Consider the following 280,741-nt stretch of genomic DNA (forward strand, 5'->3'; position numbering starts at 1 on the left):
CATTTATAATATAAGAAATATTTTTTGTGGATTAGTACTTTTTTATTTTGTTTCAAAGGTGAAAGTAAAAGATAAAAAATGGACATAAACATGTCATACAAAGAAATATATATGTACATTATCATAATTTTTTATTTATTTAAATAACATCAGCAATCAATAAAATTATATTTGTAAATCACAATTTGTCTCATAGGGCTTTAACAATGTGCAACATCCTCTGCCGTTAACCCTCAGCAAGAGTAAGGGGAAAAATAATTATAGTTATAGTTCAGGTGAACGTCTGATGTGGAAACAAAGCTGCTGTCATACAGGTGACACTTGTAGAGCGCCCCCTACAGACCAGATGTCGCACTGGCCTGTGCTCCGCTGCAGCTGCAGCCACAATACACACATAACAATCATGGCGGAGAATGAAACCCTGGAGTGTATAACGGAGCACGAGCGGATTCTACAGGAAATAGAGAGCACCGACACGGCTTGTGTTGGTCCCACTCTTCGGTATGAATCCACGGCTCCTCAGAGAGCACCTCGACACTAGAATATCTGTGTGTGTGCTGGCATCACTGACATTATCAGACCTTTTGTCCATTAGCTAGCTTAGCTGACCTAGCTACCCGGCAGGCTAACGGTCTTTGCTATCAGGCTGTATGGGGTGAAATGAGCCGTCAGCCTAGCTGGCATGCAAGCTAACAGGCTAACGGCTATCACCGAGCAGCATTTCTACCAGTTAAAAGCAGCTCTTATAAATCTGAGTGTGGGGGGTTTCCACCTCCTGTGTTCTCAATGACGCCTGGTGACCTGTCAAAAAATGTAAACATAATTTGTGGGTGTGGCTGTGGGACTTTTCATCTCACAGATGTTGACTGCTAACTATACCGTGTTGTCGTGCAACAAAAATAGAAAGTAACGCTACTGACAGTCATGTGTGTCATGGTAGATGAGTCATGGTGACCTCCCTAGAACTGTGTTGTCTGTTTGTCTAAGAGCTTGATGACGGTCTAACTGGATGAGGAACTACTCAGGCTAACGTTCTCTAGCAATGCTGCATCATAAGCAGGTGCCAAGCTAGCTTCCAATGCCATAGGGAACGATATTCATTCAACAAGTGAATGTTAATGATTTCAGGTGAATGTCTGCAACTTGGTCACACACTGTGAGTCACGTACTTTGTCACAGGCTGTACTGGACCTTCAGCACACCCGGGGCTAATCGGTGGCTATCTGCTCTTAAGGTGCGCACCTCTGGCTGCCTGTTTCATTTCCGCAATTCCTCTATGATATTATCAACACAGTCACTTTTTAGCAGCATGTTATAATCTTAGATTTCAGTCAGGTCTTTTACCTTGTCATTGGCTACTTTACATTCTTTGAAACATTTGAAAACAGAACCAAGAAACCACCTTAACAACAGCGTTCCTCAAAGCTGTATGCTTTTTGGTTAGATTTCACCGCCAAAGATTTCATTCTTGTTCTGTGTCCTCAATGCAAGTGGGGTCACTGAAGTGTCCTCCACTGTGACCTGGCCTTTGTGCTCCTCTCTCCTGGATGGGGACTAAAACTGCTTTTCAGACAACTTACAAGTCAAGATTGTCTTCACCTCCTGCTAGAAAAAGTACAAGGGACCACTACTCAGCTTAGGTGTCTACCCTCAGCTTAGTTTAATGGCATATTTAAGGATATTTACCAGTGTTCAATGAAAATAATAGACTATGGTGTAATAAACATGTTCCTGTAAATTGATCACTGATATTAAGTTAAAATTTCGACTTTATATATGCAGGCTGTGCAAGGAGGCTTCAGTGCTCACTTCAATTGTCACATTATGATGTCTACTTTGTCCCCAAGGAGCACATTTGCTCCTAAGCTCCCTAAATTCAGAAACTTTTGGGGCACAATGTACATTATTCAAATAATACATATTTTCTTAAAAAGACAACACAAGATATAAACAAGCAGAGTTTTTATTTTTATTTTGTTTTGAAGTTCACTAGGCTTTGGACTTTTTCTGTTTCAAGATGTTTGGCACTGATTCAGAGCTGAGACGTTTAGTATTGAATATCTGCTATTGTCCAGAAGTTATACTTATGATAAGTATATCTTGATTAAATAGCCCCTGACTTATTCACTTGAAAACTAGTTAATCTCATGAACTTGAACTCTTGAACTAAATACCGAAGGTCGTTGTTCAAACATTTCAAGTTAAAATTACTGATATGATATGTTATTTCAACTGATGAGTAACAGTAACAGTCATTCAGATAAAAATAAGAAACTGCGGCCAAATGTTTTCTGCACAGATTTGTTAATGATTATTATTGTTGGACCTCAGTGAACATTCGTATCTTTACAACCTCTGAACTTGATTGTAAATTCACTATGACATTCATTTTTTTTCTGCTGGTATATGCTATTGCTATAATGAGGTAGTTGTTCTTAGTTCTAGATGCATAGAGTCTGCTCAAACATTGATGGCGTCATTATCATAATTGTGTTGCGTTACATTTTGTAATATGTCATGTTATTCAAACGTAATAAATACATTTTATAGCTCACACACATCTATTTTTAGTCCAAAATGCAGGTGAAATAGTTGAGCTGTACAACAAGCCATGTTATTTGGGGATATCTGGGATGCTTGGAGGTCACAAATTGGAAATGTTAAATTGACTTCCAAGTGGTCTTGAATGCAGCATGACACATGGGTGGTTAAAAGAAGAAGTTATAACAGCTATCAAAATGTATTGTCTGATAAAAATGTATCTGGGGGTTGGTGGTATGACTATCATTTTCACATATTGGATGGTGTCATGGTAAAGCATTGTAATCCACAGGCTACTTAAACTGGCTGAAGTTCCTTCTTGTCCTGGCAGGAAGCAGGAACACAGTAATCTATTTGTTTCAACAAGCACCTGCTCTCAATTATTAATAGCAGGAAATAGGAAGCTCATAAGGCAGCATGGAAACTAATGAGGACTGGACTGCATGGATGGGCCTCTGTCCAGTTTGCATATGCTGTGCTGGGCATTATATCAGGTCTAATGCATCACTTCAGTTATGGGAGGATCTCTTTACTAATTAGTTATCGAAGACAAACATAATTCTGTCAAGTTTACTATTGTAAGGATTTGCTGCTTATCTTTGTGTCATACACTAAACTGAATTGTTTCCAGATTAAGCAAACTAAAGCAATTTTAAATATATTTTTTTACATTTTGTAGATTAAATGAACATTTTGGAAAAAAAGATTTATCATTAATGAAAGTGAAAAAAATGTTTTAACCCTAAAAGGGATTCAGAGTGAAAGTAAACATTTGATGAGGCGAGGAAACATCTGATTTGCTTAACAAAATACCTCCTGCTTTGTTGTCTTGACTACTGCAATGCTGTGGCTCCCCAGTACCCTGTCTTCTTCAGCCTGTGAGTGAATTATTGCCACCCACTGATCTGTAGTGTGGACTATGCTCTGCTCTCTGTCACCTAGACTGGCCCTCAGGTACCAAACTCTGGCACGGTTTGGTTTAATGTGAGTTGGTCTGTACTAATGTAATCAGGTCGGCACAAAATCCACATTATATTTTACTTTTTTACTTTTTTACTATTTTACATAACACATTCACATGGTATTTTAAGATGGACATTTATCTTATCTAGTATATACAGAACAGAAGGGCCACTGATTAAAAACCAACAGCACAAGTACGATCTGGGAATATACAATTTTTACAATGTCCGCAGCACCTTCACTGAAATTACTGACTTATTTTTTAGCGTTGGTTGTTTACTCCTTTTTTTTTTCGGGACTCTGAAGTACGTCTCCTACTCCTTTGTTTCTATGTGGCCTGAAGATTTTGTGTCACGTTACACATGCTGGAGCTGGAAATACCCTGCAACACAGCGACTCCTCTTTAGCATAGATGTACATTTTCCACAGTAGCATCACCAATTGTCCCCCAGTACGATGCAGCTGTGTACCTCTTCACTGTCGGCAATGGTGGCCTCTACCTCCTCCATATGCTGTAGTTCCTCCACAGTCTATTCAGGCTCATTTGCAACACTTCCATATCGTCCATGCCTTATAGTTGTTCTAATGTTGTTTGGATGTTTGATTCCACTGCCCCTCACTCGATCATACAAAAATGCGAAAGTATATGTTCGAGTTCTAGCACACAGCAAGGGAGCTTGCAGAAGTCCACTATAATGTAACATTTGTTATCTGGTAGACTTTTGGCAACAAATATAATAGTATATCTCAGTCCAAGGCAACACAGTGGGAAATTAAACATTGCTCATATTCAAATAGTATTGTAACAATACAAAGCAGATTGAAAGTACGTGAAGTTCCTGTTCAAGGGAATTGCACAGAAAAGGAACTGCAGCAGATGAACAAATGCCTGGTTCACCAGCTGTATCTGCTTCATCTCTCCAGGTCATTCTGATGTCTGATTTCATTGTATATTTGAATCCATGTGATTTGAATGGCGGTTGCCTGCACACGAATATTTACATTAACTTGATTTGGTTGGCGAGTACCCGTGCTGTCCTAATAGTTGAGATTTTCTCAACCTCTTCTTCATTCAGCACAAGTAAAGCAAAGCCACAGAATTACAGAGCAGTTTGGCAAGTCAAGGCATTTCCCCATTTGAAGTGAATGAGCAATTTTTCTGTTGAGGCCTCCAACAAGTGTGAGTGTTCGTCAATACTGCTTGCAGCTTTAATCCAACCTTGATCTTGGATAAAGGTTATTTAATTATAAAAGCCTTTATTTTAAACTTTGTGTGAGACTATGAAATGCACATTCTATTTTAAGAAAAAGGCAATAGTATAGTAATAACAGATTCTATGTGAAAGGAAGGCTATAAAATGTCAAGTTAGTGGCAAAGTGCTAATGGCGATGTTTGTGTGTGTGTGTCTAAATCACATGTAATTGTTCCACTTTAAATGACAGAAACAGCAATGTTCCATTATTAACAGTTCAAATGTTTACAGACAATATGTATTTTCAGTTCAAAGTAAATGAATCATAACAGTATTAAACTAACTATTTTGCTCAATGAAGCAACAGTGCAAAACAACAAGTTAGGGTTGGTCTATGCCTTTTGGACAATGGCAGGATGAATTAGACTATGGAGGCTGCACAGTTTAGGTGTGCGATGTCTGAATCCCTTCTGTTGCTTATGCTGCCTAAAAATAATCCCTTGTTATACAAACTTGTTGGTACTGTTTTACTGTGACGGAGACACTCGATTCAATTCTAAATACAACAATTTAATCTGGTCCTTTAACGGTTACTGGTTGGAAATGTTGGCTATTGCACAGGAAAAACCCTACTAAATCAATACTGTTCCAGTGTATTAAAATGTATAGGCACTTTTAATAATAAGAGCCCATGTGTTATCCTGTATCAGTGAAACTAGATATGAGGTCATAATGCCAAATATCAGTGTCAGAGATGTTCAGAATCCCAAAATTACACTGTTTACAGCATTATGAATTTAGCATTTCAATCCTGCCTTCACTAGATGGAGCTGTTACTCCAAGAAAAATGAATGGTGGTGTCAGTACTGTAGGCCATTGGCTCATAGATGTTGCCGATTGGACATATCAAGGCTGTTTATTGCAGCTGAGGAACCTCCATCATGCAAAGTGACATATAAGATTAGATAAAATGTGAATCCATATCATTCAGACAGTTATTCTGAAAGTTGTACTCTGTAATAGTCTATAATTCCTTTTCTTCTATCCCTTTTCCTCATCTCTTTTGTGTCTTTCAGGTCTATTTACGATGACCAGCCCAATGCCCACAAGCGATTCATGGAAAAACTGGATGCCAGGATAAGGAACCATGACCGAGAAATTGAGAAAATGTGCAATTTCCACCACCAAGGCTTTGTGGACGCTATCACAGAGCTCCTCAAAGTCCGCACTGATGCAGAGAAACTGATGGTAAGATAGATTACTGTAGTGAAGGTTACAATATCTCGGTTACAGCTGATAACAGGACCCTTGTATGATGAAGTAAGACATAGTAATTATTATATAGTTATATCATTTCATTTGAAAGCTTCACTGTTGAAAGGATTGTCATCAAAAAGCCGACTGGTCAATTTGGTCATGGCTCTCAGCCGTGCGTCAAGAGCCGAGAGTTCAAAAATCCCCACCCAGAATCGACAAGTTTGTCACTGAATCTGTGAGAAAGAGCCTGTCACAAGCCATTAAACCCTATGAAAGGCTCAGTGCATTAGCACCGGGTTCAAGTCCCCATCGCCTGGTTAATCAGAATTTTCCTGCCTTTGATCTTGACCCCTCATGGACAATGAGCTGATTACGCAGCTGCACTGAGGGAAGTAGAGAGGGAAAAGAGAGGGCATGGAGAGGGGGAGCAGACAAAGTGAGGTAGAACAGATAGACATGTGACAGCATGTATGGGTTAAAGCAAAACAAAGGTATTCATACATTCTAAAATAGGATTAGACTATCAACAAATACGTCACTTACCAACCATATCAACATTTGAAGATTTGCATCAACTCCACTGTAGGCTATTTCCACACTTACATTTTCATTTTAAGCTTTTAGCTCTGTATCAGAATTTTGATTAATTACCTTTGAAACATATTTAAATACATTTTGTATAAGGTCCTTTCTTCACTTACCTTATTTAATGTAAATGTTACAGTAAACATTCACATTAAATCAAACGTAACCTTATATATACAAATATATACATTTATCTATTTAGCATTTTTTAAATCCTCACAAATATGTTTCATTATGAGAAACAACTGAGTAACTTAAAAAACAGACCAAATGGACTCCGTAGTTTATAAGATATGTTGCTCACCCCAGGGCATTTGTTTGGGACCTTTACAAGTTGCAGACTGAGCCAGTGGAGCTTGATCTATAACATAAGATGTTTGTTGACAAATAAGGTATATCCCTGAGCTTATACTATAAAGTCTTTATAAAATAAGTAAGTTGTCTGAAATTTAAAAGTATAGGAGGCATTAATTAGGAAAAGAGGCTGTTTTAAACTGATGATGTTTTTGTTTTCAAAGGGTCAAGTGACAGACACTAATCGAAGACTACAAGAAGCTGGGAGGGAGGTAGGTCTGCGTACGCCTGAATGCATGAATGTGCAGAAGGTTTTTATTGTGCTTTTTGAAAAGAGAGTCGTGCGTCAAACATGACCTTGATTGACCCAGTAGTCAACAATGGTGGCCTCTTTCTCATTGTCTCCTTCCACTGTGTGTTCCTTCCCTTAGGTTACAGCTCAGACACAGGAGGTGATCTGCTGTCGGATCCAGCAGAGGAACATGACCACGACTGTTGAAAAGCTCCAGCTCTGTATACCAGGTACTGTTGCTGCCTGTGTGTCAATATGATGGTCATTAATACACTTAATTCTAGTGTAAATGTGCTGCCTCAAATTTGACTTGTTCAACAAAGAGCAAGTTTTGCGCATTATTTCCCCAAGTCAGCAAATATTCCCACACGCTTGTCGTCTGAGGTTCACAGGAGGCTGGCAAGATACACTCTATCCACTCCATCACAGTGCTTTCATATAGAGATAACAAACATCAGCATTTCCCACAGAATTGATACAACCATGGCAATAACAGGGTGCATGTGCATGCAGATCACTCTCCACATTCCAATTGACAGGCACACAGGCTGAAAGGTGAAGGATAAGTTCTCACGTGAGGGAAAGAACTGCATGCATGCCGCAACTGAAGCTGAAATTATGAGGTCTTACTGTTTGTGTGGACAGTAACAACCATAGTGTGACAACGCAAGCAATGTGAATAGTGGATTTTTCTCTGCATATTGGCTGTGCGCTGCGCTGGCGACCTGTCCATTGTATACCTTGCCTCTCGCCCCATCTCAACTGGGATTGGCTCCAGCTCTCCTTCCACCCTGACAGGATAAGGGTATAGATAATGTATTGATGGATTTACTTTGGTTACAGATTTGTTGTTTAGGAGCCAACTCAATAAAAGCTTGAACCAAAAAAGCCTTCTACTTATCCACTTTCACATGTTCTCTTCTTTTGCAGTGCTAGAAATGTACAGCAAACTGAAGGAGCAGCTGGAAACCAAAAGGTAACAACAAGTTAGAATGACAAAAGTTGGCAGCTCATTTCATGATCGATTAGTCAGGTCTGTTATTATACATTGTACACACTGTGGCAATGTCTCCTGAGGTGGGGTTAGTAAACTAGCCAATGCTGTGCCTTGTGTTGCTCATGTGACAATGCTGTCTGCTCTCTGGACAAAAGCTTAGAAAAATGGCAGAGGCAAAGAATGCTAATGATACAGCAGAGACAAGTCGTCAAGAGATTTTTCTTTGGTCTTACTGGCGGATCATAAACAGCTATAAAGTTCATACTGCAGTGATGTGCTGCAGGGTCCTTTTGGCAAGATACTGAACCCCAAATTGCCCCTCAAAGTGCTGCCATTGATAAACTGTATGACTGTGTGTGTGAATGGTTGAATGGCACATCCTGTACTGTAAAGCGTTTGAGGGGTCAGCAACACTAGTTTAAAAAAAAAACAATAATCGCTTAAAAGTCGCAAAAATCGTTGCTCATTATGGGAACAGTTCAGTTTCTTTACAATTTTTAAGGTCTCGACCTTAGTGTGCCTTGAGATAATGTATGATATGATTTGGTGCTTTTACAAATAACATTTCATTTAATAAAATTGACTTTAATACAATTTTAGCCGTTTCTTAAGAGGTTAATATAATTTTATTTAATATAATTTTATTTAATGATATTTAATTGAATAAAATTTTATCTAATCAAACATCTTATTTAACCAGTATTCATGATGCAGGTTTCCTATAGCTTTTCAACTCTTCTACTGCTCTGAGGGTTTGATTGAACTTTATTCTTATACCCATGAACTTGATGTTTGGCCACATTTACATGCCTGTCTGTATAAAGAGGAGAGGAGAGTTCACTTTAGACAGGAAAATAATTGCCCTTTCTTGTTCATTAGTGTGTACCAAAGGAAAAGTCCATTCACTGGCAGGACAATTGACCCTCAGTGTGCCCTTGTTTAGAACAAAGCCCCCTCACTTCAGCTCTGCCACAGCCAGTTAGACCATGCTGGCCATCCTGTGGGATCTGTGTGCATGGAGGGTACTTTTAGCAGTAATGACATGGCTTATACACTGTTACCATGCATTGGAATGAGTTTGTATTGCTCAAATGCACATTTTTAAACTGTATGTGCTGATGCCCATGTCACATTCTATTCAATTATCTGCCACTTGCAGCCTTTGTGTCCTCTGTCCTGGTGCCATGCACTCTGACAAACCTTTTCACTGTACAGTTTATGAGTCTGTCTTCTGTTCATGTGTATGAAACACATTTTACACACACTCACCAACCAATTAGATCCCTTCACAGCCTGCCTAGCAGCATAACGATGGGAGCTCAGCACACTGACCCAAAGCTGAACCCTGGTGATGTGTGCACACTGTGACAGACCAAAGAATGAAACACAGGTTTCATTATTATTAATTATTTATTATGTATTGTTTGTATAGAACTATAAAAGAGATTTAAAGTTATGGTATTACCTGCTAGTAAAATAAAGACCCAATTCTCCAGACTTATCCACAGGTAGGTTCACAGTTTCTTAGCTCAGACTAGTGATACCATGTTTGCTCTTGCTTTTCAATTGATTTTGTTCATTTTATTTATTATGATTCCCCTTCATCCAATATGTTTGACACCTACTTTTGACAATAAAATTTGACCTTTTTTTAAAACACTGATTACTTTTTAAATAAATTAGACATAAATCTGTTTTTTCTTACGTGCTTGTTTCTCTGGTACTTTAAATTCTTTCAGAACAGCATCAAATACTTTGTGATTACAGTCTTCATTCCTTTTATTAGTAAGCCTTGGTTTATATGTAGTCTGACAGCACGTTGCTAACTGATCCAAATACAAAAGCAAATACGTTTTAAAGGTTCAGTGTGTAGAATTCAGTGACACCTAATGGTGGAGTTGCATGTTGCAGCTGAATACCCCTCACCTCACCCTCCTTTCACAAACATGAAAGAAAACCTGTGGTATCCTTCAGTTGCCATAAAAACTCAAAAGGTGTTTAGTTTGTCCAGTCTGGGCTACTGTTAAATGTAGCCCAGACTGTTAGATGTGGTTCATCTAAATTCGTACAATTTAGATGAACCACAAAATCACTGGATTAGTGACAACATCACTAGGATTATTTTATATTCAATTTCTGACAATAGATCCCTTTCACCTAAATCGTACACAATGGACCTTTAAAAGAATAGTAACACAATTTGTCAAGTATACAGAGAGGAGACTGGAAAGAAAAAGAGACTATGGATGTTACAATGTAAGAGCATAAGAAAAGGATCATGGCAGTTAAACTAAAACAAGCTTCACAAACTTAATATTGGCACCTGACCTTTATTTTAAGACTAATTTGAAAATCTGTCCTGTAATAGTTAAAGGACAAAATGACTGTGCCACCTTACTGATGGTTTGTAGTTTGTTTCTGCAGATACTATGCTGCGTTGAAAACCATGGAGCAGCTGGAGAAGGTCTTCATCCCCAGGTAAAATAATGAAACTCTTTATAACATTTACCTAATCTAAAGACTGCATTAATTGCATCTTTGGCAACTTGTTGAAGAACAAATAGAAAACACCAAAAAAGTTGTGAGGGTAAACATGTTGGCAAGTAATTGTCCAGAGATCCAGGAAACACAGAGCAACAGTATTATTTAAGCTGGGGGCTGTCGCGATACCCTGGTATTGACAATACTTATAATACTTATAATACTAATACTAGTAATATTTAAAAAGTAATGATTGATATGTTGGAAATACACACATGATTATGTTGAAGCATGTCTTGCACATTTCTTTCTTTCCATCGTGACGCAGAGTAACTATTTGGTTTACCCATCAACGTGATGGTATTAGGTATTAGTTATAGTTATTTCCCTGTCTCTGTCTACCTCGCTCTCTCAAAACTTGTATTCACTACAATAACTACAATTTACAATACTGTTACAACTGTTGGTTAACATGAAATTGACTAATATAATTACTATTATTATTTTTTAAACTTTCCGTAGATATTTTAATTATGTTATATTTGCCATGACAATCCGATATCATGACAGCCTTGATTACAATATTAACCAGTTAGTCTCTTACACAGGCTGAAACTGGATTGATTAAGTGAGAAACTGAAACATAAAAGAAAATTCTGGCCAATAAACCATAACAATGACCTGATAGAAGCTTAGAAGGGAAAAATAGAGTAAGGTATATTTATTAGTGCAGCTCTAAGACTTATTCTGCTTTGCATATTGTCCTATTCCACTAACTTGTTTCAACAGGAATTATATTTCCCGAAGGAAGAAATAATGCCATTTCATGAGTATTCAAAATTATCTTCAGTATAAGAGCATCCTCTTAAGGTTTTTTCAAATAGTATTGAAGAGAAAGTACAGAAACAAATTTAATACATTTTAAATCAGTTTGGAAATCCAGCTTACTGTATTGTTGCCTTATTGGTTGAATGGTCTCATTTGGTTAAATTTCCAGTTGACTTGCATTCATTTGAATACAAAAATATATGTCAGTTGAATTTGAGTGTACGTTGACAAAATGAAATTGGGTCAACAGAGTCAGCCAGTACAGGTTCTGTCAAATCATGGCTGAAAACCTCCCCAGACTGAGAGAGGAGATCAAGGAGATCTCAATGTCAGACCTCAAGGACTTCCTGGAGAGCATCCGAAAACACTCAGACAAGGTTGGAGAGACTGCCATGAGACAGGTATGAGCCTTTCAAAGAGTTTTAACATTTCCTCATTGGCTTTTAATAGCTATTAATCACTTAAATGATCTGTGCGCATGCGTGGGTGTGTTATGTCCCACCAGGCACAGCACCACAGGACCTTTAACAGAGTTGTAACAAAGCAGGCCAGTATTGGTCACTACACCAAGCCTGTGTACTCCTTTAATGGACGAACACACACTCACAATGGTCTGATGATGGATGACGACACAGGAGATGAGGATGAAGCAGATGAAGAGGTAAGGAATAATTGTGTACACAGTCAAAAAGAATGTGGCCACGTGTCCCACACCACCTCTGAGCGGCCATACAATTGGTTCCGGTTCTCTCGAGTTTGCACATATGAACGACACAGCAGGAGATTCTCCAATCACGCGTGTTCACAACAACAGACGAATCTCCGTGCTGTTCAGGAGAGGGGCCGCCCAGCAGGCAGAGGCAGGAAGTAATGCATAAATTCTGAGATCACATCGTTACGAGACTAACTGAACTGGCTCACCTTTGATAAATGCTGGCCCTATTCTCATCTCTAGCTCCTTGATGTTCACCAGATAACATTTAATTCAGATCTTGCCCTGTATGCAGTTTACTTGAATCATGTGCCTCAATTCCCTATGTGCAGCAAGACTACCTGACATGGGATATTATGGATTACTTGCACTTTTCCGCCGAACCTCCTGATGTCCAGCGGGCCCCGTGAACCATAACGCGGTCTGTTGGGCGTACCCTTTAGCCATGCTAAGCTCGACCAGCACAGTCGCTGTGGTTTGTTTAAAGTTGATTCAAGTAATAGAGGATTGTCCCTGTTCATAATAAAGTAGTGGAGAAGAAAATAATCTGCAGGTTAGTTACTGTCTTGACCGGAGGCTTGTTGGCTGGCTATTTGCTGTCAGCTGCCGTTATGCAGCTGACAGCTCCTCGGTCTCTCAGGTGTGTCGAGTTTTCCACTAAAAAGTGAGTTAGTACCAACCCCTGTGTGGAGAGTCAGTCTTATTCTACCACCTCGCTTTAAACCTAACATGACACCTCAACCCAAAAATAAATATATTAACAAACCTCCTAATGGGTCATAATAAGCACAGTGACACTAGCACCAGCCCTTATCAACAAAAGTTTTCTTAAAATCTTTCTAGGTGGCATTGCTGTTTCATCCCGGGATGTTCTACATCAACACGCCCACACACTTGTGGTAAATCTTCCGGAGGATCTTCTTCTGTATTCTCACATGGGCTCATTTGGACATGATCCAGAGTTCTTACAGTGCTGGCAGAAGAAACAGCCAGTCAGGAGAATGTCAGGAGATTATCTGGAGTTCAGTGCCTGTCTGAAAGCACCTTTACTTAGTTATTAATCTATTGTGTTGGATTATGAAGCCAGATCATTCAAATCCTCCTCAAACCTGATCGTCTTATGTGGTTTGAGGCAGATGAACTGTGTTCACACTTAATGCTGCACTTTTTTTCATCATGTGTATGGAAAATGCATGCCTCATAAATTCTAGAACCAATCAAACAATCACAAAGTAATCCCTATCAGTTCTGGTTGGGTCCACTATAACTTCTGATCTGTGTTGTTTTTTATTGTTAAAATGCAGTTAGTGCAGGCCAGCGGGGGAGTAGTGAGGGAGGATAGTACGGCAAAAGGCAACTTGGCTAATGTGCGTCTTCCCTGATCCTAAAGAAGTGACATTGCTGTAAATTGTATGAATCAGAATCCCTGCACTTGTGTTTGGATGCCTCAGGATGGATGTTTTTTTACCAGGTCTTAATCAGGTTTATGTTTTATGCGCGTTCAAAACTGGCCAGTTAAAAAACTGGAAAAATACATGCCTCCTGAGAAGGGTTTCAACGTTGCAAATCTTTTATTGGATGCAGTATCTTATTTGTAGGACTTGTATGTACAAGGACGGTTATTCCCATTCAATCTGCTTAGAAGTGGCATCTGAGGTGCGTCACTTTCATTTTTTGACTACAGTAACATGGCTGCCAGCAACAAGTTGAAAAAATGTTAGCCTCCATATGCAGCCACAAGGGGGCCTCAGCGGCAAAGTAAACTGGAGGATATTAGTGCCCCAACATAGGAAGCCCTTCATAATTGGGCAGAAGGGACAAAAACATCTAGGGTCAATCAATATATTTGAAAGCCTTCAATCCATCGAGGGATATCGATGCTACATTGGCTTTCCCTTGATCAGTACATGTAGAATAAATGTGGCTTCTGCATGAGATGAGCTATCGGGTTGGAAGATAAGTGGGGATTGTTTATCTGGCTAATTACCTTTCTATCAAAGATATGCAGTGAAATGGGTCTATAACAGGGCAGATCTTTTTCTTCTTTGGAATGAGTCTCTCTTAGAGCTGGATATCATTCTTAGGAGGAGCAGGGTGAGGCTGTGAACAAATCTATAGAGTTCTCAATCAAATGCTTGTCTATGTTTGGGTCATAAATGTTCAGGAATGTTTGTGTGCAAAAATGAATGCTTCCACAGGCCATTTTACTATATACCTCCCATGTTGGTCTGTAAGAAAGCGAACAGCTTGACCAGGAAGGCATCTGAAGCAAATGATGACCAGAAAACCTGTGATGTCAAACTAGACGTCATTGTGCATTGCTGGATAGCTTGGGCCCAGTAGCCAGGTTGGGTTGGAAAGAATGGGGTGCATGGTCCATTTTAACCTAGCTTGATGACAAGTTTTGAAACAAATTCAGCGGGTTTACTTTCCTCTTCACCCTCTTGTATGTTGTGTTAACACAGTCTTAATCTTTTTTCTCAGAGAGGAAGCCTTGAAGTCGAGCATTTCAAATTTGAAAATGGCTTTTCACTTCTGTTAGCTTTAAATGCTTCAGCCTTGAATGTAGAACTAACACGGAAATCTCCAGACAAAGTTTAGTGCGGTGGCTTCGCTGTTGCAGTGGGAGTTGTTTGTATGCTCATTGTTAGCAGCTCCAGTGGCTCAGCAGTTGGTGTGCCTGGCTTCGTAGGAAACTTTACAGAATTTGTCATGCTCTCAGTTCAGATAGAGGGAGTCCTCTGAGAAAAGCATTGACCAAACACATCTAATACATATGCTTGCACACTAGCTCCCCCTTTCCTGTAGGAACAACATTGTTGCATCAATGTAGAGTAAATATTTGACAGTAATCACATATCCTCATATGTGTTTGACAGGTTCTTACAGCTCAGGACCTTGTGGACTTCTCACCTGTTTACAGATGTTTACATATATACACTGTGCTGGTAGGTGTTGTGCACAAAAACACACACACTTGAGTGATAACATTACCACATGTTGAAGGTTCAATGAAATGTATACTATGTATACTATGTATGCTGATTACTACATTTCTCTGAATTTGATAAACTGCGAAAATCTGCTAATATACTGCAACTATGAGCTATGACTTAATGCAGTGGAGGCTGCTACCGGCACTTCTCATCATTAAAAACTTTATTTCAAAAATAAGAATTATTGTAGATTTATACTTTAAACTGATCTGTTTCTCCACTTAAATGAATTTGGATTTTTTTCTTGTAACAAAAATACAGCCTTGAGCTAAGAACTCTCCCCATCAGTATTTGCAGGATGGATATTAAAATGTGTTGTATTTCTCCTTGTCCACAGGGTGATCGAGAAACATTTGAAAACTACTACAGGAAACAGAGGAAAAAACAGGCCAGGCTAGTGCTGCAGCCACATGCTAACATGGTAAGGAACACATATCACAACACACATATAATGCATATTTATGAAGTTCAAATAGTCAAATCAAATTTGCTTTACTTTACCCACAGCGATTATAACTTGCAAAACAATCCTGGCTCATTGATGCAATCCTACACAATGATCACCTATATAATATTATATGCATCTATTCACTCTGTGTTAACATGGCTTCTTCTGCATGTTTCCATTTATATCCAGCATGAGACAGTGGAAGGCTACAGAAGATACTTCAATCAAATTGTTGGGTAAGATGTTCTTCCTATTTCTGTACAGAATTTTACCCTGAATATTAGATTCAGCTGACCTTAATGGTCCAGTTTGTAAGATTTAGGTGAAAGGGATCTATAGGCAGAAATTGAATATAGAAGTAATCCTAGTGATTTTTGAACTAGTGTGTTTCACCTAAATTGTAAGAGTTGTTGTTTTTCTTTACCCTGGAATTAGCACTTTATATTTAAATACTTTATATTGACATTAGGAGCGGGGTTTTCTACAGAGGCCGCCACATTTGTTTTTACAGTAGCCTAGACTGATCAGACTAAACACCTTTTTGAGTTTTTATAACAACTGAAGGCTTCCATAAATTCTCCTTAATATTGGAAGGAGAGGGTGAGTGAGGGGTATTCAACTGCAACACGCAAATTCACCACTAGATATCACTAAATTCAACACCTTGAACCTTTAAAAGCTCAGTTTCATAAGGCAATCAAATCAAGTCTTGAGACATCAGCTCTGTCTGTTTCAATTTCAGTGAACTGTGATAAAAGTATTGAAGTGTGTGTGTTTCATCAGGTTCTTTGTTGTGGAGGATCATATCCTCCATGCCACACATGGGCTGGTGACTAGAGCTTTCACTGATGAACTCTGGAACATGGCCCTGTCTAAGATCATCGCTGTGCTCCGCACACACTCTGTAGGTGCTCAAAGAGAAACTTGCATGCATGCACACACACACACACACACACACACACACACACACACACACACACACACACACACACACACACACACACACACACACACACACACAGCCAGCAGGGAGTTGATTTTAAATGAGAAGGAGACTGTTGAGAGTTAAGAGAGATAATAGAGCCTGCTGTGGATCTATTTATCCTGGAAGAGCCTTTATTCACAGTCTGACACACATACACACACACACACAAACAGGACACTGTGGAGGTCCGTGCACCCACATACACACCACTGATGTCACTCTCAAGAGAAGAGGTCAAAACACACATACGCATGCAGCCAAAGAGGAGGTCATTGGGGCCTTAATGAGAGACAGATTGCAACAATAACAGCAGATTAAGAAGGCATATTCCTGACCACTGGGTTCCAGTCAGTTGTAAATGACTCAGAGGATTATGCTAACAGGTCAGAGAATGGGCTACACAGCATGGGATGAGAAGATTAACAAAGACCCTATGTCCCCCCTGGCTTGCAGCCCCTCTGCTGGGCCACAGTTCAGGCAGTGCCACACAGGTTCCTGCACTTAGAGCCACTGCATTGTCAGCCCACAGAGAAAAAGTAAGCCAGCCCGCCACTAATTCACTGTAAACATACAGAGAATTTTGTGTTGAATCCTGTAATAAATGTTAAATGTTCTCCCAGGATTTGATCTGTAAAAAGCTCTAAATACACTATTACCAGTTCTGTGCACCATCAGTAATAACATCAAAATAAAATAATACACTTACATACTGCAGCCTGCAGAACTGAAACATTATGCCATATTCATATACAGTATTGATCATGATATGGAAGCCGTGGACTAATATAGGGAGGGTACATCCTTGCTTCTGCTGTGATGTGCTGCTGTTTAGTGGAGTCTCCAGCTGATTGTTGACGTGATTGTGTGTGTTTGAGTAAACAGAGAGGCTGGCAGCCGCTGCTTTACATCAGACCTCAGGTTGTGTTAATTGACTCGGTTGATTTACACACTCAACTCTTTTTCTCTCAGGGTCATAAATCACTCCATCCTCCTGAAAAATAGAGCCCCTTCCTCCTTAGGGACTGTTGTTATTTCCGTAAAGCTTTTACTATAGCCATTTTCAGACATGACCTGCGGACAGACTGTCCGTAGAATTGGGTCCAGACTTTCTGTGGATGTTTCCTTTCACACATATGCAGCGGGAGATTCTCTGCTCAGACAAGTTCACAAGAAAACATAACTCTACGGAGCATTCAGGTGAAGGTTGGTTCATCAGGCAGAGGCAGAATGTAATGAATTAATTGTGCTACGAAGATCATGTGTCGACCATGCGTCGGCCCTTATCACCAAAAGCTCTCTTGCCATCTTCATCAGTGGCCCCGTCACGTGGGGGTGTTGAAACCATTATCCTGCAGAGGATCTCCTGCTGTGTTGTCACTTTGGCTCCTCTGGACTTTCTGCAGACTTTATATCAGTGGACTGGCTGGAGAAAGTTGGCCGTCTCTGACCTGGCCTTCTAGTATAAAGTCAGGGGAACCCCCGCTGGAATCACCGCAAGCGAGTGGGGATGGGGTTGATGACGGGTTCTAATGCGTGACAGACGAAAAAAAGACAAGCTCAAAAAGAAAAAAATTATCTCCACTTAAAAATATGTAGACATACACGTAGAAGACACAGACGAAGATGTCAAGTGAGTTTGTGGTGATGATAATAATAATAATAATAATAATAATAATAATAATAATAATAATAATAATACAGACACCGTCGTCTGTTGTTGTCAAGAAAATCAAGTGAGAGTTTAAAGGTCACTTCCTGCCTCCGGCTGCTGCTATATGCTGCTCCAGCTCTCTCCTGAATAATCCAGAGGATTTGTTGCTGTTGTGAACTTGTCTGTGCAGAGACCCTACCGCTGTGTTGTGCATGTGTAAAAGGCAAACTCTGGGTAAACTCCGTTGCCAATTCTCTGGATTTTACACTCAGGTCATGTCGGAAATGTCTGTACAGCCCCTCCGCAAAATGTCTGGAGGTTTTCTAGAGTTCAGTGCATGTCTAAAAGCAGCTTGACTTAACAAGGACAACTTTTTTAGATTTGACTCTTACTTGAAGTAATGGTAATTTTCATTGCAATGAAGCTGAGTCCGAAACTATGACTTTGCTGCCGCAGTCAATATTCCCTACATAATAAATACTTAAATTTACATAGTTAGCATTTTTGCCATTTTCCATTCCTTTTGATTGAACATCGAGTGCCCATGATAAGTACGCTTATAAAATGTCAGGGGTAACATATCGTGCATTGTAAGGTACATTTTTGTGACCATGAGTGATGTTGGCTGAGCTTTAACCATTGCTGGTAGATTTTGCAATCCAAGATTTGTCATTTATATTGATAGAGCATAACATGGAAGGCCAAAAGTGAAGGATTGACTTCAAGGAAGTTAATGTTGCTCAAGTTGATTGTTATTGATTTGTAATAAAGCAGCACCTGGGGGTTGACTGCTGCAGCTTTACTAATCACTCTGATGGTCACGCACATTGTTATTCAGTGTTTCAATGACTGTAAAAAATGTCAAAAGCATGTCAAAAGCATAGTGGCATAATACCCCTAAAAAATTCATACTAACTCATTTTAGTTTACAAGTTGTCTGCAAGTTGCAGATTAACAGAATCAGTCTTTTTATATGAGTAATAAGTAATCATTTATTACAGACATCCAAATATTGGACAGTCACTGCCTTGTCTCATATTTTGGATGATTAGTTCAGGGAAATGGAAGACAGTAAGCTAATCTGAGTAGTTATGTTCATTTTCTTTTTGTGACTTAATTCACAATGACTGATGTTGAATAAATAGAAATGCTCCCACACTCAAAAAGCTTGAGCTGGAGGCATCATGTTGTCTGAGGTATTGCCTGTCTGTCCGTCAGTACTTGCGTAAGCCTGTCTCTCTGTCTCAGTCTTATGAACACAATATCTCAAAGGTCATTGTGACCTCACTAGATACTTCTTTGTAAATTAGAAGTTTACAAATCTTATTAGCATTTCTTCAAAAATTATCATCTTGTTGTTGCTACTGTTCTCACAGATACTTTAAGTGATGCTGAATATTTGTTATCTATCTCCAGTCTTACTGTGAGGACCCAGACCTGGTCCTGGAGCTGAAGAACCTCATAGTAATCTTCGCTGACACACTACAGGTTGGTCCAGAGCCCGACCGCATTTGAACAGCTTCTGAATCTCAAGTGTTTAGAACAACTGACATGAACACACTTTGTTTCCTGTACTGTCTGTGTGTGTATGAACAGGATTATGGTTTCCCAGTGAACCGCCTGTTTGATCTGCTTTTCGAGGTCAGAGACCAGTACAATGAAACTTTGCTGAAGAAGTGGGCGATGGTTTTCAGGTGGGCTTTGCTGATGTGTCGCAGTCTCTGATTTTATTTCTATCCATCATTTTATTTGAGAGATATTTGTATAATTTTGTGTTGAAAAAAACATGCAGTTGTGTTGTTTCCTCATATGTTTTCCTCATACTCTTAATAGATCAAATCTCCAACAACACATGTGGTATTAAGAACAGCTTTATTTGGCCCCCACGACACTTCTCATTCTCACAAAAAGTTTGCTTTCAATAATTTATTTGTTCTTTAATTAGATAAATTAAATTAGTTTAATCTGTTTGTCTTAAAAGATTGTTACTTATCCATCTTAGCTGAGGTCCCTCCTTAATAACAAAAGCTGTCAGATAAAGGTGTGTTTCTCTCCTATTGTTGTCGTTGTTTAAATATTGGCAGTGATTGTTGTCACTGATTACTACAAGATAATACATCCAATGCATGTTGTCGTCTCTGGAGGAAATTTGATGAGAACCACCAGAAACACAACAAACTACTTTTAGAACAACAGATTGTGTAGAAGAAAGAAATAAAGAAAGTTCCACTACTCATACCAAAAATGTAAGTGTACACGAACACTAAACAGTGTTCTTTTCCACAGGGAGATCTTTGAGTCGGATAACTACAGTCCCATCCCAGTGGAGACAGAGGATGAGTATAAAGTGGTTGTCAGTCGCTTTCCCTTCCATGATGCCGAGATAGAGAAGGTAACAACTTCAAGTACCAAAGACTCTTACACTCTAGCTTTACATCAAAAAAGGTTTTATTACTTAATTCTACACACATATAGACATATACCAGAGAAATACAAATATAGTTAAGAGCAAATATTCACAAAGCAAGTGTTAAAATATTTTTGGTTCATTATATGATCGTGGCAGTCTTCGTAATTCACAGAAAACTACTTGAGTTTTAGCATTTTTAATGAATTGTCATTTGATTATTTCAATTAAAGATAAAAAAAAAACGGAATATCTCTAGAAGCAGAGTTTAAAATGACTTACTAATTAGTGAGTCCTTTAATGACAGTTCTGTGTTTTGGGAACGTGTGTCTGTGTCCATATGCAGCAGGACTTTCCGAAGAAGCTGCCAATGTCCCAGTCTGTACCTGTGATCTACACACAGGTCAAAGAGTTTATTTATGCCAGCCTTAAGTTCTCGGAGTCACTACACCGCAGGTATGTCACTGTATAACTACTTTCTGCTCAGTTTGAGTTATTCATGATGGAAACTATAACACTTCCATATACGTTGGGTCTTGCCTGATTATATATCTCTTTGTTGTGCACCTTGAGAACTGAAATTTAGTTTGTGTATCCAGTTCAACAGAGATTGATGACATGCTGCGGAAATCCACCAACCTGCTGCTGACAAGAACACTCAGCAGCTGTCTGCAAAACCTCATCAAGAAACCTCACATAGGACTGACTGAGGTGGGAACAACGCTGCTCTTACTAGTCAGTTGCACACAGCAACAGGGGTTGGGATATGTGACGTCTCAAATTGCATCATTCTTTCTATAGCTGGTGCAGATCATCATAAATACCACCCACCTGGAGCAGGCCTGCAGGTATTTGGAGGAGTTTATAACAAACATCACCAATGTCTCCCCTGAAACGGTACACACCACAAGACTCTATGGCTTATCCACATTTAAGGTAAATTGAATGTGGACTCTTCTTTGTGTCCTCATTTTGTCTTTTTGTTAACTGTGCAGTTTGTTGTTGGAATACCAAATGGTTTTATACAAACACTATTTCTGTTGTTTTTGTGCAAAGGATTTTTTCAAGTCTGACAAATTGCGAATGTTTTTCAGGACGCTCGTCATGCTGCAGAGGGAGAGATCTATACCAAACTCAACCAGAAAATTGATGAGTTTATCCAGCTTGAAGACTATGAATGGGGCATGAGTGAGTCAGATGGTCGTGCATCTGGATACCTCATGGACCTGATCAACTTCCTGCGGTCCACCTTCCAGGTCTTCACACACCTTCCGGTGGGTCTAATCCCCCTACTAGCTTTGACCCACTGAACCCGGCACCTCTCTCTGTGGGATATTGTCTTTTTGATTTTGGCTTTGAATAATAGGAATGTGATAATTCTTTCCTTCTTTCCGTGTTCCATCAATCCTTGTCTTGCTATCTACATCCCATCCCTATTAAAGTGTGTCTACTATCTGAAAGTGAATTGACTTTGTGACTTTGAAGTTGAACTGAGTGTGTTGCATTGGTTGTCTGTGGTTATGCATGGGAACAGTGCTGTTACTGACTCATAGGGTGCCATGACATTATCTACAACTGGATGAGGCACATTTGGAGATACTAAAGTTTGAAGGACTTGGTCAGTAAATGTGTGTTTGGCTGCCAGCTGCAGCCTGTTGGTTGGACCGCTATGGAGCGCCTGCCTGCTTTCCTGTCTACCCTGTCCGAATTTAACTCAGTTTTATGTTTCCCAAGAATATCTTTTGTCTCCCATCCACACCTTCTGCAGTAGAACTGTGCTTGAACTGATTTGCTTTACTCCTTTATTATGTTGAATTGTTAAGCATGCAAAATATCGCTAGTTGAATTGACCTCCTCCAGTCCATTTATTGTTGCCACCTTTCTTTTCCTGTCCTTTCCTTCCTTCCTTCCCTCCCCCTCTTCCATTTTTGCTTGGTTTGGGGTTGTCTGCTCAGAATAACAACAATGACCATGCCTCGATGTCGGTGAGTATTCCTGCCTGACTGTTACAAAACTGTGCTGCCATCTGACAGGCAGTGGGGAGATGAAAAGCATGCTCATTTTTGAAAGTGGAAGCTCCACTACTCCGGTTGGTTCGGCTCCTTTTGTAACACTTAGTGAAAACACTTGGAGAAAAGTGTTAACATTTACTTTTGAGCTTTTAGCTATTTATTATTCAACTAATACATACATTTTTTAAATCCTCAATTAATTCCTGTGCTTTTTTATCTAATCAGATATGGGTGAGATATGAAAGGTTGTTATATAACTATTGAGTGAAAGCATTTGGGATGCATATTGTATTTTAATCGTACATCCTTTGTTTTCATATGACGTCATTGTACAGTTTGTGGTACTCTAAGAAGAAGTAAAAGCACACATAGAAATGCTTTTGAGAAAATGCTCAGCCCCCAGTGGTTGATACAGATAAGCAGGAGAGGAGACACATGTTCAACAATGAGTTGGAAAAGTTGCAAACGCTGTTGCAATTTGAATTTGTCTTTATTGCAACTTGCTGCCAAGGCAAGTTGGCAGCAAGTAAAAGGTGTTTACACGCCAAAACATCACACCAAAAAAGTGCTGTTTGTTTTCGTAAAGCTTTCTGTCTAGATCACAGTGAAGAGAACAGTAGGAAATATTGTGCTCTCTGTTCTTCTTCACACTTACTGGGGCTGAGGGGTAGACTGGTCAACCAGCCTCCTTGTAAAAACTCATCGACAGGATTCACCTTGAGCGAGTGGACGATTTTTCAACCATGCAACAGATAAAATATAAATACAAATATCTAAGGAGGAAAAAGCATTTAGATTGAATAAGCAGGTTTTAATGCTGCTCATCATTTATCACTGCTGTCTCTCTGCTAGTCACTTATCAGCATGAAGGATAGTAACAGAGATGTTGTTGGGCTGCAACAAAGGAAGTTAAACACTCACTCATATACCTTTGATTACACAAATGACTGTATAATTTTAATATGGATGTTTCCTTAAGAAGCTATTTTTCAATATGACTTTCATTACGGCTGAATTGTCCTTGCCATCGGGGTCACCACATAACCCATGTGAGAATAATTGCATGAATATCTATGAGAATGACTTGTGTTGATCTGCTGTCCCTGTTCACCTCAAACATTTAACTCATACTTTGAAGTTAAAACCTGACTGCTCACATAAAGAGCAAAGTCAAGAATATCAAGTAATGGAAACACTCACAATTCAATTTCAATTTGGAGTTGTAAACATGATGCTGTATAAGTATGTGAAGCATTGTATGTGTATGGTTATTGATTGACATTGTGTTGTGCCTCATCTGCATGTGTTGGAATCTGGTTTTGATTGTGTTTGATGTTTATAAAATAACACATCTTGGTAAATGAATGGCACCGTAAATAGTGTTATATCTCATAGTGAGAGATTTCAGTAATCAAAGCATGCTTTATTATATATACGTGACACGTGAAATGTTGAATGTCTTAAAAATATCCAGTATAGATAAGAATTGTTTGATGCGAAAGGATTGCTATTGCACAGTAGCTGTTCATTACGTTAGTCCAGGGGTTGGGAACTTCTTCATCTTTTGAAGTGTATGAATTGTCCTTTATTTTGTTAATGCTATTTATAAGTTAGTAAATGTAGGGCTGGGCGATATGTCATATCGATACCAGTCAATATCGATATGTATCACGATATAAATCAAATTACGATTTCAGTAATTTTTGCTTCAGATGGTAAAAAAGATTACAATATTACCAAAGTACCCAGAGTATCTGCACTTCATTTTCCTCTTAACCTTCTTTTCAACAATGTCCTCGTCTTTTGAGCCTTGATCTGTGTTCGCTGGGGGTGTTTTCTTCGTTCGAGTTTTCGTTAACATTTCTATTGTCATTTTCTCTTCGCTCTCACTCACACTAATGTACTGATATACTGGTAGGCACGACTGCAATAGCCCACACTTTAGCACGTGTGCTGCTGCCGGCTGCTACTTCTATGCTCTGTAATCTATGCGTCAACCTAACCTGGCATGGCTTTAACTCTATTCCAGCCATATGATTGAATTCGCGCGGAGCTATTAGTTATTATTATTGGCTGTCCTTGTTGTCTGTCAAAACACGGATGGGTATGAGTTTTATCGTCCATGTCTTATATTTCTATCGAGGAAAAGTTATTCTGCAATATTTATCTTTAGCGTTTTATCGCCCAGCTCTTAGCACATTATACATACCTTTTTGGTAAAGCTTTTCTTTATTAATTTATAACATATTTCATGTAAATGACTCACAGATGTACAATTTGAAATTAGGAACATTCTCTGACCCACAGATGTATGTCTTGTATCTACATGTATCAATGGTCAGTGGTCATTGATGTTATTTCCTGTTGTCATCTGTCTTTATATACAGTCTATTGATTGTGCCAGTAAAACCTCACTTACATACATACATACATAAGCATATTGTGAATTTTCCAACATCATGCATAATGTTGATACAAATAAGTGCCTTTTAAAGCTTTGTGCACCACTTAAGTGTCGGCTCTGATTTATATATATTTCTTTACTGTAGAGTAGGTTGACTGTGCATGCAGTGAGTGCTGCCTCTCTAGACTCCAGTCTTGTGCTGCCCTTTCTGAGGAAAATTCTCTCAGCATGTTTGGAGCAGAGGTTTTTTGGGGGGGTTTGTCTGTGCTTGTTAACAGACGGTTGGCAATTGGCTGTTCACTTTCCCAGTGTTCTTTCAAAAAACGTTACAGCCCATATGTTCCTTACCCCTGGGCTAATGAGTAGATGTTATAAATTGCTGATTGCTTTTCATTTTTTTAAATCTAGAATCAAGGTGAAGCCAAGACCTAACGCTGAATTATATTTTATCATCCTTGCTCTTTATCCCCTATATCTATTTTTCTCCTGTATATTCTTCTCACAAACCTTTCTCCTGGTCTTTTGCCATTTAACCTTTTACTCCTTTGCCAATTGCCTCAAACTATCTCTTTTATATCTCTTCACTCTCTTCCTTTTTTACTCATCTGCCCTTCCTACTCGCTTTATCCTGACCAAATCATTTCTGTCCACAATGGCCCCCTCCCTTTGTTTCCTCATTCTTTTTCCTCATTCCCATCCTAAACTTTCCCACACGTTTCCATCTCTTCCATATGTCTTTACACCTCTCCCTCCTGCTGCCTCTCTCTCTGCAGGGTAAAGTGGCCCAGACAGCTTGTATGTCAGCCTGTAAGCATCTGTCCACATCCCTGATGCAAATGCTGCTGGACACGGAACTCAAACAGATCAGTATGGGAGCCGTTCAGCAATTCAACCTGGATGTCATTCAGTGTGAATGTGAGTATAAATATGTGTAATATTTAGGTTTATTTAGATTGCATCTACAAAGCTGGAAAGACATCATTTTATTTCTAATTGATTTACTAATTGATTTGTTTAGATCTCTGACTGAAATGAAAAACACATTTCCAAGGTCTGTTTTAAACATGTGTGAAAGCGAAAGTTAAAATGTGCATTGAGGTGCATGCATAGATGTAATTGGTGCAGTCAATGCAGATATTTTCGTGAATGTACTGTAATTGTCTTCTTAGACTTAGTGAAAGAAGAGTGGCAAAACTCGTTAATCAGTGTGAAACGTGGCCCATCACGAACCATATTTGGCCTTTTATTATCTGATGTTTGTTCCTTCCGTGACTTAGCTCAGAGTTTAAAAAGAAGATTTGGAGCTGCAATTTTTGACACTAGCTTTGTGTACTGTATACTGCAAGTTTAAGTTATTTTTTTTGTTTCTTCTCAGTGTTTGCCAGTTCTGAGCCCGTCCCTGGTTTCCAAGGAGACACACTCCAGCTGGCCTTCATCGACCTACGACAGGTAAAGTTTCTCCCTGAGCTAAAGTTACTTGTTTAAACAGACTTATCAGTAAACGTTCGTCGTTATTTCATTTAAAGCTCACATTATCTGCCAGATTTATCCAAATCATCTTCCAGTATGTGTAATGTGTTTTTCCTGCACTGGTTCTTCCATTATTAAATACAGCACAGATGCTAACAACAAACAGGGGACCAATTGGTATTTATTTGTTCTAGAAGCTGATGGCAGATTCACCAATACAGGGATTACCGAAATAATCTTTTTCAACCTTTTATGCACTATTCTTTGTACTTCAGCTGCCCCCCGTTTCACCTCTCTGTATCACAAGTAGCAATATTGTGTTTCCCTGGCCTTTTCAACTTTCACCTGTACTTTAGTTCACCTGCTCATGAAAAGCCCCCACCAACCAGACACAACACACACACATTGCCCCCCTTCCCTTTTTGTTGTAAACACCAGTGGTATGTAAAGTGCTGCTTCGTCTCATTAACTTGAGTCTGTGTTGACCTGTTAATCTGAGCCTGAGGTGGAGGCTTAGTGCTTCATGCAGTCCAGGTCACTGCACTATACTGGGTAAGTTTGTTGAAATCACTGCAAGCACACTGAAAAAAGTAAGATTGTGACTAGTAAAGTATTGTGGATGAATCAAATTTCCCTCTCTATTTATTAAATTAAAATCTTAAAGCAAAACAAAGCAAAACCAGTTGTAAGCAATGTGCACATGAAGGCATATTGCTAGATTTCTGTTGTACAGTGTGTGTGTGTAGTATGGGGGTTTTTCTTGTGTTAACTGAGTCCAGGGGCTTTTAAGGTCTAAAGGAGGTTTCAAAGCTGACATGGCATGACGCGAGTTAAATTCAGGTTTGAAAGACACTGAGTCTTATTTATTTAGTTGACCTAAGTAAGATTTATGGGCGGTCATTTCCTGATAAATCCATGTCATGTAATGAAAAGGATAACAACGTCTTAGTTTCAGTCAAGTCGCAACATGTGAAATATTTCAACAAGCAATTCAACATATATGTAAAGCTAAATAAAGCTCCAAATATAAATAAATAAAGAATGAATATTTGTAGTTCTTTCAGGAAAAGCCTACGAGAAATCAGCCGCTGCACATACGTTTTACACAACTCGCACTGCAACTTACCTACAGTATTTTCATTAAAAGAATAGAAAATAAGAAATAGAAAAAACTGATGGACTTTATTGATAATCAAAACGGTTGACTGACTTATCAACTTAAGTAAAGGTAAAATGTTGAACTTTGCATTGTTTTTTGTATTATTATTATTATTAGTAGTAGTAGTATTATTATATTTTTTATATTTGGATAAGAAAAATTGTCATTCCAAATAAAATATATTTTTCAATCTCTACAAATTGCTTAAATGCCAAAATTCCCAGACAAAATGTATATTATTCTGAGGAGACCTTAGGTTTCCTGTGATGCACCTCATTAGACAAGATGTGTCCATGTTCTCTTTCATACATGCTGCTTGGTTGACCTATTAATCCCAGCCTTGGGTAAAGGGGTTTGGAGGCATCCACAGGCTGAGGTTACCTACAGGTCATCCTTTTACTTTCCCTTTATCTTATGGCTTTAAATTTCTAAGCTGTAACTGCATTTTAGATTGTTATCCTGTAAGTTTAGTGACTGAAAGGCAAAACTTGTGTGTGATAGAGGGAATTTCTATAAAGGGCTGGAGATTTGAATGGATATTTGCAGTTAAATTAAAACCATTCACGGGTGATACTATATCACACCATAGTCATTAAATGCGCCATTTAACAAAAATTGTCTTAAAAGAACCTGTAGGTTTTGCTATTGCTATATAGTTAAGATTAGCTTTACCAACCAATCAGAAATGTAATTGCAGCATTAATATCTACTAACCAAGTGATGGAATGTAACGTCAGTGTAAACTCTCATATTGCTTCTAGTACTTTATTGCTTCTCCTGAAGTTAGCCTGGTAAGGAGCTAGCCCCAGTCTGTCTCGTGATTGTAGCTTCCAGCCTGCCCTGAAGACGTAGTGCTGCTCAGAGGACATATTATAACCTCACCACCACCCGCTAACAAACCGTTAGGGGGCAAAACAATAACATTGTTATCCTACAAAGATATCCTACAACTTAAAAGAAACTAGCTCATTTATGGAGGTTATTTTGAAATGACCATTTTCATTTCTTTATGTGCAAGAAATAATTTTGTTTTAATATGCAAGTATTTTTCAGGCTTTTTATTTTTAGAATACCTAATTGTACTATCTGAATCCATATAATGCATGTTCAAACAAACATTTTGTTATAAACATTGACCAAGTCAGTGAGCTGGATTACCTAATGCCAGGACTGACTCTACTGTGGGAAGCTGTGCATCTTCTGGTCCAAATAAACCTTGTTAAAACATATACATGGATTGAGTCAGAGTGTATTCAGAGTGTTTTACTCTATAACGGATAAGGAAGTGTTCCAAATATAAATGTTTTGTTACATATTCGACACATAGACATTGAAACTGTGTTGAAATATTATCTTTATCTTCTATTTTGCTGCGAACCGCATGCAGCACAGGGAGGAAAAAGGCGAGACTCCGATTCTCTAGAAGAGCAGCATCGTTGACATGCACCTGAGACTCCCGTCTGATGCTGTCTCATGAGTTCCTAAATGAAAGCAAGACGTTTTGAGATGCACAGAAGCCGCTAACATTGCCAATGTGACCCAGGCAATTTTCTGCAGGTGATACAGTTGCAAGTTGTGGTGGCAGCATGCAAGTAATTCACAGACACCTCACATCTAACGAAGAACCCAGGAATCCATAAAACTTAGTTTCAGCTGCTTGTACCCCCGGCTCTACTCTTTCAAACAAGCTCATTTTAAAAATTGATGATGAGAGTTTGGCGCAAGCTGTGAACATAATGACTCCCAGTAGATCTTGTTCTGTATTCTTACCTGTGAACCCTTGCACAGTGACAGTGGACTACCTCTCACACATCACAGAGGTGTTTACTATTTCACTTGTATGATAACATGACTCAGCTTGCCCAGCAGGATCCTGTGAGATTACAGACTGTTTTTGTCAGATATAGACTCGCTTAAATCCCACAGGGGGAGATTTTCACCATTGCAGCAGCATCTGGAAATGGGCAAGGTTAGATATCAAGAGATAAAAAATATTAACTTCATCAGTGTGTTTACATGAGGTTCGCATTGTCAACATAAGATTAGTTTGCAAATACAGCAAGCAACGGATTGTTAGAAAGAAAAAGTACTGTCCTTTGGAGATGGGGGTTTGTGGGATGTGCTGGTCTGAGAGCAGCAATGTGGCTCTTTTGAAACCTGCAGATGGTGCAGCCAAATCAGAAGGAGCAGCTTTCTTGCTGTTAAAGTGGGTCATTATTCTAAAATAACCACCACAAACTGTGGTGAGTTCAGTGAGTGGCTTCCTCTACGTGCCTGCTCATCACTTAGCTCCAGGTGAGAACCGTGGCATTGTTGCTAAGCCCCTCTCTGTATGTCAGAGTCTCTCAGTCAGCTGAATAATGCTATTATCACTAAGCTGTTCTTTCACCGCTCTTTCAACATGACCCAAACACCCAGCTGTTTCACCCTGTGACATTAGCATACTTTGTGTGTGTGGGTGGGGTAGGGAGGTCATATCCATTAGGTTATCCAGGGGTCGTGGGGTGGTCATTTTAAATGTTCCTGTTCACACTAATCATGTAAGAGAAGAGGCAACCCCCTTATCTTCTTCTCTCTGCAACTCTCAATCTTCTGCCTGCTCTCTGGCTATATCCACACTAATTTAGACATTTTAAACACTTAACTTCTGCTACATTTGTCAGACCCCCACACTTCTCCTAAAATGTTGAGCCCCTAAAATTTGGGAAATGCTGCAGGCCCTGTTTTAGTTTGAAAACCTGGAGGATTGGGTTTTAGTCAGGACATACAGAAACTGACATAGACCCCACCCCATTCAAACCTGGTATTAACATCCATCCCAAGTCATCGGATAACAAGTGGTCAGCACTAGATTCAAGTCTGGATGCACCGAAATGCGTCCGTAGTACAACATGAGATCCAATAACACCACATTTCAGAGGTGGTCATGGATTTAAGTGGTAACATACTTATTGCTGTGTAAAAAATGCATTCTGAGCAATATATAAAGATATTTAGTCTTTCATCATAAAAAATTGGAAGGTGTCTCTCAAACAATCATATACAAGTGCTAACTCCAAACCTCTCTTTTCAGCCTGAAAGTTTACATCTCTGTTTAGGAAATGCACAAGATCAAATGGAAGTCCAGTGTTTTCCCTTAAATATTGACACTGTGGCGGCCAACCAATTATAATTTGTCCAAATTATTGTATTTACCTTTTTTAGTTTTAGCCATTAACTTAAGTTTAGATTCGATGTCGCCGGCTCTGGCCCCTGGGATACAATTAACTATGGTCGCTGGTGTCGCTAACCTGACGTTTCTCAAAACCGAGTCGCCAATAATCAGAGTTTGTTTATCAGCGGGTGCCTCGCTGAGTGGAGAGAATCTATTTGAAACGTGAGCTGGTGGCTCTTTAATCGTGGGCTTTCTTAGTCTAGCACTATGCCCCCTCTGGAACGTCACCCATCTGCCCTGGGCTCGCGGCTGCACGGGACTAGTCTGGGGACTGCTCGTTAAGGCTAAGCTACGTGCTAAGCTAGGTGGCTCCGCGGCATTAACATACACCTAGCATAGAGACTCAGACCTCATAGTTTCAGCTGCAGTCACTATGAATCTGTTTCCCTTGATAGTGACCTTCATGCGGTTGCACCCCAGTTACTACCATAGATTGAAGTCATTTTGTTGTTTAAATTATATTGTAGACCTATTTCATGTTTGAACCCTTACAAACAAGGTGTTAACCTATGTCATATGGGTTGACCATGTAGTTACAGGATTTGGTTCTGGCCTCAACTTTGCAACAATAAAACATGTCAGGAGTTTGAAAACTCCCAAATGTCCATAGAATCAAGGAAATAATCAATTATGTGATGATCAGTGCTTCTCATTTGTCAGATGTTATGTACTGCTAAGTTCATGAGACTACAAAATGCCAATATGACCTGTAAAAAAATTGACTCTTGAATATCTGAAAGAGACGTGGTTTATTCAGAGCTGAGAAGCAGTTGGTGGTATCGCTCTGTAAAAATATGACTTCCAGCTCCTCTGGTGAATGTCTACAAAAGCTCAGGGTTGCAGTTCATGTGTGAAAACAGCTAAAGAGAGGCAAATGATCATGTTGATCTCTTCTGTTCACACTCCCCCCTCAAACTCAAACCTGTAGCACCACCCTGCATCTTTCTTTTTTACCACTCTAAGGTTTTTGTCTTTAATCAACGTCTGCTGTATATCTAAACATTGTATATCTGTGTGTGTGTTTCATAGCTCTTGGACCTGTTCATGGTGTGGGACTGGTCGACATATCTGGCAGATTACGGCCAGCCAACCTCCAAATACCTGAGAGTGAATCCAGCCACTGCCCTGGCTCTACTTGAGAAGTGAGTGCATTCCATATTGCAACACTTCTCGGGACGTGATCTGTGAACCAGGAATCAAATCAGCTAAAATGTCTTTTGAACCTAACATTTTTCAGTGCCATGGTATTTATGTCACCCCAAACGTGCACAGTGATAACCATTTTATTTAGACACTGATGAGTCAAGTGTCTGTGATTGGTTGACAAGTTGCTCTCAGATTAATCTGGGTATATGAAGGTCTTGAATGTTTAAAAAAGCAATCAATCCAATTTCCTCAAAAAAGGCTTTAAGTTTCATGTTAATTTCCAAGTCGAACCCTTAAGGGGACGTGTGCATGTAGCCCAACGTTTGGACTGTGCATTGACTTTACATTCACTAGTTTGCATGCTCTTCTTTAAATATGGTCTCAATCTTGTTCTTTCAATTGCCTACACTGTTTTGGGGGAAGAATGAGTCTGTTAGCCCAACTGTGGGACATTGCATATCATTTCAAACTGAGATAGCTTGAGTTGAATATGGCTGCTTGTTTCCTCTCCCTCTGTTTTTTGGCAAAAATGTTATTACTGCTCCTCTAAATCGTATTTTGTCTACTGTTTTTCCGCTGCTGCTAACGGCTGCTACTCAGAGTCCACCGGGGGTAGGTGCAGCTTCCTAGCTTTTCTTTTGTCTTCTACACACACACTCTCACATCTAGGAGTGGTTATACTTCCTATTCTTAAGCTCAGCACAAAGGCTGCCTAATTGTTTGACTATGCATAATCACATTTTTATAAACCAATTGTTAATTTTCATCTATTCAAGTTTTTGTGACTTTTACCGTGGTTGATCATACATTTACGCAAAGTGATTTAGTGGCTCATGGTTGAATGCATTAGCTGCAGTTTTCCACCTTTGTGATTCTTTCATTGTGAGGTCTTTTGTCTTGAAACCAAACAATTTAAATGTGTTTTGTATGTCTAATAGTTTTTTTCTTAAAAGCTATTATAAAATTGTCTAACTTTGATTTCAGGTTTTGTGTATATATACACATTGACCATTGTCCTGTAGCCACTTGCTGTCAGAAACATTGTCTGTTCAGTTTCATTGATACTCCAGTTTGCAGATACATGATAATAAGGTGTTCTGCACCTGGCATAAATTTAGGATCATGTGCAGTGAACATCTCTGTCACGAAAAGGCTCTGCAAGTCTATGCGTTCATCCATCCATTACCTGTAACGCTTATCCTTTGAGAGTCACTGGGGAGGCTGGAGTCAATCCCAGCTGAAATCTGGATAGAGGTGGGGTACACCCTTGACAGGTCACCAGCTAATGACAGGACCAATATAAAGAGATAAACAACAATTCACACTCAAATCTATCGCCAATTTAGTTCCTCAATTATTTTAACCCCACATTACATGCCTTATGACTGTGGGAGGAGGCAAAGTTTCTGGGGAAAAATTTAAATTCAACACAGACAGACCTCCCAACAAAACTGGGATTCGAACTGGGAACTGCATATATGATATAATAAATGAAATTAACAAACGAGTTGCTGGGTTATATTGACCCACCCAAGTGAACCAGGTGCACCTCAAATATCCCCAAAGCCAGCACTCAAAAGAAAAGTCTTCCACCTGCACTAGTAGACAAAGTGTAACTTAAGTCTACTGACCCAAATTAAATCTTAATATCATAAGTTTCGTTTGTCACAATCAAGGCGGAGTGAAGAGAATACATCTGTCTGACAGCCTCTTCCTCTCTGTTTCCAGGATGAAGGACACCAGTAAGAAGAACAACATTTTCTCTCAGTTCAGGAAGAACGACAGAGACAAACAGAAGCTGATAGAGACTGTGGTTAAACAGCTGAGGAGCCTGGTCAACGGAATGTCCTCATGAACACACACAGATATTGCTGGCACAGAGAGGGGATGAAGCATGCATGCAAACACACACAGACACACACACAACAGGAAGAGACGGATGCCTGGCATACACACACACACACACATAATGGCACAGCAATACACACTGTACAAGGCATGCAGGGAAATTAAGCAGACACAGGATCTGTATGAAGTCAAGTCCTCCCCGTACTGTTTAACTAGATTGAATATCCAATGTAAATAACACCCACACACTTAACAGTTTTATTGGACTGAACAGTAAAAATGTTTGTTGTATTTTCATGATGATGATAAGACGAGCTATGTTTGTACATTTGTGAGGGTGCTTTGATTGTAGCTGCAGAGGGAGACTGGTACAGCACAGGAAGGGACACTCCTAAGTACTGGCACAATGAGGTTAAAGGTCAACAACACTCTCTGCCCCTCACAAAAATGGGATGAACCATTTCCTGTAGATACATTAATTAACACCTGTGAACAAAATAACCTCTATTATTCTAGATGGATGGTGTCTGGAACACATTGTTTAGCTTTTTTATTGGAGGAAATCATTGTTAATCTAGAATGATGGACCTTACAGGTGACTGTAATCAGATGAGTGTAATCTAGATTCCCTCATCCGAAATTATTTAATTTACTGTCTGGAGAAAATTCAGATGCTTAAAGACCTGAATAGATTTTGAGTGTAAATTTATAAATGTTTATTTTCCATTTCAACAACACCTCGCATTCGTCTTGCTTGATGTCTAGATTTATCGGCCCCTCTCTGATGAATTCTTACCCTAACACCCTTCTCTCTGTAAACACACAGACTAATTTACATGGATCATTTTAGTCTGAATAGTCAGATAAACTCCCAGCACAATCATCATCATTAAGAAATGTGGCCACATGTGCTGCAGATTCTGCTGAAAAATCTCACGGCTTCCACATGGTTTTCACCTACTGTCTAAGCCCCCAGAATGATGGGACTCTAGCCTTAGATGGCTCTGACCAAGTTAAGCTCATTGTCCCGATACCTGAACTCTTGTTACTGCATGTGTGTGTGTGTGTACATGCGTGTGTGTGCGGCCGTGTGAGTGAGTGACATGCCGAGGTCGTGGGTTGGTGGAAGAATAGAGGAGTGGATGATGACGTCTTGAAAGACTGATGTTCATGAAAAGAGCGGAGTGTTTTTTTCTCATTTGTAGCTTTGTTTCCTGTCTTATTTTCTTCTTCCTCATATTGTACATTAAAACTTTGCAGACACACCCTCACAGTGACTCAACATGGACAAGATTGTGATTGTGAGTCGTTGACTCCCTGATTGGAAGAATGTCATAAATAGAGGTGTTTAATGATTTGGCCCAATATGTGTGTAGAAGTTGGATCTTAACATAACATAACATAACACCTGAACCAACTAATGCAATTCATGCAGACATAGGTCAGAACATTGCAAATTGTGATGTCATCACATGAGAAGTATGCCTCTGTCACAGCAAACTGACACCTGGTATTAAAATGCAGTCCGTATATGGCTGCACAGCTTGCTCCAGCCTCTGTTATTATTCAGTATAATCTGTTGTGTAGTTTATCTGACAACAGCGCCAGAGAGGTTGTATTTTCAACCTTGTCTGATTGATTGTACGCAAAGACTACAGGACAGATTACCACAAAACTTGTTTGAATGATGTGTTATGAGTCAGGGAAGAACCCATTCAATTTTGTTGCAGATTTGGATCAGGGGGTTGATTGGCGAGATAGGGCCATTTGAACATGTTTACCTTCTTCCCAGAGAATAATTCATGGATCTTGATGGAAAAAATATATATTTCTATGACTGTGCAATTTGGTGCAGCTTGACTGAGTTTAAGGGAACTGTTGGCCTTTGGTGGAAGTATGCGATTCTAGTTAACCTATGTTTTCATTCATTTCATAAGAAAGTTGTGTCACAATATGTTTCCAGTATGCATTTCATTTGAGAAAGAGAGAGGGTTCACAGTATTCCTTGAGGAGACTGGAACAACCACATGACAGTCTTATTAGCCAAGCAAGGAATAATGCTAACAAGCATCTTTACTGGATGTGACTACGTTTCTTTAGCTCAAACTTAAGTCACAGGCCTGTAATCAGATGTTGTATTTCAGAGTCAGATGACATGTTAGTACTGAGTGTTAAATTTCGGTGTTTAGAGACCAGCTGGCAAGTCAAACACATCTTGGTCTAATCTGACGACCTTTAGTTGTACTCAGTGATTGCAGCTAGAGCTTTGTTGGGCGACTCCGTAGTTGTGAGGGAGGTTTCCTGTGGCAGGTGACAGTGCATGCCCTCTTCCTCCCTCTGTAAATCCTTCAGTTGTACAGTGAAGGAGATTATTTAATGCGAAGTTAACAGCTGTCCACCCAAATGATTTGATTCACACTTGTATTAATTAACTTATATATTTAACAGTTTCACGTTCACAACTCTTTCTTTTTGTTCCTCAGGTTGAAAATAAGCTTTAGAATAAAATAACCCACAGACATCCACAAAGCACAGCAATAATAATTGGTTCCTTTACAGCCTCGAAGGCATGTCGAGTAATTAATTAAACCTGCACAGGACTCCTGATAAAACCATTTTGTAATGAGACTGTTTCTATTCTGTTTATGTTTCGGGTCTGTGCTTTACCTTTAGCTTTTTTGCACTGAAGCTGATGATTCTTTTTATTTTTATTTGGCCTTTTTAATAGTTGCTTGTAAATGCCACTGTATATACTGCATATTTTGTAAAGAAACTATTAACTGAACTGGAGGTTGACACTGTGATATGCCCCTCCGTCTACACCTACAGTAAATATGTAATTAATACGATTCTGAATTTGCTTTGTTTGCTTACCTGGTGAACACAGTTGAGGGCAGTATGAGGAGCTCCGTGACTCATGTTGGTACCTTCTCTCCATTCAACACAGGCAGACATCCAAACTAGAGTGTGGTTACAGATCAGTTTTTTTGGCAGTGATTCTGTGCAAACGCATCCTCTCTGGTTCTCCTAGCTGGAGGCCTGTGCCATTCAGTTCTCCATGTCATGCAGGTATTCATGCCCATTTACCATAAATTATCTTATAATAGCCAATACTCGAATTACAGTCAAGCCTGAAATGTAAGCAGGTTGAGTCTAAACAAATACAAGCTCGCTAAAGATCGTTGAGGATAGGTGTAATACCTATACTCTGAATTTCCACAACCAGAGACAAGGTTGTAACAAATTATCGAATACTGAAACTGTGTAGGTTCACTACTCTGTACCTGAGGGAGATAGTTAAAATATAAATCTATGTTGATTTATATAATATATAATGTGTCACATAATCTCCTGCTGACTTGATCAGACCCTTTACTAGTACAACTATACTAGTATAATGGCACAAATCAAGTTTTTACATTATGTATGTTAGTGATACTTTGAATTCAGATAAAAGGTGGGACAGTTGTTCTTGCCTTAACAGAGATGGAGAGTGGGTGTAGAGAGGGTACATGTTAACAGCTTTACCTTTGTTGTTCTCAGTGAGACACCCTGACTGAGATGTTGTTTTCCTACGTTTGTCGTTTTTATTTTTGTGTGATGTAATAAAAACATGTTCAACAGGAATGTCTGACATAAGGCTGATTTAACATTTGTCATTATTCATGAATAGCCCTGTAGCGGGTATTCCTGTAACGCTGCCATAAAGAGGAAGGGTCATGAACTTTGTTGTGAATAATTAAGGTTAATTCGAGCTGATTACCCGTTGGCTCTGATGTGGTTTGGGTAATTTCATATGACATGAGAGGTGTAATCATGCAAAGGTTTGGGGTCACTGTTCTGTTCCGTAACTGGCAAATCAAGAAACAATGAGAAATCATTTGTCATTTGTTTTCAGAATTTTAAATATAGCTGTGTCTCAATGTTCAAAGCAGTTTCGGGAAAATGTTGGGTAGAGCTGTGAAAAAGAAAAGATGACAGTTACAATAAGTACCACTAGAGTAAAACAGCATTCAAACTAAATGTTCAATGTAAAATCCAAATCTTAAGTTAAAAGTCACCCGAGAGTAAGTTTAAGATGTGCCTGAATACAAATTTTGGCGGATGCAGCTTTTATAAGATGAGTGTCCAGTTGAGACCTGTGTATTTAAAGCTGTTTTCAGACATGGAGATTCTCTGTTCAGGTGGGTGGTGCAGCAGGCAGAGGCAGGATGTAACCAAGTAACTCCGCTGCTGTGAGATGTTTTTGTTTACAGCTCATTGACACCAAGCTCTCGTGACATATTTGTGTCCGTGTCTTCTACATATATGGCTCCTCTTTTTAATCAGGAGATATTCTTTTTATTCTATTTTATTTTTTTAGCTTTTGCATTTGTTGTGTGTTAGAAACATCACCTTCATGTTCACTCGCTGGTGATGAACTCTGCAGTGGATCTTCTCACATAAGCTCCTTCAATCATTCTGTGGAGGTTTTACTGGGACTGGCCAGAGATAGTCAGCAGAAGTCATGAGACACTCGGACATTTGAGTTCTCACAAACATCCCCGTCGGAGAATGTCCAGAGGTGCTCCAGAGTTCAGTGTACGTCTGAGAGCTGCTGAAGTTGATCTTATTTCTTAGAGATGAGTATACACCTGTCTCAAAACTTGGGGGAAGGAGTTGTTATATATGATGGAGGCAATGGTTTTTCATGCTGTTTCCTCACAGAGGGCAGAGGGACAAGCAGTCCGTGGTTGGTGGTGAGTTCTCAGGGGTGTTAAGTTAGGCAAAGCAGACAATAGCCTGGGGCCCCTGGGAACAGCTGGTTACATTAGTGGTTTATTGGTTTTGGATGCAGGGGCCTTTTGGCCCCCAAAGTCTGGTGAAACGCTCCTGTTCCGCTGTTATGTCTTTTGCAGGGGTTTTCAATGGGGTGCACAATTTTTGTCCAATCTTCTTTCTCTCCCGAGCTGCTTTGACTCAGTGGGAAATCCCAGTGCTCCTGGAGACTGGATCTGATTCATGTTGCAGGCTCTGCCAGCCCTGCAATGGTTTTCAATTAGCTTTGATCATGTGAGCTAAACATCCAGGAGCTAATCTGACCAGTTTAGAGTTTAGATAGCGGACAACAACTTTACTGCTGCCAATGATTTTGGTATAATGTTCAACATAATAAGATTTAGACAGAAATGATTTTGTTCCTGAATTCACATGGGACAAAAGAAAGCTATATTATATTCATTGATGCTCCCTTTAGGAGAAACACTTTGAACATGTCAAAGTGTTCCTTTATGACCACCTGGGCCCCCTCCCTTGCAGGGGGAGTTATTAAAGCTGCTGCACAATACATCCTGACTGCTTGTCAACACATATTGACCTTGTTGATTGAGCAAGACCATCACAACAATGGCAGAAACAATGAGTAACGGCTGAGAGTGGAGCTAGCTTCTAGAGACACTAGCAGGCTGCAGCCACAAGAGGGCAGTAAATAAAAAAAAGTATCCAAATAGGCAACATCAGTGCCTGTATGGTGTATAACACTGTTCTGAGGTCAGCACCTTACTTGTCGTGACAGCACATCACCGGTGAAGGCATAAATCTAAGAGACAAACCTTTCCAAACCTAGACAAATAGAACCAAAGCTATCTGTATAGAGAGAAGCCAATAATAGTACTTATGAGCGGGCGGCTGTGGCTGAGGGGTAGAGTGGTCGTCCTCCAACCTGAAGGTCGGCAGTTCGATCCCCAGTCTGACCCATCTGCACGCCGAAATGTCCTTGGGCAAGATGCTGAACCCCGAATGGGCCCCCCATAGAATAACAAAGTGCTTTGAATAGATGCACTGTATGAATGTGTGGGTGAATGGGTGAATGTAAAACTGAACTGTAAAGCGCTTTGAGTGGTCAGCAAGTCTAGAAAGGCGCTATATAAATACAAACCATTTTAAATAGTATTTAGTGCAGAGATCAAACACTTAAACAAGGCAGTAAGCAGCTTTAACATTCACTTCAACAATACAGCAGACAGACAGAGGAGGAGACACGTACTTCTACACCTCTACTTATTCACATGCTCTGACCCATATACTGAATTCTCCAGTATTTTAGTGTTTCACTAAAGTCTCACTTCTTGAATCTAATGAACCCTCCTCCACTGTAGAATACAGGGTTGAATTTAATTATTCTATAAATACCTCTTACACAGTTTAGTAGAGAGGCTGCGCACAGCTAATACTGCATCTGTGGCTCTTGAGGAGGATGTCATCAGGGGTAGCTGAGCTTGGGCTGAGACTTAACATTTGAACAGATTTTAAATACTTCTATACAGGAAAAGTTGAGTTTTGTTTTTAATTTGGGGGAAGTGGCCCCTTAAAGCCTTAGATTGGAATAGAGTTGCTCTTTCTCCCTCTCTCGCTCACACACGCTTGCACAGAGACAAAGACAGAAGCGTCACTTGTGTGAAGGATTTCTGTCTTGTGTCTTCACCCTCGCTGTATTGCACCGCACAAACGCTAACAAACAGCCAATGAACTTTGGCCTGGGTCAGCATTTGAATGCGAGGATCCCTGTCGCCACAGATGTAATGAAGCGAGAGACATTTAGAAACCTCTATTATCACTGGACAGCAGCCATCCTGCCCAGGCACACACACAGAAACACACACACACACACAAATGTGTATGTTTTCCTAAGAGGGCTACTGTGCACTCTGAGCTCAACTGTAATAACCCTGCAACATTATGACCTTCATCTCCATGGGTACATCCCTTTTCACATACCTAAGCTGTTTTCACATATGAAATCCGGACCTTGTCCCGATTGTCTGGATTGTTGTCCGGAGTTGCCCTTTCACACAACTCTACATTGTCCATGTGACACATGCTCTCCCCTCCTGGAAATATTTCCTTTGGTTTAGGAGAGTGGTCGTGCCTGGGTAGACTTCATGTGCTTGGACACTAGAGTAAAGAACATCAAGACCAGTATTGACAAAGTCCCTCGCAGTCGCACATAATATTCATATGATATAAATTCCCAGATATACAGTAAATGACTCCTGTATTGGCTCATGTTTGGAAATAGTGCATTGACGAGGTGTCATGCAGTCATGTACAGTACATGTTAGTACATATTTAGGTTTGAGTGCTCGTACCTAAAAATCGAATTGGTCTAATAAAATGGAGCTCAGTCACAACTTTACTGGTTGGTCCACTCTGTGCTCAATATTAAATATCCCATTTTTATATAAATGTATGTATTCAAATACTTATAATCAGAACATGGGTATGGTTTGATTTTAAGATTCATCGTAAAAGTAATTAATAAAACAAACTATTACACTAAAATGCTCAACATAGATTAAGTAATATTAATATATATTATTATATGGCAGCCATTCTTGTGTGGAGCTTTTACTTTAAAGCTACTTTGACTGATAATACTTTTACTTTAATTTTGATATGAAGTGGAGTATTTCTTACTTAACTGTTTCTTGAAATTTTATATATAAAATTTTATATATGTTTTAGGCCACATGTGGTTTCCCAGTGTTTATTTACAGCCTATTATGACTTATTTATAAGTCACCAGAATAGGAGGTGGGGGTCCTTCCTGTGTGTCAACAGGAGTGACAAGTATTTTAGTGCAGGGATCAAACACTTAAACAAGGCAGTAAACAGCTTTAACATTCACTTCAACAATACAGCAGACAGACAGAGGAGGAGACACGTACTTCTACACCTCTACTTATTCACATGCTCTGAACCATATACTGACTTCTCCAGTATTGTAGTGTTTCACTAAAGTCTCACTTCTTGAATCTAATGAACCCTCCACTGTAGAATACAGGGTTGAATTTAATTATTCTATAAATACCTCTTACACAGTTTAGTAGAGAGGCTGCGAACAGCTATTACTGCATCTGTGGCTCTTGAGGAGGATGTCATCAGGGGTAGCTGAGCTTGGGCTGAGACTTAACATTTTAACAGAAAGTTTAGAGCAGAATTACAAAGTTCAGGTGTGGAGTCTGAAACAGAGAGGGCATCTTGGAAGTAGTTGGGAAAACCTTGGATACAGTATTTTAACCATGTTGGGAGACTAAAAGTAAAAAATTCACATTCTCTTAGTTTCAATCTTTTGTTAGTCTGCTCACTTTAAGTTTTCTGCATTCCCCCGATTTGCTTTTGCAGATTTTTTATGCAGGAATCTCCCCAGTTTGTTTACTTCGGTAGAGTTGCTTCTATTAAGGTCCGGGATCATTTCAATTCAGAGTTCTTGATTACGGATCCCGACTTCATTATATCTGATGAAACATTGCATATCTATAGTGATGAATAGAATATAGTCTGGAGAAGACCCCACTCTGTGACTCAGAATGTTCTGTATCTAGCTGAAAACCATGGATTGTTGGTTTAACTGTTATTATTAAGCAGCTAGTGAACGTCATTTGTTTTTCACTCTCTCCTGTAAAGTCCTTCAGAGTTCCACAATGTGAGACAGAGAGACTGTGACATCGGGAGACAAACTGTGAGTGACCTGGTGTTGAACCAGGAGCCTGACACTCCCTCTGACCTCCTTCCGCTGGGAATGCACCTCAGATTTGCACCTCAAACTACAAAACGCAGGAGTCACGCAGACCAGTTAGCATAAAGTGTGTTGTAAATCAGCATAAATGTAGTCCTGCTCGCCGATTTGAAGAATTCTTCCACAAGAGTCATGACAGTGACCGGAGGCAGTTGTAACATTTCTGACATTTTCTGCCATAATTTCCCAACAAGGACACTTAGTGGGATGCGTCCAAATGTATTATTAAAGCTGCATGGTTAGGATTAAACTGACTTACATTCTTGTATTCCTTTAAGTGCACAGTTAAGGATCAAGCACACAGAACAAGATTCACGTTCATTCAGTCATTTTTGAGTCTGCCTCCTGAAATCCAGTCAAAGGTAAGACCGAAGCTCTTTATAAAGCACGTTTCATACAAAGGACATTCAAAGTGCTGTACCGAAAGCAAAATAATATAATTTTAGAAATAAAAATGTTAAGTCACTTAGAAATAGAATATAAAATGGATACAAAGTATATATATATATATATATATATATATATATACACACAGCATTACAAGGTCAGTGTTAGAGGTGGAAATTATTAGGTAAATGTTTAAAGAAAGTAAAATATTCCAATAAACACGCTGCCTTTAGCACTGATTTGGTCTCCACCACCTCCTGAGGGAAACATCTGCTAAATGCTCCACCATGTTCACCAGCTGCTCTCTGACCATCTCCGTGTTTGTTGCTGAGCAGGTGGAGCACAGTTTCTTTTTACAGCTGTTTGGCAGTGACAAAGCTATGAGAGCGGTGACAGTGAATCAGTACAGCTAAGTTCTGGTCCGGACAGGACAACAATGAGCAGAAAGATGCGAAAAGAATAGTGAAAAGCTGAGACAAAGTAGAAACACCACCCTGTTTGTCCCATCCCTTCCTCCCCAAGCCGCAGTAAGTGTTACCCTCCACCCAGAGCTTCACCTGCATCTTACTAGCCTTCAGTCATGAGCTGCTTTCAGACATGGACTGGACTCATGTCCGTATTTTTTCTGGAGGAGGTGCATGTGAACGCAATTGTCAGAGTGAGACGCTCCACAGTCTCTGCGGACTTTCTCCACCTTGCATCCTATTTAATGTCCAAAGAAAATCCAGGAGAATCTGATAAAAACTTCAGGGGATCGATCTCCTTCTGGATTGACAGTGAGCGAGTGCAGGGGGCGGTTTTGACGACAGGTGCAAAAATGGAAAAAGTTAAAAGAAAACAAATATCTCCCAGTGAAAAAGCATTGACATACAAATAGAAGACACTGAAAAAGGTGATAAGAGCTTACGACGGTGTCAGTGCATTGTCTAGAAAATCATGTGATCTCCGCATCAGAGTTAATATGTCACTTCCTGCTTCTGTCTGCTGCACCCGGCTGCTCCACCTCTGGCCGGAATAATGAGGAGGATTTGATTCTGTTGTGAACACATCAGTGTAGAGAACTTCCCGATGTGTTGTGCGTGTGAAAGGTAAACTGAGGGTAAACTCTCCGGATGTTACCTGCAGGTAACATCTTCTGGAACTAACACTAGCTCAAAGTCTTGTGCCCAAGGAGTAAAAGACCAGAGGACGAACCTCACGCTGATTAAAAGCTGTGAGCACCCACTCTGATTGGTTAGAAAATAAAGAAAAAATAACTGAGTCAATTGAGTCTTTCAATGTGACCAGGATGCCTTCAGGTTCACGCTGCAAAAACTGGCAACATAGGACCCCAATAATTAGAGCTGTCCGTTTGTGATTGGATCACCACAGATGCATTTTAATGCATAGTATAAACAGTGCCTGAGCACTGAGAGTTTATGGTTTCACAAAACTCAAACTACCAATAAGACTAATAACAGGTCAACAAGTGCCCAAAGTGCCCAAACGGCTGCTACAAAGTTAACAGGAGTTTGTAGCTGTCAGTCAAAGCCAATTTGTCCACACACACATGGTCCAGCAGGTCGTGGGAGGGTGCACAGGCTTCAAGCTGCACTTCACAAGAAAGAGACATTGGTTTCATTTAACGTTTATGTTGTATTTTCTTTACAGGAGCCTGTTTGCCATCAAATTTAAAGTAGAACCCCCAAAAAACATTGGAGTGGCCCTGCATTGCCACAGTCTTACAGCACAGAGAAAAGTCATGATGTAGACAGGAGTCAGACATTATTCAATCATTTAAAAAGGGAGCAACCTACCAGTTAATGTCTCTGCAGCATCCCCCTACCTCACCCAACCTCTCCCTATCTTTGACGGCCAGTGAACTTGATTGCGCCATGGAGTTCACCAAGATGTCAGGGTCACAGGCAGGTCAGCCAGTGTGCGAGCTGGGGGAGGAGGCAGAGAACAAACGCGTGCACGCACAGCGCTTGTTTAGCGCTTGTGCTGACTGCGCGCTCGTGTGTCTCAGTGTGGAGCTTTGGAACAGAGCCATGCTACCTGCAGCTTCCATCATCACCATAACACAGATGAAAGTCAATATCAACCAATATTTGGTAGAGGAAATAAAGAACAGCTACTCTCACCTATTAATTTAAAGGTTAAAAGAAACAATTCTCAGTTTTTCACAATTATTAATTATTTTAGAGTCTTATTTATGAATATATATATATATATATTTGTATACAATTTCAATACCTGACCATTCATATTGTACTTTTGGTAGCCACATTTTTCTCTAATTGTGTTAACAGGGCAGGCCCTTATGGTTTTGTGACCTGCATTGTTTAATGAAGAAGATTTAAAGAATTTACATGTGGACCAGACTATTGGCACATATCCTTATGCTGCAGCTCATTAGCCGGTGTTGTAACGGGGCCAGCAGTGTTTCCAAAAGTCTCTGGATACATCCACAATTCTACGTCTGTGATTGGAAACTAAAACATATCCACACAAGCCTTTTGGCTGTGTATCAGTTTTAATCCCTGCCAACAATAACAGGCCTGAAAACACAAATCAGGAATTGTCCCAGATTACAGAGAAAATACAGAATTTTACTGCACAACAGCTGTTAGCAAAAAACAACAGGGTCAACAACGTTTGTAATTGCTCCACGTTGTTTTCTACACTGGTAACTCAGGCTACTGCTGTTTGTGTTCTTCCGGAAGGGGTTTATTTGATAGTGGCCTGACGAATCAGTGAAAGTTATGTCATGACCGAAATAGCCCAATCAGCAAGCGGTTGTGAGTGACTATGTCATTGTTTCCACCCATTTTACCTGTCCTGAAAAACACGCACCCACTGGGTATCAAGCTAAAATGAACCAGTAGCATATAAAAAGTCTGTTCTATAGACTCCGGAGTAGTGTGGCTAACAGGTGTATCCATAGCAGATAGTAGTTTGGATGGGCTAAAAAACTTGAGGTGTTGATGCCAGACATAAATAGAAACAGTGATGTATTAAGACTGAACCCATTAGTGTGACGTGGCCTTTGAAAGGGCCAAAGACCCTCCTGTGGACCCAACTGGCTGCAGTGTCCATTAGCTCACTCAATAATCAGCTGAATGAACATGCGGGAACCATGTTCTATCATTTGATTTCTGTTAGACTGTAGGATACATGGGTGGAGAGGATGTTATTAATGAAGTTGATATTGTTGGTGCTTGATAAGAGTTCATGTAGTGAGATGGTTCATCCAAATATTTTGATGTTTCCAGTCTGTAATATTTGGACCTGGAAATTAGTACTTGGACCAGGTTAAAAAAAAAATTGAATTAAATGCTACCGTTATGCTCCGTTATGTGGACATAAACATGAGTGTGGACATATAAACAGGCAGGAAACATTCTCTACACTTGAACTTCGCTTCAGCCACTCCTCCTTCCCCCTGCTTTATCGCACCTGAACTGCAGAATCCTGTTTCACACATTCACACTGGGATGAGAAAAACTCACCAGCTACAGCATGACCAGCTGGAAACCCATTCACCCTGAACATGCATCACCCACTGCTCTTGGCCTGAAAACACAGTAAACAAGGGAATGTACACTACTGCTGCCATCAACACAGTGATCCCTAAGAATCATAAAGCACCCCACGTTTTCGAACGTACTCAGTCATCACATTAAACGACTAACTAGAAGGTTAGAGTAAAAAAGAATGTCTCTTGTTGATAAAGCCAAGAGTTATATATATATTGTTATTTTAAACACGTGCAACAGTTGGTTGTTCTATCATCTTTTTACAGCAGACAGTAAGGCATATTTGTTTGGAATAGAAGTTCCAAGGACATCCCTCTGAAAACAGAATTCTAATTCACATAAATGTATTGTATCAAAACATATTATGTTTTTATTAGTAATTGATTATATTGTTAGTTCCGGAAGTTTATCCTCATCAGCAAAGTGTACACTCATTACAGCATTACTGCTTTTTCAGTGAAATTAAGGTCTACTTGCTGTTTTCAAGACTGGGTTACAGACTGGGAGAAGCCCTGGGGCCTCTGGAGCTCCCGGTTTACAGTTTGTCGGATGGTTTTTAATTTAACTGAAACATTGTTTGTGTATAGACACACCATGAAAGTATTCTCTGGACTAACATAATAGATGCAGGGCCAAGTGATATCCAATCTGAGAAATACTCCACATGTTGCACAGAGTGAAAGAAAAGGTGGGGGTCATGAGGGGCCTTTTGGCTAATCTTTGCCCCAGGGCCCCGTAGCATCTAAATGTGGCTGTGTTTTTTCTAATTCTTCTTACCGCTGAATAAATTTCGGGTAGAGATGAACTGAATTGTTTATTATTTACTGGCTTTCCATCAGCAATCATTTAGCGAAGAATTAGTATCAGCTTAAAAACCGACAATAAATCAAATCCCTGGAGGCGGCTACAGAGAATGTGTCCTCTGGTTAAAATAACGTTATATCGGAGCCAAAATGGGAAATCAGATTATATGTCCAGGTTTTTTTGTGCGACTGTAATAGTGATAGTTTTCGTTCCTTCCCACCAGGGTGAACCTCAGGGCAGCCTCTCAGTCAGCCAGAACAGAGGGATCCATCTGCGTAATGTGTCGCAGTAAAAGCAGTAGCCAGGCTGTCTCACTGCGCCCCGGCTCACACACACCCTGACGTTATGGCCGGTCATAAAAACAGTCCAAACGCGGGGTGAGGATGTGGTGAACGGCCGATGAGCCTCTGCTCCGTGTTTACTTTTCATGCGCTGGAGCCGGAGATGACCTTGCGTGCCCGTGCGCCTATGTGTGCGCCCGTCCCTCCGGCTGCCTGTGCTGACCCAGGTTTGAACTCGCTGAGAGAGAGATAGAGAGATCATTTGTATCTCGCGCGAACACACACACACACACACACACACACACACACACACACACACACACACACACACACACACACACACACACACACACACACACACACACACACACACACACACACACACACACACACACACACACACACACACACACACACACACACACAGAGGTTAAAGTCTTCCAGATTAGGAAGAGGTCGGATGTGAAAGTGGTCAGATAGAAGCCTTGTCACTCAGAGGACAGGTCCGCTTCACTCCGCAGTTAATCATCTTTCACTCGTATGCCTCCTGGTGTTGGCAACACCCTCATGTTGGAGTAGTCCCAGCTGGTTCAAGTGTCAGTCAGGCAATATCATAAAAATAAATAAACACGTGAAAATAAAACGCAGCTAAACTCTGAATAGAACCACTGGGGGCCGCAGGAGACGGATTAAGAGGATCTCCAGCCTCTTCTCCTTTTCCTGAAGCAGCTGAAAATGCGCTGCGTAAAGCGCTTTGCTCTTGAATGCAGGCCGCCCTGCAGGCATGATTCCTGAGCCTGCCAGCGGCCTTAAGCCAAGGTAATGAGTGTGTAAACTAGCTGCCGCGTCGCCAACAAAGGCGTCTTGGGACGTGCAGCCATTGTCTCGGAGGGAATCGGCACCTTTTCTCAGTGAAATCCGCTGCGGATTGTCTGCGTGCAACAGGAGGTAGGGATTAAAAGATGCGGCCCTTGGAACAAATGGCCGAGGCAAGTCAGTCGGTACAGGCCGGAGGCGGAGCCGAGCGACACCCACAATTAAAGATGAACTTTGAGTGAACTAATTTATCTGAGGGAGGAGAAGGTAACGGGCTGCCCGCAGTCCCGGCCGCCTATAAAAGCGCTGGATGAGCAGCCCGGAGCTTCAGTAGCTGACAGCGCTTCACCTGAGCTCCTCGGACCACGACACGCTGCCTGACACCCACTCACCATGGCTATGAGCGCGCTGCTGGCCACCTTGCTGTGCACCATCGTGCTGCCCGTCCTGCTCTTCCTGGTGGCGGTGAAGCTGTGGGAGGTTTACATGATCCGAGGCAGAGATCCGAGCTGCTCCAGCCCGCTTCCGCCCGGATCTATGGGCTTACCTTTCATTGGAGAGACGCTGCAGCTCATCCTCCAGGTAATTGCACGACCCAGACGCATCTGTCTCAAGGGGACTTTTCACGGCTGCTCCACACACAGAGGGATTTAACACCGTACATGTTCCATTTCCGTTTCCACCAGCTCTTTATATGAATGAAATGCACCTTTTTAAATTAACTCCATCCAACTCTAATTAATGTTAAAGATCTTGAAATGTGTGTTTGTAAAATATTTTAGTTTAAAAGATGTACATACTTTAAATTCTTCTCGTTTTGCCTGTCCTTTCCATTTCTGCTGTGTGTTGCCACCAGTCTGCAGGCGTATTCCACTGTTTGTTTAATGCTCTTGGTGTGTGTGTTCTTGCAGAGGAGAAAGTTCCTGCGGATGAAGCGGCAGAAGTACGGTTACATCTACCGCACACATCTCTTCGGAAACCCCACGGTGCGCGTCACCGGAGCGGATAACGTCAAGCAGATTTTGCTGGGGGAGCACAAGCTCGTGTCTGTACAGTGGCCCGCGTCTGTGCGCACCATCCTGGGCCCGGACACACTGTCAAATGTGCACGGAGCCCTGCACAGGAGCAAGAAAAAGGTACGTCCCGATTCTGTTTGAAAGTCTGCAGAAAGTCTGTGAAACGTCAGTGTCCTCATGAACATGGCCCGGTCTGTGCCACTGCAGTCTTATTAAAGAAAATAGTAGATTTAAGTGCATGACGTTCAGTGAGGAGAAAATATCTATATTACATCCACACTCTACAGCTTGTTGTATTATAGGTACTGCATCTGATATTAATCAGAGACCAAATGAGGATGTTCACAAGAAACCTCTTATTTTCAAATCAAATAAAAAGATCTGCTCTGTAGCTCTTTGAACTTGTTTTCACTGGCACTTTACAGGATTTTTTCCCCCAACTTTCTTAAAGTAGTGGTTAATCATTCAAATAATTATCTTTAAAGACTGCACTACACACAGATTACCTGATAGGATTTTTGCCATACACTAAGAAAATGAATATTCTGAGTTGTTGATTAAGCACATTGGCCAAGAGTAACTTTTTGTCATTAGAAATAAAATTTGGATGTTCACCTCTCTGCTCTTATCCAGGCCATCATGCGAGCCTTCTCCAGGGAAGCTCTGGAGCTCTACATCCCCGTCATCCAGGAGGAGGTGCAGGCTTCGGTGAAGGAGTGGCTGGCAAGGGACCCTTGCGTGCTGGTGTACCCCGAGATGAAGCGACTTATGTTCCGTATCTCCATGAGGATCCTGCTGGGATTTGAGCCAGAGCAGATCAAGACTGATGAGCATGAGCTGGTGGAAGCTTTCGAAGAAATGACCAAGAATCTTTTTTCTCTGCCTATCGAGGTGCCCTTCAGTGGACTGTACAGGGTAAGAGACGAACACCAATTGTCTTGTAGCTACGCCGCGTTTTCAATGCTTTAAAGTGGAGCTAAGGGATCCTAACTCGAAGGACCATACAAGTCATTTCGCATGATATTTAACAATGTTTAACACTCTAAAGCATCGGCTTCAAACACATGATATTCACTGGAGGGGTTTGCTTGACTCACGCTCTTGTCATCCTTCCTATTCTCCAGGGTCTGAAAGCGAGGAACTTCATCCACTCCAAGATAGAGGAGAACATCAAGAAGAAGGTGCAGGAGACAGACAGGGGGTGTAATCACACAGACGCTCTGCAGCAGCTTATCGACAGCAGCAAAAAGAGTGGAGAGCCGTTCAGCATGCAGGTAATGACTGGGTGATCACATTTGCCTCTATCCCGCTCATAAAGCCTTTGCCTAAGTTGGGGCCTAATGCAGTGTCTGCCTTTCTGATTCTAGGCCATTAAGGAGTCTGCTACAGAGCTGTTGTTCGGGGGGCATGAAACCACAGCCAGCACAGCCACCTCTCTGATCATGTTCCTGGGTCTGAACCCTGAAGTCGTGGACAGACTAAGGCAGGAACTAATGGAAAAGGTGAGTTATTTGCATAGCTTGAGCTCCATAAAGCCATAAATCAAGGCTGGTAGTTTTTTGGGGATGTCTCGTATGGCCTGTGCCTGCCATAGAGATCACTATTTCAAAGTAAAATAAATTGGTCATGTTTAACACTGATCAAGAAGGCAGGTCTTATCAACAGCACTGAGCATCTTGCATCAATGACATCAATGCCTTTATTTGTGCAACTTGCTTTGGTGTGTGATTTGAGTCACTGGATATCAAGTCTTGTCCGAGCTTGGACGGAGAGCTGGACTAGCCAGTGTGTCAACAGTCAACCAGTGGTAGTTTGATTCAACCAATGAGATTATATTAGTTGTTTAGATAAGCAAATCGGAAAATCAAGCTGAAATGACCAACCAGCACTATTGAATTCCCAACCATTCTTTTTTAATATGCTCCTTTTTGTGTCATTGTGTTCAGGAGGAGCAGGGGATGGACTTCCAGAATCTGAACATCGAGTCCTTGGAGCAGTTAAAATACACCGACTGTGTCCTTAAAGAGACTCTGAGGATCAACCCTCCTGTCCCCGGGGGCTTCAGAGTGGCCCTCAAGACCTTTGAACTCAATGTACGTTAACAGAGAAGTTTGTTTGATTGGCAGATTGATGTGCACTGTTCATGCAACCCTAAGGGTCCCACAAGCATTTGACTGGATGTGTCCAAACAAGCTGCTCACACATTCTTTTCTCCTCACCACTTCAGGGTTATCAAATCCCCAAGGGCTGGAACGTCATCTACAGTATCTGTGACACCCATGAGGTGGCAGAGATCTTCCCCAACAAGGACGCATTCCAGCCAGAGCGCTTCATGACCAAATTCTCAGCCGACTCCTCCAGGTTCCAGTACATCCCGTTCGGAGGCGGCTCCAGAATGTGTGTGGGCAAGGAATTTGCCAAAGTCCTGTTGAAGATCTTCCTGGTGGAAGTGGTCACACAGTGTCACTGGACTCTTTTAAATGGGCTGCCCACCATGAAAACAGGACCAACTGTCTATCCTGTGGACAATCTGCCAACCAAGTTTACCAGCTATGTACAAAATTAATCTGCGACTACAAGGGGCTGTTTCCTAAAAGTGGTGTGAAATATGAGGTGTGTATGTTTTTACTTCCAAATCCAAAGGTTTTGGAAGCACTCAGGTGTTCTTAGGAAACAAAGGCTGCATTTTGACCTGAAGAGAGAAGAGGTTCTATTGGATTTGTGTCGTTGTGGTCAAATGGCGTTAACTGTATATACTGTATATGAATTGAGAATGTATTTTATATGATAGTGTTAATTTTGAATTTGTATATATTCATTTTTTGAACATGAACAAACTAAACAAGAGGCACTATACACAAACATGGAACACTTAAATCAACTCAGAGGTGTATCTATAGGAGTATGTACATATACAATGTAGAGACTGTTTATATAACTTCTTATCCCACCTTATTTAAATGACCTGTGTTAGATTGTATCAGCTTTTTATTTAATAAAACTGTTTTGCAATGAATCTTGATTATAACCTTTATTTTAAACTAGATAGAATAAAGTTAAATGTGTGGAAAATCTATTGGAATGCCCCTCCCGAGAGCAGCCTCTCTCTCATCTCATCTGAGATCCGATCACGGTACGCAGGCGTCAACATTCTTTTAGCCGTGTGATCACATCTGTGTCCTTGGCCACATTGAAAACCGCCTATTCACCTGATACCTCCTGACCACAACCGATTCCTGATGGACCCGTAAGATCTTAACACTTCTCAGTGTGTCACATACATTGATATAGTTGTGTCCACCACAGCAGTAGTAACATTGACTGGCATATATTATTTTCCTATTTCTTTTTTCAAATTAGTAAAAATCGTATTCAATGGTTGAGTTCTGAACAGTGCATTGATTTGCTGAACCCCTCCTGGCTCCACCCTTACTCTGTCATACCAGCAGGTACAGTTGACCACAGGCATATCAGTCAGGCTGGCTAAAACCAACATCATTTGTTCTCCAACAACAGAAATGATATACGTGTTTATTAGCATATACATCTGGGGAGTGAGGTCCAATCACACCATCACATCCTAAAGCCAGGTCTGAATGGAGAAACACAAAAACACTTCAGGAAATTTTGTTTAGCAGTGAGATTGTGTTTGGAGCTTGAGTCAATGTTCACTGATGACAGTAATGTACTAAACTGGGTGGGTTTCAGAAACACACACACATTTCATTAACTTTATCGAATCAATACGTTGTGAGAGGAAAAGGAAAATAAAAGACAAATCTAAAATGCATCAGACAGGCTAATGACCCTGGCAGATGAGCAGAGAGGGTGAAACTGAGTTCAAACTGTTCAGCTCAGTTTCAGGACACCCCCCCCCCCCCCCCCCCCATTGGAAAAGTGACAACCAGAAAATGGATCGTTGTTATATGTGATTTACCAAAGTTAATCTTTAGGATCACGCCATTTAAACTATTTTTATTTCGCCACCTTGTAATGAGAAGAGGAGTGGAGCTCATTCGTACAAAGTTTCATTTGAGACTAGAAATCCCCTCCTAAATTTGTATGCGTCTGCCACCCAACGCAGTTTCAGTTATATCCGTTGGTTTCCAGATTCATCATGACCTTTACCTGTGATCTCTGGTCTAAATTTGAACCAATTCCATACTGATATATTTGATGCAACCTGATGATCAACAGGCCAAGAGTATCTTTTGTGAGGCCACTGTGACCTTGACCAAGATAATCCTTGAGTCCAAGTGAGTGTTGTGTCAGATGTATTTAAATTACTGATGAATGTTCCTGACATATATATCACATTCATAAGAACAAGAAGTCCAGGTGGCCTTGAACTTTGAATGTTTGTACCAATTTATATTTGTGATTATGTGTCAACAGGAATGGGATGAACAAGACAACCCTAAAACATAATACTTATATATATTATACCTATTCTTTTTGTATACCATATCTGCCTATATACGTATAAACAGCCTGATCTGCACATAGGTGCAGTTTAGACTGATTAGACCTACTTATGCCACTGCACTTTACTCAATGACATTTCTATACAAAAAATATTTCTGTAGTGAAAGGTGTACATTATGTACATATTCTGTATTTTTTTTATTTAAAATGTTATTTTGTGCTCTCTTGTCTACCTCCTTCTGAACCCTCCTAGTTTTTATCTTATCTTATCCTAACTCCCCACTCCAGCCAGCACCCCTGAAGCAGTGTCTTTATCCACCCAGCACTTCTGTGGAATATCTGAAGCTCGGGCGCGGCTTCTTGGAATACAGTTGGTGAGCACAGGTTTTGGTCTGCACACAGGCACAGGCAACGTCACTGTGATGCCAAAACCTCAGGAATCTGGATACAGTCACTGCACCTGCTCTTACTTACCAGAATATATAGTTCCAGCATGTAACACACACCTAAATCACACATTTTCATTTTTACATTTGTTCATTCTCTAATTACACAAATTAGGAAAGACTAGAAAAAACTGTGTGCTGGATAATATCCCTCTCTGCTTGGAGGTTAGAGCTGATCTTTGGCATTTAAAAACTGTATACCACCCATGTTCCTTACAATGACCCTGCACTAGATTACCTGGTTATAACAAAAACTCATTGTGGATGTTTTTTGGTGCTGTCAGTCTCAGCTGCAGAATGAAACACTTTCACTGCTTGATTTGCAAGACATTAGTCTTCACTTAGGTGGCCAAATAAAAGCCTCCAGGCTGATGGTGGCCTAACTGGCAGATGTGCCTTTTTCACATGTTGTTTCTCTCTCTCTCTGGTGCCACTCTGATTTAAACCCAGCCTCCCTCCACTCCTCACCGACTTCTTAGCATTGTACTGTTGTCCATGCTCATTGTTTATTACTGTGCTACTTGCAATTATTGGATCCACAAATGCTGAACTGTTGTACTTATTGTTAGTCACAGTGGCTCAGAGTTTCAGTTTAATGGCCAGATTGTTATACTAAATTGTAGCTGACACCTTTATGTCCAGCCATCCTATCCACGCTGGTTCAGCCCTCGAACGATGTGAATGAACTTTTCTGAACTTTGCCTCCTGTCCTTCCTCTAAAGAACCGTCTGCTTCCCTCCATTGTTCCCCATCACCCAGTGGAGACCAAACTTACCACGGCCAAGGCCATTTTTGTCTACATTCATGACCATTGTAGTGAATTTACAACACAGTGTTGAAAGAGGTTTGAAACTAGCTTGCTTTCAATTAGATCCTCAGGCCTGAACACGGTTCAGAGTAAATCATTGTAATAGCTAGTGAAGTAGTGTTATTGAGGGCAGCGTGTTTATACACCGAACCACTTGTTGCCATGAACAGGAGAGGTGAGGGGGCGAGTCAAGAGATTGAAGATTCGATTTGAATTTGAAGATGATAATATCCTTGCAGAAATATCGTGTGCAATGGTCATCCAGTGTTTGACGACATTATTGCGTGTTATCTCTACATCTGCCTCTTTACACTACTACAGATATCCAGCACAGGAAAATATATTAAGTAAACACAGTTTGAAGAGCATTGATTCCATAACAGTAACGAGAGAAGGTAATATGAAGGTCATGCTGCATACCAAAATAAAACCAAAGAACGTAAACACAGCTCTGGCAAATTGGGCCCTATTATATAACAACAGCTGGTCAACAGCTGGAAATACAAATGTTTTTAAGTGAAGTTAATAAGTTGTGTGATGGGCTTTTTACAAATTTGCATAGACAAAAACTTCTTATGTCATATTTTTATTTTCTAAAGGCCTTTGTTCACTGATAAGGGCCTAAACGTATGCGTGCATTAAACATATGGTAGAGGGGGCAAATAATCTTATCAAATGAAAGTCAGTGAGGTCAATTACGCACAGTAAGGATGCACTTTAATGTCAATGGGCATCTGTTTGGTTTGATGACCGAGTTTCACAGAGAGTCAATTGGCTTATAGCATCTGTGGTGAAAAAGTCAATGTAAGTCAATGAAAGTGTTAATTCCTCAAACTGCGTTTGCACAGCGTCTGCTGGCCCCTTGGCCCCTGCTGTGGAGCTGTATGCGTGCCCAGTAAGAGATGCTAATGATATCGTTAGCATGGTTGTTAGTGGCTCACTGTGATTATTCATAATTTGAGAGAGCGTTGACAAGTTCAGCAGGTCAGATAGAGGTGAGCACTCTGGGAGAGCTTCTTATTGCATCAGCATTTCTTTATCACACTATCTCTGATCAAGGTTCGACAACTACTGTTTGTTGTGGTAATGGTGAAATGCATTCGGAAGGTTCTCTGCACAGACTTGTTCATAACAGAAAATCCTCTGTGTTGTTCAGATGACCTGCATATCACATCCTCTGCTGCAGTCACTGATGTCTGCAAATAAACAGGGAAAAGATAGGAAAGCGAAACCAGATTAAGGTTGTTTTGTAAAATGTTGAGCATTTTATCTGATTTGATGAGAACACTGGCTCTGTGTTTTCCCTGCGCAACAAAGTGAAATTCATTCTTTAATTGTGTAAATACAGGGGGTGAATTTCATCTACAGATAATGATTATGTTTGTAGTGGCTAATTTCAACTTTTTGAGATCAGCAACGCCTCTTGTTTGTGGACCACACTGCCGGCCAGTGCGACCACACAGAGTTTTCTGAGTGGGCAGCCCCAAATCACGGACTCCAGTGGTACAGAGGTAATGATGCATCAGTCACTGAATGTGTGCTTCTTCTACAGCAGACAGACAATCACTGTCGAGACTGATTCTGGTTTGTTGAACGTTTGTATAAATACAGAGGCTGTATTTTGTCTGCAGATAATGCTACTGTTTGTGGTGGCTGATTCCAACTATTGGAGATCAGTGGTTCACCTTGACAATGCCTGTGCATGAATGTGGGGGGGTGGAGCCTCTGAATGAGCAGTGAAGGAAGGGGTGTATTTGTTTTCAAATATCCAATGTTGAAAGAGTTACCCTACCGTTAAGCCTGAAACATGCTTCTGCGACTGCGTCTGCGTCTTTTCACGCCGCTGTGGCGCAAGACTCGTTTTCATTCATGCTTCCCCAACCGTTGCGCGTCTTACAAAGCAATTCTGCACCAGAACACTAGGCGGAGTAATGCTTTTTGTCGAAGACGACCTTAGAGACGCCTTCTTTCTTCTTCGTCGATTGTTTATTTACATAGCCACTGCGTCTCCTCGTAGCCTTTAGTGACAGGTTATACAAGTGATCATACTATCGGATATCTTCTGCCAAGTGCTCTTCTATTTGGTCCATATTCGTTCTTCTAAATCTTCCGTGATTTCTGCCGGTATTATGGGGCATGAAACCGGAAATGCAGCTCCAGAAGGGATGTAGAGCAGACCAATCACAGGGCTGCGGGCTGAGTGAGCTTGCGGAGCTTTGCCGTAAATTTTAGAAAAGGGGGTCGAACCCGTCAGCACGTAAGGAGGGATACATAAGCACGTAAGGGACCCGGAAGGGCTCTTGCGCTTACGGGCTCGTGAAAACGCAGAAGCATGTTTCAGGCTTTAGTTGTGCTTAGTTGCAGATAACTTGGACAAAACTATTTGACTGTCAGAGCCTCTGGAATCTTCAAGTCACGTCTCATTTACTCTCTGTCAGACACCAGGGCCATTAAGGGACACCCGAAGGGGAAAGGTGTTTACATGAGCTGCTCTCAGTCTGCACTGAACTCCAGACATTCAGTTTCAGCCCCCTAGTAAAAAGTCCACAGAATGTCCACAGGAGTCAGTGTGAGAGCACAACAGCAGATCCCTCTGCAGGACTCACCATAAGCAACTGGGCGTGTTTTTATAAAAACTAAAAATATCTATAAAAAATGTCTAAGGACCTTCTGCTTATGGGCTGACATCGGTTTCAATGAGCTATAAATAATCTCGGCAGAAGTTTAAATTTGTTACATCCTGCCTCTGGCTGCTGTACCACTCCTCGCCTGAACACTCCAGAGATTCCTGTGTTCTAAAAGCTTCTTAGAGGAGAATCTCCCACTGCGTTGATCAGGTGTGAAAGTCAACCTCCAAGAAAGAAATGCTGGGCCCAAGTCTGTGGACATTCTCTCGGGTTTATATCTGAAAACGGCTTTATAGTCACTTTCAAATTCACATACACTCAAACACAGATACATGTAAGAATGAGCTTACCTTTGCAAAGGCTGCTCCCCTTTTTCACAGCTCACCCCAACCGGTCGAGGAAGATGGCCGCCCACACTGAATTTGATTCTGCTAGAGCAGTCATTCCAAAAGTGCAGGTGAGCCTTAAACGCCTCAAATGTGCATTTCTTCTCCTTGATTTCCTTGTTGTGGTCTGTTATACAAACAATGTGTTTAACAATCCACTATTTGCACTTCATGTTTTTAACATTTGTTGCTTTACAAGTTGTTAAGAATAAATGAGGATGTTTTGGGATTTTCCCACGTTCGTATACAATTATTTTGGCTATAAACAAAATAATATGTATGGTAATTACATTACATGTCATTTAGCTGACGCTTTTGTCCAAAGCGACTTACATTTTTAGTACACTCAACATTTATGAGGGGCCATTTATGGGTTCAGTATCTTGCCAAGGACACTTCGGCATGCAGATGGGGAAGAGTGGGGATTGAACTGGCAACCTTCATGTTGGAGAACGCCCACTCTATCCCCTAGGCCCCGGCGCCCCACATGATTGTGGTTCTAGTCCTGTTTGTGGATAATATAGTTGTGATCAAAGGTGTGGGTGGGCCGCACAAATTTTTAGTTTTCAATTTGGTCCACGGCATCCGTCAATTTGGGAATGGCTGTGCCTGAGGTTCTTTCCAGTTAATGAGGGACTTGTTTCTCTCCACACTCACCAAAGTGCTGCTCATTGTGGGAACTGTAAGGATTCTCCATCTTTATTTAAGGTCTTGACCTTCTATGTAAAGTGCCTTGAGATAATGTATATTATGATTCGGCGCTGTACAAATAAAATTGAATTGAATTGAATTGAACTCAAAAAACGGTAATGTTTGACAAGTGTAATTAGATTATGGCTTATATTTTGTCTTGGATTCCATAGTTACGTTTAGATAAAATGTGTAAAATATGGAAAGGTTTAAATTGATGGACCTTGCTTCAAACTAACCAGAACTAGTGCTGTTGACTAATGAACAGCTTGTCTGACATTCAAGATTTTTTTATGTTAAATGTAATCTAAACATGTGCTATACCTGGGCTCCACAATGGCCAGTTGCCTTTACATTCAATCAAGCTGCACCAAATTGCTCAAAGTCCTATAATTCACCTAAATATGCCTGTTTTATCCCCTTACATTATTATCTGGGAATTTGGTTTAAACGTCCAAAAACAAACATTGCTAAGGTAAATAGTATATTCATTGGTACTGAGCAGGGACAGTTTGTGCTGCTAAAGGGATATTGGAGCAGGGGGTGCCGTTCTGATTCAGTGTGTCCATTTCAGCTGCTATGGAGGATTTCACCGTTCACAGTTGAACATAAAACATCTGACAGCTTGAGAACACCCTCTGTCTACCTGTCAACTAAATAGCACAAGTGGAGATGAAGGACAACGGGGAAAAGGAATGGAAAAGATTAGCTAAAGAATATGTCATCTCTGTGCTTCCGTGTTAGATTTGGATGGATGGTGAAAACCAAAAGTTGTAACCAAAACCAAATGTTGTAATGTCACAAAAAGCTGTTGGACACAGCTCCTCAAAGTATGGTATGAATGAACTTCTGACACACTTGAGATAGTCACAGGCAAAACCAGGAAACGGGTGAAACTAGGTATTGCCATTTATTATTTTCAGTTAAGCTTGTGTCTTTTTCTCCCAGCATCCATCCTATATCTGATTGAAGACAGTGGTCCAGGTGCCTGCACTTCTCACTTGGGAGGGAATGCATGAGTGACTTAAGAATATGTGTAAAATGTGTGTGTGAATGGTTGAATGTGTGTATAAATGCAGATCAAGGTTATTCTCTCAGATGATGCAGCTTGTCACAGAAGACAAATAAAATGTAGCCCTAACTATAACCCCATATTGTACTGTTTGAGTTATATAAGGGTTTTCCCAATAACAGGTAATAAAACATGCTCGTATTCATAATTCTAGCATACAAACGCAATGTGCCCATCATTATCACTGATATCATAAGTTTATATTTATCTATACATCTGCCAGCATTAAACTTTCCATAAAAACCCTCCAGGTTAGGAGTTGTCACAGATATGAGAACAGTAACCAAGATATCAAGGGCTTGTTTTCCTGGTACTGTTAATGTGCGTTTAACAGACCACAGTGGTTGTCACCTGATTGGCACTGTTGCTTCACAGTAAGAAGGCTGCTGTGTGTGCCTCTCCTCACACACACACAGGTTATGTTCCTTGGCGACTCTAAATTGAGTGTAAATGGTTGTTTGTCCCAACATGTCAGCCCTCATGGCTGGTGACCTGACTATGGTACAGAAAGAAACCCACAGGTCAGGTGTCATTACAGATAGAAGTATAATGACCCAGATAGCAGTTTTTTTGTCTTTTCCTGGTACTGTTGAAGGAGGAGTACACTGCTACTTGAACACTATCTTAGTTAAAGTAACTTTATCTACATCTTGAGAAGTGATGGATTTCCCAATAGGTTACACTTTTGTGTTGTTGCGTTGTTGCGCTGTTTTCAGACATGAACTGTGGAGAATGTCCTTACAGTTGGGTCCAGAGGTTGCCTTTCACAAATATGAACACCTCTTTGTCACCCAGAGATAAAAGAGGTTATTACTAGGTCTGACTTTGAGTGACCTCTGCTCTATACTCTATCTGATACAGGAAGTTGAAATATGGACACCATCACATTCAGAAGACAGGTTCAGGGCAGTTGAGGCGTAAAGACGTAGACAGTGGTGTTTATGGTGACACAGTGATGTGGCTCTAAGGCGGTTCACTTTGGTACAAAATGGGTGTATACGTCTCTGGCACTACGTTACATTGGCCTACAGGTAGCTAGTAGTTACCGCATACACAAAATGCCTAAGACTAAATTATCTAAAGTGACCATATTTAAAGCAAAAGGATTCCGATACCAGGATGTGCAAAAAATGTCTGAGCAATAGCCCAGAACTGGGAAGTCCTGGCAGCAGCAGCTTGCAGGGTTGGTGTTGATGTGCACATTGTTATTAGTGATCTGTAAACTGCCAGAAGGAGATGAAGGAAGGGAGGAACATGACAAAGTTATCACCTGGTGATGCACTGGATGCATTTGAAAGTAGTGGATGCTCCTTGTATGACTCTTTGTGTGACCTCATGACAAACACGTCAGTGTGGGCGAGGGAAGAGAGTTGATGATAAGTTCAGAGTATTTTACTGTATAAAGCGCTAAAACTATGTTTGTTGAGTTTTCAACCTAATACAAAAGTACAAAGAACATAACAATATAAAAAAGATAATAAATATATATAAAATGCTGTATGCACATTTACAAAATCCATTATTTTCACAATGGGGCACAATGACACAGTAAAGGCTAATGATGCAAAACACAAGTTTATACTAAATATATGTCAAATCAATGTGTAGAGCACTGACTGTTGTATTCTGATTTGGGAATTGAAAAGCTTATTTTGTAAATCACAGCAGTAAAAGGCAAAAATACCTTTTTAAGTCCAAATCATGAAGCCTGTGAAGTTGCACGCTTCTAGTAGTAAAGAAATAAATCATGTACAGAAATGAAATTCTTTGATGCATCAAATTGTAGCCCTCTGAATCTGAATCAAATCGAATTGTGAGGTGCTTAGAGATTCCCACCCCTAGTTGGTTTCAAGTAAGGACCCTGAACATGAACTGCATACATGGTCATTTTCTAAAAGAGCACGTCTGCTAATTTTAAGATCCACAACGGGCATCATGTTAACATTCTCCCTCTGTTTCAGGCTGAAAGAAAGGCTGAGGAAGGATTAGAGGACAGAGCAGGTGAGGAGGTGAGGAGGTCATGAGGGTCACGTCACTGAACTTTTACAAGGATTCCCCACTTTCATGAGCCTGGGGAGCAATCAAACATCTAAAAGACAATAAAGAGGAAATAAAAGACACAAACAAAACTTTTCCTCCAGTGATGTTAATAACCCCAACACGTCATTTACATCCAAATACCACACCTTGCCCAATAAGCACTGATTGCCCAGAGTAGACTCTCTGATGTCTCGGAGACACACACACAAACACATATGAGCGCACACACACACACACACATAGGCATGCTAAATTGGACAGCACAAATCGAATAAATAAATTGTTAAGTATATATTTACACTACAGATCAGTAATCCTTCCTTGCATGTACACATGTACATTGACAGACAGACACCCACTTCAGATTATCTAATGGTGTGGAAGGGTGCCATGGAGAGGCCAAAGGATCTAACAGGTCTATGCCACATCTCAGAAACCATTAGTCCTTTGATGAGAGAGAAAGAAAGAAAAAGGCTATTGTCTTGGGGCAGACGCCAATATAGCTGTTAAATTAAACTGACAGGAACGACAGAAAACCCCTCTTGCTCTCTCTCTCTCTCACACACACACACACACACACACACACACATTCAGGGGTCACATATGGCCACATTCTTTTAGTTGGTTATGGGCCATATTGAACACCTGCCTCCTCAGCTGACATCCTTTGACCCTCTATCAATCAATCAATCAAATTTTATTTGTATAGCCCATATTCACAAATTACAATTCATCTCATAGGGCTTTAACAGGGTGTGACATCCTCTGTCCTTAACCCTCAGCAAGAGTAAGGAAAAACTACAAAAAACCCTTTTAACAGGGTAAAAATATGTAGAAACCTCAGAGAGAGCCACATGTGAGGGATCCCTCTCCCAGGACGGACAGAAGTGCAATAGATGCCACGTGCAGGAGAACATCATCAATAATCAAAGTCTCTAGCAGCATTGATGAAGCACAGTCCATGCTCAGCAACCATCTAGACCACGATCCACCATCCAGACCAGACGCCACTTCAGTCCTCAGTCACCGTCCACCGCCGCCCACCAGGAGGACCCATCACAAGCCACCACTGCGGTCCTGGTCCACCGCCCGTGCCCAATGCCAACGCGACACAGGGTCCGCCACCAGCACCACGATCAGCCCACATGACTCAGAATCCGCCACACTGGATCCAACACCGCGACCCCCGGTGCGCGATCCACAAACCGTAATCCATGGTGCGGCCACAGAGGCCCTGGATCTGCGGGTGATAAAGCAAAGGGATTCCGGGGAAGGGAATCCCTTTCATACTGATCCAAAAGTATTTTTTAACACTTGTCAGTGTTTCTCATACGTTCATGTATTTTGGTTTGGATCATCCATGACTCGTGTTAATGCCAGATTTGACCAGAGCCTTTACATGAGTTATTTTTTTATGACTAAGCATCTGTGTAAACTGTTATCTTGTTCTTGTTTCATTTCTAGTGATAAAATAATAATGTAATATAATGATCTATGTGTGGGATGAAACCAACTGAGAGATGTGATTATCTCCAGGAACATGTTTCCAGCATCGGAGAAAAGAAAAAGGCCTCACCGCTCTTCCCAAAAGTCAGATTACGCTACACATCTGAGCTCTCCGGTCCCATCTCTGTTAACCATGTAAAATGAGTCCCTTTATATATGGTATTTATGGAAGATACATAAATTACATATAAACACATATTTGTGAGGCTGAATATATTCAGAAATGGACGATGTCACAACTAAGTTGAAGTAGAGTCATCTCTACGTTGTACAGTCTGGCCACAGCTCCAGTGAATCACATCGGTGTCTGTATAGAGATCGAGGATGCAGAAAGTTTGATCACAACAAAGTCGTTTCTGTGGTGGGGGGATGTGTGAAGGGGATCAGACACATCATGAAACAAAGAAAAAGAGAAGGTTGAAAAGAAGACAGGGAGGGAAAGACAGAGTAGGCGTGAAAGAATGCCTAGTTCTGGAATGCATTCAGAGGTTACCATCCAAGCCCTTTCCACAAAGAGCAGCACTTAGCTTCATGTACTGAGGCTGTAAGAGCCGGCTGGTGACAGACAGAGCGCGTTAAGGTGGAGAGCAAGTCTGGTGTAAGCTTACAGTTCAACCAAGGTGCATCAGTTAAATGAATTAACTGCTTAAAGGAGGGATCTCCAAATATTCTTTCATTTGGAGATCCATACTTTAAGCTGTAATCTCATTTGTTACTGATGTACAATTACATATAACATTTTATTAGTGGGTTTGTATTTTGTTGTTGCGTGTTCGTTTATCCTAAATATGAGAAAAGCCGAATTCGGTTTGGTTCAAGCAAGTATTGATTTAGAAAGCAATGAAGGGACTGAAAGCTGACCACCAGTGGTCACTAGAGGCACATTCTGATGTCAGGTGTGAACGGCTTCAACTGGATCTACACACACTTTGCACCTGAATCCAGGATAATGGGTAAAAGCCGGACTTCTGTTTGGCATGCTGCCATGTCCACACAAACACACACACACACACATACACACACACACACACACACACACACACACACACACACACACACACACACACACACACACACACACTCACTCACTCACTCACTCACTCACGTATACATGCAAAGCCAACCACCCACACCCACAAATGCACATTTTGAGCAAACTCATCTATCATCCAGTTTCACTTTATGTTGGTTCTGTGTATTCCCATGATCCGTCACAGTCTGAATGTTTATTTTACTATCAGCCATCTTTCATTGTCACGTTCAAAGGATTATCTGGTCTTCTGTGTAGAGTGATGCATTTCAGAGAGAGAGAGAGAGGAACAGAAAAGGCAAGAGCTGGAAGAAGAGTTTTGTTGTAATGTTCTAGACAACTGAAAAAAGGACAATTAGCATGAGAGAAATAACACAACAACCATTTACTGCTTCTAATCCCATGGTTTATTTTACACATAATGGTAACTATTCTCACAGCAGCAGTTATAGTACAGTTAGTTATAATGTTAAATAGGCTTGTATATAAATATACACAAACATCTTTTTAATGCAATATTCATGGTATACTTGTTGGGTTCCTGCTGCCGAGTCCTGCTTGATCAGCTGCCACCATGGAAATCCTCCATCAGTTTGGTGCATTTAGCTTCATCAAGAACCAACACTTTTCTTTTTTTAATTCTTTATTCTTTCTTTGCTGAGTTGGTTCTGCTACACAAACCTGATGGAAAGTAAACTGCGATTAGAGCCTTTAAAGGCTGTGATCCATGCGTGAAGAAGAAATTGTCACCATTTACTTTAATTGTACTGGATATGGCTGCAACACTGAAAGTGTTCTTTGGACCAAAGTACTTCACCCACCCCTATATCGGTGGTGAGTAGAGAGAGTATTTTGCATTTTTGGTTGAACTATCCCTTTTAGCCCCCCCCCCCCCCCCCCCCCTTGTATACTGTCAGTATACTCTCCACTGGTTTGGCCGGGAATGTATTGTTTTGTTAGAGAGTCTTCCTGAATGTCCCGATGGCCAACCCACCCCTGCTGCCACACCAAGGGATATTCCTGTCACGTATACAGCTTTGACATCGAAGTCACGCGATGTTATTGCATAAAATATGAATACATTAATATTTTAACCTAGGCCACAGTGGCCTCAAAGGCATGGATAAACCTTTAAAGGCTTAAATAATACATTCTGCTGCAGCCAACATGCCTTCTCGATATCCTTCTTCAATTATTATTATTAAAGTTGGATAAAGGGACAAGCTTTGTGTTAAGTTGAATTGTATTGTAAGTCTTCATGCGATGTGACAACAGCACAAGCAAACGTCAGCTATGATAAGATCACAACTTCCAATATTCATTTGCATCTGTACACAAAAGATGAATGAAGGAAATTAGATAATACTCTCATCAAGGGAAGACATTTTTTGTGTACAATGTGAACAACTGCAGATGAATTATAATGCACCGACCATGCACCTACTGTACAGTTGTACGCTCTGCATGTTACACACACAGGGATGTGCAGTGGTAATGAAGTATTTCGCTGAATATGACAAAACGTGACATGATGTTTGTTGTCCTTGGAGCAACAGAACAACAGGAAATGAGGAAGTCCAGTTTTCCATCAGCTAGAAGAGAAGACATGTGATCATGCAACATAATACATCAGAGGCTTAAAGATTTTTGAGAAATATAAAAATAAAGCTATTGTCACCATCATTACAACATTTTGCTTCATTATGATTATTTCAATAAAGAAAATATGGTTACTTATGTACTCATCATATGTATGTCTCTATACACTTCATTCACATTAACTGTATATAATTTGTAAAAACACTTTGTCTGTATCACCTGAATGCACTCCGATCATTTTATCATCCAGTATTTATCTATGTTCTTACAATCAGTTGTCAGAGCCGTTATCCTGTTCACCGTCCTTTTACAGACATGTTCCCTCTTCTTTCCTTGTTTTGACTTGTTGTTTGACAAGTTTCTTGATTGATTGATTGACACTTTTCTAGTCTTGATGACGGCAGTGATTAACAGTACAGTTTTGCCATTCAGCCATTTAAACACATCGATGAAGTCTATGTGTACAGCAAATAGGGAGACCAAGCTTGAGCCACGACCTTCTGATACATCGAGACTGGACTGTTACATCGAGACTGGACTATTGTAATTCATTATTATCAGGCTCCAGCAGTAAGTCGTTAAAGACTCTACAGCTTGTCCAAAATGCCGCAGCACGTGTCCTGACAAGAACAAAGAGAAGAGAGCACATTTCTCAAGTATTAGCATCGCTACACTGGCTTCCAGTTAAATCTAGAATAGAATTTAAAATTCTCCTCCTCACCTTCAAGGCCCTTATTAATATAGCGCCTTTTTATTTTTAAGAGCTGTTAGTACCTTATAAACCCACTAGAGCACTCCGCTCCCAGAATTCAAACCTACTTGTCGTCCCTAAAGTCTCTAAAAGTAGAGTAGGAGCCAGAGCTTTTAGCCATCAAGCCCCTCCGCTGTGGAATAATGTATCACTTTCAGTTCGGGAGGCAGAAACCATCTTTTCATTTAAGAGTAGGCTCAAAACCTTCCTTTTTGATAAAGCTTATAGTTAGAGCTAATTAGTGCGCCAGAATGTAACTTGTTCTATTTTATGACACATGATATACGGAGCTTCTCTTTCCAGCTTCTCCTTCCTCTTCTCCATCCCTATCCCCCTTCCTCAGAATCCCTTTGCTTTATCACCCGCAGATCCAGGGCCTCTGTGGCCGCACCATGGATTGCGGTTTGTGGATCGCGCACCGGGGGTTGCAGTGTTGGATCCAGTGTGGCGGATTCTGAGTCATGTGGGCTGATCGTGGTGCTGGTGGCTGACCCTGTGTCGCGTTGGCATTGGGCATGGGCGGTGGACAAGGACCGCGGTGGTGGCTCGTGAAGGGTCCTGGGGCCTCATGTACTAAGGTTGCGTACGCAGAAAAACGTGGCGTACGTCCTTTTCCACGCTCACGTTCAGATGTACAAAACGTGAAATGACCGTAAAAATGTGCGGTCCCAACGCCAGCTCCAGAGCTGTCGTACGCACGTTTCTACAGCTATTGTTCCTTTGGCGACACTTAGAGGTGACGCTGGGAAACTGGGAAAAAAGGTGAAAACAATGACTCATCAGAGTGATTTGCAATCAGAGACACACTAATGAACAATTAACACACCTTGCAATTATATGGGTGGCTATAAAAGCATGCGCAATGGATGAAGAAAATTGTTTTAACAATGGCTGTGTTAGCGTTGTTAGAGGACATCGCAAATGGTCACATCCGAAGGGAACGTATATTTAGGGAACGCGAGGACTTACTCACAAATGATGACGATTGGCTCATGAGCCGATTTCGTTTCCCCAGGCCAGTATTACTGGAGCTGTGCGCAGAGCTGCGGCCGGCCCTAGAGCGCCACACAGCCAGGAGCCAGGGGTTGTCCGTGCCCACACAGGTGCTGACCACGCTGGGGTTCCTGGCAACAGGGACCTTCCAGCGGGAGCTGGCCGATCGGTCAGGAGTGTGCCAGTCCACCCTGAGCCGAGCCATGCCAGCTGTGTGGGACGGAATCATCCGAATGTCATCCAGGTACATCAAATTCCCATACAATGCTGTTGAACAGGCCCATATTAAAGCGCAATTTGCAGCAACAGCCGGTTTCCCTAATGTAATCGGAGCTGTTGACTGCACACATATTGCCATAAAAGCGCCATCACAGGATGAATTTTTTTTACGTTAACAGGAAACACTTTCATTCTATCAATGTCCAAGTGATATGTGATGCGCAAATGCAGCTCCTTAACATCGTGGCAAGGTGGCCTGGTTCAACGCACGATTCATTCATTCTGACCAACAGCATGGTTGGGAACAGACTGGAGGCTGGCACTGTACGCGATGGGTGGCTTCTGGGTGAGTAAATGCTTTATTCGTGTAATTGTCCCGTATGTATAAACCAGCGTAATGCACATCTGGGGCTTGTGCACATCCAAATATCATGTTTCTCTGACGTGTTCAGTATTCACGTCAGTAAAAGCTGGCGTAAAGTTAGAAATGTCGCCCGCGGTGCACTTCTGCATTCATTCATTGTGTGGTTTTTACGTTGTGTATTGTAAGCAGCCAATTGTATGACCAGTATAATTACAGCATTTATGAATTCAGCATATTTACCTTGGGGATGATCGGTGTCCCCTTCATGGGCTCCCACCACTCCGGTGAGAGCTGTGTCACCGATCAAAGCGGCCACTCTCAAATCGAAGGGGGAGAGTTCCCCCACTCCCGTCCCCCCACCTGTTGCGGTCACGCTTCGGCGATGGGCAGAAACCCTCCGCTTCACCTCCACCTTGAGGTCTGACCACTTTTTTATTTCAGAGTGTGTGCGCTGCTGAGACCCCACTGCATTGACGGCCTCGCAAACACGCTCCCACTCATTTGTCTTTTGTTTAGCATTTATCCCTGTTGACAGGGTACCAAATAACATATGCTTGCGCATTTCTACCTCGTGGAGCAAAATCTCGAGCTCGGACTCCGTGAAGTTGCGTTTTTTAACTCTGTTCATGGTGCCAGGTGATCGGATTAATAGGTGAATCTCAGGTCCAGAGGCCTATTTAAATGAAATTGCATATTTAAATGAGGGCGTGGACAGGGAGGAGTTTGGCACGTCGGCATGTGCGCTCAATTCCACGTTGATTGAGATGTACAAAAGAAACGTGCTTGGATCCATGCGTTCGCACACTTTGATACATCTGAATTTATTTGTGCGTAAGACAGTTTCTGGGTTTTGGCGTACGCCAAGTTTCAGTATGAAATCCACGCAAGTCTTAGTACATGAGGCCCCTGGTGGGCAGCGGTGGACGGTGACTGAGGACTGGAGTGGCGTCTGGTCTGGATGGTGGATCGTGGTCTAGATGGTTGCTGACCATGGACTGTGATTGCAGCGGGACTGCTTGGCATGTCATGTTGGGGCTGTCCTTCGGGATGTTTAACCTCATCAATGCTGCTAAAAACTTGATTCTTGATGACGTTTTCCTACTCGTGGCATCTATTGCACTTCTGTCCGTCCTGGGAGAGGGATCCCTTACATGTGGCTCTCTCTGAGGTTTCTACATATTTTTACCCTGTTAAAAGGGTTTTTAGTAGTTTTTCCTTACTCTTGCTGAGGGTTAAGGACAGACGATGTCACACCCTGTTAAAGCCCTATGAGATGAATTGTAATTTGTGAATATGGGCTATACAAATAAAATTTGATTGATTGATTGATACAGCACTTTACACTATGACACAAATTTCACCTATGGACATTGGCGCGTAAATACTAATAATGTTTGTGTTCTTATGTTTTCTACAGCTTGGGAAGATCAGCGATTTTGTCTTCTTTGTATTTTGCAAAATGCAACACTGGGAAGACAGTGAGGTGACAGAGCTTTTCAGTGACTGAAACGTTCGTGACTCACCAGGGGGAACACCACAGAAAAGCCAAACTCCTCATCCAGCAATGGGAAATGAGTCAATCACCTTTTTAGCAGGTTTATCCACATTTCAGTAGTTTTTAAACTACTTTAAATTCATTCTCCTTTTATTTTGACAAAATTTGAATATGTTGAGGGTCATATATGGTGGCCGATATTAGTGGCATTGTGTCTGCTCTCTTCTTTTCAATCACTATAGCTGTGTACTCAGGCACTTTGCATTATATTTGCTTGCAATGCTGTGAGATATTGTCTGATCTGTAAATTGATGGTTTTATATAGCTATGCTTGTATTTGTTTCTTTTACTTTTTTAGGTTTATTTCATTAATTCATTAAATGTATCCGATAAATGTAAAAAGTGAAACCCATCAAACTCCACCAGCTCCAATTCTTTGAATACACAAAGAAAAACAACAAGATAGTAATTATAGCACATCCTTTCCACACGTGTGACATGTTGGCACTAATGCTGAGAGGCTTTTGCTGACACCAGTAAAAGGTAGAGGCTGTGACACCCCCCCCCCCCTGCTCACCTCGTAACCCCAAAGTAGCAGCATGCCTGGCTGTGTGTGTGTTTCTCTTGCCTATCACATACAAACAGATCAGCCCCAAGCTTTGGTCATGGATGTGTTCCCATAGAGAGGGAAGAGATAGACAAAATGAAGTAAACAAAGACGAAGACACCTTTTGGTCTGAGGAATTTAAAGAGAGAGGAAAAGAGGTGAAGGTTGAGAAGAATCAGAAGAGGCTTCAGATAGAGACAGATACAGCTCTGCCACCAGATATGCTTCGAGGGAATGTGGAGCTACTGTCAGGCGTGTTGGTTTATCCTAAATATGAGAAGATGAGCCAAACTCGGTTTGTTCAATCAAGTATTTATTTAGAAAGCAATGAAAGGTATCAATCAGCAAAGCAATGGGCATCCAACAAGTCGCATCAGAACACGAGACCCATCAGAACGCATCAAACAGCCGGCGCCTGTCTATTTTATAACAGTAGATCTTGGTTCTTCCTCCTCGAAAGTGCGCAGGCGTAGGCCATCCTCTTGGTATTGGAATAAGGAAGTGACAAGGAGCCACTCCCAAGACCTTGACACAGCTGATGGCATGTGGGCCAATGGTGTTGACAATTGGAGAAAAGATTATTGTGTTCTTGCTATATCAAAACAATATTCTGTTTGTACAGACATTCCAAACAATTTAACCAAAACAACGAAACACAACTATAACGCAGACACATTCTAATTTTCAAGATTACACACTAGGAAGGAAAAGGTTATTTATTAATCATTTGTATAGAAGGCATTATATCTGACTCAAACTGCTTCTATCTTTATTCATTTAGAGTTGAGTCAGACACAGAATATAGCTAAAATATTGAAATCCTAACAAACCCTCTTTTCACACCATTTAATGGTGTGAACCACTTACTTGGGATTTCCATGTACCCCCAACCTTCATCCCATCCAGTGCAAACCCGTCCTCACCCTCATCATCATCATCGACAGCATCACCTTCGTCCTCAGCATCTGCATCACCAGCATCAGCATCCTCAGCATCAGATCAGCTTGGGGGGATGAGGCATGTTTTCCTCCATCAGAGCCGTTAGTGATGATTCTATTTAGCAATTTCAAAGTCTGCAGCCATGTTTTTTAATGGTGCGTAGGGTTGAGAGGGCTCCAGCCACTCAGCCACCAGGGGCGGTTTGATTGGGAAAAATTAATTTCAAGACATTCCTATCATAGTGCACACATCGGTTCTGTGTGACCATAATGGATGTATGGGGAAGCTGTTCAGATATAAGCTCCTTTCAGATCTACTCCAAAAACAAAATCATCATGACGTCAGTGCGATTTCTTTTTTAGTCCATTTGTTCTAGTGGGGTTTAAGAGTCAATGAACTGGATCTTAGCCTTGTGAAGTTCCTTTTGTGGAATTGATACTCGCCGTTTGTCAGGTTGGAAGAGGTGCAGTTGTCACTGAATGGGAGTGGGTTGTGGAGACATGGAGCCCAGATCCCAGAGTTTGAAAGGAAACAAACAGAAAAGTGATTAATATACTGAGTCGCATAACTGAGTTTAAAGTTAATTATATAAACTTATATTTGCAAAGGAAAATAAACAAATAATTGAAACAAGACATATAGGTAAAATTTTGAGGAGTAGAAGCCAAATAAGTGGACAATAAAAATAAAAGATTCAAAAAGTGTCAGGAGAGTGACAGAAATCTTTGGCATTTCATAAAATATTTAATGATCAACAAGCTGAATTTCAATAAGCAGCAGATTGGTCAGCATTTGAGTAATTGTGTTCAAACCATTTTCCAAAAGTCATCGACTGCTTCATTACATGATATCACATTCAAAGGACAAATGTGTGAGACAGCTGAAACAATCAAAACAAAGTTAATAAAAGTCATTCTGCCACACTTTCCTTCATGATAAAATAAAAACAAAAAACATAAGTAGAGCTTAACATCTTTTAAATTAAGAGTATTGGATGTTAAGATAATTGGTGAAACAAAACATCAAAAGTTAAACATATAAACGAACAAACAAACAAAAAAAACACCCAAGCCTCCTTATGATCTCAACACCAGTGTCAAGCTGTAAGGATTCTGGCCTTCCCCAGATGGCTTTCCGACTCCCAAACACTCTTATCTCCCTCCTTTCATCCTGTTGTGCACGTACAAAATCTTTCTATCCCACATCTCTTCCCCTACTTTCTTTACCACTAAAGTTTTACATTCTATTATCCATCTCAGAGCAAGATATTACTGAATTGAAACATCTCACTCCTACAGATCTTTCTCCTTCCTAACCCTAACTTTATCTTTCTAATCTTACTTCATCTCTCAAACCTTCAGTCAACATTCTTTTAATTTCTTTGGCAAGTCCTTTACACATATACCCTCACATCCATACATATAACATACATTCAAATGGCAGGCATATATCGCCTCTAGTCTAGTTTTTGTATTATTTCTGTCTCTCTCAGTCAGTCATTTCCCTCTCTGTCTCAGTCAGCAAGCTGACCTTGACTCTTTTCCTCTCCTCCTCCCTAGTTTTCACAGACACACTATTTTATTCATACTAGTTCGTTCAGAAAGAACTCCCTATATCATATAATCAATATTAATTTATAATTATTATATTATTATCTCATCTCATCTCATTTTCATCCGCTTATCCGGGGTCGGGTCGCGGGGGGAGCAGCTCAAGCAGGGGGCCCCAGACTTCCCTTTCCCGGGCCACATTGACCAACTCTGACGGGGGGATCCCGAGGCGTTCCCAGGCCAGTGTTGAGATATAATCTCTCCACCTAGTCCTGGGTCTTCCCCGAGGTCTCCTCCCCACTGGACGTGCCTGAAACACCTCCCAAGGAAGGCGCCCAGTAATAATAATATTATTATATAGTGATTTCCTCTTCCAAAGTCTTTATTCGTAACAGCCTTCCGTTATTTGTGCCCAATTGAAAATACGTTGTGTCTGACTAATAAAGCTCCTCTCTCGTAAGACCAGGCCAACCCCTTCCTCCAGAATCACAATCATATTTTTATGATCTCGGCGTCTTAAATTTAGGACCGATTTAAGCAACGGTGGTTCTGGCTAGTCAAGCACCTCACTTTTGTGTAGGCTGCTCAACTTCATCCAGAATCCCACAATAACTAACTTAGATTGCAGAGATGCAACATTTGCTCAAGTCGTCTATTTCTTCTTTTAGTCCCGATCACCGGTGTGTCTCTTCTCCAATCTGAATTAGTTTTAAGAATTCGTGCGTCACAGACTTATCTGTTGCGCCAAGACTCTGCACTGTTTAGACTTATTGCTGTTACAAACAACCTTTGTTCATTCCCTTGATTAACATTGCTTTGCCGTAGCCTTTCATTGCCTCCTAAAAACATTACACATATTATTTTACCTCCTTCTCCTCTCTGCACACTCAGAATCCATAACTAAACAGAATTTGTTTTCTGCTTACCTTTTGGTTTGAGTATGTGGAGGATCGATAGGAGCAGCCTCGGACCTTGGGAGTCTGCGGTCTTTCTGGTCAAAAGATTCCTCCTCAGGATTATGTCGGTAAAAACTTCTCTTAGGATCACGTCGGGGTCACCAAATTGTCAGGCGTGTTGGTTTATCCTAAATATGAGTAGATGAGCCAAACTCGGTTTGTTCAATCAAGTATTTATTTAGAAAGCAATGAAAGGTATCAATCAGCAAAGCAATGGGCATCCAACAAGTCGCATCAGAACACGAGACCCATCAGAACGCATCAAACAGCCGGCGCCTGTCTATTTTATAACAGTAGATCTTGGTTCTTCCTCCTCGAAAGTGCGCAGGCGTAGGCCATCCTCTTGGTATTGGAATAAGGAAGTGACAAGGAGCCACTCCCAAGACCTTGACACAGCTGATGGCATGTGGGCCAATGGTGTTGACAATTGGAGAAAAGATTATTGTGTTCTTGCTATATCAAAACAATATTCTGTTTGTACAGACATTCCAAACAATTTAACCAAAACAACGAAACACAACTATAACGCAGACACATTCTAATTTTCAAGATTACACACTAGGAAGGAAAAGGTTATTTATTAATCATTTGTATAGAAGGCATTATATCTGACTCAAACTGCTTCTATCTTTATTCATTTAGAGTTGAGTCAGACACAGAATATAGCTAAAATATTGAAATCCTAACACTTCACAAACTAGGGGCCAATATATTTTCTGTGCAAATGGGAGATTCGGTATTCTAAGAAAAAAACTAAAGTTTTACTGTGTTAGTTTGTTTAGGAGTTCAAGGTACAGAGCATTTCTGTATGATTTAGTTCTCCCCCCAGATGCTACAAGATGGCGGTGAGAATGAGGGATCTGGAATTCCCTATAGCCTTTTCAGACTCGACCTCTGGAGAAACTCCAGAGAATTGGTTCTTGATTTTCTGGAGGTTGTCTTTCACACATGAACAAAGTAGCAAGAGATTCTCAGCCTCGTTTACAAACACAGAAAACCCTCCGGGTGGTTTCAGGTACAGGGTGGTGGAGCAGGCAGGATGTAAGGTAGTGATTCTGCTGTGTAGATCATGTGTTTTTGTGTACAGCACATCGTCTACTCTAAACACCACAAAACTCTTTTTCTGTGTCTTTTGTATGTGTTGCACCATGTTTTCATGCAGAGATGTTTATATTATTTTTCTTTCTTTGTTGATGGAAAACGAAGCAGGATCTTCTGCTGTGTTCTCATATCAGCTCCTCTCTGGACTGTCTTCCGACTTTATACTAGGGTGCCAGACAGAGAAAAGCAGCAGAAACTCTGGAAGCTCTCACTCTGACATTTGCTTTCACACATACAGCCCCTGCAGAGAAAGTGTGGAGGATCTCCGGAGTTCAGTGCATATCTGAAAGCAGCTTATGTAAGGGAGGCCTAGTGGTTAGAGTGGTGGCTCTCCAAAAAGAAGGCTGCCGGTTAAAACCCAACTCTCACTCATCTGCATGCCGAAGTTACTTTGGCAAGATACTGAACCCCTAAATGGCCCCTCATAAATGTTGAGTGTACTAGTTGTAAGTCGCTTTGGACAAAAGCGTCAGCCAAATGACATGTAATGTAATGTAATGGATGAGAACAGTCTTGAAGGATAAATCTACTGTGTATTGCAGCTCTGAGGAGATTTGTTAGACCAAGGAAAAAAAGTTCACAATGTGTGTATGCAGTGTCTCATACTCCTTTTTGTTTCAGTCAACACAATCTAGTGGCTGGAATGGATTGGCGGGTGGGAGATTAGGACAGGTGATGGTGCCTGGTGGGTTAAACTGTAGCTGGAGGGGACAGTTTTAACCTCATAGCCTCAAGTCCAGGCCGCTACAGATAATTTTTTTCTTTTCAGACAATCCTCGGTTTATCTTTGCAATCTTCACCTTCAGCTAAGTTTTTATCCATTTGGCACTTATAGGGCGGCTGTGGCCTAGGGGACAGAGTGGCTCAGCGTTTTACCAGAAGGTCGGCAGTTTGATCCCAGTCTTCTCCATTCCCGAAATGTCATGAAAATACTGAACCCTAAATTACACCTGACGGTTGTGCCATTTATATAAAAAACATCTATAAGGAAAATAAATGTTTGAGATTTTTAAGAGCAAAGTTCATACGTTCACAAGATTAAAGTTGTAATATTACCGGGGAAAAAAGGTCATAATATAATATATAGAATATTATATCATTTTAGGCTATATGTCATTGTAGATGGGTAATAACAGACGGTTAATCTGTCGCCTGCTTTTAAATGAGGAATGTGGAGCACTTATTAAGTGTTTTACTTTAGTACAGGGTTCATATATAAGATAATACTTCATTTTATGTCACATCAGCACCATATTGTCAGAAGAATCAGGACTGAAAAGATCTTGCAAAAAATTATTAAATATAGAATAAATAAACTATATAGTCCTTCACATTCAATGACAATCAGATGGAACACGTTATTTGTCTGTAACTTCTAAAATTGTTGCAAATTACTTAAAAAATGAATGTTTGTGTGATGGGATGAAAACTACTGGTTTAGGTTTTTGTTGGATTAAGGCACAAAACTAAGAAAAAACTAAAATAACTACTAAAATAAGTACATTGGTTACAGAAGACATGTCATGGTTATAATAGCCATAGGGTTATGCTAATGAGGTGGTCATCAAGTACACATCCTGTTTCTAACAGTTAAAAGGACTGAATTTAGTACTTTTACTCTACAAGACAAATACACACACATGTTCATAGAGTGCTTCTAAACACAGCACTTTCTATCACACACCATTCATACACTGTCGGCATAGCCATGGTGGGCAATCTGGGCTTCATTATCTTGCCCAAGGCTCTTTGGAATGCCGACTGGAGGTCCAGGGGATTGAACCACCAACTTTAGGGTTAGTGGACAACCACCTTCTGAGCTACAGCTACAACAAGATGTAAATCATGGCCTCCGTTCATGCACTTCAATCTCCACCAAATGAAGATTTTGTTGCTTTTATTACTTTTTTCTTCTCTTCTCAAATTTTCATTTATAGGATGTACTAGGGCGGATATGACTCAGTAATGGAAGGGTGGTCCATTAACCAAGATTCAAGATATTTATTGTCAAATGCACAACAATAACATTAAGCAGTCGCTGGCAATGAAATGCTTGCGTCACAGGCTCTCTTCTAGCAATGCTCAAGTAATTACAATAAAAAAAAAAAAATTAGAAATAGTATAAAATAGAGTCAAATAGAAGGTTGGAGGTTCAGATATATTTTGACCTCTGATATAACTAGTATTTCTTTAACCATGATCTCATTAGTTGAACCTGACGTGTTATTGACCCTGTTTTCAAAATTGTAGTCATAATAAATTATTTGTAATGTTCTTGTTTGTCCGCCTAACCTCTAATTAATCAATCAATCCATCATGGTGGGAACTGTTGGGTCTTGACCTTCTATGTAAAGTGCCATGAGACATGTAAATTATGATTCAGCATTTTACAAATTAAATTGAATTGTCCTGAATCTTTATCACCCATATTCACAAATCAAGGTTTGCCTCTTAAGGCATAAGAATGTGCTACTTCCCCTGCTCTTAATCCTCAACAGGAGTTGGGAAAAACTATCAACCTATTCATTTAACAATTTTGTAAAGAACATGAGGAGGAGTGGAGAGAGGAGAACTAAGAGAACAAACAAAAAAGTCTTCATGGCTGCCTGGTAGTCTGAAGATGTGAGAACTGCTGTGTTTATCACACCACCTCGAGTCTCATCTCCTCTGCTCTTTAAAAGCTCCTCACATGTGTGTGAAGGGCGTAAAATCACTTCCTGGGTTGGATTGCTTCTGACCCTGTCATCTTGATGGGAGGTGGGACCGCAGCCTGAGCCTTGCGCAGGGCTAAAAGGTGACCGCTGTCTCATAGAGACAGATACCGACAGGTGGAGGAGGAGGAGGAGGACAAGATGAAGGTTGCTGAGGGTTCCAGATGGAAAACTAGTCAGAGAGGAGAGGTAGAAGGAAGTGAAAGAATTGTATCAGTGATAAACTGGTATATGGGGGGATTTCTAAATGATGGCAATAATATGGAAACAGATATGACAATATAATGTTGAGTGAATGAAAATAAATTAAAGCAATCTCATTTATGGTTTTATGATGTTTTCAATGATTTTAAAGCTAATGTAATGGAAGTTGTGATTCAAATTAGCAACTCAAATGACTCTTTTAGGCCCGTTTGTGAACTCTCAGCCCACCCCAAAAACACAAACACAAACACACCTCCACACTGTGACCTGTAGCCAACCTCTGTCCTGCTAACCTGTATTTATTGGCCATTAAAGGCCAATAGTTCACTCAAACGGTGACAACTCTGATTTATAGGCAGATTCATCACATGTTTCCGAAGCACATACACACTTAACTGCCTGATGTTGAAACACAAGACATAGGAAGAGGTGGAGATGGATGGATTGATACATGGAGAGATGACAGACGGTCAAATTGAAAGTGTTGGTCCATGTCAGTAGGTTGATGTCAGTAAATCAACATCTCATAAACACACATTTATGAATGCATGTATGATAACAAAGGGGCAGAAAAGCCTGAAGATGAACTATGTGTGTTCTGTGTATGGATGTGTGTGTGTGTGTGCATGTTCATTTGTCTGCTGTCTTTGTCTTACTATATTACACTGATTAGCTAATAATAACTCTAGACACATGTACTGTATTTGGTTAAAATGTTGAGCATCTTAATACAAACACAGCAAGATCCTAGAGCTTTAGGTGATAAAGGCCGATGGTGGGTGTCCATGTCCTGTAGAATAAAACATGATTTCTGCAGCGGCATTAAAATGTTCCATCCAGCCTTCTGCCTCCCACTCAGACTCCACTGCTCGCCTGAATGCTTTGGACATTTTCCTGTTGTTTGAATGAGTTTGACCCAGACGAACTCCTGCTGCATTATTCATGTGTAAAAGGCAAAGGTTGGAAAATGTCCAGACCCAATGAAGAACCTTTTTCGAGGTAAATGTTTGAAAACGGCTCACCACAGACAGTCAGGGCTAAAATTAACGAAGTAGAACAAGCTCATATTCCTTGAAACCATATACAAGTGAATGAGGGTGTGTTATAGTCTCACACAGTACAATGTGGGGCAATCAGCCACTTCATTAAAACAGGGAGCAGATTAAAATGTCCGATGCTCAGTTTTTAATCTTCAAATAATAATAAAGCCAACTGATTTCATTTTTGTATATTCCTGTAAGGTAATTGACTGATTTGCACAACTAACTGATGACTAATGTATGGTGACTTCAGGTTTATAGCTTCTGGGTCAGCAGTGGAGGAACTACCATTTGCTGTACACCTTACTTACTTCACACCAACATAACAATATCACACACAAACACACACACACACACACCCGCACACACCAAACACACATTGAACGGTTGTGGTTTAGAAAACAGATGACAGATGTTCCATTGGGAGAACCCCACAAATGCGTGTGTGTGTTTGGTGTGTGTGTGTGTGTGTGTGTGTGTGTGTGTGTGACTTTTTCATGACCACAATCATGCAGAGTTCAGCAGCAGTTCATTCAGGGTAGTAACACAGTGCAGGGAGACAGACCTCACTCTCTCTCCCTATTATCTTCTGTCAGAAACACACATGTACTTGTACTTACTGCCCTCTAGCAATTACTTTTGAAAGAAGTCATTTACTTATTTCAGTAATTTGCCTAACACATCTGAGTTTCTTCATTTGTCTATTTTTAATTCGTGACCAGAAGAGGAAAGCAGATCAGAGTGTTCCGGCCTTGCTGTTTGAGGTTGTAGCTTTCTGTTGAGTGAGAGAAGTCCGGGTTGTAAGGTTTCAGGGTTGTAACTATGGTTCTTGAAACAAGCATATGGAACTCTTTATATCATGTTTGTTATATTAATGTGATGTTTTCCAATTGTGAATGTACTGAAGTATTGGATCAATTATGGTTCCTCCAGCTCTCCTTGTGTTTGGGATTCATGCTGTGCTAGTTTGATTCTATGTGTTTTGGATTTCAAGTAGAATTTTGAGATGCTTGAGTCTAGGGATATGAACCAGGGGGTAGTGGTCATTCTGATTGAAGAACCTCTGGATCTATTGGTAGATTCATCCATTGCTGATGGTTGTCCTCTTTTGATTAGAGAAATTGAGACTGACTGACACTGACTGTCTCAGGGACATATTTGCTTCTAATTATATAATATTACTAGTTCGAATCGTCACATCCCAGCTATACGGGTATAAAGGAACAAATTTGGCCCATCGAGGGGACTGATATCGAGTGTGTGGAACTTGGTGCAGCTTGATTGAATTTAAGGGGAATGTTGGCCCTTTAGTGACATTCTATTTTGTTATTTGGTTGATTACTTTAAAGGGGACATATTATGCCCCTTTTACCACAAGTTGATATGGTTCCTTGGGGTCTTAATGAAATGTCTGTTTTCACCCTGTCTAAAACAGCCCTCCTCAGAGTGAACTGTTTTGAGTGCCTGTTCCTTTAAAAGCTAATGAGTATATACAAACACAATCTGTTTGATGCGACTTTTGACTGCCCTGGTATAGCTAGAGGGCCGGGGTAGTGTGTTGGGTAACCATTGCTTTGCTGTTACTTTTCATGCCTTTTATTGTTTCTTAATAAATACTTGATTGAACCAAACCGAGACCGGCTCTTCTAAAATGTAGGATAAAATAACACACAACGACAATAAGCACATGACAGTTTGTGGTATTATTCTGGTCCTGTGCAGTGTACTTGATGGAATTCCCTGTAATGTCTCTTTAATGTGAAGATTCCCAGAGTAGCAGTCATTAACGCCTTTATCAACTCATCCGGGATTGTCAAAATAGCTTTGCGATACAAAAAACCATGGGTTGTTCCTGATAGGGTCTCTTTACAGAAAACGGATTTAGGCAAAAGAGGTGAGCTGCGCTGTGAGGGAGGATTGTTGGAAAAATTAGTTTTCTTTAGCCACTGTGCTTAGTTGAATTTTATGCTTTAGTACAACTGCCATATATTCTTGGAGAGCACTTGGAGAGTGCTTTTATTGCATTGAGTCCTGAAAGTTCATTGACAATAAAATGTCCCACCAAAGCCTCCAATGAACTGATCTATCCACTGACCACATGACACCACTTTTAGCTCCCTTCATGAACTCCTTATCCATGTCAGACTTTAAAAAACACAATCCAAAATGGACAGGTGCCTTCGTACCCTTTTTTCTCCTTCAACCTTAGATTCCATCATGTGCTCTTTGTTCTCAGAATTAAGGGTTTGTCTCTGTCCCCAGAGTTGGCACCATGGTTGACTGACCCTCGGCTGTCCCTGGATCACATGAGTGTCCAGGGTGACTGACTCTCCTCTCTCCAATCATGCCCATCCCACTGTTTGTTGTCCCTGGGTTAAGGTTAGGGTTAGGGTCATGTCTCCCTTCAGGCTCTCTGTGTGGTATCGTCCTCTGACCTTTCCCCCTTTAGCCTAATTCCAGATGTTTTGGATTGATTTTGGTTCCAGCCTCCTCCTTGTTCCTTTCTCCTTTTGTGTGTTGGATTTGTTTTCCTGGATGTGTAAATGATCTGTGATATTAGGCTATATAAATAAATATATAAACACAATAATATCTATTTGACTTGACTTAATAACTGAGTCCCACCCAGGTCAGTTTTGTACTTGCTATAGCAAAGCAGGCTCCTTTAGTATATAGTTAATCATCCCATGATTTTGAATCAAAGAGAGCTTGGGATAAAAACTGGAAAAATTGCTTTTTTCACTGACCGTATAGTTGAGAAGTTGTTACTTCTACTGTTTGAACGTGAGTTGTCTGACTGAACTAAGGATAAGTTACTCTTTCCCAATATCACAGTCCTCTTGGATAATTGTTTTTCATGACATAAACACATGACACTAAGGCCATCACTCTTCTATGACAGATTGCTGAAACCATTACATCTCTGAAACTGTGCAGGTTGGCATTATACAAACCATGTCACACTTTGTACCTGAGCTCACAAAGGCAGAACACGTGCTCATTTAGTGGCTGCAGAAATGCAGAGGAGATGGATGAATTTAAACAAAGCATGGTACGCCTACTGGTGTTCTAAACGCCTGCTCTTTGTGAACGACAATGGCTTTCTGTGGGTAGATGGGCAAATCACACATGACCTGGGAAAGGTTAAGACTCACCCTGTCAATATGCCTGTAAAGCCTGTGATTCTATTTATTCACCATTAGTACAGAGCTATCAACAGCCTTTTAAATGTGGTATGTGCAAGAATAAAATAGATGATTGAGCAGCAACAGATGACTGCTTAACCCCAGAGTGTCTACAGCAGGAGAGAAACTTTAGCCACAAATGCAGGGTTGGACCTTTCTAGGCGGCACTGCCAGTAGCATTGAGCCCTTAACGTTTCAATGGACAGCACAGACTTTTCTCTCAGGGAAGTGGCGATATAACTGCGGTTGGACTGTGGCAACAAAGTCATTGGTACATCCAAGGACTTGAAACTTTCACTTGAGTGTGTTGATGAGACCATTGCAGAGAACTGCTGTCTCACTCTGAAATGCTCTTTCTCAGAAATGCACCTTTTGTTAACCTGGTCTTTAACCCTTCTCACTCATCCAACATGGGCAGCAGTTGGGAGCATAGCATAGAGGTGGTATAGGGCCGCAAACTGGAAATACAAAGCATCCATGAGCTGCTGAGGAGGTTTCTGAGGTAACATCCATAATCAACGACTGCCAGATCTAAGTCGTTTTCAGACATGAACTCCAGAAAATGTCTGCACAGTGGGATCCTGATATTGTCTGGAGTTCACAACAACAGAAAAATCTCTGGACAGTTCAGCAGGACATGATAATATTTCCGCTGCGGCTCCTCACATGTTATTGTTAATAGCACAATGACGCCAGCTGCAAGTTCAACATCTCAATCAATCAAATTTGATTTGTATAGCCCAGGGGTAGGCAACCTTCACTATCGAAAGAGCCATTTCGCCCCCTCTTCCCCCAAATTAAATCTTTCTGGAGCCGCACAACATATTTGATAACACAGGTTATAAAGTTATATATATATAGTTATACAATATATATAAAAACGATAGTTTGTTGCATTTATTAAATAATAAAACGACAATAAAAAAACTGTTGACATTTAACTGCTATTTTTACCTGTTACAAAATAGGAAAACACCAAACTCTTGGAGAATTGGAGAACAAAATACATGTGTGGGCCTACTTTGCAATAAATTAAACACAGAACTCAGCTTTTTTGCTCATCTCCAGCTTGGTACTTTTCAGCAGATGCTGTGTGCTTGCTCTGGAAATATCTTTCAACATTATATTTCTTATTGTTTTCTAATTCCTCGCCACATATCAAGCATACATGTAAGACAGCATCTGTGGGAGTGAAAGCAAATTAATCTGTCCATGCAGAATTAAACTCTATTTTCCTCCCAGACTTTTCTTTTCTGGTATTTATCCATGATTAGTTTACCGAGGCCGGGGGTCGGAACTATAGATTAGCAACATGCAGGGAAGAGCGCCGGGACGTAATAGGATGTGACGCATATTTTAGTTGCTGAAATATTAAAACAAAACGTGAGAGCAGGTCAGACTGGAGGCCGACACAGAAACTGCAGATCGGTACAAACCACGTGCAGCTTCTGCTCTGATCAAGAAGCTTAGGCGCTGATCTCTGATCAGCTCAGACCAGAGAAACTCGTTGTTTTCACTGTTTCCACTGTTGAGAAGCAGCCGGTCAGTCACTGAGAGGCTGCTCCACGTGAACAAGCTCCGATCTCACTGTGTCTCTCTGAGTGAGTGAGCGGGGCTCAGAGCGGGGGGCGGAGCCCTGGCTCTGTGTATGTGTCGGCTATCTGGGAGTGCGCACACACACACACACAAATTCACCCGCTCCTGGTATTTCATGATGGCCTGATACGATGATTATTTAAAAAATGAATGTGAACTCACGTTCATCATATGAAAGAACTGATTCGTTAAGTTTACCGTTCGCGAAAAATATGCGCAACATGCACTGCACAGGGAGCCACTGCAGAGGGGCTGAAGAGCCGCATGCGGCTCCGGAGTGTCAGGCATGTTGGTTTATCCTAAATAAGAGATAAATTGGTCCAATTTAAGTATTTATTGAGATGCAATGAAAGTTGAACAACATAGCTATGGACAATTATCACAGCCTAGGCTAATTAAGTTAGCAATAGGTAGTTAATAATGGCCCCGAACAAAAGGGGTTTGATATAGTTATAACAGTAGATTTAATATGATTGGTTATGAAAGATTGAAGGGGAGTCACCGCAAATCAATTTGGTTCTCCCTTGTTGGTGCACAGGCATGTCCACGCCTCTTGGCACAGAAATCCAGGAAGTGACAAGAAGCCGCTCTCTGTGACGCTTCTACTACTCTGATAGTTGCTAAGCAAAATGTTCTCTTCATGAAAGGCCTTGACACAGCTGATGCCATGTGGGCCATTGGAGAAAGGAATATGATGTTCCTGCTATATTCAAACAATGTCCTGTTGATGTAAACATTAGGATCCTCGAAACCAAAACAACGAAACAAAACAATGTCAACAAAGTCAACATGTCCGACCTCCAGAACTTTATCAGACAGCTGCTTGAAATATATTTGTGAATGACTCTAAGGGAATAATGAACAAACCGCAATCCATGGTGCGGCCACAGAGGCCCTGGATCTGCGGGTGATAAAGCAAAGGGATTCCGGGGAAGGGGGATAGGGATGGAGAAGAGGAAGGAGAAGCTGTTAAGAGAAGCTCCGTGTGTCATGTGTCATAAAATAGAACAAGTAACGTTCTGGCGCACTAATTAGCTCTAACTATAAGCTTTATCAAAAAGGAAGGTTTTGAGCCTACTTTTAAATGAAAAGATGGTGACTGCCTCCCGAACTGAAAGTGGTAGATTATTCCACAGCCGAGGGGCTTGATGGCTAAAAGCTCTGGCTCCTACTCTACTTTTAGAGAATTAAGGGACGACAGGTAGGCTTGAATTCTGGGAGAGGAGTGCTCTAGTGGGTTTATAAGGTACTAACAGCTCTTTAAGGTAAAAAGGCGCTATATTATTAAGGGCCTTGAAGGTGAGGAGGAGAATTTTAAATTCTATTCTAGATTTAACCGGAAGCCAGTGTAGCGATGCTAGTATTGGAGAAATGTGCTCTCTTCTCTTTGTTCTCGTCAGGACACGTGCTGCGGCATTTTGGACAAGCTATAGAGTCTTTAACGACTTACTGCTGGAGCCTGATAATAATGAATTACAATAGTCCAGTCTCGATGCAACAAAGGCTTGGACTAGTTTTTCTGCATCTTTTTGTGAAAGGACATGTCTAATTTTTGAAATATTACGCAAGTGGAAAAAAGCGGTACTAGAAATTTGTTTTAAGTAACTATTAAAGGATAAATCAGGATCGAAGATCACTCCCAAGTTCCTGACTGTTTCATTAGAAGCAAGGGCAATGTCGTCTAGCGCAGCTATATCATTAGATAATGCATCTCTAAGGTGTTTGGGGCCAAGTATTATAACCTCTGTTTTGTCTGAGTTTAATAAGAGAATATTGCGGGTCATCCAGGTTTTTATGTCCTTGAGACATGTTCGAAGTTTAGTTAATTGATTACTTTGTTCAGGTTTTATTGACAAATATAACTGGGTGTCATCCGCATAGCAGTGGAAATTTACCGAGTGTGTCCTGATAATGTTTCCTAGTGGAAGCATATATAATGGGAATAAAATTGGGCCGAGCACAGAGCCCTGTGGAACACCATGGTTAACTTTGGTGCGCACAGATGACTCATTAATTTGCACAAATTGGGAGCGATCAGAAAAATACGATTTAAACCAGTTAAGGGCGGTTCCATTAATGTTAATTAACTGTTTGAGTCTTTGTAATAAAATTTGATGGTCAATTGTGTCGAATGCTGCACTGAGATATAACAGAACGAGGACAGACACAAGTCCCTGATCTGAGGCTATTAAAAGGTCATTAGTGACTTTTGCCAAGGATGTCTCTGTACTGTGATTGGCTCTAAACCCCAATTGAATGTCTTCATATATATTATTTTCCTGGAGAAACTCACACAGCTCATTAGCAACAACTTTTTCTAAGATTTTAGAAATGAAGGGGAGATTAGATATTGGTCTGTAATTGGCTAAAACCCTCTGGGTCTAGGGTGGTTTTTTTGAGTAGGGGTTTGATGACAGCTATTTTAAAAGACTGTGGTACATAACCTGATGATAATGACAGATTGATAATGTTAAGTAACGAACTATCAATTAGGGGCAGAATTTCTTTAAGTAATTTGGTAGGAATGGGATCTAAGATACAGGTTGTTGGTTTAGAACCTGAGATTAATTTGGTAAACTGATCACGGGTGATCAGAGAGAAGCTGAGTAGTGGGTAAGTAATGGGTAGGATTCTCAGCCGTTTCTGAGATCTCTGTTGTTGGGAGGGTATTAGTGCCAATTGAGGGCAGGAGATGGTTGATTTTATTTCTAATAGTTTGAATTTTATCATTAAAAAAGGTCATAAAGATATTGCTTTTTAGGGATCGAGGAATACTGGGTTCGGTGGAGGTGTGACTCTCTGTCAGCCTGGCTACAGTGCTGAAGAGAAACCTGGGGTTATTTTTATTCTCTTCTATTAGTTTTGAATAGTAGACGGCTCTTGCTTTGTGGAGAGCCTTTTTATATTCTTTAACACTATTCTTCCAGTCTATTCGATTTTCAACTTTGTTGCTGGAGCGCCACTTCCTTTCTAGTTTTCTTGATAATTGTTTTATCTCATTTGTCTGGGAATTATACCACGGAGCTGATTTACTATGTTTGACGTTTTTCTTTTTTAGAGGCGCTATTGAGTCTAATGTTAATCGTAATGAGTCTGCAGAGCTATCGACGAGGTGGTCGATCTCGATGGAGCTCAGGGTTTTAAAGAATTTGTTGTTTGTATCTACTGCTAATACGGGTTTAAATGTAATTGGGATTATTTCCTTAAATAGATGTCAGGTGTAGGAAAACATCATCAGGATAAAGGTTTTAGCAGCAATGATGAGGGTAAACATTTTGAAGGATAACTTCAATACTATATGTCAAGCAGTCCTGCTGCAATCATAGTCTATGGTCAGCAACCAGCAAGATCATGATCCACCATCCAGACCGGATGCCACTATAAACCACAGTCATTGTCCTCTGCCGCTTATTAGGATCCATCGTCAGCCGCCGCCTCGGTCGCGGTCCACCACCATTATATGATGCCAACGTGACACAGGATCCGCCATTACCACTACGATCAGCATAACCAGGATATGTTTTCGTTAAGTGACTTCTCTGAACCTGGACAACCTGTACTAGCTAGATATTTAACACTGAGCCGATGTTTGTACACAGCAAGAGATCTTCAACTGGATTCACCACAAGTGAGGGAGTGGGGGTGGTGTTGACTATTCCAACACTCAACAGATACAAAATAGAGGAAAATAATCTGAAAAGAAAAATAGATCTCAGGACGAAGAGGCGATGCTATACATGTAGACACATGAAGATGTCAAGAGACCTTTTGGTGATAAGGGCCAACGCCGCTGTCAGTGAGCTTTGAACAGAACAGTTTCAGAGTGTCAGGGGTAAACATCATTGCTGGTTAGGAAGATATCAGAGGATGTTTAGGCTAAAAACATGTAGTAAATGACGCCGCCTGGAGTCGAATTTGAATGTCGAGGCTTACTTACACTTTGATGACACCACAGGAGAAGTATGGAGGCATTTTATGTTTTGATTCTGTAGTTTTTTAATATCTCCAAAAACACATAGTTGAGATATTTCAGTGTGAATGAAAGTGGTGGATTGTCTCATGGACAGATTGACATTTCATATAATTTCCAATGGATCAGTGGATTTGTTAATTAGGTATTGTTTAACATTGTAGCTCCACTCAGCAGCAATGTGAGGAAGACATCTGCAAGTTGAGAACAAAGTCGTTCCATATAGATGTAAAAACATTAACACACATGTTAATGCAAGTGGAAGATAGCACAAACTGTTGTCATAAAGTGTGTTTGTGTGTGTGTGTGTGTGTGTGTGTGTTTGTACGTACGTGTGTGGTAGCATTCCTACAGGAGGCCATTGAGATTATGTAACATTTGAACTTGAGTCACCTCCTCCACAGTCAAAGAGAGTTCAGCACTTCTCTCCCTCTTCTTTCTTCTCCTCCCTGTCCCTGTAGCACGTCCTTCTGCTTGTCCCTGCCCGTTCAGTTTACCAACCACAGGGGTAAGGATTTAGGATCAAAGGGTTTGAAATGACAAATATTGGAATGGCACAATACCTCTTGCTTGCCTCACTGCATAGTTTTTATACTTCAGAATTCTTCTGCTCCATAATTATTTTTAATCCAGCAGGTCTTTCCTCCTGACTCTACTGCACTGTAAACATAACTTAAGGTTTGCCTTGGACCAGCTCTTATTCAGCTTCTCTTTCCTCATCTTGCTCTTCATCACAATTATGTTCTATCAATACTGGTTTCTGATTTATTTTTGCTTAAATGCTTTAAATAAAATTATACAACAGCTTCTCTACTTATACATTATTTTAATAATGTTATGTGCTCTGCTACATGTGACATCTAGCGCAATTTTGTCCTTCACTTTTGCCTCTATTGTGATTTCTGTGTCCCCCTGTGTTTTTGGTAGTTATTCGTAACTGTACAAATAACTTTTGATTTGATTGTTTCAGCACTTTCAACTGGGGCAACACTTGCTATCAGAGAGAGCAGAGACTAGTTGGTTGCAACAATGTGACCTCTTAAAGTCGAGTTCATTGTTTTTAAGGGTGAGTCCTATTCATGTTTGGATCTTACACACAAGGACAGAGATGCATGGGGGACACACTCCTGCTCCTGGTGTCATGCTTTTCTACAGATGGGAGGTTGGTGGCAGTTGTAGATGAGACTCCATGAGCCAGCAAAGTCAGCAAGGAAGACTGCAAGGCAGCAAATGTGGATGTAAACAATATAATATTTGAGATACCAAATTTGCAAATGTTTTGTGTGGAAGAAAACGTATCCATTGTGTTGGTGAGGAGCTCCTATATGATATTACAACTCCTCAGTCTCACATGCACAGATTCCAGACAGGGAGGGAGCCACCCACACCACACTCTGCCACTCCTGTCCTTCCTGTCCACTCTACCAGCTGGAGTCAGTCTCCTGCAGAATGTTCCGGTAAAATGTTTTGGAGCTTGAAACCGGCAGTCTGTTCCATGGCACCCAGCCCAGCTGAGTCTGTGTGTGTGTGTGTGAGTGTGTGTTCATATATACGTGTGTGTTCAGTGTTGATTGTACACGCCGAAAGAGAAAAATAAATCATAAACTGACATCATATTTTTTTTATTAGCTTGATCTCATCATGTCTCCTTCTTTCATATAGAGCAGCTAAACCAACAAGGTTATACTGGCTCCTGCTTTACAGTTTTATGAATGGATGATCCTCAGCTGCACAGATAATCTCATCCTCACATCATTTAACATCATTAACTAGAATTCCACTGTGGTGGCAAAGTTTGCAATCAGTCAATAATAATAATTGACAACTAATGCTGAAAAGAATACAAATAATTCCCCTATTCAGTCTACACACAGTACCCTGTGTTTACAAATCAAATTTTAGCTATTTGATTAAAAGGAAAAACTGAAATGTCACAGTGGAATAAGTATTTAAACACGTTAATATGACATTCCAATGTTCTTTCTACACCTTTGAGTCCCCCTGTAGACATTCAGTTGGTGACGCATGGATTGTAAAGACACACATTTGTCTAACAGCTCGTGTGCATATTGGAGCAAAAAAAGAAGTGGAAGGAGCTGCAATCTGGGCAATCGAGGGACAACGGCCTTGATAAGAGAGGTGACCACTCTGGCTGGGCCCTGGAGATCCTGTGGAGGTAGAAGAGATTGTGTGTTTGCCTCATAAACTGACTTGTATCCAGTTTTATGCTACATCTTTATGACACACTCTTTATACTAGAGTTTAATTTCTTATCTCCCTAGGCTCCAGGTGTTTGGAGCATAACACCTCACTTAACCTAAGACTCCGGTTAGCCCCTGTGATATTGAAGCTGGAGAATTCACAGAGAGCGAGTGGGCGTGTTGATGAAACTGGTAGAACACAAATGTCTCAGGATGAAAAAGAAGAGCTGTACACATATAAGATGCCGACAAAGATGTCAACTTGGAGAGACAATGAGATACACGAGTTTTTGACAATAAGGGCAGGAGCTGTAGTTGATGTAAACAATGTTTAAAAATAACTTTATTTAAATTTGTTCTATTGTTACCCTCCACATGTAACAAAAGCTGCTTTCAGACATGTACTGAACTTGTCAGGCGTGTTGGTTTATCCTAAATATGAGAAGAGCCGGACTGGTCCAATTTAAATATTTATTGAGATGCAATCAAAGTTGAACAACATAGCTATGGACAATTATCACAGCCTAGGCTAATTAAGTTAGCAATAGGTAGTTAATAATGGCCCCGAACAAAAGGGGTTTGATATAGTTATAACAGTAGATATAATATGATTGGTCATGAAAGATTGAAGGGGAGTCACCGCAAATCAATTTGGTTCTCTTGTTGGTGCACAGGCATGTCCACGCCTCTTGGCACAGAAATCCAGGAAGTGACAAAAGCCGCTCTCCGTGACGCTTCTACTACTCTGATAGTTGCTAAGCAAAATGTTCTCTTCATGAAAGGCCTTGACACCTCTGGTGCCATGTAGGCCATTGGAGAAAGGAATATGATGTTCCTGCTATATTCAAACAATGTCCTGTTGATGTAAACATTAGGATCCTCGAAACCAAAACAACGAGACAAAACAATGTCAACAAAGTCACTGTGTCCGACCTCCAGAACTTTATCAGACAGCTGCTTGAAACATATTTGTGAATGACTCTATGGGAATAATAGTTTAATACCAAAAGTTAGAATTCAGAACAATTATAAGATTCATTATTAACAATATGCAGCAAGGGTTATTTATAAATCATTTAAATAAAGGCCTTATATCTGGTTCAAACTGATCATGCTTCCCCCCCCTTTAGTAGCAAATAGTTTCAGTCAGACCCAAATACCAGCTAGAATTTGAAATCCTAACAAACTCCAGATAATATCTAGAGAATCTCAAGACATTCTCTGGACGGGCTGGATGTTAGAAGGCACATGTCCAGAGTTTCCAGAGCCATCCCCCCCAGTAAGAACTCCAGAGGATGTCAGAATGAGGACACAAAGAGGAGCCATGCATGAAGGAAACACAAGCGAAGATGTCAGGAGAGCTTTTGGTGATAAGGGCTGTCGATGTAGTGTCAACAAAAACACAGGATCTCCACAGGGTAATCATTATGTTACATCCTTCCTCCTGCCTCCTGCCTCCTGCCTCCTGCCTCCTGCCTCCTGCCTCCTGCCTCCTGCCTCCTGCCTCCTGCCTCCTGTCTCCTGCCTCCTGCCTCCTGCCTCCTGCCACACCCCTCACCTGAACAACCGAACACTCTGCTGTTGTGAACTGTCTGAATGCAGCAGGACCAACATCACTGGTCAAACACATACACACTAACAATTACGGGTGTGATGGGTTGGATCGCAGCTTTATTCGTTTTTAGGATTCAGCTCCAGAAATGCTTGTGCTCACTAACTGAATGCTCCCACCTGTACTGCTTTGTCCCCCCCTCACATACACTCACACAAACACTGACACATGCTAAGATGGGAGCCTCTCGTCCATTTGTAGAAGTAGAGAGGGTCGCGCAGAGGACAGAAACACACAGGCAGTCTCTCATCTGCCCTCAACTTAAACCCTCACACACACAAAAGCACACACGCACGCACACACACACACGCACAAAGGCACGCACGCACGCACACACACACAAGCACACACACACACACACACACACACACACACACACACACACACACATGCACATGCACACAAACACACACACACACTTCTCTCCTCTCTATCCCCTCTGGCCTCAACTTAAACCCTCACCCCAATCTTACCCCAGCCTTTTCCACGTAGCCGTAACCCCCCACCCAACATCCAATGCCCACTGCCCTGTTAACCCTGTTACCTCTCTCACCCCCTCCTCTGTCATATCTACCCCCCCCCCCACCCCCAGCACACACACACACACACACACACACACTCTCTCTCTCTCTCTCTCTCTCTCTCTCTCTCTCTCTCTCTCTCTCTCTCTCTCTTTCCAAATGACTTGAGATCAGTGATTAGTGACTTAGTGTCTGCAGTCATCAGAAAAAGAAAACCTGAGTGTTTTTTTCAGATCTTGTAGAAAGTATTTCTACTTTGCAAAACAAACTGCAGAGATGTGAAGTACTTGTACAGAATCAAGTACTAAATGTGGTCAATCCATCATATTAATTGCAGAGGTTGTATTTGTTTGGGATTCTACAGAGAACTAGATAGACTCTACGTTTCAGATGAACTAGCCAGATTACTCACAGTTCATTGAACTCCAGATGTGGTGGAGTTCCAGAGGTGTGACCCACTAGCATCGAAAAATCGAATGGCTCAGGTTCAAGTCCAATCCACCAGGAGAACAAACTGCCGGAGCAGCAGTCTCTAAGACTGGAGGTGGACACAAGATGGACTTTAATATCTAAGCATGTGTGAGAATGCTGATACAAAGCTGTGGGCAGCAGTGGGGTCCTACTGGTTGTACTGTTCTCTGTGGCACCAAAGTTAAGATACAATTTTACATATCAATCAATCAATCAATCAAATTTTATTTGTATAGCCCATATTCACAAATTACAATTCATCTCATAGGGCTTTAACAGGGTGTGACATCCTCTGTCCTTAACCCTCAGCAAGAGTAAGGAAAAACTACAAAAAACCCTTTTAACAGGGTAAAAATATGTAGAAACCTCAGAGAGAGCCACATGTGAGGGATCCCTCTCCCAGGACGGACAGAAGTGCAATAGATGCCACGTGCAGGAGAACATCATCAATAATCAAAGTCTCTAGCAGCATTGATGAAGCACAGTCCATGCTCAGCAACCATCTAGACCACGATCCACCATCCAGACCAGACGCCACTTCAGTCCTCAGTCACCGTCCACCGCCGCCCACCAGGAGGACCCATCACAAGCCACCACTGCGGTCCTGGTCCACCGCCCGTGCCCAATGCCAACGCGACACAGGGTCCGCCACCAGCACCACGATCAGCCCACATGACTCAGAATCCGCCACACTGGATCCAACACCGCGACCCCCGGTGCGCGATCCACAAACCGTAATCCATGGTGCGGCCACAGAGGCCCTGGATCTGCGGGTGATAAAGCAAAGGGATTCCGGGGAAGGGGGATAGGGATGGAGAAGAGGAAGGAGAAGCTGGAAAGAGAAGCTCCGTGTGTCATGTGTTAGAGCGCACTAATTAGCTCTAACTATAAGCTTTATCAAAAAGAAAGGTTTTGAGCCTACTTTTAAACGAACAGATGGTGACTGCCTCCCGAACTGAAAGTGGTAGATTATTCCACAGCCGAGGGGCTTGATGGCTAAAAGCTCTGGCTCCTACTCTACTTTTGGAGAATTTAGGGACGACAAGTAGGCTTGAATCTCAGCAGTGAAATATTTTCCATCCTAACGACAGATCTTTAACTTATATAGCTCTTGATACATCTTAAGGTTTTCTATAAATAAATGTACAGTATCGTCTATCTAAAAGACTGTTTCCTACCCCCCCTCATCAAAACCAGGAAGAAACACAAGATACATTCCCGATTGAGACAGAGATTAGTTCTGCATGGTCCAGTGCATCAGTCATACCTGCCCCAGTGTTTGCTTGGCTTCATCTGAAAAGGTCAAATTCATGCAAGCATGCATTCGAGCAGATTCATTTAGATCATTTGATATCAAACAAAACACTCAATACCTGACATTTGTTCTTTTTATAAATTGCAACACTCATTGATCATGAGGGGATTCTACCCCGTTTCATTGTTTACATGTTACCAGTCCCTATTTTCTAAATGAATGTAACATTTGTCTGATATTGAATAAAGTCTTAAAAAGGAAAAGTGTGTCCATGTGTCCAAATTCACATCACCCTTTACTAGTAACTACGCTCAGTGGGTGACAAGGTTCCTGTTTGGAACCATCTTGCCTTTTAACATCTTCCTTGCTAGAATGTGAATCTCATAACTATAGGCGCTCAAATACCCTCAGTTACTCAGGTACATGCAATTTCATGCAGGTTTTGTGTAGAATTGCCAGTAGAATTAACCAACAGTCAGCGGGAATGTGAGAGCGAGGTCAGAAATCAGTCTTGAGTAGCTTTCTGTTGAGGTGTGAGAGACAAGCACCTGTGGTCCACTTTTACTGGGAGCAAACCTCAGCTTGCCAAATGGAGGTATGCTGCACACACACACACACACAATCACACACACGCGCACACACACAACAAGCCCTGAGAGAGTTCACGGTGGTGAAGACACAGCAGGAGGTTGCGAACTCCACACACAGGGATCTGATGGAGGAAGCAGGGAGGGAGGACTGTGCATCTGTCTGATGTTGAACTCTGAGCTGCAGCAGGGAGCTGTTTCAACTGGCCGACGTGTTTTGAAGCAGCGTGTAGGAGATTTGCTTCAATCATTAAAGGGGCAGTCCCCTGATTTTTTTAATCACTGAGAAGTGAACTCAGATGATGTCATGTTGAGGTCATCACGCTTATCTCAGACAACAAATTGATAATGAGATGTTTGGGTGTCTCAAACTGAGGGGTTTCTTCTTTCAGCTGAGGGTCTAATGAACGAAAGTATCGTGTTTCGTAATGGAAGGTTTAGGAACAGGACTGTTGGGGAACAGGGGGATTAGTGTGAGGAATAGTAGAAGTAAGATAAGGGTGAATTATTGTTGGCTGACAAACTCTTTTGTTGTCTCTAAAACTACATTGGAGCCTTTCGCAGGCCCTAAAACCGGACTCCTTTAAAAGACTGAATCCAATGATGTTTATTTCTGTTAGCAGCCCTTCAAATTTTCAATCAATCAATCAATCAAATTTTATTTGTATAGCCCATATTCACAAATTACAATTCATCTCATAGGGCTTTAACAGGGTGTGACATCCTCTGTCCTTAACCCTCAGCAAGAGTGAGGAAAAACTACAAAAAACCCTTTAACAGGGTAAAAATATGTAGAAACCTCAGAGAGAGCCACATGTGAGGGATCCCTCTCCCAGGACGGACAGAAGTGCAAAAGATGCCACGTGCAGGAGAACATCATCAATAATCAAAGTCTCTAGCAGCATTGATGAAGCACAGTCCATGCTCAGCAACCATCTAGACCACGATCCACCATCCAGACCAGACGCCACTTCAGTCCTCAGTCACCGTCCACCGCCGCCCACCAGGAGGACCCATCACAAGCCACCACTGCGGTCCTGGTCCACCGCCCGTGCCCAATGCCAACGCGACACAGGGTCCGCCACCAGCACCACGATCAGCCCACATGACTCAGAATCCGCCACACTGGATCCAACACCGCGACCCCCGGTGCGCGATCCACAAACCGTAATCCATGGTGCGGCCACAGAGGCCCTGGATCTGCGGGTGATAAAGCAAACGGATTCCGGGGAAGGGGGATAGGGATGGAGAAGAGGAAGGAGAAGCTGGAAAGAGAAGCTCCGTGTGTCATGTGTCATAAAATAGAACAAGTAACGTTCTGGCGCACTAATTAGCTCTAACTATAAGCTTTATCAAAAAGGAAGGTTTTGAGCCTACTTTTAAACGAACAGATGGTGACTGCCTCCCGAACTGAAAGTGGTAGATTATTCCACAGCCGAGGGGCTTGATGGCTAAAAGCTCTGGCTCCTACTCTACTTTTAGAGAATTTAGGGACGACAAGTAGGCTTGAATTCTGGGAGCGGAGTGCTCTAGTGGGTTTATAAGGTATTAACAGCTCTTTAAGGTATAAAGGCGCTATATTATTAAGGGCCTTGAAGGTGAGGAGGAGAATTTTAAATTCTATTCTAGATTTAACTGGAAGCCAGTGTAGCGATGCTAATATTGGAGAAATGTGCTCTCTTCTCTTTGTTCTCGTCAGGACACGTGCTGCAGCATTTTGGACAAGCTGTAGAGTCTTTAACGACTTCCTGCTGGAGCCTGATAATAATGAATTACAATAGTCCAGTCTCGATGTAACAAAGGCGTGGACAAGTTTTTCTGCATCTTTTTGTGAAAGGACATGTCTAATTTTTGAAATATTACGCAAGTGGAAAAAAGCGGAAATTTGTTTTAAGTGACTATTAAAGGATAAATCAGGATCGAAGATCACTCCCAAGTTCCTGACTGTTTCATTGGAAGCAAGGACAATGTCGTCTAGCGCAGCTATATCATTAGATAATGCATCTCTAAGGTGTTTGGGGCCAAGTATTATAACCTCTGTTTTGTCTGAGTTTAATAAGAGAAAATTGCGGGTCATCCAGGTTTTTATGTCGTTGAGACATGTTCGAAGTTTAGTTAAATGATTACTTTGTTCAGGTTTTATTGACAAATATAACTGGGTGTCATCCGCATAGCAGTGGAAATTTACCGAGTGTGTCCTGATAATGTTTCCTAGTGGAAGCATATATAATGAGAATAAAATTGGGCCGAGCACAGAGCCCTGTGGAACACCATGATTAACTTTGGTGCGCACAGATGACTCATCATTAATTTGCACAAATTGGGAGCGATCAGAAAAATACGATTTAAACCAGTTAAGGGCGGTTCCATTATTGTTAATTAACTGTTTTAGTCTTTGTAATAAAATTTGATGGTCAATTGTGTCGAATGCTGCACTGAGATCTAACAGAACGAGGACAGACACAAGTCCCTGATCTGAGGCTATTAAAAGGTCATTAGTGACTTTTGCCAAGGCTGTCTCTGTACTGTGATTGGCTCTAAACCCCGATTGAAAGTCTTCATATATATTATTTTCCTGGAGAAACTCACACAGCTGATTGGCTACCACTTTTTCTAAGATTTTAGAAATGAAGGAGAGGTTAGATATTGGTCTGTAATTGGCTAAAACCTCTGGGTCTAGGGTGGGTTTTTTGAGTAGGGGTTTGATGACAGCTATTTTAAAAGACTGTGGTACATAACCTGATGATAATGACAGATTGATAATGTTAAGTAACGAACTATCAATTAGGGGCAGAATGTCTTTAAGTAATTTGGTAGGAATGGGATCTAAGATACAGGTTGTTGGTTTAGAACCTGAGATTAATTTGGTAAACTGATCACGGGTGATCAGAGAGAAGCTGTCTAAGTAATGGGTAGGATTCTCAGCCGTTTCTGAGATCTCTGTTGCTGGGAGGGTATTAGTGCCAATTGAGGGCAGGAGATGGTTGATTTTATTTCTAATAGTTTGAATTTTATCATTAAAAAAGGTCATAAAGATATTGCTATTTAGGGATGGAGGAATACTGGGTTCGGTGGAGGTGTGACTCTCTGTCAGCCTGGCTACAGTGCAGAAGAGAAACCTGGGGTTATTTTTATTCTCTTCTATTAGTTTTGAATAGTAGGCGGCTCTTACTTTGTGGAGAGCCTTTTTATATTCTTTAACACTATTCTTCCAGTCTATGAGGTTTTCAACATTGTTGCTGGAGCGCCACTTCCTTTCTAGTTTTCTTGATAATTGTTTTAACTCATTTGTCTGGGAATTATACCACGGAGCTAATTTACTATGTTTGACATTTTTCTTTTTTAGAGGCGCTATTGAGTCTAATGTTAATCGTAATGAGTCTGCAGAGCTATCGACGAGGTGGTCGATCTCAATGGAGCTCAGGGTTTTAAAGAATTTGTTGTTTATATCTACTGCTAATACGGGTTTAAATGTAATTGGGATTATTTCCTTAAATTTAGCTACAGCACTATCAGGTAGACATCTAGAAAATGAATTTTTTATTAGTGGCATATATTCAGTTATTGAAAAATCAAAGGTTATTAAATTATGGTCTGATAGAACTGGATTGCGCGGAAGTACTGTTAAATTTTCAATTGCGACACCGTACGATAATACAAGGTCAAGTGTGTGGTTACCACAATGAGTAGGTTTGTGCACACACTGACTGAAACCAATAGAGTCTAGTATTGAAATAAATGCTACGCTAAGGCAATCTTTATTATTATCAACATGAATATTAAAGTCACCAACAATAATAATTTTATCGGTCTTTAGGACTAAGTTTGATAAAAACTCAGGGAATTCCTTTAAAAATTCAGTATAAGCCCTGGGAGCACGGTAAACTACGGCAAATATGATTGGCTGTTGGTGGTTCCTGGATTGGCGTGGAAGACTAAGAACCAGACATTCAAAGCCCTTAAATCTTACATTTAAGTAAAAGCACTTCTAGAATATGAAAGTAGTCATATTAGGTAGAAGTTCAAATGTATGTTTTTTCTACATCTAAATCTCTGTCTTTCTCCTCCAGTAAAACGGTCTCAACAGTTTGATGACTCACCGCCGGGGCTCCCACTCATTCTCCATCAGATGACGGGAGGTGAGGAGAGCGTGTCAACACCACAGAGCTGTCCTCATGACTTTTCATTTATTTGTCAACTCTGTAACAGGACAAACATAAACACCAATCAAAATCATAACTTTCTTTAGCTTCACGTTCTTACTGGACCCATGTTAATATGAGGATTCAACCTTTTATGTTTCACTGGGTCTTTAGGCAAAAGCACAGAAGTATAAAAAGTATTAAAATCACAAGGAAATTATGTTTTCACCCCTGTCCATCTGCTTGTTTGTAAATTAGTAAACAGGATTGTGCAAAATCTATTAAAGGGATTTCCACAAAACTTGGTTGAAGAAACAATAAAATGTTGGTCAGGATCCAGATCAGGGGCCAGTTCCAGGAAATGTTTTCACGAGGTTTCCAAGGACTTAATGCATGGATCTAGAGGTAAAAAAAAATCTGACATATTTAGGGGACTGATTTCTATAAAAGTTTTTTGCAATTTGGTGCAGGTTGACTGAGTTTAAGGAGAATGCTGTGCTGCCATTCTAGTTCCCTATGAAATGTAGTGGTAGTGAATGCAGCATATAATTGAACAAAACTACCTCAATTTTTGGCTGAGTTCCATTCCCTACTTGTGTATGTGTACTTTATTCATTCCACCGCTGTATGTTTATTTCCTTGTTTTGAAATTGGGGCCTCTAATGCTGGTGCAATGAATGGAGCTGTGCTACTACTTCTGTCTTGTGGTGTTTTATTTGTCTCTTGTTTATGAGAGGGATTTAAAAAAAAAAAGCAATAAATCGTTTAGTTTGTAGCAGCCTGATCTGTTGGAGGCACATCACTGCTCCTGTCCATTCAGAGGGATCCTACTGTTCTCTAAGCACTGGTTCACCACAGCCCCCTGTAGGAGAGTAATCCACGCTCTCTACACGTTACTGTGGTTATACTGTAGTTGTTATCCAGTTCACGGTTGTATATGTACAATAGAAGCAGCGGAAGTGGTGTGATCCTCTTTACAGGTACATGTGGAACCCAGTGTGGACTATTGTCCTGCATGTGTGGCTCCACTTTGAGCCTCAGACAGGGAGGAGCAGCAGGAAGCTGCCTCCTGTCCTCACACACGATTTATGACACGTCTTTTCACTTTGAAGAACAGTTTCTGTTTGTACACACTGACTGCTGCAACAAGTCCGTGTCTCTCTCTCTCACACACACATACACACACACACACACACACGTACACCCACACACGTACACGTACACAAACACACACACACACACACTCTCTCTCAAGAGAAAAGTCAGAAAAACAATGTATCGAAGATGAATCCAAATCATTATCACTTATCAGGCTAGTGTGGTAATTAAACTCTAAAATACTCTTGTGAAATATTTTAAATTGAGCTTTGAATCTGATGACACAGTTAAATACATGAAATTTAAACGTTACAACCAAAGTGCAATCTTGGAAAGCAGTAGGTTGTGTGTAGGTGGAATTACATTACTCCTGACCTACAGCTGAACCCTGAAGGCACTTCATCTATTGTACTCCCGGAAGACGGGCCACACACGCACAAACACACACACACACACACACACACACACACACACACACACACACACACATACACTCACACACTCACACACACACACACACCTGAGTTGTTGTGGTTAGAAAACAAGCAGTCAGCAAACAATGAATCCTGTTAAAAAGCCATTAATGCTGAGAGAGGTAGAGAGGTCAAGAATGACAGAGATAGGAGAAAGAAAGAAAGAATAAAGAAAGAAAGAAGGAAAGGACGAAGAAAGAAAGACAAAATAAAGAAAGAAGAGTAAATAAGTAAAATGTGAAAAATAAAAATAAACAAGGGCAAGAAAACAAAGGAAGAGGGAGCATCAGAGACAAACAGAAAAAAGTGAGGGAGGAGGAGGAGAGAGGGTGACCTCAGTCTGAACTCAGTGGTGAACTTCTGCCTCAGTGTACTCCAGTTAACCTGTCTCACACAGACACACACACACACACACACACACACACACACACACACACACAGATTGCCAGGAGGCACATTTTCAGCTTATATAATGGACAGCAGGATAATATGTGTGTTTCCAGTTCAGCTTTGGAGGCATGAATGGGAGCTGATCCCGGCATTACTCACGTCAGCACCGGCTTCTCTCTCTCTCTCTCTCTCTCTCTCTCTCTCTCTCTCCCTTTTCTCTTTTCTCTCCCACACACACAACCCCCCCCCCCCACACACACACACACACACATGCACAAGACGGCCAGAGGTGACCTCCAGTTTGTCAAAGGAAACAGGTCCCAGCAGAGAAAACATGAAATTGGACAAAAAACAGGCCGGGTCCCATCCCTGTCTGCTAAATACATTACAACTGCTGGTCATTTTAGCTAAATGCTGTAATTTCAACTCAAAGACAAACATGAAATTAAAATATATACAGTTTGAACCTGACAAGAGAACTGGAGGGAGATTAGTGATTTAGGATAACGTTTTGTGTAACAATTTCTCAGACAAAAGATCAGTTTGTGCTGTACGTCCCAGTCATCTTTACGCCACAGTTTTACATTCACACAAACACACAAACACACTGTGTGTATCTGTGGGCAGCCCTCTAAGAAGAGGTACAATATAGGGTTCAGCATCTTGCCCAAGGACACTTCGGCATGCAGACTAGAATTAGAGAAAAGTTTCACCACTTGATCCACATCTCAGGACCTTGAATGGAACTAAACCAAATACCCCATTTGTCTCCCAACAGTCACTATGAGCTCAACACACAAACAGCCAGAAGCTTCACTACATGGATCACAGTTGTCTTTAAACCATCACTTCCCAACAAAATCACTGCATATGTGTTACATTATACCTGTAAGGATTTCAATATTTTACCTATAGTCTCTGTTTGACAGAACTCTTTACAATAAAGAGAGAAGCAGTTTGAGCCAGATAAGACCTTCACACAAATGATTTATAAATAACCCTTGCTGCCTAGTGTTAATAATTAATCTTATAATTGTTCTGAATTCTAACTTTTGGTATTAAACCATTATACCCTTAGATTAATTCACATCACATAGATTTCAAGCAGCTGTCTGATAAGTTCTGGAGGTCGGACATAGTGACTTTGTTTACATTGTTTTGTTTTGTTGTTTTGATTTCGAGGATCCACCAACAGGACATTGTTTGGATATAGCAGGAACATCATATTCCTTTCTCCGATGGCCCACATGGCATCAGCTGTGTCAAGGCCTTTCATGAAGAGAATATTTTGCTTAGCAACTATCAGAGTAGAAGGAGTGTCATGGAAAACGGCTTTTTGTCTCCTGGATTCCATGACAAGAGGCGGTGGACTACAGCTGTGGACCAATAAGGGAGAACCAAAGTGATTTTCGGTGACTCTCCTCCAATATTTTAAATCAATCACATTAAATCTAATGTTAAAATTATATCAAACCCCTTCTGTTCGGGTTCATTATTAACTACCTATTGCTAACTGATTTAGCCTAGGCTGTGATAATTGCCCAGAGCTATGTTGTTCATCTTTCATTGCGTCTCAATAAATACTTGAATTGTACCAGTCCGGCTCATCTCTAATTTAGAATAAATCAACACGCAGACAACCGAGGTAAAGAAAGACTAGTATATTGCATTTACTCTAGCAGGCTTTTCTCATCTCTTATACTATGTGATGTCATGTTGTGTTATGTTAATGTTTGCATATTCTAACTGGCTGTAACTGCAGCCAAACAAGGCAAAGTGTCAGGATTTTTTTTGTTCCCACTTTCTTGACATTTTTTCCTCCACCTCTTGTGTGTTTTTCCCCGTTATGACCTTGGTCCTGTGTGTGTGTGTGTGTGTGTGTGTGTGTGTGTGTGTGTGTGTCTGTGTCTGTGTGTATGGTGTCTGGACTGTTTAATACTGTTTCCTGCCAACTCACCTGCACACCTGTGCTCCATCACCTCCTTTGAGTCCAGCTCATTCTTCAAGACTCCACCAGATCGTATGACTCTTGGCATTCAGGATAAATGGTGTAAGCTCAGAACGGGGGGGCTGTTTACTCACCTCGATGCCAGCAGTGGAGGCTGTCACGGAGCCAGATGTATGAGTTAAAGGGATGATAGCTGGTGTGGTGGGACACACGCCAACGCTGATGTGTTACATGTCACGGCCTGTGATTATGAACGCCAGCAGGTTGGCGAGACAACGAGAGGTCCTAATGGCCGGGTAGCAGGGTCTCCGCAATAAATGGAACATATCTGAAAATCACAGCACCAAAAAGGGTCTTAATCAGAGACTGTGAGATACTTAGTGACCTGGTGAGGGAGTAAGGACGGAAAGGATGGAGAACTTGATTCTCTGAATTAAACCTTCAAATTACTGTAAGTAGCTTTCAATGAAGAATGGAAAGGTAAGTTTAATATTATCCATTCATGTCTGTGGCAGCCAGAGACTTTCAAAACTACAGGTCACCGCTGTGGTGTGAGTGAGGTATCTCAGAATGGCTCCCTGCATTGCCCTGAGAAACTGGTATTTCATTACACCAGCCACAACTGCCTCACTCCCAGTATGCAGGGAGAACCATCACTGAGTTATTCCCATGAGTCCATCTCCTTCTTACTACATGCAAAGTAAACCAGTGAAGTCTATCTCACAACGGGAATATGCAGATAAACTCACTTCAAAAAGGTTGAGTGATATTGACTTTTGGGGCAGAACGTTCCTCGATGGAGACTTTACTGCAGACTGCATGGACCAGTGCTGGCGCAGTAACCTCCAATGTGTAGAAGATTGTAAAAGTGTGAGATGTGAGTGTGTGTTTTGAAAAGTAAGAAGAGGGCTCAGGATGCTGCTCTGGCCCAGGAGCACACAGACCAGAGCTCTTCTGTGGAGAAGGAGAAAAGGAAACCATGAGCCGGTCTGGGGAACTTCACATCATCCAGTTCATGACTGCGTTTACACAAATCTATTGAGTGGGAAAGGCTCACAGATTCACATCAGTGGAGGGGCATTACAGTTCAGACCTGGGTAAATAAGTGTGCACACTATTAAATTTAAGATGAACTTGTGATGCATTGCTTCTAACATCTGTACACTGATGCATTAATGTATGATTTCTAGTCCAGGGCCTTGTTTAGAAATGTGACAAATTATTTGTGACCACAATTTCTGGAAAAAAATTCTGATCTCTAACTGCAGAGCCACTGTACAGGGTTAGCATTTGTATACATGCTGCATCTCATTGCAGACGAGTGAATTCACAATGTGGAAACCTGCACCTCCTCCTCAGACCTCCTCCAGCTTTCTGAATAATGAGGTTTATTAACAGATCTCAAAGGTGCTGCATTGACAGGAGGTGAAGCTGGTTTTGATTTGTTAATGTGATCTGTTTTTACTTTAATTTTTAGTCTACCACAAGTGAAGAGAGTAGTCACCATCACTGGAAACACAACTAACATGGAATTACAGCATCATCTAGTGGAAATAATGAGGCAATGCAAATTCCAATACACGTTCCCATTATTGCTTTGAAACAACTGTTGTGTCCACAAGTCCATGCTTGTTGTCATCCAAACAATTAAGTAACACTCGCCTCTGTCTACAAAGACATATTACAAAGTTTAATATCAAGTTAATGAGCCTGAGGTCATCGTGTCAACTGGGTTTCTTCAAAGTTAGTGTTTCCTTGCTGAGCTTCGGTCTAACACAAATGGTGACTTGTACTTGAATACCTCCGTGTGCTGGAGCCTCAAATTAATTTCACATCTACTCTAAATTTAATTCGGTGAGGATGTTTACACACACAGTGTAACCGCTTATTTATTTGCCTTGCTTGAAACAAATGTAGTTATGTTAAGGAGGGGATGTACTGATTGGATAATTTATCTGTCACTTGATTATCAGGCAATCCTTTCTTTTACCTATTCATTATTGATGCTACACTGATTCTAATTCTGTTCAGTTATTTAATTCTTATGACGCAGCACAGGCAAATAAAAGTGACTGAAAAGGAGCGACTTTCAGAGAAGTGAATTGTGACTTTGTTGTCAGAGTGGTTCTGGATTTTTCAATCGATTCATATCATTTTTAAGTCTACTACTGTCGTCTAATACAATTAATGAAACAAAGAATTAGCAAACTCACAGTGAGAGACATTTATTAACTCTTCAATTCATTCCTTAAATGTCTTCACATTCAGTCAGAATGTGTACGGAGCCTCAGCATCAAAACCATGACACCAAACGTTTGATAAATCCATTTTAATGGAAAATGTAAAACCCTTTTGAACTTCAATGTACAAAGCATTTAACACTTGCACTTTAAAATTTGAAATTGAAGCAAGCCATATTTTAAAAAAATACTTCAGTGAAAGTATATATTTACACATTACAGTTAAGTTTTTCATTATTTTACTTTTACTTCAAAGGTTCACTATAGTAAATCTTAACAAAACAAAAAACAAGACAATTATTTTCTTAAATAAATTACATCTTTTTTGTAAATGTCTCCATTTTACAGAGAATACTTTTTCATAAAATGCTGAGTGTATAAGTCATTTTGTTTTTTCTTTACATAATACAACTTTACACAGACTTTACAATAGTTTGGCAGTTCATTTTCAAAAATGTATTTATGGCATGAGGACTGTAGAGCATCAACATTTCCCAAAGTTACAGGCAATAGCTGGTGTGTGAGTGTGTGTGTGGGTGTCTCTGTGTATGTTTGTGTGCGTGGTGTGTGAATGTATGTGTGTCCTCCATCACAGTAGAGCCGTTTTACAACTGAAAACCACATATCAAAAGAAAAAGAGAAACTGTACAGATCACATTTATATGAATGCTTTATATCTCAATAACACTGCATCATCACAGAGCTATAAAATAAATACATCTTCACAGAGGAAATAAAACAATGTTGGTATGAAACAGAAAATGAAGAACAAAACAGCAACAGACAGACAGAACTAGACAAAGGACAAGACCAGACACGTTACAGATGAGACAGGTAAAGAGGGAGCAGCAGACACTGCTGACTAAATATCTGAGATTTATGTTTTGCATTATTCCCCCTAGAATCCTTTTTTTATTTTTATTTTTTATTTTTTTAACATCAGAGATGATAGTTTGATCCTGATGCTGCTGGTGATGCTGTCGTGATCAGCGAAATCTTCTGTCCAAGACGTTGTGTGGCCAGCTACAGACAGGGATTAAACCTCCTGGCCGTTTAATTCCACAGCAGATTACAGAGAGCAGCTTGGGCTCAGTGCGTCTTCTCAGTCTCCATCATCACTGCTGCTTACAGGACAGTCCCAGTCTCCATGGCGACTGGATCTTAGCATGATGCACCGTCAAACTGTCACACTAATCAGTTGGGTTGTGTTACAGTGGAGGTTTGAAGTGGCTTTAACAACCCTCCCACTCGTCCACACAGGTCCTCGGTCCTGCCTGTGTTCAGTGTGCTCCCACTGAGGTGTGTGGAGGTTAGATCCCTGTCGGTCCAGAGGCCTCTGCTCTTCTGTTGTTCTCCTCTTGGCACTCAAGGTTTGGGCTGATGAAGATTGAGATGGGCGTGCTTCTTATTGTCCACTTGGATGAGTAAGACAGGTGGAGCTCACATGACCAGCTCCGACCCAACCACCTCTTGTGGTCATGTGACACAGACCTCCATGTGAAGTGGAGGGCGTGGTGAGGGGGGAGGTGCTGATGGGAGTGGTGTCTCTCTCTGGAAGGTGTGGATGAGGCCAATGGGTGTCATGAGTTATCCTCCTCATTGTCTTCCTCAGAGCTGCTCCTCTTCAGCGAGTTCACCGCCTCCTTCACACAGTGGAACAGGATGTTCTTCACCTGAGGATGAAGAGGGACAAGGGTTTAACAGCTGAGCTGATTCCATAACAGTTTCATAACTAACTAGACTTTTGTTTTTTGTGTAATTTTCTGGAGCAGGCTCGGATTTCAGTTGTTTACTACATAACTACTGAATAACTGAACATGACCTTAAGGATAAATACCCTATTTCTAGGGACTTTTCAACACTGCACAAAAGTAAAAAAATGATGGTTTATATGTGCACATCTAGACAGACAGACAGAGCAGATCATTTAGTGTTGATACACAAATAATGTGTGGTACTAATGATCCTGCAGCAATGACCAGATGCTTGATGTGTTGTTAAGTAGAACCAAATAGAGCTGAACACTTCTCCTACCCAGAGCAGCCTGTGTGTGTGTGTGTGTGTGTGTGTGTACACTGCTAGAGCACAGACAGACAGAAGATGGAGGGTGACGCATCTCATTTACAGCCTGAGTGTGTGTGGTGTGTTTACTGAGCAGCCACACTCGACATCTCAAATACATCACTGAAGATGACTCACTGTGCCATTTTGTCTCTCCTTGTTTTATCCACAAACACACACCCACACACAAATATTGATTCACCAGGTTATCATAAAAATCAACTCTAATTAGAGTGATGGAAAAGACATGGGATAAGTTTCTGAGTATTAACTGCTGCACTGCCAAACTAAGATTATTAATGATAATGTGACTATTATGAGCAGCTGGTCAAATATGGCATAAAGGATATTTAATAATATACTGTTGCCTGAACTGCTGTGTATCACCTGTAGTTTATCCTCATAGTTGACCTCCTCTTTACTGGGCCGCAGCTCCTGGGTCAGATGGTAGGAGTTGGCCACGTGCTCAGGAGACACAAAGTCATTAATGACCTGCACACAGCTGTGAAGGTTCTGGACCTAAGAGAGGAGAGAGGAGAGACATGTAAGGTAAGGTATGTAAACTATTACAAATTATTAATTTTAATATATACAAAATATAATAGAAATCTGAAATGTTGTCAGTTTGAAATTTGTTTTAATATAAATTCAGTTAATTTATGAGATCTGCCCCAAAACTAAGAGCTCTGTATTTTACAAAATGATATGTTTCATATTGTTACGATCCCGTTAAAAAGACCACAACCAACCAAAAACCCACAGGTTCCTTTGGAAGACATACATCTTTAAAGAAACCTCAAGAATGAGTCAACATTATTTCACTATAAGGGTAACAATGACAAAGTTGTTTAAGCTAATATAACAGCTAGCCACTACAGCTGATGACAGTGTCTGTCATCATTAAAGCCCAGATGGCTCGATAGTGACTTGAGAAGGGCAGGGCTAGTAGATATTGCATGAGGGGATTTGGTTCATTAGTTCTATTTTGGTAACTTGAACATGACCTGGGTGAGGATTGTTTGGAAGAGTTACATGTTAGTGTTAGGCTCATGTAGTCAGGGAGCAGTCTCCTTTTGAGGGAAGACCAGCTCAGAGCCCCTGTGTGAGGGGGTTTGTTTATTATCCGTCTGTTTCTGTGTTTGTTATTTAAGATACTTTCTCTAGACACAGCTCAGTCTCCATGTAATGTAAACAGCAGCCAGATTCTTTTTTCCCTTCAGCCTACTATTTCTACTTCAGGCTACTATTATATGATTAAGATATGACTGGAAAAAGCTGCAAAGAACCTGGTGATATGTCCTGCATCAGCTGGGAAATTAGGGGGATAAACAACATGATCAAGTGCAGCAAAATATTTACCCATTTAAAGTCTTTTAATTTCCGTCATTATATCTTCAGGAAACTCATCTCAAGGTTATTAAAGACTCAAACCTAGCTGGATCGGTCAGGTTTTTCATTCTAATTATGAAGCAGGAGATACTCTACTGATATTAATTCTGAGAGGGGTCCCATTTGTGACCAGTAATGTTCTCTCAGACAACAATGTCGGTTACGTGATTGTGAAAAACTTTGCAGTGTTCATGTTATTCTCGTCAATTTATATGGAAATCCAAACTTATTGCGTCTCTTCCTGATCTCAATTCTCATTATTTAATAGATAAAATATTTTAATAGAGAAGACTTAAATTGTGACAGCGTGAAAAGACGTTGTGAAAAGACAGCGTCTGCAATTCTATAAAGGATCTATATAAGGTGTGTCTCTAAATTGAGCTGGAACTGGAATATAAACCCTTTTTTTCAAGATTTACTTGTCTGTCAACATTGGGTTTTTAAAACAAGGCAAGGTATATATGTTGGACACGAGTCTAATTTGCCTTTGGTAATGTGGAATGAAGTAAAACGGCCACTACACTCATTAATCAACTCCTCATGATTCTATGTGAGACATAATCTGATACAATTTTAATTATCTCACTGACTTCCTTATTCCAATGAACTGGCCAAAATGTATCCATCTGTCCTAACAAACTGTCATAGATACCACTATACCCCAGTCTCTCTGGGACACATGTTCTGGCCCAGTTCAACCCTGTCTGGCTTCTCTGGCAATTTTCAAATGTCTTACATCACTATGTATAAAAAAGCCTAATCTCCTAGTGTTCAGCAGGATGAGGGTCTTTTAAAAAACGCTATAGCGATCGGTTTAGTGTTGTTAACAGAATACATATACCGATATTTTAAGTAGTCTGTGTTTTGCACAATGGAATAGCCTAATAAAATGAAGTTACAAAAAACACCTCAACAATATGAAATGTTACATTGTATTTAGTAACTTCAAGTCTTAATTATTCCCTAAAACAGGTGGATGCTGTTGTTTTTAACAACTTAATCTAAGCGTGGATTAGACCATATTTGGTGCTATGAGTTAGAGGCAACAGGATGTGTGTGTGGGACAGAGTCAAAATATACTTTGTGAGTTCATGGCGATGAACGTGTCACCCAGTGTAACAGTGTGACTCAGAGACGTGTTGGAGCTCTTTGGCTCAGGCTTTGATTCACACTATACATGTAAACGGGAGATGGCCCATGTTGGATGGCCTCTGTACATTGACTTTGTTGACAGTAGAGGGGCTATATAATATGAGCAGATTGATTTCAGTTACATATGTGTCAAGACAGGAGTGTAGAGTGCACTTTTTGTAGGGTCAAATGGAGAGCAGTCTCTAGCAGTCAAACATAAACAGCATACCAAACAACAATTCAGACAGACAGTGTATGTCACATTTTAGTAAGATGAAGTACTTTTTCTGTATCTTGACAGTGATCTGTGAGTATGTGTCAATATACTGCATACCTGGTGCATAGCCCCTGCTGGTATAAGGACAGAGTCGCCCAGGAATTGAACTACAGTCCAGCCCTGAACTCCATGCTCATCCTGCAGCCGCTGGCGCTGTTTCCTGCTCAGATACCAGCCGTGCTCTCTGATTGGGTCCTGGTCCGGGGAAACGTCCAATCCCTGCTCCTTACAGAGCTGAGGTGGCGGTTTGGGAGGGAAGGTATAGGTCAGAACTTGCACTGAATTTCACAACATTTTCAATTAAAGCTGGAGCACTTGTTAAATATGCTTGTCAGTTTACTGACCTTGTACAGGAACTCCCGGACTTTGTCAGTGTCCCTGTTGAGGTAGATGTGCCACAGCGCCCCCGGTGTCTCACTGGAGTCTTTGAGCCTTCTCCGAACTGCCTCATCTAGATCCTCCTCCTCCAAACGCTTCAGCACTCCTACACACATACACACAGACACACAAGTTCAGTTTCTAATAATACTGAGAAAGAAAGCAAACTTTAACCTTATATCTATGTTTAGTATTTTTGCAGAATATTGATAGAAAAGGTTTGGACAGTGAAAACTGCTGTTATCCTGAGTTAGGCAGTCTAGCCACTACTTCATTGTATTTTTGTGTTTCAATTTTGGGCTAAGTTCTCATTTATCTTCTGTTCACCACTGTGGTCACCATTGTGTCTCATGAGATATCACTTTTGTGTCAATCCATCCAGTCTTAAATGTTTTTCTGACTTCAGTCTTACCGGTTTTGGACAGGACTCCGTTGCCTTTAGCTACTCCTACATAGACCAGAACGGACACAACATCTGACACCTCCACGTGGAGGTTGGCAGTCCCAAAGTCCTGGTCCTGGGAAGCAGCTACACCTACAGGAGGAAAGATAATTCATTCATAAGAAAAGTGGCAGATAGGGATATTAAATGGAACCTTATCAGATTATTTAAGCTATTTTATATCTCCTCACTCAGTTTCTGATTAGCAGAGCATTCATGACACAAATAATATAGGTGAATTGATGAAAAATGACCAGTAAAGAGATTTGTTAGATCTGCTGCAGTTTCCCTCTTACCATAAGCACAGCAGAGCCTCGGCCCCAGATCTGGCCGTACGAAGAAAGATGGGAGGTGGGAGGCCAGGTTGAGGTTGCCCTCTGGATCAGAGTATTCTGGCAGGGGCAGGTTCTTCATCAAGTCATCATATCTGAAAAAAACATTTCATTTAGACCACTCAAAGCACTTTAGTTTGGTTTCAGCATCTCGACCAAGGACGCTATGGCATGCAGATGGGAAAGACTGGGGTTGAACCCCGACCTTCTGGTTAGAGGGCAACTGATCTACCCCTCAGCCACAGCCACCCACACAAGTGAGAATCTTCCCTATGACTGTATGTCGCTACTTCATCATCAATTAAAATATATAACAGTGGTCTGTTTGTGTGTAAGTGTGTGTGTGTGTGTGTGTGTGTGTGTGTGTGTGTGTGTGTGTGTGTATGTATTTGTGTCTTTCTGCTCGACTGTCACTTTTCACACTCAAACTGACAATCACATTTATGTAGTTATTAATCAATGGTGTCGGATCATGAATGCACTTTAACACTGATCTCCTGGCTGTGTGTGTCTCCTGTAGTGTGTGGCTAGTGAGCTGCCTGCGCACAATATGTTGGACTTTTTTTTCAATTTCGTTGAATGCGTGTCCCACAAGTTCTTAAGTGAATCAAACAAACACAAAGTAAACTTCAAGTACTGAACAGGTCCTAATAACTTGTGATTAGTGTTGGTATTTAAGTTAAAGTAAAAATTGAGCCTAGGCCAGCAGGAGAGTCGGGAGGGAGGACACTCCGACAGGCTACTCTATCACAGTAAAAGTCGACCAGACCTTAAATGTGCCCTGATCCTGAAGCTGCAGTGGCAATAATTATGCAGCAAAAAGGCACAGCTACAAAATGAACATAGCGGAAATATGTAATAGATTATGTTCTGTCACTGCATCTATGCAGAATTGCCCATGTCTGCATCGTGAAGCATATGCTTCCCACTCTATGTACATAAAAGAGTATGTAGGTTTACCTTGAGGGCATGAGGGCCATGAACTCCTCTCCAGACGGCCAGTCCTTCAGTCTATAGACCATTGGTTCTCCATCCTTGGACTTGGGCCGCTCTGAAAAGGTATGAAGACTTATGTCAGCCTCAATCAATAATTTCTCATTTATCTCAGTGGTTGCTTTTAAGCAGCTATTTAATAACTCAAACCAGAAGAGTAAGGTGAACTCACTGGTGATGTCCTCAAATCCATCCCAGAACTCTTTGATCCCAGAGTTAGACACCACCTGGTCTTTACAGTTGAGGAGGTCTCCCTGATGGTCTGCAAACTCTTGGTTGAAGGAGTCAGCTTTCCACAGAGCAGCATTCAGGCGCTTATGGATCCCTGACACCAGCACAGGCTGATCAAACAAATCATATGACTGTTATTATCTGTATGGATCTACTTATATCAATTAGTGCTATACTGCAAGCCTGGTGTGTACCTGTCCCTGTTTCCAGCATTCTCTAAACAGCTTCCAGTTGTTCTGGTTGCGGTGATCTTTGAGCCAAAGTAACCGTCTGTTGTTAAACCAGGAGTGGGGAATGTCTGGATACTGACTAGTTGAATCCTCTGGCACAGTTGCAGTAACAGGCAATGACTTCTTCCTCTCTTGTTTGACATCTTCAGTAACAGCAGGGATGTTGGTGTTGTTGGTGCCGCCGCAACCTGCAGTGACAGGCTCTTGCTTGATTGACAGCTTGGTGGTGATGTTCTGGCGACTGGCAGGGATTTTGTTCTCCACAACTGAAGCAATGATATCATCAAGGATATTGGGCATGGACCGTCCACCCTTTCCAGTCTAAAGAAGAGGAAATAATTTTTTTTTTTAAGTGATTTCTCAGTTTGAAAAACAGAAACTCAATTTTATAATTTCATGTTAGAGGACTGGGTGATACAACTGTGATTTTTCTTCTGACATTGTAGGAATTGTAGAAAAGTATACATTAAACAGGGACAAGCTTTATTTTAGCAGTGAAGCAGATGAAACAAGGACTTACACTTTTATGATGTATTAAAGGATTTAACACATTGGTTTAGGTGTGTGTGTGTACCTGTGAAGCACTAGAGTAGACTGGTGCAAAGGCGATTCCTGCGTCAGTAGAGCCCAGCTTCAGTTTCCCCGCTGTGGTGGTGAGCAGATCTCTAAGCGTGGAGCCCTGCTCTGTATTGTTTGTTACCAGGGAGCTGGTTTTACACTGCTGCAGGACCTCCAGGCTTTCTACTGCCTTATCCTCCTTCACGGATTTTCCCAACAACACAGACTCTTTGTTTTCTGTTAGAGAGAGAGAGACAGAAGCACACGGGGGGTAAATTGTGGATACGTCACTGATAACATTTTCTGGAGGTGAAATATACTAAAGGGCTTAATGAGGGAATTAGGTCAATTGGAGGAAATCATTACAGAACCACTGAATGAAAAATTAAAACCATACTGAATCTGAATCTTAACCCTCCCCTTACCTTTCTTTTCCTCCCTGGACTTCTGTTCTGCCAGGTCAGCCAGGAAGTGCAGAGGTGACTGGGACTCTGGTGGGGTGACAGGAGCACTTCCTGTATCGCTGCCTGGACTACCTGCTCCATTAGTCTCTGCCTTGGTTCCTACTGGATCAGAGATCTGCAGAGAGCACGGCTCAGACTTCACCAGGGACAGCTTATTACTGTGGTTCAGGACGTTCTGCAGAACCTGGCAGAGAGAAAGGAGAATCATGAGATAATCATATTGACTAGTTAATATTATTACACAAATTTAAAGTGGTTTCTCTGTAATAGAAAATCTGAGAGAGAAGGATGGAAAGCCACTTTAAACAATAATCAAATGAATAAATGTTTAAGTGGATAAAGATTTAAGTGCTATTCCTTCAGATCATAATGACTATATCTATCTGTCCCATCAACATGTATAACAATGCCTCTATCAATCCAACTTGCAGCAAGTGTTTAGCCTAAAATTACGACTGTCATGAATTTACTGAATCAGGATCCCACTGTCATTTCAATAACTAATCTCATCAGAATAACGTCTGATGTGGCCTTAACATTTCCGGTGTCTCAAAGCACTACTTCTAATGTACTTCAAAACTACCGTTATCAGGTAGTTCCAAACTATCATAAACTTAAAACATAATAAATAAGATTTACTTTATTGTGACAAAGTGTGTCCTAATCTGGTAAGTGAATTGGTCAGTGGTACCTGTGAAACTCCATTGGTGACTGGTAGTTTGATGAGGAGGTTCTGTTTGTTGGTGCAGGCACAGTGGGATTTGATGTCGTGTTTATCTCTCATCGAGTGCATGGAAGTCACCAACTCTGTCAGCACTGAAACATCAAAACATCACACCGTTAAAAGATAGAGCGAATACAAACATTAACCTTCTTTCAAGGGAACGTGAACCAGTAAGCACAGCAGGGAGAAATATTTTGCTTCTGCAGTAACATAATGCCCACCACTAGGTTGTGCTAAATACTTAAAACAGAGCAACAGAATTTGTTTTGTAATTGAATATTTAATTTAATAAATATCACTATTTATCTTTAATCTACATCCGCATCATACTAATCTACTGAAGTGCTGAATAAATGGTAAGACAAAGCACCTAAAAGATTAGGACAAGACAGTGGAATGCACATGGTGTAACCAGTATGAGGTGTACCTGTGCCAGGGATGATCTGAGTTGGCATCAGGTGTTTGTGATCATGGGGTTGACCTTTCACACACTTCAGCCAGCCGTATAGTTCTTTATCTATTCAAAAAAGAGAGACACAAGTCAGTTGCCATTAAAATACATATCATGTGCACAATGCAGCTGAAAAAGGAGCTTGTCACCTAGGTTGGAACAGAAGCACACAAGAAACCAAGTCGGGTTACTCTAAATTCAAATGTACGTGGGTAAGTAAAAAACTTAAGATCAGTAGTCCCCAATGTCAACTTTGAATTACTTGTGAGGTCAAATTCATGTTCAGATTTTATTTTAAGGTGATAGTCATTGTAACCTGTGTTGCCAGATCTAAAACCAATAGAATGTACACAAGTAAAATTTGTATTGACACTGTAAGAAATCTGAGGCTTCAACATGGGCTTAAGTCCAGGCTAAACTGGTGTTGGTCAGTTCACCAGCTTTCTGTGACAAAGGTGCATACAAGATTTTATGTTGGGCCAGCTTGTCTTGGCTCCTAACTGTCAACAAAAACAATACTGACCTTTGGAGCTCCTTCTCTCCTTTGCCTTGTAGCAGTCTAGGCAGACAACAAAGCCACATTTTTGACAGACCCAATGGATATTGAAGAGTGTCGCTTCACAGGCGTCACACATCTCCCTCACCCCCCTAACTGCTCGCTTCCATGCCAGCTTGGCTGAAAAGGCACAAAAAACATCAGTTTCTAAACTTGGTATGGGTCAGCTAATCAAAACGTCAGCCATTTTTAAACTTACCATCCTTCTTGACCCAGCTAGTTGCAATATTCTCAGTCACAACTATCTGACAAAACTTGTCTCCAATAAAGCTGAGGATGTACTTGGCTATGGATTGGTCAAGGTGGTTCTCCTCAATCGCCTCAGGGGCCCACAGGGCCAGGGCCTCATCATCGAACTGTTCCGGAGAAGAGAAAGCATCCATCCGGATGACTCCATTTTTACTAAAGGAAAGCCTGGATGGGAGGAAATAGATTTAGAGCTTACAGTTGTGCACAGCCATGATGATGGCATTACAGAAACATGTTAGCACCATCCATAACCACTGAGGACACTCTTTATTTAGACCCATACAGCATGATGGAGACAACTGAAGGCCCTGTGCACCACATAACAAAAAAACAGGGTTCATTAGCACGGAGTTGGAGAGACTGTAAAGTGCTACTAAGGTAGCAAAGCTTTGATATTCACCTTGGCAGTTGGTATTGCTTTTAAACAAAACTATGCTTACACTAACATCTACACTTTGAGAATGACTCAGTACGATCTGATTCTCAGTATTTGAAAATAGGTACCCAGTAGTTAAAATAGGGGATGTCTTTTTCGTATTTCTCTAAAACCACATCTGTGTTTGGCGTCCAGCTCAGGTGAATGTTTATGAGATCCCTGTGTACTGGGTCAGACAGGAAGGAGTTGAGATGAGGTGAGACAGCAACAATTAGAAGTGGAGATGCAAAGAAAGGGAGGGAAACAGCAAGTGAGAGATTGCAGTAGCAGCAGTTCGTAGTGAGTCAGTGGGGAAAAGATAATTGAGCTGAAAATCCTCTTTGGCAGATTTACCTTGTTAGACCCCAGACTGCAGCTGCTGCTTATTCAACACAAGTGAATGTCTGTGTGCTCTCATTCAATGCGTGTGTGTGAGAGAGAGAGAGAGAGAGAGAGAGAGAGAGAGAGAGAGAGAGAGAGAGAGAGAGAGAGGGAGAGACAGACGAAGGCAGGGCATACTGCACAAGCCACGTGATTAATGATCTGTGTTGTCGCTTAAGCGAGAAAAAAAAAACTTTCAGTCCCTTCTCTCCTCTGTCATCTCTCTCCATTTGTGGAATTTTGTTTAGACATGCAGCATTTTAAACCAAGTGCTGACTCTCATGACAATAAACTGGAGTGAAGGTAAATTTATGACGATTCATTTAGGGGATTTATGTTCTAGAGGGGTAGGAAGGGAAAAAACATGTTGACAGCGAGTTTGAATGATCTAGAGCAGTTGTGCCAACCCGTCTATCCGGTCGATCTTCACTTTCTATCCCTGAAACACTCTGGACTCACTGGCTGCGGTTTTGCCTCAGACCAGCTGTGTGTCAGTTGTTCACACGGGCAGCGTGTCAGCTACTGCGGCGGAACTGCAAGTATATCTACTGCATTTCCTTCAATACAGGATAATGTACTAAACTAAATACCAGGACACTCCAGTATGAAGACGTGCATCTCCTGGTCTGTCGATAACAATCAAAGCCCCAATAGAACAAATTAATGGATTCAGAGAGTGAAACGCTGGAGTGCTTTGAAACAGAGTCGGAAAGCTTTGGAAATACATAACTTTGTAACACAGACAGATAATTATTGTGATTCACAGCTGAAAAAACGGCGAAAATGATCTTTCACCTCAGTTAAAATGTTTATCCGGTGTCACAAACATTGTTGCAACACTTCCTGTATGCGTTTCCAAATAATATAAATGAAAGGAATCAGCAGGTGAGAGCTTACCTTCTGAAATAGTAGAAACGACAGAATACAGGAGAATGTGCCTGCTCTTCTCCCTTTTTGCTCCGGATCACCCTGCACTCCCGACACTTCTGCAGGTTGGGTCCAATTTCTGAACATGAGTCATCCTGCAGGAAAGACTCTCCTGTCTGCTTCAGCTTCTTTACCTTCCTCCAATCCTTCAGCACAGAGCGGGGGATGCCATCTTTGAATGGGACACATTATGCAGTCATTAACAGAACCTACGGTTTATCATGAGATAATACTGTTTCTTTTAATCCTGGGAAATGAAACAGTAACTGGCTTTGAATAGCCAAAAGTAATTTGGTAATTCAAAGCCATAATGACTTTTATAGAGGAAATGGCAATTCAGAAGTTTGAGCTATGTCCACATTATGACCCCTGCATCAGGTCCAGTTGTTAAAGCCCGGTGACTGTATCCTATAAAGTACTGTGTGTCACATCACAAATACAACTGACTCCTCTGAGCCATAGAGCTCAATCGTTGTATAAACCTATCAAATACATCGATGAGTCACACATATTGCTGAATAGGATGTACCGTCATCACCATGAACACACGGACTGCAGTTTATTTTTGACTCATACACATGCATGTCCTGCTGCCCTAAATCTCAACTAGATTACTGCATGTAGATTAATATGCCACAGAAAAGAGTCCCAAACAGAATATCAGAAGCCCTATCCTTTGACTTCCACTACTGTTTTTAAACTTGCTGCTTGGAAGTTATTTAGAAAAGTAGCGGAGTGAACATCTATAAGACTTACTGGTGCTGGCCAGTTTGAGTTTGGTCTTCTCCCGGGCTGATCTGAAGATACCATTAGGCTTCAGGTCATCATCCTCCTTTTCATTGTCTCCTTTCCTCTTGGCCATGTCGTTCTGCTTCTTCTTGTAGGTGGGTTTAGGCTGACGTTTTGCTCGGCCTTCCATCTTGCTCTCACTGGTGTCAGAGTCATCTCCTCCACTCTCTGAACCGGACTCGTATGACCGTTTGTTACCTCGCCTTGATAAAGGAGCTGGTTTTCTTTCCTCCCCAGCTCCTCCGCCTGCTGCTGCAGCTGCCATCTTCTCCTCTGCCTGCCTCTCTCTCTCAACTTTGCTTCCAATGTCCTTGCTCATTTCCACCTCACTGGAGGTGGAGGCGCTGAGATTTACTGTACAGGGTTTGATAATTTCTGACATGGCTGTGGTGTTATTTGTGTTACTTGTGCTGGTGGTGGTGGTAGTGCTTGGCAGTTTCTCTGGTTTAGCACTAGCGGAAGTTGTTGTAGCAGTTGTAATCCTATCCTCCTCTGAGTGGCGAGTTAACCAGGCTTTCTTCAGCTTGTGGTAGTTACTGGACTGGCCGCTGCTTGTTGAGGCTGATCCTGAGCACTGGTTGTTGGGCAGGGGACTGGACTTGCCTGGGGTAGTGCTGCCACTTGCTGAGCTGCAGCTACTGCTGTCAACTGATAATGATGAGGCTTGGCTTGCGGAGGGTGGAGGTGGGGAGCTGTGAATGCGAGCTTTGTCAATTGAATCCACAGACAAGGAAGGGTTTCCAGTTGTGATGGAGATGGGTGCAGTTGAGAAGTTGTTCCTGGACTGAGCGGCAGCTATGGCAGCTTTGTGCTTCTTGAGATGGACAAAGGAGGAGGATAAAGGCTGACCGGAGCCAGAAATTGAACTAGGTTTTGGTGTGAGGCTTGGACTGGGTTGGTGTGTCCCTGCTGGACTAGGGAGAGGCAATGAACCCCCTGGAGATGTGGTACGCAAGATAAAGCCCTCCTGGTGCTCTCCTGGTCCTGAGTGACCCAGCACCCAGCCACCAATGCTAGTTGTATGGGCTGCAACTGAGTAACCTAGCTCATTGGTGGCTGCACCAGATTTATTCTGAGTGCCAAAAGTTGATGAAGCTGAAACAACAGTTCTACACAAAGAGTTTGTGTTACTGCCCCCCATAGTTCCCTGCATACCACACACAGATGTCCTTTTATACTGGACACACATGTCATCCATATTTGAGTTGGATTGGATAACCCTGCCAGCTCCAAGTTCTCTAATACTCTCCCCTAACCTAGGACATTCCCCATGAAGCTTGGAAGGATAAAACCTCCCATGGGGGAGATCCTGATGGATCACACCACCAGATTTGTTAGCACCAATAAGACTGTCGTACCTAATGGATGTCGATGGACGTACAATGACTGATGCCATTGCAGCTTGGGGCTTGCCCCTCGACATTCCTTTTTCTCCATACACTCCTCTTTCCTGAATCATCTCTCCAACTCTCCAGCCATCTGTTGATGGAGTCATAATCTCCCCACTTATGACAGAGGCTACAGAGGTGATGGCGGCAGCGTTTCCATGACCCTTGACGTCCCTGAGTTCTGGCAGCAGTGTGGGAGGTTTCTGCTGCTCTGCTGATGTTTTGCTACCAGTTGCCACTAAGCTAACTGGCTGAATAGGTGTGAGGGTTGGTGGAGACAGGCGTCCACCATAACCAGCTCTCTCCCGTTCTTTCTCCCTTTCCTTCTCTCGCTCCCTCTCTCGCTCTGCAGCCTCTTTTCTTTCCAGAGCGTGTTGTGTTGGAGGATGGAAGACAGGTGCTCGGTGGAGCGATGGCATTGCCCTGAGCTGGTGTTGCTGCTGCTGTTGGTGGTGATGGTGGTGATGATGATGGTGATTAGGGGCAGTAGAGGAAGGCATAGAAGAGGGAGAAGGAGAAATGACAGGGCTTCTGCGTTCCATCCTCTCTATACCTGTGTGGTGCTGATGTTGCTGTTGGACTAGTGTTACCTGCTGGCTAAGCTGCTCAGTGATTTTCCCTGCTAAACCTTCTCCTCCCTCTGGCTGGTGCTTAATAAGAGGAGGGGGCTTAGACAGGGAGATTTTAGAGCTGTGGCTGCCCAGGGACAGAGCTCCCTGGCTGGGCACAGCAGCCCCAATACTGGCAACAACCCCTGGAACTACAACCGGTAGTTTCTCATAATAAGAGCTGAGCTCTTTGGAGGAGTACAGTCTTGGAGGCTCATTAACTACACTGTTGGACAGTGTGGTGAAATAGTTGCTCTTCTCTGATTGGATGATGTGGGGATGGGCGTGGCTGGCCTTGGGGCTCGGGGAGGTGAGAGCTGGTATTCGGACAGGGAAGGCAGAATCTCTGCTTCTTTCTCTGTCTCTGTCCCTGTCCATCCCAGAGTCACTGCAGCGCTGAATCTTAGCAGTGAAGGGAGCGACTTCAATGCTCTCTTTCAGGATTTGCCGATTCTCCTCTTTGTACTTGCTGGCTCTGTCTGCAGCCTGAACTGCATCCTGGGAAAAATAATGCAAACACTGTTAAGGTGTGTATTTCTAACTTTCAAACAGAAATACTGCATCCCGCCTGCTACAATTTGAGGTAACATGGTTTACATGTAGGCAAAAGTATTGTGCTGAGCGATTCTCTGGCAATGCAATAAATATACTACTGTTCAAAAGACAACATTTGGTGCACTAATGCTTTGCCCATTTTAAAGACTGCTACTAATTGAAACAATGATGTTGCTCATAAAGTCAAACGGCAATTCACCTGTGTATGTGCCAGGCGAGCCTTGCTAAGGGGGTCTAGGTAGATACGGTGTGAATGGACATCTTTCGCTGTGGGGGTGCGACTCCTGTCCGTCTGCTCCTGTTTCAGCTGGGCAAACGTCAAAGTCCTGATTGGGTCCGCATAGCCTTTCTTATCAAAATCTCTGCATAAACACAATTTAACAATGATTACCATGCCATTAGTTTCCCCATACATTTCAGGCAAGATTTGTGTGTTGTCATAAGCTGCACCACCGTGGTTTGTTCATGCTTTTCTTCTTGCCTTTCTTGTTATGATAAAAGTATTATATTTTTTTAACATATAAGACAAGATGAAAAAGCTGTATTTCACTACATCTCATAAATGCCAACATTTAAAACACAAATCTTTGTTGAAGCAGCACACTACAGTCAATCTAAACCAACAGGAGATGACAACTGTGGATGTGTGACAGTCCAAATACACTTTGGGGAACAGGCAGAGTATTGAGGTATTGCTGCCTGTTCAGCAGTTTTAATGAGCATGACATAATTAGGCTAATGAGACAGACAAGTGATGTGTGATGTGTTTCCTCAGTGATGCTGTGTGTTTGTGTATGGGTATTCAGTGGCGTCTAAATTATGTAAACTGTGGTTACATAAGAAGAGCACAAGCTGCTGAATGAACAGCAGTCTGTCTGAACTGCTTTAATATTGGATTAGTGCCACTTCACTTTATCTGACTGACCTGGCGTTGGTTGTCTGCCTCTCAGAGCTAATGTTGCTCTCTGAACACATCAGGCTTTACTATGGAAAAGGGCAGGCTGTTCAAATGTACAATGCAAACATTCTCCTGTGGAATTTCTTTCAGTCCAACTCTAAAGAGCTGAAATAAACTGCAGACAAAAGGGATGCCTCGTTCTCCCACTCACTCCACTCGCACACTAAGGAGCTTCACCAACTAGCTTCTAGTCCAGCTGGGCTGATCATGATCTAATGCTATGAATGTGGGAAATAATGGATTTTGCACATGTTGAATTGTTTCATGGAACTCCTCAATTAACTCGTGCATCCTCAGCTGAAGCCAATCCAGGACTACTTACTCTTTTTGAATATCCATACTGGTCTTTGAAAGTGGAGGGCTTGCATGTGCGTTCATCTTGATGGAGTGGCGGTTTGCGTCAGCACTTGCTGGCCTGACAGGAATGTGGCTCAGCATACCCAGACCATCACCAGTACTACCAGCAGCCTGGTGCAGCCATGGACTGGATGTGTTCTGCACAGACAACAAACACGCACACACAGACACAACATCATTAAATAATGAACTTGAATTTGAAATCTTCAGTCAGAAAATGTGGTCATAATACATAAAAACATGTAATGTGCAAACACACACAGTTAACCTAATGTACTTAGACCTAATTGGTCAATAATCAACATAGTCCAACACAGTTCTAATTAGTTGGTATTTGTGGATTCAGACAAACACACAAGCACGTCGTCCTCACTATTTATACACACTGAAAGCTGAGCAGTAACAGGTCTCAGCTGTCTATCTAATATTTTCTATTGTTATTACATGGACGTAACACATATCAAATACATCAAATCTGCTGAAGGAGGGGACTCTACATTCCAACCAATTAAAAGGGACAGTCCTACAGAGCATCTCCACAGGCAGTGAAGAGAACATGCCCTTGCACACTGTGTGCTATAATGAAATAAGAGGACATTTGAAGAATAACAGTTTAAAGCCCTAAATTTATATAAAATAAAGTTTTCTTTAAAAATGTCCGACAAAAAGAGTTCTACCCCACAGATTCAGTTAATTCTGTATCAGTGTAGCAATTTCACAACTGTCAAAATCAAGTGTTCTGAATCCCAGCTTAGAAAGACAGCTTTTGTTTGTGTTGGTATATTTGGATTGAGCAAATAGAAACTGTCTGATAACTTAACAAAATAGCTGTTCCCTGTCAGGCGGACAGAATCTGGGTCTGCAGTCTGCTGAATTTTGGGTCCTTTGAAGCCAGTGTCTTCATGAGCACATTTAGAATAAAACACTTTGACATCTTAAAGCTGCCACTTCAGAACATTAATATGAAACAAAATGCCATACGGCTTTCATGTATGAAAACAATTGAAAGGGTGCTATATTAATCAGTTTTACGATGTATTTTAACAAGGCCAGTAACACCTTAGTTGGTATTTTCCATCTAGGCAAAAATAAATACACCTACCCTCCTGAGAGAGGCCTCAGAATTCACGCCGACAGGATTTTCAGGGTGGGCCCACTTAGGTGTGGGGGGCATGCTGAGTCCAGGAGGGTAGGAGGTTGGTGTTCCATTGGGGTACTGCCAGAGGATGGGGTACAGGCCCAGCCCTGCAGCCCCTCCGTGAGCCTGGGCTAGTAGATGGGGTGGAGGGGGGCCCTGACTCTGAAAACAAAAACACTGTTAAGGTTAACATTTTGAGGAGATGGTGTAAATAATGTTAGGTTGGATAAATCAGAAGGGGAAGAAACATTACTTTCCTCCCGTCTCCAACCTCCCCACACCTCAACCACCAGAACTAATATTTACAACCCAATGCTCCCTTGCCCAGCTTTTTAACAATCTGTAAGTATCTGAAGTCACACCTGTAGGAACTGCTGCTGGTGTGCGGCTGCCGGATGAGGTAGTCCGAATTGACCCAAACCACCAGGGGAGTCGAGCCGTGGGTGGCCACCGAGGAGAGATGCTGTGGGCGGAGGCATGGCTGAGAGCACCCCAGGGGGTAAAAGGTGGGGATGAGGTAGGGCAGAGGTGTGAGAAGCAGAAAGGAGGTGGGAGGTGGCATGGGGGTGGGATGCAGGGGTGAGGCAGGGGGGGTGGGGGGAAGGGGAGTGCAGGGTGTGCAGGTGGGGATGGAGATAGGCTGCCACGTGGTTGGAAGAGACTGATGCGGCAACAGAGTTCTCTGCGTCAGAGCGGACAAGTGCTGGGTCCCTGTAAACAGTGAAGGTTTCGTTCTTATCGATGATCAGAGGACTCTTTGAGCTGCTGCTGCTCATACAGACCCCAACCGACTGGGGCCGTGCCGGCACCGGCTTGAAACATGACCGTACAGGTTCTGCTGTTTCTAATTTAGCGGACAAACGGCCTGTGGGAGGAGGTGATGTATCAGGGTACCTTGGTATTTTGTGTTTGAAGACCTCTGGAGAGGTGTTGGGTTTAGGTCTGGAGATCTCCAGCAGGCCTGGGTGGGACCTAGTTTTGAGGTGTTCAGTTGGGTTAGTGTTGGGATAGGAGTGGGTCTGAGAGTTGTTGGGTTGCTGGGGTTTCTGTTTCAGAGAGTCAAGCTGAGGTGTGCTGGGTTTGGGGCTAGGACTCATTTTGGGTTTCGCTATTTCAGAGGGGGGTACTGTGTTCATCTTATGGGGGTTTGGTTGTTGCTGTGGATGTTTTCTAGTCTCTTCAGATGAAGGGCTCTTAATGCCCGGGTGGATAGATGAGTAGTGTTGCTGTGTGTTCTGCTGATGATGCTGCTGTTGTTGATGAGGATGAAGGTGATGATGAGGAAGGATAGTTTTCTCCTTCTCCACTAGCACCAGACTCTCAGCCATTGATGTGACAGGCCTGAAAAGATAAAAAAAAAGGCACCAGTATTTAACTTGTGAAAAAGATAGGATTACACAGATTACCTTCACTCTCTTTAACAAATAGGGGAAACTAAACAGTTCTAGTAGTTGTATTTAGATATTTTATAACACAATCACAAAGGAATGAATCTACAAATGTCCAAGTGAGAGGTTTCGGTCTTTCACCAGAGTTTGTCCGGCTAGCCCCCTCGTAAAAACTCTACATAATGTCCGAAATGAGCCGATATGAGAGCATAGTAGGAGATCCTCTTGAGGATTCACTGCGAGTAAGCGTGTTGATAACATTTCTAACGCACGACAAAGGCAAAAACAATACAAATATCTCAGGATGAAACAGCGGTATCAATTTTTCTCACCTGATAACCTCAGAGGGAGCAAACTCTATCTTATTTCCTAAAGTCCTGGATGCTGTTAAGCTATTTCCCATAATGCCTTGCTGCTGCTGCATGGGAGGCTCAACATCGGTCCGGCGGCCTCCTTCTGATGGTGAGAGAGAAGGTGGAATAGGAGGTGAGGAGACTGGGGAGGGGTTGAGGGCAGGGTAAGGTGAGAGGGCCGTGGACTCTGCATTCTGTGAGGCGAGCAAAGCCGAAACTGCCTCTGAGCTCTCACGGTGCACCGTGGCCTGGGCATCATCTGTGATGTCGATCACATTGCTGCTCTGAGGGTTGGATGAGGACAGGGTCTGGGATCGAGGAGACGCTAAGAAGTGAAAGAAATATTAATAAACAAATAATGAATAAAAATGCTACAGTTATTCAAAACTGTCACATACAACAGTTACCATGCATGTTCTGAAAGTACCTTTGACAGAGTTTTTGCTGCTCTCCACGATTCCAGCCTGGATGGTGTCAGGCATCAGACACTGTTGTCGGGGAGACTGGGCAATCTGAGTTAACGCTACCAATTCCTCCACCTCCTTCATTACAATTTTTCCCGTTTCCTTAAGCACACCCTTCTTGCTTTCGTCTGGTGCTTGAAGTTCCACCCATGGAGACAAGCGACTGATAAGAGACGAGGAATTGTTAATTTTGGCGCCCTGAATAAGAGGCTTCTCGTCTTCCTCCATTTTGGAAACGGCACTTGGTTTAACATCACAGCTGCGAGTCTTTAGTTCATTCTCAGAGTTTGGCTCTGAGGAGGAGGACGAAGAGGACGAAGAGGATGACGAGGACGATGAGGAGGAAGAGGAGCATGAGGAATGGGCGATTCTTTTGTTCTGTGGGTTTTCTGAGTCACTACTCTCTGATAGATCAGACGTCATATCAGTCTTCAGTCTCTTTAAACCCGCCTTTTTCTCATCCTCCTCGCCCTTCCTACGTTTGCTGACAGCCTGCTTCACCTTGGACTTGGATTCTGGACAAATGATCAGAAAAAGGTTTGATTATTCTTTACTCCAAATACCTGATATCCCTCAAATGGATTCCTGCAGTAAACTGAATATTATCTTGGTTAATAGTTATATTATTGCCCTTGTGGAAACTTCCATTACCCTCTGTGATTACTTACAACTAATGATAATGATGTAATGTAAGACAAGACTTAACTCTTTATAATAAAGTGAGGACAAAAAAAGTAGGTACAATGAATCAAGATATATTCTCGACATGAAGGGACCTTGTTTGCTTAAAAAAATTCCCACTAATCTGGATTTATATATATAAAAAAATGCCAATATGATGAATTTCATTATATGTAGTTTTTTTTATGTTGCACGTTTTATACAATTTTAATTAACCACAATGACTAAAAATAAACAAAAATCTAAATGTTATCATGATTAGACAGGCAGCAGAAAGGAGGCATGGCAGAAAGCATAAAAATGACACTACTGCCACCAACTTCCCTGACATGAGTATACATAATCATTGTATCAAAAAATGTACAGTGTTTGATGGTGACTGTCCTCACCTTTAACAGTTGTCTCCTCTCTCCTGTCCTTGTCTTCCTCTGGAACGCTGCTGTCTGAGCCTTTCCTCCTGGAGGAGCGGGAGTTACGCTGCTCCCTCTGCTCCCGTCCACTGCCGCCAGGTGAGAGGTTTGATTGGCTGGTTGGCTGTTGGCTTTGCTGTGATTGGCTGTTCTGCTGGGAGGCCAATGTCCCCTGGGAAACTTTGGGGTTGGGGCCTGATGAGTTCATGATGGGGCGGGGGCTGTTGGCCTGGGCTCGCGTATAATGACTCTGTGAGAAAAAAAGAGGTAAAATGTCAAAACATGCAGACAAACATACTGACCAAAATCTAACAAAATGATAACTTACATTAAGGCATTTTACATCGCAAGACTTCATATTATTATGGAGATAAAGCCAACAGCTGTGAGTGCTGTATAGTTATTGATAACACCATTACATCTGTGGCTATGGTTATTTTAGTCATAACAATTACACAACAGTTACACAACTGTTCCTGGTCACCCTCTCCTTCCTCCTCCCCTATTTCTCTCCTATTAACCCAACCAGTTGAGGCTGAGGGAAGTGAATTTCTGAACATCCAATCTTTCTTTTACAAACAACAAACTCATGAATAAAAAATAAGCTCTGCTGAAGGGAAAGCAAAGGAAACCACACACGTTAAATGAATTAACTTAAATTTATGTCATTATTTCTGTAATGATTCCAGATATGTCAAGTTCAAATCTTGAGCAAGTCACCTACAAGACAAGGTATTTTGTAATTTCATGTAGCTGTTAACCTTGTGAAGGTAGAAAGATGTGTAAAGATTGCAGGACTTAATGATGTTGTATCACAAGGAGGGACATGGTTAAGTCAGACTCTGAGTACACATAGAGGACGACAGCCTTCCTGCCTCTAGCTGAGAGAAGGTCAGCATGCCACTCTGATTAATTACTGTCCCGTGCTCCTGACCCTGTCTGGGACATGCGCAGGATAAACTGTTAAATGAGCCCATGACTGTGACTTTGGCTATAGCCCAGATGGCTCTTACACTGGGATAAATAATGCATTATAGCTGCCTGGGCAGAGGAATTTAATGTTATGGTCTATTCCAAAAAGTCCAGGAAATCCAGTACAGAGATGTAAGTTCCTGATCAACCCTGTGCAATTAGATCTTGATTGTTTTGTGGCGTGCACTGATGGATGTGTCCTCTCACCCAGTGGGTTGATGGGTAATGTTAGAGGCTGTAGCTATATATACTTCCCGTATGGGGAACATGTGCTCGTTCTTCCTTGCTACTGAATAAACGACAGTAAACAGTACCTGCGTCTCTGCCTTTCCTTGTCTTGCCACATTGGTGACCCCGTTTTTTGGACATGTTCGAGGTAGAGGAGGATAGTGTCCCTTCCTCATCGGGGGAAGACGTATTTTCTTCCCCGGCGCCCGTGGACCGTGTCTCCACAACGACCAGCTCCGCGGAGCACGTTAAACTGCCGGAGTTTTGGCAGAACGACCCCGCGCCGTGGTTTCTGCACGTCGAAGCTCTTTTCCATCTGCGAGGAGAAACGGCAGACGACTGCAGGTATTTTTTGGTGGTCGCGGCTTTGGACCAGCAATCCACCCGGTGCGTGATGCAGCTCCTGCGAGCCCCGCCGCTGCGCGGAAAGTACGCCGCCCTCAAGCAGCATCTCCTCCGGCGCTACAGCTTGTCAGCCGCGGAGAGAGCGGACAAGCTACTGTCGCTTCCCGGTTTGGGCGATGGTTCGGCAGTGGACCTGATGGACGAGATGCTGTCGTTGCTGGGCTCCGAGGATGATGGTTTCCTGTTTCCGCACATCTTTCTGCGCCAGCTCCCGCTGCAGGTGCGCGCAGCCCTCGCCAACTCTTCTTGTTTGGCTGCCGGCGACTTCCGTGGATTGGCTGAGCAGGCGGACCGGATCCTGCTGACTTCGAGGAACGTCTCCGTGCAGAGTGTGGCCGTGGAGTCCTTGCAGCCGACGTTGGAGGACGAGGTTCCGGCATTGACGGCTGCAGTTTCCACCCGCAGGCAGCGCGGCCAGCTGTGTTTCTTCCATCAGCGCTTCGGCAGCAAGGCGCGCCGCTGCGTTCCTCCGTGCGGGTTCGAGGCACTGGGGAAAAGGAAGAGCAGGCGCTCGGTAGCAGCCGTGGGCGCTGGCGAGCAAGAGGAGCTGCTGTTCGTTCATGACTCCATATCAGGTAATCAGTTCCTGGTGGACTCCGGCTCGCAGAAGAGCCTTCTCCCTCCTGCAGCTACGGACCTCTCGGCCTGTGGCAGTGGTCCGCGTCTGACAGCGGCTAACGGTTCGGCTATAGAGACGTTTGGTACCAAGTCTGTGACTGTGTGTTTCAATGGACGCAAGTTTCTGTGTGACTTTGTTGTAGCCTCCATTACGGTTCCTATTATCGGAGCAGATTTTCTGTGCACTAATGGGTTGTTAGTGGATGTAGCTAATCGCAGGCTCATTGATGCTGTGTCTTTTGCGTCTTTTCCGTGTCAGACAGGGGGACCCGGGACGTTAACACACGCTAATTTCGCGGCGTCAAAGGATGTCTTCCAGCGCTTACTGGCGGAATTTCCTTCGCTGACAACGCCCGCATTTTCTGCCGCGGTTACTAAACACGGCGTGGAACATTTCATTCCCACTGCGGGTACGCCCGTTTTCGCACGTTCGCGTCGCCTCGACACCGTGAAGTTAGCCACCGCGAAGGAGGAGTTTGCTACCATGGAGCGTTTGGGGATTGTTAGGCAGTCCAACAGCCCGTGGGCTTCGCCGCTCCACATGGTGCCCAAGGCGGACGGGTCTTGGCGGCCGTGCGGTGACTTCCGCCGTTTAAATAACATTACGGACCATGACCGTTATCCCATTCCTTATGTTCAGGATTTTTCGATTCGTCTGGCGGGCATGACAATTTTTTCTAAAATCGATTTGGTGCAAGGTTATCATCAGGTGCCTGTGCGGGCAGAGGACGTGCCCAAGACTGCAGTCATTACACCGTTTGGGCTTTTCGAGTTCCTGCGAATGCCGTTCGGCCTTAAAGGCGCAGCGCAGACGTTTCAGCGCTTGATGGACTCGGTGTTACGTGACCTCGCGTTTGTTTTCGTCTATTTGGACGACATCTTGGTGGCCAGCCCGTCGGTAGCATTTGTCGCACCTTAGGCAGGTTTTCCAGCGCCTTGATGGACATGGTCTCATTGTCAACACAGCCAAGTGCCAGTTTGGGCTGTCTGTCATAGATTTTTTGGACCATCGCATTTCGTCGCAGGGTGCGGTTCCTTTGCCCTCGAAGGTGCATGCAGTTGCGGATTTTCCCCGTCCGGTCTCGGTCAGGTCGCTACAGGAGTTTTTCGGCCCAACTCCTGCAACCATTGTATGGTGCTTTGAAGCTTAAGAAAGCCAAGGACCAGGTTGACTGGACCCCTGTGAGGATCCAGGCTTTTGAGGGGGCTAAGGCTGCCCTGGCTACGCGGCGCTTCTGGCGCACCCCGCGTCTCGGGCGCCCATCGCCCTCACGACCGATGCTTCGGATGTGGCTGTCGGTGCAGTTGTGGAGCAGCGTGTTGCGGGTGCGTGGCAGCCCCTTGCATTTTTTAGCCGCGGTTTGCGAGACAGTGAGTGAAAATACAGCGTGTTTGACCGGTAACTGTTAGCGTTGTACCTGGCTACGCGTCATTTCCGTTTCCTGCTGGAAGGCCGCCCTTTCACAGCCTATGTTGACCACAAACCATTGACGTTTGCTATGGCGAAGGTGACAGAGCCATGGTCAGCTCGCGATCTCCGAATTCACAACGGACATCCAACATGTGGCGGGTAAAGCGAACCCGGTGGTGCTGGTGTGCCCTGTGCATCTTGGGGTTGATTTTTCAGCACTGGCTGCCGATCAACCTGGGGACCCGGGTATCGTTGCACTGAGAGCTGCGAGTACCGGTCTGGAGCTTGAGGAGGCAGTGGTGCAAAATGGTGGGCCTGCCCTCCTTTGCGACGTCTCCATGGGCCGCCCCTGCCCGGTGGTGCCGGTTGCTTGGCGCCGTCGGGTCTTTGATATGGTGCACTCTCTTTCTCATCCGGGTGTCCGGACGTTGGTGAAGTTGGTGTCTTCGAAGTTTGTGTGGCCTGGCCTTCGCAAAGAGGTCAAAGAGTGGGCGGCCACATGTGTGTCGTGTCAGCGCGCAAAAGTTCACCAGCACACTAGGGCGCCCCTCGAGCCATTTTTGATTCCGGCCAAGCATTTTGATCATGTGCATATCGACCTTGTGGGGCCTCTTCCCCCTTCCCAGGGTTTTACACATCTCCAGCCGCTCCGCGTCCCAGGGAAGTTTCTGCCTCAGAGCTCGGCCCCCTTTCCGGTTCATGTTGCGCGTCCTGTGTCACAGGCCGCTTGTGCACCGGTGCCCGTGCATAATTTTTCTCCTCGGTCTTTCGTGCCAACGGATCTCGTGACCACTCGGTTTGTTTTTGTGCGTCACGATGCGCACCGGTTTCCCCTCCAGCCCCCGTATGACGGCCCGTTTAGAGTGTTAGAGGCGGGTTCTAAAAGTTTCATTCTGGACATGGGCGGGCGCAGGGAGCGCGTTTCGTTAGACAGGCTTAAGCCAGCTCATCTGTTGGCCGGCGAAGGGGTGCTACCGGCCCGGGTTCCCCGTCGTGGTCGCCCCCCTTCTAAGACCCCTGTGTTGTTTTCTCCAGTTGTGCCTCCTGATCCTGTGCCTGTTGTAAATGATGTCCCTTCTGCCTGTTCCACCCCTGCGTTTGCGGACGGGGGTCGGCGTAGACGTTATGGTCGCCTCGTTAAACCCCCTGGAAGGTACTGAGTTTTGTCCAATTTGTTTTCCCTCTGGGTGTTCGGGGGGGGGGGGGGGGGGGGGGGGGGGGGGGGGGGGCGGGGGGGGGGGCTGTGTGGCGTGCACTCATGGGTGTGTCCTCTCACCCAGTAGGTTGATGGGTAATGTTAGAGGCTGTAGCTATATATACTTCCCGTATGGGGAACATGTGCTCGTTTTTCCTTGCTACTGAATAAACAACAGTAAACAGTACCTGCGTCTCTGCCTTTCCTTGTCTTGCCACAGTTTGATCATTATTTTCCAAAGGTAAAGCAGCACTTTTTGTCTTTGTGAGCTTAAAATGTTCATACTGAATATTTTATTGCACTGGGCTTTTGAAGCAGATGGATACACTCACAGATATAAGAGCAGCAGAGAGGTCACTGCATCTCAGAATTACAACTTGGGCTTGATTTCAGGGCTTTGAGTTGAAGAGAAAATTGGGTGTACCTGATTGTTGCCAGTGGTCCCACCGGGTCTCCCTCCTGTCATCTGTCAATATTTAAGAAACATATTAATATAAAGAAAATGTGGGGCAAGGACATAATAAGTTAATGACTGCGGAACCAGAAAGGATTGAACAATGGACTGTTTCAGCAATTAGCTATCCATAAACAGTATATCTTATCATTTCTGATCAAAGAATACGTACTCTCACTACTTTCCTACTGATATTTGCTCACTTGAAGAGCACAAACAAATGAATTGAGCGGATTGGTTAACAGTACAACAGTTTATGGCTCTGTCTGTTGACTGTAAATGTAAATCTGAAGCAAAATAAATGCGTTCATACTACATTCATTAGCCGACAGCTAATGTTAGAAAGCTTTCACAGTAGTCTACATACGCTGTTGTGTGTGTTTTGCATGCAAGTTTGTACTCACATGGGCAGAGTTGTTGTTCTGACTGGATCGTGACCTTCGTCTGGAGGTGATGCCGATGTTTTCTCCTTTCAGCAGAGAGTGAACCACATCATCTAGAAAGGTCATCTGGATCATTGATGGATCCACGTTCTGAGGCTCTAGCACCTGAAAACATATCCGATTCATTGAACATCTCTGTGAGGAATGCAAACTCTAAACAGGTAAAAAGCTTGCAACAGACAACAAGGGTTGTGTGTGTTTGTGTGTGAGATTACCTGGTCATTCATAACGACCATATTTCGACTAAAGAGGTCGTGGTGTGTAATGATCCCAGTGAACCATTGGGTAGCTGAGTCTTGTCTATACACACGGACACGGTAACCATTCAACGAATAGGGACCTAGAACAAAAAACAATGTTATGCTCCAACTGATGATGTAAACAACTTAACTGCAAGTCCCTCACATTGCCTAGAGTTGACTAACTTACAGTTATGAGATGACAACAGGTTCATATTACAGCCATAACTAAAATGTTACATAAAAACTCCATAACAAAAATACAGCATACAGAGTTGCAATGATGATACATTTATACTGGAATAATAAAAAGCTTACCTTGCATGAAAATTTCCTGCACCTTCTGGTCTTTGAGCCAGCCCTTCACTTCTTCATGGAGCTGATGGTTGTCTCTTAACACTGGGTTCTGACTGTCCACCTCATCCTGACACACACACACACACACACACACACACACACACACACACACACACACACACACGTTAGCAAAGATCCCAGATCCCATCAAACTGTCTAAGATGCACACTTTTTAAAATTAGTCCACACTGAGACCCTCACACAATTTCTCCTCTTTCAGACAGTGAACAACACATTACAGAAATCACAGCCTGCTGCTGGTACAGTAAATACGGAAAAACACACAATGTGGTGTTTTCATTGATATATGTTGTGTTCTCTGTAAAGATGACAGAATGACAATTGATTATTTTCTGCAACGTGTTATTATATATTTCATTTTAACTTAATTTATTTGAGGAAGTTTCAAATAGAGGAACAGTTCCACTGCTTTGTGGTTCTGGGCCTTGATTCATATTACATCACCGGTGGAAATGAGGTCAGGGAAAGAACTGCCATTTCATCACCAACCCCTTCACAATATTAAAAGTCAAATTATTAAAAAAAAAATTTGATCAATATGCCACTTTATGCGATATTATGTGAAAAGATGCAGCAGGTGTCTGTTGTGCACCTGGTATCAAGCTATGGATGCTGAAACTATTTGATTGTGGTCTGTAGAATCAGATCTGATCCCTTTTCTGACAATAGAGGCTATACAGTATATATCAGGATTTTGCCAGAATGAAATACATTAGAAGTCAGACAGAACACACACAAATGCACGGCAGCTTACAGGGGATCCATCAGCCTTTGTTTCACACAGTAGGTCACAAAGGGTGAGAGAGATAAGATGGTGAAAGAAAGGGGTGTTCGAAACTATTTCATATCAAACACACATGATGCAGAAATAACCTAGAAGGAGGACAGGATGAGGAAGAGGAAGCCACACTCTGCCTTTCTGTTGTGTATCTCGGTTTGTGTTTGTGTATGTGACACATCACAGATGAATCATCAGAATTAAATACTGAGCTAAACAGCAAAAACTGTTACAAAGGTTGACTTTCTTAGTGCAGAGGGAGGGAAAAGTGAGAGAGTAGGGAATCTTTTTCACAAGACAATACCCTCTACAGTCTCAATGACATTGAAAGGACACTGTTCAGAATACAGAAATGAAAGCATACAAAATGCAACCTGTGTATATCCACACAGTGCAGAGCAGCTGGAGTCAACATGAGACGTGGAGGCTGAGACTCAGCAGGAAGCGAAGCAGACAAAGTGAGTCTTTCATTTCACCTTCCTATCTCTCTGTCTCTCTCTCTCTCTCTCTACTTCTGCTGCAGTGTTCCAGTTTCACAGCCTTGTCCAGCTCTATCTCAAATCAGCATACATACTAAAAATAGCACACTGGAAGGCAACCGAGGTCAGCATGTCTCTCATATATTCTTACAATTATTTCTATTACCACCATAATGCCAAAATTAGTGCTGCATTGCCTCAGAGTGAAGAAAGAGTAGATGTCTGTATCCTGATTTACAACATTCACCTCCAGAATGAAGCTCAAAAAGCTGTCAGTACATAATGAAAGGTTTTTGATAACTATGCTTATATATTTGGGATTCTAAATCTAACCATGAAAACTGGCGACACATTCAGTACCACAAATCAATCTTCACAAGAGATTTGAGATTATCATGCATTACAGTAGTACATTTTTGTATTTGCTATGGGTTTGTTTTCAACATAAGTTCAATCTTTCCTTTTTCTATCACTCTTAACACCAGAACTGTCACACTAATGAACATGACATCCTTAATTTGAAGGTAAAGTTTCAACACTGGAGCTGGAGGTCCTTCTACTGCAACAGTGACATAAATAGAACTACAGCATCATAAAGACCTCAGTTTCCTGGGCCAACTATGTTTAATTTTACACTAGCAGAAAATAACACATGCAAGTCTATTTCTGCCACCACCACTGCAATCAATTCTGGCTCAGCGCTCACCTCTGTTTAGACATGACACACACAGAAAATGTGTAACAAAGGCAACATGTCACCACGACCCCCTATAGTTCTAATTCCAGGCCAGAGAGAAATGGAACATAAACACATATTATATTTACTCGGGATGAATCACTGTGATTCATTTGTGATCAAGTCGGCATTAAATTTTGGAGAATATTAAGACTAGGTAATATACAAGACCCTCTATCACGGTACATTATTTTCTATGTTCTGGAAAGTCCATCGAGAAACACTGTACTAACATTCAATATTTCCTAAAACAACCTAATGCAATGATATTTAAGGAATGGCTTCCACAGTGAGCATTATGATAACAACTCTGATGGTGACATATTTACATCAGCACATGGTTCATATTATCACATCATATAAATTAGTCAACACAATAGCAAGAAACTGCAGCACTCTATTTAAATTGTTTTCATATTTGAATCAAGTTTATATATTTCAAATTAACTGAAGTTCACTTTCAACTACACATCAAGTCCAACATCTACTGTAAACAAATGAACTGGCCATCTGCTATTAATATTGGAAACCAAATAAGATATTTTTTGTTTTGTTTAACAGATGTACAGACACTGAGACACATTGTTACAAGAGCCAGTCAACTCACTCATCACTCACTCATCGTCATCCGCTTATCCGGGGTCGGGGCGCGGGGGGAGCAGCTCAAGCAGGGGGCCCCAGACTTCCCTTTCCCGGGCCACATTGACCAGCTCTGACGGGGGGATCCCGAGGCGTTCCCAGGCCAGTGTTGAGATATAATCTCTCCACCTAGTCCTGGGTCTTCCCCGAGGTCTCCTCCCCACTGGACGTGCCTGAAAAACCTCCCAAGGGAGGCGCCCAGTGGGCATCCTTACCAGATGCCCGAACCACCTCAGCTGACTCCTTTATAAGTAAAGGAGCAGCGGCTCTAATCCGAGTTCCTCACGGATGACTGAGCTTCTCACCCTATCCCTAAGGGAGATGCCAGCCACCCTTCTGAGAAAACTCATCTCGGCCGCTTGTACCCGTGATCTCGTCCTTTCGGTCATCACCCAGCCCTCATGACCATAGGTGAGGATAGGAACGAAGATCGACCGGTAGATCGAGAGCTTTGCCTTGCGGCTCAGCTCTCTTTTCGTTACAACGGTGCGGTAAAGCGAACGCAATACCGCCCCCGCTGCTCCGATTCTCCGGCCAATCTCACGCTCCATAGTACCCTCACTCGCGAACAAGACCCCGAGGTACTTGAAATCCTTCACTTGGGCTAAGGACTCATTTCCTACCCGGAGTAAGCAATCCATCGGTTTCCTGCTAAGAGTCATGGCCTCAGATTTAGCGGTGCTGATCCTCATCCCAGCCGCTTCACACTCGGCCGCCAGCCGATCCAGTGAGTGCTGAAGGTCACAAGCCGAGGATCCAATGAGGACCACATCATCCGCAAAAAGCAGTGACGAGATCCTCAGACCACCGAGGCCACAGCTAGCCACCGCAGCTTCAGCAATGGAGGCTTTGAACACCGCCCACTCTGGCTCAATGCCCCCAACCTCCACAGGAATGCCAGAAAAACTCCGCCCGGAGGTGTGAGTTGAAGATACCTAGGACGGGGGCCTCCTCCAGACGTTCCCAGTTCACCCGCACTACTCGTTTGGGCTTACCAGGTCTATCCGGAAATTTCCCACATTCCCTGATCCAACTCACAACCAGATGGTGGTCGGTTGACAGTTCCGCCCCTCTCTTTACCCGAGTGTCCAAAACATGCGGCCTCAGATCAGATGACACAATCACAAAATCGATCATTGATCTTCGGCCTAGGGTACTCTGGTACCAGGTACACTTATGAGCACCCTTATGTTCGAACATGGTGTTTGTTATGGATAATCCATGCCTAGCACAGAAGTCCAATAACAAACGACCGCTCGGGTTTAGATCAGGGAGGCCGTTCCTCCCCACCACGCCTCTCCAGGTGTCTCCATCGTTGCCCACCAGGGCGTTGAAGTCCCCCAGCAGAACTACGGAGTCCCCTACTGGAGCCCCATACAGGACTCCATTCAGGGTCTCCAAGAAGGCCGAGTACTCTGAGCTGCTGTTTGGTGCATACGCACAAACAACAGTCAGAGTTTTCCCCCCTACAACCCTTATGCAGGGGGGCGACCCTCTCGTCTACCGGGGTAAACTCCAACACCGCGGCGCTCAGCCGGGGATTTATGAGTATCCCCACACCCGCCCGGCGCCTCACGCCCTCGGCAACTCCAGAGAGGAATAGAGTCCAACCCTTATCCAGGAGTACGGTACCAGAGCTGAGACTGTGCGTGGAGGTAAGCCCCACCAGATCTAACTGATAGCGCTCCACCTCCCTCACAAGCTCCGGTTCCTTTCCCCACAGCGAGGTGACGTTCCACGTCCCCAGAGCCAGCTTCTGCCGCCCGGGTCTGGTCCGTCGAGACCCCTGACCTTCGCTGCCACCCATGTGGCTGCGCACCCGACCCCAACGGGTCTTCCCACAGGTGGTGGGCCCATGGGATGAAGAGAGGGGGGGTGCCACGTAGTTTGTTCGGGCTATGCCCGACCGGGCTCCGTGGCAAACCCGGCCACCAGGCGCTCGCCATCGAGCCCTCTGTCTGGGCCTATCTCCAGACGGGGGCCCCGGGCTTCCTCCGGGCCGGGTCACATCTCCTCTCCTTCCGTTATTCATTGAGGTTTTTTGAACCATTCTTAGTCTGGCCCCTCACCTGAGACCACTCTGCCATGAGAGACCCTACCAGGAGCACAAGGCTCAAGTATAATCTCAAAGCATCAACCTACAACACACAAATACTCAAATCTCTAAACATTCAGGTCTGTTGAGCAACTTCACCGCATTTACACAGCCGAACAGGAGACTGAAATTGTAGATATGGTTCGTGAGAACAACGCTATCACAATCAGACAAATAAAAACTAGGATCCTGGCTGACCATGCTACATTTAGAAACCTCTCTACATTGGACCGTATTCTTCATAGGACTGCCATGCAGATGAAACAAGTGTTCAGGGTCCCATTTGAACGTAACACAGACATGAAGGAGTTATGGCTAGAGTTTGTGCTTGTGCCAACATTCAGCACTGACACATGCATGTATTGTACCTGTAATCTAATATTGTTCCTTTTTTCTACAGTGTCTCACTGTAGCCCACTGTGTTGACCTCTCTGTGTCCATACTGTAACTTGCATTCTCATGCTGTCTGTGTCTAACCCTAACCCTTTACATTACATTACATTACATTTCATTTAGCTGACGCTTTTATCCAAAGCGACTTACAATAAGTGCATTCAACCCCAAGGGAACAAACCCAGGACATATCTAGGAGCATGACACAGCTAATGTGTTGTACCAGTACATCTGTATTGATGAGGTGGGACTCAACCTGGTGAAGAGGAGGCAACAGGGCAGAAACGTCATTGGCCAGCGGGCCATTGTTGAGGTCCCCGGCCGGTGTGGTGGGAACATCACAATGTGTGCTGCAATGAATCACCATGGGATCTTGCACCGCCATGCCCACCTAGGGGCCTATAACACTGCCCATCTCCTCCTCTTCCTGGATGGCCTGCATGACCTGCTGGTACCACCTGGCCAGGTAGATGACCCACAGCGGATTGATCACATTGTTATCTGGGACAATGTGAGCTTCCACCCGGCTGCTCAAGTGCGTGAGTGGTTTCAGGACCACCCAAATCCTTTCTATACCTTCCACCTTATTCTCCTTTCCTGAATCCCATTGAGAAATTATTTTCAGTTTGGAGGTGGAAGGTATATGAATGAAAGCCAGTGGGACCGGGTCCCACTGCTCCAGGCCATGGAGGAGGCTTGTGGCGACGTGAGTGTTGAGGCCTGTCATGGCTTCATGCGCCACTCAAGGTGTTTCTTCCAACGCTGCTTGGACAGGGAGAACATTGGCCAGATAGGAACCGGAGACCTGATGCCTAAATAGTTTTTGTGAATGGGGGGAGTTAACAGTACTGTACTGTTCTCTGTGTGTACCGTAATAACCCTTTTTTTATGCATATCTGTGTGCTGTTTTATATTTGACTATGAAAAAAGTAGGCCTACACTGAGACATTTTACAAAAAGAGAAAAGGCTCATTCTCCAGAGTCACTGTCATTCATATGGTGTGTTCCATTTAGATGATTGTGTGTTCAGTTTTGCACTTCAGTTGCTGTAAATGCTTGGTAGTGTGCAAGCTAATTCTTAGTTGTGTGTACTCAATGAATGGTATGTGTGTGTCATTTGAAAATATGGCTGTGTGTACCAAATGAAAACACGAGTTCCATTTTGTGAACAGGTAAGAGATTTGATGGCAAAGAGTCATCTTGCAAAGGGAGTGTCAGGTTTAGCATTTTGTGTGTGAGGTTTTCAGTTTTCTGTGTGCAGTTTTGAGAAAACCGTTATTGTTTTGAAAAACGTGTTTTAACAATTGTGAAAAACTGTAATGTCTATTCATATTATACAATTCGTTTTTAATATATGAAATGCCCCATATCAATTTCTGTGACACTAGATACTATTAGTAGATATTATGTCTAACTTTATAGCACAAACTCAGTAAGTGTACATGTACTTTTTAAATATACACAATAACATATTCATGATATGAATACAGTGCATACCAGTAACCAACGTTTGAAACTAATCTCCAGCCATTTTGAACAGAATTTGTATATAGCTTTGTTAACCTCCACCGAACAAAGTGCTCAACAAAAGCTGAAAGATAATGATCTGGATACTTGATCATCCATCAATTAAATATGAAATACAACTTAAATTGTTGTCCTCAACCTTCACCTATAATAATAATAACATTATTTGTATATCACTTATCTAAACAACGTTACAAAGTGTTCCACACAAAAGTCCAAGGCAAAACGAAGAATCAAAATATTTAACTGTCTATCATTGAAGGCTATTTGTTAAAGTCCTTCTTTGAATTACAAAGAGGCCTACGTACCACAGTGTGACACGAGGACATCTTGTGCACCAGGCAGTTAGTAATGCATCAACAAATATGACACACATTAACATATATATGGAGACAAAGACAGATGGCTTTTTAAAGACTTCAAACAGCCTTCTTTTTAGGGACATTGCGGGTTGCCATGGAGACTGCAGTGCTGAAGCAGAGGGGGAACAAACTGCGGTAGAGTTTCTGAGGTTATTCTTTTAAAACTGATGCTGAGGGACTAAAATGAAATGGAGAAGAAGAACATTTGTGGATGAAGCAGGATTTGTTTATGTGAGAGAAATTTCTTTACGTGTGACTGAGGACTCAGCATGTCCAAAGTACATTTACTTTCAGCCACATACAATCACATTCAGATGTGACCACCGCCCTCAAAAACCCCATATCTGAAGTTGTTCGCACGTGACACCCACTGAAATTCTGAAAATGAGCAGAAATTACTAAGAATGTAAAAGGAAGGAAAGAAAAGAAACTAGCAATAATGAAATTACTTAATGCACTGTCGTCAAACACAGCGGTAAACAATGCTGAATAGAGTTAATAGAGTTAAATACTAAAGTGCTATGCTATCAACGTGTATGGATATCTAAGTTTATTCAAACAAATTTAAACAAATTCACCTTCATTCTGCAAATAAAACATGATTCCAGTTTGGTAATTTGATATTATGAAACAAAGTAATCCTTTGTTTGGACCAGAGTGACATGTATTGTTTTCAAACCTCAGAGTTGAAGCTTCAGGGAGAACTGCAGGGCATAAGGCCACAAAGTGCATCTCAGACAGAACTGTCAGCTGAACAGCATTAAAGAAAATAAAATGTGTGTGTGTGTTTGTTTGTGTTTGATGGCTACTACTTCCGTCCTCCTACAGTCTGAGTCACTACACTTCTCTCAGTTTAAACTCTTGAAATTGGCCTCGTTATATTGATATCGACAGGTTATCCCTTTGCATATAGATCTGTGTCACTGGAAGTAAAGATACCAATTACAATTCATATTAAAGTTACACCCAACGAATACAATAAGTAATAGTAATACAAAAACATTGACCTTATTCTGCATCCCTGTATAGTGCTCTGTGTATGTGGTTTGGCCAAATCTTGAGTCAGCACTTAACAGTTTTATTCTCCACCTCCTGAGCACACACCATCAACATAACTTTTGACAGACAGTAGACAGAATCACAAATACTTGACACACACACGCAAACACTTAAACAGACAAACACCGCACACACTCAAACACATACACACACACATACACACACAAACAGACACACACACAAGCAGCAGGCTGGTTTGGCCCACTTAACAGTGACTTCATTGTACCATTTATGCCAAACAGATTGTAGCCCCCCCACCTCCCCCTCTAGTCTTCCTGTCCAACTGGAAAAACAGAGGGGGGCGTGGCCATAGCTTCACTGCTCAGACTAAGTGTTTTAGAGAGGGAGGGAGTCAGACTGTTTATATTGCACGGTGAGGTTCAAAGGAACTCCAGAAGAAAGAGCAGTTCTGTGCAGGCAGAGGAACAGTAAGCTAGAGTGGAGGAATGTATATGTGTGTGTGTGTGTGTGTGTGTGTGTGTGTGGATGTGTATTTTGAGGATTCCGGAGTAACACTAACAAAACAATACATCTAAGTGAATGGGGTCTGTAATATGATGAAGTCTTAATATACTTGGAAAAGTACATATAAGGCTGAAAAACTTTTTAGGTGAATGTGTCTAGTAAATGTCACGGCAAAAATTCACAAGAAAAAGAAAACAGACTGAAAATGTCAGTGCAAAGATAATTGCAACAGGGCCAGCTGCAGTTTTTAAAATCAGCCAGACTGGAAATAACAAGGGCATTCTTTTGTTTTCTTCTTCCCCTACCCATGATGTTTTTAGAGCTGGCTGCCTCTGTTTAGACCAAGTTCCTGATGCCAGTGGAGACTGTAGAGAGTGAAGACAATATGAAGCAAGTCGAAGTAAGTTATCTGTCGCTTTTCACTAACACACATCTAAAGAAACCATTCCACTGCAAACCCTCTGCTCACTATGATTATGGCCCTCTATCACAGTGAATGAAAGAACAGAGACACAACAACTGCATGGTAGTTTATCTCCAATTTAGGAATGAATAGGAAAGATAGAAGAAATGAAAGTATGTTAGCAGCTCTATTTCACAAAGCAAATAAACAAATGCTAAAAATATAATTGAAATGTGTTATGGCCCATTCATGTACAATCCACCATTTATGTGTTGCTTGACACTGGACAAATCAGACTCAACAGGACTATTGTTAAATCCTTGTCCCACACTATGACCTTCTTGCTAGATGCGTTTGTAAAATATACCATGCAGCCTGGTGTATAGGTCTAAGTTCGAAAAATATACGGTTATAACTGTAATGCTCTGCAGCAGCAGAAGAGCACAACACAACACGTTGTCGTGATGGAGCCTTATTTCTAGTCAGCCCTAGTTAGCAACTATATAATCATCAGTCCTCTGTGTGCCATAAAAAGATTTGCATTAGGCAGTGAATCCTAGTCATGATCCATGATTAGAATTACAGCACTGGTGAATGATTTTGCAGAATGTGAAAGAATTCCCTCAAGGTGTTTCGGAAAAAAAGGCAGGAAATGTGCTTTGTCAAGTCACAGTGACCATAAACATACTTTATGAGGCCACTGTGACCTTGACCGTTGACCTTTGGCTCCCAAAATGAGTAAATTAATCCTTGACAGGTGATTGTTTGTGCCAAATGTGAAAGGATTACTTGATGACGTTTCAGAGATATCCCCTTCACAAGGCAACACATGTGTGTAGGGTCACCGTGATCTTAACCTTTGACTACCAAAACATTGACTATCGATTTTCTCATTCATTCAACTCCTGAGTAAAGCATATTACATTAAACAGTTACATTGTGATGATGCTGTCAAGTTTACCCCATTAACACAATTTAAAGGATCCCAAAATGTGTTTGTGTGTATGTAGGTTTTTAACTCAGTCAAGGTCACGCCAGTATCCATGGGGACACAATCCTGGGCTACTTGAAGCCCAGGCGGCTGGACACCAAGAGCGGAAGACTTTAAACTAGCATGAACAAGTTCTTGTTAAGTACTTTCAGACCCATATATGCCAGGCTGAAAGAAAAATGAAGACGATTAACAAGTAGGAATACAAATAATAATAATTGCAAAATCTGTTTGCTGTCATATTCTCTTCTATTACCCGTCGTTTAGTGACCACAGTTGGTAAATTTCTTGCTCTTATTCAATGAATAGTGACAAATTATATCATATTACGTGTTAACCTTGTATATTACTTCAGTGTTGTGATAGCCCATGAAAAGAGAACTAACCATCATAAATGCATGTGGTACTATCAAACCTCCCATCTGTTACAGATGGTGCATTATTTGTGGTAGCTGATCATGACAGACTCAGTGCACTAGCCACAGTGAACAACCACAGAAACTACAGCACTGATTCAAAGCATGAGTCACCAGAGGACACGGCAACAAGGGATCGGACTTCTTATTGGCTGCACATAAAAGGGAAAAAAATAGAAACAGTGTTTCGCTCTTGGTATTGGGACTCGTCTTAAGCACAAACTGATGACGGATGGTCAGAGTGTGGAACACAGTCTTCCCGTCTGGTTAACACTGAGTGGAACACAGTGTTCCAGCCAGCACAATACAAGCTGTGTTCAGCTGCAGAGCACTGACACACATACACTCACTCTAATTAAATACACAGCCGCATAACACAAGTATACATCTCTATGAATTACTGCTTGATGTGCAGCTTCAGTATCTAGAGTGCATCTGTCTTTCAGGCAGTACTAATGTGTAGATGTGATGGTATAATTTATGAGGCCGTATTGAGGACTGGTGTAAAATCAGTCAGACGACAGACTGTGACTTCACATGTATGCTTTATATTCATACTAAGCCCTGGCAGTGTCTGATCCATATGGAACACAGCACCTGGCCCTGGCTGCTCTCTAGATGGAACTCCAGGGCTGCAATTTCCAGCCTAGATCTAATTGTGAGTGACTAATTATTCATTAGCAAATCAGAACCAGTTAAAATGTGTACATGTTCCAATAGACAACATATCGATAGTCGTTTTTTAATAGAAACATGTTAGCCACATCAAGACAACGGGCAGTTATTTAAGTTAGTCGATCTGCTGTCTACCAGTGCAATGAGACAGCTCCCCACAAATAAACATCCTTGCTGTATTTCTGCTTTGAACCACCATCTTATTATTATTACACACATGCACAATCATTCAAAACATAACAGTTCAGAGTGTGTATTTTTTAACATTCATGAAATCAACATAACCAGGTGCCATTTATATCCAAGACGCAAATAGAGTGCACACTTGGTATGCAGACCAAAAACATGATGACAAAAGAAAAAAGAGGGACAATCAACACTCTGCAATGTCCTAGCTCTGAAGACTTTTTCTGACTTGGTCTATCGATACAACCTGTCTTCATTCAAATAAATTCTGGCTCAACTGCAGCTGCAAAAATTGCACTACTAAATGTTTCCATAATATGTGATGTTGGAAGTGTATGACATACTTGATGACCTGACATTATATGAGGCTACACTGTCAATATGACGACTATCTGAGGTGGTAAGACATCAAAAATGGCTTCATTTTATGTGGATAAAGTGAAATTAGTTCCTCTAACGGAGAGAAATACGACACAAACTGAGTATATAAGCAACAGCGCAAGGACACACAGAAGTATCTCTGCTGTACTGAGAGAAATGCTAGCTGACAAAGCCTCTGAAACCAAAGGCCATGTTAAGCATGCATCAATGATTATTACCTGGTAAGGTTGGTAAGTTGAATGCTCCGACAGGAAGTCCAGCTGTTGGTCTAACAAGAATTCCACCGCTGTTACTGACGACAACAGGCTCTTTCCCACCACTGGCTTAAATGCCTGCAAACACAAAACACAGAATATGGTCAGCAAAAACAAACGCCAAGTAACAATAATTGCAGGGCAGGTTGTTTCTATGAGCAACCTGATCAAATGGATGAATGACAGAGCAACAGAAAAGATTAGACGGAGTAAAATAGAAGCAAAGACATGATGAAGAGGGGCAGAGAGGGTTGGAGCAAAAAGAGGGGTGAATTTCATTCATGAGCAGAGGAAATCTGACAGTTCAAAGACACTCCACTCCTCTTTGATTTTGCTTCTTTTACTTGCACACACACACTGATCATGTCTGTCAGCCTGCAGTCTGAGCTCAGCTGTACATACTGCACATACAGCACAGAGAATAGGCTGCACTGGCTTCTACATTTCCTTCTCATATCGATGTGTGCTGATGTGAATGTGAAGCAGTCACACTATTTACACCTATATTTATCATTGTGCAGAGGTTTTCTTATGGTTTCTTTTCTGCCAGATACATTTTTCTATTTTTTTAACAAATACAGTGACAGATGAGAGCCAAAGCAGGAAAGATATATGCAAATGGTGTGTGTGTAGAAGTGTTCGGTGCTGCCATGATTCATGGTTACATAAGTCTAATAGAGAGATGAGAGATTAGAGGTGAGAAACATGACCGCTGTGATCCCTTCCTCAGATACACACACACACACAGACACACACACACAAACACACACACACAGGAGGCAGAAGGACATTGTGCGTGCAAGCGAAACATGATAGAGTGCGTGTCTGCATCTCTATTTCTGTCTGTCTACACAAATCACTTTTCCAGCCTACGGTGGCAGCGTGGAGCTTGCAGCACAGGCTAAACTGCCAGACATTAATTTGAAATCACTGGTATTAAATTTAGTAAGGGTCACTTTGCCTCTAGCGGTGGACTGAGTCTCAACCAGTGTCCCAGTCTGGAGACTCATTAGAAAACCACTGACTACCTATTATCTTCTTTTTTTGTTATTCTAGGTGTGTGTACTACATGTTCAAGTGGGTGGGGTGGGTGGGATGTTGTTTGTATGTGTATGTAAAAAAAAAAAAAAAAAACTATGGATATGTCTGTTAAAATGTATGCTCAGTGTATTTGGTGTTCATATACATTTCCAAATAAAAAAATTATCAAAGAAAACCACTGACAGTGAGTATGTTATCATACAAAAAAATATCCTACTTTTGATAATATTCAGGAAACGATTGCTTTTTATGAATAACCTTGTCATTCATTTCTCTGCACATGTTTCTAATATTGCAGCCCGTTTGTCTTTAACATTTATCTCCATACCTCAAATCTCACACCTTTTTCATGGTCAGGCTTTGTCTTGGAACTTTGTCTGACAGTGTAGCTTTGCAGAGGTGATGAAAGAGCCAGGGTTTTAATTTCTCTCTAAGACTGTTATTTCCATTCATTTGTTACATAGTCACTCTTCATATAACTGTCCTCCAGAAGAAAGTCTCTTAAACTATCCCTGTATTTTATCACCACAATTAAATATCACATCTCCCGACCCACCATGACAGCTATTCTGCCTTCCTGTGTGGATGTCACACCAACTAGCGCTGTTTTACTATACCCAGCCTCTAAATACTTCAGCATAAATGTCCTGGTTTCATACAACTGGTATAAGGCCAGAAAGATTTAGGGTTAGGGTTCAGAAAGATAAAAAACAGAGCACGATCAGTTGGTTATAGAGAAGCTTATCTTTCAAAGCAAGGGGAACGAAGCTGAAGGCAGAAAACAAGTGTCATGCCAGACCACAAATATATGACAAGCTGTTGCTCCTGGTGGATGAATTTGTATCACAAAAACTGTACATCCACTGTTTACCTTGCAATAGTGATGACAAAAGATGAAATAACTTTATTTCTTCCAATACTACAGGCCAGCCTGCCATATTCTGGTGTTTAATAAATCTGCAGACTCTATTTTATGGTCTCACCAGCACCTGAAGCAACACATCTCCACCAGCACAGTCACAAACACTTTGGTAAGGTTGGGCTTTACCCTCAATGCCCACAAAGAACGTATCCAGCTTCTAAACATATCGGGTCCTAACATATACTAGAGTTAAAACACTCACACACACGATTTTAATGATATTCCATAACTATCTAACACTTTACCAACTCCAAGGGAAATTATCTCATGTCAACTTATCAACAAACATAATATCAGTTTGCTATGTGTGTGTGTGTGTGTGTGTGTGTGTGTGTGTGTGTGTGTGTGTGTTTGTGTGTTCTGGGGGCCTCCGGTTTTATCTGGGACATATTGAGGTGTCTGAGTTATTACATTATATAACAACTGACTTATTTCCAGCTGAAAGCAATATTTGGATCTTTGTCTCCTGTGGTCCAACAAAACTAAAAATGAAAGCATATACAGGTCCACTGAATTTCCTCTACCAGAAATTTGAACACATTTTGAGTTCAAGTTTTCCTCCATTCACTGATACTGGTAAAGCAGTAGAAAAAGTGGACCCTGCGTCAAGAATGAATGAAGAATGGACCAGTGTAGGATGCAATGCACTATACCAGAAGAGCCTCTTAAACCCTGACATTCAGCAATAATCATTTAGCTACAGAAAGACCAAAAACAGAACAAATAAGAAAGCTGAAAGTTCCTTTCATACATAAAATCACACATGATACTTCACAGTATGAATTTATAATCGGATTTTTAAAAACTTCACACACAGAGCTTGACCTTCAATGTTGCGCTAAACAAATAAAACAGAAATGAAAACATGAAATTGACTATCATCTGTGGATCACTGCTCTGTTTCCTCTCTCAGACTGAAAGGATATGACAGTTCCTCCATTCCCTTTAAAATGACTTGTCCATTCACACACATACACATACACACACACCACTCAACCATAAAAATTAGGTCACATCAGTCACAGTTTGCCAGGAAAAAACATTTTGTCACTGTGTTTTTCCAGACATGCAGCAGGAGAGTGGACGAACGGATCAGAGCAAAGCAAAAAGTAACACCAGTGAATATACATAAAGGTAAATGCACAATAATATCCCTATGAAAGATGAAATGAAAAAAGATATCTCCACACAAGCTCCTAGCAGCCATTATATGAGAGTAGAGCCATATCCTTGACTACCCTGTGTGTGTTGACACATGTGTGCGGTGAATTATTGATAGGGAGAAGTGCAGCAGAATGTGGCGGAAATAAAAAAAACGATAATAGAGCTCATGCATCACTAAGTGACCTAGAGAGGCTACAACACACACACACACACACACACACACACACACACACACACACACACACTATTGAGGATATTACATAGACATGACATTAGTGTCATTGGGTCTATCTCTAATGCAAACCACTAATTACAGTATATATGTGCCACAAACTGTTGTTTCTTCCCAGGAGGGGTTGGTGGTGAGAGAGCTAATAGCTTTGTTGTAACTTCTTAAGGGAAAACTGGATGCTATAGTGATGATCCACACCAACTCACCCAAGGCTAGCATGATAACATCAATAGAAGCAAAGGAGTGACAGAAATAGAAGGAAAACAAGAGTTAATATCGCTGCTTTTCACTACTGGAGACATTGTGCTGTTGGACCTCTAATGAACAAAGTGGGACAACAGCACACTTAGTAGAAACACTACTTATTTCTCCTTTTACCTATCCTACGTCTAAACTTTGAATACTCTCATTATAGGACCTACATTCATCCCACATGGGTTGACCCATTCAAAGAGATCACTGACATAGCTATTATCAGTGTCACCGTTTCACAGATGTGATTGAATGATTGACAGATCATGTATGTTACAGTAAGACATAATTGAAATATTTTGTTCTTTTTAAACTGGTGAATGTTTATGTCTGCATTTTCAGTCAAGTGTTCTCCCTCTGTCTGACAAATTTAGGGCAGGATGCGACTCAGTTCAAAAGCTCTTGATGAGTAGAATTCTTCATGTTTCCCTATGTCCTTTATCGAGAATGAAAACAATGTGGTAATGTTAAATGTATTTTCCCAACCAAAACACATTTGACCATTTCGGTAATTTCCTATCATTCTTCCACAATAAGTAGAACATGTCGAAATTAGTCAAGGATTTCCAGGGTGTGTAACAGCTCTGCACTGATGAGCCTTGTTCTCTAAATAGGTCACAGCACAACAGCTCCTTTCCTAGAAGCACACACACAGAGACAAACAGAGACACACAGAGACACACAGAGACACACAGAGACACACAGAGACACACAGATACAGGTGTTCTCATCTGATTATTGCTGTGAGGGTAAATTACCAGAGTTGCCAAAACATAGATATGTTTCTATATACCCTAAACCCATCCCCAAACATAATCGCTGCTTAAAAGAAACCATATTTGACTCATTATCATTAACTTGTGATCAATCAAAACAAAAACATAAAATTAGCATGTAATGTGGCAAAAATGGATGTTAGCATTTGTTAGCTATGGCCAGAGATTACTAACAGCTCTCATGCTGTTACTGTCCCCACCTGCCTGCTGGTCCTTCCGCATTTCCTTATAGCACAATATAGCCCTTTCTGCGCCTGCATCTTGGAGACTTGCTGACTTCGGTTGATGCTGGACAGTATCAACCAAATCACCATGGTACAGTGTTTCCTCTAGACTTATTTTAGCAGTGGGCCTGCATGTGCTAGGCCAGGGGTTGGCAAGGACTGCTCTGCAGTGTCTCCCTGTACAGTGCTGTTCATTGAACGCTTTCATATTTTTCTCGAACGATGAACTGAACGAATCGTTGTCATCCCAATAAAAAATGAAAGAAATGAACGTGAACTAGTTAATTTTTTCGTGAACTACTCAATTTTTTTCCTGGTTCAAATTTATTTCAAATGAATATGAACTACTTTATTTTCATCTGCATGAACTGAACTTTGAACTTGTTAATTTTAAGTGTGAACTGCACAACGCTGAGTATAACTATGTATAAGAATTTATAAGCTGTGTTATCACATATGTTTTGCGGCTCCAGATGATTGTTATTTGTTGGAAGAGGGGGCAAAATGTCTCTTTTGATAGAAAAGGTTGCCAATCCATGTGCTAGGTCCTCAATCAAGTGTATGGCCGAGTGGTTTTTCACTATGCCATGCCTAGCTAGTATACACAGTACATTAAACACGGTGCACACACACAAGCAAAGGCTTGCACATACACCCAAACACACACACACAACCAAAAGTAAAATAGGGGGTAATATTATGTTCAGTCAGAATAACAGGTTTTAGACCACAAGGCAACAGAGGTCCTAAGAAGTGAACTGGTGTGCTCCACTGTGATTATTTAATATGAGGGTTAACACTCTAGAGACATGCAATCTGTCAAACCCAGTGGTGCATCATCACAGACAAACTGAGGTCATAAAGTGAAAACAAAATTGGTGACTGAGATGAAACCTCACCTAATATTAACTACAGCTGTAGCACTGTACACAAACATGTTGTCTAATTAGTTGGTTCCTTTTTTTTGTAATTTCATGCGCATTTCTTTTCTTTTGTCATAACTTGTATAAAAGCACATATACATAGCCAGCAGAAACCTCAGAGAGAGCCACATGTGAGGGATCCCTCTCCCTGAACGGACAGAAGTGCAATAGATGTAAAAGGGTAGAGAGAACATCATCAGGATAAAGGTTTTAACAGCATTGATAAGGGTAAACAATTTGAAGGATAACTGAAGGTCAATGAATTGTGTACTTTGTTATTTTTAACCATTGAGAAATACAAATTTTGGTTGAAAAATCTAGCAGTGCCAAATATCCTCTGGACACACAGAGAACTATGTTGGCATTTAAATATTGAAGGATTATATTTAAAAAAACACGGCCAAATTAAATACAAATCATCAATGTATGTTTCAATTCGGGCCGCAGCCTTCGGAGGCTATATTTGAAGAGCAATTTGGTATCATCTGTGTGACTCAGCTGTCCCATTTCAAATGCTCCTCAAAATGTTGCTAACAAATGGATCCAAGCAATGAAGGCTCCAATGGGTGGACCCCTTATAGGCCAACCTTTCCCAAGACTTATTGTGCTTCATTGACAAACCCTTTTTCCAAGCAATTATGGAGCTGGCAAGCTATGAGACATCAGGTACACATTTACATGAGTGTATCAGGCTTCAACTCAACCTAATTGTACAATTTAGCCAAAAAACTTTCTCATCGTGTGCAACTGCAGCTCTGTTGCTAGGTGACAGCAGTAAGATCAAATTTCAAATTTAGAGCACAGAAATCCTTGGTAGACCGGATCATCTCATTTCAGTTCCGCCTTTGCGGTCTATGCAGCCCACAGAGGCAGCCTCCCTGAATTGGGACTCAGCTTTAGCATGAGGTCAAGCGCCATAAACATTTGATACTATGAATCACATAATTCAACTGAATGACATCATTCCACTCTCTCTGCTTTCTCTGCACACACCCACACTATTCAGACTCCATTTTCCACAGTTGGTGGACAGACATTCCATTAAAAAAGTCCCATGCCAGGTCCAAGTTAGGCCTGATGACTTTTTCAGGGTTTGTTTTCTCAGACTCGACAAGGCTTCTATAAACCCCACGGACTCAACACACAACCACTCACGGCTGAGTAGTAGGTACAATTATTGGAGTGACTCTTTTGAGTCTATATTAGGTGAAAGTGCTGGGCTGTAAACTTGTAGCTGTGGAAAATACAAGTCACATGATTGATGTGTCTACTTCCCAAAGCAGATACAAAATAAACTGTGTTTAAAGTATAAAACAAATGAATAAACAGGAATCTATGATTACAGTCTTTATAGTTTTAAATATACAAGTCTTTTGTCAAGTTATTACTTTTTTCCTCTTTATTCTTTAACAAACACATTTTACAAGCAAAATTGTATATGTATTAAAGCAGTTTAGAGGAAGCTTCTAGATAACATTGCAAAAAGCATCTTCAGAGAGGTAGAGGCTACATACTCAACTACAACAACCCGCCCACCCACCCACCCACCCACAGACACACAGACACACAGACACACAGACACACACACACACACACACACACACACACACACACACACACACACAAACACACACACACTACATGTCGTCTACAGAGGCAGAATAGATCAGAATGACCACACATTCTATTCTGGGAAATATCCACAGTTCGCAGGCAGTTTGTCACTTCCATCCATTCACTCTTATGGATCAAACTATGCTCTGGTTTTACACAAAAAGCAGAAAGGGCAGAGGAGTCTTAAAATAAACTTAACAGCAGAGAAAACCAAATTGTAATGTTACCTCTCGCCTTCGTCTCCACACAAAGTCAAGGAGCAATGGCTCTGAAGAAAAAAATTGCTTTGATCCAACAAGCTTAGTAGAGACGGGAAGAGAGAAAAGAAAAGATGACGAGGGTGTAGAAAGCTGAGAGATAGAGGGAGAAAGAAAGAGCCAGTGTGGTTTCCTCTTGTGGTAAGAAAAGACAGATGGCAAAGAGGGAGAGAAAGCAGAGCAGAAGAAGAGCTACACCGCCGACATTTTAACTGCTGCTGACGCTCAGAGGGACAGAGAGGGGGAGAGAGAGAGAGAGAGAGAGAGGGAGAGAGAGAGATAGAGAGAGGGAGGGAGGGAGGAGAGAGAGAGAGAGAGAGAGAGAGAGAGAGAGAGAGAGAGAGAGAGAGAGAGAGAGAGAGAGAGAGAGAGAGAGAGAGAGAGAGACGGAGGGAGGGCGGGCTAGCCGACGCACACACTTCCCCTCTCTCTTCTCCATGTGACACAGGCTTGTTTTTTCTTACTCTCCGTGCAGTCTAGTTCGCCCTCTTTTTCTCACCCTGGCTTCTTCCCACTCCTCCCCCTCTCTGATTTGTTCAGATCCGCTTTATTCAGAGACCTATTCTCAAAAACACTTCTACAAATGCATCTGTATGAAGATGTAGCAGTAATTGAAAGAATTTAGTACTCAGTTATGTTCTCAACTTGCTGAGAACAAGTGCTGAAGCAGAGCTGGATCGTACAATGTTCAGACCTTGTTTCAACCTGGTATTAACAACCTTAATTTCTTCATTTATATACTACATTTCACAGCACTATATCCAATGTCTATTTTGAATGAAAGACAAATAGGTAAAGCTCCGTATAGTCCGAATTTCTCCAGAGATGAACTCAAATTGCTCCACAGTTTCTGCAGACTTTCTCTGCCTGGCCTCCTAGTGTAACATTCTTGGAACTCAGGAGAAGTCTATGTGTGAACACAGCAGGGGATACTGCTGGATTCAACGCAAGCGATTGGGGGGGTTGTTGATGCTTCTAACTCGCAAGGGCACAAAAAGAAAAAACAAACAAAAAGAAAACAAATTTCTTCCAGTTAGAGAGCGGTGACAGACATGTAGAAGACACAGACGAAGATGACTAGAGTGTTCGTGGCGATAAGAGCCGACACCGGTGTCAGTGTGTTGTAAAGAACGTGAGCTCCGAATCTCAGTTAATACCTCACTTCCTGCCGCTGTCTGCTGCACCTGGCTGCAACACCTCTCATCCAGTGTTAATTTTGGCAGCTATTTTTGATTTAGTCTAAGTCTTAGTCTTTTGACGAAAATGCATTTTAGTCACATTTAGTCATTTTTATCCTTCTTAGTTTTAGTCTAGTTTTAGTCGACTAAAACAAATTACATTTTAGTCTAGTTTTAGTCGATGAAAAATAATTCCATTTTAGTCTAGTTTTAGTCACATTTAATAGCCACATTAAACTCCTTTTCTATAAAAACATATAGCTGGAGCCTAATAGCTCAAAAATATATATTTAGTTTTAAATGTGAAAACAAAAAAGGGAGAGCAGGTCAGACTGGAGGCGGACACAGAAACTGCAGCTCGGTAGAAACCAACTGCAGCTCTTGCTCTGATCAAGAAACTGAGGCGCTGATCTCTGATCAGCTGAGACCAGAGAAACTCTGTGTTTTCACTGTTTCCATAGTTAAGAAGCAGTCAGTCACTGAGAGGCTTCTTCACGTGTACTAGCTCTGATCTTGTGTCTCTGAGCGAGTGAGCGTGGCGGGGGGCGGGGCTACGAACCGGAGCGCTATCTTGGAGGACACACACACACACACACACACACACACACGCACATATGGACACCCAGACTCACTCGCCCGCTCCTGATACTTCATGACGGCCTGATTCGATGATGTTTAAAAATTTATTGTGACTTAGTCAACCACCAACATTTTCGTCTCGTCTCGTCAACGAAGTTTAAAATAGATTTAGTCCTAGTTTTTATTTTCAAAGATCCGTTTTCGTTACGTCTTCGTCATGGAAAAAGGGTCGTTAACGAATATATTTCGTCATAGTTTTCATCAACGAAATTAACATGGCTCTCATCTGAATAATGAGGAGGATGTGTTGCTGGTGTGCACAAAACCTACTGCTGTGTTGTGCATGTGTAAAAGGCAAACTATGGGTTAACTCCGGAGCCAATTCACCGGTCATGTCTGAAAACGGCTTTAGAGATCAGTTTCAATGTTACATACAAACTAAACTGTCTCTTAACTCACACCTTGTAAGAGAGAATATCAGCTAGTAACAGCTGCAGGGATTGGTGAGGTATGTCAAATAGAGATGGCTGCCCTGCTGCTGAACCCTGACAGACACACACATCCTAAACAGTACTCTTTAACCTCATCCGCTGACCACAAACCAGCTCTGATTAATCTGTCCATCGCTCAGCAGATTTACACTCTGCTATTCCGACAGTACACACACACAGACACAGAGAATTGTGCAGTAGCATTCTACAGTCCATCTGCCACATTAAAGATTCAAGATTCAATTTAATGATCATAATGCAGGACAAGATTGCACAGCAGCATTACAGACGCAGTCCCTCAATGCTTCTCACTAAACATAAAAAAAATACCATTAACGTGAGTGGAAATGTCCTAAAACAATCCTGTGGTGCATTTTCTCACTGTTGTTGATCGCTGTAGCAAACACACATGAATTGTAAAATCTGATATGCAATAGTATCCATCATCTGTTTGTTATTAAGGCCCGACACCAAGAGAGACTTGCTTAGTATCTAAACATTTAAAAAGCAAAAGCTTGAGTGGACTGAAGGGAAGTCGAGCGAAGAAATTTCTTCTTTGGCTGAGTAATCCAATGTCATTTTTAAATCTGTTATATTGTATATCTGAGCTTCCATTACAGAAGTACTATCCCATAGCCTGACGTAGTCAGACTCACAATTCTAGTCAGAATGTGAGTCTGAGACCGCTCCATTGGGCTGTGATTATGGGGTGTGTTTCAACTGACCAGGAAATAAAATTCCTCTTCGCTCAATTGGATAGACCTACAACCAATCAGAGCAACGTAGTATGTGGCGTAGCTTAAGCAACGCATTGTGAGTTATTTACTAACGCCGGGTTCACACCGGACACTGAAGCGATGCCGAAGCGACCCTTCAACGCAGCGTCAAGCCTTAAATAACAGCTGGCTCCCATCCACTCCCATGTTAAAACTTTGTGCGGGTCACACCGGAGGCTGAAACGCCGCCCTGCAACAAAGCTGCCTCGCGCTGTGCAGCGATCGTTTCGGCGTTGAGTCTATTTTTTGCGCTTAACTTGAGTGTATCGCACCAGGAAACACACTGAAAAACGATCTTAAACTATATTGAAGACATATTTTATATGATATAAATTACCAAATATGCATCCCATACTTTGAAGTCCCCTTCTGTTGTCCTGGAATTTTAATTTGACCAATGACATTATTAAATGTCGCCCTCTGCCCATCCACTACAGCCACACAAGCAGTGATACAGATAAAAAGAGAGATGGGGGGGGGGAGGGAGTATGTATTCTCCACATAGGCTTGAGTGGAGAATACGTAATTTATCCTCGACACCCGACATTTAACGGAGCAAACAGCGGAGAAGTTCTTCAACATGGATGACTTTTAAATTAATAATTGAAGTGGAGAAGTGCAGTGAGTTGTATGATCCTCGGAACATGTTGTATAAAGACAACACCAAGAAAGACAAATGTTGGGACGCTGATGCAGTTAATTTTGTAGCAACAAGTAAGTATATGCTTTTAATCTACTGGATCAACGGGTGATATTATTAGCACTGCCCGGCGGTTCAGCGTCGCTTCAGTGTCCGGTGTGAACAGCCAAGCGCCGGCGATGACGTGGTTGATTACGTTACCGTTGATCATCTGTCCATCATCGTATAAAGTCCGCTCTGACAATCTGATTGGTCCGGATGATTTCGAACCGGGCATAATTTCTCCCCAACGGAGCGACTCCAGACCGAACTTCCCGACCTCAAATGTTGTGGGCGGGGCTAAGTTCGTCTGGCATCCAGGCTAACTATCCCATAGAGATGCTATGGAAACCTTTAGGCTTTAGGTGAGGTTTCTGTGGCTTCTGTGAGTAAATAGGGTTAGGGTTAGGGAATGGACACCTTCTCAGTCCTGTCTCAGTACCTGCGCGCATTTGTGGGTTTCTAAATACCCTTCCTATTTCTTCCCTGCTGATTCTTTGCAGTGGACTGGTGGCTCTTTGTGTCTGTTGTCGGAGTGAATTTGGCAGTCAGCGGAGCACTTGAAAGCAGATGGAGCGACTTCAGGCTTTTGTCTGCTAATCCGGCAAACAAGGAGTTTGCCTAACACAAAGGTTTTCTCAATGTAATCTTGCTCCAAAAAATGTTCAATGCAAACCCTGGAGTCGTGCCTATCGGAGAGCCAGTGCAACAGTACTGTTTGGTCTTTGGCTTATCTCTGTAAAACTCATAGTTTCAATAGTTGGCTGCCTTTTGTCTTCTGATGTCCTCATCTGACATAAAGTGTCTCACTTTCTGACAATTTGTTGAAACCAGCCAAGCTAATACGCCCTGGGTTTTAGTACTACAAGGCAGCACAATTGGTCCAAAAGATAAACACAGGGCTTATTTTTCCTGTTACATTTGTTATAATTATTATATACTTGTTGCAGCAGAAATCTATTTAGTAAATAAATATGTTGACTGCTTCATGTAAAATTTGAACAAGTCTGAACGAAACAGAGTTAATTAAAACTGAAACACCTCCTGCACCCTGCTGCTGTGGTTTGTCAGTTCCAGACCTGCTTCTATGCAGGAAGACAAATGTTTTCTGTTTTGTTTTTCTGCAGTTCTTGCTGCATTAAAGGTAAGCTATAATTACACATGCACATACTGATCCACAGGAGGCAGGAGATTACACTAGCCAGGCTCCATCTGCTCAGGGGGAGAGAAAGAGGGAGAGACAGGGGGAGGAGAAGGGGGCTGGCATTTTTATTGACCCAATTTCCACCAAAATTACATCTCTCACAGTTGACTGGCGTACTCTCTCGCTGGCTTACAAACCTATGAGCAAGGCACAAGTCCAAGACAGTTCTAGATGTTGGTATGCAGCAGAGTGTGAGGCAGGCTGTGTTGCAGATAAACTGCACTGGTGGATACAGTTAAGAGGAACAGCTTTCAAAGCAGAGAGCTCTCCTCCCTTTGTTCTCCATTCATCACAAACCGAGCCAGTATAGTTCCCAGATAAAAAGATGCCTGCTGATATCTATTTGTGTGAGTGTGTCTGTGTACTTGTGTACACTTGTACCTGTGTGCGTGTCTGGACTTCATTTTACAAAGTGGGCCATTGTTGCCAGGTAACATAGCAGGACTTGAGCAGTCCTTAGGCAGATACAGATGCTAAACTCTCACTCACTTTCATTCTATCGCTGAATATCTTACACTCAATCAGTCTTTGTTTTCTGTCTTTCCCTGGTCTCTGTGATGACTGAATAAATTAAGATGCCTTCAAGTGTTTTAATATAATGGCAATTCATTTCTAAATGCTTGTTTAGAATCTAACTCTCTGTCAGTGGTAGTAAGCTAGTAGTGTTTACTCTCAATGGTGAAGCTAAATATGACGAGCTTGTGTGTTTCTGATAATTTAAGATCCAGATGCCAAATTACTAAAATCCTTGACTGGATTTACTACTGTTTCCATGACTGGAAACAGTAAGAAAGTACTCAGCTGGAAATGTCGGCCAATGGCTGACACTTGTGGAAAATGCTGCCTATGTGACTCAAAGTCGTTAGTGGCTACAAAAGGAGCTGTGGGAGAAGCCCTTGACTGAGTGTCAGTTTTACATGTATCTAAAGACCACTTGTGTGAAAAGTAGAATACATGTTGGGGTACGGTGTTAGAAAAGAGTGGGTGCCTGTACACCTCAGTGGCCCTCTCTTGGAATTTGATCCTTTCAAACGTATATATAAAGTGCCTTGAGATAATGAATGTTGTGATTTGGCCCTATACAAATAGGATTTAAATTATTTAAATGAGAGAAGACACATCTTCTGCTGCTTCATCTAGCTAATTTCAGCGGAAGATCTCAGGTTATTTCAAACCTATTTCCAACAACAAAACCCTGCAAGACGGGTCGAGATTTGTCTGTGCTGCTAGCAAAATAAACCACTAAAAGTTGGTCTGCTACAGCCACGCTACACACATGACTGCACAATGTGACAGGGCAACAAAATAGTGAGTGTTTGGTGAATCTCAGTTAACTGTCTTAAGTCTCTGTTTTTCTTTTTTTGCACTGTAGAGGTGACGATTTCAATATCATGTAATCAAACTGCAGCAAATCCATCACATCAGAGATTTGAAACAAGCATTGTTTTCAGACTGGCATGTACTCTAAATGTGTTTATATGGTTCTCCTTCTGACCACTGCTCTCTGTCACTTCAACCAAAAAATGCCAGCAGGATGTCAGCCTCAATAGCTTGTACGATCTGAGCTGAGGATGATGACACTTTGTGCACACTGACATACACTGAAAGATGTAGACCTGCTACCCAAAGTGTTTCATCAGTTTTCTAAAAAGCCTATCTCAGACAGTAACAGACAACTTCATACTGATCAAAATACCTCCAGAGAATAAAATGACCCTCTCCAGTAGGGATGAGAATAATTAATCGACGATCGATTATTGATCATTAAGAATTTCGTCGATGACATTATTTTTTTCATCGACGAAAAAACTGGATTTCGTTATGTGGCAGGAGGTCAGAATATCCGAGTTGCCTGGAACGCAGCACATTGAGGATGTTAGCAGCTGGAGGAAGAAGCCCGGTGCTAGCCTCCGCTGCTCGGCTTCATGTCCGCACACGGACCCTCAGTCCACGGGGAAGGGAACCCGGACAGACCCGGGTCTGGGTGAGGTGTTCCGGGAGTGAAGATGTGACAACAACCCGACTGAGAGGTAGAGTTAATTGTCCTGACGATCGATTAAGACAATTTAATCGAATACCGATCCCTTCTCTCCAGGATCTTGCCATATTTAATAGAAACAATGACAAAATAAAATTGTCCTTTTAATTGACTTCAAGCATCCATGTCAAAAGCACTGATTCACTTTTCCATATGGTTCTCCAACAGGCAAGTATAAATTGATTATTTTCGTAGACTTTTACTTGTCAGTGATGGTGGAAGAGTCACCTTATCATCCCTGGGCCTTAGTTAGTCTGATAAATTAAACACTGATACAATTGTATTAGAAACCCTCTTTCTAGAAAGATATCACATCTTGACTAGACAAAACCACAAAGCTAAAAAGGTATTTTACTGACAGAATAATGAGCAGTTGCTGCTGAGGCACAGCATTCTCTCTCTCTATTCTCTACAGCTTGCAATGGGTAGCTCTAACATTTAACAACAGCAGGACATTTAAACATCTATTTCCAGTCGTTCACAGGACCTCATTGAGGTCAGCCTGAGCAAAGTGAATTAGTCAGAAAGCATTTGTGTGTCTGTGAAGCTGTGAATATGATAATGTGCCACTTGGTGAGCATTTGTACATCTAATTGTAAACATGAGTATATCCACTTCTGCAATCTCCAATGACATGAATTATTTTAATAATTTCCTGATGATAGGAATAAAAACAAATAAACAGAGACAAGTCAACCTCCTTATGAATCACATATCATAACTAGGAGATTTTTTGGGATAGATAAATATATATAGCATCTCATCAGTGATACGTTCATGAAATCCACTGTGCTGGCAGCAGCTACAGATCCTTAGAAATCATTTCTGCCGATTTAAAAAAAATATACAACTCTGCCTACACATTATAACCTTCAGTTCTCAACATAAACAATATGTGTGAAAAACAGCTCCTCTCTCTCCTCCCTTCTCTCTGAAATTAGGACAGACAGGATTGCCAGATAACACTGGTGTGGAGAAGCACACGGGCACTCAGCCAGACTGCAGCATGAAAGTGTGTGTGTGTCAGCTTAAAGAGATTGTCCCATTAGTTTTAATGTTGGCTCTGCACCATTTGCCTTTGCTACAGAGGTGGCAGACAAACACATTATCATGTGGTCTGTCAGCTCAGCCGCCTGTCTCCATTTACAGCAGGGAGAGACCTCTGCAGACCTTTTCACTGGCAGTACAAGGACATATGGCTGGACTCTATGGACTACAACTTCAATCATGGTCTATGGAACATTGCACCAGGGGAGTTACATACTCGTTTTTTCTGTAAATTATGTAAAAAATGCAAAACACTTTCGGAGTCTCAGGGTTAAACATTTGTTGTAGCCAAAATGACATCTTCTTGAGACCCACATAACCTGCCTCCATACTGCTCGTGTGGTGTCATCCAAGTGTCTGCAAGCCTCAACATTCATATTTGACTCGAAACAGCGTCATATGCACTGTGTCTTAAGTCTACAAAGTCAGCAATGGTAAGTGGCGATCCTATTTAGAAATGCGAACGTGCACCCCGTGCATGCCCTTGGGCAAGAGTGTGTGCGGTTTTCCGGTGTGTCAGTGAACTCGCCTCCGAGGACACAAACACTGTGTAAATTAATCCGTTTCAAGTCAAATATAAATGTTGAGGCTTCCGGACACCTAGATGACACCGCTTGAGCAGTATGGAGGCATGTTAGGTTTGTTTTATTTTATATCTAAAGAAGGATGCACGGTGTACATGTAATTTCACTATGTGACAATGTAATTGTGTTTCTCTGCTTTACTACATGTTTGACATTTGACTGTGACCATTAGTCAGCTGCATGAGTTACTGTAGTGAGTTGATTCCACACACACTAGGCTTACATTAAGGCCACACATTAACCACATTGCTACGCTGTAAAAGAAAAAAGATACCAAAGTACTTTATCCAAAAAGAATATCTCCTGAAATTAAAGGACACACAATTGTTTAGTCCTGAAATAGAACCATCCTCATTTAAACTTAAGTTAACGCATTAGAGGTGTAGAAAGAGTTATTTGCATTTAGGTACTGCATTAAAACACTTAAATATAATACTATTATCATAAATGTTCCTATTTAACTCAAGACAGTAGATATGTTTCTTTTCATTAACTCAGAGAGCTGGAGTTAACCAGACTTGTGTCAAACTTCCACTTCTGCCACAATTCCTGTTTGTGTAGGAACGTGTATAAAATGACCCTCTCCAGTAGGGATGGGAATAATTAATTCGACGATCGATTATTGATCATTAAGAATTTCGTCGATGACATTATTTTTTTCATCGACGAAAAAACTGGATTTCGTTATGTGGCAGGAGGTCAGAATATCCGAGTTGCCTGAAACGCAGCACATTGAGGATGTTAGCAGCTGGAGGAAGAAGCCCGGTGCTAGCCTCCGCTGCTCGGCTTCATGTCCACACACGGACCATCAGTCCACGGGGAAGGGAACCCGGACAGACCCGGGTCTGGGTGAGGTGTTCCGGGAGTGAAGATGTGACAACAACCCGACTGAGAGGTAGAGTTAATTGTCCTGACGATCGATTAAGACAATTTAATCGAATACCGATCCCTTCTCTCCAGGATCTTGCCATATTTAACAGAAACAATGACAAAATAAAATTGTCCTTTTAATTGACTTCAAGCATCCATGTCAAAAGCATTGATTCACTTTTCCATATGGTTCTCCAACAGGCAAGTATAAATTGATTATTTTCGTAGACTTTTACTTGGAAGAGTCACCTTATCATCCCTGGGCCTTAGTTAGTCTGATAAATTAAACACTGATACAATTGTATTAGAAACCCTCTTTCTAGAAAGATATCACATCTTGACTAGACAAAACCACAAGCTGTTTGTGTAGGAACGTGCATTTCCCCCCCCCCCCCCCGGTAGCACAGAACAGAAAATCAGGGCAAATAGGAGTGTGTCAAAACAAGGATTGGGTTTTAAAATATGACATATGTGCATAGAATCATAGCAAAGCATAGGCCTCTGTGTCTAGGCTGGCACCAACTTGATTTAACCCTAGGTTCAAGGTGCTAGTATTATTGAGAAAACCAGGGGGCGAGCAGAGGAGTGTACCACTCACAGGGCAGCCGCAGAGCAGAGAGGCCACAGAGCAGAAAATGACACCGGGTTAAAGTTAGTCTATTTACGTCCACTGGCTAGAGGTGATGACATCTAAAGTGTGCCTGTTAGTGTGGGTGTAATGTAATCTTGTGAGTACAATGCTAATAGGAGCATTGTTTTCGAAGCACCTGTTCCACTAACATACACATACTATTCACTCTAATATTATGGAGCAGACCGCTCAAATTAGCATGAACTGATTATCAAAATCCTCAAAATCCTCAATGAATATCGACGAAAGAGGAGATGGGACCCAGCCCGGAGGAAGCCCGGGGCCCCCGTCTGGAGCTAGGCCCAGACGGAGGGCTCGATGGCGAGCGTCTGGTGGCCGGGTTTGCCACGGAGCCCGGTCGGGCATAGCCCGAACAAACTACGTGGCACCCCCCCTCTTTTCATCTCATGGGCCCACCACCTGTGGGAAGACCCGTTGGGGTCGGGTGCGCAGCCACATGGGTGGCAGCGAAGGTAGGGGGTCTCGACGGACCAGACCCGGGCGGCAGAAGCTGGCTCTGGGGACGTGGAACGTCACCTCGCTGTGGGGAAAGGAACCGGAGCTTGTGAGGGAGGTGGAGCGCTATCAGTTAGATCTGGTGGGGCTTACCTCCACGCACAGTCTCAGCTCTGGTACCATACTCCTGGATAAGGGTTGGACTTTATTCTTCTCCGGAGTTGCCAAGGGCGTGAGGCGTCGGGCGGGTGTGGGGATACTCATAAATCCCCGGCTGAGCGCCGCGGTGTTGGAGTTTACCCCGGTAGACGAGAGGGTCGCCTCCCTGCGCCTAAGGGTTGTAGGGGGGAAAACTCTGACTGTTGTTTGTGCGTATGCACCAAACAGCAGTTCAGAGTACTCGGCCTTCTTGGAGACCCTGAATGGAGTCCTGTATGGGGCTCCAGTAGGGGACTCCGTAGTTCTGCTGGGTGACTTCAACGCCCACGTGGGCAACGATGGAGACACCTGGAGAGGCGTGGTGGGGAGGAACGGCCTCCCTGATCTGAACCCGAGCGGTCGTTTGTTATTGGACTTCTGTGCTAGCCATGGATTGTCCATAACAAACACCATGTTCGAACATAAGGGTGCTCATAAGTGTACCTGGTACCAGAGTACCCTAGGCCGAAGATCAATGATCGATTTTGTGATCGTGTCATCTGATCTGAGGCCGCATGTTTTGGACACTCGGGTAAAGAGAGGGGCGGAACTGTCAACCGACCACCATCTGGTTGTGAGTTGGATCAGGGAGTGGGGGAAATTTCCGGATAGACCTGGTAAGCCCAAACGAGTAGTGCGGGTGAACTGGGAACGTCTGGAGGAGGCCCCCGTCCTAGGTATCTTCAACTCACACCTCCGGCGGAGTTTTTCTGGCATTCCTGTGGAGGTTGGGGGCATTGAGCCGGAGTGGGCGGTGTTCAAAGCCTCCATTGCTGAAGCTGCGGCGGCTAGCTGTGGCCTCAGGGTCTTAGGCTCCTCAAGGGGCGGTAACCCTCGGACACCGTGGTGGACACCGGTGGTCAGGGAAGCCGTCCGATTGAAGAAGGAGGCCTTCCGGGATATGATATCCTGGAGGACTCCTGACTCGGTTGCAGGGTACCGACAGGCCCGAAGGGCTGCAGCTGCTGCCGTGTCGGAGGCTAAGCAGCGGGTGTGGGAGAAGTTCGGAGAGGTCATGGAGAAGGACTTTCGGTCGGCACCAAAGTGTTTCTGGAAGACTATCCGGCACCTCAGGAGGGGGAAACGGGGAACCATCCAAGCTGTGTACAGTAAGGATGGGACTCTGTTGACCTCAACTGAGGAGGTTGTCGGACGTTGGAAGGAACACTTTGAGGAACTCCTGAATCCGAATAACACGCCCTCTATGTTGGAGGCAGAGCTCGAGGTTGATGGTGTTTCATCGTCAATTTCCCTGGTGGAGGTCACTGAGGTGGTCAAACATCTCCGCAGTGGCAAGGCCCCAGGGATTGATGAGATCCGGCCAGAAATGCTAAAGGCTCTGGGTGTTGAGGGGCTGTCATGGTTGACACGCCTATTCAACATCGCGTGGGAGTCGGGTACAGTGCCAAAGGAGTGGCAAACTGGGGTGGTGGTTCCCCTGTTCAAAAAGGGGGACCAGAGAGTGTGTGCCAATTACCGGGGCATCACACTTCTCAGCCTCCCTGGTAAGGTCTACTCCAAGGTGCTGGAAAGGAGGGTTCGGCCGATCGTCGAACCTCAGATTGAAGAGGAACAATGCGGTTTTCGCCCCGGACGTGGAACTACAGACCAGCTCTTCACTCTCGCAAGGATCCTGGAGGGGGCCTGGGAGTATGCCCATCCGGTCTACATGTGTTTTGTGGATCTGGAGAAGGCGTATGACCGGGTCCCCCGGGAGAAACTGTGGGAGGTGCTGCGGGAGTATGGGGTAAGGGGGTCTATCCTCAGGGCCATCCAATCCCTGTACTCCCAAAGCGAGAGCTGTGTTCGCGTCCTCGGCAGCCAGTCAGTTTCGTTCTCAGTGGATGCTGGTCTCCGCCAGGGCTGCGCCTTGTCACCAATCCTGTTTGTGATATACATGGACAGGATATCGAGGCGTAGTCGTGGTGGGGAGGGGTTGCAGTTCGGTGGTCTGAGGATCTCGTCACTGCTTTTTGCAGATGACGTGGTCCTCATTGGATCATCGACCTGTGACCTTCAGCACTCACTGGATCGGCTGGTGGCCGAGTGTGAAGCGGCTGGGATGAGGATCAGCACCTCTAAATCTGAGGCCATGACTCTTAGCAGGAAACCGATGGATTGCTTACTCCGGGTAGGAAATGAGTCCTTAGCCCAAGTGAAGGAGTTCAAGTACCTTGGGGTCTTGTTCGCGAGTGAGGGTACTATGGAGCGTGAGATTGGCCGGAGAATCGGAGCAGCGGGGGCGGTATTGCGTTCGCTTTACCGCACCGTTGTAACGAAAAGAGAGCTGAGCCGCAAGGCAAAGCTCTCGATCTACCGGTCGATCTTCGTTCCTATCCTCACCTATGGTCATGAGGACTGGGTGATGACCGAAAGGACGAGATCACGGGTACAAGCGGCCGAGATGAGTTTTCTCAGAAGGGTGGCTGGCGTCTCCCTTAGGGATAGGGTGAGAAGCTCAGCCATCCGTGAGGAACTCGGATTAGAGCCGCTGCTCCTTCACTTAGAAAGGAGTCAGCTGAGGTGGTTCGGGCATCTGGTAAGGATGCCCACTGGGCGCCTTCCTTGGGAGGTGTTTCAGGCACGTCCAGTGGGGAGGAGACCTCGGGGAAGACCCAGGACTAGGTGGAGAGATTATATCTCAACACTGGCCTGGGAACGCCTCGGGATCCCCCCGTCAGAGTTGGTCAATGTGGCCCGGGAAAGGGAAGTCTGGGGCCCCCTGCTTGAGCTGCTCCCCCCGCGACCCGACCCCGGATAAGCGGATGAAAATGAGATGAGATGAGATGAGATGATTATCAAAATATTCAATTCCTTTTTGGACAATTGACTACTCCATTAACACATTTTTTCAGTTTCTTATAGATGGATACATTGTCAGTCAACTGGTGAAATGGCAAATACTGCTGAAGAGGGTGAAGACTCTTTCTCTATTCTTCTGGCCATTTGAACTACAGTGTTTTGAAAGGCCCTCACAGTTGAAGAAAATGTGTATTGACAACCTGAGAGCTTTTAGTGTACAGCAACTGAGATCAAATGACATATGAGAGAAGGCTAATAAACATCTGCATTATGAGGTAAGTGTGTTTATATTCAAAACCCAATAGATGCTTTCGTCTGTTTCCTATGATGCTATGATGCAGCATGGCTGCCCCTGAGTTTTCTCCTCAATCCTCGCATTCCTTTGTTCACTCGGTCTCTCTGCCCTTGGGTGTCGCTTGGTCAGTGGAATTTGCTCTGAGTCTTTGATGGGAGTTTGCACCAAGTGTCTAATGAGTTCAGACAGCACTCAATGCTCTCTGGGAGACAGAGAGATGATGTAATATCCAAGTCGGAGATGCAACTGCACAAAAGTACACACACACGCAAGAGCACTAGCTCGCACACGCACCCACACACACACAGAGCAAAGGTTAGTGAGAAAACAGGGGGGCTGAGGGAACAATACACAGATGTACAGTAGAGGGGGGCTTAGTCTCTCTCTCTCTCTCTCTCTCTCTCTCTTGGAGTGCATGTTGGGAGTGAGTGTGGTGAGTGAGCTGGAGAAAGTTTGTTCAAATTGTTTGTTTTTTCTAGCCGTTTTCTTTGGTCTTTTTCCCTCTGCTCTTGTATTAGAGGTGTTTTTTGTTTCTGTGTGAGTGACAGTGTCATGAGCAGCAGTTTTTAGTTGTTAGTTGTGTGTTTGTGTTTGTGCAGCATGGCTGCTGCAGGTGGAGGCTTCGGCCTCCACAAGCTAACACGCCGACACGGCATCAAACTGTGTCCAGCTGTGGACTGCTCGGTGGAGGAGGTCAGTCTGGCTGTGGGTGAGGTTGTGGGGTATGACAGTGTGAAGTCTGCCTCACGTATGAACAGTGCTGTGGTGGTGTTTGTGGATAGCATAGAAAAAGCTAACCAGCTACTGGAGAGGGGAGTGGTGATTCAGGGCTCCTTCACACCTGTGTTGTCCCTGGCTAATCCGGTCAAGAAGGTTCTCATTTCTAATGTCCCCCCATTCCTGAAGAATGAGCTAATAGAGAAAGAGCTGGCCAGACATGGACAATTAATGTCCCCCATTAAAATGATCCCCATTTACAGTAGATCTCCACATCTAAAACATGTCATGTCTTTTAGGAGACACGTGTTTATGGTTCTCAAGAAAAGTGAGGAGGAGTTGAACCTGGTGTTTAGTTTTAAAGTTGAGGAGTTCAACTACACGGTGCATGTAACATCAGGGAACATGAAATGTTTTGGCTGTGGGAGGGAGGGACACCTGATCCGCTTGTGCCCGGACAGAGCCGGTGGGAGCCAGTCGGCTGCCTCTGCACCGGGGCCTCCGCCTGCCTCGGCCAGGGGTGGTTCCTCTGCTCCTGCATCGGGGCCTCCGCCTGCCTTGGCCGGGGGTGGTTCCTCTGCTCCTGCACCGGGCCCCCCTCCTGCCTTGGCCGGGGGTGGTTCCTCTGCTCCTGCACCGGGCCCCCCTCCTGCCTTGGCCGGGGGTGGTTCCTCTGCTCCTGCACTGGGCCCCCCTCCTGCCTTGGCCGTTGATGGTTCTGCTGCTCCTGCACCGGGGCCCCCACCTGCCCTGGCTGGTGGTGTTTCCGGTGCTCCTGCGCCGGGGCCCCCGCCTGCCTTGGCGGGGGGTGGCTCGGCTGCTCCTGCATCGGTCTGTTTTGACCCCTTTTACGTTTTTGGTCTAAAGAAACCCTCATCCTCAATACGTCTGCTGGCCAGGATACTGGCTGTGATGGTGGACTTTCTTCTGGCACCATCTGCACTGGGTCCCATAGAGTGTGCTTTCATAAAGCTCCAGCTCATCCAAAGACTCCTGACTGGTCCTGGGAACCTGGTCTGGAGACCAGTAGCCCGTGCCATACCCTCACGTTTGGGGGATCAGGTCAGTCAGGTGGTCAGCCTCCTGCTGAGAGGCTGGAACCAGCAGCTGACTCACCCTGACCTCCAGTTGATCACTGTGATGAACTCATTCAGCCGGACTCCAGTGATCCTCTTCCCGATGAAAACCTTTGTTCCTGAGTTTAAATGTGGAGGTTCTTTGTTGAAGTAAAAAAAGAGCAGCTGGTTCATGGTCATTGTTTTTTGGTTTGAATATTGTATTGTTTTTTTGTTTTCGTAAAATGTTTTGATATGTTATAGTAACTTTGATTGTTGGAACTAAACTGAGAAAATAAAAGTGACTTAAAAAATCAATCAAATCTCTCTCTCTCTCTCTCTCTCTCTCTCTCTCTCTCTCTCTCTCTCTCTCTCTCTCTCTCTCTCTCTCTCTCTCTCTCTCTCTCTCTCTCTCTCTCTCTCTCTCTCTCTCTCTCTCTCTCTCTCTCTCTCTCTCTCTCTCTCTCTCTCTTCCACAGTTGTCAGAGGAGATCGGAGCCTACATCAGAGCTAGGGAGAACAGAGCAGAGCCATGCCAATGATTTAAATGAAGAGCTGTCTTTTCTTTTCTACTTTGGAGAAATATGATTAAGCTGCTGTGACGCGAATCTTTCTGTTAAATCACCAAATATAGCAAATAATTCAACAAAGAGCTTCTATCAGAATCAATACACAAACCTGAACACTTGTGATATGCTCAGTGTTTTTTTAAAGCTACACATACGTGCTAAGAATTCATGGAACTGTGTTGCTTCAGTATTGTCCCTAATGTTTTGAAATGCTGACATTCTCCTTAAGTGATGAGTCACAACAGTGTTGGGAAAAAAGAGACAGAGTGAGAGGTCCCTTCTGATCGGAGTAAAATCAAGCTGTTATTTGCAGAAGCTTTGAGACGCCATTTCTAAGCATCGTACAAACCAAAGTGAGACAGATGACGAGATAAACACAGCAACTATCAACTCCATGAATGGGACAGTCTATCTAGCAGAATCCTAACAACGGCATTTCAGCTCACACATGAATCTGATCAGCTGAACAAAGTACGAGCTACGAACACACACCTACTTTTCTACAGTAGTAACATTTGTTAATACATACCAGTGGCGATAAAGCACTAATGAAAGACAATATATAATAATAGCTGTCACATGGCATCTCTGACATCATGGCTACTGTCAAAAAAGTTGAAGAGGAATTTTGGGCTTTCCAATTATGATAATGATAATTTTTTGTTGAAGTTAAAGACACGCCTATATGAAAAGGACTCATCTTGTGATTAAGCTTGTTGCTGCTGTTGAAACAATTTATGCAGAGCAAATTAATGCTATGGGAAAAGGACATGTCCAGTTTTTCCCATCAGCCTGCAATGAAACAAAAGACAACCAATACAGGGCAACTAGACATTTTTGTTTGTTTGATCCCTGCTGAGTTACATCAGATGGAGAATTACTGTCTTTATAAAACATGATTGGCTCTAACAACAGTGATCAGTTGTTTGAGGGCTGATGACAGATGTACTTATTTGGAAAAGCACAGTTTTTGCAGTTATGCAGAAAAAAGGATTTTGCTACTGCTTTGACTATCTTCTATGAGACCCTTCTGAGGACGTGGGTGGTCTTTTCCCTAATTTCAGATGTCTCAACGGACCAAATTAAACTTGGTGATCACTTGGACAGTGCTCAGCTGACTGTTGAACAGAGACTTCACAGGCAACTGCAAATTCACTGGCTGTAAATTACTTTATACATTGGAGGAAATAAGCAGGTCACACACAACCTCAACTTCATATCAGGCATGGCCAGGGTTGTTCTCTGCTCTGATAATGTAAATAACATCACAATGTCTAACAGTGCAAGGGAATAGCTAAACTTTCTTTTTACTTTTTAAATACGGTTACGGTTAGAACTCTATCTGAGCATGAGGCAAGTGAGGGGAGAATAGTATGTTGGACACTGATACACATTTATTTGATATATTTTGATCTACTCAAATAGGAAAGCAATGTTTAAGTCTAGCTTGATGTTGCCTCAGACCAGGGGTTCTCTGCAGTGGCTCCCTGTAAAGTGTTGCGCATGTTGCGCAGATTTTTCGAACGGTGAACTTAATGAATCAGTTTTCATATGATGAATGTGAGTGAACGTCACATTCACGTTCATTTTTTAAATCATAATCGTATCAGGCCATCATGAAATACCAGGAGCAGGTGAATGTGTGTCCTTAACCCTCAACAAGAGTAAGGAAAAATACTAAAAAAGCTTTTAACAGGAAAAAAGCTATGTAGAAACCTCAGAGAGAGCCACATGTGAGGGATCCCTCTCCCAGGACGGACAGACGTGCAATAGATGTCAGGTGTAGGAAAACATCATCAAGTTTAAAGTTTTTAGCAGCATTGATGAGGGTAAACATTTTGAAGGATAACTTCAATACTTAAATCAGCGCCGCAGCGTCAGTTTCAGTGTCCACCTCCAGTCTGACCTGCTCTCAAGTTTGGTGTTAAACAAAAATATGCATCTCATCCTATTACGTACCGGCGCTCTTCCCTGCAGGTCGCCAATCTAGAGTTTCCGAGCACCGGCCTTGGTAAACTAACCAGGGACAAATCCCCAAAAAGAAAAGTCTTGGAGGAAAATAGAGAGTTTAATTCCGATTCATTTGCTTTCAAAATGCAAAATGAGGAAACAGCAAGTCCTTTTCCTTATCAGTCCTTTGGCAAAAAGGACAGTCACAGAAGACCCATTTCCTACACGTACACCTACACACACAAACAAATACACACACGTACACACACAGTGAAGTGAATTGTGGTGTGAGCGCTTCCTCTCTTGTGAACAAAAACAAGATGAGATGGAAGCAGAACGGTCACAGTCAGATTTGATTACTGTGTGTTTTTTTGGTGTTTCTGCATAGGTACATTATAATGTTTTCCCATGCAACTGCATCCCTACTGAAGTGCAGAGTTGACATTCTTGCATGCAAGTGTGCACACACACACACACTCACACTGTAACCTGTTTGGTCAGATTCTAGAGAAGCGTGTTTGGTATTATCATTTTATAATGATCCTTTTCTTAATATACATTTCCCAGAAGGGTGTTGTAGAACACCAGCATGTAAAACACAATAATACTTTGTTTATATTAATAATGATGAATTTTATTCTACTTGTAACATTCTATCATGTGACTGAAAATACTGTGGCAAGCTCATGGTTGGTCCACAGTCTGAGAGGACTAGCAAATCTTAAACAACCATTTGTCAACGTGCATTGCACTAAAGCCACAGGCAAAGACTATTTGCATTATTGTTTAATCCACTCAATATTAAAAGAACCTTATTATGAATTATAGTTTAATTATTTAAAACAATAAAAACTATCACAATGATGTCTATGAGTAGCTTGTCCATCTTCAGACGCGACAAAGAAGCAAAGCCTGTTATCTCCACCTACGGGGACAGTAATAAGCTATTTGGCATTAAGTCTTCATTTTTTCATCTTCACTACAACATCATTAAGTGACAGACATGACACACAAAGCAGAATCACAGTCTATCACAGAAATATAAATTTAATGACGAATGTGCATCACACCCAATAATAAATGTTCTTTATAGGAGGACCACAAGAAAATTAAGACAGTGTTGTTCAGCTGTATCTATGGGAAACCAGTGGAAAAGCAACACAGGGCCACAAAATAACAGAGCAGGGAAAACACAAGAGGGTTAAATTAAAGCCAAATGTGTGTTTCTCTCTCTCTCTCTCTGTTCGTGGGGGATGGGATCTGTCCCAGTGAGTTATGGAGCCCATGTGAGCAGGGTGGGGTCAGTGGGAACTTTACAACACAACAGACCCAACCCAAACACATAGCCTGAGGCAGGTCCAGACGCAATTGACTACTGCCATTTAAGCAGCAGCTTTACACAACAAGGATCATCTGTCTCTCCCTCACACACAGCTGAACTGACATCCTTTAACAGATGACTGTAGTCTGCAAAAAGGAAAAGGTCACAAGCACTGTGTGTGTATGTGTGTGTGTGTGTGTGTGTGTGTGTGTGTTGGGAAATAGCTAACAGGGCTAAGGTTAGAAGATATGACACTGCAGTCTTACATCTCCTGACAGCACCCCTCATTACACATGCTTTCCTCTAGCACTTGCACGTGCACACAAACACAGACACACAATACCACATTTTACACAGATACAAGACTTGAATGGACTGTGGCTATAATAGATGGTGTGTCATATTAACATAACATAACTTAAAGTTTAATTATGGGTTTTAAGTTCTACGAAGCTGGTTCACTTCTTACGAGGATATACTGTATAACCATGGTCATACCTCTGAGAGAACCATTCAACACCTCACTTACTGACCATCACTAACCCTAACTAGAAAACTAGTCCCCTTTACAGGATCCTGCAGGATTCAGCAAAAGCTGATTAAACAAATGAGTGGAATCATGTTACATATTTCCCATGTCACCACTCTGGTTTTAAAACAAATGGAGGGAGAGCTTTGATTTGCTTTGGTTCTTATGTATCAGTGAAACTCAGAACAACAAGAAGAGAAATCTCAGCATCAAACTAAATGCTGATCCCTGTCTTAGAGATCATATATCACACTAGTATGTTGTCTACACCTTTCAGTCTATTAGCTTGTATATCTGTCCTCCTTGGTATTATTGTAAACAATCAAGCCAAGAATGGAAACTCTAATCTGGATGTCAGTTTGACTGCTTGCTCTATAAACAATCTAATTCCACACTGCACACATGACTCTTTCTCCATCTCTGTCTCTCTATCTTGATCTCTCCACGCAGTAATTTGTTCTTGTTGTTGTTGTTTTTTTAACTGTACTTTATCTGGATCTTTTACCGATTCCAATGCTGGTTATCAGCTTACTGCCTCCGCCTGCTGCTCCTCCTACAGCTACTACAGCAACAGCTGTTACAACCAGCAGTACATGTTCTATTAATATTCGTACTACTGCTGCTGCTATCATTAGCCTCACTGAACCACTGATTCCTACGGTGGTGGATCAGTGGCAAGTTTTGCCGCATAACTGACATTTCCTTACTTCTCTTTGTATGTTTCTCTCCATTTCTTACCACCCCCCCCCCCCAGCCCGTCTTTCCATTCTGTTTTTTCCTTCTTCGCATTAAATTTGACATCAAGTAGGAAAGATAACATGATGTCACCAGCCTATTTGTGGGATTCCACACACTGACCAAAGTAAGTGGTTACATAATCGCAGCTTTAAGCTTTAAAAAGGTAGTTGACAATCATCCCATTTATGCAGCTGAAATTAGTCAATGTGATCAGTCTATCAAGACATTTTTTTATTTTTATCAAGTCGTTTTATAGTCACTTAGCAATCTGTATTTTCCAATATTTAACTTAGGCACGCTCATCTGTAACAGTCCACAGGACCCGTAAAAAACAATGCTGAGAAAGAGTAAAAGGCTGAGAGGAACAAGAACGACAATAAGAGAACGAATATGAAAAGACAACGAACCAAGACAACCAGAAAGGATACGGAAACTAGAGATGCGGTGAGTGTTAGTGTCTGGGTGGCACAGGGGCTTAGTTATGTGATGATGTCATAATTTGTGAGCCAATGTTCTGGGTCTGTCCATCTCTCCATCCATCTGTCAATTAATTTGTGATTCTGGAGCAAAAAGACTTTCCAAGAAGTTGATAATCAGACTTTAAAGAAGAGGTACAACAACATTTATGTAAAGACTGTTAGATGCTGCTTCTTTTTTGCTGAAGTAATAAGAGAGTACCATCTGCTAATTCCTGTTATCCAAATTTCTCTCTCACACTTTCTTTTGTAATCAAGTTGGTTCCTCCTCGGCACATTCATGCCAACTGTTACTGCATGTGCTTCACAGCAGAAAGTGTCTCCTGGTGCCTCCTTGCTTTTTGCATTTAATCACATTTCATATTATTCCTCAGAATTTAGTGCTTACTGTGAAAGTTACTTGTGACTGTGAAATTTCGTTTGGTTCTTTCACTGTGCAGCAATTTCAGAATTATGAACCTCAACTATGGAGTGAGATAGATCTTCACATACAGGTTACTGCAAGAGGTGCTTAGTCTCTTATAATCACGGGTGTGTTTTGTGTGTGTTCAGAGTGGCTTCTTCCATTCCCTTTAAAGCCAGGCGAATTTGTGCCATGGCAGATCAATTTCTACTGGAAGATTTCCAGGTAGTAAGAGAGAACACTTCTCTGCAGAGGAAATAGATCTGTTCCTGATTGAACACTTGTCAAAATTGAAGAATATATTACTATCTTGATAATGTGCCTTATATGACATATCTCTATTAGCACTGCCAGAACTGTCCAGAACAACATCGGACATTGATCCTTCAAAAAAAACACAACATTTGAATAATTTTGATCTAGTTTTGCTCATAAGAAGGAAAACCCATACAAAAAATTACAGCTTGCATAAGTGTATTTATTTCAACATCAATCTGAGAGGAGTTCACCACATCGGGCCATCTTGAAGCTGGAGCTGGCTGTGTCGGCCGATAGCTTACATAGCTTGAATATCTTTATCCCAAGTTTCCACAGTTTACTGAACAAACTCGGAAGAAATTCAAAACAAGGTTTGAGTTTTTGCTCGTCTGTGGCGGAGCTGGATTGTAAACGCTCTGCCACACTGTCCATGTTGAATTATCTGCTTGTTTAGGTTTGACCTACATAACCTCCTCCATCAGTTACAGTGACTTTGCGTGAGTCCTGTCCATCATTTAGTGTCCTTATACATTCAATTTCAGACTTTTTGCTGACAGTCCAAAACTGTACCGTTGTATTCAAAGAACTAGTGATGTGAAACTGTACAAGATGATCACTCGAACATTTGAGTTTGTCCTTATTCCTTCGACGCCTTTTGTTAGTCAGACTGCTAGTCAATTCAATTTTTGGCTCTACTTTAGGTGAAAATCATTAAGGTAAAATTCCTATTAGCAGGATTAGTAGAGTACAGCGTGCGAGCAGCATGAAACGGTCATATTTCTGTCCGTGTGTATATGTGTGTCAGAGCGCACTTGATTTTGAAGCTGTTGCCATGACAATAGCAGAGAGGCAGGGATATCGCGAATAAGTGAAGAAAAAAAATGGAGGAGGAGTCAGACAGAGAGAGAAACGACTAGTTAAAACTGTGTTTGGAATTCTTTGAACTCTTATCTCCCATGCATGTGCCAGGTGGCGCTGTGCACAGTGCTATTACATAAACAAAACAGTGAATCACATTTCTATGTACACAGCCACTCTTGGGCACACATAAACACACAAACACATTGACAAACATGCACACAGTCCAACACTAAATGTCATTAATGTCAAACATTTATAGACCAAATCCTTCAGCCAGGGAAGGACACAAAACACTCCAACAGCCTAAATACGAGTTCACAGCTAGCGACAAACACACTAGAGCATTTGAACATACACACACACCACTGCCGTCTGAGGTGCGTTTGAGAGAAACTGTGTCATATACACATGCAAAACAACAAAAACACCACAGGAACCAAACTGTTACCAGAAAAAAGCACATGTATGTATATGTGGGTGTGATGAGAGAGAGACAGAGATGATTCGTTCAAAGATAATAACACACAGAGCAGAGTGGGAACAGCTGAAACCACTATCAGAAGAATACATTTTAGATGTGGTTTCAGTAACAGTATCTTCACTATACACCGGCCGCTAGTAAACCAATATATTCCCAAAATAAAAGGTATAACAGGCCAGGCATTACAAACACTACCCCCAAGTCATCAACACAACCTATAATAAGATCTCTTCCATCTCAACCAAATATTGAATTTCAGTTCAACTCAATCTCAAAACTAAATCTCAGTACTATTGCTCAGTATCTGCATAGGAGGAGCAGCTGGTTAACCTCAAACTGGGCTTATGTATCTAGTGATAATATCCAGTATCTGACTGGAAAAGGTTAGAGAAGAAAAGAAAACTTTAACATCTACATTTGAAGAATAGACAAAAATTGGACCAGTAACGGAACAGTGCCAGTGCTGTCAGACACACAATTAACATGATGCAGATCTGCTCAATGTTTGATGATTATTTCCTCCTGCTCTAGTTCTTGACTGCATTGAAAAATATACAGTAGCAAGTAAGGCTTTGTTCCTCTCCTTCTCCTCCTTCTATCTCGGGCTTGTTTACTTGTCGTCTCTCTCCTTTCACACAGTCCTGTCTTTATCTCACTCCTTCAGACAACTCAGGAAGTCTAATCACAGTTTAACATCAATAAACATTACAAGACATGTGCACTTTTTTCACATTCTTAATTCTGGAGGCAACCAGCGCTCACTTAGTGTGACTTTCAGCTGTACACAAGAACCAGTAACTGTGGATTTGCAACTACAGAACTAAAGGTTCTGGTTGTTCTGGTGGAAACACAGATAAAGTGTTTCTAGGGTTCCTACAAATGTCCCTGCAGTGAAGAGGACACAATCTCAATCGCGACAGCTCAACAGCAGAATGGCAGGTAAACACTGCGTAACTGAATAAGTCAATATTACTCAAAAAAGCCCCAAATCTCTGTGACGCAACAAAAAATTTCACTGAGACAATAACAATGCGTGAAATTGCGGCCAGCAGGTTAGGGTATATTTAGAAGAACAGCATTCAGTAGTTTGTGGTAGACCCTGTGGTCAACGTTTAATGTCACAAATAGCTGAGTCATATGTATGAATGTTCCTTTTACTGTCTCCAGCCAATTAATAGAAAACAAAAGTCTTACCAGGGCAGGCCACTGTATGTGTTTGGCCTTGGTTGCCTGCAGCAGGCCTCCTGCTCCTCCACCTGCTCCCACTCCTCCTGCTCCCTCCTTCCTCTTGGCCCAGACCAGCTGGTGCTCCAGTAGAAACAGCTGGAAATCCTCATAGACCTTGACCCACTCTCTCTTCTCCCACTCCTGATCATCAAACTCCACATATACCTGCAAACCAGAGAAAAACAAAATTCAACAACCACATTCCATTCAAAACTAAACCCACTAAGTGTAGTTTGGTCATGTATTTTAGACGTAAAGCTGTTTCTCCCGTAAAGCCGTGCCAATGTTTGCTTCTATCTCTCAAACTCCCAGCTTAAACTCCTCACCCATACCCCCTGTGTGTCTGTGTGCAAAGCCCGCCCACACAGCGCCCATCCACATTTTATGGATTCATTTTTTTGATGTATTGTGCAGCTGTAATTTTTAGATGGGGTACATTTGTTGTCATTTTGGTTGTGTTGACATTTTGGTTGTTATTTACACAGCTGCATGTTTTGTTAACCAGTGTCTGTCGCTTTTTTTAAAGCAGGTGAAGCAAAACTGTGAGATTGGTCTATTTTTATTCAATAAAGGCTATTTAGTTGATCTAATGTTTCATTTTCGCTCTCTTTGCCTTGTTTTCTCGTTCATCCTTACATACACTATAAGTCATCCTTCCCCCTCCCAATCTGATCCCTGGAAGTCAGCAGACGCTGAGGGCAGCACTGTTGTTGCAGTCTGTTTATTACTAGCTGCTTTTATCATCTGAACCGACCCACTCTACACCTCCATTGATTATTGACCTGTCAGTATCAGTAGCAGTCATTCTAGAACACCGTTTCTTCATAAGCTCTACCATCCTCCATGGATTCTTCATCCCTAATTCATTCCAGACAACAAAGATGAGTCCCTAAATGTAATGTCATTTAGGGACACAGCTATTCATTATTAATAATTTCATTACTGATTCATCAACTTTATTCCTATTAATGATCACCCCTATGTCCCTGTCTGAGGCGACATCTTCAGGTTCAAAATACTAAAGATAAATGATTTTGGTGATGCCCCTGCCTCCGTTTTTTTAAAGTAGTTTGACTGTCCATTATAAAACTCTAATCTAGCATTATTGCCACAAATTTACGGAATACGTGCAAATATAGACCCAAATACATGTGTCCAAGTGGTAAGCAGATCATGTGTGCTTAATCTATGAGAAATATGTTGTAACTAAGGCTGGACTAAACTGTAGAAGTTAATGCCATGGTAATAATCTGAGTATAGATCAATGAAGCTCACGATATATGTTTTGCATAAGAATCAAATTTATCATAAGTTTACTGAAGATCGATACATTTCTCTAACATTACAACTGTATAAATGCATTTAATCTGAGAGAGCAGGAACACCAGTAACCCAACCAAAGCCCAGTTTTCATGGAAAACATCGGACTGCAGTCGGAGATCTGCCATAATTAGACCTACTTTATGAGTTATTCACAGCCTCAGGTTTATTGGGCCTTTCTACAACCTGTTACCCAAAGATCACACATCACTTATCACAATACTGCGCCTGATCATTCTATCCCCCCCATCAGTATTAGTCATGTTGTAATGTTAATTGTTTGACTGCTTCTCTGCAAGGAACAACAGGGATGCTACCTTTCCTGATAAACCTGTTCTCTGTATGTTTATGTCAACGCATGTGTGTGCATGTGACATTGAGCATGACTGTGTCGCTTTTATCTGGGACAAGCTGATTTCATGGTCAGTGGTTACGTTTTGGGTTAAATCAAGGTTAGGGTAAAGGTTAGGGTTTGGCAAGTAAAGTTTATTCAAAGTCTCCAACCGTGACGTAGGACTTAATGTATGTGCCTACACATGTAGCTCTGACAAGACCACGCCCTAAGGCATAGTCTTGGCATCTGTACATCAATCATCCATGTGCATATATATTATGAAATGATTATGTACTGTCAAAAAGCATGATATGGGCTGCTATATGAAGCTAAGATGAGAAAGACAAGTTCTAACCCTTTTTCAATGACATCTGTCTGCATGAATTGATTACCATTGGCAAGAATATTCATAACCTGAAACACGTTCAGAGCAGGGATGATACCGGATTGTGTCTACACAAAGAAGTGCACAGTGTTCCGTTGAGAAAAACATTCACATGCAAGGAAAGGGAAAAGTGTCTGCTGAGTCTGTTGCCACAGTAACGGAAGGCAGCAGTGAGCGCTGGCCATAGAGACACACACACACACACACACACGCACAGACGCACACACAGCTCTGAATCTGTAGGCTCCTATCAGCCACAGTGAGCCGAAAAGAGACAAAGGGAGAGAACAAAGGGGAGCAGATGCCACACTTACAATACAGTACAGCATCAGATTTGATCAGTATCAGCTCTCACCATCACTACATCACTACAGGCTGTGTCATTCTTCTGAAGGCCTGCTGATACCACCTATTAAAGACACTGACCTAGACAAAAGAATGAAGCTGACCTCAGACTGAGGCCACCCAGTACTGCCTTGCTGCACACTGTGCAGATGGTGTGTGAGTATGTGTGGCTAAATGATTCAGGAGCTCAGGGCTGTTTTCAGAGGTTTCACAATTTGTAGTGGTGCAGCTGAAGATGCTAACCGAGTTTGTCACATCTCATCCAAACCACACCTTGTCCTCAGCATCCTTACACATTAATCAAGAACCTTAAAGGAACATATCTCCCCATAAATATATACTGAATTTGCTTATTTATGTGTATTTATTTGTATATCTTCTACAATTGCTAAACAACAACACAATACTGCATAGTTGTACAATCTAAGAGAAGAATTATGTACCTAGTTTCTATTCAGCCTGTCTCGTGAAGTGTTTACTGGGGGATAAGAGGCCTTAGAGTCAGTGAAAGTCCAACCTTCACTTGTGAAAATGAGAAACGAAAATAGATGCAGCAGACCGCCTTTTTCCGTTGTGAATGCTCACATGTGGCTAGGCACAGTCTCTGAGTTTTTTGATGTGGCACAAGGTTCTGTCTGAACACAAAACAGTCCTGAGGTTTTGAATGGTGATGGATAAAAACATCCAGTGAGAAGGAGCTATGTGGAAGGGAACACCTTTTTGAAGAATCATGAACTGGTTTGATGAATCTGGATTTCTCACCACCCTGAATCCTTGGAGCCAACCTGCCTTGTGTCAACAGTCTGGGCTGCTGGTGGCGCGATGGTGCGGGGAAGGTTTTCTTGTCAAACCAATTAATCATGGTCTGAATGTCACATCTAAGTATTCCTGCCGACCATGTTCATCACTTTATGGCCACAGTTTATCACGTTGTAATGCCTACTTCCAGCAGGATAATGGTCCATGTCACTAAGGCTGTTTGATAGCAACCCAGTATAGGTATGGTGTTCCTAATAAAGTGCTCTCTGACTCAATGTGATCACAACCCTTTTTTCCACACTCACAACAGTGTTAGACTGGACCCTGCTATGCATTTGAACACTGTGGCTGTAGGTCAGGTTACATACAGCGAGGTGAGGAAAGACGATAGTAACACAACGTGTAGACATTTGGACCCACTTCAAATATATTGAGAGAAACAGCGAAAATGTAATATTGTCTGGACATGAATAAAGTCTGTTGAATGGAAAACATTTTCTTTACAAATATCTGTAAATGGCCATTGGTTATAAACACTCACTGAAAAACACAATGTAGAACAACACAATCAATGAGGCCAACAGCACAGAATAGAAGGTTCTTTTGGATTGGGAAGGATTTTTTTTTTCTGGTGAATTTCTATTTCAATTTATATTGGAAGAGTAAGATTTAACTGGATTTACTAATGTTACACCTTTCCAGACTTAATTGAAAGCAGTTTGTTGTAGTTTGACTGAAACACTAATTCCCAATCTCTAAGACCAAAATTAAAGTATAATGTTTATTTTTAGTAACAATAAAAATATGTTTCAGGATATAATACATCAGTACTAAGACTACATCTAAATAGAACTGAGAAAATTAAAAATCTTCTCCGTGATAATTTTTGCATGTTCGTGTGCACTATATGCTTATATGAACATATGTGAATGTGTATACTGCAGAGTGTATAATCTGCCCATCACTAAAGGCTGCAGAGCTACTTTCTGGCTGGCTGCACCAGAGGCCGCTGACAGCCAATGAGCATGAGCTGTGAAAGCAAACGACCAATGCCGAGGGAACAGCATTAGCTGTCTTTTAAATAGAACACCGCAGAAAACTGTAGAAAACACATACCGATACAGAAAACAGAATGCAAATTTGAACGGAGGCTGAAAAGTGAACGGATGAAGACAATACGACAAACGACGTGAAGATAATGATGAAGCTGAGAGAGAATGTGTGTATTAGCAGTCCATGTCCGTCTGTGTGTGTATTTTATGTTGTGATTTGGATGATATGTTATTTTCCTTTCTCGCTAATTTCATTGGGAATGACCTGAATGCGTACGCTCGATCTTGGATCAATCAGTCCACAACTTTTCTGTTATATTTGCTGTGTTTTGACTTTTTCAAAAAAAATCTCATGACGATTTCATGAGATTTTCATGCAGCTTTACAACCCTCTTCCTTTTCTGTCTGTTTGTCTGTCTCCTGCTGTCTGTCTCTCAGACGCACCAACATTACCCTGCTGTAAATCATATCCCCACACACGCACACACACGCACGTACGCACCCACACACACACAGTAAGCTCTATCCTGCTCTCCAAAAACTCTGATTTATTGAGCTTGACTGCACAGAAAACATGTAGGCTAGCTCGGCTAAAAGGACTCCTTTATCCCCTTAACCCCCCCAGCCCACAACCCCTGACCCGAACTGCCTTGCACATAGAACAAACAGATGAAGTGTATGCATGTGCACACACACACACACACACAAACAAACAAAAGTTCAGCTAGATGTGTATCAGAGTCCAAACCTTACCACAACTATGTTGAGTAATAGAAACACAGCCACCCCTACCGGAGGAAATGTTACATATGGTTACCTACTTAAAAAATGTCTTTATATGTTCTTAAGTTGAATCAACACCTCTCACCTCACAAAGAACTCTTGCGTTGGTATGCAGTAGTTATTGTTCAATATAATCGAATTAACTGGAAACTGGAATGATGCTATTACGTCTGATCAACCAGACTTTAGAGCAACTTCTGGAAACAAAACTGGTCTAATTCCAATTATTCCTCCATTGATAAATAAGCATTAACCCTTTTAATTTATGTATCTATCTCAAAAAGATTTGAACATTATTGGATTTCTTCCTATTTGTGGCTATAGAGGAAAAATCATGATGTATTGAAAGGGTGACTCAAATGTAGGATCCTTTGCTTCTAGAGCTTGTCTTAAACAAAGGAACAGAAGTACAGACACTTCAGCCTCTGCTGCTCTTCTTTTCAATCTGTTTGTTATTAGTTAGTCCACTTTATCGAAGTGCAACACCAAATCACTCAAATGTCCCTGACCTTGACTGCCCAGCCAGACAGTATCAACTATATGTCATGGTTGAAGGCCAGCTCCAGGTTTCTTCAAGGAGTATTCAGACGCCTTCACTTTTCTAAACTTTAGCATTTACCTTCCCCCCGACATTTCACCTTTTTTGACAATATGGTAAGCATGAAATGGAGAGAGAATGGGGGATGAAACAGAGCAAAGGTCGGGAACAAGCAGCCAGAATCTCCCTCCTTTCTGTCTGTATTATTCAGTACAAGTACATCAGTGTTTGCTGCAGGCCGTTATAATATGCACTGGTTTCACAAAGGAGTCCTTCACTTCACACACTTCAGTGTGTTGTAGATTTAACTTATTTAATATGATTTTTTTTAATGACAAACTCAAGACGTGATTTAAAAAAATGTCAATATAGTAGAAGCCTTTTTGGCAGCAGCTACAGCTTACAGTCTTTTTGGTTAAGTATCTACAAACTTTGCACACCTGGATTTGGACAGATTTTGTTTGGTTACTCACTGATCCTGTAAAGCTTGTTCTGAAACGGTTCTAAAGACACTCCGTGTTGAGACTCAGTGTTGTCTTGGCTACTTCAGGTCATTGTTGAGACACTGAACAGTCTCAGGTCCTGGACTCTAGAGGAAAGATTTAGGACCTCTATGCCTTTGAAGAAGCATACTTTTCACTTTGTCATAATGAATGCTTTGTTTTTCAAAAAATGTGTAAAATGTCCAGACTATCTTTATATTAATACAGCTACAACAAAATGAAGCATGTCAATTGAAGAAACTGCATTGACTCTGTAAATGTAGGGTCTACAGCAAATACAGACAGGCAATCACGTCACAACCAAAATAATGAATTAATTTCAAACAAACAGGAAAAATGAACACCAACATGCCTTATATTTTAGTGGTTTGTCTACTGCCACAAAATGCGGTGGAACATAAATGTAACAGTCAACTGGCTATAGCTTATATGACACAACAGAGTCCTGATGGAGCAGACACATTAACACTGCAAGAGTCCCTGGGTGCCATATGAGGTCTTGCACAATGCAACAGAGCAGAGCTATTGGAATTTTATTGAGAAAAAGAAGAAAAAAAGGGGGGGGGGGGGACAACAAAGAGAGAAAATCACATGGCAGACAGAGATCACAGCTTAGCCAGAAAAAGACAAGTTACTGCTTTGATCGGGTGAAGTCATCAAGAGCAAAGGGCTGCGGGTCCTGCCAAGAGACACACATTCAGAGAAGAAATGGAAAGATATGTATTAAGCCTAACTGTCACTGACAACAAAGAGAAGACTCAATTACTTAAGAAAAGATTAAACAGAAAAGAAAGGAGCGGGTGAGGGATAGGAATGACTCCGGTAAGGGAAATGAAGATATGGATTGAATGGGATGGGATAGGAAACGGGCCAAGAGGGGCAAAGAAAAAGAAGTGATGAAGATGAAATTGAGAAAGAAGAAAGAATCATCACTGACAGACAGCTGAAAATAAAGCATGAGGGCGGGAGAATAAATGATTAAGAGGAGGGAGGAAGAAAAGTAAAGAATGTGAGGAAAGTAAAGGAATGTGTTAACAAAAAGGTGATAGGAGACGATCAACTACAACTCAGGGCAATTTGCATTAGGACTGAACAAATGGAGGGTGGATGATTAAAAAAGGAACTAGAATGACCTCCTTTCAGTTTTTGCCTCTGCCAACCATTCAAGTTTATGTCAACATCTGTCCAGACTAATGCAACATGTATTGTGACTTAACAATGAAATGCACTGTTAAAGATCAAAGTAACTGCTTTACATCTTCACACACATCTTTAACCCTACATCGCCACAATTTCAATGTCGGCACAAAGATTAGAGTCACCAGCTCAGTATAGATAGATACATAGATAGATAGATAGATAGATAGATAGATAGATAGATAGATAGATAGATAGATAGATAGATAGATAGATAGATAGATAGATAGATAGATAGATAGATAGATAGATAGATAGATAGATAGATAGATAGATAGATAGATAGATAGATAGATAGATAGATAGATAGATAGATAGATAGATAGATAGATTACTTTATTCATCCCCGAAGGGAAATTAAGTCGTCATAGCAGCCGGTATATTTAAATACAATAAAATACAATACAGTATCAGACCCACTATGACATGTGGTCACAATCTCGCCTCCTGTTCTTGAGTTATGGTGTCATTATGATGCCAGTGAGGCTGAACTTTTGGATATATAATGTCATAAATGTATCATTTTATCTAATAAGACATTTGTGTTTGAGTTCTTGGATCACAGTGAACATGACCTTTGACCTCTGACCAGCAAATAGAAATGCCTCCAGCCAGGCGCTACCTGGAAACTGAGTGACTATAGCCTACCACAACAGCAACCATTGAACAAGGTGCCTGGTCCCTGACAACGGACCAAATGATGCTGCTTCTGCTGCTGCTGCTTTCTACTGCTACAGAATATCAATCAGTTGGGGGAGAGAGAGGGAGAGCGAGTGGGAGACAGACTTTGATAGAGAGATGGTTCCCCAGAGGTACATAAATATATGAAGCAGCTTCTGAGTCACTAGGCTGCTGGCTGGCTTCCCCTTGCAATTACCAACAACCCAGAGAGAGTCAGACGAAGACAGAGAGACACATAGAGTCAGCGAGAAAGAAATTTCATCATGCAGGGACAGAGAAAGCAGAGAAGAAAAAATCTCATCATGCAAAGCAGAATTCAAGTACTGCTGCTGTGGGCAAAGACACGTTTGATGTTCCCTACTAATACAAAACACTGAAACTCACAGAAATACTGTGTGTTTGTGTGTGCGCGCGTGTGTGTGTGTGTGTGTTTTATGACTACTGAAATTGCTCCAGGGGAGAATGGTGGGGCAACGTTAAGACATGAAGATGAATGAGGACAAAGAGGGGCAGAGAGTTGGTAATCTTGCAACCCAGCAGCTAACCATGCATTATAGACCAAGGGACCAAGGGAGAACGGGCCATGGTGTAAATGTTCCAGCGCAACATTCTCTAACACCCAGGCCAACACATCAGTAGCTTCTGTCCAGGTGCTCATTAATGACTCACGCACACAAACACCCACATACACACACAGGTCCCTCAGAGATGCTTCCAATAGACCACTCTCACCGAAAATGACAAACTAACTCCTAATATCATTATTTAGAAAGTGCAATAATGTTAAATCAACTGTTGAGCCAACTTTCTCTTAATATATTTTGCCTTTTCTGTTTCTTACATCCCCCTTACTGCTGTTAAAATGAACATTTCCCAGTGTGAGATTAACCAGGATTTTCTTATCTTGACATAAACTTTTTCAGTGCCTCAATACTTATATACACATTTTCATACAGTATTTTATGCTGTTTTTCCAGATTTCAGAATGCATTCAACAAAAAGGTGAAATCATTGTTATTAAGGCTGATTGAAATTTGAAAAAACCTATACCCTTCGTCCCTTTCTCCGGAGACAAGTGGCTATTCATGATGTAAAAACACTGCAGGACTGGAGATTATCAATTTCACACAGTTTCAAAGTCCTCAGTAGCCGCTTTACATCAAAGCACCACATCCAGATACTTCAGGTCAAGAAAAGATTTAGTAGGCTTGTATCAGCTAAGTCACCAAACCAATAAAAAGCCCTCAGTGGGAATGAACAGGATTACAAAATAAGATGAGCTTAAAATGGTCAAACCCAGTTTAAGATCCATCACAAACACAGACAGAACCCAGCAGGAGGAAAGAATGGCTCTGTTGTAGAGCTTCACTGAGATGTGAGTAATGTGGAGGAGAGAGATGGAATAAGAGAGCAGATGAGCTGAAGTAATACCAAATGACAGCATGAAGAGACATCCCCTCTTTTACAAGGTCATATCTCTCTCTCTCTCTCTCTCTCTCTCTCTCTCTCTCTCTCTCTCTCTCTCTCTCTCTCTCTCTCTCTCTCTCTCTCTCTCTCTCTCTCTCTCTCTCTCTCTCTCTCTCTCTCTCTCTCTCTCTCTCTCTCTCTCTCTCTCTCTCTCTCTCTCTCTCTCTCTACCTCTCTCTACCTCTCTCAGTCATACCCACATGGGAACCAGAGCAGTCACAAGATGGCAAGAACGACAAGAGACAAAAGAGAGAGGAGGAATAATAACTGCAGACAGAGAGAAAAAAAGGATGGAGAGCGAACTAGAGAAAGAGGCAAAGTAAACAGCCTTGAGCAGAGTGATGTGACCCAGCTTCCCCCTCCTTTATATCTTCCTCAGGGAGGATGTGTGGGCCCAGGAGAGAGTAGGGAGGGAGAGGTGAGAGGAAGAGAGGGAAGGAAAGGGTTCATCCAAAAATAGTTCAGTGTTGTTGTAGACACTGAAACTACTTAAACATTTCCTTCAGGGTTGAAGATTTCAGACTGAATCTGGTGCATTCTGTATGTTTTCAGTTTTTCTTCAGCTATGCGTTGCATTGGGGCTCCAGTTTTGAACGTGGCAAATGTTTTTACTTTGCCATTACAGCTCATCAGCCTTGAAATTCAGCTGGAGCCAACTGCATATCAGGTATCTAAGCAATCAAAGTACCTCTCTATAACATGTCACTTCATGTAACCTGATCAATATTATATTATGTTTAAACTCACCCCTCTAAATGCAACAACAGGTGGGAGACCATCTTCAGTCTAATTTAAAATGAAAAGGTGGGCATTTTTTTTATATTTTACTTGATGTAACTGAATACACAAAAAAAAAAAATGATGTGGTAGTCGATCTCTGCACTTTCTGATTTACCTCCTCAGTTGCTTTTTGCCCCAAATCCCATTGACTCAAGTCTATTGCATTTGAAACAGAATTGAATTTATTGTGATCTTTGGCATTAGCTATTGTTTTCTGTAAGATATAATTATATTCAATGTGAATTGTGTGTTTAATGATATTGTATACTGTATGTTTACTGTGTGTTGGCAGGTTCAACCACAGAATCAGTAAAGCCACTGAAGTGCAACAAAATCCACGTTTGTTCCTCTTAATTCTTTCAGAATAAAATGCCTCCCTTTTTTTTTAAATTGTGTACAGTCCGGTGTGATTCTATGGTGCAACAAAAATAACAATGGTGTTCACGCTTACACTGCTAATGAAGTAATTGTCTCTACATACTGTATTGTCAATGCAGAGCTATTAAATGTGGAACACTGTCGGGAGACATTGTTGAATATTCAGCAGAAGGCAAGAACACAAACTGGTAGAAAAGTAAGGCATTTGTTTCTTTTCTCCCAGCTACTTTTTTTCTTTTCTACATTTTCCTTCCTCTCTCACTCCATCTCTCCTGATAATACACCTCTAATAATAGCCGAGTTGCACCGAGACAATCATTTGGTGGAATCTAGGGCAGCCGCTGCAGAGGCAGTATGGGAAAATCCCTGTTGCCTTCTCCAGCCTGCCTGCAGACTGTGCAGGTTTATGTGCGTGTTAGTATTCTATCCATCATGCACTAGTAGAAAGAGTTAGAAGACAAATTACTTTGTACATGAACCCTCCTACACTATAGGGTTGATTGTCAGAGCTGGTGCTGCTGGATGTTTTGAAATAGGAATGTGGTCACATTTCTTTTAAACTTTGATATGCAGCAGCCTAACGTTGTTTTTTTGTTAAGTGGGCCAATGCCTCTTATTGTAACTTCTGTACCACACATCTGAAAAGTCCTTCATAGAAAACACACACCTGGATTGACAACGTGTTAAGATTATATTGGAAGGAGCAGAAGAACAGACTTTTTGTCATCGCCTCACGGTTGCCGAGATATCGGTCAAAACCTACTGAAATATTTTAAAGCTAATTTCTTACCATGTGTTGGCAGTACCATTTTTGAGTAAGTGAAGCACTGCGGTATGTGGAGGCTAGAAGAACTGTGACATTTAGTGGACATTTGATATTTTTAATGATTTGTACTGACCTTTTCATTACTAACCTTTACTGTAGCTTCTGTTAAAATACCTGGACATGACATGACATGACATCTAGATCAGGTGGTCAGGATGAATCATATGTTAAGGTTTGGACTGAATTTAAGAATTCACAAATGAAACATCATTCCTTGAGAACCACAAATCTAACCGTGTTTACTGTAAACTAAGTGTAAACTCACTGTCTAGTCATAACATGTCTGGGGGTAAGTTGTGTTCGTGTTTTAGGTTCTATTGATCCAATTTCAGTGCTGTTTTGTATGTGTTACATCATCTCAAGTCTAGAGGCCAAACTCAAGCTGTCATCAGCTGGAAAGTGGGAATGGAGAAACACTGCACGTTGGAACAGTGATGTCAAAGTGACATATTGAACTAGTTCAGTTTTTAGCTCACTATATACAAAACACAGTGGGAACAGAGCAGCTCTGTAAATAGGGTTGGGAAATATCTATTGAATTGGCATGACGATGTGTACAGGGAAACATTGCCATGGATGTTGCCAGGTTTTTCTGTTGTTTGTTGTTGATTTTGGTTTCTTTTTTTGGGGTAGAGGCCTTCAGGCTGGAGGACAATCGTTCTAACCCTAATCCACAATCACCCAAGTTACAACATTCAGCTGCAGCTTCTCATTCCCCTGGTGTTGAGCATTGCTGTCAATGGTTAAAATAACAAACAAGCTGGTGGTGCTTCGTCCTATCAGCTGTAATTCCTTAACCTGACAGAGGGGCTCAACATTGTTGACTGCCAGCCATTGCACCAAACCTAATGTAGAGAACCTGAGATATTAGTGATGTCCCTAGACACGATAACACTTCATTTATTGACAGCTTCTCTATTCTTGTCTGCCTAGGCCTACTCCTTAAACAAACCAGCTTAACACAACATGAATGACTTTGCAGCAGGACAAGGCATCGTCATTTTAGAAATTTGTTTTTTAACCACTGACAGACACCCCGGCTTCATACAACTTAACAGTCTGTTAATGTGTTGTTGCCTGCTGATGACACACTGACACTGATATGCAAGACATGAACCATAACTCAAAACTTTTTATAGAACTCTAGTGTGTAACAAGGTTTTTCAACTCAACACTTACAAAAGCCAAAACATTGCAAAACCACTGTATCATTCATATTGATCAATGTCAGAGCCACAACACACAAGTGGCTCCCATATCACTCCCAACACACTGACATATAATGAAATAGAGGTTTTCTTTGGTGCTTTTGATTCCTACAAAAGAACCAATAGGTTAAGTAAAGATTTAAAGTATGTCACTGCAGCAGTCCATAACAATATTAATATGTATGTGTTTTCTTAACACACATGCTTATTTGTTAACTAGATACAATACAGTCCATTCTATGGTCACTCAATATCGTCTCTGCATTCAGTTATGTTTCACAGCATCCAGTATTACAATACCCTGTGGTGATGTTTCAGGTGCTAATATGGGGAACTGAGCAGGGCTGGGTCCTACTACAGATTCATGTGATTTCACTAAGACTCAAGCATGGGTGTGTGTGTGTGTGTGTGTGTGTGTGTGTTTGTGTGTGTGTGTGTGCGCGCGCGTGCTTGAGAGCATTGAGCATTAGAAATGAGGCCTTCATTTTCCTTACACGTACAGCGAGTGAGAGAAACAGTGAGAGGAAGGGAAAAAGAGCAAGAGAGAGAGAAAGTGTGTGTGTGTGAGAGAGAGAGAGAGAAAGTGTGTATGTGTGTGAGAGAGAGAGAGAGAGAGAGAGAGAGAGAGAGAGAGAGAGATACTAACGAGTTCTGGGGTTTGAGTGAACAAAGAAGACCTCTATTTAAGCGAACAAGCAAATGTAGGTCTGCACTTGGTTTGGACAGCTACAAGAACGTGTGTGTTGTGTGTGTGTATTGCAAAAGGCAAATAGTCTCTGACATCTCAGGCTATTACAGAGGAACAGCCTGGTACAAGAGAGAGAGGGGACAGAGATGATGGAGGGAGTGTGACTACATATGTCTCTCAGAAAATGTTGGAAAGAGTTACGATGTGTGTTCAAAGAGTGTCGATATTGATCAGACCAGCTTTTATAGTCAGAAACACTGTCTATAAACGGAGACAGTTAAATTCTGTTAGCTTTATAACAGTAACAAGAATGTATGGAGCTGGTTCACATTTGCGTCATGAGTCGACCACACACACACACACAAACACACACACACACACAAACCCATGCTTGAGTCTTAGTGAAGTCACATGAATCTGTAGTAGGACCCAGCCCTGCTCAGTTCCCCATATTAGCGCCAGAAACATCACCACAGGGTATTCACGTGATTGTAATCTGACCAGCCTTGTGTGTGTGTGTGTGTGTGTGTGTGTGTGTGTGTGTGTGTGTGTGTGTGTGTGTGTGTGTGTGTGTGTGTGTGTGTGTGTGTGTGTGTGTGTGTGTGTGTGTGTGTGTGTGTGTTGGGATCTGTATGTTTATTTTGAGGGTTACATTAGGTTATATAGGACTATAATACTTAAATGGATGCAGAGACGATATTGAGAGACCATAGAATGGACTGTATTGTATCTAGTTAACAAATAAGCATGTATGTAAGAAAACACATACATATTAATATTGTTATGGACTGCTGCAGTGACGTTCTTTAAATCTTTAGTTAAACCTATTATGGTGCATGGAGCCTGGTGGCTATTGTAGGACATTACAGAGGAAGCTGCTTCTCCAAGACAAACATTACTGAGGCCCCATGCTTGTCAAAGAAAAAACTGGACCCTCCACAACACTACAGGGAAACATTTTTAGGGCAGCTGTGGCTCAAGAGGTACAACGGGCTGTCCATTAACTAGAAAATCAGTGGTCCAATCCCTGCAATGCTGCATATAGGGGTACTGTATGAATGTATGGGCGATTGTGACTTGTGCTGTGAAGCCCTTTGGGTGGTCAATACGACTAAAACGTGTTGTATAAACGATGCGTGTTGGTGTGGTGTTTTGCTGCCTCTGAGCCTGAACAGCTCACTATCATCAAGGGGGCAACGAATCCCTATGGAGACTGCTAATGACAGAGACACAATGGATCAAAATTGCTAGTGTGATAGTAGCTTAAGCACACTGTGTTTGTCTACAGCTGTGATATAAAGATCAGATCATGTTTAATGACCAATGGATACAGAAAACCAGTTAATTCCAAAAGGTTTCACTTAGTGTTTCATACCAGTGTATGAATGAATGTTTCACTTTCATTAGAGCAAATTCAAGACTTTAGTAATGAGATCATCCTCAACCTAAAAAAGCCCACTACTACTACCTTGATGACGTGCTTTATTTGGCACTGCACAAAGGGTCCGTTACTCACTACAGGAGTAATTGTGCTGCTGTAAAAAACCTCAAATAAATGCTTACATCTTTGACCAGTGATCCTCGACCTGCATTTCATCATTTCCTCTGTTTTTCAAGTTGGCCAAAAAAAAAATCACAGCTAACAAATTATTATAGCAATACGCAAGGAGTCAGATCAAGATTTCTAATTATAATCAACTATGCATCCCATAGACAGTCATTGTAGATCCAAGGGAGTATTTGAAATATTCAGGAGGCTCAAATGGCAAATGGTGCATAGGTCTGAGAGTAGCTGTATCAGTGATCAGCCTCCAGCTACTCCTTGGTATGCTCAGGGTGTGGAGGGATTCCAGTGTTACCTGTCTGACATCTGACTCCACACACACACACACACCCACAGATGCTTCCAGCAGCCAGAGGAGTAGCACAACTTGTTTCCAGAGGGTGTTATTCTCTTGGTGTTAATTAATGTGAATGAACCGGCTTAGGACACAGACACAAACACACACAGTCTCCCATTTCATAGCACATGGCACGACTGCAGGCACTTGGGGAAATTAATCTCTTTGTTACTCCCCTCTCAGCCTCTTTTTTTTTTTTTTACCTCAATCACCTTCTCTCCATCTCTCCATATACACTTGCCTGTATTTACAACCATCACAAATATTTTGTAGTTTATGAAACAATATCAATGCAACAACTAATAACACTGAGGTTTACCACTTGTTAACAAGTGGCTTAGTTAAATTCTAGAGTCACATGATGAGAATTGATCCTATTGTGTAACAACTAAGGCAGCACTTTCTGAAAGCAGTGAGATGACAGCCATCCAGTTCTACAAAAATCTGACAAGTGTACTTTGCGTAAGAACATTTTTATTATTATAATGAACAAACCTTTGAGTTAAAGATAAATTTAAGTGTGAACATTGGAGACATCATTTCTACAAAACAATCATAGCTCTAGGTCCATGATTAGCCAGTGCTTGATCATTTAGTCGTACCGGAAGGTCTTGCTGTTGTGCTACAGTCAAATCACATCATATCGTATTATATAAAGTTGCAAGGTATTCATGGGGGTTCCTTACAGGAAGTCCAAAAGGTTGCAGTGAAAAAAAGGGACTTTTCTCTTACAACTGAACAGACTCCCACTAATCAAGTAATCAAGACTGTGTGATACAGTTCAAATCTCCCAATCTTGCTAGTAAGCAAGCCTTGAGTTGGTACTGTAAGAGTTGTAAAATGAGGACTTCAAAACTTCAAGATGGATTTATGACATTTGATTTCCCTGTGATTTTGACAATATAAATAGGAAATGCAGGGATATTGAGTGTTGGATATGACAAATATTCTCCGAAGGAATCTATACAATGATGTAGCAGCCATATTGTATGTCTGTTAACCACTGAACCACCAGACAGGCAGGCAAAGGGGATATATGATGCTGTTTTCATTTTAGTCCAGGCAGGACTTCGATCAATCATCAACATTTTGATACAGCCCAGACAGAGCCACACATACGTTCACCCACTACCTCGGTGTTTGATGAGACAGACTCAAAACACGATGATGATTCATGTGAAGGAGTTAGCTATTATTAAAATTAATTCCAGTTAGAGTATTTTGTCAGTAAATTAACCAATATGTGTCTTTTCTAGCAAACAGATAAACTGAAAAACAAACCTAATGCCAGAAAGCAAGGCATGTAGAACAATGAGGGTGTGTAAGAGGTTGTGTTCTCCATACACACCATTTGGTGGAATATTTAGAGCTCAGTGTATGAAACACACTGAGCTCTAAATATAATACAATATTCTAGATACAATATTCATTGTATCTAGCACACATCACTATTCCCCTCCTCTGTAATTCTCTCCCACACTCTTTTATCTAATTGATAATTTGCATTGTGTGCGAGGGTGAAAGACATATGACCTTGCCTCTCATAGAACAGAAGTTCATAGATACATTCAGCTGTTGCCTTATTCTATTAAGTCAGACTTTACGAAAGGTAAGGAAAATCAGCCTTGCATCCCTGTTTGTCGTGTTTTTCTGTGCATGTCTTTGTGATCAAATCCACAAACATTTTATGTCAGAATAAGAGAATTTTAACAGAAAATAGCTGTTAATTCAACCGCACATATTACGAGGGGCAATGGTTTGAAGACTAAACCCCATTGTTTATAGACAAGAGCATATTGGAGGGAAGTCCCACTAGTAAATAAACCCAGTGACACCACTGTTGAATCTATGTAATGGTACGTATACACACACACACATACACACGCAGGGCTTATCTTTTACAAGGCTCACAGTTGGATGTGAGTTAAATATATTCAGACCACTTCATGAAGATGTAAAATAAAGCATAAAATAAATAAAAGCAGGAATTTACTGCTGTGGAACTCATCCGAGCCGACACACAAAGGATTTCAAAATTATAATAGCTGATAGCTGCCTGTACTGGCACATGGAGATAGGAGAACAGCATTTTGAAAAGCATATCTCATTGTCAACTTGCCTTCGGACATTTTAGCTTACTTTCTGTCTCCCCTTTCAAATGCAGGAGGAATTCTTCACAGGATGAGCACATGAGCAAGACTTAGAAACAAAGTATACAATGCATATTTGTAGATGCAGTTTAGGATGCACTGGCCTGGTAATGAAACATCTCATTGTGAAGGATGGCAGAAAATCTTTGAAGTAAATCTAGGTCAACTTATCTGACTGCTAAATATTCAATAACCTGGACAAAACTCTCTGGGTCAGCACATTGAGTTTAATGCACAGACACAGTTTAGATGCTTTTCTATACCTGGTGAAACAAGTAAGTTTAGTCAAATTTTGCAAAACTTAACGTTTACAACATTAACGCAACAATTTATCCAAAAACAGATTGACCATATTGTTATTAACAAAGCATTGGGACTTTCGCTGTGATCAATAACAGACTTCAAGCATTTTTGAATTGTTTGCTAAATGATCCTAATACAGCTTGAAATAAAGGACAACCAGCAGTTGCCTGGAGGTGAGTTAACAAATCTGAAATACTACAGATTGGTTAGTAAAATGGTCTGCAGCGATAATAAGTGTATGTGGTCTTTGGAGAATGGGCTTAAGACAGACTCCCCCTGTTCTTTAAACCTTGTGTTTCCTGGTAAACTGTTTCCAGTGACCAGCCCTTGAGCAGTATCCTGTTTCCAGTCACTCACTACAGCTGTGGGTTCACAATCCTCAATGTGATAGGTCTCTGGAGAGCAAGTCTAGATAACATCACAAGCCTGTGTTGGGATTGTCAGATTCCTAACTTGGGAAGACAACTGCCATCACTGCAATGGTACAAATTACATCCTGTCTAAAAGAGGAGCTGTGTAGACTTAAGTGATGATCACCGATGGATGATGCATCAATCATTTATTGTGCTTTGTTAACCTAATGGTTTAAAAATTCCAGTCTGTATTACCCAATTGAATCACTGCAATAGGACCACGTGAATCAGCGAATCAAGCATTTGGAATATAAGAGCACTCTTTTTTTCATCAACACAAGCACATACTCTCACCGAATAGTATCTGTAGTTATTGAAATACAATGGAATGACCATTAGCCTTTAAATGATGAGCTTTTAATACAATATTTCAAGTCAAACCTGTATGTTAAAAACAGCATGGCTCATTTACACAAAGAAACAAACATGTCATTAAACATGGATAAATAATTTAATTTAAAAAATATTGGAATCAAATTTAAAACTGTCTTTGAGGTCATGTTACAAGGGAATCCATAGAACAGTTCAATTAAAGCACCTAAAAACTCAGATCACGTGTGTAGCTGATGGAGACAACTCATTGAATTAGTACACACAGGCAGGGGAAGCTATTGTGTTAAGACACAAAGAAGGTTAACCACAGTCCTCTGTTACTGTTCAGTCAATAATTATCTAACCAGCTTTGTGTGTTTGTGTGTGTGTGTGTGTGTGTGTGTGTGTGTGTGTGTGTGTGTGTGTGTGTGGTTGTGTTGTGATGGTGTTTCATAGCATGGAGGAGCTGTATTCACATTACCGTCAAATTATCTATGTGTGTATGTTATATCAGCGTCAAACTGCAGCTTCAAAGTAAAAGCCTAATATGGTCTTTACAACGTTTTCCACGAGTGTTCGTTATTGAAACCTGCCCAATGTTAATGTGAAGAGGTCCATTCGAAGGTTTCTGTCAGCCAGTTTCATTGAACAGCTTTACAGCTGGGTGGAGACATTCCCTCCTGAAGTTACTCAACAAGCCTCGCCCTTCCAAATCAATCAGGGTAGGCTTAAGTCAGGGGTGCGAACTTATGGCTTTAAGTTAAGGTGTGAGCGTGCTTCCGGTCTTATACTCATCTGCACAGAGTTGCAGAAGACAACGCTTGGTCTGACTCACAGGCTAGCAAGCTCACGATTCCAGCCTTAGCTGCGACAGCAATCACAACAAGTACATAGGTAGGTGTAGGTCTAGGTGGAGGCTAGTGGTTTAAAAATGTACACAAATCATAGTTTCTTCATCAAATCTTATTTATTCGTATAAAAAGTATATAGATAAGTAGCGGGCAGGACTTTGAGGGGATAGTCATTTATTCAGCTAGCAGAGAGACGCCTACGACTTCACAGCTGTAATTACAATTATTGGTTGTCTAAATTATTCACATAATTATGATTCAATGATTTATAATTCCATGTCAGTCATCTAATCCACAAATCAACTACTTATTTCATCGACAGTTAGAGATGTCATTGTATTCTGTACTGTAATGATGTCAACAGTTTGGCATATCTCCCCTTTTAATTCTACAGCACTGTGAATGGCAGTAATGCAGCCAGCCACACACACACACACACACACAAACACACACACACACACACGCTGCAGCAGCTTGCGAGCTACAATCTGTTCAATAGCAGACCTAAATAGTACAGTGGTTTAACCAGACATTAGTGCACACACAGTCACATCCACAGGGGACAGATTAAGCAGTTATACAGCGTCTGTAGTCTGAAATCAGTGCTTTCCCTCCACTGTGGGTTTCACAGCAGTAAACTCTGGGGATGTTAACAAAAGACTGAAGAGCCTATCAGTAACAGAGAGACAGGAGCACAACAAATATCAAAGAGAATGTGAGTGTGCAAATACACTCAACCAACCAAATCTGTAAACGTGAGACAATTGATCGTTGCAAGTGGACATGACCAGCAACATTTCCGAAGCCGTATCCGCAGCTGAGTTGATGAGTATCCAAATGAAAACGTAGTAATGTCGATGTAGCTTAAGTGTCTTAAGTCCCCACTGTAACACGTGTAATGTGTCCTTGGGTCTCTTGAAAGGCCCTATATATATTATTGTTATAATATAAGTTATTATTATTATTATTATTATTATTATTATTATTATTATTATTATTATTATTATTATTATTATGCTAGTGATTGGTTTGCAGGATATAAACCCATGATACACATACCGAAAGACACACTGTACGAATAAAATAGTATGGTAAGAAAGATGGCATCAACAGGGTACTCTTTTCTACAGACAGTGAAAACCCTTATCTACCATCTCTTTCATCCAATACAGTAAGTCACAATAGAGAATGACAGACTGAAATGCATTCATTATCATTATCTTTTACTTTATTGACCATTTCAATAATTGATTAGTCTATAGAATGTGTTTAACATTAGTAAGTTAATGGTGATCAAATTCTCTTGCTTGCTTTAATTGTTTTCACATTCAATTCCATGCCTCAGATTTGGTAGCTGGGAATGAAACAGGTTACAGGGATGCTGACACAGAAACCATGAATTGGCCCAGACAGTTCTATTAGTTCTCTTCTTCCTCTGGCACATGTCAGCCCTCCTGTCTCTCCTTCCACCACCCTAACAATGACAATTGTCATTGTTAGATATGTGTGTAACCAAAATGTGGAGCTGGCGAGTGTGCACCCTCGGTCGCTAAACAGAGTAAATGATGGTTAAATAGCGATAAACTAGGCACTGATACAGGAAGCGTGAAAACGTTTGTCGGCGTGTGTGTGGGTGTATGTACGTTTGTGTGTGTGTGTGTGTACCGCTAGTTGTCAGGGACGAAGCAGCTCCGTCACACTGACATCACGGGAAACGGCTCTCCAGAGTCCTGCTTCATGACGGCCACTTGTCAGGACTGCACTGACAAAGGCCACTGTGTCCTCTTCATTTGTGTACGATAAACACACATGTAAATCCTGTTTGGTGTACGCATGACTGTGTGTTGTGGGAGCTGCAGTGCTGTCGGTGTTTGTTGGCTTGTTAAATCTAATGACAGATTGGTTTAAATTTAGCTCAAGCTTAATTACACAGTTCATGAGACTCAAACCTCACCACACTTTTTTGGAATCCAAAAATATAAGAACGATCTGACCATTACAAGGCCTGTTTACTGTTGGCTCTTTGAAGCCAAAACCATGGAGGGTAATGAGACATAGTGCCAACTTTACGGTCCAAAAACAGGAAACTATACTTTCAGCCTTTATACTCTATAAACTCGAGTTTATTTTTAATTTTAAATTTAGTTGAGAGTGAAGAACCCTTAGCATCTGATTTGATGTGGCCTTGGACTGAGGATTGAAACAGACAGCTGTAAAGCTGTTTGGAAAAAACAAAGTAAAAGTGGGAGCTAAACAGAGGAGCTGTGACTCAACCCAAAGCTATTTGACTCAAACATCAACAAAGGCTGTGTGTGTGTGCATATGACATTGATCCAGCAGAGCTACAGAACACACATTCTGCCATGTCAGGAAAAAAGCTGGTTTCTGTGTTAGCAGTGAACAGTTGAAATTAAGAATGCACTGAAACAGGGCTGAAGATATTTTACATATTGGTATTTATTTTCCCAATGTAACACTATGAGTCAAGCTTCATGTTAAATAGTAAAAATAAGAGTTAAAAAAAGACATTAGCCCATTAAAATAAAAAGGGTCCTTTAACCTGAATGATCCAGTAGGTTGTATGTTCCAACTTAACCCAGAGGAGTGTCTCTTGAAGAGCACACACACAGCAGCAGGTGTAAGAGACCTTCATCGACTTTATCAAACACTCACAGTATGGGTTTGGTTCATGCATGAAAACTACTTGGTTAAGTTTAAGAAAAGATACTGCTGTGGTTCACAATAAATACTGTTAATACCTGAAGACTTTTGTTATCACAATTAATCAAAAGTAAGAGCATTGTCCTGTGTGTAAATGTTTTGTTGAGCCATCCATTCACCACAACCTCCTTTAAACTGTCACCTGACTTCAGCCACACATCGCAATATGATCATATTTATATGGGGACAGGTGCTGAAAAAGTGTGACCATATAGTGAGCTAAAGGGTTACATTACAGGGTGTGCACTGAAAATAATATCTGAAGATTTATACTACACACAGAGATTTTTGTCCAGATAACACATTAACGTATGAGAAATGTGTTGAAGGTAAACTCAAGTGTTGGCTATTATGTCAGGATAATTCTCTCAACATGTAAATGGATTCTATTTAACTAATTAATCAACAATGAATCCTCTTTTTATTTCATGGGAGGCTCACATGCAAACATTTTTAGCTTGTTGGATAGGGTAGAACTCATGTTTAAAAAAATAGTTTATTATATAGTGTATTATATACAGGCATGTGTAATATAATTCTTCACTGTGGTATATAACAGGAGGAAGAGGCAGTCAACTGTTTGACCAGCTGCCAGTGTTGCAGAGGTTTTATGATGTCAGTCATAAATTTGTCAGTGTAAATGTCAGTGGCTGATAAGGACTCTGGTTTCAATGGATGAGTGATCGGATGGAGAAGGTGGAGAGAAGAACATAGCACAGGCATTTCTTAAATCTCAATAAAAGGTTCACATTCGTGCAGAACTGTTGATAAGTTGACGATCCAAAAAATGAATTGACATGCTTCCATTATCGAGCAAAACACCACACATGTCTTCACCGAATATCTTTTGGTTTTGGACAAAGATGTCGTAAGCAGCTCTTCGGCTATTGTTGACATTGTATCTATTATGGTTTGTGCATTGTGCTTATAACGTGTTTGTGATAAAGCCATGTGTGTTGTATATTCAAATTGGGTTGCATATTTGTTTATGATAATGGTATATTACATTACATGTCATTTAGCAGACGCTTTTATCCAAAGCGACTTACATTTTTTTAGAACACTCATCATTTTATGAGGGGCCATCTAGGGGTTCAGTATCTTGCCAAGGACACTTAGGCATGCAGATGGGATAGAGTGGGATTCGAACCGGCAACCTTCTTGTTGCAGAGCACCCGCTCTATCCCCTAGGCCACGCTCTCCCCATATGTATATGTATTCTGTGTGTTATCATAGTCAGAATGATCCAAGCCCCGATCCCACACCTTTAAATAACGATAAAAAATTGCAGACAGTGTCTCACACACAGAGACAGACCGACAGACGCACGCGCACATCTAACATGCTCATGTGCGAAAGCCAAGAGACAAACACAGCAGGATTGTTGAGCATGTTAATTGAAACCAGACACAGTGAACCTCCATCTCTCTCATGCTCTCTGTCTTTCTCACTACAGTTTATATCAGTGCCCCCTGTGGGAAGAGAAGCCCCCAACTCTGGCGTAGCCCATGCCTTGCTCTGGGAAACTGAACCCTCATCCCAGGTAGCATTGAAGATCATTTAAATAAAGGACGTGTTACGTCACCAGCACTATCTGTTCACAGCCTCTCCTTCTCCCCTGCCTCTTTCTTCCTGTGTTTAATACACACATAATTCTCCTGGCTGTGTCTGTATTTCACCAGTGCGCGCCCCCTCCCCACTGTCTCTCTCAGAGATGGTTTGAGGTCAACTGGCTCACGTGTCTTCATCTCCTGCTACAGCATGTGGGTTAGAAATTCCACCATCCCACCGTTTCAAATTGCATGTTTCCTGGCTCGCAAAGAGCGTGTGCACACACAGCCTGCCTCCTGCAAAATGGAGCATGCAAACAGACACACACACACACACGCACACATGCATGCATATTATTCACTTACATGCACATATTCTCACACACATACACACAACAGAAAATATATTATATAAGCACAAATTTGTTGTCTACAGGCTGAAGTCCATGCAGTCATTTTTACAGGAAGCAATTGGCGGGTTTCTCCATAAATGCTATAACTTTATTCAAAACAACAATTTATAGTAATTTTGTATCTGTTTAATGTTAACTAAAGAAAGCTACACAGTTGTCTACCTTCGGTAACACAGATGGGATGAATAAAAGCGTGCCAGTGTTAGAGCAACAATACCTGACAAGCCCTTCAGTGATTGTGTTGACAGCTTTCCATTTGAGCTGTGAGCTGTCAGCTCATTACTAATAGTCGCAGATTGAGACGCCCAACCACTGTTCTTAACTAGTTACTTGGTTGCTTAGAACCTGTTAGACACAGGTCACAAGGCACAGCTCTGCTCTTTCTTACTTCATCTTTAACAACTGAAGCACATGTGAGCATTTTAGATGAGTCTCTAGCCAGAGAACACGTAGGTCAAAGACACAGTAATCAACAGAAACAATATGGATGTTCTAAATACCTCAACGCTTCAGCATTCAGTTTTGTAACTACTGATTCATATGCATTATCACAAAAAGCTCAAACAGCCCATGAAACCTGTTATTATTCATTATCTGCATCAACATGTTTAATCTTAGGGATAGTTTTGTGCAGCACGGCTCTCATTTAACTTAACCAGCATCGACACTGAGACAGTGACAAGTGACAGGCAAGTTTCAACTATGCTAACATGATGTGGAAAAAGTCAAGCATCCTATTCCAAAGGAAACTGGCATTCCACAAATCCACGAGATAGGCAAACCCCCTGAAAACTGCCACTGGGGCGGCTGTGGCTGAGGGGTAGAGTGGTCATCCTATAACCTCAAGGTCGCAGTGCGATCCCCAGTTTGACCCATCTGCACGCCGAAGTGTCCTTGGGCAAGATGCTGAACCCCGAATGGCCCCCCATAGAATAAAAAAGTGCTGCGAATAGATGCACTGTATGAATGGGTGTGAATGGGTGAATGTAAAACTGTACTGTAAAGCGCTGTGAGTGGTCATCAAGACTAGAAAAGTGCTTTATAAATACAAAACCATAAAACCATAACTGACAGATGAGCCATTTTGTAAATAATAGTGGAAGATCTCCCAAAAAGCCCTCTTGATATCACATTACATTGTGATCTTTCTTCCCATGTGTACTGCTGAGATTATCTAGACTCAAACCAGTTTGTGGACAGTATCGATTGGTATTCAAAACCAATGGAAGACAAATTGTCCAGATTACAAGATTAGCTTGTCAGACTCACCCCCCAACAAAAGCTTCAGATTGTTTTATACGACGGCTCCTACATTTGGAACTGCATTCTAACAAAGAATAACGTTGAATTCTGGATTTCTGATTTCTCATCTCATTCTGTTATCCATGCCCATCAAAGCATTTAACATTCACAGGTATCTTTAACTTAAGGTTTGCAGTAATACTATATAGCAACAACAGTGCCGTTAAATTGAGATTTAACTGTTTTATTTCCTGCCCCTGTGTGTGTGGGTGTAAATTCTGCCTCGCTCTCAGACACAGAGAGACACAGCACAACTCGCTGGGTGAGATTCTTATGTAAATTCATATGTAAACACAATATGCAATTTATCGAGGTCAGCAATATTATCAAGATCATATTTACAGATAGTATGATGAGTCAATATAGTAATTATTGCGACAGGCCTACTCAGTGCTTGTTGTTATGTGCATTGTAAGATGTGCCGCTGCTGCTAAATGCATGTAGGGGAAACCCTGCAGCCTGACAGTCATGAAAGAATTTCTCCATGTGGTAAAAAAACTGGAACCTTCAAACACAAACACATTCAATCAAACAAACAGTAAGGTGGCCAGGTGGTCTACTCAAAACAGGGAATCATGTGGTGATAGCTGAATTTGCTCATTAGCTTTCTTCACTGGTAAATCCCTCTTCTTCAGTGTGTGTGTGACCGCCCCCTAGCTCTCTCCACCCAGTAAACCCATCTGTCCAGGTTCCTCATTCACATAGTAAAAGTCAACAGTGACTCATGCTTCTCAGAGTCTTCAGCTGTTATTCAGGTTATAGATTGGGTTTGGGGTCAGTCTCTGTTACACACACAGATGAGATGATTCATCATGGAGATTTTTAAGAACTATAACTAGAGATAGAGTCTTTTTAGTATCAACTATTCCAAAGAACATGCACTTCTGACAATTATTATTCAAGCTGATGTTCAACTGATAAACAAGTGAACTGTCTTGTACCGCTAAACTTACCATCAACATAATAATGTTGATAAGTGTTATTATATAATGTCCAAACAGTGATAGCTCATAAAGAAGAAGCCCAAAGTGCCAAATGACATGAGTTCAGCAGAAGTTATATCATGACGGATATCAATGTGTTTATGTGATTGTGTGTAACGCACAATCTTCCTGGTTGGCCTTGCAAATCCTTTGGGCCTTATCACTACCTCTTTACAAATGGACACAGATAAATTAAGTATAGAGGAAAACCATTAAAGAACTGAAGTATCAACTGAGAGTCTCCGTCAGTGTGTACAATGGAGTGTTCTTTGGAGACAGGTACTGTGCTTTCATCATCCTCTGGTTTTCCCCTGAATCAACATCAGTAGTCGGACAGCAACAGTACCAGTATTGGTGGTAACGGTTGCAGGGGTAATTGGTACAAACAATTATCCATAGCCTAGACAGTTTCGTTTATGCTCTCCATTTTCTATCCTCGTGAACAGTGATGCATCCCTTAACTTTTCGATTGTGAGGCAAAGAGGTGCACACCAGCCAATGGTGCTCCTTGAGGAAACAAGCCAATTCCAAAACTGTTTGTATTGCTTCTTCTATCGCTGAGAAGACTGCACCTATTCACCGTGCCTTTCATTAAAAGTGAAAGGAGATGTGTCAATGTCGCAGTTGGTGTGCACAAAGATAGTACCTACGTTACATTACATGTCATTTAGCTGACGCTTTTATCCAAAGCGACTTACATTTTTAGAACACTCATCATTTTTATGAGGGGCCATCTAGGGGTTCAGTATCTTGCCATGGACACTTAGGCATGCAGATGGGATAATGTGGGATTCGAACCGGCAACCTTCTTGTTGCAGAGCACCTGCTCTATCCCCTAGGCCACGCTCTCCCATGCGTACAGCCAGCTTTCGCTTTAGGTTTATTAATGAAGTCAAAGTTGGTGGTGGTGATGCCTGGATCATATTGAAATGTGTGGCAGCCAGGGTTCTTGCAATATTTTAAAGTTAAATTTAATACTTTTTAAGACCCTTTAAAGACTTAATCTAAAGCAATTCATTGTTTGATAGAGAAGATAATTTATTTAAACATATACATTAGCTTAAAGACATCCATAACTTCCTGACTGAAAAATAGGAGGATATTAGAAGAAATGTTTTATTTTACACACACACACACACACACACGGTGGGCAGTAGGGATAAACACAAGCTACCTACCAGCAGTGCAAAGGTTACGTTGGTGTCCCTCAGAGCGATCCAGCAGCCTTGTGAGCAAACTTTAGCATCTGATTTTTCAGTTGCCCATAAAAACCAGTCACACTTTATTCTGTCTGCTTATGCAAACACACTTATAATACAAAATGTTAATAATCTACATTAGTTTAGCGTGATGACCTTCCTCATTTCTGAAACACACAAGTATGCAGACACTTTGAAAAGTCTCTCTCTCTCATTCTTGCTAAAGCTGTCTTAGAGACGTGAAATACTACAGAAAGGCGACACACTGTGCTCCACTGGCCTTAATGCGGTTCTAACTGCCATGCACCCTGCAACAGTGCCGTGTTTTCCTCTGTCTGTATCAGCTGCTCCACACCTCAACATAGATAATCCCTCCAAAAATCATGCAGCAGACTGCATAAAGCTGATGACTTAATGTGATATTTTAGTGAGTGAAAATGTATAATTGTGATTTTTTACTATAATATAAACAATTAAACAGGACACATACTAATATACAGACAAACGAATTTTAACTTATATTACATTTGCTTGAGAAATAATAATTAAGTAATATCCACAGGCTTAAACGCTAACAGGCTAGCAAGCATGTTCTCCCTGACCTAAATGAGCCTCAAAGCTCCCAGACTGTGGTTTCAGCGTGTAGAGGAGGTGTGGAGGGCAGCAGGGCTGCACCAGAGCTACCATCAGCTACTGTGCAGTTGAGTCAAGTATACAGGTTTGTAGTACTGAACGGTCTCAGCAGCGAGCACATAGTGCTACAGTGAGCCCTACGGGGAAGATTCACTCTGTCACCACCTGCACTGCTAAAGGTAAGCTTAACCTCAGAAGGCGAGGAGGAGTAGGAGGTGGACGAAGGTGGAAGCTTTAGCCCGTGTCAGAATTTGAGTTTACTGAATGAGGAAGGTATCAGTGTAAACTTCATTTATATCAAACTCGTAAAAATGTCAGTAAAAAGATCAGTTCCCTCATGATCAGCAGCTCTCTGCCACTGGCCACAGTGTTGGGAGCTGTAAACTGCATCGTGAAGGCTTTATATTGGGCCCTGTTGTAGTTTCAGTTGGCCCTCAGGCCCCTCTGGTTGTCAGCACACTTCCCCTCATGCTTGCCTACATTATTTCTCACCCGTGTGTACTATGTCAGATCAGAAGCTATAACTGAGCTATAACTATAAAAATGTTATTATTGATGTACATTAGGAGCCTGTCACACTGATGAAGATGAGGTGAAGACACATAGACTGAAAGACACCTACAAACAAACTGAGATACTGTAAGTAACATAATAGAAGTAGAGTTGTAAACTCCGTCTTGTGTTTGTCTGTGAGTGTCTGTGCGCGTGCTTGTCTTTGGCAACCTTACAGACATCTGCTGTGAAGGTCAAGTTTCAGTCTGTATTGAACCAATCAATGGAGCCAGCACTAGAACACCCCACCCTGACTTCATCTGCTGCACTGACACACACTGAGACACACACACACACAGAAAGAAAGCATTCACGAAGCCAAGTATGATTACGCACTGATACAGACAGAAAGTTGTCACGCTTGCACAAGCCTGGTTCAAACTCTCTCACACACACACACACACACACACACACACACACACACACACACACACACACACACACACACACACACACACACACCTATACATCACGCAGACAAATGCACAAATGTGATTTAACTAGGGATGGGCATAATTAATCGTCGATCAATTATTGATCATTAAGAATTTCTTCGATGCCATTCTTTTTTCATCGATGAAAAATCTTTATTGCGTAATTTGGCCGGAGGTCGGAATATCCGAGTTGCCCTGAACGCAGCACAGCAAGGATGTTAGCAGCGGGAAGAAGCAGCTCGAAGCCAGCCTCCACTGCTCGCTCGGCTTCATGTCCGCACGGGGAAGGGAACCCGGACAGACCCGGGTCTGGATGAGGGGTTCCGGGAGTGAGGACGTGACAACAACCAGACTGAGAGGTCGAGAACCGTCAAATCCAGCTAGCTCCCAGCGACTAGCTGCTCTCTCATCGGGGCTTTAGAGTACAGCGGCGCATATTTTCAAGTTTCACTGCCACAAGAGTTGTTCATCTTGTAATAAAGACCTCAATGAGGAAACACGCTGTGTTTTTTCCATTTTCACTGCATTTTAATATAGCCTATAAATAGTGAATTTTTGTATAAAAATATTAACGATTAAGACCATTTAATCGAATGCCCATCCCTAGATTTAACCTACACTCAAACACACACACACAAACACACACACACACTAAACATGTGTACTCATACTTGGAAGCTGCAAGGCAAGCACAACACAGAGTGACTGCCTGGCACATGTTCAGAGGGAACCTTGCCCTACATTCTCAAGAACAATCTCATGTTACATGAGGTCTAGCAGGCCTTTTTCAAGGCTGCACAAAAGTCTCACAGGCTGCCATGTGCAGCCCTGTAGAGGCAACACATCACATTTAGCTGGACTGCACATATGGTTTTATTTAGTGGCCTTTGTGCTAGACTTCTGTGTTCCACTCTTTGGTAAATAAGGGTATTAAAAAGCCGTATTTATAGTTTGCTGCATCAAATAGGGTTTAAGACCGAGAGACCGAAAACAGTCTCCTTCTGGTTGGACTGAAGAAATGCAGCCACAAATTTAAATAGTTATTTACTTTGACAACTGCATTAGATTTCACACAACATTTCAAAGTCTTAGAAATATAAAACCATCTGGAAGTGGACAGGCTTATAGTCACCAAGTTTCACCAGCTTGTATGACAAAATACACCAATAGAAGAGAATAAAAGCTAGACTAAGATGGTAGTGGTGGGTTTGTTATGCTGCTTTTTGCTTTAACAATGTAGTGTTGAAATGTCAATAGAAACTTTGGACTTCACACACCACTTCACCCACTATCTTCCACGGAACACACACACAAACACACTGTACTGTACTGCACATGTTCGACAATTTAATACAGAAGGAGGTAAAAAGTTTCTGCCGAGATTCAGACTTTAATAAAGTTAAAAAGTAACATTTCCAACAGAGCAGAAAGTAGGCCTTGCTCTTCAAGGTGGCTGCTGATGACCAATACTGAACAACCAACCAGATTCTGAACAGGATCTCTAAACTAATCGTCTCTGCCTAATGGTGGACAGATGGAAAAGTAAGGTACAGCTTATTGTGAATGCAACAGACGAGCATACAGATGGACAGAGACTTTGACTGTGTCCGGAATTAGTCACTAATCACTATATATTGTTTCCCATAATGCCTCGTGAAAAGTAGTGCACAACCGATGGTCGCTAACCGAGCAACATCATGCATTGGGCTCATGTCGGAGAGACCAGACGAGCGAGGGCAGCAGGAACCGCCTGACTTGTCACAAATATGTAAATAGAAATAGAAGAGCGCATCCCAGCACAAAGTGCGATTTTCAACTTTAGTTCTACATTTTAAGATGATCATTCAATGTTTTTTTTAAGTGTAAAATATATGTTCCTCTTTGCTAATCTTTACCCTGTGAGCCCACTATATAGTTATCTATATACTGTAGTAGGCACTTCATAGGGACGTAGGGAATAGTGAGTGAGTGGGTGATTTCGGACACAGAAAAAACATAATGCTTCCTGCCATGGCTGTTGCCACCAATGGAAATAAGCACAAGACACGAAGGACATTTCCCAGCCGCAGCTGTATGCACTTCTGAGGATGGAGCCACTCATCATTACAGCATGTAAATTAAGCCTGTACAGTGCTTCTCTCCCCATTCACAAACCTTGTTACACTACAGGACTCCACTACTACAGCCACTCTTCAATACACACACATGTTCTGAGCACAGAGACACACCCTGCACACATTGTTTTATGGTGTGTTGTGTTGGACCTTTATTCCAGTCGCTTTTCTTTACTCAGTCTCTCGCCGGCTCCTGACAACCAAGGCTAAGTGTGTGTTATTTGTGTTTGTGTGTGTGTGGATGCGTATTTATATAGAGATATGGCTTTTTCTTTCGAGCTTGACTGATCTACAGTGGGAAGCCAGAGAGCTGAGTTATTTCACTGTGGGGCGCAGCAAGATGATGAGGTGACGGCTGTTTGAGACAGAGAAGAGAAGCCTGGCTGACTGGTTTTGTATCTGGCTTGGACAAGCTGTGCAGCTTTGCGGCTGCCGCGGCTGAGTGACTGAAAGATATAACAATAACAGTACTAATTGTGGCCCATCATGTAGCGTTATTAGAGCTAATAAGTAAATGGTCAACTGTCTGTAATTATACAGCTCTTTTCTAGTCTTGATGACTGCTCAACGGGCTTTATACACTGTGCCAACTGCTGCTCAGAAACACAATTCCATGTTAAAGACAGGAGTTTGTAGCTTGTGAGTCCGGCATGTTTACATGCAGAGCAATGAATATTGTTTTACTCATCGTACAGTAATCTACGTGATAACAACCTAATACATGCAAATTTATGATGAAATAAGTGCTGCTTGTTGTTTAGGTCCTTCTGGGGAGCTTTCTTTCTCCCGATTCAGTCCACTTACAGTAAACACTGAAAACCCTGGTTGTACATCAGTCTGGATTTGCATGACCAGACACTTTTTAAGTCATTTGACACAAACACCCACGTTTAGGATCTTGTCAATCACAGCATATTGTTCCCTGCTTCATTATGCTCCTATCAAATGACCCTACCAGAGGTGAATGAAACATGGATGATGAAATACAAGCATTGCTGACCCTGTTCTCGTTGCTAGCAGCTGTTTTCAAAATTACATGATTCTACAACTGCCAACATGTACCGGAGGTGAGCCAAAGTAATCAGCAGCAACTCTGATAAGTGATAAGTCATTTCAGTCAGTCAATATGTAAAAAGGCCTAGCCTCTCACTATGATGAGTGCATGTTGCTTTTTGCATTGTATTGTTTCGTTTTTGTTTTTGCAAAGCCAATCTAAAGTTATCCGTCTTATCCAAACAACTGTTCAAAAGCCACTGTCACCTATGGAATGTGATGGACACTATTACACTATTTTGTTATATTTTATAGATTTAACAATTATTCTTTTAATCCAACAAAAGGATGAATGGAAAATAACCATTAGTTTCAGCCCACAGAATAGAGCAGCAGCACTGCAGAGAAACACTGCCTGGTTCTCAAGAGAGAAAGAGAGAGACGGGAAGACAGACAGTAAGAGAAATAGACAGTGCTGAAAAAGAGTGAATAGATTCTCTCCTCTCTCAGGTAACAAGCGTTAACTTGCTTAATTGCGGTTCACATTCCAGCCGAGACACGTCAAATACCGAGTCTGCTCACACCAGGGCTGAAGCAATATGAGTATTCAAAGCAAATATACACAGTAATATTCAACAGTTCAAGTACAGTGCCGCAGCTTGATATCCCTTATGAACATTATACTTTTCATTAAAGTGCACTGACCCTGACTGATCACAAACATCTCTGCGGCTATTCTTATAATATTAGAGGAAGTATAATCTCTTAAGGTTTGGGTTTGAACAAATTAAATTTGAAATACTAAATATGCAAGAATACTGCTATTGTACAATTCTGTAACTCAAAACCTCAAAAGATGTCACTCAACAAAGGTAAGCCTGCAAAACATGATTGTCATTAATCAACTAACAATGATTCAGCCGATAAACATCAAAAACAGCAACACAACAACGAATTCCAGACATCCGCCGCTCACCCCGCTCCCCGGCTGATTAGCTTCCCCCCCTCGGCTAGCTTCCCAGCTAACACCCGCCACCCCGAGCTGAGGAGGGGGCTGTGGCTCGTAACTTACCCCAGCCGCTGGCTCTGGTCCTCAGCCAGACCTCCGCCTCCGGGGGGGCAAGGCCATGTAGCGAGCCTACTGTGACGTCAATTCGGGTCGTAATCCCATTCGACGCAATCTAGCGTATCGTTTCTGACATAGAGGAACCACAACAAATCGCAGGAGTTGTTTGGACGGTAGACATGCCAGATACCCAAATTAACGTGTAGAGGCACTACAAAAGTGGAAATTTCCTAATATGTCCCCTTTAAGACTATTTACATACGACTGGACCAATCATGACAAGCTTTTCAATTGGCAACGATATTAATCTGAGAAATACAAAGAGAGGAGAGGAGAGGAGGAGGCTCAGCTGTATACCATCTGGAAAGAGTTACTGTAACTAGCTCTTGAACAAAAGGAGGAGTGGGGGAGACAGAGAAAGACAAAAATGGGTTCACATGGAGATTGTGATCCACTAATGTAGGAGAGTATTAGACAATGCAGCTGTCTGCATCTTTTATACACAGGTACACACTTATATGGGTCAAAGATTTAAAGGTAACCCCCTGGAACCATCAAAGCTCAAACTTTCTTTTTGCACTTGCACTTTATCCTGCATACACACTCTGATAATGTTAATCAGGATGTGTACCAAAGCTTTGAAATTTAATACATTGGTGGAGGCTGCAGAACCTAACTGCAGTTCCAACTGCAGTTTTGTGTTATTGTAATGATTATGATTATGTATCGACTGCATTTTCAAATCTGTTTTAGATATATATTAGAATATAACATGTCTTGGCAACATTTTCTCTGGTGTACAGTGGTGATGTTAAGGTTACTGAACTGAGCTTAACTCACAAAGAGAGTGGCCAAGAGATCTGATTTCTGCTTGCTTTGAGTTGTGCACAGAAACCATTTCTGTCCTACAGTGACTGAATTTAGCAATCCTTCCAGTTTCACTCTCACAAGCAGTGAAACCATTTCACTCTTCTTTTTCATTTCCATCTGATAAAACTTCACACTTTTCTACTCTACAATGTGATGTGCTGCTCCACTCTGAGGCAAAGCCACTCTCTGATATCGTTCTATTCCCGATACAACGGTGGGAATATCATGCAGCTAATATCAAGTTATATTTAAGACGCCATTTAAATCCTTACGATACTAAATCGGGACCGGCATGCAAACATGCGATTGATTTCAGAGTCTGCGAAAACATGTCTCTCTTATTTGACTTGTATGATTGGTGTTTTGTCACAGTACCTCTGTTTTCAGTGAAGCCATATTCCACAATCTTTTCTAGAGATCTGTTACTGCTTGCCCTGGTGTTAGGGTTTGAGGTGAGTGGAGGTGTGGTGGAGACATGGGCAGAGCACAACTGGAAAATACCTGGCCTCTGTGGCAGGTTAACATGGTAGTTTTGTGTTTCCACCTCTACATGTGGGATTCCACTGCCATGATTCCCCTCATGCAGTGTCTGAAACAATTCCTACACAAAGTAGTGTTTTTTTCAAATTTTTTCTATCTTTAATTAGACCAGACATGTAACTAAACCCTGGCCGAGACAAGATCATTGTCATGTTTTAAAACTATGTGTTCCTGCCATATCGCCTGTATTATGTCTGGACTGGTCCCTACAGAGGTGGCTGCTGGGAAGCAGGGGTTTAATTTTGTGCTTGTGATTATAGAACACACAAACCACTGTGACGTAATTATCTTTTCTGTTTGCTTTTATCCAACATAATAAATAATTATATTACAATCTTGCTTTTTTCAGGCACAAGGTCACAGAGCACCCCTGGACATTTGGGGGGAAGCTAGGTCACAAATATGTTGCACATGATCAACAAAGGATAATAAGATTTACAAATGTGTGTTTGGAGCAAATGCATACATCGCAACCTGAATAAATACTAATAATTTGCAAACATCAGAACTGATCATGTTTGCAAGAAAAGCTTCCTGTGTAAACAAATGTGTGTGATTGAGAGAGGGACTTATAAAGCATTCAGAGTGATGACGAATATGACAAAAGTGCCTCATAAATGCAGTAGGTAGGTGTTTTCAGTGTCTGTTCTTGAAAGGAGGAGTCCTTATGACGATAATTCAGCTCTTGGGCACTTAAGCAAACAGAATCTGACAGCAGTGACATCAATTGTGGTGAAGAAAAACTCCCATGTTCATTAACAAAATCAACAACTTAGTCTTTTTCTACTGTTTTGATAATAAAAGACCCTCGTGGCATAAAATAACATATTGTGCATTAAGGACTAAATACTATTTTCTAATTGCTGAATTTAATCTGGTGGTTTCTTAATTTCTGTTCCCATCAAGTGGCAGGTTCTGTGGCATTCTATAGATAGTGTTATATACTGCTCATCATTACACTTTTTGTTGGGTATGTTTTTTTCTGTCTGGAGTTGAGCTGTGTTGTCTGGCTCTGTGCTGTTGTATTGTGCCATAATCCAGTGCTGAAGGAGTTAAATTCTGTGCAGTGGGTGAACTCAAAGGAACTGGCGTTCACGTGGCTAAGCCGCTGTTGCTATGGGAGAGAGGCCAGACAGAGGAGAAAGAGACCCCTCTCTCTCCGTCTCTCTCGCATTCCCATTTTCTGTCTCTCTCCCTTATCCGCTGCTCTCTTGTTCTCTCTCTACCAAAGAACCTGGTTGGCTAGAAAACCAAACGACTAATTTGAGTCTCTCTCTCTCTCTCTCTCTCTCTCTCTCTCTCTCTCTCTCTCTCTCTCTCTCTCTCTCTCTCTCTCTCTCTCTCTCTCTCTCTCTCTCTCTCTCTCTCTCTCTCTCTCTCTCTCTCTCTCATAGCATTTACTCTGCACATCTCACCATCGGTCTGTCCCTCTCTCCATTTTTCACTCTCCCTCTCCTCCCCCGCTCTCCGTTTTTCAACCCCCATCCCCACCTCTGATATCAGAGAGCTAGCCAGTTCGTCATGCACCAGCAGCACAAGGCCAGGCTGAACATGCCAGTGTGATTTAAAGAACATAACAGCAGCCATCCCATCTCTGCCAGCTCCTTTTCCATTGACAGTCTATTAGAAGTCTACTGAAAGTCATTTTTTTATTATACTCATCAACCAAGACTTAGTTACTGGTACTGAAACTAACAATTATTGGATTGCATTTAGGGTCATAAATTAAAGAGACAAGCAGTTGATACATGTGAGAAGGATGAACCAGCAATCGCTGAAGTTTGATACAAAATGTATTTGCTGTCCAAACATCGGCATGATGTTTTCTTTATAGCAATAATAATATATTATGAATAACCTAACAATAACTTTCAAGGCGAGCAATACAAGATCTCCGTCTCAAAATAATTAAATATTTGTGATTATTTTGAGCCAAATCAAACACTTACTTCACTGCAAAAAAATAGTGTGGATAGTTTATTTTATGACATAACATGTATGGGTGTGTTTACTACACCTGGGGATACACACAATCCAGTTAAAGTCGGATGACTGCATAAGCTCACACTAGGACAGGTCATGGAGAGATCAGGAGCATGTAAATATAGTAAATGAACAGAGAAACAGAAAAACAACTCCGAAGGACACAGACTGTACAAAAGCACGTGGGGATTCATGATCAAATACTCTAAATGTCTGTCTGCAGCAAAAAAAAACTATGACTAAATCTATTTTAACTTTCGTTGATGAGACGAGACGAGACGAAAATGTTGGTGGTTGACTAAGTCACAATAATTTTTAAAACATCATCGTATCAGGCCGTCATAAAGTATCAGGAGCGGGCGAGTGAGTCTGTGTGTCTGTGTGTGTGTGTGTGCCTGTGCTCTCCCAGATAGCGCACCGGTCCGTAGCTCCGCCCCCCGCCCTGCGCACTCGCTCAGAGAGACACAGTGAGATCAGAGCTCGTTCACGTGTGGTAGCCTCTCAGTGACCGACTGCTTCTTAACAATGGAAACAGTGGAAACACAGAGTTTCTCTGGTCTCAGCTGATCAGAGATCAGCGCCGCAGCTTCTTGATCAGAGCAGAAGCTGCAGTTGGTTTCTACCGAGCTGCAGTTTCTGTGTTCGCCTCCAGTCTGACCTGCTCTCCCTTTTTGTTTTCATATTTAAAACTAAATATATATTTTTAAGCTATTAGGCTGCAGCTATATGTTTTTATAGAAAAGGAGTTTAATGTGGCTATTAAATGTGACTAAAACTAGACTAAAATGGAATTATTTTTCGTCGACTAAAACTAGACTAAAATGGAATTTGTTTTAGTCAACTAAAACTAGACTAAAACTAAGAAGGATAAAAATGACTAAATGTGACTAAAACTAATTTGCATTTTCGTCAAAAGACTAAGACTAAGACTAAATCAAAAATAGCTGCCAAAATTAACACTGGTCTGCAGTCTGTAGTAGTAGTAACACAAGCCACTGCCCTGAGGACACTGGGACTGTATGTAATTTATATTAATTATGAGCTTCACTATCAGTTCTCAGTTTAGACTAGCTTCAGCTATGTTGTCATTGCACCAAATAACAGCTCTAAGAAAACAAGTGCGAAAAAGCAGTGTAGTGCAAAGTAATGTGTGTGTGTATTTCGAGATATATAAATAACACTCAGGTGATATATAAATAAGCTCAGATATAAACAAAAAGCTTGGTATTAAAAGTGTGAAGAAAGTGAAGCGAATACAATGAGATATGTAAAGAAACTAGGAGATTGTCAGAGGAAAAATGTAGTGCAGGTGTAAGAAAAACAGACACACTCATGCAAATGAGGGAAATTTGTGTGTTTTTAACCCATCTGGTGCAGGACACACAGAGCAGTGGGCAGCCATGTACGGCGCCCGGGGAGCAGATGTTCGGGAGTAAGGTGCCTTGCTCAGGGGCACTAGACAGTGGGGTACGGAGAATACTCTTGGATTTTTGGACAGATCCAAGTGTTGTCCATCCAGGTTGGTTTTTTTTTTTGTTGTTCCTGCGTCCAGGTACGTTTTGTTGTTGTTACTCCATGGCGTCGAACCAGAGACCTTTCAGTCTGATGTTTTACCAATTTTCTGCCCATAGTCCACCAATAATCACTGGTATTAGTCAGTAGATATACAGAATAAACAGCAGGAATACAGTGTATACTGGAGGTCAGATATGCTCTGTAAAGACAGCAGTATAGATATGAGCAAACACAAGGAAAGATGTATGGCCTATGGTATAAACAGTGATATGTAGATGTATAGATATGCATTAGTATTTGGGAGCAAACATAGTGTGGGATGGAGTGCAGAAACAGATGGACCTCATTTCTCCTCAAGAAGAAGGTGATGGTGGGCCTTCATGACCAGGCCAGAAGTGTGAAGGGTCCAATAGAGGTCCCTGAGCGTGAAGCCGGAAACATGATCTACTGCTGATGAGGTTGTGTGTCACCTTTGCTCTTTCTGACATCCTAAATGATCAAACGGGTTTCTTTCTGTCTGTGACTCGGAGAGAACAAACTCTTCCTGAGGATCAGGGATTCTGTTTGTAATGCAAGTTAAGAGACTAAAGCAGGCCTATTGTGATTCATCCTCATGTTGTGACTCATGTGCACAAAGCAACCATGTTAATGCTGTGTTTGTTTTATGAAAAGATTAAGTTAATTACATTACAGGTTCAACTGGTGTCAGGGAGGCTGACAGACAGACACGTCATAGACAGGTATGACAACATTCTTTTGGACTGGCTTTCTCCTCCAGTAAGGTAGGAACATTTGACAGTTACATATTCACCTCAGGGGGTGGACAGCGAGACGATTTACTGAGCCTGTGTCCCACCCCAGAAATAAACAGAATACAAACGGCAGCAGGTGACAGCTTGTCTTCGACTCAACAGAAAAGAGACAGCCAAACTAGGTGGACACGCATGAGCCACAGTTGCTCGATTCATTTGGGAGATGTTCCAAACTGAACAAGCACAACCTCCTCATTACTGGCTACACAAAAATAGCTTCCCTCACATTCTTTGGTAAAACAGTCTAGTTAGAGGGCAGGGCCAGTATTCCCTGACAGCAGGTTTCGAAAATACACAGGACAGTTCTGGGTCCAAGAAATAATATGGACTGAAATGAGTATTTCAGAAAAGTACATTGTTTAACATACTGTGTTGAACTCTCTTGGGACTTTCCCACAAGAGCAGTCGTGATTTAGAAAAAGCACCAAACGTGTACATCATGTCTGAAAAGGCCAGTTTGTGTCAAAAGCCATATCATATTTTATCAGCCACCTATTCAGAGCAGTTATTAGCAAGTGGGCTGTCTGATTGGGTGATGGATTTAACAGCAGTCAGACAGGCTGAGGTTCACTTATTCCATATTCAGGACACAGTCACAGTCTGTCTGGGCTGTCTTCTCAATTGGCGCTTTACTATAACCCCTCTGGATCTACTGTTGTGGATAACAACATAGATATTCATTGGAATGTCTCTTTATTATTTATTATTACATATCACTGTTAAACTGAAGTTGTTTATATTTTATTATGCATATTTAACATCAGGCAAAACCATCCAACTGTTTAAATTGAATTAGCTTGACAACATCATCCCTGCAGGATGTAATTTCACTCAACAAAAACCCTCACGACACCTGACTGTATGTATCACTTACTGCTCCATCACTGGTCTGATAAATTAGTTCGGGGGAACAACATGATGATTGTTCTCAAACCATCATAAAAGATTTACTGATTTGTGGACTCAAATTATTAAACACTTACTGACTGGTCAGTATGTGAGACCCTGGGCGGGGGGGGGGTGGGCCGAATCTCAAATGTACTTAGTGTATTGCTGCTTAATCTACATGGTACAGAGCACTGGATCCATCCTCTGTCATGGATTTTTTTGTATCCCAAAGAGGATGAGCATGGAGCAAACAATGGTTATCTGCCAAAGGTACAGCTAAATCACTTGCTCTGGGAGAAATTGTATTCAGAATTCAAAATGCCAACCACTCCTAAACAAAGAGTGTCTCTTATCTCTATCTGATGCATACAATAATTGTATGTATTTTTAGAGCTCCAGAGATGGGGACTCTTCTCCCTTCCAATAGAAACCACTGATGAATACACACAAGACTAGAGAAGACAATTGACATACTGGTCTGCCTATATACGCCGTATAGTGATATAGCCTGAAAATATAGCTATTTTATTTATAGGCAATATCTAACTAAACTTTATTTTTTAGTGCTTCATTATTCCAATTTACAAACAGTTTTGAGTAGTGAAAACAGAGATCACTAGAAGAACTATGATAGTGTGCCATTAAGTTGGGTTCTGCGTGTACTTATTGTCTAAATAAATTTAAATTGCTGCGTGACATGGCATGGCAGGGAATTCACTATAGCACATTGTGTACTGACCTGGGATCTACTTAGTGGTACATGTGATAGGTTTTTAACCAGTCAGTTTTTTTAAATAGACACAATGTCTAAACAGACAGTGTATTTTTGGGGCTATATGTTTCTAACATAGAAATTCCATCACAGCCTAGCGATGACAATAGAAATAGTGTAGCACATTATACGAGCAAAACCGCAGCAGCTGTTGAGTAGTAGATCCTAATATATTCCCAGGGTTAGCTGCGAAGCCTGCAAGCCTATAGGAAGCTTTATGGCTGCCATATGTAGCGCTGTGATGTAGTGGGGCTTTAGTGCAGTGTGTGTGCGTGTGTGTTGAGTAGATGGGGGAAGGGTACGTACAGCCAGAAATCCAGCCAGCCCATCCTGGCTTCAGATTACATTTTGTTTCCTTAGGCACCAGAAAACAAACCACTAACACTCGGTGTATCCAGTTGCCCAACTTCACATACACTGGAAGTCCAGTGTTTCCCCTATATGATTGCCATGTCAGCCCACCCCCTAAATAGCTCCCCCAAAGAAACCAAAGGAAAAAGAAAAATCTTTGTGCTTTATCTAATTTATGTGTTCATTTCAGCTCAGTGTGAGACTCATTTACAGTTACATTTGTCTCTCTCTGCTTGCCTCTGTGTGTCGTATCCCCCACAGACATAGAGGAGAGCAGAGGACATACAGCTTGAAAACTTCTTATGTTGAGTGCAAGTCTTAGAAATCGCTCTGAAACCAAAATTGGATGCTTGAAAGTCAAGCTAATGTCAGGCTTAAGCCAGGCTTAAGTGAGGCTAAAGTCAGGCGTTGACCCACCTTGGCTGTCAGAGAAGAAAAACAGTCCTCCTGACGCCACAAGATCAATGATAGGTGAAGACAAATAAATATAACATATAAAATTGAAAATAAATAAACAAACAGGAAGAGAAGCTGACACCTGCAGTCCCCACATTGCCTCCCCCAATTAACCTACATTAAAGGCCAGCGCATGCTTCTGCAACTGCGTCTGCGGCTTTTCACGCAGCTTTGTCGAAGGACTCGTTTTAATTTATGCTTCTCTAACGCTTGCGCGTGTTGCAAAGCAATTCACCGCCAGAACACTAGGCGGAGTAATGTTTTTTTTGAAGACGGTCTTAGACATGCCTTCTTTGTGTGTGGCAATCGTGGTCGACTGTTTATTTACATCGCCACTGCGGCTCCTCATAGCCTTTTTCTGGCAGACAAATCCGCCAGTCAGTGACGGATTATACAAGTGTTCATACTTTCGAATCTCTTCTGTCAAACGCTCTTCTATTTGGTCCATATTCTTTCTTCTAAATCTTCGTGGTTTCTGCCGCTATCATGGGGCATGAACCGGAAATGCGACTCCGGAAAGGATGTAGTTAGCCGACCAATCACAGCCTTGCGGGCTGCGTGAGGCTTGCAGAGCTCTGCCGTATAGTTTTTTAAAATTAGGCGACGCACGTAAGCACGTAAGAAGGGATACGTAAGCATGTAAGGGCTCTTGCGCTTGCGGGCTCCTGAAAATTCAGAAGCATGCGCCGGCCTTACGTCAGCGTGTGCATGTCTATTGGGGGCCATTCGGGGTTCAGCATCTTGCCCAAGGACACTTTGGCATGCAGATGGGTCAGACTGGGATCGAACTGCCGACCTTCAGGTTGGAGGACGACCACTCTACCCCTCAGCAACAGCCGCCCAAGTTTTATATAAAACCTCTGTATGCTGAATATCAGTTTATTCGTTTACAGCTGAGATCATAATTACAATATTATTAAAGGACATTTTCTGTTGTATCTATTTTACAACATGCCAGAATCAAACTGATGTACAAATCAATGAGCTGAATTCCTTACTACTTTATTTATGATCTATTAGTTACATGTTCCATTCCTTCAGTACATTTTAAATTGCAAAAAATGTGGCAGGCTGCTAATATCACAATATAATACTGTAATAGATATAATGGCATTCATAATAGTATTAATTATAGTAAGGTAATAATCAACAATACCAAGTAGTAGTACTAGTACTACTAGTAGTAGTAGTCAAATTCATGTGATGGTTTATTTCTTTGCGAACATTACTGTAGCATTGACATTACGAGGGTAAAGCTACTCTCCAGGTCATGTTTACTCTCCATTTCTCTAGTGTATGTTTGAACTAGAAACAATGCTGCTATTCAAAACCTAACACACACTCACACACAGCTTAGAAATGTTTCTAATGTGGCTGAATTGCAGCACTGCAACAACCCTGCAGAGACTCTGTATGTGGAAGGTTCTTCCCAGGTCACAGCCTGTCATTTTCTGCTGATTAGCCACATGGAGATGAACTTCAGGCCACAGCCCTAAAAACAAACTAAGAGCACTGCTACTGTACACGCACACGCAGACACACTGGACTGCAATGGAAAACAAAGAATCCTATAGGCAATGACCTGGTTGCCCTGCTCTTTCCATCCATTGTGAATTCAGTCAAGATGAGTGTGGCAGTTTTATGCCTGATATGCCAGCGTAGGGTTCTGCTGCTGAGCTTTTACTTTTTCTTTCAGCTTGTCCCTCTAGTTCCCACAAAAACTCTATGTCTGGAGATTTCAATGCTGTTAAAATGCTCTGTATTTGACTCTTCATGTCACAGATTATCCCATGGTCCATTTTAATTTGAACTCTCGCTGCCATTTTTCAGTTTTAAGATTCTATTTCTGCATCAACAAAACCTGGTTACCTGTCAAGTGTCTCTTAAAACTTTAAGGTGTTCTTGAACCTTTACTAAAGTATTGTCAGGTTTACTGACTGAAATGGATTTAGCCAATACAACCTCAAATGGATAGTGAGCAGCTGCATGACCACTATGTATATTATTGGTAATATTTGCCTCTGATATACAGTAAATAAAACTGGATTGACTCCCACCCTGTACACAAACAAATAAGTGGCCTCGAGATATGAAAATAGCACCCAAGACGGTGCCAAACTGTTTCATCATATCAGTTAGCTCATATAACATTTTGTAATTGGCTACTAGGTCATTGCATAATGCGGACTAGGGCTATGAAGCTGTGCATGTCTGTTATGGCCTTCAATAAACAGAAATAATGTCCCAATAGAATAAACTACATGTGAGCTAATAATTCAAATGCAACCTACAGTTACTACTTCTATATTACAGTCCATTGCTATTACAGCTATCAAATATCCTTTATACAGACTTTACACTTAACCAATTCCGCAAAATAAATCAGTAATTCAAAAATTGTTTAGTCCGCGTTAGCTCTGAGCCAGCTGAACTGGTCTAATCACCTGCTAGACCAGATACCCAATACTGGGCCACCCTAACCACAAAAACACCATTAAAGGAATTACAGTTATGATAATGATAACAATAATTACAATCAGTATTAGCAACAGCAACACACAATCATTTTAAAAGATGCCTTGTCAGGCACAGTTATCACTGTTTCACTTTAGAACGTCGCAGGGAAAATCTATTCTACCTTATTAAAATAGTATCCTGTCATGGGTGTTATAACACATGATGTACACATGTCTGCTGTATATGTTAATGAAATGTAGTTTAGCTCTGTGTTACATCATGAATGCAAAAATCAACATTCACATGGGCAGTCTTATAAAACAAGAATGTTTTACACTTAAGCTTCAACACAAAATATACTAGATCAGGGCTGCAACTAATGATAACATACATATTTTCTATCTGTAAACTATTTTACTTTCTTTGACAACTTCAAATTGCTTGTCTTTTCATACCATACCCCATTAACATTTAGTTCACTTTAATTTAAGACAAGCAGAAGCAGTAAATTCCTACATTTTACAGCTAGAACCATTAAATTACTACGATAATGTGTAAATCCAGTTCTTTTGATTTCACTGTTTCAGCTCGAAATTACAGATATTAGCTGTTTTAGAACAGTGTTCAGAGCTGACTGCATACATCCAAGATCAGATGTGTCACTTAAAAAGCTTCCAACTAGAGTAATAGTTTAATCTTGTGATTTTAGGCATTAGGTAACTGGTATTTTTGGATTCACCTCTATAATCAGCATAAAGTGAAACTCGACTTGTGTAAACTGCATTATTCTTTCACTAAGATGCATAGCTATGAACCAATTAGCCTTGTTGAGCCATGGTGAACGTGGTATACCCCGGAACCACTGGCCTATCTGACCAGACACTTGACAGAGACCTGACAGCTTGGCTTGACACACTTCTTCCAATCTAATCTCCAATCCCTGTCGCCTGTATTCACTCAGCTAGTTAAGACCCTTGCTAATTAGACTGTGCCCCACTGTATGGAATTAAACCAGAGCATTACTCATTGCCTGAATTATAATCACACACACAAGGACTATTGCTAAAAGGGAATTAAGAAGCTGTGAGCATGTTTGTTGTGTGATACAAACAAGCAAACTGTGCAGATGAGGGAACATGCAATTACACATGTGAGAGCTGTTTATCTGCATGACACTGGAATAGATCCATGGAATTATGCCACCACATAATTCCTGTCAAAAACAGACACAACTGGATGTAAATTCATGTATCAAAGGGGAATACACAGAAAGCTATGATCCTGCAACACTGTCTAATCTCGTAGAAAAGATCACAAGTGGTCAACGACATATGAGATGGACCTCTGACCTGTATCCTTGTCTGATTTTATGCCATGACATACAAGTGATAACCGCAGAAGAGCTGAACTCCCCCAGATGTCTCTCAATTAAATTAATATGCAAAGAATTGTCCTACCAAAGACCTATGACAATTAGATGATAATGTGGACTGGGAGATTTTCTATCTGATGACTGAAAGAATGGCACATATGTACAGAGACAACACTCTCAATAATCAAATCACAATCGAGCTTGGGTTTGGCCAGTTATCTGCATAGACAGATAGGAGGATTCAGTGAACAAAAGAAACCGGGGAACAGGCACACTGTACACTGACACAGGAGTGTATTGGACAGCCAAGGGCTTGTCAGGGCAAATATTCTATTGTTTGCTGGTTTCTGCACATTAACCTGTTGTGAAAATACCTATTTTCCAAAAGAATGTCTGAAACACACAGATATACAGCCATGGTTTTCATCCATCACTGCCTAGTGACTGCAATGAGAAGCACTATAATTGCACACCAAGCTGGAACTAGATGTGCTCCTGAAAGCCCTGGAAGCGACAACACTGAGTTGTCTTGAAATCGCAGACAACATTTGATATGACGATCGACTGGCCATTGTTCAGCTGTCAGCTAGCCAGTTTTATGTTTTTACAATTCCTTGCATTCCGACGTCCTTGGCGGAGACGGAGGGCTGGCTGTCCACCTGAAACACGGGCAGACGGTGCTTGATGGTCGATCACCGCGCACAAATAACGCAGATTGTGACCAATAACCATGAGGCAACAGGGATTAGTTCAATGTAAAGGCTGTAGTGCGGAGTAAATCTATGAAGCCAATCTTACCTCCGTCAGCTGATTTGCAGTATACAGCAGATTAAAGAATTTAGCTGCTAGGGAGTCAAATTCCTACACATGCTTTGACAAATGCAGCTTCGCTCCGACGACAACACACAGTCAGTCCAGAGCCCAGATGTCTGTAATCTGCAACACGATCACTGAGAAATGAGCGCTTTACATGATCTATTATAGATTGAAGACACGGTGTACCTACATGGAGCCATTGTGTTTCAGCGTTCTAATACGTGACAACACGGAGGTCTGCCCTCGCCTCCGTACAGGACTGATGAGGGAGATAGGTTTGTGGATCTGGGTGTAAATAAGAAGTGTACTGTCTGGACCTGAGCTGTTTGCTTTCCATAACCCCCTGCCGGTGGTCTGCCTCCCATTAACTTGCCTAAGTGGTCAAATAGCAGCTCAAACTTGTACACGCAACAGAATCTGGTTTGGGGAAACTGTGAAAATACAAGCGGTGTACACGTTGGTCCAAAGAGTCATAATAACTAAGACAAAGCCACAAAATAATTTCCGCCTGGTAAGCCTCCAACATTGCCTCAGATATTTTCCCATTCGCTTTGCATGTAACAGAGTCAAGAGGCGGACGGACTCGGCGCTTTCCTTACCGTCAGGTCGGGATGGTCGTTGTCACGATGGTTGACGGCTCGTATGACTCCGGACCTCCACGGCCACCGGCCGATGTCGCCGATTTCAGGCGGGTCGTCCCCGCTGACACAGAGGAACCGCTTCCCGACCAGCTCCGGGCGAGCCTCGACTGCCATGGCCCTTCGCTGGTCCGAATCCCCCCTCGAAAAAACTTCCCGACAACGACGCCCTTACAGCCCTGTCATTTACGACATTAACCCAGCTACGAAGAATCCAGCGGTAGAAAGAAAATGCAAAAAGGTGAAGTTGTTTGTTGCTAAAAGCTGAAAAACCGACCCGGGGGATTTAAATGTGTAGCAGTCTCCACCCGCTCTAGCGTCAGTATCTTTTCTCTCAGCTTGAAAAAACCGTGAACACTGGACCGCATCACAGCCGCGATCCACGCTCGTGTTTATCCGCTGGATCCCATGATATTCACGGGGACGCGACACGACTGTCTCCCTCCGCCATATTAAACACCGGCGGTACTATTTTCTTTAAAACATTGACTTCAACTGCTCTTTCCAAGAGAACTGACTGCCACAGCAAGTGATGGCGATCAAACCTGAAATAGTAATACAGCCACTATTACGCATAATAATTATAATAATTATAATAATTATAATAATTATTATAATTATAATAATTATAATAATTATAATAATAATAATTATAATAAAGAGAAGAAGAACAACAATTATTCTTATTATTATAGAAATGAATTATTTACATAATAATGACCATTGTAATCAAGGCAGTATTACAAACCTGGCACAATGGCTAACTGCCCAAAGATTTATTAAATTGTATATTGGTCTGCAAAATATAACCACACACACACATGTACGTATGTATGACTAAAATGTATCACAAACATTTGTGTCCTTTACAAACGTGTTTGTATAAAAGTCTATTACTCAAAGTATTACAGTGTTATGATAACCAAATGATGACCTAAACAATGCCTGCAGAATAGATGTTCACTGTGATGGATTATTACACACATCAAACAGGGAAGTCTGCTGATACATTTACATTTTATACTGAAATGGATTGAAACCAGTGACTGCATGGAATGGAAGAATATTAGAACCAAATATCAACAGCTTTCTGATAGGCTTTTAAAAACCTTAGTTGAATTTCAAAACCCACCAGACCACCAGCAGAGGTACTTCCATGAGTAGTCATTCATAATTTCATTCATGATTTCAAGTTTGGAGTTTTTTTTGCGGAAATATTTCATTCAGTATTTTAAATGCCACTGGCATGTTTGTCTTTCTTTCTTTTGGTGCGGATTTACTCATTTGTATTGTTCTGAAGGAGCAACACTAAGAGAGAATCAGTGACGAAGAGACTGAGACTGATGAACCGAAGGAGAACAGGAGAAAGAAGGTGTGTGTGTGTGTGTGTGTGTGTGTGTGTGTGTGTGTGTGTGTGTGTGTGTTTGGCTCTGCGAAAGACTGCACAGTTGTGTACTTGTGTGCGCATGCGGGTGTCTGCAGAGGGGATCTTAAGGACAGTATAGAGGGTTGTGTGTGAAGCATGTAGAAAACAATCAGCCTGGAGCAACCTCCGGGGTAGGATACAAGAGAGGAGGAGGGTAAAACACAGAAACGGAATGACAGTGCAAGAGAAGCGGGGGAACAGGAGAGGAGAAACAATAAGAGAAAAGGGGAAAGATGCTGAGAAAACAGCCACACCAAGGACACAATAGTGAAATGAGGAAAGAGGCACGAAAAGAGGAAGAAGAAAAAGAAAAAAAAGTAAAGAAGAGGTTTGTCATTGTAGTGGAATAAGAAAAAACAACTGAAAGGAAAAGCACTGCGGTAAATATAAAGAAGTGAGACAAATATTTATTTTCTCATTTACATATATGGTGTTTATTGACCAAGGGTAGAAAAAGCAGATCCTGTGGTTTTAGTAAGTGTTGGGAATATCTTACAACAATGTTACAACTATACTATATAATTGCGAAAAAGCTAAAGAGCTCCATCTTAATTTCAAAACTTCCCCTATTAACACTACAATTATACACTGATTACTGCACTGTCTCTTGTTTGTTTAGACTGTACCCATGCAGACATGTAAAGCGGAGGGTTTGAGGTTTTAGGGGGAACAATGTTCTGGTATGCAAGTGTATCCTCTAAGAAAACTCTGTCCTCCTAAAGATGTGGTCGGACTGAATGTAAATCAAATCCTTAGTCTTTTTGAATAATAATAGTAAGCTAAATAAACTCATAAAATATAGAAATTCACCCTGGTGGCACATACTGAGACAATGACTCATTGCAAAGCTAAAAACACCTGTACCAGTTAATGTCTGTGTCGGTGCAATGGCTGTTCTTGGAGAATAAACCACAACTGAAGACAATTATCTGGTGGTCACTTTTGTAAAAGCAGTGTGAGATTAAACATTTCACACTTAATACAAGCAGGATCCACAGCTCATCTGAGAACAAATCATAAAGCTCCTCCTTCAGTCTGACTGTATGACAATAAAGGTGACAGGGCTCAAGGTCAGATTGGACTGACTTCTATTGATACTCGTTTTTTTTTATAAACAGAATATTATCTGACCACATTGATAACAAAAATGTTTGCAAAAATAAAAAAGTAAAAAAAAAGACAAAATAAAAGCTGTGCATATTTTATTTGCTGAAGCACCTCTTTTCACCCTCCTTCTAAAATGCCCTATTTCAGCTCAGCTGTGACCCTCCTTTGTGATTGGTCAAGCACTGGGTGTATGTCTAACATGTCATGCCGCTTACCTATAGGCATCCCGCTCAGCAGTACATGCAGCTTTAGCCACGGTAACAGATGTGCTGTTCCAATTCAAGCCACAGTAGCCGGTAGGTGGCTATGTGGCACATTACATGTTACTTTGTGGTGTAGACATATGAAAATGAGTAATTTCAGGCTCTACAGCAGATTTTTCTGTGTGTGGACTTTGTAATTTTGTAACTTATTAGAACCTACATGCACTTAAAAGTTATGATACAATAAAGGAAAGCAAAACAAAATAAGGGCACTTCAAGTGGTGGATATTTCATGTTTTTCAGCTTGTGAAATGTTATGGAACCATCCTTTAGCAATAACTGGTTCGAAGTAAGCAGGTGGGAAAAAAAGACCAAGTACAGATTCCTACAATATTAGAATTGGCATTCCCATAATTCACAAAATATCCAATATGAATCTTAAAGGACAATACGGTGGACAGCATCTATTGTCCTCAAATGACGAATGTTTCCTAGGTCCTAGTTTTCAAAAAGGTAGTAGTAACTATTATGGTATTGAATGGGTTGTTAAAGTCACACGACTCCATTCACATGGACCCCAACATTCTGACTATTTACCTTTTGGAGAGTAGGACATTATTTTGGTTATTAATAAAACATTCTATTCATATTCCTGTTTAAATATTACAGAGCATAGCCTGATAATTAGTCATTATGAACACCAAAATAATGCACGATGCTAACCTTTTGGCTGTTTTTCTATCCACTTTTCCAAAAGCTACATCTTCTTTTCCATCTGGTTTACACCCAGGGCATGTGTGGTCAAGCAGTAATTTTACTCTGTCGCAAAATACTGTTATACACAAAACTCCATTATAATGCGATTGAGATGTATACATGTTGACATCATGTGACCATGGTGGGAGTACTCCACATCTTGATGGGATTGTTGCTCATTAGAGGAGTATGACCTTTTTCAGGTTATGTCCTCATGGCAGTGTATCATTCACACTTTTGGCTTAGTTGGGTTATTATCAGAATATTGGTGTAACAACTGTCATTGTATGTGTATAAAGGAAATTTAATCTTTCTGTTTTGCATCAATGATGATAGACCTAATTAAAACAACTTGGTTTTCGTCTTTTGGTATTTAAAAAAAGTATATCTTTGCTCATTAATCTTTGTTTTTGACTTGATTTTGTAGCTGTGTGTGACATTATATTGTATTGTGAGGTTGTCAGTGGACCCCTCATGGTGAAAGGTTGGTATGGAGGTATTTTCTGTTCAGATGTGATCCTCTGATGCTGTCCCAGACAGGCTGTGTGACCAGAGAGGCTCCAGAGGGAATCTACCTCACACTGCTGCACACCGCAACATCCGCCTTCATGAATAACAAGTAGCCATGAATCCAATGCCCCCTCCTGCTCCACACACACACACACACACACACACACACACACACACAGATACACACACATACATACTCATGCATACATACAAAACACGCATACAGTATATCTATAGCTGATCACAAATATGCATATATCCAAATATATCCCACACATTTCTATGTGCTCTGATATCATTATCTACACACACAGATGCACATGCACAAACAAAGAGGCAGGCCTGTCAAGGCACACAGATTGGGTTTGTGTCTGCCAAGTGCTATGTATGGAAAACTGTAATGAATATGATTACATCCTTGAGACTGGTGTATTTTACGTAATGAGCAAGACAAAAGCAGTCCACAACATTTGTGTTTCAGGTATCCAGTTGGTTGTGTTATCCAAAGTAAGCTTGCAAACATACACACACGCACAGATCGAAGCACCATTAAAAAAAAATTAAAACTGAGGCAGATGAACACAAGCTTATGAGCACTGTGAGAAACATGGCTGACACAAACTTCTAGCTAAAGCTAAAATAGGTTAAGCCCCTCCCAGATTTTCTACCACATTAGCTAGCTGACTGAGTGGAAAACTCATTGGTGCACTGGTTAGTATAAAGTAAGTTTCATCATTTAGAAAATTGCCATGCTTTAAAGACATAATAAAGACCATAATTCATTCCTCAACATTTCATTTGAGGTAATAATAATATCTATATAAAATGTAGAAATAGTAGCAAAATGTCTTTCTCAAGTTCGGGTACTGAGTTAGAGGGTTCTATGCAGAATCTTAGCTACTTACTAAGATTCCTCAGAGTATATATGAGTGTAAAGAAAAGCTATAGTTCAGGTGTAACTCTGGGTAAAATGTTTCATAATACATATTTCTTAAAACTTATCTGAGAAAATTGTTTCCAAGTGCTAATGAAGCTGTGATTGATTTGCATTTTTAAGATGGCATTGATTTACACCCTCTGACAAACTGGGAAGAACCCCAGCGTGCAATGTACATCTGTATTATGTTTTCTCATTCCTATTGGCTCTCAAATCAATCATCAATTAAATTGTATTTGTATAACCCATATTCACAAATCAAAATTTGTCTCATAGGGCTTTAACAATGTTTGACATCCTCTGCCCTTAACCCTGAACAGGAGTAAGGTAAAACTACCAACAAAACCCAATTAACAGGGTAAGAAAATCGTAGAACCTTTTGAAAGAGACACATTTGAGGGATCCCTTTCCCAGGACAGACAGAGGTTTTTGAAACTAACACTTTAGTAGCACTTCAATGGCACTTACTTATAGCACTTTGTAGTTTTGCTTTATTTGAAGAAATTGTATTTTCTTGATTCTTGTCGTCCTTGGTATGTACCCTCGGGTTTGAATGCACTTATTGTAAGTCGCTTTGGATAAAAGCGTCAGCTAAATGAAATGTAATGTAATGTAATGTAAAAGTGCAATCGATGCCACGTGTAACTGAGAACATCTACAGATAACCGTATTTACAACATTGATTAGAAGAAACATAAAGGAAAAGTGTGTCAATGGAGTATTTATACATAAGAAAATGCATGATAGAGATGAAGGGAGCAGCAAAGAGTTGATGAGAATAATTGATGAGATAATGTCAGTAATAGTAGAATATGTGAGTAGGATTTTTTATCAATTTCATTTCAAGGATGAAGTATTTTTCTGTTTAGCAACAAGAAAATGTGACCTGTGAAACTGTCTTTGAACCAATTATTGTTTAAATGAAGGTATTAAATCACTGTGCAGCCATATGAGCCTTTCTTTGGTCCACCATCCAGATGTTTATGTAAACTTCCTTTGGAATGTGAAATAAAATGAAATAAAAACACACAGTGGTGTGCGTTTTCTCTTTTGGCGTCCAGAAGACATACTTGTCGAAGAATGAATCCGCCCTTACAGTGGGCACTGGAATTTGAAACAAGGTCACCTTCCATTTATTAAACAGTAGAAGATCTGCTTCCCCACCAACAACGTTGGAAAATCCACCGATATCTGCCGCTCTCACCCGTTGGCTACAAATCGCCACGATTCGACCAAGAGCCAATCAGCATAGAGGTCGCTGAGTTTAAAATCACCGACTTCATCAGACCAAGAAGTCACATGGGTAAACCTGGCTGGCCAATGACAGTTATTGTCGGTTGTAAACAGACCGATCTGGCCAATGAGAGCTTCGTCAGGTTGCTCTCTTCCCGTGACGGCACTGACTACGTGAGCGGCGCTCTGTGCCAAAAGCTGGAGAGCGAGACAGTGAGGGAAGGAGGAAACCCTGAGGAGTCAATGACTGCTTCTAAACAACGGGAATCATATAGGAAATATTGCTTCTCTTAGCTGTGGGTACCAGGTCACAACAGTGAGAAATGCGGGTGGGCTGGTGTCCGGTGAGATAACCATCTCGTCTCAGGCTCGCTCATCGAAGTTTGGGCAGAAGAAGTTCACAGCGACACGGCCATTACCGCTGTCACCGGGACGCTTTTCTTCCGTTGACACAGCCCGAAGATACAGAGACAGAAAACATGGTGTCCTGGATCATTTCGAGAAGCGTTGTGTAAGTACAAACTCTACGAACATTAGTGAAAGTCAACAAAAATGGCAAGTTTACCTTGTGGAGAAAAGGAGGGGTTTAGCTTTGTTAGCTTGCTTGGCTAACTGTTGCCGTCCTTTGGACAAGTTGTGGCCTCGGTCCTTACATTTTCTAGATTAGTGCGGAAACTCTGTCAACAGGGACATGCATTCTTTCTGTTAACAAATGGTTATCAGACATCTCTGATTAGTGGTCTGAGTAGTTGTATGTGGCTAGTTCGGCCTTGTGGTCGGTCATAAGCTATGGTGTCTAAAGCCAACAGACTTGTTTACAGTATGAATCATGACCGTGGCTGCTGCTGGTGAGTCATCTGTAACAATGTGGAACTTATCGTGAGGTAGACATGGCTGGACATGTTCAATCTGCCAAGGAGTGTCAGGTACAACTGCCATCTTGAATATAGAAATCTCAGCCCTGCCCAAAATAATCTGACAACCCTGACATTGTTAGAACACAGGAAGAAAGATTATCCTCGGTCCGCGTCGAGGCCAAGGACAGGCCACTGAATCTGAGTTAAAAGCAAAAGTCAGATTCAGGATTAGTTTCCCCCGGGTTACGTAGCTGTGACTAGGCAGCATTCTTTTCTAATACCTCTCGTTCTTGTCCCTCTGTCTTTTTGAGTCTGTACACATCCAGAAACAGTACTTACACAACCACTGCTGGAGGTGTAATGGAGGATAGGAATGTGATGGAAAGGCATAAGGGAGTGGTGGAGGAATAATGACTCTCCCTTTCAATCTCTTGAAACTCCCAAGCCCTGTGTTGTGGATACTGAGCACATTCTTTTGAAAAAAACATTGGTCACGGATCCCTGTAAGGTTAATCACTGTTAGGTTGAGACCTGGGTTCTGGAAATACAGGTCAGGTAGAGTATAGTGCCTCTGCGTCCTTCACCTCATAACCTGTCCATAACTTTGTATACACTCCCTCTGCCTCTTATTTCCATATTTTGCAAAATGACTTGAACATTTGTTATTGGATCCTATGTGTACCTGCAGATATAAAAGCAGATAATCCTGTTTAGCTGGCTTTTAGTATGTTGTCAGCTTTTACCTTGTCATTCAAGTGAACCTAAATTAATTTACCCATGTTAAATCGGTAATATGTTTTTTTTTATTAATCAGTATTGGTTTAAGACTTGTAAGTGGTGCCCACCAAAATATTTGATTGCAAGTGAGATGAGATAAATGAATGAGAGGGATGTGGCCGCCAGTATCAACTTTTAGGTCATGTTAATTTTGTCATCTTTAGGTAAAAAGCCCATGTTATTTTATGTCTTTCTTTAGTCTGTTTAGGTCTAAGTCAAAGAGAAACAAAAGCATCTGAGTCTAGAATTTGCCCAGACCAAGAATGAGCCTTTTAGTCAAACCTACAAACTTTTTTCAAATAGCATTTCATCCAAATAATTTTAACAGTTAAGTCTGGAAAGATACAACAACTTTAGCATATCCAGTGCATCTAACTCTTTTCAAAACGAGTTGATTAGAAAACGACCAGAGATACAGAAATCCTTCACAATAAAAAGGAACAACAGCCCTCGGGTAAATCGATTTTCCTACATCTAAGATACATTTTTTGTATATTTAGGGAATTTTTTTTTTTGTACTTGTATGAAATGTGGAAGGCAAATTTTTTGTCAAGTGTGTTTTTGTATTTGCAAATCAAAAGCCTCAGCTGGTTAATGGTGTTTTGTTTTCAGTAGACAGTCCATTAACGATGGATTCAGTCCAGGGCTGCATGATAGTAGAAAGATATGCGGTAACGTTGTTTAGTATAGCGATGACGATATGACTTGCGATAAATATACATTACCATTCCCTGGCTACGGACGGGGAGCCCACAAACATTTTCATTGCCAGAAGAAGGAGCATAGCCTGACAGCAACGCCACCAAGTCCTGGGCAGACACCAGGGAGCCATGCATAGCTCCATTATGTCCTCTTACAGTGGTAATTTAGGGTCTTTTCATTCATGTTTAGGCCATGAAATGTTTTTATTTTACAGTTTTGAGCGGCTTTGTCAGTAATTTACATCCTCTCTTGTGTCTCTGTCATTTAAGGTGCGCCAACTGTGTCAAACCAAACCGAGCTCAGCACCGTTTCGTGCAGCTCCACATACATTTCCTGCATTTGCAAATTCTGATATTTTTTACACAGCCTGAGTTTACGCATGTGTCCGATTACATTGTTTGTGGGTGTGAGAGAGAGAGAGAGTAAAAGAGTGGCAAGTTGCTGATGAATGCGCTGCTTTGAATAAATATTTGACTAGTTATGTGATGATATTTTTGCAACAAACAAATCAACTTTAAACTGTAGTGAGTCAGAGACGCCAGCTGAGGGAGAGGAAGAGAGATACACACACACACACGATAAGTGTGCGTTTTATATATTCAACCGCTCATAGTGATGAATTTGACTCGGAACAAACATGATCACTAGAAGTTTCCACAGTAGAGTTTAGTTGGACGAGGCAAAGCGAGATTTGACGGAGCCGCCTCGCTCCATCATCTCTGTTTTCAAATTCTCTCTTTCCTCTCTGTTCTCTTCTTATTTTAATCTTCTGACAATTATCTGAATGTCTTTAATGTATCATCTTAGGCAGCAGGGCTCAATCTGATTTGCCAAATATATAGTCACACAGAGTGTGAATGCTTGGCGAATCACACATCATTTATCACAATCTTTTGCGATACATATATCACGCACATTGATATCGCGATATATCGTGCAGCCCTAATTCAGTCCATTGCTGGTTTCCAAAATAACCTCCATTATATTACCAGTTAAGCTGTTAATTTAAGACTGGCAAGAGACACAAGAGGAGCAATAACATGCTGACATACCTGCTAAAAACTGTAAAGATGATTGCTTTTCACTATCCCAAATATATAAAAAATACCCAAAATTAGCACTAATAGTGGACTTACAGTGTCGTGCATGGCTCCCTGGTGTCTGCCCCCTCTTGGTGGCACTGCAGACAGACTTTGCGCCTTCTCCCGGCTGTTGAGATGTCTGTGCTCTTTGCGGCCATAGCCATGGACTGTTTAATTGTATTTATCGCAAGTCATATCGGCATCGCGATATTAAACAACTTTATCGCACATTGTGTGTTTTCATAATATCATGCATCCCTAATTTTAAGGGTATTTTAGTCTAAAGTACTTTTTTTCCCGGGAGATTTATGTGCCCAGAAATATGCAAAAAACACTGATCATGAGTTTGAACTTGTGAATGATGTGTTAAGTCAGTTTTTAAATGTGGGGAGATTCAGAGAGCCGTGTAAATGATCTATGCCATTTATTTCCCTATGAGGAAACACTCTGGGGAGGTGCAGACCTGGAATGTAACCAGTCCAATTTGCTGTAGCAGCAGTTCTCTCAACAATCCTTCCTCTGTGTTTTTAGGGGAAAAGACTTGTAATCAAATTCTTATTCCTAAAGCTCAAACCAGATGGTGGGAGCTTAAATCTTGGAGATCTCTTGTTTTTTTTTTTTCTTCAACCTTCCTCTATTCCCTCTTGGTGTGTCTCCTGTTTTATTGCCCTTGTTCTCTCTCTCTCTCTCTCTCTCTTTCTTTCTCTCTGTCTCTTGTCTTCCTGTCCTCCCCCTCCTCCATCTGGTTGTTGGTGATTTACGGTGTCAGGAAACCAGGGAAATTGACCTGCAGCCCAGAGTCAAGGCCCATCTAAAAGCAACAGGCTATTTTCTCAGCTGCAGGCAAAGAGAGTGGGGGAGAATGTGTTGAAATGAGAAGAAGGAGAATGAGGAGGGAAATACAGAGATGGCAGTTTTGAAATGAAGAGGGGGGCTGCTTTTCAACAAATTGTTTCAAGAACATTTCTCTGCACGTCCAACTTTTGTGTTTCGTTTTTTTGGAGAGAATGTCCCTGCTGGCTTTAAGTGAGTCAGAAAGGAATAGATGTACATTTAAGACGTTGAATTAAATAAAGGACTCTCCTGTACAGTAATTGGAAGGTCAGAGTAATATACCTTTCCAGCACCAAATAACCAGGAAGCTACAGTGACCTCAGAACAAATTCAGACCCTTTTACAGAAGTTAGAACGTTGCTCAAAAACACAACGAAGAATTTTGACCAAACTCATTTCTTGGGAGGGTATCTCCAGATTATTTACTGTTGGAGCTGATCGTCGTGGGAAGATGGAGGGGAACAAAATAGACACATAGTGGACTCTTGCAGATCAAGGCTGGTGTTTATCTGATGTTTGTCTTTTGAGAAGTTTGTTCTATACTGTTGTGTGAATGAACACTGTTAAAGTGCTCTAACAGAAATCATGGAACTCTGTCTGCCAAGTATTCTAAATTCTTGATGGATGTAGAGAGAGAGAGAGAGAGATTTTTTAGATTTTTCACAAGCACTTACATTTTTCTCATTTTACAAAACACTTTCTTGCAACATTTACTCAAATAAATACACAAAAAGTGCTGCTGTTAAAAAACCTCAGTCTGTTAAAAAGTGTGGAAAGGACAGCTCATTGTTGGTGACGGTGCAGAGTATGTCATTAAAACACCAAATTCTTTTAAAAGACTCGAGATCAGATATCATTGCGTAAAAACTGAACTCGAGTCTGAGTCTGGCCCGGAGGTTTAGAACCCACACCGCCCCCACTTCCTACCTACCAGGTTTTCTACCCTGTTCATTCTACTAATGTAAATGGCCATCTTGGCCTCACCTGAGAGGTGGTTCAGGAGCTGCCACTTATCTTTATCTGCTTTGTTGTAGGCAGCTCCCATGATAAAAACCTTCTCATGAAAAGTGACGTTAAAATCACTAAAAACCGCAGTTAAAAGAGTGAAGAAACCTGAAAGTCTCTTGCACTCAGTAAAAACGTGATAAATAGTCTCACGCAGGTCGCAAAATGGACACTTGTTAAGAACGGTGGGATTAAGAATAGAAATAAAAGCGTTGGAAGCGACGGCGGCGTGTAAAATTCTCCACTGGAGGTCGCCCGTTCTTTTTTTGAGGGGAGGTTTGTATAAAATCCTCCACTGCGGGCAGGGTCCATGCTCCCCCCCACCTCCGTGACCACACAGTGGGGGTTCTGTTGCTCAGTCCGGTCTGGTGGATGCTTTTCACACAGTTTCTGTACAGTGTCTCTTTGTCCGCTCTGTGAATTGTTAGTTTGTGTGTGTTTATTTCAGTTAGTAGGGGGCCGGTCTTTTCTCCCAGGCCTGGGCTCACGATAATTTCGGGGTAGGGGTCTGCAGCCTCTGGTGTGATTTCCCCCCTCTGGTAGGCCCTCAGGAGGTCTTTCGCACGCATTGAGAGCCTCTGGGTCCAGAGCTCCAGGATTCTCTGGGCCAACCGGGAAGACTGCAGCCCCAGCAGGGAGCCCAGGGCCTGGGTGTTGTTGAGGGCCGGCCCCACTGCATCCACCAGCTGCTGTAAGGTCACTGTTCCAGACCGGCAGTGTGAGGACCGCCCTCCTGCAGGACACTGGCATGGAGCCAGACGCCAGACACTCATTAAAAACCTGTAAAAGATTGTGCGATAAAATGCCCCAGTAAGCTTTATAAAACTCCGGGGTCAGTCCGTCAATGCCAGGAGCCGGCCGTCCCTGCATGCCCTGCAGGGCGGTCAGCAGCTCCTGCATCCGGAGGGGGGCAGCGAGCTGTGAGTAGTTCTGTACAGGTAGTTCTGTACAGAACTCCTCCCTGCCTGTGTTTTTTTCCTCAGAAGAGTACAGCGCTTCATAAAAACTCACAGCCCGCTCTCTTATCTGGCGTGGCTCCATCAGCTCTTCCCCTGTGTCTGAGAGCAGGGTGTGGATAACTCTGCTCTGCCCGTTCTTTTTCTCCAGACTGAAGAAGTAGCTAGTTGGAGCATCCATTTCAGCAATGTTCAGGAACCGAGACCTGACTAACGCGCCCTGTACTTTACATTCTAACAGGTCGGCTAAAGCCCTTTTTTTTTCTTTGAGGCTTTCAATATAACCTTGATTTCCGGTGGACTCACTTAAATGTTCTAGTTCCACTATGTCGGTCTCTAGATCTTTCATAGATCGGGTGGCGTCTCTTGTGACATTGAGGGTGTGTTGTTGACACAATAAGCGAATTTGTGTTTTACCGTGGTCCCACCACTGCCTAAGATTACTAAAACCGCCCTTCCTCTGTCTAAAAACACCCCAGAAATACGTAAGAACATCTGTAAAACTCTTATAGAAATGTTAAAACAGAATTAAAATGCCAATAGGCGCTCTTGGGTAAAACATTCCTGATAAACACATGACATAAAAGCAGGGAATGATCACTAAAACCAGCCGGCATGATGGCGCAGCTTTTAAAAATGTTAAAATGATGTTTAAAACAATAAATCCTGTCTAACCTGGCTGAGGAGATCCTACTCTCTCTGATGTGGGACCAGGTGTACTGTCTGCAGTCTGGGTGCATCCTCCTCCACACGTCCACCATGCCATGAGAGCGGACCAGCTGCTTTAAGGCGTGCTGAGAGGCTGGATGAGGCTCTGCGTGGTTGCGGTCTAAAATCGCATCTTCAGTGCAGTTAAAATCCCCACCCAAGAATAAAAACTCCTCCATGGCACAATCATTAAGAACTTCGCTTATTTTCAGTAAAAACGGCTTCCTCTCTGCACTGGTTGCTGGAGCATAAACGTTAATAAAAACAGCAGTAAAATGGTCAAACTGAGCTTTGGCTAAAAGAAGCCTCCCCTGGATCACATTTTGACCTCCAGCGAGTTTGGTTTAAAAGCCGTGGAGAAGAGGAAGCCCACTCCTGCGCTCAGAGAAGTGTTGTGACTTAAAATGGCCTCCCCTCCCCACTCCCTCCTCCAGTCAGACTCATTATTAAAATCACTATGCGTTTCTTTTTTTTTCTTTTAAACTTTTTATTTTAGTCTTTTCACATTTTTAAAGGACATACACAATACAAGTACAATAACATTAACAATAACGAGGGGGCGCACCAGTATAACAGTTTTATACATATTTTCTTTGATTGTCCAAAGCTTATCCTGATAGTGAAGCGTCATCTAATTCTTCAATAAAGGTAGTCCTTTTCTCCCATTTACTTGGGAAAATCGCTCCTCTGGATCTGAGAGAGAATAAAATAACGAATTGAGTTCCTCCAACCAAATTCTCTCCAGTTCCTTGAGCTTGTGGATGAATGCTGTGCTTTCCACATAGAACACCAATCCTCCTGTGATATTTCTATGTTTAATTCCTTCTCCCATTTTGCTTTAACATATCCTGTATTTTCTCCATTTTGTTTCTGTAGGCCCTGATATATTTTGGAAATAGTTTTATCACTCTTTTTTTTTATAGGCTTCAACTAGGATTTCAACCACTGCATTACCCTCTACAGGTAGTTCTGGTTTCATTTTTTTATCAAAGTAATCCCTAATTTGCAAATATCTGAAAAAATCTTTATTATCTAGATCAAATTCCTTTTGTAATTGTTCAAAACTCTAGAAGTGCCCACCCTGTGTGAGTGTACATATAGATGTTATACCCTTGTCCCACCACTGTCTGAAGCCAATATCATTTGTTCCTGGTTTAAATTTGTGATCCAGGGCAGGCCAAGTCAAAATCTTTGCATCTCCCTCCATTTTGTAGTCTTTCACCATCTTATTCCAAATACCCAGGGTCTGTTTGATAATATCATTGTTGCTTTCTTGGCGCATTTTATTCGCTGTGTCCCCCACACTGCTTGGACTGGAGAGGTCTCTATGTTGACTTCAATGTCTTTCCATCTGGCTTCATATTGCGGGCAGCTTCCGCATACTACAAATCTAATTTGTGCGGCATAGAAATATTGTCTCAAGTTAGGCAGTGACACACCACCCTCCTCTTTATTTATTTGAAGTGTTTTATACCTGACCCTTGGTCTCTTGCCGGCCCAGATAAACCTAGAAATCAATTTGTCCCACAGCCTGAATTGTGCTTCTGGGATCATCTGTGGAATAGATTGAAACAGATATAGTAGTCTTGGTAGTATGTTCATTTTCACTATATCTATACCTGTCCCCATATCTAGGTTAAAGGCTGACCACCTCCTGACATCTGTTCCAATATTTTCGTTGACCTGTTTATAGTTGATTTCAGACGTGTTGCCAAGAGTTTTTGTTAATGTCACTCCAAGATATTTTAATACTTTAGCCTTCCATTTAATTTTGTATTTTTCTCTGGTTTCTTTATTAGGAGAGTAATTGAAAGTGAGGATTTGTGTTTTTGCCATGTTTAATTTATAGCCAGAGTATTTACCAAAGTCATCTAATATTGCCATCAGGTTAGAAAAGGTTTTATCTGGGTGCAGCAGAGTCACAATAACATCATTGGCGAAAAGTCCTATGATGTGTTCCTGTTTTCCTATTTGGATTCCCTTCAGACTGCTATCCTGTCTGATCAGCTGTGCTAAAGGTTCTATAAATATGGCAAATAGAGTAGGGCTAAGGCAGCATCCCTGGCGAGTGCCTTTTTGTAGATTGAAACTATTGGTTAAGTGGCCATTGATTTTTATCCTTGCTGTGGGTTCTTTGTAAAGGCTTTGGATACATTGTATTGACTGTTTCTGAAAACCTAATTTCTCCAGTACCTGATATAAAAATTCCCAATTGACACAATCAAAGGCTTTCTCGGCATCAAGGCTCACTAATACTGCTTCCAGTCCCTGTTTCTGGATGTGATCTATGATATGTAGAGTATGTCTAATATTGTCCTGAGTCTGTCGCCCCTTAATGAATCCTGATTGATCCTCATCGATCAAATCAGACTTTTCAAACCTTTTAGAGATGATTGACGTGAAAATCTTATAATCTACATTTAAAATCGAGATAGGTCTATAAGATTCACATAATTCCTTTTCTTTACCTCCCTTTAGTATCACTGAGATCACCGCCTCTTTCCAAGAGGGGGGCACTTTACCCCCTGTCAGAGTTACATTAAAGGAGTTCAGAAGAAGTGGAGACAATTCCTCTTTAAATGTTTTATACCACTCGCCCGGATAGCCATCACTGCCTGGTGATTTGTTCAATTTTGCTAATAGCACTGTCTAATTCCTTTTTAGTAATAGCAGAATTTAATTTTCTATTGTGATCTTCTCCAATAGCTGGTAAGTCCAATGAATTTAGAAGTTCTTTCATCTCGTGTTTTTCTTTTGCTGGGGGCTGAGAGTACAGGTTTTCATAGTATTCTTTGAAGACCTTTCTATTTCCTCCGGTTTAAATAAAATATCTTTTGTTAAGGGGTCTCTGATCTTGTGTATCGTATTAGCAGCTTGCTGCAGCTTAAGGCGTCTAGCCAAGTATTTAGCCGCTTTGGGGCCTGATTCATAATATGTTTGTTTAGTAAATCTCAGTTTTTTCTCAATCTCATTATTTAAATTGTCGTCTATCTGTCGTCTTATAATGTTTATTTGATGTAGAAGGGCTCCATCCTCATGGTTTTTATGTTTCTGTTCCAGTATTCTTAATTGATTAATCAAATTTTTATATTCTTCCTCTCTAATTTTCTTTTGGTAAGCTGCCCTTGATATCAATCTCCCTCTCATAACCGCTTTAACCGTATCCCAAAGAATGGTATCATCAACAGGGCTCTCTATATTTTCTTCTATGCAATTTTTAATTTCTTTTTTAATTCCCTCTTTTGTGTCCCGATTATTTAACATACCTGCATTTAATTTCCTGAGTGAATTTTTCTTCCTTGCCTCCAATTTAATGTTAAGATAGACTATACTATGGTCAGACAGATCAGCTATCCCAATACTACAATCTTGTATTCTATGTCTGTCTGCTGTATTCATAAAAAAGTAATCTATTCGAGAGTAAACGGAATGAGGAGCAGAATAATGCGTGTAGTCCTTCTCTAAAGTGTGGAGTTCCCTCCACACATCAAACATCCCCAGTTCAATTAGTGAGATATTGACAAGTTTTGATAATTGTGTCTTATTTCTTTTAGCATTGGTTGTATCAAGTTTAGGATTCAAGATCATATTAAAATCCCCTGCACAAATCAGGGTCCCTTCATTTTCCAAGACTACAATTTCAAACACTGATTTCAGAAAAGTTTTATCACTACCGGGTGGCACATAGACATTAACCAAAGTAACTATATTATTGTCAATTTTTCCCTTTACGATGACATATCTCCCCTCTTTGTCCCTTATTTCTTTAATGAATTCAAAGTTCACACAATTAGAGATTAATATGGCAACTCCTCTTTTGGGGCCATTCGTAAATGTACTATAAAAGGCATTTTTATATCCAAAAGACCCAAGCTTAGAATGCTCCTGCTGAGAGAGGTGAGTCTCTTGTAAATATATTAAGTGGATGTTTTCCCTCTTCATTTTGGTTATTACTTTTTTTCTTTTAATTGGATTATTTAAACCATTCACATTTAAGGACGCTATCCTCACATCACTAACGTGCATCACTTAAGGACAAATAAGAACATCAGTGGCCCCACTAACCGTGCCTGAACAGTGGCAGAATACGAACTAAACAAATAAAACACTTGAGCTAACCGTGCCTGAACAGTGGCAGAATACGAACTAAACAAATAAAACACTTCCAAAAGAAGGAGGGTCTTCTCGTCCTCCAGAATTCCGGTCCCGTTGGGGGGCCGAAGGGAAAGCCTCCCATTCGGAGAGGGCCCTAACTTAGTAATGACATAATGGCCTACGGTACAGGCTTTCGTCATTCTAAGTGAGTCCAACGGTTAAGAAAAAAACTGAGAGAAAAAGAAGAAAAAATTGGGTAACACTCAGGTCCCGATAGTCTTTTATACTTACATAGGGCAAACGTGCTGATCAATATTCAGCCTTTTGTAGACGTAGTTTAAAACGGAACATTCCTACCGGACAGTTTATCATGTTTGTTGTCTTAATCCTACTTCAATCTCCAGATCTTCTGAATTCTTGTAGTTTATCCCTTGCGCGTGTCGTTGCCATGGTCGTTGCTGAAGCGGTGCTCCTCCGAGGTCCCTCTCTGCGCTGCCACTCCATCGCTGCGGAAAGCCGTGTCTCCAACCCGGTCTCCTCCGTGTCGCGAGCCGGTGTCGGTTCAATGAGTCCGCGTTTCACCAATTCCTCTTTCACTTCACTCTCATCCTGGTGAATGGTGTCTGAAACCGGATGCCTTTTTCCTTCAGGACTCTTTTAGAAGCGTTGTATTCTTTCCTCTTTTGAACAACCTCTGTCGCGTAATCGTGATCGAATGACAGAAGTTTGTTTCTCAGCTGTATTTGGGTTTTCCACGCGTCCCGTAAGACTCTCTCTTTGGTGGTGAATTCCAGGAAATTAATGATGATAGGTCTCGGCTGAGCGCCGGCTGCTGGCTTGGGTGCCAGCGATCGGTGCGCTCTTATTATTATCTCTGTATTTGGAGATTTAAGTCATCCGGCAGTTGAAGTTCACGCCTGAGCATGTCTTGCAAAAACTTAGCTGTCGATTCGCCCTCTTCTCCCTCAGGGACCCCATAGATGCGGAGATTATTTCTCCTCGACCTCGACTCCAAATCAGTTAACTTGTCTTGCAGGGTTTTCTGTTCTTTCAAAGAGGTAATGAGAGCGTTGTTTGCCTCCACTGCCCAAGATTCTAGCTTCTCCAGCCGCGTCTCTGCCTCGTTTAGCCTCCCGCTCTGCAGCTGCTGTTCAGTGCCAAGTTTAGTGAACTCTTGGTTAATTCCTTTTTTGAAATCATCCAAGTCTCGTTTCACGTCCCTCCTCAAATCTTCACCAAATGCGCGGAATGAGGCTTTCATTTCTGTTTTTAAGTCCTTTATGTCCTTGCTAATGTTTGCCAGACCGAGCGCATTCCAGCCTCGCTGTCGGCTAGTTCAAAGCAGGTAGTTTCATGGCAGCCATCTTCTTCCATCTCGAGGTCAGCTAGCACGTTTTCAGCTTCGTCTTGCGCCGTATTTTCAGGCTGATTAACCGCAGTTTTCCTACCCTTCGAACCTCTCCCCCTTCTCATTACAGCAGAGATGATTTCTCTGATTGCTCTGAATATTCGAGTTTTCGAGTTTTTCCCGATAGCCAAGTGCAAATGCACCTGGCTATCGGGAGCTCTGATACCGTGCGACCTATCCCTCCATGACGTAACCGGAACCCCACTATGCGTTTCTTGTAAAAATATGACATCAATTTTTTTCATTTTCATAGTTTCATAAATACAAGTTCTTTTCTTTTGATCTCTTGCACCGTTCACGTTTAAAACCCCAATTTTAAAAACATCCATGTTGTTTAAAATGTTAGAAACAAAAACAGAAAACAATAAATTAATTAATACACACAGGCCAGACTCCTCCCTCTGGCTGACATGGAGTCTGGCCGAGGAAATAAAAAGACCGAGATCTCGGAAGTGCTCCTCAAGTTTCAGTTGCTGATTTTTGACTGCTGTTAAAAGGCGGAAAGTCGCTGCTATCAGACACACACTCACTTTCACTCACATCACTCTCCATTTGCACTTTACTCGTCTTTGATTCATTTAAAACTGTCCTAGCTGACCTCCTACGTTTTACTGTTTTCTTTTCCTTTATTGATTCTTCCTCCATCTCCTCCTCCTCCACCTGCTCACTCCACACCATCCTGCCCTCAGCTGCTTCTCCTCCTCTCCTTCCACTGTCCCCTCCCTCCTGCTCAACACTTTTTTTTTCACCCGTCACCTCCTCCGCCTGTTTGATAACTACACCACCCTCTTCCTCCCCTTTATCTCCCACCTCCTTTTCCTCTACCTCACCCACAACATCCTCCACCAACACCTCCACCTCCACACCCGGTGTATTAACAAAACTCACCCCTGGTGATGGCTCAGTCACAGCCTCGGTTCTCCGCGGAGATGTTGGAGGAGAAAACCTGGCGCCGCGACCGGGCGCCCAGATGTGACGGCCAGCCCCTCAGCGGCAACCCCCGGAGGGACCGGCCAACCCCGCGGCCACCGTCCCCCCCGGGGGATCGTCTGCGCCCGCCGGGCAGCGGGTCCCCGCCGCTCCGGTACCGGAGGAGCAGCGGGGGCTCCCGCCCCAGCGCTCGTAGCCGGGTCACTCCGCTTCGGACAGGCTCTCCCCGCACCCGAAACACTTCATCACCGATGAAGTGGCGAAAATCACGTAGTCGTAATCATCTACTTTTACATGGAAGCCGAGGTTGAGCTCCTCGTTCCGGTTGTTAAGTATCATATACAGCTGTCTGCGGTGGGACACTACGTGCTTCAGTAATGGAGACTTACATCCAGACAACAACTTCCGTATCGGGGACGCTACCTTCCCGTGCCTGGACAGCTCTCTACTGAGAAACTCATCGGTGATGAACGGAGGGACATTGGACAGGACCACCTTGGTAGCGGGTTGGGACAAAGGCAGTACCTGTACAAAACAACCGTTCACAGTGATACCTGTCTCGACCAAGGAGTTCACCTTCTCCACGCGGTCCAAAAACACAACCACGGTGCTGTTCATCCGGGCCGCTGACACCACACAGCTGTGACCGACCTTCTCCCCCACAGCGAGACCGATGCTCTCTACGCTGCAGGGGAAACTCACACAAATCTTAACCCCGTGTTTACGTGTCAGTGATTTAAAATTCCCACTGGCCATGACGGCCATCGCTACACCAGCAAATAAACTACTGTGAATCTAATGTGATATGTGAATGAAAAAATATAACATTAACAAACAAACAAACAAACAGAGAGAGAGAGAGAGATATTTTCATTATACATTTTATTGTTTTGTAGATTCAATTCAAAATTGATTGTCATTTTATCCATCGACACCCAATAACCCTTAATGACAGAATGAAAACATGTATTCTTTAAAGACTCTCCAATAAATCTCCATTAGGGTTTTTGACATCTGGGAAATGATCAGTCAACTTTTCCTCTTTGAAACTGCAGTGAACCAATGATAGTCAATATATTCAGACAGACAGGGTTAAATGGGCCACATACTGAAGAAGGCAATCATGTCAACTCCTTGTTTACCTGTTGCATTACAGGAGGTATCGGAGAAGAAGGAAGATGTAGCTAATTATCAGTATTCAAACAAGCTATCCAAGGTATCTAAGTCAAAGGTGGTAATAAAAACCGTGGTTTATGTAACATTAGCAACACTTTATTAGCTGTTTAAAGTATTTAAGAACAATAGGTGACATTAAGAATAATAGGTGACATTCTCATGTCACCTATTATTGTTACATTTCTAACTTTATAGAGACATCACATGGAGTGCGAAGTTTGGCTGTTGAATCACAAAACAATGGGGATGTCCTTTACAAACTTTGCTCTCACTCACCACGTGTCTTATTTATACCATAACGCTATTTCCAGTAGCGGTCGACTAATTCATTGGTTGGCCGACTTCCACGCTGATAGGAGGGATTGCAAACTACCAATATTGCCGGCGCTCCGATGGTGGCGATGACTGTGCAGCCTCCACAGGTCAGCTGTTCTGTGAGAAGAGGGAGCACTGGCTGGCTGCGCTCCAGCCACATCTGCTATGACTTAAATTGTGCTGCAAAAAATCTTCAAGACATTATTCTGTCAGCAAGAGAAAATATAAATAGTGAGTGGCATTTTATGTCCCCCCCCCCAAAAAAAAACTAGTTGTCTGTTATCTCAACATGTAACACACCACTATCAGCTATTTATGCATGATACAAGATAGACAAAGACAGAGAAAATAATAAAATACAGAAAGAAATAATTATCAAGAAATTACATACCAGTTTGGCTTCCAAATAATCCATAATGCTATCTATTCATGAAATACCACCCTAAAGATCCTCTTCACTCCAGCAATATGCACTTGCATGAAATAACAATGTAATCACAGCAGAAGTAATCCTTTCCTGTCCAAACAGCTAAATGTATCCAAACGACGTAATCCACCAAATTACTTATCAAGATTCTTCCGCATCGGATTTTCTAGTTTTATGAGGACCCAGTTTGAAATCTGTATCCTCTGATATGACTGTCAGTAGAAAGTCATGTCCACTTGAGGCTTGGTCTTCCTGTTCTTGATTGCAAAGCTGATCAAAAGGAAACATTCAAACCCATTCACTGTTTCCTGACAAACAAATTATTCTATAAGAAGAACAGTGCTCACGTCATGCATACAAACATGTACTTTTACCGCATGCTACTGAAAGAAAGGAAAGGGCTTCATTAACAAACTTTCATACTTTGGGCTTTTACCCTACATTTCTACGAATAAAGCAAATTAATTGCAAATACAGTGTGACAAGTAAACGTAGACACAAGAAGAGGGTTTTGGAGCAGTGGCAGCTTTGCTGTTTCTATAGCAACAGCAGTGAAATAAACCTCTGTGGTTGTTGGCGGCTTGCCTGCTACTCAGGTTTCTGGTCTGAGGGAGTATGTCTGTATACAAGATTATATACAGTGTGTCTGATTCATTGCTGTTAAAGGAAATTGTTTTACCTCTAAACCTTTATAGTTTAACTTTAGCTGAAGGATTCCATGCTCCTCTGAGTACATCCATTAAATTTCCAAACAGGGTGCCTCATTCCTCCTTGCAGGGTTCCCGCAACAGGGAAAGCAAATGAGCCAAAACCAGGGTATCAGTGCATCCTTTTCTACGTTCTTGGCATATCAAGGTCCCTTCAGATTTGTAAAATGTGTGGCAACCCAAATTATATTATATTATATTGTAGAATGTTATACAATATTTTTGTATTTTGTGTCAAATAAGGCAGCCATAGAGTCTGAATGTAGAGTCTAGATTCTGTCTGTGTCTTAAAATGGGCATTTTCTGTGCCATTTAAAAAATGTTATTGCTGAATTCCACCTCGCACTGTACAAGTAAATAATCTGAGTTGGAAAGCCAAAGTTCATGATTTATTTGCTTGCACTATACGGACAAATCGTCTAGCCATGACATGACAGCTCACACTGCATGTTTTTCTCAGTCTCTGCGGAGTGCTCAGATCATTGTCAAAGAAGAACAAGTTGAAGATTCTTTGCTAAAAATGCTGCCAAGGGAGAAATGTGCCGTGGTGTTCATATTTGCCATTCTGGGTACCAAAACCTCCAATAAAGAGGCACGTGCATATATGGACACACAGTCGGCTTGGAACATGTCATCAGCCTGAATGGCCAGCTAGCAGTTAGATGAATGATTAATTGCAAAACTGACAAATGGAACAAAATCCTGTTTGCAATTGGGAAACTATGAGAGCAACCTCTGAGGTGCAATGTATGTCCCGAAAATGGCAGTATCTGATCAAAACTTGAATCATAAAGTAATCAACAGTTGACATACGTTTTACAGTTTTTCTCTGTTTTCTTTGCATGACAGTGACGCCTCCCGAATCCTATATTGGTTGAATTAATAACAAGCCAGAGTATGTTTTCCCCTAGAGCAGAATATTAATATAAGCAGCCAGACCATTCTCCAGCACTGCAAAGCTATTCAACTGTTGCCCCTTTAAGGACCATTTTTATATTTGAAAATTAACAACAGATCAAAACCCTCCATATAATAGGAAAGATGCCACTCATAGTGATGAAACCATAAAGAGTGATGATTGAATATGTTGTTCTCCTCAGCTCTACAGAGCTCATGGTTTTGTTTTTCTTGTGGCCAGCTCACTATTTCAGCTAGGTATCTGATGGCTAGTAAAATGAACATGGATCTCATTCCTACCATAGTGCTAGCTTCTCCTGTATTACTATCTCATGGTCTTTTTTTTTTTTAGTTGGGGACCTCCTTGCATTTTGGGATACCCAGATTCCTAGGAAAGCTAATCACATTGAAGCTAATTAGATATACAATCCTGCATGCATGCATGCACGTGCGCACAGGCCCACTCACACACACACACATGCTGTGTGCAGCATATGACATGTTTTGAAAAAACAGTAAATGCAGGGGCAAATACAAACAAAAGCAATGAAATGTGAGGCTGATAGCAGCATAATTAAGCTGGTCTAAGGTAGACCTGAGCCAGCTCTTACTACAAGCTTTATCATAAAGGAAGGTTTTAAGTCAACTCTTAATAATAGAGAGGTTTAAATCTGAGAGATGATTCCACAGGAGAGGAGCATGATAGCTGTCCACTTACAGATTCACAGAATGTAAAGGTTTCTGTTTCCTTTCTGTTTCCAATTAATGAATGTGTAGTAGTGGCATTACAGAAACACTGCTGCCTAAACACAATCAAATTCAAACAATATTTATGTGTATGTAGCAAACATTGTGTATCGGAGTGCAAAAGGGGCGGCTGTGGCTGAGGGGTAGAGTGGTTGTCCTCCAACCTGAAGGTCGGCAGTTCGATCCCCAGTCTGACCCATCTGCATGCCGAAGTGTCCTTGGGCAAGATGCTGAGCCCCAAATGGCCCCCCATAGAATAACAAAGTGCTGTGAATAGATGCACTGTATGAATGTGTGTGTGAATGGGTGAATGTAAAACTGTACTGTAAAGCGCTTTGAGTGGTCATTAAGACTAGAAAAGCGCTATATAAATACGAAACCATTTACCATTTACCAAAAGAAAAAAAGAAGACTTAGGTACACTATGGTCGTGTTGAAACCTGCAGTGGAGCAGGCATGGAACCAAACCCCACATTACCCCCAGCCACTGCAGCCGCTGCAGAAGATTACAGAGGAAACATTGAGTCACCGTCTTGTGTTCCAGTGGTTTTCAGACTCTGGGTCAAAACCCAACACCCGATCATTGCAGGATATAAATCCTGCAAGGATATAAAACAGTCTCCAGATTGTTCTGCACAAACAGATGATGGATTTTAACTGGAAAATTATAATTTTGTCTATAAGCCTCTGTTTGTACTAAGCATTATACAGAACAGCCACTTTGTTTTCAGTGTAAAAACTGATGTGACTGTAGAAATTGGATCATAAATGTGGAGACGTGCTGTAAACTTTGAGCTGTACCTCTTGTTTTTAGCCTAGATGCAAACCTGCCAACACAATTTTAACCATTCTCCTATTCTATAGTTTAAACCAATCTATACATATCCCATTCAGACAGGTTTACTCATTAGTGCCTTTGTGTTTGCAGGTAATACGAACATCGTAGTAAAGTGTGGTCATAATGTTACAGTATAGAAATGATGGGCTCTGTGTTGTGATATTTCTCCCTGCAGACTGCTGTTCGGGACCCTGTATCCTGCATATTACTCTTACAAAGCTGTCAAGACCAAAAATGTCAAGGAATATGTAAGTTACTGAGATTTTTATATGGTTTATATGGTTTGATTCTGTATAGAAACCAGTGACTGTTATGCTTCTGACTGAAAATGTGAGAAGTGCTATATGAATGTGACTAGAAATGTAAATGCATAACACTCAAATATCGTGACCACCTTTTTTCCTATCAGCCCAGTTTTTGAGTGAATCTGTGCTGCGTATATATTGAAGGGTTTAAATGTGTTTTCTGAAAGAAGTTGGATGATGTAACTAATGCCAGTGAGAGTGAAACCACAGACGGCTGAGTTAGTAACACATTCACACACAGCTTTAACACACAGGCACCAGATGCAGTTAGCGGCGACTGTCCTTTGAGCCACTGCTCTATCTATCTCTCTCTCTGCTTCCTTTGTCTTCTCTCTGCTTTTACTGATTTCTTCCCTTCCTTGTTGTACTGCAAGGAAGGAAAAAGAAAATATGGAAATGGGTGTCAGTCATCACAAAAAAATTACCAGGATGTCCAATTTGTTACAACATTTTTTCACTTATTCTTTAATTCACCCTCAAGCACATGTAAGTATTTTATGTATGTTGATGAAACGGAGTTCATTACTTTAAGTTAGTGGTTCTTCAGCTGAAAGGGCATGTGACTGATTTTATATAACTTGAGTTGCAGCACATCCTGCTACGGGTTATTTCAATTCATCACAATGTTGGATCTTAAAATTCATTCCTGATGCCCTGCCCTCTTTATCCCATTTCATTGAGACTGACAAGGAAGCTCATTCGCAGTCACTCAACCATGAAATTTCTGATATAGAGGAACCATCAAAAATTGCGGGAATTGTTTTTTTCCCAGAGTTTTTGGTCGGTAGACATGCCAGATACCCAAATTAACGTGTAGAAGCACTAAAAAAGTGGAATTTTCATAATATTTCCCTTTTAAAACTTCTGACCCCTGGGCTACACTACTCTGCTGCAGATAAATGTATTTCTGTACTAAACTACCCAGGATCCCAGTCTAACTGGAAAGCAACAGTTACTGAATAGAAAAGCAGTTCACCGCTTTAAGCTGATTAAATATGAATATGTGAAATTGTCCTCTGTGGAGTTGAATAAAGGGGTCTGACTGCGCTGGAATTTTGACTTTGCCATTAGAGTATATCCATTCGGGATATTGGTATTTTGTGGCATTTTACAAACCAAAGGATAAATTACCTAATAGGTTATTTTCCTGATTAATTATATATCAGTCAGTAACTGTATATTCTGTAACTATTCTGTATTTATGCTGTGGCATGATTTTCATAAAAAACAACCATAACAAATGATAGTAGTCATTTCAAATGACTTTTTTACTGGTGGACTATAGGCTTTATGTTTACTAGTCAGCCTCTCCTGCATCCAAAGGTCCATCCACATGCTCCTTCGGCCAACTTTAGCTCTACCATTAGCTTAGGTCAGGTGTTTTGTCTCTTTTAATGGGAGGCAGTTATTCAAAGACTGGGCTAGTAAATGTCTGCTGTTGCCTCAGGAAGGCAAAATGGCCGCGGTATATTTCACAGAGGTCATGTCTTAATGTCCTCCCTACTGATGAGATGAAGGAGGGAGGGCAAGAGAGAAAATGCTGGTAAAGAGAAATATGAACCTCACCTCAGTAGAGTCTGTGTCCGGTGATAACTTTGAACGTGTATGCGCTGTGGAGTCTACCATTAAGACGCTCCAAACCCAAAACCAATCTCTCTTGACTCGACTCGATGACCTAGAAAACCGATCGCGGAGAGCCAATCTCCGTATATTGCACATACCAGAAGGCAGCGAGGACGGCAAGGACCCGGTTAAATTCATGTCGGAGCTGCCGACGCAGGTGATGGGTCCCGAGGTCTTCACTTCGCCGCCCGAACTGGAGAGAGCCCACCGGTCCCCGACCTTCAGATCTGGACAAGGAAAACCTCCGCGCACATTCCTGTTTGTTTCTCCCGATTCCAACAGAAGGAGGCTGCGCTGCGCTGGGCAAGGAATCACGAGCTGCGGTACGGAGGAACTGTCATAAGGATGTTTCAAGATCACAGCGCAGCTCTCGCTAAAAAGCGCGCTGCATTTAACGGGATAAAGCAAGCCCTTTACCAAAAGAACGACCGGTTCCACCTGATCTACCCCGCCAGGCTACGCGTGACACACGGGGACGATGTGCTCACCTTCGACTCACCTGATGAAGCTCAGAGGTTCCACGATCAGAGGTTTGGTAAAGAGTAATAATGCGGCAGTGTTTGCCTTCACTGTTTGGCCTGGAGACGGACGATAAATAACGCATACTGTACTGTGTACGTGCGAAACTGCCTTTGCAACTATTCTGACATACGCCCTGGATTTTAAGGTACTGTGCTTTCACCCACGCTACGTTTGGGATAACATGTTTAGAAGGAGGGGGAAAAAAAGTGGCCCGGATCTTGTGTTACTGTGTGCTTACGTTCATGTTATGTATGGGCTAATATATACTTAGGGGGAACAAAAGAGAAGGGGACACATAGCTTTCCCATTACATGGATGTGCATATATATATATATATATATATATATTTTTTTTTTTTTTTTTTTTTTTTAAACGTCTAATTATTATTTTATAATATTTTTGTCCCCTTAGCCCTGCTTTTGTCTTCATGGCCTTTGTGTTAAGCTTGTTAATATAATATACATTACTGGGAGCCTTCTTAGCTAGAAGCAAGAAGATGATGTTCTACCGGAAGTTTTTGGAAACAGTGTTATGCCTGCAGCTTGCCTCAGGGAGAGGAACAAGTATAGGCTTAGTGTTAGTTATGTCTATGTCTGGGGTATGGGACAGGGTTATGGGCTGGTACACCACTAGATTTATTTTTTTTTTAATTATTTTTATTATTTCTTTATCCCACTCTTTCTTAGTGAGGTCATTCATGAAGGTCATGTACACTTTTTTGTTGCGACCATTTATTTGCTTTACAGTTATTATTGCAATTCTATCCTTTTTCTGATAAACCATGGAACAAAGAACTAATGTAAGAAAGACTGTAAGATTTATTAGCTGGAACGTAAAAGGCTTGAATGGACCTGTAAAAAGAGCTAGAATATTCAATCACCTTAAATATTTAAAATGTGAAATAGCATTTCTTCAAGAAACTCATTTGTTGTTAAAAGATCAAATTAGACTCAGAAAAGCTTGGGTGGGACATATGTTCCACTCAAGTTTCAATTCCAAAACACGTGGGACAGCTATATTGATACATAAAAAAATTCAGTTCAGTGCTACCACTGTTATCTCTGACCCACAGGGGCGCTTTGTCATAGTTTCTGGGCTACTTTTCCACAAACCTGTCGTTTTGGTTAACATATATGCCCCAAACTGGGATGATGATAAATTCATGGGTAAAGTTTTCTCATTAATACCAGATATAAACTCACAACAATTAATTTTAGGGGGTGATCTGAATTGAACAATTAACCCAATATTGGACCGCTCTAATCCTAAATCTACAGACCCTTCAAAAATGTCCAAATCTTTAGCTTTTTTTATGGATCAAATAGGAGGTGTTGACCCCTGGCGCTCTCTTTTTCCACTTGGTCAATCCTTCTCCTTCTTTTCCCCAGTCCACCACTCATACAGCATAATAGACTATTTTTTTATTGATAGAAACCTTCTTCCCTTTGTCACAAATGCAGATTATTCAACCATAGTTGAATCTGATCACGCCCCAGTTTTACTAGATCTTGTGTTTCCTCCTAACAATTCGGAACACCCTCCTTGGAAATTAGACAAAACCTTACTGGCTGACAGTTCATTTTGTGATTTGATAAACAAAGAAATTGATAACTTTATAGAATCCAATAAAAAAGATAACACCTCCTCCTCATTGCTTTGGGAGGCACTGAAGGCTGTGATCAGAGGTGAGATTATATCATACTCAGCAAGAATCAATAAGATGTGTAGACTTGAACAAGACCAGCTTATTAAATCAATAAGCACAGTAGACTCTCAGTACTCTACGTCTCCATCCCCTGAACTCTATAAAAAAAAGCTTGACCTTCAAACTCAATACAACCTGTTGTCAACCGGTAAAACAGAAAAAATGTTGTTAAAATCACGTGGATATGCCTATGAGCATGGAGAAAAAGCTGGCCGTCTTTTAGCACACCAACTTAAGTCCCAATCTGTTTCTCAACAAATCTCACAAATAAGGAAACCAAATGGTGATTTAACTATTGACCCGGGAGAAATTAATGAAACATTCACCTCATTTTATTCTAACCTGTATACATCAGAGGCGACCAGTGATAGAACTGATATGGAACATTTCTTTTGCGATCTCGAGGCTCCTTCCATAAAGGTAACGGATAAGACAAAGACCGAACTCCCATTGCAACTGTCTGAAATTATTAACGCAATAATGGCAATGCAAAGTGGTAAGACACCTGGCCCCGACGGCTATCCAATAGAATTTTTTTAAGACTTTTTCTAAGAAACTATCCCCAATTCTTCTTGAAATGTTTATGGATTCTATATCCCGTGGGTCATTACCACAAACACTCACTGAGGCATCGATTATTCTCCTGCTTAAGCCAGGTAAAGAAAATACAGAATGTGGTTCATACCGACCCATCTCCCTCCTAAACAGTGACGTGAAGATCCTAGCTAACACTTTTGCCCTACGCCTAGAAACCACAATGACTGATGTGATCTCTGCTGACCAAACCGGTTTCATTTTGGGTGGACACTCATTTACAAATATCAGACGGCTTTTGAATATTATTCACTCCCCTGCGTCCAATGAGGTACCTGAGGTGGTCATCTCGCTGGACGCAGAGAAAGCTTTTGACAGGGTTGAGTGGGAATATTTATTCATGTGTTTAAAGAAATTTGGGTATGGTCCAAATTTTATCTCATGGATTAAACTTCTTTACAGCTCACCCAAGGCCTCTGTGGTTACAAACGGCAGGCAATCACAGTACTTCACCCTGTCGAGAGCGACCCGTCAGGGATGTCCAATTAGTCCACTGTTATTTGCCTTGGCCATAGAGCCCTTATCCATTTCACTCAAATCATTGCCATCAATAAGTGGAATTTTTAGAGGAGGAGAAGAGCATAGACTAAGCTTATATGCCGATGATTTACTATTATTTGTCTCGGACCCTATTCTTAGTGTACCTCATATCCTCCATGCTCTGTTAAGATTTGGTAAATTCTCCGGGTATAAACTGAATTTTAGTAAAAGTGAATGCTACCCTGTTAACAACTTGACTCTTCAAATTCAGGAGAATGTTTTACCGTTTAAAATGTCTAGAAACGGCTTTAAATATTTGGGCATTAACATAACTAAAGATATGAAAAAACTCTATCGGGAAAATTTTGCTCCTCTACTTGATAAAGTCAAATTAGATCTAAAGAAATGGAGAACACTCCACTTGTCCTTGGCAGGTTAAGTGAATTGCATCAAGATGAGTGTGCTCCCCAAATTCCTCTACCTGTTTCAATGTATCCCACTTTACCTTCCTAGGTCTTTCTTTAAAGGTATTGATAGCGCTTTTATTTCTTTTATTTGGAATGGCAAGAACCCTAGGGTACGTTTAGAGCTTCTACAGCGGCCTAAATTACAGGTAGGCCTAGCTCTTCCTAATCTGTTCTACTACTACTGGGCTGCAAATGTTCAAAAAATAATGTTTTGGCTTCATACTCCAGACACAGACTGGTGCCACTATGAGGCTACATCATGCATCTCAACATCTCTCACGGCTCTGGTCACTTCCAGTCTCCCCGTTTCTATTTCCCAGTTCACAAACAACCCAATTGTCATCAATACTTTGAAGATCTGGTTTCAATTGAGACGGTACTTTGGTTTCAAACAAATTCTTAGCTTAAGCCCTATATGCAATAACCACCTCTTCCCCCCAGATAAAATAGACGCTACATTCTCTTTTTGGCAAAGACAAGGCATTTCTTAATTTATAGATATGTACATAAATTGTGTATTTGCCAGCTTTAACGACTTATCACAAAAATTTGGCCTTCCTCGATCTAGCCTATTTCGATATTTTCAAGCACGCCACTTCCTTATGAGCCATGACCCCAACTTTCCAATTCTCTCTTCAATGTCTGGCTTAGATGATATGCTAGAATCCCCATTTAATTCAAAAAGGCTCATTTCTAGAATACATGATTGTATAGCTTCTCTTAAAACCATAACCATCGCAAAGATAAGAGCGGACTGGGCAGATGAATTGGGGGAAGACATGGAAGATGACATGTGGAACTGTGCTTTACAAAGAGTGAATGACAGCATTTCTTGTGCAAAATTAAGTATAATACAATTTAAAGTTCTACACCGGACTCACTTTTCCAAAGCAAGATTAGCTAAAATATATCCTAATTCAGATGCTAGTTGTAACAGATGCCATCACACCCCTGCCAACTTAACCCATATGTTTTGGTCATGCCCTGCTCTGGTCACTTACTGGTCTATGATCTTTAAAACAATATCTGAGGCGCTCAATACTGATTTCCAACCCAATGCAGCAGTAGCTATATTTGGTATCACAGACCGAAGACATTCTATAGTAAGGAAAAGTTATAAAAACATTTTGGCCTTTGTGACTCTGCTTGCACGCAGAAGAATATTATTACATTGGAAATCAAAAAACCCTCCCAAAGCGTCTTTGTGGATGTGTGACCTGATGCACTTTATACAATTAGAGAAAATTAAATACTCACTTAGGGGGTCAAGGGACAATTTCTACTCCACCTGGGATCCGGTTTTGAAATACATAGGGAAACTCAAAACTATACCTGATACCCCATAGCAATATTTCTTGCACTAGGACCCTATATCAAGTAGCGTACATAATATATATATATATATATATATATATATATTTTTTTTTTTTTTTTTTTCCTATTATCTTCTTTTTTTGTTATTCTAGGTGTGTGTACTACATGTTCAAGTGGGTGGGGTGGGTGGGATGTTGTTTGTATGTGTATGTAAAAAAAAAAAAACTATGGATATGTCTGTTAAAATGTATGCTCAGTGTATTCGGTGTTCATATACATTTTCCAAATAAAAAAATTATCAAAAAAAAAAATAGAAATATGAAGGGGAAGATGAAAGAGAGGTAGAAGCATGAGAAGCAGTGGAGGCAGAAGGAGATTGAAATGTATAAATTAGATGTCCTCTCCTTCTCACTGACTCTGACTCACTTTTTCTCCTTTACATTTATCATTCCCATGAGCCTGTGAGTGTGGAGGGAGTTCACTATGAGGTCACCAATTAACCACTGCAGCAGGTAGTGCAGAGACGGTGCTCTCTCTCTCTCTCACTCTGTGTGTGTTTGTGTCTGTGTGTCTGGGGGTGTGTGTGTGTTTGTATGTGTATGGTGTCAGTCTCACCATGTCAGCTCTCCCTTTTACAATGAAATTGATCAAGAACTGTGACTCCCTCTGATATTGGCATAAAGGTGAAACAACAGTGACCCCCACTATTCTGTTTTTGTACCTTTTTATACAGAAAGGGGATAGACAAATCCCGCCTTTAACAGGTTGTAGAAATGGGCACCGCATTTGGAAGTGTCAGTCTGTGTTCAGTCATGCAGCTGCAGCTAGGTCAGGCTAATACCTCAGCCTGCCATGTGACTGTCTGCCGGCCTGCCAACGTCTACCGCTGGCTTTGATATGGAAATCCAGCCTGTTTCTGCAACTTCATGTCACTTATTAGCTGATAAGTACAAATGTCTACAAATGTCGGTGCAGCTTCATTTTTCATTGTTCTCTCGGTGTAGGTGCGATGGATGATGTACTGGATTGTTTTTGCCCTCTACACTGTGGTGGAAACCATCACTGACCAAACTGTAGCATGGTGAGTTTCAGTCCAATATGAGCACACCCACACACACACACACTAGTGAAGAACAGTTACCGGTTTTGCGAATAAGTAAAAAAACGTGTCAAATTTGAATTATTATAACTGCGGTTGTTTGCCACAGTTTAAAGTTCATAGTAAATACTGTCCAGCCTCAACCACAATGACCATCCACACATGCACGTGCTAGCAACATGGTGTTCGATTCGCTTAAGAGTTTGAGACAAGCATTTAAACACATTGAATAAAGTCCAACATTTTGCACTCACATAGTACATCTGCTACACAAAACGCGCTAAGCCAGGACATCAGTGATAAAGTGACCGGCACTATCCGGATTCATTATCCGACATATCGATTAATAACATAACATCATTTTGCGACAGAAATACACACACACACACACGCACAAACTCCTGCAGACACAAGAGAATTTCTTCTTGCAGATTATGATGCAATGCTGTGTTTGAAAAAGCAACACCCAGTTTATCGAGGAAGATAAATATGAATTTATATGAACAGCAGGTTTTTATAAAGATCAGTTTTACATGTGGGTGATTAGAAAGAGCAGAGTCCCTTGATGACCGGCACAGGGTGATGTGCCTGGATGCAGTGGCGGTGCTAAGGGTGGGCAAGTGGGCACCATACAAGCCTTAGTGCGTGGATTTCCTGTAGTCAAACTTGAACTGTTGTCTAACCACAACCCTTATCCTACCCTTACCTAACCTTAACATTACAATAAAAATGTCCTCAAGTCAAAATCTCTATTTAATTTATGGGAACTTTTATCCCCATAAGGAAGACAAGACCCTATAATGTGACTCTGTAAACAGATTTAGGTCCCCACAACATGAGTAACACTCATAGTCTGGACAGTATCAGTCAGGTGATGTTAGTGACATGTGTTCACCGGGCATAATGTTTGTTCAAAGGGGTTAACCGTCAGTCTCATCAGACCAGAGAATCTTTTTCCTCATGTTCTCTAAGTCCTCCAAATGCTGTTTCAAGAACTCCAAGATGTCTGTCATTTGTCTTTGACTCACAGTGGCTTCTGTTTAGCCACTCTACCATAAAGGCCTGATTGATGTAGTGCTGATGGTAGTAGAAAGAGCCCTGCTGATTCCATCCTTTTTCTGTTTCACAGTTGATATTAAATATTATGTTATTATTCTATTTAATTATATAGTAAAAGGAGTACAGGGAGTTGCTGGACTTCAGTTTTTCAGGACCTTATATTGGTGTCACATAAGTGTCTTTCTAAACTACGGATCAGGTTTCTACAAGTTGACTCCAGTTAGGTTCTACACTCATCTGAAGGATAATTGAAGCAAACAGGAAGCACAATAATACAGCAAGTTGCTATGGTCCCATCCCCATAAAAATGAATGAAAGTTAATATCAACCCTCATTAATGATGGGGAGGCGTCTTCTGTGTGTGCACATTTCCAGGTTTCCTCTGTACTATGAGCTGAAGATAGCCTTTGTGATATGGCTACTGTCCCCCTACACCAGAGGAGCCAGTCTCATTTACAGAAAGTGTCTGCACCCACTGCTGTCCTCCAGAGAGAGGGTAAGATCACTCATCCATCCCTCCATTGCTACCTCTTAATTATGTTTGTGTATATGTATATATATTGATTTGAACTATCTATAAGAAAAGTGTTGACTGATAATTTCCCTCCAGGAAATAGATGAGTACATTGTACAGGCCAAAGAGAGAAGCTATGAAACCATGGTGAACTTTGGCAAGCAGGGACTGAGCATCGCAGCCACCGCCGCCGTCAGTGCAGCTGTCAAGGCAAGTGTCTCTGCTTAGTCTATGAACATTAAACTTTCTGTTCTACATTCTACTTGATCTTTTTTTTTAATTAAATGTGTCATTATTTTCATCATGTTTTGTATCTAAATAGAAAGCAACAGTAGCATGGCTGTGGCAGTTGTGAAATCTCACTCTTGTTGTATGTTCAACTTGAGACATGTCCTATAAATCCCATCACTTCCTGTCTCTGCCTTTGATAAATGCAGTGAGAGCTATGAGGTTATTTGCTTTCGATACAACAGTACCCTCTACCTGCTTTGTACGGTACAGCAATTAAGATGATTGTTTATTAGAATTCAACCTATTGGCACAGAATGTCCTGATGCCAAATCACACATAGGAGAACAAAAATAAATGCTGAAAAAGTGTACACAACAACAAATCCTGCATAAAACTTAATTTAAGAGATAAAAAATACTATGCTCTTATATCCTCTGTGTTGTCCATCAGTTACCATGTGCTGCAGAGTATGTGCTAATGAAGCATGTGTGGCTGGTTATATCAGCATTGCGTGAATACAGAAAATTCCTGCTGAGCTCTTGTCTCAGGCTTGACTGCACTGAGGTAATCCCAGGCAGTGGGAATCCAGTACTAAACAGAATTAATCATGTCAGGTTGTTAGATCCACCTTAACAGTCAAGGCAATCTAGCATGTTCAGCAAAATCTGATTAAATAAGTATAGTTAAGTGTAGAAGATAGTAAACATTGCATGATTGCAGTTAATGATTATTGATGATGATTAGGGGAGAGCTGGGTAATGTGAGACATTTGCTCCCCTCTAGGCGAGCTAAATGATATATCAGTAAAATGTTCACATTTCCAATTAATTCAGGATGTTTCCTGGCAATGGAAAGGATCAGAATGTCTTTAGGACAAAGGGCAGTGAAAATATGATTGTTTTTTTAAAAAGTGGTCCTGTGTCTCACTTTACCCCAGCTAAGGGGTAGAGTGAGACAGACCAGAGAAATCAAGGGGGTAAAGTGATCCACTTAAAACTACCATAACAAAACATGTTGTAATAGTTAAAATCCTGACAGCTAGATTGACAACCACACATGACAACCACACATTCCAAAACTAATATCGGACTAGTAACAGAATCATGGGGATTGGTCAATTAAGCACATTTATGATTATTATGATTAATGTGATCTCTTCCACACCCTAGCTTACCTGCACATTGTTTCTCTGTCCAATTGGCAGGGACAGGGATATTGTTTTTCTCTGCTTATTCAAATGCCAGTTCACAGCACTTAACTGGAACAAGGCCATGGAACTGGTCAGCTAGTTGTTTCAAGTGTTTGGCAAGCTCCTCCTCCATCTCATGTGTGAACATTCTCTTTGCCTCAGCTACTGCACCCCAGGCTACTGATTTTACTTCCCCTTTCTCTTTTTCTGTATGAATCTTTTGAGGGTTGTCTTATCAATATTTCTATCCCTTCAAGCTTTTCTTAAGGACTTCTTTCGTTGCATGACCTCAGCGGCTGCACTCTCCATCTCTTCAAGGGGTGTTTGGCCCCAGGTTGTCCTGGTGTAGTTTCTTGGCATGATGGCTTTTCTACAATGTTTATGACATTAAAAATAAAACATAAGTAATGTTATATTACACTACACTAAAACAACATCTCTTAGCAATTCAGGCTAATCTTCAATTAGCATCAATCACATGGTTTTATATTTTGGAAGTTCATCAACATGTATGATATAAGTTTTTCTACCTGATTCAATTTGTTGATTAAGTTCAAAGCAAGAAAATTTACTTTTACATGCAAAAAACACATTTTTGTGAAAAAGCATAATTACCAGAGCACCAGCACCAACTTCTCCTTCATGGCAAGGGGAGGAGGGGAGGGGCTTGAAAACATATCACATCAGAGGATGTAGAAAATAAGGACATGCCTAGGACCATGGTTGAGACCAAAAAGATGTGGTCTTGGTCCAGATCAGATTAAACCATGGTTTGGTTTGTTTGGATAGTTCAGGCTTTCAGACCAATTGCAGGAAGTTGGATTGGACATTAAATCCTTCTGTATGCAAAAAGCTCAGAGAGCGTCAGGTACTAGAGCTCTGGTTTGTTTTTACGGATCCATCTGAGCATTTAAACCATGGCTGATGTGATTTTCAATGAATCAGACAGTCCTGAGACTCACTGAAGGCTAGTACAGCAAATATAATGGTCAATTAATTATGCATGCAGCATTCATGTTGCATATTGATGTGCATGTTGACTGCGGCTGATTTAAATTGCGTCTAAGAATCCTCCACAGGTGTGAAGGAACAGACTGGTTTCAACTATATTTACAAGTATGTCCGGGGTGTCCAAATCCCTGGATCCAAACACAGGGTTTAAAAGACATGTGTTATTGATGTGTGGATGTGCTCCAGCTTTCTTACTGGCTAACCTTCTTGTGACTGTTTCTTTCTCTCTCTCCCTGTACTGACATCCGTCTTTCTTCAGGGTTTCTGTGTGTCAGCAGGCTGCTGTGGGAGGTAAAAAACAGTCAGTGTTGCAGCATGGACAGAATGTTCCCATTTCACACCAGCATTATTCCGCTATTCCCAATTTTTTTTCTGTTCTTTTACCATACCTAGTAGCCAGGAATACTTTATTTCCACGTTCTTCCCAGTGTAGTAATAAGGAATTTGTGTGTTTTTGCAAAGAAACATTTTACTGAAAATATTTCACATACATTTCCTTCATTTAGATTCGTTGGGATGTGATTTTTTTTTTTTCCCCTCATGTCTAATATTTTCATTTCAGTTTAACACATTATCTATTCTTCCTATTTCGTCTTTCGCTTGCTTTAATATTTCACAAAAATCTCCTTATTGTTTTTTTCTCGCTGTGTTGTCTTCCCTGTGTTCACTTTGAGAGCCATGTCCATTATGACATCTTTATTATTTTAGAAGGTTTCTTGTCACATTAGCTCTGAGGTCCATAACTTTTTCTTCACTGTCCATATTAGCACATTAGTATTAATATCCTATTTTGTATTTTTTTATTTCAGACATCAGATAATATTGTCAGGCTGTTTAGGGACAACCTGAACACTAGTTGGAAAGTTAATTGCCTAAACTGTTGTAGATGTATTTGGTGTTTACTTGAGTTGCTAATAGAAAATTCAATTAATATTTCCATTTACATGTTAAGGAGCGGGCCTAGATTAAGACACATTATGTCTACCACGCCAATATGTCCAGCTTCATGCCACAGTTCCAGTTGTAGGATGCTAAAATCCAATTAAGAAGTATATATGTGATTAAGATGTTTTCATCATATTCATATCAAAGGTTGCAATACTCGATTATAGGTTATTCCAGGTTTGACTTATTTGGGTTAAGGTAAAAAGAAATGATGTTGCATGACAATGGCTTATTCAGACTATTGGCCTAATCGGGTTAATCCATGTAAAACATACAAATTGGTTTCACTACTCCAAAGATATTTTTCTGTACGTATTTTAAATTTCTGTTACAGGGCTCTCTCTCTCTCTCTCTCTCCTTCCTGTCTCTAAAAAATAACAAAGTATCTGGAAAGACTAAAGGTTGTTAAACTATAATCTGTTTATCTGCCAGCCAGCTGAAGACTGACACAGTAGCTGTTGTCACTACCAGCCTGTCTGCCTAACCACTTTATTTATAATTTTATACAATAACAGTAATATTATTTTGAGACTTATTTTAATATTCTATCTCAGTGACCGAGTGAGAGCTGAGAACTGGGTGAGTAATGAGTTTCAAACAGTTGTTCAGCAGCTGTAGCTCAGTGGGGACCTAGTTTTCTCCAGACAGTTGAGTCAAAACACCAACGTTCTATAGGTAAGAGATCAGAAACGCAAACAGAACTAACAATGGTTGTGTATGTGGCTGCAGGACTGTCACTTACGTGAAAGTGCTGAATGCCAGTAAAGAAAGTGAAAGTGCAAACAATAGGAACAGTACATTATGTAGTCGGAACTCAGAAGTCTGTTTTGACTTCTGGACAAATCTCTCTGTCTCATCTGAGAGACCCGAAGTTCCCACACCCAGATTTGTAAATTTGCAGGAATTCAGCACAACTTTGAAGTGAGGAAATAACGCTGTCATTTAAATGTGAGCATATAGTAAAACAGTTTTGTCCTCATCATAAATAGTTGTGATCTCAAAACCATGGTAATCATTTTCGGCATACTAGAAAGTAGGCCGAAATGATTACCATGGTACCATTTAGATTACCATGGTACCATTTCGGAAATGATTACCATGGTTTTGAGATGTGGAAAACAATATTAGAAGTCACAATTTAGTGGATATATTTTATTATCTTTTAATTAAGATTTCCCCCCCCAAAACAAAGTATAAATTTGATGATTTTGCTAAATGGTAGAATTTTATATGACAGGCTGAGACCCACCTGCATTACCTCCCCAGGCCCTCCATTGGGCCACAGTTTGCACTGCAGTATAGTAGCAGTACCGTAACTGCCGTAATGCTCCATATTGTTTTCGTGGCCAAGGTCTCAGTTAATGTATGCTCACGTTGTTTACATTCCAGCTCTCAAATAGCTTTTTGTTGTAAATGTGCTTCCAGTCAAATGTGGCCAATACAGAGTCAGTAGTTGCAATGTGTAATAGTAGAACATAAATTTGAACACACTTTTGTGCTTGTGTCTGTTTATAAACACAAATACTTTTTAGCTGCAATAAAGATCTCTTCACCCAAACAGCCTCAAGCCAACAGATACTCTGTGGGAAACACTGGGCTCTCCACACACTCAAGTTGTGTTACACAGTCTGTAGACACCCACTCACTTCATCCCTGTTGGATTGTGTTCAGTGCAGTTTGCTCTTGATGTTAACATTGGTGTCTGTGTGTATGACAGGGTCAGGGAGCCATCACAGAGAAGCTGCGTAGCTTGAGTATGCATGACCTCACACAGATAAGCCAGCAGGACGACAGAGGAAACCAGCTGTACCAGTACAGCTCCCACTCTGCAAACCCCGCCATCAGGAGATCTCAGAGCACCGATGCTGCTGACGGACCAGGTACACACACACACACACACACACACACACACACACACGCACAACAAAAGCATGAAATCTTTTTTTATATTAAAATTTTGTTTTTCTAGATGTTGACATGTTGAGTTCAGGTAAAGCATATTTAGTAAATTCTATTTCATTCACATAAAAAAACTGCTCAGCATGGCTGAAATGTTATAATATGCAAAAGTGCCTGGTGATCCACCACAATTACATTCAGTGCATCAATTGTATTGATTGATAAGGTTTTGAGCACTGAGCCAGGCAATATAGGCCTTCATCACACCTGGTTTTAACATGTGGTTTTTATGATCCGATCTAAAGTGGACAGCTGTAATACTGGTGTGAAAACCACTCATGATTGGATATAGACCACTGCCACAATATCAAGACTGATCACCACATCATGATCGGTGCTTTCTTTAAATCGGTAAAATCCTTCTTCACAGCACAGCTGCTTGAGATTCAGTGAGACTCTCCTGACTCGTCTCTCTACCTCTCATTCGCTCGTTCGTGCCGACACAGACTCACTTACACGACTGGATAAAAACCTAAGGACTTGGTCTTAGTGAACAGAAATGACCTACGTGTTTGTTTGTATAGACTGGGGAGATAAGATTTGATCTCAGAATGTATTTATTCAAATTAGTAATAAGACAAACAAACATTAGTTGCACACAATCAATAACTTTTTTTATATCACCAAGTCTCCTTCAACAGGCTTCTTGCGTACGGTGCTGAACACTGACTCTCCTCTATGTAGTTATATACACACATCTGTTGTTTGTTTAAAAGATGCACACTTTCAGACAAAAACATTGTCATACAACAAAAAGTAGAACATTTTTCTGAATTGTTCTTTGTTCCTCACTCCCTTCAATGCCCTCTCTTGTTTGATGGGACCTGCAGGTTGGCTGACATAAGCATTGTGAAGCTGTGTGTGTGCGTGAGCGCTAGTGTGTGAGAGGACTTCCCAGCAGACAGAGGAGATGAGATGAGGTTCAGTGGGTTGCCGGTGGAATACAAAACATGAACTCTCTCTCTCTGTTCCCTCTATATATCTCCCTCTCTCCCTCTCACTCTCTTTGTAGCTCTCTCTCACACACACACAGACAGTGAGTGAGGCATGGGGAGAGGAGAGGGTGGAGGAAGGGACAGAGATGAATGTATAGGAGGAGAGTAGAGATGTAAGGGATGAATGAAGGAGTGAATTGGAAGAAGAGGTGGATGGTTTGAGGGTGGGAAGGCTGGTAGACAGCATTAGCATGCTGAGAGAGGACAGAGTGTAATATGTATTCAGCTCAGCCAGCCAGCAGGGAGACAAAGAAACATGAAGGGGAGAAGAGAGGCGAGGGAGGAGAGAAGCTTTCACCTTGGAACTGCTCTCGTTCAAGTGATTCTACATGTGAAATGTTCAAGAAACCACACACCTTCTGGTGGCCATATTAAAAGTCCTCTGTTCCTGGGCTGGAAGTGTTTCCTACAGGTGATGGCTTGTTGAACATACTGCATGACTCAAAGATTACATCTGAAGATGTTCTATATTGTTTGAAAAATCCCTTGTGCAGAGATTAACCATCATATCTGATTCCTCTGAGTCACACAATTCCATTGTTTCCAAAGGCTATCACAAACACATCAGGGAGCCACACTGTTGCACTGGGTGACATGCTCCTTCATCACCATGAACACACACTGGGGTTTATTTAGAATCCATTTCACAGTCTTCACTGTCCTGCAGCCACAAACACAGAGCACACAATGTGGATTCATCCAATGCAAAAAATGCACTGTTTCTTCCTGTTTGAATAACATTTGTTAAGAACTCAGTGTCCAATTGATTTGGGAAATTACTGAACCTTTCTTCACCTTCATCTTTCTTTTGTCCACTTAATGTACATGGTTGATGGGTTGGTTGCAAATTCCACTCACTACTTGAAAATGAAAATGAAGTAAACTTTTTATGGCATGTATCTTGAAAACAACTTGGCTGAAAGTTAAAATTTGCTTGCCGTTGTAATCTTTCAAGTCTCAATCTTTGCTCCAATGATCTTTTCACTTACATTACAAATCTTCTCGTCTTTTTCATAGATATAGAAAGTGAAACAAACTAGTCGAAGGCCAATTTCACAACCGTTGTTATTATCTATAGACAGAGGTGAAAAAAGAGATTTCAATGTGTCAATCTTTTTTAATTTGAAAAGCAAATTCAATTTTTTGCTTAATAAGTAATTTTCAAAAACCGATGGAAACGAAAGAGTGAATTCAAACCTTGACCTAAAATATGATGTCATATACAGAAATATGAAGAGAGTCACTAAGCTCATTCATTAAAGAACATTATGCTACATCTTTGTTCCACAATGACATCAGTACGTCAGTTAATTTATAAAATCACTTGAGCCAAATCATTAGCAATTTGGCTGTACTGGTGAACTTTACAATAGACAAGGCTCAGTAGGTGGAGCATAGTTGGCGGTTTGATTCCTGGCTCCTTTTCACATGTCAATGTGTTGTTCCTGATAGGCAGCCAGTGCCTTGAATGGCATCTCCTGACAAATTCTTTGTTGCATTGTGAAACATATAGGTTTTTTGTTTCCTCCCTCTGTCAAAAGGACTGTTTGTCAGCAGGATTACACATTTTACAATTATTTTATCACATTTTTTAACATTGTGAGATATAGGTATGTTTTTACTTTTTTTCCAAATTCCCAGGGAATGATGCATGCAACTAGATGGTAAAAATCTGGTAAATTGAGAGGGCTGATATATATAAGTGTGTGTAATTTGCTGCAGTTTGATTTAATTTAATCAGACTGTTGAGCCTTGGCAGAGGTATTCGCTCCACTGAGTGCCATTCTACTTCATTTTATCTTTTAACCTTGTGTGTCTATGACAAAGAGAGAGCTGCACCTGGAGGCAGCTGTGGCAGCAGCTGGTGTTTGCTGACTATTTGCTGACCTCTGCTGGACCAGCCGCGGTTCACACACAGTTTAAATGAATCCAGCTTTCTTCACTACAACCTTAACACACAGACAGCACAGGCCTGTGATCAGAAAGTGACTATCAGCAGCCACAGGCACCTGTCAGTGATCAAATCCAACTTTAATTCAGATGGAGCTTATGTGTGGTTCCTCTCTACATAGGCCGCTATAATTTGTTTACAGTAGCCCAGACTGGACAAACTAAACACCTTTTTGAGTTTTTATGAAGACTGAAGGCTGCCACAGGTTTTCTTTCATGTATGGAAGGGGAGGGTGAGGTGAGGGGTATTCAGTAGAGATGAGCCGGATACTCGGCTGAAACGAGTATCCGGTACGGATAAAGCACTTTTGCCGAGCACGAGTATTATACGAGTCATTATCTGTGCTCGGACTGAATGAAAATCCTCACACAGCGTCACAGCGCTCCTCCCCTTCACACACCGCTCTGCTCACTCACTCACAGAACAGCTCTCTGTCTCTCTCAGTCACTCAGGTTCGCGGGTCTTTTCGGTTAACGTTTAGGGTTTCTTCAGCTTGAAGTTTGTTTTTATTTCAGTTTGTACTTACTTATTAACCAGTAGAGTTCTGTTAAACGTGGGTTCGTTCAGACGTGGTGCTGGTAGAAAGCGACTCGCGCTGCGTCTCTGCCTGTCGGAGATTTTTTTTTTTTTTTTTTTTAAAACAGTTTTTTTTTTTACTTCACGCATTAAGTGTCTGACTACTCTCTAGCGTCTGGCTACGCTCTCTCACTCTCTCTCTCTCTCGCTCTCTCTCTCTCCCTCTCTCTGCCAGTCGTTGGAGTTTTTTTTGTTTTTTTTTAAACCGTCAGTTGGCTCTAACCAGTTTTATTTTACTTCACGCACTGAGTGTCTGACACATTCTAGGTGGTAGTGGTATAAAAAATATTACAAATTAAGCTACACACACACACTCCCCCTCTCTCTCTGTCTCTCTCTTACTCACTGAAACACACACTCACACACACACACACACTCCCGGGTTAAATCACACCCACTTCCGGGTTAGGCCCCGCCCACTCCGAGTACGGATACGGATACAGATAATTCATATGGTTAACAGATACAGATACAGATACAGATAATGCTGTACTCGCTCATCCCTAGTATTCAGCTACAACATACTTCACCACTAGATGTCACTAAATTCTACAAACAAAACCTTTAACTATTAGTTTCATTGAGATATAAAAGTCAATGAAAAAATTGTGGACTTTATTTATTTACATTCTTCAATGGATTTTCAGCAATAGCACAAATTTTCAGCCTGGTTGTGTGATCAATGCAGCCAAACATGGTCTCTGAGTCACTGTGATATACGTACATCTGGTGTTCATTGTTTCTGTTGCTGTGTGTTTTTTCAGAATACTTTTATGACCAGGAGGAGAGGTCGGATGAGGAGACTGAGCCAACCTTCTCTGAAGATGAGGCTCTTACTCAGAAAGGCCTGAGACGATCGCAGAGTGTCAAGATCACACGGTCCAGAGTCCGTAAAGATGTAAGTGCATTGTTTGAAAAATCTAAAAAAATCTATAAGATAAATCGGTTTATATATCTTCCTCATACAATTAATGAGAAACACTGAGGGAAAGGTTTCTTAAGCAAAATATCAGCACGAGAGCAGACAGGATGTCAAAGTGAGAAAAAAACAAACACGTTTTCATTTCTTTCTCACCAGGCTCGTTATGGATCCCTGAGGATTAAAGGCAAGAAGAGACCAGCACTGAGCTCTGTTAATTATGGCACGTAAAACGACTACTGCTGAGACACCCAGCAGACAGCAGACGGCCTGCTGATTGGTGGATGGTTTTGTCAGTCTGTATTCCAGCTCTTGTCAGTCTGAACTCCCTCGTCTCTCTGATCGTGAGCTTTGTGCTGACATATTTATCTCCTAACTCATCTTAAACCAGAGACTCTCAGAGAATTTTGTCTTTGGGATGATTACAGACATGCAAACTTTGCATGGATGTTTTGTTTGTTTTATCTGTTTTCTTTACTGTTGTAGTGTTTAGGTGTGATGTTATATATCTGTGGTCTTTAGATTTTAGATTAATTTGTAAGTCATTTTTTTATTTGTGGTACCACTTTCTAATAAGACATCCTCTATGTGCAGTTGATGTAAAACAAATGCTTTATTAATTGCACAGGTATGAGCTTCTAATATAAGCAAGGTTTTGGGTTGCCAGGTTTGGCTGTGGTTTGTGAACTTGCTGTGTTTGTGTCTGTCTCCAAGTAGACTGTCCTCTCGTCTTCTGGATCAGATATTTTAATTATAATAAAAAAAGTTTTAAGATAATAGCTACAGACTCTGTGGCTTCATAAAAGTCGGAGCCAGGACACTTTTAATGGTGATGTAGTGAACATATTAGTGACGTTAGCATTCATCTCTAGTTCGTTTTCATTTCTTTCGGAAATGCCAACTTTGGCATCTGTTATCAGAGAACCAGCTGTCAGTGAGGAAAGTGAATAATAATCATTACAACAATCCAAAGATATTTTTTACAACCTGTCAACCCAAAAGTTTTTATTTCTAGCTTATAAATGCTCAACAAAGCATTATTAAAGGATTTTATTACCCATTAGGTAAAGTGAAGCCTTTAACCTTTTGAAAACATGGCATCCGTTTTGCTTCTGCTGCCTTTCAGGTATTTTATCGATGAGGGACTTGTTTAAAGGACACTCTAACACTTTTTCCAGTTTGAGTCAGTTAACTGCTCTGTGGCTTAGGATACTAATGAATGCTTTTTTTTTTTTGACATGGGTGGACTCAATCAGGCTCAGACACTTGCATCATTCCCTGATACAGTGGTAACAGTATGAGAGCCCATGTCCCAGAGGGACACCATCCGGTCTGAACTCTTGGACTTTGGGAGAAGAGGGAAAAAACACGTTGATAAACACAGGGATGAACTCCCACTCCTTTTTAATGATGATTTCTTATTTTCCTGCTTTTACTCATGTATTTTCATATGAACACATCCCTAGTTGTAAATGTCTACCTGTATATCTTAGTAACAGAGAAGATTAGCCTTTTGAAAGTTATTTTTGTGTTGTTTTGCACATATACCTCCTCCCAAATATTTTATATCATTGCTGTTGTTGCTTGTCATCTCATTTTATAATGTACTATGCTGTGTGAGGATGCAGCACAGAGTGAGCTTAAAATTCTTGCTGATGGACACTAATACTTGCAGAGTGTTGTGTTGTATTGTAAGGTGTGATTTGTTTTTGTTCTCTTGTACTGAAGTTAGAGATACACTCCTGACAAACTGCAGAAGGTTCCTTTAACAGTGACTGTGGTGTAGAGTCAGTTTTTACTGTTTCTCTGGCAGAAACATTGTCCCTCTAATCAGTCGATGTGCTTCTGACGCAACACTACAAGTGATTTGTGTGTGTTCTTGGAAACATGGGAGCCGATACAGCTGGGTGACGAATTAAAGGAGAAACATGAATCCAGTGCTGACAGTGAGTATCTGGAAAGTCTAATAAAGAGGCCTGGATTTTGTCCTCATCTCTTGCTTTGAAATCACTCTAAGAAGGGATTTCCTCATGGCCAGTTTTTAAAAGAGAAGAGGTTATCAGCCCATTTTAACTACATATTTTCAGCAGGGCTCGGACGCTTTAATATTAAGATCTTGTGAGAGTTAAATTATGAATGTTTGTGCAAATTCAAGCAAGCACAGTAAATCATTTAATATAGTTTGTGAGAAGCAGTGTGGAGGGCTTTTAGATTCTGGATTCTTGATAATGGCCAAAACTGCTACAGCTGTTTGTTTTTTTACTGTTAAAGACTGTAGACTCGCCTGCTGCTGCCGCTCCAACGCAGCAGACCAGAAACACTTGTGCAAAGGGCTCATATAAAGGCCATTTACCGATTAATGATCACATTGTTTTAAAATGTTGGTTCGAGCTCTTTCCAACTCGAACTTTTTTCAAAGTGAAAGCCCTAGATTTAAGATGGATGCAAACCTAGTCACAAGCACAAATGAAATGTCATGCCTGTGTGGGAGGACCTGTGAAGACATGAACAGAGCCTGTGTCTGTTCTTCCCTCTAGTAGAATTCAACTCACTTGGATCCATCTCTGACAAGGAGCACTGGAGTGTTGTGGTGGGACAGCACCTTTCTCGAGCTGTTTTTACACCTGCATGTCTGTGAATGCTGCAATCCACGTGACAGACAACTGTCCAGAATGTCCAAACCATGTGTGCCCATTAGAGTGTGCCTGCCCAGACTTCCAGTGGAGTATATCAGGGTCTTCACCTGCTGTTGGATTTTCCTCTTGTCATTCATCTCTGAGGAAGCCTGTGAACATCTCCTTCCTATGAGTGACTGTTTAATGCCCTGACAAATTGACTGTCTCCTACATGTGACCTTGTAAGTGATGTAATATATTTACCATAAGTCTAATCCGGCTTTATTGAAACCAAAGCTCTTTTTATTTGGGTTCAATAACACGCCAAACTTGTTCATGTCCTAATGTCCAATTCTAACAACTGACTAATGATGCCAAAGCTTCATGTAGTCACCCTGAGCTGTTGGGCTGGCCTGTTTGAGGTTAAACATCCGGTGTGTGGCTTGCTGGATTGTTATTGCATAAAATAAACGCTGCCCCATCACAGTGAGGGCAACAAATAAAGTGTCTGGTGCATCATTATTCTGCCTCTCAGCTCTGTGGGGCTTCTCTGTACTCAACCAGCAAGCTCAACAACCACTACGCAGTTTATCCAGTTGAGCCAACTGGAGCCATATATGCAAGTGCAACCACAAGTGCTTTAAATGAGCACAAACCAGTAATGGAACCACAGAGCAAACATTGGGAGGTTATTGCTGATTATTAATGAATATTGCTCATAGCTCAGGTAGAGGGGGGATCAGCAGAGAGATTACTGTAACCATTCTGCCGTCAATCTTTCAGAATCACTGAGTAACAGTTGTTTAGTATAAAGAGTCAGATAAATAGCCAGTGAAGCACATTTTAACAGAAGAACATCTATGTCTGAGGGAACCAGATATAGATGTCAATTTATAACATCTATGTTATAAATCATATTACATCATTTTGTTCTCAACAAATTATACGGTGTACATCAATATAGATTTTAAACTTGAATAATTTATTCATCACGATCTGATGATCTGTCTGATGATCAGTCTATATATATATATTGTTGCATAAACGGCTAAGCTAGGTGTGAAAATATGTTCCATTGCGTGCGTTCTTAAAACAACAAGCAGTTGTGTGATGCATATACTGGAAAGTACATTTAACAAATATGTCCTGGCCTCTTGCTATGCATGGTATCCTACATACTGTGTAAACAATAGTATAGCTTTTGACCTTTTGTTCTTCACGCTATCTTACATTCTGTATACGTTGTATAAAAACATTACATCCTGTATACGTTATATAAACATTGATAAAGTAAGAAGACCATATAAGTTTGTGACAACCGGCAGCAGACAGAATATATAACCACTGTGTTATTTTGAGGACACACTCACTTGGTGCCTCATATCAATCAATCAATCAAATTTTATTTGTATAGCCCATATTCACAAATCACAATTTGTCTCATAGGGCTTTAACATGGTGTGACATCCTCTGTCCTTAACCCTCAGCAAGAGTAAGGAAAAACTACTAAAAACCCTTTTACAGTTTTTCTCAGTTGTTAACACACAAAAAGCAAAAATTCGGCACAATTTGCACAACCTTCACTTCATGAACCAATCACTCGACCCAATTTGGCACTACTTCACACTCCCTTATCTGCATTAGACTCTGACTTTCATTCTTTACACTCTTATATCAATTACACATCAACTTGTTGTCAAAACACTACACACAATGTTCAGTTGTTGCACAAACTTCTCAAAATCTCAAAGCATCAACCTTCAACACACAAATACTAAAATCTCTAGACATTCAGGTGTGTTGAGCAATTTCACCTCATTTACACAGCCGAACAGGAGACTGGAATTGTAGATATGTTTCGTGAGAAGAACTCAACCACACTCAGACAAATACAAAACTAGGATCCTGGCTGACCATGCTACATTTAGAAACGTCCAGACCGTCAGCCTCTCTACATTGGAGCGTATTCTTCATAGGACTGCCATGCAGATGAAACAAGTGTACAGGGTCCCATTAGAACGAAACACAGGCATGAAGGACTTATGGCGAGAGTTTGTGGTTGTAAGTACCAACATTCAGCACTGACACATGCATGTGTTGTACCTGTAATCCAATATTGTTCCTTTTCTACAGTGTCTCACTGTAGCCCACTGTGTTGACCTCTCTTTGTCCATACTGTAACTTGCATTCTCATGCTGTCTGTGTCAGCGAAACCAGGAGCATGACACAGCTCATGTGTTGTACCATTACATCTTCATTGATGAGGTGGGATTCAACCTGTTGAAGAGGAGGCGACGGGGCAGAAACATCATTGGCCAGCGGGCCATTGATGAGGTCCCCGGCCAGCTTCACAATGTGTGCTGCAATGAATCACCATGGGATCTTGCACCGTCATGCCAACTTAGGGGCCTATAACGCTGCCTGTCTCCTCATCTTCCTGGATGACCTGCATGACCTGCTGGTACCACCTGGCCAGATAGATGACCCACAGCGGATCCATCACGTTGTCATCTGGGACAATGTGAGCTTCCACAGGGCTGCTCAAGTGCGTGAGTGGTTCCAGGACCACCCACATTTTCCCGTTCTATACCTTCCACCTTATTCTCCTTTCCTGAATCCTATTGAGGAATTATTTTCAGCTTGGAGGTGGAAGGTTTATGAACGGAACCCACAGGACCGGGTCCCACTGCTCCAGGCCATGGAGGAGGCTTGTTGCGACGTGAGTGTCGAGGCCTTTCAGCATTTTGGGTATGAGCTTTTCAGTTTTCTGTGTGAGAAACCCTTTATTGTTTTGAAAACGTGTGTTAACAATTATGAAAAACTGTAATTTTCGTGAAGGGGGGGGGGGTTGAGCAGGCCGGTTTACAGTACTGTACTGTTGTCTGTGTGTACCGAAATAAACTTTTTTATGCTGCATATTTGTGTGCTGTTTTATGTTTGACTATGAAAAAAATGGGCCCACATTGAGACATTTCACAAAAAGAGAAATGGCTCATTCTCCAGAGTCCCTGTCATTCATATGGTGTGTTCCATTTGATGATTGTGTTTTCAGTTTTGCACTTCAGTGTGCTGTAAATACTTGGTGGTGTGCAAGCAAATGCTTAGTTGTGTGTACTCAATGAATGGTATGTGTGTGTCATTTAAAAACATGGCTGTGTGTACCAAATTAAAACAGTGTTCCATTTTGTGAACAGGTAAGAGATTTGATGGTAAAGAGTCATCTTGCAAAGGGAGTGACAGGTTTAGCATTTTGTGTGTGAGGTTTTCAGTTTTCTGTGTGCACTTTCTGTGTGGTTTTCCTGTTACGGTAAGCGTGCTGCGTCATTTCCTGTTTTCTTGCCACTGGTGGTGGTCGCTCTGCGAATTAGCTCCGCTGCTAAACACAACCGTTTCCCTGTAGCACTACGGCTAAAATCACCGGTCTGTAGTTAAACACTCGCACATACCAACGCTTATTCTATCGTGCTTAGTGATTCTGTGTTCTGTCTGAGCTCACCTTCGTAGCTATATAGCAGCGATGTCTTCTCTCTCTCCCTGTTGCTCTACTGCTCTCTCTTGCTCCGAGTGTCTAATGTTTACCTACTCCTCTGCCTCCCTTAACAGTAGTGGTACATGTAATAAATGTAGTATGTTGATAGCGATGGAGGCGAGGCTTAGCGACTTAGAAGCTCGGCTCAGCAGCTTAGAAACTCCGTTAGCTGTAGTTAGCCGGCTCCCGCTAGCCGCGGAGCCACCTAGCTTAGCACGTAGCTTAGCCTTAACGAGCAGTCCCCAGACTAGTCCCGTGCAGCCGGGAGCCCAGGGCAGATGGGTGACGTTCCAGAGGGGGCATAGTGCTAGACTTAGAAAGCCCTTGATTAAAGAGCCACCAGCTCACGTTTCAAATAGATTCTCTCCACTCAGCGAGGCACCCGCTGATAAACAAACTCTGATTATTGGCGACTCGGTTCTGAGAAACGTCAGGTTAGCGACACCAGCGACCATAGTTAATTGTATCCCAGGGGCCAGAGCCGGCGACATCGAATCTAAACTTAAGTTAATGGCTAAATCTAAAAAAGGTAAATACAATAAAATCGTAATTCACGTCGGCAGCAACGACTCCCGGCTTCGTATGTCGGAGGTCACTAAATTGAATGTTGAGTCGGTGTGTGCTTTTGCTAAAACGATGTCGGACACAGTAGTTTTCTCTGGCCCGCTCCCTAACACAACAGGTGATGACATGTTTAGCCGCATGTTGTCTTTTAACCGCTGGCTGTCGAGGTGGTGTCCTGTAAACGGCGTGGGCTTTATAGATAATTGGCTAACTTTTTTGAGAAAACCTGGTCTTGTTAGGAGAGACGGCGTTCATCCCACTTGGGATGGAGCAGCTCTCTTATCTAGGAATATTACTAAGTCTATAACATGACAACCCATAGTTGGGACCAGGAAGCAGAGCTGCAGTGCTAAACACTTCTCTGCGCTCCCTCTGGATCAGTCACAAAACCCCATAGAGATTGTGTCTGTTCACCGTCCGATTAAATTATTGAAATTAAACAATAATAGAACGAGAACTCCACACAAAAATTTAATACAAATTAAAACAACCTCTGAAACAATACAGGAAACCCAGACTTTTAAATGTGGTCTTTTAAACATTAGATCACTGGAAAAAAAGGCTCTTTTAGTTAATGAAATAGTCTCTGATTACAACATAGATTTATTGTCCCTCACTGAGACGTGGCTGCATCCTGATGATTATGTCAGTCTAAATGAATCTACTCCCCCCAGTCATATCAATTCACAGGTTCCTAGAGAAATTGGGCGAGGAGGTGGAGTTGCTGCTATTTTTAACTCCAGTCTATCAATTAATCCTAAACCTAAACTCAGCTACAAGTCATTTGAATGTCTGGTTCTTAGTCTTCCACGCCAATCAAGGAACCACCAACAGCCAATCATATTTGCCGTAGTTTACCGTGCTCCCAGGGCTTATACTGAATTTTTAAAGGAATTCCCTGAGTTTTTATCAAACTTAGTCCTAAAGACCGATAAAATTATTATTGTTGGTGACTTTAATATTCATGTTGATAATAATAAAGATTGCCTTAGCGTAGCATTTATTTCAATACTAGACTCTATTGGTTTCAGTCAGTGTGTGCACAAACCTACTCATTGTGGTAACCACACACTTGACCTTGTATTATCGTACGGTGTCGCAATTGAAAATTTAACAGTACTTCCGCGCAATCCAGTTCTATCAGACCATAATTTAATAACCTTTGATTTTTCAATAACTGAATATATGCCACTAATAAAAAATTCATTTTCTAGATGTCTACCTGATAGTGCTGTAGCTAAATTTAAGGAAATAATCCCAATTACATTTAAACCCGTATTAGCAGTAGATATAAAGCTCTGCAGACTCATTACGATTAACATTAGACTCAATAGCGCCTCTAAAAAAGAAAAATGTCAAACATAGTAAATTAGCTCCGTGGTATAATTCCCAGACAAATGAGTTAAAACAATTATCAAGAAAACTAGAAAGGAAGTGGCGCTCCAGCAACAATGTTGAAAACCTCATAGACTGGAAGAATAGTCTTAAAGAATATAAAAAGGCTCTCCACAAAGTAAGAGCCGCCTACTATTCAAAATTAATAGAAGAGAATAAAAATAACCCCAGGTTTCTCTTCTGCACTGTAGCCAGGCTGACAGAGAGTCACACCTCCACCGAACCCAGTATTCCTCCATCCCTAAATAGCAATATCTTTATGACCTTTTTTAATGATAAAATTCAAACTATTAGAAATAAAATCAACCATCTCCTGCCCTCAATTGGCACTAATACCCTCCCAACAACAGAGATCTCAGAAACGGCTGAGAATCCTACCCATTACTTAGACAGCTTCTCTCTGATCACCCGTGATCAGTTTACCAAATTAATCTCAGGTTCTAAACCAACAACCTGTATCTTAGATCCCATTCCTACCAACTTACTTAAAGACATTCTGCCCCTAATTGATAGTTCGTTACTTAACATTATCAATCTGTCATTATCATCAGGTTATGTACCACAGTCTTTTAAAATAGCTGTCATCAAACCCCTACTCAAAAAACCCACCCTAGACCCAGAGGTTTTAGCCAATTACAGACCAATATCTAACCTCTCCTTCATTTCTAAAATCTTAGAAAAAGTGGTAGCCAATCAGCTGTGTGAGTTTCTCCAGGAAAATAATATATATGAAGACTTTCAATCGGGGTTTAGAGCCAATCACAGTACAGAGACAGCCTTGGCAAAAGTCACTAATGACCTTTTAATAGCCTCAGATCAGGGACTTGTGTCTGTCCTCGTTCTGTTAGATCTCAGTGCAGCATTCGACACAATTGACCATCAAATTTTATTACAAAGACTAAAACAGTTAATTAACATTAATGGAACCGCCCTTAACTGGTTTAAATCGTATTTTTCTGATCGCTCCCAATTTGTGCAAATTAATGATGAGTCATCTGTGCGCACCAAAGTTAATCATGGTGTTCCACAGGGCTCTGTGCTCGGCCCAATTTTATTCTCATTATATATGCTTCCACTAGGAAACATTATCAGGACACACTCGGTAAATTTCCACTGCTATGCGGATGACACCCAGTTATATTTGTCAATAAAACCTGAACAAAGTAATCAATTAACTAAACTTCGAACATGTCTCAAGGACATAAAAACCTGGATGACCCGCAATTTTCTCTTATTAAACTCAGACAAAACAGAGGTTATAATACTTGGCCCCAAACACCTTAGAGATGCATTATCTAATGATATAGCTGCGCTAGACGACATTGCCCTTGCTTCCAATGAAACAGTCAGGAACTTGGGAGTGATCTTCGATCCTGATTTATCCTTTAATAGTCACTTAAAACAAATTTCTAGGACCGCTTTTTTCCACTTGCGTAATATTTCAAAAATTAGACATGTCCTTTCACAAAAAGATGCAGAAAAACTAGTCCACGCCTTTGTTACATCGAGACTGGACTATTGTAATTCATTATTATCAGGCTCCAGCAGGAAGTCGTTAAAGACTCTACAGCTTGTCCAAAATGCTGCAGCACGTGTCCTGACGAGAACAAAGAGAAGAGAGCACATTTCTCCAATATTAGCATCGCTACACTGGCTTCCAGTTAAATCTAGAATAGAATTTAAAATTCTCCTCCTCACCTTCAAGGCCCTTAATAATATAGCGCCTTTATACCTTAAAGAGCTGTTAATACCTTATAAACCCACTAGAGCACTCCGCTCCCAGAATTCAAGCCTACTTGTCGTCCCTAAATTCTCTAAAAGTAGAGTAGGAGCCAGAGCTTTTAGCCATCAAGCCCCTCGGCTGTGGAATAATCTACCACTTTCAGTTCGGGAGGCAGTCACCATCTGTTCGTTTAAAAGTAGGCTCAAAACCTTTCTTTTTGATAAAGCTTATAGTTAGAGCTAATTAGTGCGCCAGAACGTTACTTGTTCTATTTTATGACACATGACACACGGAGCTTCTCTTTCCAGCTTCTCCTTCCTCTTCTCCATCCCTATCCCCCTTCCCCGGAATCCCTTTGCTTTATCACCCGCAGATCCAGGGCCTCTGTGGCCGCACCATGGATTACGGTTTGTGGATCGCGCACCGGGGGTCGCGGTGTTGGATCCAGTGTGGCGGATTCTGAGTCATGTGGGCTGATCGTGGTGCTGGTGGCGGACCCTGTGTCGCGTTGGCATTGGGCACGGGCGGTGGACCAGGACCGCAGTGGTGGCTTGTGATGGGTCCTCCTGGTGGGCGGCGGTGGACGGTGACTGAGGACTGAAGTGGCGTCTGGTCTGGATGGTGGATCGTGGTCTAGATGGTTGCTGAGCATGGACTGTGCTTCATCAATGCTGCTAGAGACTTTGATTATTGATGATGTTCTCCTGCACGTGGCATCTATTGCACTTCTGTCCGTCCTGGGAGAGGGATCCCTCACATGTGGCTCTCTCTGAGGTTTCTACATATTTTTACCCTGTTAAAAGGGTTTTTTGTAGTTTTTCCTTACTCTTGCTGAGGGTTAAGGACAGAGGATGTCACACCCTGTTAAAGCCCTATGAGATGAATTGTAATTTGTGAATATGGGCTATACAAAAAAAATTTGATTGATTGATTGATTGACTTTTGAGAAAGCCGTTATTGTTTTGAAAAACGTGTGTTAACAATTGTGAAAAACTGTAACAGGGTAAAAATAAGTAGAAACCTCAGAGAGAGCCACATGTGAGGGATCCCTCTCCCAGGACGGATAGAAGTGCAATAGATGTCAGGTGTAGGAAACCATCATCAGAATAAAGGTTTAGCAGCAGTGATGAGGGTAAACATCATGAAGGATAACTTCAATACTATATGTCAAGCAGTCCTGCTGCAATCATAGTCTATGGTCAGCAGCCAGCAAGATCATGATCCACCATCCAGGTCAGATAACACTATAGTCCACAGTCATTGTCCACTGCCGCTTATTAGGATCCATCATGAGCCGCTGCCGCGGTCCTGGTCCACTGCCCGTATCTGATGCCAATGCGACACAGGATCCGTCATTACCACTACGATCAGCCCCCACGATATATAATCCGCCGTACTGGATCCACCATTGCGACCTCTGATGCGCGATCCAAAAATCATAATCCATGGTGCGGCCACAGAGGCCCTGGATCTGCGGGTGATAAAGCAAAGGGACTCGGGGAATGGGTCAAGTCAGTAACATGTACTGATGAGATATGACTTACTTCAATGTGTATGACATTGAAGTAGGGATGAAGAAGAGGAAGGAGAAGCTAGAAAGAGAAGCTCCGTGTGTCATGTGTAATAAACTCCCTTTGCGTCTCAATGTCATCAGGGGTTTTTGCCCTGTAATCAATGATACAATGATACAGGCCGAACTTGAGTCTACACTGAGGCTCAAGGTTAATCTGACTGGTTACTGGTTTGTATGATAGTACGATAAAAACCATGTGGCCCACTCAGTAGATCAGCCATCAATACCTCTGCCTTTTTTAACTAAATGCTCCCTATTTTAGAACATATCAAAAGTAACGTTCTGCCGCACTAATTAGGTCTAACTATAAGCTTTATCAAAAAGGAAGGTTTTGAGCCTACTCTAAAACAAACAGATGGTGTCTGCCTCCCGAACTGAAAAATTGTAGATTTTTGTATTCCACAGCTGAGGGGCATGATGGCTAAAAGCTCTGGCTCCTACTCTACTTTTAGAGACTTTAGGGACGACAAGTAGGCCTGAATTCTGGGAGCGGTGTGCACTAGTGGGTTGATAAGGTACTGACAGCTCTTTAAGATAAAAAGGCGCTATATTAACCCCTTGTAGACGAATGTCGCGTATTCGCCCCAAACCCCATTCCGGTCTTAATGCCGCCAAGGTTACGATTGTGCCTGATAGTGCAAATACTACACATGCCAAGGAAGGTATTGGAAGCACTCTCCTGCCATCTAGTGGTGGGAGTGGAAAATACATACTAGCCCCTTGGGACTGTGCAGCAAAGTTATTTTGAGGTATTAAGCTGTATTTGAAATACTGTTATGATGGAACAGCAATGATTGTACAGAAAGCATATGTTGTTATTCAATTTAAAGCAAAAGTAGCATCAATATAATAATCTACATACAAAATTTGAAATTAAGGTTATGCCCAATTAAACCTAATTTCGCTAATTTGTCTCATACCTAAATTTATATCTATTGTATATGCTATATTGAAATTAACAATCTCCACTAAATTTAGCATCTCTATGACAGTCCAAAAACACCAATCATATTTTTTTTATATAATTGGAAATTAATTCAGGCAGTAAGGGGTTAGTGGCCTTGAGGGTGAGGAAGATAATTTTAAATTCTATTCTAGATTTAACTGGAAGCCAGTGTAGCGATGCTAATACTGGAGAAATGTGCTCTCTTTTCTTGGTTCTCGTCAGGACACGTGCTGCGGCATTTTGGACAAGCTGTAGAGTCTTTAACGACTTACTAGTGGAGCCTGATAATAATGAATTACAATAGTCCAGTCTCGATGTAACAAAGGCGTGGACTAGTTTTTCTGCATCTTTTTGCGAAAGGACATGTCTGATTTTGAGATATTACACAAGTGGAAAAAGGCGGTCCTAGAAATTTGTTTTAAGTGACTATTAAAGGATAAATCAGGATCGAAGATCACTCCCAAGTTCCTGACTGTTTCATTGGAAGCAAGGGCAATGTCATCTAGTGCAGCTATATCATTAGATAATGCATCTCTAAGGTGTTTGGGGCCAAGTATTATAACTTCTGTTTTATCTGAGTTTAATAAGAGAAAATTGCGGGTCATCCAGATTTTTATGTCCTTGAGACATGCTCGAAGTTAAGTTAATTGATTTGTTCAGGTTTTATTGACAAGTATAACTGGGTGTCATCCGCATAGCAGTGGAAATTTACCGAGTGTGTCCTGATAATGTTTCCTAGTGGAAGGATATATAATGAGAATAAAATTGGGCCGCGCACGGAGCCCTTTGGAACACCATGGTTAACTTTGGTGCGCACAGATGACTTAATATGCACGAATAGGGAGCCATAAGAAAAATAAGATTTAAACCAGTTAAGGGCGGTTCCATTAATGTTAATTAACTGTTTAAGTCTTTGTAAAAAAATTTGATGGTCAATTGTGTCGAATGCTGCACTGAGATCTAAAGGCCGAATTATACTCATCTTGCACGGACGCACGCATGCTCGCAAGACACGCAACACGTCCCTTTCGTGCCCTCTGGCGTCTTGCGTGCGTCTGTCAATTTTTCTAAAGGCCAAATTATAGTCGGGTTGCACGCACGCACGCACGCATAAAGACACGCAACACGCCCCTTTCGAGCCCTCTGGCGGCTTGCATGCGTCCGACAATTTTTCTAACTACACGACAAAGCGACGCGAGCCTCACGCAGCCCGCAAGGCTTGTGATTGGTCTGCTTACTACATCCCGTCCGGAGTCTCGTTTCCGGTTTCATGCCCCACAATACGCGGAAATCAAGGAAGATTTAGAAGAACGAATATGGACCAAATAGAAGAGCACTTGGCAGAAGAGAGTCGAAAGTATGACCACTTGTATAACCTGTCACTGACTGGGCGATTGGTCCGCCAGAAATAGGCTATGAGGAGCCGGAGTGGCGATGTAAATAAACAGTCGACGAAGAAGAAGACGTCTCTTCTTTGTGTGTTTTGTTTTCGAAAAAAAAACGTTACTCCGCCTAGTGTTCTGGCGGTGAATTGCGTTGCAACATGCACAACACGTGAGTGAAGCATAAACCAAAACGAGTCCGTCGATGCAGCTGCGTGGCCTTCCGCGGTTGCAGTCGCAGGACTATAATTAGGCCTTAACTATACGACAAAACGACGCGAGCCTCACGCAGCCCGCAAGGCTCGTGATTGGTCGGCTGACTACATCTCGTCCGGAGTCTAGTTTCCGGTTGCATGCCCCACAATACGCGGAAATCACGGAAGATTTAGAAGAACGAACATGGAACAAACAGAAGTATAATGAGGCCTTAACAGAACGAGGACAGACACAAGTCCCTGATCTGAAGCTATTAGAAGGTCATTAGTGAATTGGTCTGTAATTGGCTAAAACCTCTTGGTCTAGGGTGTTTTT

General features: G+C 41.6%; 4 protein-coding genes across 7 annotated transcripts; 3 read left to right on the top strand and 1 right to left on the bottom strand.

Annotated features, from left to right (window-relative positions):
* Positions 1–382: 382 nt before the first annotated feature.
* On the top strand, positions 383–37,528 carry exoc6 (exocyst complex component 6). Of its 2 annotated transcripts, XM_062413876.1 has the most exons (24): positions 383–501; positions 5,774–5,945; positions 7,058–7,105; positions 7,265–7,355; positions 8,056–8,101; positions 10,547–10,600; positions 11,682–11,832; positions 11,937–12,092; positions 15,023–15,091; positions 15,477–15,560; positions 15,777–15,823; positions 16,371–16,491; positions 19,640–19,711; positions 19,820–19,917; positions 20,510–20,615; positions 20,977–21,086; positions 21,230–21,341; positions 21,432–21,566; positions 21,725–21,904; positions 22,586–22,615; positions 25,820–25,961; positions 26,422–26,495; positions 31,919–32,031; positions 33,764–37,528. In XM_062413876.1, exons 1-24 carry the CDS (start codon positions 404–406, stop codon positions 33,888–33,890), a joined length of 2,436 nt encoding a protein of 811 aa, XP_062269860.1. In that variant the 5' UTR covers positions 383–403; the 3' UTR covers positions 33,891–37,528. The 2 variants fall into 2 exon arrangements, with proteins under 2 accessions (XP_062269860.1, XP_062269861.1); XM_062413877.1 differs by lacking the exon at positions 22,586–22,615.
* Positions 37,529–48,133: 10,605 nt separating this feature from the next.
* LOC133931918 (cytochrome P450 26A1) lies at positions 48,134–52,278 on the top strand. Its single transcript, XM_062378882.1, has 7 exons — positions 48,134–48,828; positions 49,158–49,382; positions 49,896–50,177; positions 50,387–50,536; positions 50,630–50,764; positions 51,209–51,355; positions 51,490–52,278. The coding sequence occupies exons 1-7, from the start codon at positions 48,640–48,642 to the stop codon at positions 51,826–51,828; spliced, it is 1,467 nt and encodes a 488-aa protein (XP_062234866.1). The 5' UTR covers positions 48,134–48,639; the 3' UTR covers positions 51,829–52,278.
* Positions 52,279–104,479: 52,201 nt separating this feature from the next.
* jmjd1cb (jumonji domain containing 1Cb) lies at positions 104,480–222,734 on the bottom strand. Of its 2 annotated transcripts, XM_062413688.1 has the most exons (31): positions 222,354–222,734; positions 175,756–175,953; positions 143,935–144,048; positions 132,072–132,177; positions 131,730–131,854; positions 131,476–131,619; positions 131,042–131,083; positions 125,768–126,038; positions 124,661–125,212; positions 124,213–124,558; positions 122,855–123,833; positions 122,457–122,654; positions 121,320–121,492; positions 120,239–120,401; positions 117,456–119,982; positions 116,670–116,871; positions 114,927–115,141; positions 114,695–114,847; positions 114,148–114,237; positions 113,688–113,812; positions 112,958–113,180; positions 112,549–112,769; positions 111,939–112,295; positions 111,686–111,854; positions 111,481–111,571; positions 110,485–110,615; positions 110,159–110,281; positions 109,713–109,852; positions 109,426–109,602; positions 106,959–107,090; positions 104,480–106,183 (listed from the first exon to the last, which is right to left on the bottom strand). In XM_062413688.1, exons 1-31 carry the CDS (start codon positions 222,507–222,509, stop codon positions 106,091–106,093), a joined length of 8,736 nt encoding a protein of 2,911 aa, XP_062269672.1. In that variant the 5' UTR covers positions 222,510–222,734; the 3' UTR covers positions 104,480–106,090. The 2 variants fall into 2 exon arrangements, with proteins under 2 accessions (XP_062269672.1, XP_062269673.1); XM_062413689.1 differs by lacking the exons at positions 175,756–175,953; positions 222,354–222,734 and adding an exon at positions 151,346–151,538.
* A 6,013-nt stretch (positions 222,735–228,747) lies between these two features.
* On the top strand, positions 228,748–269,602 carry reep3b (receptor accessory protein 3b). 2 transcript variants are annotated; one of them, XM_062413838.1, is made up of 8 exons: positions 228,748–229,075; positions 247,201–247,273; positions 255,040–255,116; positions 256,569–256,689; positions 256,804–256,917; positions 261,801–261,963; positions 266,329–266,462; positions 266,643–269,602. In XM_062413838.1, exons 1-8 carry the CDS (start codon positions 229,044–229,046, stop codon positions 266,712–266,714), a joined length of 786 nt encoding a protein of 261 aa, XP_062269822.1. In that variant the 5' UTR covers positions 228,748–229,043; the 3' UTR covers positions 266,715–269,602. The 2 variants fall into 2 exon arrangements, with proteins under 2 accessions (XP_062269822.1, XP_062269823.1); XM_062413839.1 differs by lacking the exons at positions 228,748–229,075; positions 247,201–247,273 and adding an exon at positions 254,274–254,547.
* The last annotated feature ends 11,139 nt before the right edge of the window (positions 269,603–280,741 follow it).

Source organism: Platichthys flesus, chromosome 20 (genome assembly GCF_949316205.1).
Source record: "Platichthys flesus chromosome 20, fPlaFle2.1, whole genome shotgun sequence".
Taxonomy (NCBI): domain Eukaryota; kingdom Metazoa; phylum Chordata; class Actinopteri; order Pleuronectiformes; family Pleuronectidae; genus Platichthys; species Platichthys flesus.

Bases quoted from the DNA above. Each gene is read 5' to 3' on its own strand.
- exoc6 (XM_062413876.1), top strand. From the start codon at position 404: ATGGCGGAGAATGAAACCCTGGAGTGTATAACGGAGCACGAGCGGATT. The intron at 12,093-15,022 runs GTAAGGAATAAT...TGTGTTTGACAG, and splicing joins AGGATGAAGCAGATGAAGAG to GTTCTTACAGCTCAGGACCT. The intron at 20,616-20,976 runs GTAACAACTTCA...GTCCATATGCAG, and splicing joins ATGATGCCGAGATAGAGAAG to CAGGACTTTCCGAAGAAGCT.
- LOC133931918 (XM_062378882.1), top strand. From the start codon at position 48,640: ATGGCTATGAGCGCGCTGCTGGCCACCTTGCTGTGCACCATCGTGCTG. The intron at 50,537-50,629 runs GTAATGACTGGG...TTCTGATTCTAG, and splicing joins GAGAGCCGTTCAGCATGCAG to GCCATTAAGGAGTCTGCTAC. The intron at 51,356-51,489 runs GTACGTTAACAG...TCACCACTTCAG, and splicing joins TCAAGACCTTTGAACTCAAT to GGTTATCAAATCCCCAAGGG.
- reep3b (XM_062413838.1), top strand. From the start codon at position 229,044: ATGGTGTCCTGGATCATTTCGAGAAGCGTTGT. The intron at 256,918-261,800 runs GCAAGTGTCTCT...TGTGTATGACAG, and splicing joins CCGTCAGTGCAGCTGTCAAG to GGTCAGGGAGCCATCACAGA. The intron at 261,964-266,328 runs GTACACACACAC...GTGTTTTTTCAG, and splicing joins CGATGCTGCTGACGGACCAG to AATACTTTTATGACCAGGAG.
- jmjd1cb (XM_062413688.1), bottom strand. From the start codon at position 222,509: ATGGCAGTCGAGGCTCGCCCGGAGCTGGTCGGGAAGCGGTTCCTCTGT. The intron at 175,954-222,353 runs GTAAGGAAAGCG...TCTGGTTTGCAG, and splicing joins ACGACCATCCCGACCTGACG to GTATATGTGGAGTTTGATGA. The intron at 114,848-114,926 runs GTAAGTTTAAAA...GTGCCTTTTCAG, and splicing joins TAGCTGGGTCAAGAAGGATG to CCAAGCTGGCATGGAAGCGA.